Source organism: Thalassophryne amazonica, chromosome 16 (assembly GCF_902500255.1).
Source record: "Thalassophryne amazonica chromosome 16, fThaAma1.1, whole genome shotgun sequence".
NCBI classification, from domain to species: domain Eukaryota; kingdom Metazoa; phylum Chordata; class Actinopteri; order Batrachoidiformes; family Batrachoididae; genus Thalassophryne; species Thalassophryne amazonica.
Window position 1 is genome coordinate 3,266,945 of NC_047118.1, and position 288,358 is coordinate 3,555,302.

The 288,358-nt window shown below is 42.2% G+C and overlaps 7 protein-coding genes and 4 long non-coding RNA genes across 19 annotated transcripts; 7 read left to right on the plus strand and 4 right to left on the minus strand.

The window, feature by feature from the left end:
• Positions 1-396: 396 nt before the first annotated feature.
• On the minus strand, positions 397-30,828 carry limd2 (LIM domain containing 2). Of its 2 annotated transcripts, none has more exons than XM_034190587.1 (5): positions 30,676-30,828; positions 2,086-2,130; positions 1,811-1,947; positions 1,554-1,722; positions 397-1,516 (listed from the first exon to the last, which is right to left on the minus strand). In XM_034190587.1, the coding sequence occupies exons 1-4, from the start codon at positions 30,733-30,735 to the stop codon at positions 1,566-1,568; spliced, it is 399 nt and encodes a 132-aa protein (XP_034046478.1). In that variant the 5' UTR covers positions 30,736-30,828; the 3' UTR covers positions 397-1,516; positions 1,554-1,565. The 2 variants fall into 2 exon arrangements, with proteins under 2 accessions (XP_034046478.1, XP_034046477.1); XM_034190586.1 differs by having other exon boundaries at positions 397-1,510; positions 1,548-1,722.
• A 3,658-nt stretch (positions 30,829-34,486) lies between these two features.
• Positions 34,487-56,157, minus strand: ddx42 (DEAD (Asp-Glu-Ala-Asp) box helicase 42). The gene is given in 24 exon segments (XM_034190590.1): positions 34,487-35,222; positions 35,373-35,484; positions 35,487-35,963; positions 44,886-44,993; positions 45,435-45,497; positions 45,499-45,546; positions 45,633-45,754; positions 45,757-45,858; positions 47,608-47,767; positions 47,770-47,889; positions 48,419-48,516; positions 48,618-48,668; positions 48,753-48,875; positions 48,959-49,073; positions 49,168-49,344; positions 49,434-49,505; positions 49,507-49,548; positions 50,143-50,247; positions 50,347-50,499; positions 50,872-50,908; positions 51,437-51,492; positions 53,394-53,544; positions 54,824-55,039; positions 56,049-56,157. Coding segments are annotated over 23 exon segments (2,784 nt in total). The 5' UTR covers positions 55,036-55,039; positions 56,049-56,157; the 3' UTR covers positions 34,487-35,142.
• On the plus strand, positions 56,151-88,585 carry strada (STE20 related adaptor alpha). 4 transcript variants are annotated; one of them, XM_034190577.1, is made up of 13 exons: positions 56,151-56,250; positions 59,957-60,081; positions 66,278-66,347; positions 72,250-72,278; positions 77,723-77,825; positions 78,115-78,236; positions 78,356-78,464; positions 78,577-78,700; positions 84,011-84,182; positions 84,346-84,450; positions 85,220-85,464; positions 85,539-85,581; positions 87,704-88,585. In XM_034190577.1, the coding sequence occupies exons 2-13, from the start codon at positions 60,070-60,072 to the stop codon at positions 87,857-87,859; spliced, it is 1,290 nt and encodes a 429-aa protein (XP_034046468.1). In that variant the 5' UTR covers positions 56,151-56,250; positions 59,957-60,069; the 3' UTR covers positions 87,860-88,585. The 4 variants fall into 4 exon arrangements, with proteins under 4 accessions (XP_034046468.1, XP_034046470.1, XP_034046471.1 ...); XM_034190579.1 differs by lacking the exons at positions 66,278-66,347; positions 72,250-72,278 and adding an exon at positions 87,292-87,418; XM_034190580.1 differs by lacking the exons at positions 56,151-56,250; positions 72,250-72,278 and adding an exon at positions 87,292-87,418 and having other exon boundaries at positions 59,993-60,081; positions 66,278-66,335.
• On the minus strand, positions 88,446-92,745 carry rnf113a (ring finger protein 113A). 2 transcript variants are annotated; one of them, XM_034190582.1, is made up of 10 exons: positions 92,595-92,745; positions 90,991-91,070; positions 90,810-90,905; positions 90,548-90,655; positions 90,058-90,167; positions 89,363-89,469; positions 89,185-89,274; positions 89,006-89,099; positions 88,813-88,919; positions 88,446-88,722 (listed from the first exon to the last, which is right to left on the minus strand). In XM_034190582.1, the coding sequence occupies exons 1-10, from the start codon at positions 92,698-92,700 to the stop codon at positions 88,652-88,654; spliced, it is 969 nt and encodes a 322-aa protein (XP_034046473.1). In that variant the 5' UTR covers positions 92,701-92,745; the 3' UTR covers positions 88,446-88,651. The 2 variants fall into 2 exon arrangements, with proteins under 2 accessions (XP_034046473.1, XP_034046472.1); XM_034190581.1 differs by having other exon boundaries at positions 90,991-91,072; positions 92,591-92,737.
• Positions 92,746-93,046: 301 nt separating this feature from the next.
• LOC117528049 (RUN domain-containing protein 3A-like) lies at positions 93,047-175,013 on the plus strand. Of its 3 annotated transcripts, none has more exons than XM_034190571.1 (17): positions 93,047-93,345; positions 104,008-104,123; positions 107,667-107,800; positions 107,892-107,977; positions 118,287-118,376; positions 122,890-122,970; positions 123,043-123,208; positions 123,299-123,456; positions 125,045-125,158; positions 128,769-128,875; positions 140,665-140,810; positions 166,728-166,823; positions 166,945-167,058; positions 167,360-167,476; positions 170,184-170,400; positions 170,519-170,690; positions 174,488-175,013. In XM_034190571.1, the coding sequence occupies exons 1-17, from the start codon at positions 93,239-93,241 to the stop codon at positions 174,708-174,710; spliced, it is 2,244 nt and encodes a 747-aa protein (XP_034046462.1). In that variant the 5' UTR covers positions 93,047-93,238; the 3' UTR covers positions 174,711-175,013. The 3 variants fall into 3 exon arrangements, with proteins under 3 accessions (XP_034046462.1, XP_034046461.1, XP_034046464.1); XM_034190570.1 differs by having other exon boundaries at positions 93,048-93,345; positions 170,184-170,409; XM_034190573.1 differs by lacking the exons at positions 140,665-140,810; positions 166,728-166,823; positions 166,945-167,058; ... (2 more) ...; positions 170,519-170,690; positions 174,488-175,013 and adding an exon at positions 131,820-132,426 and having other exon boundaries at positions 93,062-93,345.
• On the plus strand, positions 98,865-99,129 carry LOC117528061. Its single transcript, XR_004565659.1, has 2 exons — positions 98,865-98,913; positions 98,963-99,129. It is a non-coding gene; the product is annotated as an uncharacterized LOC117528061 (long non-coding RNA).
• On the minus strand, positions 99,016-100,430 carry LOC117528062. The gene is made up of 2 exons (XR_004565660.1): positions 100,263-100,430; positions 99,016-99,430 (listed from the first exon to the last, which is right to left on the minus strand). It is a non-coding gene; the product is annotated as an uncharacterized LOC117528062 (long non-coding RNA).
• Positions 175,014-179,227: 4,214 nt separating the features above from the next.
• On the plus strand, positions 179,228-195,237 carry slc35b1 (solute carrier family 35 member B1). The gene is made up of 9 exons (XM_034190585.1): positions 179,228-179,352; positions 185,603-185,706; positions 185,924-186,054; positions 186,174-186,204; positions 187,436-187,590; positions 187,719-187,845; positions 190,905-191,011; positions 192,765-192,918; positions 194,666-195,237. Exons 1-9 carry the CDS (start codon positions 179,228-179,230, stop codon positions 194,716-194,718), a joined length of 987 nt encoding a protein of 328 aa, XP_034046476.1. The 3' UTR covers positions 194,719-195,237.
• Positions 195,238-197,812: 2,575 nt separating this feature from the next.
• Positions 197,813-203,896, plus strand: ndufa4l (NADH:ubiquinone oxidoreductase subunit A4, like). 2 transcript variants are annotated; one of them, XM_034190589.1, is made up of 5 exons: positions 197,813-197,957; positions 199,160-199,248; positions 202,165-202,225; positions 203,632-203,702; positions 203,739-203,896. In XM_034190589.1, the coding sequence occupies exons 1-4, from the start codon at positions 197,916-197,918 to the stop codon at positions 203,686-203,688; spliced, it is 249 nt and encodes an 82-aa protein (XP_034046480.1). In that variant the 5' UTR covers positions 197,813-197,915; the 3' UTR covers positions 203,689-203,702; positions 203,739-203,896. The 2 variants fall into 2 exon arrangements, with proteins under 2 accessions (XP_034046480.1, XP_034046479.1); XM_034190588.1 differs by having other exon boundaries at positions 203,632-203,896.
• Positions 203,897-207,196: 3,300 nt separating this feature from the next.
• Positions 207,197-208,717, plus strand: LOC117528063. The gene is made up of 4 exons (XR_004565661.1): positions 207,197-207,707; positions 208,109-208,293; positions 208,389-208,544; positions 208,669-208,717. It is a non-coding gene; the product is annotated as an uncharacterized LOC117528063 (long non-coding RNA).
• A 20,854-nt stretch (positions 208,718-229,571) lies between these two features.
• LOC117528201 lies at positions 229,572-244,218 on the plus strand. Its single transcript, XR_004565696.1, has 3 exons — positions 229,572-230,729; positions 231,232-231,387; positions 243,660-244,218. It is a non-coding gene; the product is annotated as an uncharacterized LOC117528201 (long non-coding RNA).
• Positions 244,219-288,358: the final 44,140 nt, after the last annotated feature.

Consider the following 288,358-nt stretch of genomic DNA (forward strand, 5'->3'; position numbering starts at 1 on the left):
ACCAGAACCAAAACATAATCACAACCTGAAATGGAGTTTTACATTTAGCTTTCAAGATACGACGACAGTCGACTCTGAGTCACCAAACCTGTGCATATCTGCTCTCATCGGTGAGGATTAACACTCATCACACAAATATACAGTAAGCTGCTTTTGTTGTTATTTTGATCTTTCTGAGCTCAACATGAGGTGCTGTTAAGTGTCTCATGCAGAGACGTCTACACCACTTAGTCACATTTTCAACTCTGTAATTGAATTTCATCACGTTTTGTACGAGGTGATGCCTTTATACCAATCAGTTTGTATATTTGTACATAATGAAATCATTTCTGTTTGTAGAAATTCAAATTTCACAATATTTTCATGAATTAATTCAGTAATTAACAATATAAAATGTCAAAAAACTAACAAAAAATACTAGAGTGATAATGTCACAGATTCCTAGAATCCAAACTCGGACAAAGATAAGCGGCAGAAAAATGAATGAGTGAAATTTATTTTGTTCTTCGAGAGTCCAACATCAAAGGTCATTTGATTCATGTTTTTCATTATATAACATAGTCATAAAAAGGTGCAAATCCTCAAACATCAAAGTTGGAACCCATCACAGTTTGTTAAACAAGTGTTTGTGCAGCGTAGTTGTCTTAAGTGATGCTTGATGATTAATCAATTTAGACTTTTGCACGTTTTGCTCTGCTAAATTAGCTACTAAACAGCACACCACATTTGCCGCATGCTTTTCCGCCGATAAAAGCACATTTTAAATTCCTTTAGCAGACTAGCTAATTAGCTGTAGCACTTCCAGCTTAATGTAAAATTGCTTCGGTTGGATATTAAACGGTCTTGTCGTTATTCCACAGCAGCAGCGTAATGTGTAACACAATAACGCTGCAAGCAGGTCTGTGTCTCCGTGCCGCCACGTGTCCACCGGCTCAGCTATTAATTAAACAGACGTTATCAACTCAGAGGCTAAACAACCAACTCTCACTCGCACGAACATCGGAGATTTTTTTTTTCTCCCTTTCAGTGATAACAGAATTACAATAAATAAGAACATTAGAAGAGTTTAACTGTAAAAAAGGAGGATTTCAGCTGAACTTTAAAAACATTTAAAGACGACGGTCTGAAAATTGACCTGAGCGTGCGCTCGACTGTAAGTTATCGATATATTGTAACCCTTTGATTGACATTTTTGCCTGAGCAATTCGTTTTCTTATTTACAAAAAAGAAAGGCTGCAACTTAAAAAATTCTTTAAAACAAACAAAAAGAGGTAATTATAACTATATTATCAATTCTAGAGAAGGCTTTTGGTCACAATCAACTACCGATCCTAAAGAGGATATTGGAGAAGAAAAAAAAACTAAGAAAATACAAGTAGACAAAATCTAATGTCTAACTCATAACCCACCCCCAAACCAAAAAAAAAAAAAGATTTTACGAAGCACAGACTATGACCAGTCGCTCATTTCCTGTATCTGTTCTGATGGCAACAGAAAGCGGGTCAGCGTGTGGGAGCTTTCAGAGTGCCCCGGTGAATGTGACGAACTGGGAGGTGCAGGCGCGATTATGCTGTCTTTGTTAGATCTGTCTCCTTGGAGGACCAAAGCTCCTTGTGCTGTTTGCGTCCGAAACCCTCGTCGTAGTTGCCTTTGCTTTTGAACAGCTGCTGGAAGTGAGGTTTGCAGTAAAATTCACCTTGGAGAGCCGCAAAGCTGCCGAGGCTGTCGGAGCGGCGGAACAGAAAACAGTCAAATACAAACAAATCCAGTCGGCATCAACAAACAAAAAGAGCGAACTGCTCATGCTCACCTGAGTTTGGCGTTACAGTGCTTGCAGCAGAAACACGTTGAGTGGAAGATGAGGTTGTTGGCGACCAGTCTCTCCATGGGGTAGACCGTCTTATCACATGAGGAACACACTTCCTTCTGAGTCTTAAAGCTGAAGGACTGGACACATAAAAACAGTACACCCATTTCACCATCACACAAACAGAAAGTGAGCGATTTCAGGCGACATATTTGAAAAGCGAACGTAAGCAGGGCAAGACAAGCACAATGAATGTGGGAGGTGAGAAACATGTTTACCTTGGAGCGTTGCACAGGTTTCTCCTCACTGGTGTTTCTGGTATCCTAATAAACCAAAGAACACATCATGTACATTTTGTTTGCACAATATTTAAATGTGTGTGAGCACTTCATGAGGGAAAAAAATATGCACTTTTTTACTGTCAGATTACAAGAAGTAGAACAACTTGACCGGAACACATTCTGCACAGTACTCTAATCACCTGCACCAGTACTGTCAGTCTGATCTCTCTCTGTCTCCACCCTGTTTCTGTTCACTCCATCTGTCTCTTTGCACCCCTGAGAGAGGATCAGGTGCCTTCTGTCTGGTCATGTGAGCAGAGCTGTGGAACCTCAAAGAGCTCAGAACCTGCTACCATCTACTTAAACTCAAACATCATTAGCAGGAGCAAGTTACTGAATATTTCTGCACAATGGAGGAATTTCTGCACTTTGGAGGAACGCCAAGTTGACAGGTGCAAATGAAAAGATTAGAAAAACAGAATGGCCCCAACGCTGCAGAATGTTAAATGACTGCAGTCGGTCCCTGGTTCCATCTTTAAGCAGAGCCAACAGGTAGTTCAAGTGGGTCACATAGGGTCCTTTGGATGCTTCCACAGTTCCTGGTCTGTGTGTAGCCTGTGGTTAGGCAGGCAAAAGTGCAAGGTAGACTTTGGTAAAATCCTGTTATGTAAGGCAGCTGGCTGGAGCTGAAGTAACAGGAGGATCTCCTGTTCTTTCCAATAAGAGCTGCATCAGATGCATCTGCTGGTCTATTACTCAACTACAGACAATACAAAAAGCCCTCTGACACCCCCCCCCCCTCTTTTTTTTTTTTTGGAAACACTGAAAGTGAAAATACATATCCAGACAGTGATGGTGTCAGCTGATGCTGAGGTGGGGTCGGGGCGAGGTATTGCCATTCCTGTGTAAATCAATGCTACATTTATCTTATTACTGGAACTCTTCGCCTGCTTTGACACTAAACAAACGAGGGACGAACACATAAAAAAAGACACGGCACTGCTCCTCAACTCAATTGTATGAACACCGTTCTTCTTTTTCATGCATCCAAACCATATCACGTACATTTAGAACAATTATTATCTTCACGGCACAGCCCTCCTCTTGAAGCTCGGCTTACGTGTTCTAGGTCAGCAAAGAATTTCTTCAAAATAAGATGTGAAATTTCACCTACAGGTACATGGGATCTGATTGAGCTCCAGTGGGTGGTGTACAGAGGCAAACGTACCAAAATGATCACTGTATGTACACACATGCACCCAACATGATGCTTACAAGCTGCTGCTGCTGCTGTACAACCAACACAGCTTTGAACACTGAAAAGTCATATCTGAATGTGCAAACGTCAAATATTATTTAATGGCGCAGGTCCACATCAGTGGGATGCAGTAAAAGCATGAAAATGGGGTTAATAAGGGCTTCTTCACTTCTTACCTCACTGCAACCAAAAAAAAGGAGAAGTTGCAGTGTAGAAATGTCGATATGACAAAGAAGCTGGAATAGGTTTTTTTTTGCAGCAGCAGCAGAATAATTAACCAAGTTAGGGGGTAGGCATACAATTGAAACACAGATATCCAGGAAGAGCCAGATGAGCGTGTGCCATCTTCTTTTACCTTATATGTACATGAGTCTCATTGGCCAGACATGGCAGGAAGTTGTTCTGACACATGTGGCTTCCTCCGTCTTGCACAGTCTCAACAGGGACTGCAACAAAGCCTGAATTTGCCAGTCCCATTAAACAACTGGTAAAGAGGCATTTGCAGGATTGTTTATGAATAAACCACAAGATCAGAGTAAAATAAATTTAAATAAAGCAAGTAGAGACACAGAACAACTCACTGTGTGGGACAGTGAGAAATGTGTAAGAAACAAAAGTGTTCAGAAGGACTGCATGGCTGTAATTAAGACTGCCATAGCAAGCACCTGACAGCATGCAAGAGGCTGCAGCCAACACTGGAGGATATTGACAAAGGAATGACAAACACCACACACCAATATGTTGAAAGAGCATTGCAAGACACTCTACTCACAGTACTCATTTCAATTTTAAATGAGCTGCGCAGCTTTATCTGTGCATCCTTTTACTGTCACAATCCTGTTGTGTTTTTCCACAAAGGTACAGACCATTTAAGTGATGGCAAAAATTTAGAAAGAGTCTATTTTATCAGATGAAACAGGGTGGCATCTGCCACTACTGAAAGGAGCTGGTCTGCAACTGTACCCAGACCATTGGGGCGACTAGACCAAAAGTAGGTGTATCCACCCACAGAGATCTGGTCAGTTAAAGGTCTTCGTACTTCAGACAGTGAAGCCACAGCAACCTGGTGTTTTACAAGATCCCTCGACAGCACTGGAAGTCGGTCATCCTTATATAGAAGAAGGATGTTCCAGGTGCCCACCCACATGAACCACCTTAAGTTCGACCCTGGGCACTGCCAGGCAGTGGATGACCCCTCAGCACTGGACTAGTTGCCATACTCCAAAGATTAGACCACTGGTGCACCCCTGTGGTTTCTTCTTATCCAGAGATAGGCTCCAAAGATCTTTTCCCAATCACAATTTCCACAACAGCTAGCTATCAGGAATAGTGGACAGAAATGTCTGGACACAACTGCAGGACTCAACAACGTAGCTTTGGTTCGCAAAGGCGTTTACTGAAGGATTCAGTGGGGTCTGGTACACGGCAAGGAAGTCCAAAACAAGCAAAAAAAATCAAAAACATCAGGCTTAAGGCGTGGTCAATACAAACAGGCAGGTGGTCGAAACACAACGTGGTAGCAGGACTAGGAGACATGAATACAAGGCTGGAAGCGAAGGCACAAGGCGCAACGATCTGGCGAAGGAGTAGTGCCACCAGTAGGACATAAATCCACCCAGGTGATGAGATGCAGATTAGAAACAGGTCTATGGAAAGATCCAGAAATGGGTGTGGCCAAAACCGAGTGCAACGCCCACCACCAAGCATCAAGAGACACAGACAAGAGAGATAGGGACAGAAAAAGAGCAGGCAGGAAAAAACCAGCACAGAGAAACCCATAAAAACCTAAAGCACAGGTACAAATCATGACAGGACCCCCCTCTAAGGGCCGACCCCTGACGGCCCAGGGGAACAGGGTGCTGAGCATGAAAGTCGCAATAAGGACCGGGTCCAGAATGAAACGGGAGGGGATCCAGGACCGTTCTTCAGGCCCATACCCCTCCCAGTCCACCAGGTACTGCACCCCCTCCCACGCCGCCAAGACCCCAGGAGGCGCCGAACAGAGAAGACCGGCCCACCACCCACAAATCGGGCGGAAGGCGGTTGAACGGCAGGAGGGCACAAAGGGCTAGTGTGGACAGGCTTCACATGGCTGACGTGGAAGGTGGGGTGCACCTTCATGGACCCGGGCAAAAGCAGACGGACCGAAACAGGGTTATAATCACTTTAGCGATGGGGAATGGACCAACAAACCTGGGAGTGAGCTTCCTGGGGAGGCCCACGGATGGACAGGTGGCGAGTGGAGAGCCAGACTTTCTGACCTGGGGTGTAGGCAGGTGCCGGAGACCCTCTTCCTATGGCTGCGGTCTTATAGGCCATAGACGAACGTTTGCAGGCCCGACGAGCCCACTCCCAGGTTCGCCGGCAGCGAAGGATGAGGGACAAAGGCAGAGGGCACCCGGGAGGTCAAGTCTGGGGAGGAAACAAAGACGGCTGAAAACCCATGTGACACATGAAATGGGGAGTAGCCTGTGGATGCAGATGGTAAGCAGTTATGCGCTAGCTCAATCCACACTAACTGTGAGGCCCAGGTGGCCGGATGCTGAGAAGCCAGGATACGCAGGCCCTTTTCCAACTCTTGATTAACTCTTTCAGTTTGGCCGTTGGCTTGTGGGTGGTGTCCCGAGGTTAGGCTGGAGGTGACCCCCAGCAGGTGACAGAACTCTTTCCAGAACTGAGAGACAAACTGAGGCCCTCGATCCGAGACTATGTCCTGTGGGATACCATGCAGCCTAAAAACAGTCAAAAAACCTCAGCAGTCCCTTTGGCGGTAGGTAGTCCTGGCAAGGGTACGAAATGGGCCATTTTAGAGAGACGATCCACAACCGGTAATATTACTGTGTACCCCTTAGAGGGCGGGAGTCCTGTGACAAAGTCAGTGGAAATATGAGACCAAGGTCTCGCTGGAATGGGCAAAGGGCAGTAATTTACCGGATTGTGAGTGTGTGGAGGATTTATGCATAGCACAGGTCTGGCAGGCCTTGACGTAATCGGTGATATCAGAACGCAGGCAGGGCACCCAAAACCTCTCCTGAACAATGTGCAAAGTATTTTTGATACCTGGGTGGCAGGCAAACCGGCTATCTTGTCCCCAGCGTATAACTTCCCCTCTTAGGGACGCAGGTACAAATAGTTTCCCTTTAGGGCACCCTAGAGGAACGGGTACGTCATGTGCAGCCGAACGAACCTAGACTCAATATCCCAGGTGATGGCAGCAACAAAACAAGACTCTGGAAGGACTGTACCAGGCTCTGACGGAGCAACTGAAGGATCCCCTTGTCGGGAGAGTGCGTCCGGTTTGCCGTTTTTGGATCCAGGGCGGTATGACAGTACAAAATTAAAACGGCTAAAAAAAATAGCCCAACGAGCCTGCCTGGAATTTAACCATTTAGCTGAGCGCAAATACTCTAAATTTTTGTGATCAGTCCATACCAAGAATGGCACTTGTGCCCCCTCAAGCCAATGGCGCCACTCCTCCAGGGCCACTTTAACCGCCAGCAGTTCTCGGTCACCTATGCTATAATTTCGTTTTGCAGGAGATAATTGTTTAGACAGAAAAGTGCTCGGGTGTAATTTCTTGTCTGATGGGTCATATTGGGACAGGATCGCTCCAACACCTATGTCAGAAGCGGCAACCTCAACCACAAACTGTCAGGCGGGGTCAGGAAGGAGTAGTACAGGGGCTGCTGTAAAGCGATTCTTTAGGACCTGAAAAGCCTCATCACACTCAGGGGTCCAATTAAAAGCCCGGAGGGATGAGGTGACATTGTGCAGTGGTGCGGCTATGGAACTGAAATTACGGATAAATTTACGGTAAAAATTAGCGAATCCAAGAAATCTCTGGACCTCCTTTCGGGTCTTACGGGTAGCCCAATCGTGAACAGCTGCCACCTTCCCTGGATCCATCCGAATCTCCCCCCTTTGAAATCACGAACCCTAAGAACGACACCGTGGATCTATGGAATTCACACTTTTCAGCTTTTACAAATAGGTGATTGCGTAATAGGGTTTCCAGAACCGAGCGAACATGCCGCACGTGAGTTTCTTCATCTGGAGGAAAAAATCAGAATATCGTCCAGATAACAAACACAAACTTATTCAGATACTCGCGCAAGACATCATTAACCAAATTCTGAAACACTGCAGGTGCGTTAGTTAACCCGAAGGGCATGACAAGGTACTCATAGTGGCCTGTGGGGGTATTGAATGCCGTTTTCCATTCATCCCCTTGCTTAATACGCACTAAATGGTACAAGAAGTAGATGTTATGACTGATTTAGTGGAACTGATTAGGCATCGACCTGTGCAGTCGGGTCCCCAGGAACTAATTTGTCCCGCGGACCAATTTAATTGAGGACAATGCCTCTTTAACCAGGGATGCCCCAAAATAGCCGAGTAAGTCATTTTATCAAACACGTGAAACGTATCATCTCAGAGTGATTTTCTGCGATAATCAACAGAACTGACTCAGTACAATGAGTGATATGACTGAGCTCACGGCCGTCCACAGCATGCATCACCAGAGGATGAGGGAGACAGTTTAACTTAAGATGTACGAACCTGGCGAAAGAAGATTGCATCAAATTAGCGTCTGAGCCAGAATCAATAAACACTGGCACCATACAGGATGAACGCTCTGAGACAAACCTGGCTGTGATTACGTTTTGAGGAGTTACTGAAGAAATGGAATACTGACTCACCCGCAGTACCGGTTGTGACCGCGCGAGGGCACCCCTGGATTGACACTCAGTGACCACATGTCCAGCCCGCCCACAGTAAAAACAAAGACCCAGATCTTTGCGTCACTGCCGTTCCTTAGCAGTTAGCCGGGTGCATTCCGATTGTGTGGGCTCTTCTGTGGAAAGACGTGGAGGGCTGCAGCCAGGGGGAAGAGCCCCGGTGTGGCGAGCAGGAGCCATCGCGGTGCGCTGAGTCGGGAGGTGTACGTTGTGTTGAGACGTGCGGATGGCGAGTGCAATGAGTTCGTCCAAATCTTCCGGAAGGTTAATGGCAACAAGTTTGTTCTGGATCTGGTCGGAGAGCCCGCAGAAAAACACATCCTGGAGCACCGCCGAGTTCCATTCACTCTTTACTGCCAGGATGCGGAAGTCGATGGCGTAGTCAGCGACTCGTCTGCTTCCCTGCCGGAGCCGCATGAGGGAACGGGCTGCCTCCCATCCCTGCGATGCGTGCTGAAAAACCTGGAGTAAAGCAGTCTTGAACGCCAGGAGGGAGTCGCACGCCGGTGACTGAGTGCTCCACTCTGCCGAGGCCCATGCTGCCGCCCAGCCGGTTAGGTGAGTAATGATGAATGCTATCTTCGTCCGATCGGATGGAAACATTGTTGACATTAACTCAAAATGTTCATATTGGGTGAGAAAAGGTGTAGCATCTCCGGATTCCCCGGAGAAACGCTAAGGTCGAGACAGCTGATTACAAAAAACTGGAGCAGCTGTAGGTATCGGTGGGGCAGCACTCGCTCCCGGAAGTGGTTGGTTTTTAATGGTGGGGAGCGAGTTAGAGGAGGCCTGATGTGTCACAGCAGCTACAAGCTGATCGATCTGTGAGCTTACAGAGGTCATGAAAGCGTCTTGCCGTTTAGTGAGGTCGCAGATGCCAGAACAAAGGTCTCTGAGGCGATCTTCCTGTTCTGCTAGCTGGCGGCTATGATCACGAACCGCTAGCTGGTATGTGTTTGAGTCCGCTGTGTCCACTGTTGGCTAGATCGTTCTATCAGGAATAGTGGACAGAAATGTCTGGACACAATTGCAGGACTCAACAACGTAGCTTTGGTTCGCAAAGGCGTTTACTGAAGGATTCAGTGGGGTCAGGTACAAGGCAAGGCAGTCCAAAACAAGCAAACAAATCAAAAACATCAGGCTTAAGGCGTGGTCAATGCAAACAGGCAGGTGGTCGAAACACAACGTGGTAGCAGGACTAGGAGACATGAATACAAGGCTGGAAGCGAAGGCACAAGGCGCAACGATCTGGCGAAGGAGTAGTGCCACCAGTGGGACATAAATCCACCCAGGTGATGAGATGCAGATTACAAACAGGTGTATGGAAAGATCCAGAAACGGGTGTGGCCAAAACCGAGTGCAACGCCCACCACCAAGCACCAAGAGACACAGACAAGAGAGATAGGGACAGAAAAAGAGCAGGCAGGAAAAAACCCAGCACCGAGAAACCCATAAAAACCTAAAGCACAGGTACAAATCATGACACTAGCAGCCACTGTCAACGCACACTATGGCCATTATGAGAAGCGGAGACGCACTGTCACTCAAAGCAACCACGCCTATTTTTGCTCTAAAGTTGGACATTTTAATATGGACTTGAATAGGAAGCTGCTCTCTTTTTGGAGCCAGCCTCAAGTGGCCAGTCAAGGAACTGCAACTTGTTCTTCTTCTGGATGGGCTTCATCTGAGACCATTGAAGCTTACTGCTTGGATAAGCTGATACGGGTGTGCAAACAAAAAAGAAAAGTAATTAAAATCACCTAGAAAATCTCCAAAGGAGATACTGTTTAGAAAGCATATGAAGATGTTATGTGTCGGACGCAGCTCGGAGAACCGACCAGCGTTTGAAGGACCCAGTATGAAATAAGCAGAGCACGGTACAAAGGCTAACTGAATTTAATACATAACAGTGATAATATAATAACAAAAAGGTGCGGCCTGGCGTGGTGCGCTCCCAGCAGCGCTAACGGTCCGGAGCCAGAAGCTGTTTCGGACCCAAGGACCCCGCCGACACCCCCCAGGTGGCCGCAACAACCGAGTCTCAGGAAGTGTGCTGACAAGCGTGAGACCTCACCCCCTCCTCTTTCACAGACTGTGCATCAAACCTGGACGTTCTCAGCATCCGCTGTTGATGAGATGGCTCCCGAGACGACGATCTCACCCGTCTGGTCACAAGGTCGAGTCTCTGGCAAATACACACTGTGCACTCCAGTCTTAAATGCCAACATGTTCCAATCCATCCAGATGCACCACAGCTGTGAGTCCTGACGAGTCGCAGGTGATCAGGGTGAGGTCCTGACAGCCTCAGCAACACAGCCACTCAGTCCCAAACGCAAGCCACCTGGGAGGAAAACCAAAAAACAGAAACAAACCGGCAGCCAGGCCCCCCCAGCCATATAACAGAAGATGTAATTTTACTGTTATTACAGTGCCGTCAAAGACAAACGGGCACTAAATCTAAAAGCCAGAGGCCTCTTTTCTATTGCTTACATGAGATGTCTGAAAGGATGAATACAGCTATGAAACGGTACTGAAATAAATCATACAAATATTATAAAGGTCAAAAGTCAATACGTTCAATAAGAATACAAATGGAAAGGCATACTGCCTTCTTCTCTTTGACGAACGCTTACAACAAAACAACCCCAGTACATCTCACTTAACTGTGACTCAACTGACACTAAACACACATTGTCACCATTCTTTGAAACAGACCATACAAGGAACGGCAGGCAGTATGTTAACAAATGTCAACCCTCAATAATTCCAAGAAGTCTCAGACTCAAAAAGTAAAGAAATGTGGACAAACATAACTACGACTGCAGGAACACAGCAACTTTAATCGGAATGCACAACATGTTCTAATCAAAGAATGTTTCATGCTGTAACATGAATCTGGAGTTAAATATTTTTGCAGAAAGCATCTTGCATTTTGTTTTTTTTGCACCCGTCCCACAGGCCATGGCAAAGATCCCACAGCAGAAACAGCTGCTGCAGGGATGGAACATAATCACCCGTCAAGCATCAGAAAGTGAGGTGGCACTGCCTTCTGGGAAGAAAGAAATCACTCAATGAAAATGTATGTAAATTTATAACCTCGACTTGTACTCCCTCTCTATTTGAGCTTTTTGATGCAGTGAAGGACTGATGGGACATTCTGCTGCACGACAAGTGCATTTCTTGTTTTTCACTTCCTGTCTGGCTGTGAGGATTTACATGAAATCTCGTAATGATAAACTCAACTCTAACAGACCTGAATGTAGACAGTCAAGTGATTAAAAACACTTTCAGTTTTTCCTCAGAGTTTTTGAATCCATTCTCAAAGTTACTAACAACTGCTGATTCTGGGAAACAGTAGCTTCCTGTTTGACATTTTCAAAGACAAGCATCTTGTGAGAAATATGCAGGTCTGTGAAAGCCACAAGGTTGACTGCATGTTCACTTTTCTGTAGTAGAATGTGACATTTTTTTCTTGCAGTTCCTTAAAGCTGTTGATCTGCTGTAAATTTCAGCCTGTTTCCTTTTTTGCACATTTCAATGAGCTGTTTGAAGGCACAGTTTAAACCACTGATCCTGATACCTGCTTTATGAAGTCATGAAATAACAAACCAAAGCAAAGTAAGTGTTGTGTGGGCCGCTGAAGAGGAGGTACTGCTGACCACCACCAGAGGGCACCCTACCTGAAGTGCGGGCTTCAGGCACGAGAGGGTGCTGCCGCCTCTTCAGGACAGTCAAACGTGGCAGCTGTCATTCATCAACCACTCCATAAAGCCAGATGACATCTCCACCTCGCTGCCGAGATATCTTCAAGCACGAGAGGGTGCTGCCGCCTCTTCAGGACAGTCAGACGTGTGCACATTCACAACAGTAAAGTGTTCTATTTTTGGCTCATTCATTGTCCATTCATTTACGCCCCCTGTTGTGGGTCCGTGTCACTACACTTTCCCAACAGGATATCTCGGCCAACGTCATGGATTCCGAGGGGCGTCAACCATCTGTTGGACAACCAATGGAAGAGCAGGGTGCACAGGCGCCTGCAGGAGGCGTGATGGGTGAGTTGCAGCAAATCCTCACCGCCTTTACTGCTTGGTTGGATCTGATGACCGAGCAGAATGTCATCCTCAACTGCAGGATGGAGGCTCTCACCGCGCAGGTGGAAGCACGCGCTCTGGGCGCTGCTGCAGCTCCTCCTCCTGCTGTCCTGGTGCCGAATATAGACGTTCCAATGGTCATTCAACGACCCCCCCACCATCCCCTGAAGCATACATAAGTCCCCCAGAGCCATAAGGAGGTTGTGTGGAGACGTTCGCTGACTTTTTAATGCAGTGTTCGCTCGTCTTTGCACAGCGTCCCGTGATGTATGCGTCAGACTCCAATAGGGTGGCTTATGTGACTAATTTGCTTCGAGGTGAGGCACGCGCTTGGGCTACGGCGCTTTGGGAGCAGAATTCACGGCTCCTAACCACTTATACTGGGTTTGTGAGGGAGTTCAGAACGGTTTTTGATCACCCTAACAGAGGCGAGACTGCTTCAACCGTGCTGCTGTCTATGAGACAGGGGCGTCGGAGCGCAGCTGAATATGCAGTCGACTTCCGCATCGCGGCTGCGAGGTCCGGCTGGAATACGACTGCACTCCACGCCGCCTTCATAAACGGACTGTCGTCGGTCCTGAAGGAGCACCTGGTGGCCAAGGATGAACTGCGGGATTTGGATGGACTTATCGATCTAGTCATACGATTAGACAATCGATTAGAAGAACGCCGTCGGGAGCGAGACGAAGGACGTGGCCGGGCATGCGCCGTCCCTCTCCCTTCTGGGTCCGAAAAGGTTCCACCCTCCCCACGCTCCACAGCCTCGGCGCTCCGTGTGGCAACAGCTCCCCCTGCTGACGATGCTATGGACACGAGCAGGGCTAAATTAGGAGTCTCTAACAGACAGAGGAGACTGGCCCGCGGGGAGTGCTTTATCTGCGGCTCAAGTGAGCATCAGCATAGAGACTGCCCCAAGCGGTTTAAACACCAACGCCTGCCCTTAGAAAAGGGGTTAAGGGTGGGCCAAGACATTCACGTGGGACATACACGTATTTCTACACGTCTCCCAGTTACGATCCTGAGTGGGGATCTAACCCTTCAAGCCCCAGCACTGGTGGACACAGGGTCAGAAGGGAATCTGCTGGACAGCAGATGGGCAAGGGGGGTAGGGGTCCCTCTGGTGGCGCTTCCTTTGCCACTGAAGGTGCGGGCACTAGATGGCACCCTTCTTCCTTTAATCACACACAAGACACAACCAGTAACTCTGGTGGTGTCTGGGAATCATCGGGAGGAGATCGAGTTTTTGTGACTCCTTCTACCTCCCGCGTGATTTTGGGCTTCCCGTGAATGGTAAAACACAATCCCCGGATTGATTGGCCGTCTGGGGTTGTGGCTCAGTGGAGCGAAACCTGCCACCGGGAGTGTTTAGGATCCTCGGTTCCCCCCGGTTTAATTGCTAATGAGGAGGTTAAAGTACCCCCCAATCTGACGGCGGTGCCTGAAGAGTACCACGATCTTGCTGACGTCTTCAGCAAAGATCTGGCACTCACTCTTCCCCCGCACCGTCCGTATGATTGCGCCATTGATTTGATCCCGGGCGTTGAGTACCCGTCCAGCCGACTGTACAACCTCTCACGTCCTGAGCGTGAATCAATGGAGACCTACATCCGGGACTCGTTAGCTGCCGGGCTGATCCGGAACTCCACCTCCCCGATGGGTGCAGGTTTCTTTTTGTGGGCAAGAAAAACGGCGGACTCTGTCCATGCATTGACTACAGAGGGCTGAACGAGATCACGGTTCGCAATTGATACTCTTTGCCCCTGTTGGATTCAGTGTTAACGCCCCTGCATGGAGCCCAAATTTTCACCAAACTAGATCTTAGGAATGCGTATCACCTGGTTCGGATCCGGAAAGGAGGCGAGTGGAAGATGGCATTTAACACCCCGTTAGGTCACTTTGAGTACCTGGTCATGCCGTTCGGCCTCCCGAATGCTCCCGCGACGTTCCAAGCTTTGGTTAATGGCGTCTTGCGGGACTTCCTGCACCGATTCGTCTTCGAATATCTGGACGATATACTCATCTTTTCCCCGGATCCTGAGACTCATGTCCAGCATGTACGCCAGGTCCTGCAGCGGTTGTTGGAGAACCGGCTGTTTGTGAAGGGCGAGAAGTGCGAGTTCCACCGCACTTCTTTGTCCTTCCTGGGGTTCATCATCTCCTCCAACTCCGTCGCCCCTGATCGGGCCAAGGTTGCGGCGGTGAGAGATTGGCCCCAACCCACAAGCGTAGAAAACTGCAACAGTTCCTCGGCTTTGCAAATTTCTACAGGAGGTTCATTAAGGGCTACAGTCAGGTTAGTAGTCCCCTGACAGCCCTGACCTCCCCAAAAGTCCCCTTCACCTGGTCGGATCGGTGCGAAGCCGCGTTTAGGGAGTTGATACGTCGGTTTTCGACTGCACCAGTTCTGGTGCAGCCCGATCCTTGCCGCCAGTTTGTGGATGAAGTGGACGCCTCTGACTCAGGGATAGGAGCCGTGCTATCCCAGAGCGGGAAGTCCGACAAGGTTCTTCACCCATGTGCCTACTTTTCTCGCAGGTTGACCCCAGCTGAACGGAACTGTGACGTGGGCAATCGGGAACTCCTTGCGGTGAAAGAGGCTCTTGAGGAGTGGAGACACCTGTTGGAGGGAGCTTCGGAGCCGTTCACGGTTTTCACAGACCATCGGAACCTGGAGTATATCAGGACCGCCAAGCGGCTGAACCCCAGGTAAGCCTGCTGGTCACTGTTTTTCGTGCGTTTTGACTTCCGGATCACCTATCGCCCCGGGACCAAGAACCAGAGATCGGATGCCTTGTCCCGGGTACACGAAGACGAAGTCAAAACAGGGCTGTTGGATCCACCGGAGCCCATCATACCTGAGTCCACTATCGTGGCCACCCTCACCTGGGACGTGGAGAAGACCGTCCGGGAGGCCCTGGCACTGAGCCCGGACCCAGGAACCAGTCCGAAGAACCGTTTGTATGTCCCACCAGAGGCCAGAGCTGCTGTCCTGGACTTCTGTCACGGTTCCAAGCTCTCCTGTCATCCGGGGGTGCGAAGGACTGTGGCAGTGGTCCGGCAGCGCTTCTGGTGGGCGTCTATGGAAGCCGACATCCGGGAATATATCCAGGCCTGTACCACCTGTACCAGGGGCAAGACGGACCATACCAAGAGTCAAGGACTTCTTCAACCGCACCCGGTGCCTCGTCGCCCCTGGTCCCACATCGGCCTGAATTTTGTCACGGGCGTCCCGCCGTCCCAGGGCATGACTACCATCCTCACGGTAGTGGACTGATTCTCCAAGGCGGCCCACTTCGTGGCCCTCCCGAAGCTCCCAACGGCCCAGGAAACCGCAGACCTCCTGGTCCACCACGTCGTCTGTCTGCATGGGATACCAACAGACATTGTCTCGGATTGTGGGCCCCAGTTCTCCTCTCAAGTCTGGAGGAGTTTCTGCAGAGAACTGGGGGCCACCGTGAGCCTCTCGTCCGGGTATCACCCACAGACGAATGGTCAGGCAGAGCGGGCTAACCAGGAACTGGAACAAGCCCTTCGTTGTGTAACATCCGCACACCCGACGGCCTGGGTTACCCACCTGGCTTGGATCGAGTACGCGCATAACAGCCAGGTGTCCTCTGCCACCGGCAACTCCCCGTTTGAGGTGTGTCTGGGGTACCAGCCCCCATTGTTTCCCGTGGTGGAGGGAGAGGTCGGTGTGCCCTTGGTCCAGGCCCATCTGCGCAGATGCCGTCGGGTGTGGCGCACCGCCCGTTCTGCCTTACTGAAAGTCCGGACGAGGGCTAAGACCCATGCAGACCGCCGGCACTCCCCGGCCCCTGCATACCAGCCAGGGCAGGAGGTGTGGCTTTCTACGAGGGACATCCCCCTCCAAGTGGACTCACCCAAACTAAAGGACAGGTACATCGGTCCGTTCAAGATTCTCAAAGTCCTCAGTCCAGCCGCAGTGAAGCTCCAGCTCCCAGCTTCACTGCGGGTCCACCCGGTTTTTCATGTTTCCAGGATCATGCCAAACCACACCTCACCCCTCTGTGCTCCAAGACCGGCGCCGCCTCCTGCCCGGATCATCGACAGGAGCTGGCTTGGACGGTCCGCCGGCTCCTGGACGTCCGTCGGAAGGGCCGGGGGTTCCAGTACTTGGTGGACTGGGAGGGGTATGGACCTGAGGAACGCTCCTGGGTGAAAAGGAACTTCATCCTGGACCCGGCCCTCCTGGCCGACTTCTACACTCGACACCCCGACAAGCCTGGTCGGGCTCCAGGAGGCGCCTGTTGAGGGGGGGGGGTCCTGTTGTGTGGGCCGCTGAAGAGGAGGTACTGCTGGCCACCACCAGAGGGCGCCCTGCCTGAAGTGCGGGCTTCAGGCACGAGAGGGTGCTGCCGCCTCTTCAGGACAGTCAGACGTGGCAGCTGTCAATCATCATCTCCAACAGCTGTCATTCATCAACCACTCCATAAAGTCGGATGACATCTCCATCTCGATGCCGAGATATCTTCAAGCCAAGAAGGTAATACCTCAGCCGTGATTGTGCCGTGCGCACATTATTTTCTCCATTCTTTGATATTGTTTCAGGAGTCTACTCGCTGTTGTTGCTCTGTCGGAGTATGGAGCGGTGACGAAGTGAAGGGCGTTCACTTGTCACACCGAACTACAGAGACAACCAGAGTTTAACTGTCAATAAAAGGTGGAGGTGTTCTTTCCCACTTTAAAAGGAGAAGTCTAACTGTTCTGACTGTGTTACTGGGTGTACAAACACACACCCTTGATTGTTTCTGCTTCCTGCCAGCAGTACCAGATCCGACAGCCGGAGACGGTGACCACCTGGGGAGTCGGGACTTGGCGGCTCCAGTATTCTCCGGGTTTGGTGGTGGTGGAAATCTTGTGGGTTCCGGCTCCTCTCTGGATGGACGTCTTCTATCCTCGAGCCTGGCAACACGTCACCTTTGTAGATTGACTACATACAAATTCTGTAATCGTCTGTATTTCGTTGTGCACATTCACAACAGTAAAGTGTTCTATTTTCGGCTCATTCATTGTACATTCATTTACGCCCCCTGTTGTGGGTCCGTGTCACTACACTTTCCCAACAGTAAGGATATGGAAATTCTATTTCTTTTTTCAGTTACATCAGTTACGTCACACAAATATCACCTTTGTAAAGCTTTGTAAAAACCCTGTAACTGTTAGAATGGCCTAAGCAGTGGGTCACCCCCCTGAGTCTGGTCTGCTTGAGGTTTCTTCCTCAATATCATCAGAGGAAGTTTTTCCCTACCACTGTTGCCCGTGTGCTTGTTCAAGGGGTTGGTGAGGTTAGACCTTGCTTGTGTGAAGTGCCTTGAGGCACTATATAAAATTAAATAAATCTAAAAATGCACACACATATATACATATATACGTATATATATATACGTATATATATATATATACATATATACGTATATATATATACATATACATATATACATATATACATATATACATATATACATATATACATATATACATATACATATATACATATACATATATACATATATACATATACATATATACATATATATATACATATATACATACATATATATATATACACACGTATACATACATACATATATATAGGCACGGTTGCTCAAACAGGCAGGAGGTCACGAACACAATGCAGCAGGCAGGACTATGAGAATGCAATGAACAGAGCTGGAGAGAAGGCACAAGGCGCATCAATCTGGCGAGGGACAAGAGCAGCAAGTGAGACTTATATTACACCTGAAACAGGTGTGCATGGAAAACACCAGAACAAGGGTTTGGCCAGAAAGAGAGAAATGCCCACCATCAAGCACAAAGAGACAGACAAGAGAGTTTGGGACGGAAAAAAAACAACAGAGCTTACACCAGACGAAAACAGTAACACAAATCAACTAAAACAGCATACCAAACAAAGACAAAAATCCAAATCCTGAGAGATATCAATCAATCAATCAATCAATCAATTTTTTTTATATAGCGCCAAATCACAACAAACAGTTGCCCCAAGGCGCTTTATATTGTAAGGCAAGGCCATACAATAATTATGTAAAACCCCAACGGTCAAAACGACCCCCTGTGAGCAAGCACTTGGCTACAGTGGGAAGGAAAAACTCCCTTTTAACAGGAAGAAACCTCCAGCAGAACCAGGCTCAGGGAGGGGCAGTCTTCTGCTGGGACTGGTTGGGGCTGAGGGAGAGAACCAGGAAAAAGACATGCTGTGGAGGGGAGCAGAGATCGATCACTAATGATTAAATGCAGAGTGGTGCATACAGAGCAAAAAGAGAAAGAAACAGTGCATCATGGGAACCCCCCAGCAGTCTACGTCTATAGCAGCATAACTAAGGGATGGTTCAGGGTCACCTGATCCAGCCCTAACTATAAGCTTTAGCAAAAAGGAAAGTTTTAAGCCTAATCTTAAAAGTAGAGAGGGTGTCTGTCTCCCTGATCTGAATTGGGAGCTGGTTCCACAGGAGAGGAGCCTGAAAGCTGAAGGCTCTGCCTCCCATTCTACTCTTACAAACCCTAGGAACTACAAGTAAGCCTGCAGTCTGAGAGCGAAGCGCTCTATTGGGGTGATATGGTACTACGAGGTCCCTAAGATAAGATGGGACCTGATTATTCAAAACCTTATAAGTAAGAAGAAGAATTTTAAATTCTATTCTAGAATTAACAGGAAGCCAATGAAGAGAGGCCAATATGGGTGAGATATGCTCTGTCCTTCTAGTCCCCGTCAGTACTCTAGCTGCAGCATTTTGAATTAACTGAAGGCTTTTTAGGGAACTTTTAGGACAACCTGATAATAATGAATTACAATAGTCCAGCCTAGAGGAAATAAATGCATGAATTAGTTTTTCAGCATCACTCTGAGACAAGACCTTTCTGATTTTAGAGATATTGCGTAAATGCAAAAAAGCAGTCCTACATATTTGTTTAATATGCGCTTTGAATGACATATCCTGATCAAAAATGACTCCAAGATTTCTCACAGTATTACTAGAGGTCAGGGTAATGCCATCCAGAGTAAGGATCTGGTTAGACACCATGTTTCTAAGATTTGTGGGGCCAAGTACAATAACTTCAGTTTTATCTGAGTTTAAAAGCAGGAAATTAGAAGTCATCCATGTCTTTATGTCTGTAAGACAATCCTGCAGTTTAGCTAATTGGTGTGTGTCCTCTGGCTTCATGGATAGATAAAGCTGGATATCATCTGCGTAACAATGAAAATTTAAGCAATACCGTCTAATAATACTGCCTAAGGGAAGCATGTATAAAGTGAATAAAATTGGTCCTAGCACAGAACCTTGTGGAACTCCATAATTAACTTTAGTCTGTGAAGAAGATTCCCCATTTACATGAACAAATTGTAATCTATTAGACAAATATGATTCAAACCACCGCAGTGCAGTGCCTTTAATACCTATGGCATGCTCTAATCTCTGTAATAAAATTTTATGGTCAACAGTATCAAAAGCAGCACTGAGGTCTAACAGAACAAGCACAGAGATGAGTCCACTGTCCGAGGCCATAAGAAGATCATTTGTAACCTTCACTAATGCTGTTTCTGTACTATGATGAATTCTAAAACCTGACTGAAACTCTTCAAATAGACCATTTCTCTGCAGATGATCAGTTAGCTGTTTTACAACTACCCTTTCAAGAATTTTTGAGAGAAAAGGAAGGTTGGAGATTGGCCTATAATTAGCTAAGATAGCTGGGTCAAGTGATGGCTTTTTAAGTAATGGTTTAATTACTGCCACCTTAAAAGCCTGTGGTACATAGCCAACTAACAAAGATAGATTGATCATATTTAAGATCGAAGCATTAAATAATGGTAGGGCTTCCTTGAGCAGCCTGGTAGGAATGGGGTCTAATAAACATGTTGATGGTTTGGATGAAGTAACTAATGAAAATAACTCAGACAGAACAATCGGAGAGAAAGAGTCTAACCAAATACCGGCATCACTGAAAGCAGCCAAAGATAACGATACGTCTTTGGGATGGTTATGAGTAATTTTTTCTCTAATAGTTAAAATTTTGTTAGCAAAGAAAGTCATGAAGTCATTACTAGTTAAAGTTAATGGAATACTCAGCTCAATAGAGCTCTGACTCTTTGTCAGCCTGGCTACAGTGCTGAAAAGAAACCTGGGGTTGTTCTTATTTTCTTCAAATAGTGATGAGTAGAAAGATGTCCTAGCTTTACGGAGGGCTTTTTTATAGAGCAACAGACTCTTTTTCCAGGCTAAGTGAAGATCTTCTAAATTAGTGAGACGCCATTTCCTCTCCAACTTACGGGTTATCTGCTTTAAGCTATGAGTTTGTGAGTTATACCACGGAGTCAGGCACTTCTGATTTAAAGCTCTCTTTTTTTAGAGGAGCTACAGCATCCAAAGTTGTCTTCAATGAGGATGTAAAACTATTGACGAGATACTCTATCTCACTTACAGAGTTTAGGTAGCTACTCTGCACTGTGTTGGTATATGGCATTAGAGAACATAAAGAAGGAATCATATCCTTAAACCTAGTTACAGCGCTTTCTGAAAGACTTCTAGTGTAATGAAACTTATTCCCCACTGCATGGGTAGTCCATCAGAGTAAATGTAAATGTTATTAAGAAATGATCAGACAGAAGGGAGTTTTCAGGGAATACTGTTAAGTCTTCTATTTCCATACCATAAGTCAGAACAAGATCTAAGATATGATTAAAGTGGTGGGTGGACTCATTTACTTTTTGAGCAAAGCCAATAGAGTCTAATAATAGATTAAATGCAGTGTTGAGGCTGTCATTCTCAGCATCTGTGTGGATGTTAAAATCGCCCACTATAATTATCTTATCTGAGCTAAGCACTAAGTCAGACAAAAGGTCTGAAAATTCACAGAGAAACTCACAGTAACGACCAGGTGGACGATAGATAATAACAAATAAAACTGGTTTTTGGGACTTCCAATTTGGATGGACAAGACTAAGAGACAAGCTTTCAAATGAATTAAAGCTCTGTCTGGGTTTTTGATTAATTAATAAGCTAGAATGGAAGATTGCTGCTAATCCTCCGCCCCGGCCCGTGCTACGAGCATTCTGACAGTTAGTGTGACTCGGGGGTGTTGACTCATTTAAACTAACATATTCATCCTGCTGTAACCAGGTTTCTGTAAGGCAGAATAAATCAATATGTTGATCAATTATTATATCATTTACCAACAGGGACTTAGAAGAGAGAGACCTAATGTTTAATAGACCACATTTAACTGTTTTAGTCTGTGGTGCAGTTGAAGGTGCTATATTATTTTTTCTTTTTGAATTTTTATGCTTAAATAGATTTTTGCTGGTTATTGGTAGTCTGGGAGCAGGCACCGTCTCTACGGGGATGGGGTAATGAGGGGATGGCAGGGGGAGAGAAGCTGCAGAGAGGTGTGTAAGACAACAACTCTGCTTCCTGGTCCCAACCCTGGATAGTCACAGTTTGGAGGATCCAAGAAAATTGGCCAGATTTCTAGAAATGAGAGCTGCTCCATCTAAAGTGGGATGGATGCCGTCTCTCCTAACAAGACCAGGTTTTCCCCAGAAGCTTTGCCAATTATCTATGAAGCCCACCTCATTTTTTGGACACCACTCAGACAGCCAGCAATTCAAGGAGAACATGCGGCTAAACATGTCACTCCCGGTCTGATTGGGGAGGGGCCCAGAGAAAATTACAGAGTCCGACATTGTTTTTGCAAAGTTACACACCGATTTAATGTTAATTTTAGTGACCTCCGATTGGCGTAACCGGGTGTCATTACTGCCGACGTGAATTACAATCTTACCAAATTTACGCTTAGCCTTAGCCAGCAGTTTCAAATTTCCTTCAATGTCGCCTGCTCTGGCCCCCGGAAGACAATTGACTATGGTTGTTGGTGTCGCTAACTTCACATTTCGCAAAACAGAGTTGCCAATAACCAGAGTTTGATCCTCGGCGGGTGTGTCGTTGAGTGGGGAAAAACGATTAGAGATGTGAACGGGTTGGCGGTGTAAACGGGGCTTCTGTTTAGGGCTACGCTTCCTCCTCACAGTGACCCAGTCAGCCTGCTTTCCCGGCTGCTCGGGATCTGCCAGGGGGTAACTAACGGCGGCTAAGCTACCTTGGTCCGCACCGACTACAGGGGCCTGGCTAGCTGTAGAATTTTCCACGGTGCCGAGCCGAGTCTCCAATTCGCCCAGCCTGGCCTCCAAAGCTACGAATAAGCTACACTTATTACAAGTACCGTTACTGCTAAAGGAGGCCGAGGAATAACTAAACATTTCACACCCAGAGCAGAAAAGTGCGGGAGAGACAGGAGAAGCCGCCATGCTAAACCGGCTAAAAGCTAGTAGCTACGCTAAGCTAGCGGATTCCTAAAAACACGCAAAGTGAATAATGTGTAAATAATTTAGAGGTGATTCAGCAGAAGGAGTGCTTTAGTTAAGGCACGTAAAGATTACACTGGGAAACAAATCGTAATCTAGATAACTAGATCAATCTAACTGCGCAGATTAAACAGCTAACAGATACAGAAAAACATCGCTGTGCTCCGGAACAGGAAGTGATACAATACCCTTGGGAAGACTCCCTCAGGGAAATTGAGGTTCTAGCAGCATTGGACAGTAGACACAGAGTATCAAAAGTAGAACTAAGAAACAATTTGCAAAAAGTAAATACAAATATAAATACCAAAACTACTGGCTACGAGTGCACCTCTCCTCCTCTTCCCCCTGAGTGAGGAGTTGTACAGTCTGATGGCCTGAAGGACAAAGGAGTTTTTCAGCCTGTTGGTCCTGCACTTGGGGAGGAGCAGTCTGTGGTTGAACACACTTCAGCAGTGATGATTTTCGTTTAGCAACGCCTGGCTAATGTGCTATATTTTGTATGTTCACATGCGTTACTTCAAAATCTGTCAACACGGAGGAGCAAAAAATTTCAGGAACAATTGCCGTGGAAAACTCAGCCTCCCAGGTGTTCCACTTGAAGGAGCAGTTCTTGAGATTGTCCTTGTAGTGTTTCTTCTGCCCTCCTCTGGACTGTCTTACTTCACTCAGCTGAGAGCAGAAGCTCTGTTTGGGAAGTCGACTGTCATCCATCCTAATGATGTGACCCACCCACCGAAGCTGGTTCTTGATGATGACACACTTGATGCTCTGGAGCTTGGCTTCAGCCAGGATGCTGATTTTGGTATGGTAGTCTTCCCACCTGATGTGGAGGACAGTCCTCAGGCACTGTTGGTGGAATTGCTTGAGGGTTTTCAGGTGGTGGTGTTAGACGGTCCAGGTCTGTACAGCAGGGCTGGCATGACAACATGTTTATATATGAAGATTTTCTCCTCGTGTTGAAGGTCTCTGTTGTAGAAAACACAGGTGTGAAGCTGGCCAAAGGCAGTTCCTGCACACTTGAGTCAGTGTTGCATCTTGTCATCGATGTTGCTGTTTGATTTGCTGTTCGACCTGTCCATGCAGTTTCACAGCAGGAAACGCAAAGAGTTGACATAAAGCAGTATGTTAAAAACAAACAAATGCTGTACTGGTCACATTTCACCAGTCGTTCTGTACTACATACTAATGTGCCAATAATGGAAAACTATGTTGCTGGTGTTATTTCATTGCTACTTTAAGTGTGAAGCAGATTTCTAACTCCCAGGATGCCTGTTCACAGTGATGTATTAATTTCCCAAACCAATTCTTCATAAAAACTATTTCTGACAAGCAAATCCATCATCAAAGGTGAGTTCAGTCTTGATGTTTTTATATTTTCTTTTTTAAAGTGAACTTGCCCATGAAGTTCACAGATGTTGCTGTGCTCTAATAGCTGATCCATTTCTTTTGATGTAAAGAGATCAAAAACTAGTGGAGACTTGCAAAAGAATGTGATGAAGATGAGCTTGTGTTGACTTGACACAGCCAGAGTCCTTTGCTTGATGGAACATCACCAAGAGCGGTGAAGAAAATAGCCTCAAGTAAGTGAAAAGCACTGAGCGCAGGATGTTCAGGAGAACATTACAAGGACAACAAAAGACTACTCCTCTAAGACAAGAATCCAGGATAACATGCCCCATCCCATCTCCAGAGTCCACAAAGATACCTCACATGCCGACCGAGACACCACCTCAACTCAGAGATTACGGCGAAGGTCAAACCTTTGAGTCCTAGCTCTGAGTTATTTAAGGTCCAGCTTAAACGAAGTGATCAGCACACGAAGCACGACTCTTGTTGCAAGATCCTGATACAGAGATCTGTGAGGAACATGTCATGCATTCTGAAGTGTACTTCAATATGACATAATCTACATGTCGAGTATTTCTAGGTGGACTGTACACCTTCTCAAAATCAAATAACCATTATTAAATCAGAGCTGACATCTACATATGTGAAAAGCCTAATGAGAGAACAAAGGCTCTCAGTTCCCACATGACTAAAGAAGCAGGGAAGTATATCAGATTTTACCACACTTCCTCTACGGTAATAAAGAGATCACACCATTCGACCTTGTCAACTGAATGAGAATGATTTGTTCACTGCATCATCTGAGCCGCAACTCTACAGTGCGGTTTTACGGCAAAAGATAGTTTTCCTGTTCTCCAGAAAGATGCAAAAAGTGGCACAAAGTCAGTAATATGTGATACAACATTTACCATATTTTCTGGCGTATAAGTCGCACCTGTTAACAAATGCCTCTTGAAGTAGAGCTGAAACAACTAATCAAGTTAATCAATTAAAATCGATTATTAAAATAGTTGTCAACTAATTTAGTCATCAATTAGTTGCTAAATACTTTATTTTACCGCAAATGTTTCGTTTCTTCCATATAATCAACCGAGCTTTGGTTTGAATCTTGAACCAATGAAGGAGTGCTTCGAGCTGCCGCTTCGTTGGTTTGTTTTATTTCGCTTTATCTTAATTTTTCCACACTAAAACCCTAAAGAGCATATGTCAGTGAGGAATACGCGTATTTACCTGTTTTATGTTAAACTGAACTGTTATGGTCTTCTGAAACAGTTGATAGATGTATTTTATGCTAATGCCGATGCTAATGCGTTAGCATGTCTATGGCATTATCAATGTTAAAGTTAGCATTAAGCTGCTGGCATTTCAGCATGTTTGTGCATTTGTTTTCTGTATAATAATTAATGGCTCAGTGTTTGTTGTCGTAAAAGAGTCAAATGTATTACAAATTATAACATTTTTTAATTTATTTTATATTAATAATAATCGCAACAATAATATTAGTAATAATAACTAATAATGCTACACTACAATTTTAGAGAAAGAGACATGAGTCACGTGTCATTGTGAAATGACCACATAGTTTACAAGTTATACAGAGAATGTTGCACATATAATGAGTCAGGCTACAGTTTTTCATTTAGGTTTTATGGTTAACTGGTTATACTAATTGCTCATTTGCAGCAACAAAAATACCTCTTTTTTCACCATATATTTTATAACATTTATATGTTTCAATGTTGTTTTATGGCAACTCAGCACTTTGATAAAGCAATGCCATTTGAAATAATTATTTTTGTTCTTTATTATAAACTGTTTTAAGTATTTTAAGTTTTCAAATAATGTTCTGTTGTTAAATAAAGTGATGGAAGGAGAGAAAAATTGTTTCCCTGGCACATTTAAAAAAAATTCCCCGCTAATCCGATTAATCATGTTGAAACCGCATCAGATTCATCAATGATCCAAATAATCATTTGTTGCAGCCCTATCTTGAAGAGGAAAAACCCATATCACCACTCTTATAAGCTTCATAGTGGAGTAGAGCAGAGAAGGATTTTCTTTCAACAAAGCAGATCAAATCCAGGCTTGCATCTCAGATGTACCTTCTGGTAAAATGTTGCTGAACCTTCAGGTCTTCTTTTTAAGAAAATCCCCCTCTATACCACTTCATCATGAAGCAGTATAACAGGTAGTGCAAAATGCAAAACTTACAGTGTGCAAAATTTCTCCAATCACAGCCACAGAAGACAGAAGGTCTTCTGTGTTGTCGGGGTGACTTGGTGGTTTTCCTCACTCATCTCCTTCTTGCACAGTCACTCAGCTTTTGAGAAGTGCCTCCTCCAGACAGATTAGCTATCCATTATTATACTGTTTGTATTTCTTCATAACTGATGCAAAATAAGGGACTTGGAAATGTACATGTATCCATCCCCTGACTTGTCTGAAAAAAGCTGGCAATAAAATTGATTATTTATGTGTGTTCTACCTAAGGGAACCATTATTTATGCAACACAGCATCTTGGTTTTTACATTTTTATTTAATTTATATCCAGTTGTAGAGATTTGCTTTGAGTTTGAGTTTAAGGTGGACAATTTTAGAAATTTTATATTGAGAAGTTTGAATTAACCTTTGTATTCGAAAAGGCATAAACAAATTAAAATGTGTAAAAAAATCCCAATGGGCTAAATCATTTTTCAAGGCACTGTATATACTCCCCCAATTTTTTGTTTGTGTAGGGTATAAGGAAGTTAGGCACATCTGCTGTACCCCTAGTACCCTCTGAGCATGGGGCCCAAGCCTGGATTAAAGTTTGTAAGGTAATGTAAGGTTGCATCCAGGAAGGGGATCCACCATAAAAATAATAATAATAAAAAAAATTAACCATAATGGCACTTTGGAGTATTACATTGGGTTTTGGTTCCATGAACAGACAGGTAGAGAAGCTTATGGACTTCACATTAAAATGTTACAACTGCCTATTGCAGGTTTCTAGATTTGGGTTTGCCTAGATTTAAATGAAGCATTTTTGGGAGGGGATAAGAGAAGTGAAAATGCTCATTGAAGATGAAATGTCACAAGCCAAAGATGTAATGACAGACTGCCTAAGATGTGGCGTCCTAAAGGGATATAATGTGGTTTTACCAAACCGCATAGAGGTCTGTGAACTGCTCAACAACACAAACACGAGTAAGAAGTGGCTATAAAGAGATGACCGCTAGTTTTATTCAGTCTGCTATACAGTCGTCATCATCAACTTAATGCAATCAGAAATCCTGTTCCTCTTTAAAAAGTCCTGGTCCCGCCAGCAGTATTAAGCAGTAGTTAACCAGACAATATTTCAATATTCTTTGATTCTGAACCTTTTGTCTCAAATGACCTGTCGTGTTGGCATCATCATATAGCTATAACAGGATATTTCATTTACTGTGAGAGAAAGGGGAAACATCTTCAACAAGAAGGATATGTAGCGACTAAAGTTAAATTTTCTTAGTTTTGCTTGAGTGGCGCAAGGTGATTTTGACAAAGATGAAAAGGTGGCATGTTTCTTATTTTTACACTTCAGACAAGTCAGCAAGAGTCCACTCCAGACGACGAACTGTTCACCACTCATGTCACAGTTTCTTATAAATGAATACCTTTTTCATATGTAACGATTAATTCTTTCTCAACAAATTTTGCTGAAGTTAATGAGTTAATAAAGAGTTATTAATGTAATGTCAGACTTGTTGTTGCTCTTTTGATCTCTGCTACTCTGAACAAGCAGAATGGTACGTTTTGTGATCAATAAAATCACTGTAACAGTCCATTTCACTGCGACTGTATTCGACACCTCATTGCTGGCATTTCAGATACCACGTGAGTATAAATACTGCATATGTGGTTATTTAGTTGCAACACTGCTGTCAATCTTGTGTTGTGGTTTTTGTTTTGCCTTGTTAGCATGGTCATAGCAGATGGTCACCTCACTGAGTCTGGTCTGTTTGAGGTTTTTTCCTATAATCAAAAAACCGCTGAGGGAGTTTTTCACTATTGCCAGTGTGCTTGCTCATGGGGTTGGTCCCTGCTCCTGTATAGCACCTTAATGAGACATATGATGTAATTTGGCGCTGTATATATAAATTGACTTGATTTTGTGGCTGTTTTAGACGAAACGTGTATATAGTTGAGTGCAATGCTTAGAGAGGTTCAGTTCACCACCCTAAGTGTGAGCTGCATTTTACTGAGTTACATGTGTTCTGTTTACTGCGTTACACAGTGTGGTGGAAGCTGTCATATGTGACACCAGTGGCGACTCCCAGAGCTAACTTCATCGTGTGTGTGTATATATATATATATATATATATATATATATATATATATATATATGGCCTGGCCTGCTCCCAGACCACCAACAACCAGTAAAAATCTATTTAAGCATAAAAATTCAAAAAGAAAAAATAATATAGCACCTTCAACTGCACCACAGACTAAAACAGTTAAATGTGGTCTATTAAACATTAGGTCTCTCTCTTCTAAGTCCCTGTTAGTAAATGATATAATAATTGATCAACATATTGATTTATTCTGCCTTACAGAAACCTGGTTACAGCAGGATGAATATGTTAGTTTAAATGAGTCAACACCCCCGAGTCACAGTAACTGCCAGAACGCTCGTAGCATGGGCCGAGACGGAGGATTAGCAGCAATCTTCCATTCCAGCTTATTAATTAATCAAAAACCCAGACAGAGCTTTAATTCATTTGAAAGCTTGACTCTTAGTCTTGTCCATCCAAATTGGAAGTCCCAAAAACCAGTTTTATTTGTTATTATCTATCGTCCACCTGGTCGTTACTGTGAGTTTCTCTGTGAATTTTCAGACCTTTTGTCTGACTTAGTGCTTAGCTCAGATAAGATAATTATAGTGGGTGATTTTAACATCCACACAGATGCTGAGAATGACAGCCTCAACACTGCATTTAATCTATTATTAGACTCAATTGGCTTTGCTCAAAATGTAAATGAGTCCACCCACCACTTTAATCATATCTTAGATCTTGTTCTGACTTATGGTATGGAAATAGAAGACTTAACAGTATTCCCTGAAAACTCCCTTCTGTCTGATCATTTCTTAATAACATTTACATTTACTCTGATGGACTACCCAGCAGTGGGGAATAAGTTTCATTACACTAGAAGTCTTTCAGAAAGCGCTGTAACTAGGTTTAAGGATATGATTCCTTCTTTATGTTCTCTAATGCCATATACCAACACAGTGCAGAGTAGCTACCTAAACTCTGTAAGTGAGACAGAGTATCTCGTCAATAGTTTTACATCCTCATTGAAGACAACTTTGGATGCTGTAGCTCCTCTGAAAAAGAGAGCTTTAAATCAGAAGTGCCTGACTCCGTGGCATAACTCACAAACTCGCAGCTTAAAGCAGATAACAAGTAAGTTGGAGAGGAAATGGTGTCTCACTAATTTAGAAGATCTTCTCTTAGCCTGGAAAAAGAGTCTGTTGCTCTATAAAAAAGCCCTCTGTAAAGCTAGGACATCTTACTACTCATCGCTAATTGAAGAAAATAAGAACCCCAGGTTTCTTTTCAGCACTGTAGCCAGGCTGACAAAGAGTCAGAGCTCTATTGAGCCGAGTATTCCTTTAACTTTAACTAGTAATGACTTCATGACTTTCTTTGCTAATAAAATTTTAACTATTAGAGAAAAAAATTACTCATAACCATCCCAAAGATGTATCGTTATCTTTGGCTGCTTTCAGTGATGCCAGTATTTGGTTAGACTCTTTCTCTCCGATTGTTCTGTCTGAGTTATTTTCATTAGTTACTTCCTCCAAACCATCAACATGTTTATTAGACCCCATTCCTACCAGGCTGCTCAAGGAAGCCCTACCATTAATTAATTCTTCGATCTTAAATATGATTAATCTATCTTTATTAGTTGGCTATGTACCACAGGCTTTTAAGGTGGCAGTAATTAAACCATTACTTAAAAAGCTATCACTTGACCCAGCTATCTTAGCTAATTATAGGCCAATCTCCAACCTTCCTTTTCTCTCAAAGATTCTTGAAAGGGTAGTTGTAAACAGCTAACTGATCATCTGCAGAGGAATGGTCTATTTGAAGAGTTTCAGTCAGGTTTTAGAATTCATCATAGTACAGAAACAGCATTAGTGAAGGTTACAAATGATCTTCTTATGGCCTCAGACAGTGGACTTATCTCTGTGCTTGTTCTGTTAGACCTCAGTGCTGCTTTTAACAACTTTTAATATATATATATATATATATATATATATATATATATATATTAAAAGTTGTTTTCAAATTAATTTTGTTATTTGGTATTTTATGTGAGGTTGTTGTTGAAATTAAATAGCTTTAAAGCTAGCTAACTCATCGGCTTTAAAAACAGGCGCGCTGTTAGCACCCAGCATCTCCCGAAAACCGAAGCTTTTTTTATTTTTATTTTAATATATATATATATATATATATATATATATATATATATATATATATAGTTCCGGCTGTAGGGATATTTTATAAATATTATAATAAATATTTTATAAATATTTTATAATATTTTAAATATCGCCCATTATTCCCATGACGGGCAGCGGGAAACCTGCTCCTGTAAACCTGCAGTTTATGAACGTTTGTGCTGGACATCATTTTACACACAAACAAAAGCAGAGAAGAGAAAAGAGACAGCGGTCGGAGGAAAGAGAGGCTGCGGGAAAATAACTCAATAAAAACACTCACCATCGTCGCTTCTTGTCGGCGGGCAGATAAGTCAGAGGATGGAGGTGAATTTCGTCTCATTCGCCTCGCTGTGAGCGTTGGTTGTGGATTCGGACGCCGCCGCTCCGCCTCGTAGCTCCGCTCGGCTCTCCTCCTCGACACAACAGCTCCTCTTCTCCTTCTCCTCGTGATGCGTTCAATAGCTGTCGGACAAATACCACTCCAAGATGCTGCTGTCGATTGCCTTATTTGGGCTAAAAATTTTAAAGACAAGCAAACAAAACTGTAACTCCGCCCCCTCAGATAAAACGCATTGATTTGGTATTGGTTTTGAAACGTCAGAGAGATAACACAGCTATAAAAATGCATAGTTAACATAAAATGCTGAGCTTTCACTATTGAATTGTTCATGTAAAATTTGCTGTTGGGAAAACAACAAAAAAAGACCCTCCAAACGGTCAAATTCAGCAGAATCCAGTTTTATTGCCTTTAAAGTAATTTAGGTTAAACATAAACAACATTTCCATGTCTGTGGATGTGTACTATAAGCAACATCCAGGCATGAAAACACTTTTTAGACTTCCATGACATCCCACATGTGCAGTCGGCAGCTCATTTCCATTTAAAGCAACAGACACAGAAATGGGTTATTTTCTATAGGCCTTAATGTGTTTATTTGTATGTGTGTGTTGGGGTGGGTGGTCCCTCTGAGGTTTTTTTTTTGTTTTTTTACTAAACACTACTACAACATTAAATACTAGCTACAGCACTTGGCAAAATTCTCTTGTAGTCGCATTAATGGTAAATGTCCACCAAGTGGAGAAATTGCTCCATTTCAAGAACCTTGAGTACAGGCTGTTGTGACAATGAACCTGTTGTTTATAGTAGTGGATGCTTTCAGACGCCTGGTGATCTACACAAAACACAATAATAAAAAATGATAAAGGCTTTTGTTTTTGCTCCCTTTTTAAAGATTCAATGTGAAAGATCAGAAAAGGATTATTTCTTTCAAATTTTGTTCACAAATTTGTAAAATCTATGTTGCAAATCCTCATGTTATTTAACAAATGTTTTAACATTTATTTGTGGTCAAGTATTTAATAAATGTTTTGCAAAATGGTTTTAATCATTATGCAATACAAACCCCAAGTTCAGACACATTTAAGTTAGATACTGTTTTAGTTTATGAATGTAATTGCCACTGAAAATAAAACAAGCCAGGGGTGGATCCAGAATTTTTTGGTGGTGCTGGGGTGGCCCAGATGGGATCCATTCCTGTAGAAAGCTGCTAAGACAAAAAATTTACATAATTTTGGAAAAGTTGGGCTAAAACAGTAAGTTTCAGTAATGATACATACAGAATAAACTGCATGGATTAATGTTTCAGATTACAGCAACTGCATTTTTGATAATGAATTTAAAAAAAATCCTGAGAATATCAAATAGTCAAATGAAACGATTTATTGAGACGATGATATCAAATGCTGAGGAGAACGTATGGTGGGGTCTTTTCTTTTAAGCATTTTTTGTTAGTAATTTTGACTAAAATTAAAACTATAGTTTGATTGATGATCTAGTCTAGTTTAGTATAGTACAGTAGAATCATTTATATTCATAGAACATATTTGCCACAATAGAATACACTGAGCTCTATTAATCTCTGTTGCATGTTTACGGCAGTGAATGTGGTTTTGGTTCGAGTGGTGGCACTGGTTCCTCCAGGCAACAGATTCCCTTTCAAAATTAAACTTAATTTCCAAAATTAAACTTGAATAAACAGATTTCACTCCTGGGCAAGTTCAGGTCGACTGATTTAAATGATACATTTTCGACTTGAAAAGCTTGTTTTAGTAAAGTTCACTGAACGTTGACAAGTCTGGCTTTAAAAAAAGCTGATAAAAATTTGTGTTTGACATCTCAGGTGTCTTTTTAAATATAATGCATCTGGAAAGTATTTACAGTGCTTCAATTTTTCGACGTTTATGTTACTGCCTTATTCCGAAATGGATGAAATTATTTTTTTCCCCAAAATTCTACACACAATACCCCATAATGAAAGTGAAAAAAAGGTTTGTTTTTGGGGTTTCTTTTTTTTAGATTTTTGATATAATAATAATAATAATAAAAACAACTATCCCATGTACATAAGTATTCCCAGTCTTTGCCATTAAGCAAAAAAAATTGAGCTCAGGTGCCTCCTGTTTCCACTGATCATCCTTGAGATGTTTCTACAGCTTAATTGGAGTCCACCTGGGGTAAATTCAGTTGAGTGGACATGATGTGGAGAGACACACACCTGTCTACATACAGTATAAGGTCCCACAGTTGACAGTCAGCGCACCAACCAAGTATGAAGTCAAAGGAATTGTCTGTAGACCTCTACTCTGAGGCAGGATTGTCTCCAGGCACAAATCTGGGGAAGGGTACAGAAACATTTCTGCTGCTTTGAAGGTCCCAATGAGCACAGTGGACTCCATCATCCATAAATGGAAGAAGTTCAGATCCACCAGGACTCTTCCTAGAGCTGTCTGCGCATCTAAACTGAACAATCGGGGGAGAAGAACCTTAGTCAGGGAGGTGACCAAGAACCTGATGGTCACTCTAGCATTCCCATGTGGAGAGAGAACCTTGCAGAAGCACAACCTCTGCAGCAATCCACCAATCAGGTCTGTATGATAGAGTGGTCAGACGGAAGCCACTCCTTAGTAAAAGCACATGGCAGCCCACCTGGAGTTTGCGAAAAGGCACCTGAAGGACTCTCAGACCATGAGAAACAAAATACTCTGGTCTGAGACATACATTGAACTCTTTGGCGTGAATGCCGGACGTCATGTTGAGGAAACCAGGCACCGTCCCTATAGTGAAGTATGGTGGTGGCATCATCATGCTGTGGGGATGTTTTTCAGCAGCAGGAACTGGGAGACTAGTCAGGATTGAGGGAAAGATGAATGCAACAATCTACAGAGAAATCCTGGATGAAAACCTGCTCCAGAGTGCTCCTGACCTCAGACTGGGGCAACGGTTCATCTTTTAGCAGGACAATGACCCTAAGCACACAGCCAAGATATCAAAGGAGTGGCTTCAGGACAACACTGTGAATGTCCTTGAGTAGCCCAGCCAGAGTCCAGACCTGAATCTGACTGAACATCTCTGGAGAGATCTGAAAATGTCTGTGCACCGACGCTCCCCATCCAACCTGATGGAGCTTGAGAGGTGCTGCAGAGGAATGGACAAAACTACCCAAAGATAGGTGCACCAAGCTTGTGGCATCATATTCAAGAAGACTCGAGGCTGTAATTGCTGCCAAAGCTGCATCAACAAAGTTTTGAGCAATGAGTGTGAATACTTATGTACGTGATTTTTTTAAATAAATCTGTAATAATTAAAAAAAAAAAAAACTTTTTCATGTTGTCATTATGGGGTGTTGTGAGTAGAATTTTGAGTGGAAAAATTAATTTACTCCATTTTGGAATAAGGCTATCGCATAAGAAAATGTGGAAAAAGTGAAGCACTGTCAATACTTTCCAGACCCACTGTAATTATATGGATGCCGCTCGCACAAGTTAGGCTCAAGTATTGTTGTCTAACCATCACAGCCTTGGTAAGGTTTGTGGACTCACTTAAACCTATACCAGTTGAGGTTCTAGTCCTTCGTAATATTCATATTGGCTCCAAGTTCACACATTGGTTACTGCCTCATAAACCGTCCATGAGAAACAGAGAAAGTCAGCATTTACTCCATATAAATGTGTAATATAACATGTATTACATATTCACTGCAAGCATTGACTCGGGCATAGAAAACTAGTACATCACACATTCCAAAGCAGTCTTTTTAATGAAAACTTCACATTTTCCACTCGTGAATGACACACAATTCAAACTCCTATTACACAAAAGCTCTTTTTAAAAGAAGGGGGTTGTTTTTCAGAGCACTGACCATCTAAATGCCAAAAAGGCACTTTACTAAAAGCTGAACACAAGACACAAAAAGATACATATTTTTAAATTACACTGTTCTTAGCATGAGTGTGAATTATGACAGAACGGATTAAAAACTAACCAGTTTTACATCAGCACTGTACTTCAACAAAGGGTGAACACAGAACACGTGGCAGAGATCAATCAAACAATATCAGGTTTCCAAGCAGAAAAAGCACGTTCGGAGCTGCGTGAAAGGCGACCGTCGTTTTCACCAGCCGTATTTTACTGACTGCAGAATCCCCGTAACAAAGTAAGAGCCTTGATGGGTTTATGTACAGCGGCCGTCTCTGAACCACTTATGTCTGACAAAGTGTCCTGACCCCTGACCCAACCAACCTTACTGTGGCATCTGCACCTTTCCATTAAGCCACAAGCGAAATAAACAAAAAACAAGAGCCTTCCTAGAAGCCAGTGCTTGTGACAGCATCTGATTTCTGGCTCCAGCATCGACCTCCACACCACAGACGCTAGTTGGTTGCAGACTCTCGCGGTTCTTTTTTTCGTTTAGTTATCCCACCTGCTCTTTCTACGTTTTGGCGGATCAGGGACGGCAAAGCCATCATCTCCCTTGTCCCCCCTCCCATCTCTCCATCCCCACTGGCCCTGTCCCCCCTCCCATCTCTTCCCATCCCCACTGGCCCTGTCCCCCCTCCCATCTCTCCCATCCCCACTGGCCCTGTCCCCCCTCCCATCTCTCCCATCCCCACTAGTCCTGTCTCCCCTCCCGTCCCCACTCGCCCTATCCCCCCTCCCGTCCCTGTCTCCCCCATCTCTCTCACTCCTTCGATCATCTCTGTCCCTCCTACTTCCCTCCCCGTTACGACTGTCACTGTGACGGCTGCTGCTGGTGTAGCGATCCGGTCCCCGTGGCGGTCACGATCTCGATCACCATGGCGGTCACGATCTCGATCACCATGACGGTCACGATCTCGATCTCCGTGGCGGTCATCACTGCTGTGTCGGTCATTTCTGTCGCTGTGGCGGTGGTGGCTGTCTCCATGGCGAGCCCTGTCCTCGCTGTGTCGCTGGTCCCGTGATGCATCTCTGGGTGATGGTGGCACAGGTGCAGGTACGGGTGCAGGTGAGGGTGGAGTGTAGTTCTGCAGTGAACTGATCTGGTTGGTTGATACTGAGCTCAGGCAGCCGGCGCTGGTAAAGCCGCCTATGGACAGCGCCACACTGTGGGCGCGTTCTGAGCCGTTGGCCGGTTCTGTTGGCACAGAGCTCAGACTGCCAGCACTTGTCCAACCTGACGAGCTGCTGGAGTTGGTGCTTAGCTTCGGGGGGCCGCTGGATGCAGCTACAAAGTGGCTCTTGTACTGGGCCTAGATGAAAGGACAACATTGAGGAAGTAAAAAAAAAAAAAAAACAAGGTCAGAGCAGATGAAAGATTTGAATGAATTTTGTCTTTAGAATGAACTTAAACTGTTGGTGACTATTACAGCTCAATGCCAACACTTCAATAATACGTGGCATGTTTTACTCAGAACAACTCAGTAGACAGGTGACTCATTGTTAAGGGTCCATTCACACGATGATGTGAAGTTTCCGACGTAGATTGTCAAAAAACCCTGTGAAACACTGGAGAAGGTTCATTCCAGGTGTCCAATTTCCTGTCTTTAACACAGGTCGAGGTCGCTCAACAGAGGGCGATATTGTACTGGCAGAGCTTGATGTTTATCAACAGTCCACTGACTAACAAGGATCAGGTTTTGCCATCAGAGGGAGGGCACATTCGTGGCACACTCTATGGAGCAGTAGCATATCTAGAAGGGACGGCCGACTCAATGTTTGTTCAATGCAACTGATTGCTTCACTTGCTACTGGTGCGTCCTTGAGACAGGTTCTACATATTCCTTCAGATTCTTCGTGCCCAAGGGATGGAGAGGAGGTGGTGTGTACATTCAAGCCTCGAAAGTTGGCCAGTGGAGGGGAACGGAGCAAGTAATGTTAGCGACGTAGTGGTAGTGGAGCTCAACTCTTGTCAGTGTTTTAGCATGGGCAAAAAGATTTTAAGGACATTGAAAATTGTCTGTGGCCACGACAAACATCAGCATTGCTCGACTGATGTTGACTGAGTTCCTGTGGAGTCTGGCAGACCTCGGCACTGATCAAAGATGATCAACTTTTCACTCGCCGTCAACAAACACAGGGCTAATCGTCAGAGTATGAATGGACCATGAGCCCTGCACAGAATGCACAAGGCCAAGTGGACCCTCCTGACAACTGGGTGCATGGGTGGTTGCTAGCTCCAACCTGAGACATTCCTTGAGGTAAGGATGCTTCATTTTGCAGCGCCCGCATATTATATAAGCTTTACTTAACCAGGAAAAGTCCGATGAGATACCAATCTCTTTTTCAAGGGAGTCCTGGCCATTCTGGCTATTCTCTTTGGTCTGACTTAACTGGCATATCCATCTTTAACCATATCTATATAAGTCAACACAATCCAACGTACATCCTGAATATTAGAAATCTCATGAATGACTACGTGTGAGCTAACGATTATCCCATGTGGCCCATAAAACCTAAGACAAAGCAGCATGGGATCTTGCACTCATATCCTTCACTGCTGAGGATGTAATGTTTCATTATTATCCTCCACTAAACCCTTTCTTTTCAGTTTTCTTTTTTTTTTGGCTCTGTGGCTCCATAATGTGTGTGGCACATGGACATTTTAAATAATTCCATGCTGCGTTGTGGTAAGGGGTGGATTAAAGTGGCCATAGGCCCCTGAGCTACACTTCTGTGTTGGCCCTGAAAACATCATAAAAGCTGGGTTCCAACTAAGTCGCAGGGCATTTTAGGGGGTCCGACATCTTCCAGGGACTGTCCTTGAGAGGTGATTTTAAAGGCTTTTTTTTCCCCTTCAAATTTAGGGGTGAGCTAAGCCCTGCTCCAGGGTAGATACTCCTGCTGAACAGCCCAGAAAAAACGTTTGGGTGGTGCTTGACACTGACTGGTCGTTAACCCACGCAGGAGAGGACGTCAACAAGCAACAATTATCCAAGACAGGATAGAAGAATCAAAACAGAATATAGATAGCAGAGCCAGCAAATGAACCAACAAGGACAAACTGGCATTGCTGTTTTTCTTCTTGACAATACGCTCCATCAAGGATGAGAGTCCTCAAGGAAGAAGAACATCTAGACCACAATGTCAGCACAAGCTGGATACCCTCAGAATTCTACACACCATGAAAGAGAACAGAGTTTAAAAGAGTATGAAGGACCACAACGATAGACGTGGCTCAGAACACGGAACCCAAGAAGTGGTATAAATGCAATAACGAGACAGGACCTGCATACTCCAGTAACCACTGGAAAAAAATATGAGCATCAACAGTCAGAATTGTTATGTCACTGAATATGCAGTTGCATGAGTTAACGTGCATGCAGCTACGTATCAGCATGAGGTTAAAACAGCACTTCGTGCCACTTTAAATCCCTCTCCCTCTACCTATACAAGCAGCAGACCGAGCCTTTGAAATGAAGGAACATTCCACACATTTACTCATTTCAGTCTATATGCAACTTCAAAACTATACACATTTTGGGAGACGCATGGGTTCATTCATCCGATGGAGTGCCACTTACTTCTGGATTAATGCAAAAGTCATCTTACAGTACGTACACATATGATGAGTTTTCAGCAGAACAATGATGCACAAAAACTTTGGAGCCGCACATGTCTGCTAAACTCGCCACTAAAAACCAGGTCCCACAGGCAAATAAACCATGTGGTGTGAGTACGACCATGGTGACAACAGAGTATTACTGGCATTCAATCAAGTTTAGAACAGGAACCCCAGATGCAGAACAAGTCGGTCACAGCTGCATGCAGGAACTGCAATGTGATTCACTGAAACCTCATTAAATATGCACAATTTTTAAAAGGGACTCACTCTCTCTCTCTCATATATATATATATATATATATATATATATACTATATATACACACACACACACACACACTTATCAGTGACGTATGGCCAGGTGAGGCAGGTGAAGCAGTGCCTCCTCACCTGTCATCGTAGAAAAAAGAAAATGTAAAATGAAAAAATAAAATAAATGGTTATATATCCAGTGATTTGTACTATAAAGTTATTTTCCTTTTAACTTCACCAGTTTTGGATTTTTTTTTTTTATTTTATTCAAAAATTGCTGAATTTTCACATTTGCTGTTCATTTGCTGCGGTGAGGCAGCAGCCAGTCGTGCCTCACCTTGGATTACGCAATCACTGGGCTAACTGCTGGCATGCTGTGCAGTCAGACTGTCTGTATGTTGCTGTTAAAATGATCAAACACTTTGGTTGTATGAACTTAAATTCCATAGTTTAGCTGTTGGACATAATGTACAGTGTTTTTTGTCAACAGCTGTATGTGTGCATGTAACGTATTTTGTGTGCTGAGCGATCAGAAAACAGCTGCAAAAAGGTACCAGGTGAGGCACACAGTTCTCCTGCCTCATGTTAGGGGGCACTGCTGCCAATCAAACGGTGAATAAGATACTCTGTGGGGTCCATATGTTTGTAAATCTGATTGTGATGAAGTCAGTGCCTCACCAGCCATCAACCTCACCGCACGTCAACCTGGATGCAGAAGAAGTTCAAGCTGAAGTTGGTGGTTCAAGCTGAAGAAGGAGTCCTACTTATCTTTGTTGGTAGGTGGGACCCCAGAGGCAGCTGACAGGTACTGGCAGGCCAAGCATGCCACAGCCCGTGCGGTCACAGAGGCAAAAACTCGGGTCTGGGAGGAGTTCATGGAGGCTATGGAGGAGGACTATCGGTCGGCCTCGAAGAGATTCTGGCAAACCGTCCGACGCCTCAGGAGGCAGAAGCAGCTCTCCACCAGCACTGTTTATGGTGCGGGTGGGGAACTGTTGACCCTGACTGGGGATGTTGTCGGGCGGTGGAAGGAGTACTTCGAGGATCTCGTCAAACCCGTCGTCACGTCTTCCGAAGAGGAAGCAGAGAGTGGGGACTCAGAGACGGACTCATCCATTACCCAGGCCGAAGTCACAGAGGTGGTTAGAAAACTCCTCGGTGGCAAGGCTCCTGGGGTGGATGAAATCCGTCCTGAGTACCTTAAGTCTCTGGATGTTGTGGGGCTGTCTTGGCTGACACGCCTCTGCAACATGGCATAGCGATCGGGGACAGTGCCTCTGGATTGGCAGACCGGGGTGTTGGTCCCTGTTTAAGAAGGGGGACCGAGGGTGTGTTCCAACTATAGGGGGATCACACTCCTCAGCCTCCCGGTAAGGTCTATTCCAGAGTACTGGAGAGGAGAATTCGACCGATGGTCGAACCTCGGATTCAGGAGGAGCAGTGTGGTTTTCGTCCTGGTCGCGGCACACTGGACCAGCTCTACATGCTCCATCGGGTGCTCGAAGGTTCATGGGAGTTCGCCCAACCAGTCCACATGTGTTTTGTGGATCTGGAGAAGGCGTTCGACCGTGTCCCCCGGGGCACCCTGTGGGGAGTGCCCCGGGAGTACGGGGTCCGGGGTCCTTTGCTAAGGGCTATCCGGTCCCTGTACGACCGCAGCAGGAGCTTGGTTCGCATTGCCGGTAGTAAGTCAAACCTGTTTCCAGTGCACGTTGGCCTCCGCCAGGGCTGCCCTTTGTCACCGGTTCTGTTCATTATTTTTATGGACAGAATTTCTAGGCGCAGCCAGGGTGTAGAGGGGGTCTGGTTTGGGAACCACAGAATCTCATCTCTGCTGTTCTGTTGGCTTTGTCAAATCAGGACCTTCAGCGTGCAGTGGGGCGGTTTGCAACCGAGTGTAAAGCGTCCGGGATGAAATCAGCACCTCCAAATCTGAGGCCATGGTTCTCGACCGGAAAAAGGTGCTTTGCCCTCTTCAGGTCGGTGGAGTGTCCTTGCCTCAAGTGGAGGAGTTTAAGTATCTCGGGGTCTTGTTCATGAGTGAGGGACGGATGGAGCATGAGATCGATAGACTGATCGGTGCAGCGTCTGCAGTGATGCGGTCGCAGTATCAGACCGTCGTGGTGAAGAGAGAGCTGAGTAGGGGGGCAAAACTCTCAATTTACCGATCAATCTACATTCCGATCCTCACCTATGGTCATGAGATTTGGCTCATGACCAAAAGAACGCGGTCGCGAGTATAAGCGGCCGATGAGTTTCCTCCGCAGGGTGGCTGGGCGAAGGGTGGCTGGGCGCTCCCTTAGAGATAGGGTGAGGAGCTTGGTCACTCGGGAGGAGCTCGGAGTCGAGCCACTGCTCCTCCACATCAAAAGGAGTCAGTTGAGGTCGCTCGGGCATTTTCCGGATGCCCCCTGGACGCCTCGCTGGAGAGGTGTTCCGGGCACATCCCACTGGGAGGAGGCCCCGGGGAAGACCCAGGACACGCTGGAGGGACTACATCTCTCGGCTGGCTTGGGAACGCCTTGGGGTTCCCCCGGAGGAGCTGGGGGAGGTGTGTGTGGATCGGAGGTCTGGGCGGCTTTGGTTGAGCTGCTGCCCCCGCAACCCGACTCCGGATAAAGCGGACGAAAATGGATGGATGGGTTTTGAGTATATTTCTTATTGTTACATGGGAAACAAGGTACCAGTAGATTCTCACAAATCCAACAAGACCAAGCATTCATGATATGCCCACTCTTAAGGCTATGGAATTGGGCTATTAGTAAAAAAAAGTAGAAAAGGGGGTGCTCACAATAATAGTAGCATCTGCTGTTGACGCTACAAACTCAAAACTATTATGTTCAAACTGCTTTTTTAACAATCCTGTGAATCACTAAACTAGTATTTAGTTGTATAACCACAGTTTTTCATGATTTCTTCAGTTCTGCGAGGCATTAATTTTGTTGGTTTTGAACAAAGATTTTGCTGGTTTACTAGTGTGCTTGGGGTCATTGTCTTGTTCAAACACCCCATTTCAAGGGCATGTCCTCTTCAGCATAAGGCAACATGACCTCTTCAAGTATTTTGACATATCCAAACTGATCCATGATACCTGGTATGCGATATATAGGCCCAACACCATAGTAGGAGAAACATGCCCATATCATGATGCTTGCACCACCATGCTTCACTGTCTTCACTGTGAACTGTGGCTTGAATTCAGAGTTTGGGGGTCGTCTCACAAACTGTCTGCGGTCCTTGGACCCAAAAAGAACAATTTTACTCTCATCAGTCCACAAAATATTCCTCCATTTCTCTTTAGGCCAGTTGATATGTTCTTTGGCAAATTGTAACCTCTTCTGCACGTCTTTTATTTAACAGAGGGACTTTGCGGGGGATTCTTGCAAATAAATTAGCTTCACACAGGCGTCTTCTAACTGTCACAGCACTTACAGGTAACTCCAGACTGTCTTTGATCATCCTGGAGCTGATCAACGGGTGTGCCTTTGCCATTCTGGTTATTCTTCTATCCATTTTGATGGTTGTTTTCTGTTTTCTTCCATGTGTCTCTGTTTTTTTTGTCCATTTTAAAGCATTGGAGATCATTGTAGATGAACAGCCTATAATTTTTTGCACCTGCGTATAAGTTTTCCCCTCTCCAATCAACTTTTTAATCAAACTATGCTGTTCTTCTGAACAATGTCTTGAACGTCCCATTTTCCTCAGGCTTTCAAAGAGAAAAGCATGTTCAACAGGTGTTGGCTTCATCCTTAAATAGGGGACACCTGATTCACACCTGTTTGTTCCACAAAGTTGACGAACTCACTGACTGAATGCCACACTACTATTATTATGAACCCCCTTTTCTACTTTTTTGTTTTTACTAACGCCCAATTTCATAGCCTTAAGAGTGTGCATATCATGAATGCTTGGTCTTGTTGGATTTGTGAGAATCTACTGAATCTACTGGTACCTGGTTTCCCATGTAAACAATAAGAAATATACCGGATTTTCCGGACTATAAGTCGCACCGGATAGGATAAGTCGCACCAGCCACTTATCCATCATAAAGAAAATAAACCATAAATAAGATCGCACCCGAGTATAAGTCGCACCAGCCACTTTATCATTATAAAGAAAAATAAACCATATAAATAAGTTGCACTGGACTATAAGTCCCTGGACATACAGGTATGTTAACTTAACATGAAAAGTTCAGATATAATATTGTGACGGCTACCGTTTGCAGATGCATATTTCACCAGTCGTAACTTACAATCTGCAGAGTATGATTTCTTTTTGGTGGCATTTTTCGGGCCTTCTCCGTGTCTTGTAAGTTATCAGTACGTTGAAATTTTATTTTTCTATGGTAGTCAGAAAGTCGCAGGAAACAGTCCACAAGCCTCGAGTGCCCTCTCGTGAGCTGCATTTTACCTACAGATATGTTTGTATTTTGCGGACCACATTGCGAGCCGAACCATGCAGCACCTACCTGCGCAGCTCATGACCACCCAGCGGGTGTCGATCCAGCTCCTTCCAAGTGCAGACGCTAATCCGCCGCCATCGCTCAGTGCTCCCATGCAGCTCTCAGCGTCAACTCTGCTCACACTGATATCCAAGGGTTGAAGCCGTTTTGTTAGCCGTCCCGGATAACACCATGTTCGTACTGCTTCAAACGCTATCGCAATCTTGACGCCAGCTCCTTCCAAGTGTACACACTAATCCTCCGCCGTCGCTCACCCCGTGCTCCCACGCAGCTCTCAGCGTCAACTTAAACACTCTGCTCACACTGATATCCAAGGGTTGAAGCTGTTTTGTTCGCCATGGCCGGAATAACAGCAAGCACCGTATTCGTCAGCTTCACACGCTGTGGGTGATGTGAGGAATACGCGTCCAAAGTTCTGTTCTCTGATTGGTTATCGCGACCAGCGTGACTTATAGGATGTGGCCGCCATACTACAGTGTCCATGATGCATTGCTTTCCTTTTCTGGGTGGCCATTTTAAAACATAGATCGACTCTGTCACGTAAAATTGTTTTGTTACAGTAAATTAATTGAGATCCTACCGGTATATTTTCATTTATAATCGCACCGAGTATAGGGTCGCACCCCCGGCCAAAACATGTAAAAAAGTGCGACTTATAGTCTGGAAAATACGGTACTCAAAACCTGGATTAATCTTTTAGTCACATAGCACTACTATTATTCTGAACACTACTGTATATTTTATTAGGGATAGAACGCAATGGAATTTGGAGTAGACAAAATTATTGTAATGGGCATTTCTTGAACTACTACCACTCTTTGATCAAATGCTACACCTTATGCAATGCACAAATACAAATTAACTGATAAACAATTTAAAAAGTGAGATGCAAGAAAACCTGGGGAAATTAAAAGGATTAAAGTGAGCTCAAAATCTATGCATTTTCTACTTTGAGAGCGATGGTTGTCCCCTGAAGTGTTGTGCCGTGGCGTATATGAGCATGCACACTTGAGATACAGATAAGGTCTACGAGAAGGCTGAATCCAGAGATCACCTTAGTATTTCTCTGTTTTTCTTGTTGTTTAATGCTGACAAATTATACTGTATTTGTTGTCTTTCTGATGCCTGATTCTGTTTTTTTCTGTTTAAGGTGCAGCTCCATCCAGAGATGGGAGTTGTATTCCGTGTTGGTGATCCTCCTGTCCTGTGCACCAATAGCATTTCTTGTAATTCGTCCGTGAATTGTTCTGTAATTTATGTCTGTATCATGGCCCAAGCAGAGGGCCGCTCCTTTGAGTCTGGTCTGCTTGAGGTTGTTCTTCCTCAGAGGGAGGTTTTTCCTTACCACTGCTACTCTGGGGGTTAGTAAGGTTAGACCTTACTTGTGTGAAGGCTCCTTGAGGCAAACTCTGTTGTTATTTGGTGCTATATAAATGAAAATAAACTGAACTGAATCTGCATCGTTTATCATGACGTAAAAGACAAACCGTTATTTAAAAGGCTCACATATCTGTCTTTTCTTGATCACCCAACCTATTCTCAAAGATGCATGAAATTAAATATTTGTTATATCCTGTTTAAAACCAATTATACAAATAGGTCAGTATAGGTAATAGGTAAGTATAGTAATTCAAAGTATACAAACGTCACTGTGTAGAAATGATTATGATCTCCTCAGTGTTAGCCAGCAGGATGCTGTTACTGATTATTTAACTATAGCTGTAGTTTTTCATGTACCAACATTTTTTAAAGCCTTAGCAAATATTAAACATATAATCAAGAATAAAAATGAAAAATGTAAAAGGCAAAACAAAGGTGAATAAAGGAAATTATATGCAGTATGATTTTAAGAAACTTCACAATGGTAAGATAGAGATAAAAACAAAGAATTCTACCTGGAAGGCCTGTTTCATTGCCGACATTCTGGTCTCCCATTGCTCCGGTAGTTGTTTGCTGTAGCCTTCATAGCTACTAGTGGAAGACAATAATCCACTGCTGCGCTCCTGCAAAAACCACAGAGTGCTTTAACTCCATACAAATAACACAATATCTCTGTAACCGTCTCAACTCAACAGAAACATCCAACAATATTAGATGATATTCAGCTAGTTCTTATTTTCCTATTTTAAATAGGAGTTTGAGACAGGTTTGAGGCCCACTGGTGCCAGTGCTTAACCCCGGATACAACACCAGGAAAAGCCAGTAGCCATTTAGAGAGGGGTTGACTGGGACAATGCAGACAAAGTGTCTTGTCCAAGGACAGAGACAGGCAACATGTCTGGAAATCATACAGTACACACTGACAGTCAAACTACCATCTACACAACTCATAGGACCCATCATGTTGGAGAACAGGTCTTAATAGAGCCAACATTTTACATATTTTTGACTCTGTTTAATCATATTACAAAAACAGATATACAGTGCAAAAATATGTAACTCACAGAGATGTCAGCCCCCAAGCCTGGTCTCTCTTTGTAGCCAAGACCACCTCCTCCAATATTCAGACTTCTTTCCTTTACCACTCTTGAATCTTGATTTCCTGAACCAGGGATTCTGGCAAAAATAAGACAGATAGAGACACACTGAAACGACTTGCCCATATTAAACAGTTTGATGTGTTAACTGATTATTTACTTCACCTGCATAGCTAAATCCATCAGCTCTTTGGAAACCGCTTGATTTGCCCCCTCCAGATTTCGCACAAGATCACCAGCAAACGAGGTATCTTTATTTGTGAGGAGGGTGTAAGCCAAGCCTTTTCTCCAGCACGACCGGTTCGACCGATGCGGTGTGTGTGTGTGTCAATGTCCCGCGCCACATCGTAGTTCACTACAGTGCGAATGGACGGGATATCCAGACCACGAGCTGAGGATCATTCAAAAAAGCAACAAAAGAAAGCATTAAACACCACTATTTTTAGTTGGGATATAATGGCTAAACACATTATGTTATGTTCTTGGGTTGTGGTTTGTAAGGTCTATGGCTGCATTTTAGGGTGGGCAGAGGGTGGGGCACTGGGGGCTAGATATGCTGCACAGTCCTGTTCTGGGGTATCTACTTATGTGGTCGGCAGATGGTATCAGACCACAGCAGCACATGCTGGCATATGAACTGCCAACTAGTCCATAGTTGGATCACAGTTAGCCCTTCTAGATCTGCACCGGCTGGTTGGGGTGGGGGGGGTGGTGTAGCCAGCCAGGCTTCCATTCCTTAAGATGTTTTAAAAGGTGAAGTTGCACAGGATTGCTGTATGGCAGAAGAAAAGAGTGGCTGGGGGGCAGGCGCTGGAGATCCAGGTTGTTAAGACTCCTGACAATAGTGAAGATGGGTGTTTGGTGTCCAGCATAACCATGTTCACACTCTCTGTATATATCGTGTTCTGGATGAATTGCTGCAGATTTGATGCATGAAAGCACTGACAGCAACTCGGCTGGACTGAGTCAAGGACAACCAGTGACAGTTTGCAAGCTATTATACAAGTGCTAACATCTAGCTTTCTTGGCCTGCACAGGGTATGCGTGTGCAAAGTAAGTGGCTAACTGTGAGTATATAATCACATTATAGTATAATAGTGGAACTTCATGCCGTTGTTGATTAACTTAATGTTTCTGTAGTTGCTGGGCAGCTCGGCACATCACCCTTGTTCTTAAAAATCTAACCAGCACACTTACTCTCCACTCCTCAGGCATCCTATTACTTTCCAAGTTTTATGAAACATCTGGTTAAAACTCCACTGCCATCTCTCCTGAACATTTCCATGCCTCCACCGGTATGCCAACTGGACTAACTACCCATTCAATTTCATCCCCTTTATAGTCGTCTCACTCATCCTTTCTAATCCTTGGACTTCCTAATTTATCATCTAATATTCTTCCACACACCCAATTTTCGTCATTCATCAGTTCCTCAAAACATTCCCTTCCACCTTCTTCAACCACCTCCCTCACTTGTAAGCAACATTTCCATCTTTCCAGCAGTTAACCTGCTGCAAATCCTTTCCAAGCTCAGTCCCTCTGTCTGCCAATCAATACAAGTTTTTTGCTTCCTACTTCATGCCACAGCTAGATGATAACATGCCATTTAAAAATGATTTGACATTTATTGAGTGGTAACCATGCATACATGCACCGCTGTAGGGGTATCCTCTCAATACTAACACCACTTTCATTAGATTTCTGCCTTTTCAAGTGGTGACAAAAAGTGGTTTGGGTGATGTTCCTTTCCCCCATTGTCACTCCCTGCATTGTCACAAAGTGACATAATGAACCCAAAAAACCATCCAGAAAGACAACCACAGGAGAAAAATCCCCTTTAAATGTTTTAACCTGGCTCATCAGTTAACAGATGTCGCTACCATCTAACTGGCTGAGAATGTCTGCATACAGCTCTTTGTCTACAAAGATGCTCTTTGCTGAGAAACTGTTAAAAAAACCAAAACAAAAAAAAACAATGTGCCACATACAAGACATCACTTTTTGTCAGAAGAATCACTAGAATATTACTGAGAAACTAGAATACAGAAAGCAGTGTCTGTGTGAATGGCTGTATATAGTTTGAGTTTTGGTTGACTGTAATGACAAAATACTAGTATTACAACTCTAAAGCTGTACTGACCAGCTACATCAGTCGCTACCAGAACAGGCAAATTCCTTTTCTTGAAGTCACTGATGATTTGTTTCCTCTCACTCTGGTCCCTGTCACCATGCAGGAGGCCCAGGCTGTAGCCTTCCTGTGTCAGGTTAGTAGCCAGTTCTTCAGAGGTTGGCCTTTTTGGTGTACGAAGATGAGGACTGAGCCCAGAGGAGGGTGAACTCAAACAAGGCGGCGGGGTAAGCCAGTTCCATTTATCTGACCGCTGGGCAGCAACTCCACGACTTGGGTTAAATCCTCATTGGCCTAGTGAAGAGAAAACACAGGTTTTTCAGGAGGTCACGTATTAGCACTTTATAGATCCTCTCTGAAAGAAACTCAAATCACAATGACCATTTAAAACTGAATATACATCTCACATCAGTGATATTGTTTTGGTTATGTCAGGATTTGTATTTGGGTGTATTTTTCAGGTACATTTATGCTCAAGCGTGTCTTACTTTCCCCCATGTGTTATGTCTCCTTAAATCTTGATCTTAAAATTAGTGCTGTGAAAATTATGCAAGGATACTTCTTGCAGTGTCTAATGTTTTTGTTCAGGGTAAATTACGATTCAAAAACATTGCTGGGACAATATTTAATCAAATAAAGCAACAATGGTTCAATTAAGAAGTTTGTGTGGATCAATTTTACTGTATTGAAGAATTCTTGAGGTTCTTATATAGTAACTCCACATATTTTCTGCCTTTGAAAACATATGCGCACACACACAAACAAAAAATGGAACTATGAGAGCGATTAGTCTGTCACTGTTGTGAAATATCTAAAAAAAATCCTCTCCAATGTATCCTTGCACCACACGAATAGGATCAATCAAAATATCCCTGGCCAATCGTTCTATCTTCTTCCGAAATGTAGCACTGAACAGGAGGGCTGTAAAAGTAGTCTTATTAGTAACATGCAAAAATACACAAACAATGATCACGACAGCACTGTTACCCAAGATGATATAATCATGATGGTCAAACAATCACTTACTCTGTCTGTTGGGCGGACGTGGCTAGCAATTGATCGAACCTGGTATTCTAAATCACAAATATTAACCATTACACCAATCCACATAGCACACTGGGAAAGAAATGAATAAAGAATTAATAATTCCAGCCCACCAAAACCCATGTCAAACATCCGATCTGCCTCATCAAACACGAGGTACGTCACTCTCTGCAAGGATGTGGCCTTCTTTTTGACATGGTCAATCAGACGACCTGTGCAAACACACATCATTTTTCCTGACATAAACTTTAAAAGCTTATTAAAAAACAAACAAAAAAAAACATATTTTCTTCTCTCCACTTACTGGAGTGCACACGACAATCTCTCGCTCCTTCCTGTAGAGCCTTAGCCTGCTCCCACATGCTGCCTCCTCCATATACCGCCACAGAACGCAAGGAGTATGCCTTTCCAAAGCGCTTACATTCCGCATGGATCTGAAAAACAATTTAAAATGACAGAATTTATCTCCTCAATGACATTGTCTTCAGTAACACTGTAGAAAATGTCTTTCAGATAAGGCAGTTCTACCTGCTGACAAAGCTCTCTTGTAGGACAAACGATGACGGCGATGGGCCCCTCTCCAGCCTCGAGCTCCTTCTGGTCCATGATGTGAACCAGCATTGGCCAGATGAAAGCTGCGGTTTTACCGCTTCCAGTTTTTGCAATGCCAATCATGTCCCGGCCAGACAGAGCGATGGGAACACCCTACATGACAGATAAGTGGAACTCATCCCAAAGTCAACATTACAGCTTAATTATACTGCGATCGTCGGGCATTGTTGCGCTGTACCGACATGAAGCGGTGTGGGCTGAGTGTATTCAGACTTGCGAATCTGATGCCTAAGCTGTTCATCAAAGCCAAAGTGGGGCAAAGATGGCACAAGGTTTAGGAGGAGCAGCACCGGATACCTTCAAATAAGAAAAGGGAAGCAATAAGACAACAACAAAACACACACAAACAGTGATACAGGCAGACATGGGTTCACACCATGCACCATGTCGCTGAAGCTACCACAGCTACAAATATTACTAAAAATATGCTGTATTCTTGGTGATAACTAAAATCAACAGTGGTACTTTTAACCATTATGATGTTACAATAATGTTACGAGCAATGCAAAAATAGTTCAATCAGTCAGAACTGATGAAGCTTTTCAGAATGAAGAGCAAAAGGTCTTCAAGAAACTAAAAAAGTCCAGTTGGCCTGACTCAACCAGCTTAGATACAAGGCCTGGACAAATGAGAATCTCTTCAGGGTCATGTTAAAGTCATTATCATCCTTTCCTGGAGCCACGGCTTCAATTAATTCACTTACACCCTTACAAAACTAAATTATACATACTTAAGATGACACATTCTGGATATAATTCAGATGAGGTGCTAAATTAACTGTAGTGAAATGGAGAAGAACAACTGGATTATGAACATAACTGATAGATAAATGTCCACAGAAGTGCTTCAAGTAAAATATGCAGAAGTGCATGACTTAAATCATCAACTTACCCGCAAGTTCAGTTTCTGTCTCAGCTCCACTACTTGACTTCCAGTTAGACTGTTGAGCTCCTCATGCTCATTGTAAAAGTTCTTCTCAAAGGGTGGGTAATCAATCTTAAAAAAAACAAATAAAATATAAGACCAATCATTCAGGCTCAACAAAAAAAATCTTATATTGAGAAAACACATTAGATCAAGTGGACCCAACTGTACCTCCGAGTGATCAATAGGAGGAAGAGGCATGATAATTTTCTTGGTGGTGGAGGGAATTGGGTTCCCATCACTGTCATAATCAATGTTCTCCTCTTCTTCTTCTGGAGTCAGACCGGCTGTAGGATTCTCTGCCATATAGCGAAAGTAGGCTTCCTGCAGAGAGCACAAGGCTGCATGTGATGAGCTGAGCTGGTCGGAACGTTTACTGCGGCATCCAGACTCAACACTTGGCTTTATTACATTTCAAGGAATAAACAATAAATAATGATCATAAAATGGTAAATTATTTGTAACATGTAAACCAACCATCCAACATCATGCTTTGTCTGTTATATTTGGAAATAACACAACAATCTACACAGGAAAAATAACTCATGATGATTCGGAATATTCAGGATGTGCTGTGAGGTAGGATGGGGGGGGGGGGGGGGGGGGGGTGTATGTTTTAGAGAAGGTAGAGGTGGTTGGTCCAGAGACCTCAAGGATAAGTGATGGGTAGATGTAAACTTTGGAGGGCTCACTTACTTGCTCATCCTCTTCTTCAATGTCATCTCGAATACCCCTGAAATGAAAAGCGGAGAAAAAAAAACTTCCCTGCGGCTCGTTCAGACACCCAAGACAACCCACAACCCACTAAAGTCAAGTCACCAATTGTTTGGTGAAATTTATCCACCCAGGAAATAAATCAACGAGAGGCATGTGTTTAATTCTAGTAATCATACATTCATAAAACATTTTTTGGAATGAGACAACACGACAATATTTTTTAAAGTTCTACCATAGAGAAGCAGGAAACTATATAATTGTCCCCAGTTAAAACTTTGAAAACTCCCAAGCAGAAAGTTTTGTACACAAACTATTACTTCAGTTGTCTAATCTCTTTTTCTTTCTGGTCAAACAATACTGGATTAAAAGCCAAAAATTTTATTTAAAAAAAAAAAAAAAATCAATGGATTAAAACGCACAACTGTAATTACATATTTTAAATCAGGAATTGATTAAAATGTATGATTTGAATTTGCGCACCAAATTTAAAGATTGTAAAGGAGACAAATAAATCCCTATGGGGGGGTGTACTTTAAAGACTTACTTGGCTGACTTTTTCTCCTTTTCCTCCAGTTTCCTCATGTCTTTGGCTGCTTGATCCTGAAAAAGAACAACAGTCATCAGGAGACGACATATCCTCCCGGTCCTCACAATCAGTAATTACAAAGTGTCGGGAATCACCTAAGTACGGCATACATATGCTAAATAAGAATGAAATTTGTCAACTGGTTCTTGAGATAGCACGCTAGCAAGGTGGTTTAAGAACTCATCTTGAATATTTCACTGTGACCCTTGAAATTGACCCCCAAGGTCACTGTAATTGACTTGTGTCGGGGGATCACCCAAGTACACTCTTATTCTAAATATGAATGAAAGTGTCAAGGGTTCTTGAGATTATCGTGCTAACAAGCAAAAACAGACAGATGGATGGACGAACATGCTGATCGTTATATCCCACCATATTTCATACTGGGGAGGATGATTTGAGATTAAAAAAAAAGAAGTCTCATATTTAGAAGCAGTCTCTAAGGGCCCCTTCACTCATAACACGAATGAAGCCGACTGGCGCCGGAGGAGGAATCCCATGCCACTCGTGAAAAAAATCGGAGCCACCTCAAACGCACCATACAGCTGTTGCCACAATCATTCGCGCACACCAGTGACAGAAAGACAGCGAGTGCCCTGCAAGTGCCCATTTGACCCCCTCTCGGCAGGTGTCAACCAAACTCCAGGTGCCACACACGAACATCCAACACAACTCGCTGGGCACTTAAAAAGGAGGGGGGTTATTCGCACTCCCGGCACGATAGTGGAGTGCAGCTGACCACATTCGATTTGTGGTTGCCACACGAGTGTGCTGTTACCAACAACACACCGAGGGTGACTGTGCCGACCACCCCCCGCCACAACACACACAGACACAAAAATCGATGTAAGAGTGCAGTGTGTGTGTCCCCAACACAAATGGACTTATGGAGTGTCCGTCATCGTCCCCCCACACACCATCATCCAATATTGTCAGGTGTGGCTGAGGGCCGGGAGTGAGATTGTTGTCCGCATAGTGCACAGCTGGAACAGCTGACTGTTGTGTACTCGCAACTAAGCTGGAAGACATATGTCTTGCCATCAACAACACGCATGCACATTGGGCTCTCATGCTCTCAATCAATTCCAGCTACAGTGCGACTCAGTACACATGACGTGTTAAATTAAAAACAGAGAACAGACAATTATATAAATACATACACATAACTACATACATAATTACATATCAAATACATAACATAAATAATCACATTACAAAGGAACAGAGAGTGAGACTTTTGTCTCTGAGCTGAGTTCGTTCTGTAAGGTGGGCATCTCTGCGCGAGCCGCTGCTGTTGAGATCTGTGGACCTGCAAGTCACAGCTGGAGAACACATACAGTGTTATGACGGACATGACCTTGCAACTCTCCACCGTGAGGCGCATGCATGTGCATGATGTTCTCACATGGAAATACATAAAAACAAACATTGCCTTTGCAATGGGCTGGAGCGACCTGATCATGTGTACACTCAGCTGGCAATCTGAATGTCATGGCACCCACATCAGCTGTGGTCTACATGACGCGGTGTCCTTTGGCGCACCGCTCGCTGGACACACAGAACTGGCTGGTTACATGGGGCCAGTAGATGTGGACATTTTAAGAGCGCACAGCTTCATTCATGTCATTTCGTGACTGTACGTCTATGACCATGGGTCACATACATACATACAGAGGAACAGAAGGATCATACTTGTATTGTCCACTCAATAAGATGGATTAAATATTAGAAATTATGGTGTTTTTTTATGGGTATCGTGCGCACCTGTCTGACCGTGTGTGCCTCCTGACAGCAGATGGAATGTTTCGTGGTTCCCCATTTCATTTTTTGTTCACAGATTTTCACCCAGTTTCTGCTTCTTTCGCCCAACTTTGTGTTATGTGTGAAGGGGCCCCAACTGATGCCATCATCTCACCTCAACCTCTGCCATGAAGGCATCCAGAGGATCGTTCTCACTGTCTGAGCCACCGCCACCAGACTTCATCTGTAAGCGTGTGGGTGAGTTCTCAGCGGGGATGTAAGGCAGATCCACATTGCTGGAGTCTTCTTCATCATCTTCAAAATACCTTGCAGAATATGACAAAGACATGAGCCAAAATTTGAGGAAAATATTACAATCCCAATAAATTATGCACACTTGAACCTTGGCAAGCAATATTTGAGAACACTTGGGCTTTTACACATTTTAATTCTTTTAATGACATCAAATAAAAAAAATAGTCTTTTGTAGATGGAAATTTCCAAAATGAATTAAAATCCATCATGTTTCAACATGTTTAAAACTTTACTGATAGCTCAAAATGATCTACAATTCTACTTTTACTACCTCTTTCACCCCATTTCAAGCCTCAATTTGGGTTGTTGCACCACAAATGTAGCTGACTGGGTGTCAAATATCGGCAATGAGAGACTAAACGGCCAACTTAACTCTTGATTTGAGTCCACAACAGCTAGCATCCACTGCTACTAGTGAGGTTGATCCCAGCATACTGCTATCACCCAAAGTGACCACGCCCTAATTGTTCATAACTTATAGGCTTAAATCACCTTAAACTGATAAGTCATAAAAAATTAAGAAAAATCACAAAATTGTGATAATATTTGCAAATGCAGAAAACAAAAAACTACATCAATTCAACAACAGGTAGTTGCGTAACAAAATAAATAAATAAAACTTGTGTAATAGAGGCCAGCAGTGGTGCTGTGCAGAAGAAATTAAATAAACCTCACTCCCCAAGGACAAAAGACAGTCTAGGGACAGAAGCCAGAGTCCATGGGCTTTACTCTCATGGTTACAGTATCTGCCTCCCATCCTGGAAACTGAGAATTTGATTCCAGAGTAAGACAAAGCAACGCAGGTTACTCTTGCAACTTGCAAGAATGCTTGCAAGATGAGAGAATACAAACAAACATAACCTGCAGTAATATAATCTGACAATGTGGCTGCTGCAAATTCAGGCCATGCATGCAACTACCTGTTGTAGCTCATATGTTCTTCTCTTGACTTGTCTAAAGAAAACTGGCTGGAAAAGTGACAGTATAGCTGTGTTTGAATAAATGGTGCCAATACTTATTTATTGCATTATTTTAGCTTTGATATAGCCTGCTACAGAAATTTGTTCTCACTGTAAGATTAAAGGGTATGATACTGTATCACAGAGAAGTCTACATTCCTGATTGTAAATCTGACATCACAAAAAGTTACACTGTGTATAAGGTCATGGGTTCCAAGCTTTTGCATGCTGCTATACATTCCGTGCTCTAAATTAAAACACTGGCCATTTATGAAATAGATATAATGAAGTTGAATTTATGCGACAGTGTTTGAGAGAAGATAATACTTACGCATTTTCTTCATCGAAATTGGCTCTTTTTGTCCCTATTTTATAGAACGATGGGAGCTGCTGCCCCTTTCCATATCCTCCACTAGATCCCGGGGCCCCAAATGATGTATGAGATTTCTGAGATGAACGAGGTTCCTCCTTTTTCCCTGCTAGAGCAAATCCCCCAAAGCCAAAACCTCGCTTCACACCTGGACCACCTTTGTTCCAATTCATGACTGAGGAGAAAAAAAAAAAAAAAAAAACAGAAAAAAAAGAACAATTTAACAACCATCACAGCATCAAAGCTTTTTTTTTTAACAACAGCTGGAATTCATTTACCTGCCTTGATTATTTATTTGAGTTCAACACTTCTATGATGCAAGAGAATTGATCTAAATTCAGCACTAAAGGGCACTTATGCCTGATGTAATTTGGTGAACGGCAGCTTTTTAACAACACTATACATCTTTCAGTGTGCTCATAAAATTGCTGAACCACTCATTTTTATTCACTTGGTAATTATAAAGACTTATTAAGCCACATAGCAGTATGGCGGTAGTTTTGATGAATGCTGAATATTAATTAAAAACCTTTTAAATTCAACACGACTATACGTATTCCATCAGACACTCGTCCCTCTATACGACAGGTAGCTCCCACCTCTCCACCCAAAGTGCAGCAGGGCCGGCTGGGATGTTTTGTCTTTGCCTTGAGGTTTCACAGCCATGTCACAAGTGAGTGCACATATTAGGAGTGAAAATGGACCGTGTGCTTGTTCTCAAATATCAGTGTATTCGTCTGCTATACGATATATTTAACTGAAATTGCTGATCTAAACAACCAATGATTTATAATAGGAACATCATGAAAATTATCAGGGGTGTTCAAACTTTTACATATCACTGGGGCTCACGGTTCGGTACGTGTATTATCATCGCATAAAATACTTCGGTTTTTCGGTTTCTCATTCCACCCTGCACTTGTCAGCATGAAGTTAACTTACTGCTCGTCAAATACAAATAAAAGCAACATTAGAATACGGTTGACCGTTAAGAATTAAGTATGTTTGCAAAACAATAAAATCTGGCGACGTTCAGCTGAAGGCCGTAAAACTGCGCCGACGACAGTATCGACAATCTGCTGTCAAAAGCAGCTCCGTTAGGGTTACAGAGTAGCCCTCATCTATCTACTACAACATATTCATCAGCTAATTGTGTAAGTAATGATGGAAAACGAGGCCCTTTTACCTCTATTTTCCAGCGACAATCTCCAAAGATTCAGCGCGGACCCCAGAGTGAAGCTACGTCATCTATCCGCGCGGTTACAGGCGTATCGTCATTTGTGTGCGACTCGACGCTTGTAGTGCTAGTAGAAGATGGTTAGCTACATAAAAGATCGGTAGTGTAATATTGTTCAAACACAGTTTTTTCTGTTGTCGAAGTTGAAGCGGTAAGCTCCTGACGCTTTAGTTTTATTATGCTGATCATAATGGTTAAAATAATTGAGTATCCGCTTGAGCTAACGTCAGTGCGCTAGCCTGCGTCTTCAGCTTTTAGTGATTTGTTTTAATCTGCTCCTCTTTAAAGCTGATTTATTTTATTTATGACATTATTTGTTTGGGATATCAGCATCTCTGTTTTAACAGGTTAAAAATATTGTGTAACAAATGAGGTAAAATCATTTGTCTGATGGAGTTTAACAGGTCAGAACGTCCACAAGCCCAAAACGTTGTAGTATATAAAATATGTTCTCTAAGCATTTTATGTTTATTATATTAAATTTATGATACTAAATTATACATCATTAATGTTATTTAAATTTAACAATATTATTATACACTAAATATACCAACCCAAAATTGTTATTGTTAATTTATGTTATGTTAATGATGTTGTTAATTGTGTTTGCAAATTTTGCTGTAGTCAAGGTTTGAATAACTATTCATAGCCCTGTAGGCCTATGCAATTTAAGTTGTGCATATCTGGGCGATTTCAAGTTTTTAATTATTACTATAGAGCTATCTCATATTTAAAATATACATGTTATTCTACAGATTCAAACTATGTGGACATGTGGACGTTTTGGTATAAATCTATGGACGTTTTGTCATTTGGATGTTTTAGGTGTGGACCTTTTGGCTGTGGACTTTTTGGTTTGTGGGCATTTTGACTAGAAAGCATTAATTCCATCATTAAAACAAGACAAGTTAAACTTAAATTTAACTTTTTTATTTAAGCAGGTTAATCACATTGATTGAGATCCAGCTCTCTTACAAGGGAGACCTGGACATTTTTTGAAGTTTCCAATTCACCTAACCCACATGTCTTTAGTTGCTAGTATGTTTGTGGTTCTATCCAAACCTTTGTCATTGGAATCAAATTCACCTAAACCATGTCTTCAGTGGCTCCACTCAGTGTTTAAAAATGTCTCTGCTTTCTCTGTTTAGTATCATGTAAATTGAATATATTCAGGTTTTAAACAGTTGGTCAGATGACATGTAATTTCTCACATTGCAGATGTTCTTGACAATAACATTGTTGTGCTGCAGGAAGTAGCGATTCATAATTTTCATGATTATCCAGAATTTTGTGTAGTATTGGTTAAAAAAATCAACAACCAACAGTTAATATGTTACAACTATGATTAGGCCTATTGGAAGAAAAAAAAAGTATTGTTTCCAGTAACCTGACCCAGCCTATTTTTCCAAAAGAAAAAAAAATTCAGAAGAAAATAAAAGGTATTTGTGGTAACGTGACTGTCCCTGTCATAAACTTTTTACAATAGCCTTTCTATTTGAAAATAGGTAGCCTGCTTTAAAAAAAAATCAATTAAAATTTTTATCCAAGAGGTGAGGCCAGTTTGTTTGGAAAAGTTATTTGTTTATAGTGTGGGGTGAACCAATGATCTGGTATGACCTCAAGTGACTCAGGTTTGATAGGATATCACAAAATCTGAAAGATGGCTGTGACCTGGAAGGACAATACACACTAGAAATATCAAGTCCAGTTTGGGAGCATGTTCTGGTGCTGTGCTTTGCAACAGAACCACCTTGGGTCCTGAATCAATCAATCAATCAATCAACTTTTTTCTTGTATAGCGCCAAATCACAACAAACAGTTGCCCCAAGGCGCTCCACATTGCAAGGCAAGGCCATACAATAATTATGAAACACAGTCTACGTCTAAAGCAACATAACCAAGGGATGGTCCAGGGTCACCCGATCCAGCCCTAACTATAAGCTTTAGCAAAAAGGAAAGTTTTAAGCCTAATCTTAAAAGTAGAGAGGGTATCTGTCTCCCTGATCTGAATTGGGAGCTGGTTCCACAGGAGAGGAGCCTGAAAGCTGAAGGCTCTGCCTCCCATTCTACTCTTACAAACCCTAGGAACTACAAGTAAGCCTGCAGTCTGAGAGCGAAGCGCTCTAATGGGGTAATATGGTACTACAAGGTCCCTAAGATAAGATGGGACCTGATTATTCAAAACCTTATAAGTAAGAAGAAGAATTTTAAATTCTATTCTAGCATTAACAGGAAGCCAATGAAGGGAGGCCAACACGGGTGAGATATGCTCTCTCCTGCTAGTCCCCGTCAGTACTCTAGCTGCAGCATTCTGAACCAACTGAAGGCTTTTTAGGGAACTTTTAGGACAACCTGATAATAATGAATTACAATAGTCCAGCCTAGAGGAAATAAATGCATGAATTAGTTTTTCAGCATCACTCTGAGACAAGACCTTTCTGATTTTAGAGATATTGCGTAAATGCAAAAAGGCAGTCCTACATATTTGTTTAATATGCGCTTTGAATGACATATCCTGATCAAAAATAACTCCAAGATTTCTCACAGTATTACTAGAGATCAGGGAAATGCCATCCAGAGTAACGATCTGGTTAGACACCATGCTTCTAAGATTTGTGGGGCCAAGTACAATAACTTCAGTTTTATCTGAGTTTAAAAGCAGGAAATTAGAGGTCATCCATGTCTTTATGTCTGTAAGACAATCCTGCAGTTTAGCTAATTGGTGCGTATCCTCTGGCTTCATGGATAGATAAAGCTGGGTATCATCTGCGTAACAATGAAAATTTAAGCAATGAATGGCAGCCGCCCAGGCAGACAGCTGATCCACTCCCACGTCTCCAAAATAACTATCTACTCTGCTGTAGTTAGGTTAAATGTGGGCGTCTCTTTGGCCTTCTCCAGCTACTGGGGTCCTCGGATGGGCCACATGGCCAAAGTGTCATTGCTGATGCTCCCCTACAACGCAAGTGATACTGGCCATATCCCAAAATATTTAAACAGAAATCAAACAAAATATAGTCTGAGATTCGGCTCTGGTGGCACTTGCACCAACACACAGGACAAAAACAATTATACACACACACACACAAAATTCTACATGCATACCCTCTTTTTATTCTTTTGGAAACAAACCATTTTTTCTAATAGGCTTTATTTAAAGTTGTAGGCCCGTTTGGTTTAATTTTATTATTATTATTTTTTACATTTAAGTCATGAGGAGGATTTTGTACTGTACAGCTATAATTTGCTCCTCAGTATGCTTTTTCTAACTCTATGTATGCTAGCGTTGGCGCACAGATCTTGAGAAACACAGTAGACCTTCAAGTGAGACAAAGTGCCAGAAAAAAAAAATCCATAAAATTGAAAAAAAAAACAAAAAAACAGTGATCGACACAAATAGTAAACATTCCCCCAACAGATCCTGTTGGGAGAAAAAACTGCCTATAAAATCTGGACATATTTCACATGAACAATTTGTTGGTCTGATAAATCAACACAAAATACTAACATTGTCTACAGTTACAACATTTTTACTTAGTTTTCCAAAATGAGTCTGTGCAGGATCGATGTTTTGTCACAGCTTTTTGAGTTGTGAGTCAGGAATTCAGAGTTCCTAGTTCCACTGAATACCATGTAAATGTTGAATCTTGTGTTTTTCTCTTCATCTGTAAAATTTCAGAGTGCACTCACTGTATTTGCCATGGAATCCCCCTCAAACTAAATATTTTGCCAGAAATAAAATTAGCTGTAATTGTATGATATACCACCAAAAATAAAGGTATTTCATTATTAGAATTCAGCATTAAATAATTTTTAGAACAAGAACATGTACTAACTGGAACTGTTTCTGTTCCCAGCAGGACAAGGACAAAGGGAGACTTTTCATCTCCTTCACAGCAGTTTCACTTTTCTTTACAGATCATTCCTGGAAGTGATTTTGAAATTATATGTAAATCATTCATCAGGATCCATGTCTTTTCTTGTAAGTAACTTTGAAAGCCAATTTCCAACTGTCTTTTTTTTTCTAAACTGTCTAAATTTCTTCAGTAAAAAGAAACATATGCCTGTTTTTCCTGGAATAATTTATGCAAATTTGTGTTTGATGGAAGACAAAGAGTGATGTGATGAAGAGAAGCCTGCTCATAATCGCAGATAAACTTTGCCTGCTAAAACTGGAAGGAGGCAGGACCATCGTGACCATGAGAGTCAGTGCAAAGTTCTTCATGTGCTCAGCTGGAACTGATTTGCCTTTTTCATTAAGACATATTTGGAAAGCTGAGTTATACTGTCACTCTAATGTAACTTGGAAAATGAGTCAAGTTTAATGCCAGTCGCAAGTTTCTGAATAAATTCTTCATTCAGGACTAATGGGAAGCCTGGAGTGAAATTAAGAATTGATTCACTCATCACTGTACTCACTGTTTTACTAGAAACAGATTGGGCTGAGTTTTGCAAACCATGAAGATGGTATTACGAGCTTCATAAATGCAGTATTTGTTGTTACAGTCACTGCCCTCTTCATTAGATACACTTTTCATGTACGTTTTGAGCCGCCATTGCGTTTGGTACTGCCTTCATTCTTCGTAGAATTGCTTCAGCAGCAAGAGGGAGATTGACATCATACCATTATACACCACCAGTAGCATTGTTGATATAAGGCTGGATGGGTCCACGCTTTCATGTTGCTGATACCAAATTTTGAACCTATCATCTGAATTTCACAGTAGAAATCAATATTCATCCCATCAGGAATCATGTTTCCAATCTTCCATCATCGATTTTTAGTGAGTTGGTGTTTGCTGTAGCCTCAGTTTCCTGTTATTAGCTAACAAGTGTGACCCAGTGTGGTCTTCTGCTGCTATAGCCCATTTGCCTCAAGGTTCAATGTGTTGCAGTTTCAGAAATGGTCTTTGCCATACTTTGGTCTTTTCTGACCTCTGCCATCAACAAGGCAGCGTTTGCTCACTGGTTGTTTCTTCATTCTTCAGGCTGTTCTCTGTAGACCCTAGATGGTTATATGTGAAAATGGCAGTTGATCAGCAGTTTCTGAAATACTCAGACCAGCTTGTCTGATATAGCCACCAAAAAGTCCCTTAAATGGAATTTCTTCTCCGTTCTGATGTTTGATTTGAGCTTCAGCAGCTCCTCTTGACCATGTTTGCATGGCTAAGGTACATCTGCTATAGTGAGCAGATGTACCTCATGAAGTGGCCAGGAAGTGTGTGTTTTTTTTTTTTTTTTCCACAAAAAGTTAGCATGTTTGACTGGAGATAAGTTCATAGACTAAGGCACACAGAGCTGTTTTAGAATCTAACAGTTAAGTCTAATTTTTCAGCACAATCCCCTTGTTCTTTGTCCACTGGTCATGGAGCATGAGTCCTTCTTTGTAGTATCTTAGGTCTCCACCTGTTGCACAGTGGTGAGCTCCTTCATATTGGGGGGCAGGTAGTAGCCCAAGGGTGTAATTTCATGAAACTCAATCTGTATTTTTTTTTTTTTTGTTCTTGTTGCTGTTTCAGTAACAAGTTATGGTCAATACTTGAGACTTATGGTGAATGCTGGAATCCAACACCAGTTTTTAAACCCACAGTTGTCTGGTTCTTTTCTTGGCTGTCGTGGTCATTGTGGAGTCAATGACTCCAACCTTTCTCTTGGTGGAAGATCACTCCTCACCTTTAATTCTGACTATTCTTAATTTTCTCAGTATAGTAGGCCCTGGTTGCAGCATGACATCCTTGTTCTGTTGTGGAAACCACATACCTGACTTTATTAAAACATCATATTTGTAAATGTTTCCACTTTTTTGATTGTCATTGACATAGCTGCCCCTCCGTCCAGCTGTTTTAGCTTGTTAGCGCGATATCTCAAGAACTAGTTGACGAATTTCATTCATATTTAGCAGTAGGGTGTACTTAGGGGATCCCCTGTCACAGTGAGATATTCAAGATATTGTCATTGCCACCCTTGTTTGAACAATATTTCAAGAATCAGTTGACCAGTTTCATTCATATTTAGTATTAGGGTGTACATGGGTGAGCCCCTGACACTTTGCATTACTGATTTATGGGGACCGGTGGGATAAGTCATCTCCTGATGATGACTGTTTTTTAGGGGGCTATGGTCTCAGTTGTGGCATTCATGTGCAATACGTGCTAATTTTGGGGAAGAAAATTGTCCACATAGAGACTACTCAGCCTGATTACCCAGAACACTGATGTTGTTTTTTGTAATTACCACAGGAATCAAATGACAAGGTTGACGTTCATATAAGTGTGAAATTTAAAATTCCCCAAATCTTAAATAAATTGGGGTCATATTGTGGGTCAAACTCTAAAAGTTGCTCAGATCGTAAAACTGGATTCAGATGGTCTCAGTAGTCTTGCAAAATCAATCAGATTGAGAGTGACATGTGAAAAATTGCTAAAATAAAGTTCACTTCCAGTTGTTTCGTAAGAACAATTTGACGCAAAATTTATGAAAATCGAAGCAATATTGGTGTCCAGTTTTAAGAAAATTTAGGTTTTTGATTTTGAGCATTTTGCTAACAAGAGCTCAGCAATTTCAATTTTGACTCCTATAGAAGCTTAACTTTCCAGGATGCATAGCCAGGAAAGTTAGAGTTGGACTTAAAGGTCACCGGAAACAATGTCAGCATCAATTTTTTACTTATTACAATAGAACAGAATACAATTTGGAGGACTCAAATCTCACGCATGGTCATAAATCTGTGGTGAAAATGCTTCAGAACCCACATCAAAGTGGCGAGATTGTAACTTTATGCTAGATCCACTCCTGATCAGGTCCAAAAACATTTCAGATGGTTTGGATGTTTTCCTAGAATATGCCCATTTCTGCGGAAATGTGACTGTGGTATTGGTCAGTCTTCAAAGATGATGTGGATCTTACTTGTGGTTTTTCCTGTGTGATGATGGTCACTGGTCTTGTACACGTTAGCCATCCGAGCTGTCCAACCTACCTTGTCTTTACTGTGCTGCATAGAGGGGACTCCATCCTTCATGTCACATTTTTGCCCTTATAGATGTCTTTGGGTTGTAATAATCCTTCACTATGCAATGACAGAGCTTGCTAATTTCTTTGGAAGCTGTTGATTTTCAAATTTTAGTTATCCAGAAATGCAAAACTAGAGAAGTTATTAGTGATTAGAGCCCCAATACCACTGGCATTGGGGCTGTAATCTACAACCCCTGGCAAAAATGATGGAATCACCGGCCTCGGAGGATGTTCATTCAGTTGTTTAATTTTGTAGAAAAAAAGCAGATCACAGACATGACACAAAACTAAAGTCATTTCAAATGGCATCTTTCTGCTTTTAAGAAAAACTATAAGAAATCAGGAAAAAAAATTGTGGCAGTCAGTAACGGTTACTTTTTTAGACCAAGCAGAGGGAAAAAAAATATGGACTCACTCAATTCTGAGGAATAAATTATGGAATCACCCTGTAAATTTTCATCCCCAAAACTAACACCTGCATCAAATCAGATCTGCTTGTTAGTCTGCATCTAAAAAGGAGTGATCACACCTTGGAGAGCTGTTGCACCAAGTGGACTGACATGAATCATGGCTCCAACACGAGAGATGTCAATTGAAACAAAGGAGAGGATTATCAAACTCTTAAAAGAGGGTAAATCATCATGCAATGTTGCAAAAGATGTTGGTTGTTCACAGTCAGCTGTGTCTAAACTCTGGACCAAATACAAACAACATGGGAAGGTTGTTAAAGGCAAACATACTGGTAGACCAAGGAAGACATCAAATGAAAACTTAAAGCAGTATGTCTCAAAAATCGAAAATGCACAACAAAACAAAAGAGGAACGAATGGGAGGAAACTGGAGTCAACGTCTGTGACCGAACTGTAAGAAACCGCCTAAAGGAAATGGGATTTACATACAGAAAAGCTAAACGAAAGCCATCATTAACACCTAAACAGAAAAAACAAGGTTACAATGGGCTAAGGAAAAGCAATCATGGACTGTGGATGACTGGATGAAAGTCATATTCAGTGATGAATCTCGAATCTGCATTGGGCAAGGTGATGATGCTGGAACTTTTGTTTGGTGCCATTCCAATGAGATTTATAAAGATGATTGCCTGAAGAGAACATGTAAATTTCCACAGTCATTGATGATATGGGGCTGCATGTCAGGTAAAGGCACTGGGGAGATTACATCATCAATAAATGCACAAGTTTACATTGATATTTTGGACACTTTTCTTATCCCATCAATTGAAAGGATGTTTGGGGATGATGAAATCATTTTTCAAGATGATAATGCATCTTGCCAAAGAGCAAAACCTGTGAAAACATTCCTTGCAAAAAGACACATAGGGTCAATGTCATGGCCTGCAAATAGTCCGGACCTTAATCCAATTGAAAATCTTTGGTGGAAGTTGAAGAAAATGGTCCATGACAAGGCTCCAACCTGCAAAGCTGATCTGGCAACAGCAATCAGAGAACGTTGGAGCCAGATTGATGAAGAGTACTGTTTGTCACTCATTAAGTCCATGCCTCAGAGACTGCAAGCTGTTGTAAAAGCCAGAGGTGGTGCAACAAAATACTAGTGATGTGTTGGAGCGTTCTTTTGTTTTTCATGATTCCATAATTTTTTCCTCAGAATTGAGTGATTCCATATTTTTTTCCCTCTGCTTGGTCTAAAAAAGTAACCGTTACTGACTGCCACAATTTTTTTTCCTGATTTCTTATAGTGTTTCTTAAAGCCAGAAAGTTGCCATTTGAAATGACTTTAGTTTTGTGTCATGTCTGTGATCTGCTTTTTTTCTACAAAATTAAACGACTGAATGAACATCCTCCGAGGCCGGTGATTCCATAATTTTTGCCAGGGGTTGTAATCATTGGGGCTCACCTGGTCTTTTCATCATGTATCTATTAATAAATCATATCTTTACACAGTGGTCTAGAGAAATATGTGTTTCATATTCAGAACGCTAAAATTGTTCAGAACATTTTGATATGTAACACATGGACATTATACAAAAATATCTAAAGGTAAAATTGAGAAAATACCCATAGGAGTCTAAAGGTTAACTAGAGCTAAACTGCTCAAACCTTTGTAACTGAGTCCACAGACCTACCACACACCACTTAACTCTATTTTGGTTGCTTAAGCCCGATTTGGATGGGATTCGTTTTGTAGGGGGAGCTGGTGTGGAGTAATTAATACCAGAGCTCATCAGTGACTTTTATCCAGTCTGAATGCACTATTTCATTTTTTCCTGAATGCAGCTTCATGTGTTGGTAAAGAGTCAAGATCCTTTCACCTTTTGTAAAACAATTCATAGAAATTACCTCAGATTATATTGATAATCCCATGTGAACAGTTTTCCGACATTTATTTCAAGTATAGAGGTATTAAAGACTCATTTGTAATAAAATCACCATGCCAGCAACAGAGAGTTTACACTTGCTTGAGTTATATTTACATAGAATTTCTATATCAATTCGTTCACACATGAAAGCACGCTGCCAGGTTCGTGTCTGCGCCTCGCCTCTGTGTGTTCCCTCACTGTGGTGTCTTTCAAACCCCTGCTCTGCTTATGGCACAAGGAGAGAGTGCTCTGCAAACAGGCTGTGTACCTCTGCATGCAGATTAAAAAATAAAGCCACAAAGTCCACTGGATGGGACATGTTTGTCTTACGCTAACAGCTGTTTGGACCACCGGCTCTGCTGTGGGACACTGCCCATGCACACCTCTGTGCCCACTCCACGCAACAGGAAAAAAGCGAACCCAACAGATAACAAGACAGAAGCTAAATCATAGCGTGACCGTAGAGATGAATCCATTCTATGCTGTCTTGCAATTTTCTTGATTGAGTAGCCACTCCAGTCTCTGTCATTTATTTATAGTTTATAGTTTTCTTATTTTATGTGAATCGGCTATAAATATTATTAACGTCCTGTGATTAATATTCCATTATTCCACCTCCTTGAATAAATTAATCCTGAACAGTAAGGCTGTAGGCACACATAATAGAAAGGATTTTTTTTTTTTTTTTTAACAGTAGAAAGTCTGTAATATTACCTAGCCATTAATAATCAGAAGCTGCTAATGTGTTGAGATTTCTGTTGAATCTTTCCTCATTCTTGCTTGCGTTTTCTCTTTTTTCCCATGTCTGTTATTAACCCACTGTGTCTGTCAGCGTTGGGTATCTGAAAAATTGAGTGTGGAGAGCCTGCGGGATTTGGAGTTATTTGGAGGTGAGGTCCAAGGCAAGTTAAAAAAAAAAAAATTGAATGTTGAAGTGTTTGTTTACAGATGATAATTCAGTCGCCAAAAAAAGTTGAACCTTTGTTGTCACTGTGTGGGTGCTTAGTTCTGCTTTTCACGCTTCATGCTTTAATTGAAGTTTTTCCATTCTACAAATCAAAATCATCTCTCACTTGTCCTGAATGTTAAACCTACTGATTCCATTTGTTTTCAGAAGTCAAATCTCTTTTTTAATAAATGGCTTACGTGTTTGTTACAGAGAAACTCTGAAGAATACAATCTAATACTTGTTCTGTGCTGTCTGTTTGTGACTGTCAAATGCTTAAGGGCTCCTTCGCACATAGTGCGAATTTGGTCGAATTGTGCATTAAGTGGGCATCAAGCAGGAATCGTAAGCAAACCGTGTAATTTCGTCGCTGCTTCTAATGCCTCGTACACCTGTTGATAAGATTTGTGCACACCAGTGGCTGACAGACAGAATGTGCGCTTTGCGAGCCCATCGGACCCTCTCGTGGCAGGTGTCGGCCAAATTCCAGGCGACACGCACAAACATCTGACACCCTAACCCTCACCCACATACACTCAACAAAAATATAAACGCAACACTTTTGGTTTTGCTCCCATTTTGTATGAGATGAACTCAAAGATCTAAAACTTTTTCCACATACACAATATCACCATTTCCCTCAAATATTGTTCACAAACCAGTCTAAATCTGTGATAGTGAGCACTTCTCCTTTGCTGAGATAATCCATCCCACCTCACAGGTGTGCCATATCAAGATGCTGATTAGACACCATGATTAGTGCACAGGTGTGCCTTAGACTGCCCACAATAAAAGGCCACTCTGAAAGGTGCAGTTTTATCACACAGCACAATGCCACAGATGTCACAAGATTTGAGGGAGCGTGCAATTGGCATGCTGACAGCAGGAATGTCAACCAGAGCTGTTGCTCGTGTATTGAATGTTCATTTCTCTACCATAAGCCGTCTCCAAAGGCGTTTCAGAGAATTTGGCAGTACATCCAACCAGCCTCACAACCGCAGACCACGTGTAACCACACCAGCCCAGGACCTCCACATCCAGCATGTTCACCTCCAAGATCATCTGAGACCAGCCACTCGGACAGCTGCTGGAACAATCGGTTTGCATAACCAAAGAATTTCTGCACACACTGTCAGAAACCGTCTCAGGGAAGCTCATCTGCATGCTCGTCATCCTCATCGGGGTCTCGACCTGACTCCAGTTTGTCGTCGTAACCGACTTGAGTGGGCAAATGCTCACATTCGTTGGCGTTTGGCACGTTGGAGAGGTGTTCTCTTCACGGTTCACACTGTTCAGGGCAGATGGCAGACAGCGTGTGTGGCGTCATGTGGGTGAGCGGTTTTCTGATGTCAATGTTGTGGATCGAGTGGCCCATGGTGGCGGTGGGGTTATGGTATGGGCAGGCGTCTGTTATGGATGAAGAACACAGGTGCATTTTATTGATGGCATTTTGAATGCACAGAGATACCGTGACGAGATCCTGAGGCCCATTGTTGTGCCATACATCCAAGAACATCACCTCATGTTGCAGCAGGATAATGCACGGCCCCAGTTCCTGCCAATATCCAGCAACTTCGCACAGCCATTGAAGAGGAGTGGACCAACATTCCACAGGCCACAATTGACAACCTGATCAACTCTAAGCGAAGGAGATGTGTTGCACTGCATGAGGCAAATGGTGGTCACACCAGATACTGACTGGTATCCCCACCAATAAAACAAAACTGCACCGTTCAGTGGCCTTTTATTGTGGACAGTCTAAGGTACACCTGTGCACTAATCATGGTGTCTAATCAGCATCTTGATATGGCACACCTGTGAGGTGGGATGGATTATCTCAGCAAAGGAGAAGTGCTCACTATCACAGATTTAGACTGGTTTGTGAACAATATTTGAGGGAAATGGTGATATTGTGGATGTGGAAAAAGTTTTAGATCTTTGAGTTCATCTCATACAAAATGGGAGCAAAACCAAAAGTGTTGCATTTATATTTTTGTTGAGTGTAAATAAAAACACATATCACTGTGGCGACGGGCTGCAGCGAGCGTGCGCATGGTGCGCAGATGGACAGGCTGCCCCCAGGTTGAAACTGACCATCAGATCATAACACGCAGCAGGCGATCTGACTGTCACGTCACCAACGTGAGCTCTGCTCCACATGACGTGGTGTCCTGCAGCGCGCCGTCCACAAGACATGCGTGTCGGCAGGACGTGATACAGCAGATGTGGACATGAATGAGATGAGCGAACTACTTCTCATTCATGTCATTTCATGACTGCATCAGTGACAATGGGTCATCTACAGAGGAACAGAAGGATCATATTTGTATTGCCCGCTTGATTAGAGGGATTTAATACATTGCATTGTTTTTATATGGTTCGTCTTTTTTTTTTTTTTTTTAATACATCCATGTGCTTGCTGATATGAGGCAGTTTCCAGCACCTGTCACAGGACAGCGATTGTAGCTCACTGGTAAAGTTTCCGACTGGCAGTCAGAGCTTCTGGAAGGCATGGGTTTGAATCCTGTGGGTGACATGTATTTTTTATTTATTTTTTTTATATTTTTTTTTTTTCCCTTTATTTGCTGCTGGGAAAAGCTGCTTTGTTCCTGTGTGCACTGAACCGTCGCAGCATGTATTTTTCTTATTTTTTATTTGTTTTCAATGTGTAACCACATCGTGCAACTGGTGGCACTGTGTTCCCGCGTGCATGAACCATCGCACCAACATCGTGCACACCTGCCCGTCAGCGCGATGTTTTGTGATGCGCATAATACAAACTATGTCGCGCTGTTTCACCGTATTCAACCAAACTTCCCACTATGTGTGAAGGGGCCCTAATGCGCGTTGTCACCTGAATATAATTTTAGTCATCTGGAGTGACTCGTATCAGCAACTTCTTACTATTTATTTTTTTATTTAATCACTGGTAATTACAAGTAGCATGCTTTTGCTTATGGCTTTGGCATTATTTTATTAATTTTTTTTATTCTATGTTTTTGTGTAAAAATAAGTTAGTATTAAAGCATTACATTTTGTCAAATACAGTGGTGTGCAAAGTATTCCAGAAAGAGCTGAGAGGGTGCAGGTTTTCTTTGCAGCCACTGACTCCAGCAGGTGATTTCACTGATGAACTCATCCCACCTGCTCAAAGTGATATTAATCAGGCACGAGATTGATGGATACAATAGTTTTGGTTTTTTTTTAACAAGTTTTGATAATAAAGTTGTTTGGTATTTTTAAATTTTAAGCAGTTGCTAGTATAACACAACTAAATCATCACTTTTATAGCTGGTTTTCTTTAGACAAGTCAGGGACTGATACTTGTCCATTACCAAGCCATTGAACATGCCTTTGATGTCATTTGCATCAATTATTAAGAAGGACAGTCTGGTTGTGGCAGCTGTTGTTTGTTTTTTGGCAGCAGATGGAGTACAGATCTGCACTGGGATTTGACACATGTTTTTACTCTGGATGCTCTTCCTGATGCAACTCCAATTCTATATGGAGAAACAGATCCAACCCCTGGTTTACCCAAGCGGTCTCCCAGTCAAGTACAAATCAAGAGCTACTCTGCTCCGCTTCTGAGATCAGACAGGATCAGGTCCACACAAAGCAGGATGTCTGTGCTCAGTACAAACAGATTAGTACTCTGTGTTAAATCTGTCTGGAGTAGGCAGTTATCAAAATCTGAGTCACCGGGCAAGAAGGAGACTAGTAAGGGAAGTACAGTCGGTTAGATTTTGAGAATCACCTACTCAATTTCAATTTCAATTAATTAATTTATATAGCACCATCTCACGACAGAGTCGCCCCAAGGTGCTTCACCCAATTCATAACAACACAAAGTAATTTAAAATCAAGAAGGGCACAATAAAAAGATAAAACACTGTAGAATAAAAAGAAATTACACGGCAAACATAAAAACAAATTAGATTAATGATAAGACAGTCTTAAAAAGTGGGTCTTCATTCTTGATTTAAAAGTCTCCACCATGTCACACTGCCTAATAACTGCAAGTAGTTCGTTCCAAAGAGTCGGAACATGGTAGGAGAAGGTTCTATACCCCCCAGACTTCTTGTTCACCCTCGGAACACACAGAAGCCCCACGCCCTGCTAACGCAACGGCTGCGCAGGTACGTAGGGCTTAACCAAGTCCGCCAGGTAGGAAGGTACCAGTCCGTGAACAATTTTATAAACCAACAAGACTTTAAAATCTGATCTGGCAGAAACTGGGAAGCCAATGAAGGGATGCCAGAATGGGTGTAATGTGGTCAAAACTTCGACTTTGTGTCAAACGTCTGGCAGCAGCATTCTGCACTAATTGAAGACCCCAAATGGTAGACTGCGGCCGACCAGAAAATAAAGCATTACAATAATCCAGTCTGGAAGAAATAAACGCATGTGTCAAAGTCTCAGCATCAGCCATAGACAGGATGCAGACAGATTAACCATACGGAACCGTACTGTTGGTATTTTGTAATAATCAATGCAAATTAAGTTCAGGACATATTCATTGACTTGGAAATGTTCATGTATCCATCCCCTGACTTGTCTAAGAAATCTGGCTATAAAAGTGATTTTAATTGGTACACTAAAGGGGGCACATAATTAGGCACACATTGTTTTTGCTTTTGATATTTTCATCTAATTTGTCATGTTGCAATGTTTTATTTTCAATGTGAGTTTAAAGGGCCTAATTTTACAAAATTTTATAAAAACACTTTTTTTTTTTTATTATTTGGTGCCATTAAACTAAAATGCGTAAAAGTTCACAAATATTTCAGTAGAATTCTGTTTATTTCTGTACATAATATTCAGGAAACAATTGCTCAGAGTTGTTTGTATTTACTAAGAAAGTATATTTGATAAACCAGTTACCAATCCATAATGTCAGCACCTTATCGAGATCTGAGTTTCAGTTTAATCGCGTTCACACATTATCATCAAAACATATTCATAATGGCACGTCATTTTTATTAATTTTTTAAATTTTTTTGGCTGGTTGGCTATAAGACAAAGCCGCTAGTTTGCACAACTGCAGTTTAGTATGACTGAATCCTGCAAGCGCCAGTCACCAGAATCAGCAGTGATCAGCAACTTCCCACTTTTCCCTCCCTATTCGGGAAGTTGCTGTTAACTAGAACCCGACCAATATGCATTTGGGGGTGTGTGTGCATGAAGTACTGATAATGGGGAGTAAAAATTTTATGATGCCAATATATTCGCTGATATATACGTAAAAATAGGAATGATTTGTAACATTCCATTATCAAACACGACAAGGAAATGTAATTGAGGTGCAATGTTTTATAGTTTAAACATGAACTTCATTATAAGTAACTATAAATATAAGGACCAACAATGTACTACACTCAGATTGGTGGTCACCGTGTCACTTTGCTCAGCATTTGCATAAAATAGACTTTTGTCCCCACCTAGCTCATGGCATAGCAAACTCTGTCACTGTTAAAACACCCACTCTGATTGAAAATGAAGGGCAGCTGGTACTTTGCATCTGTGTCTTGTAGCTAATGTGACCAAGGGGTGATGGGGTACCAGCCATGCTTGACAGCATTGTAAACAATGCCATGGCAATGTGTACTGCTGGAGAAACTATGTTATGACATCATTTCCAACAGCTCAAGTGTTTTTCTGCATTGTTTATTTGGTAAAATAAAAGTTTTTATATGGGGCAAAATAACACCGATACCAATATGTTAGCTAAAGGCTCATATCTGCCGAGAATTTCGTCCAGCCTTATATCGGTCGGGCTCTACTCTGTACACAGATCCTTCTCCAGTTTTTCTTTTGTGTGAATGTGTCTTGATGTCATTGATGTGGTTTTTCTACCCCAGAACAAGCTCAGGGACTTTCGCACAGGAAAGTAAGTGTGGTACTCCTGCCTCTGCATTAGCATCCTCCATTTGCCTTTTGCGTCCCTGCGTGCATGTGTGCGTGTTTGTGTACTCACAGGTTTACACATAGAATTGTCAAATCTGGAGGCTTTGCACATTTTCATATGCATGAGTTTCCAGTTCGTGACACCGTGTGTTGGCCACCGCACCTCGCTCACCGGCTCTTCTGTTGAGGATGATACAGTGTTGCAGAACACACACTTGTGCAGCCTACACACGACCCTGTCTGACATGGCCCGCTGTGCATCAGGTCACTGCTTCCTTTGGATTTTGGTGTGTTTTTAGTCCCCTCACTGAAAGTTTTGTCTAATTTTTTTTCTTTCTTGAGGCTGTTTTGCGTTGTGAGTGCTGCGTCTTTGGCTGCCTGTGCTGACGGTGTTGTTGCAGAGTTGATGGTGAAGTCATAGTGCACTCGCACTGTGATGTCAGCTCCTGTGTGCGTTGTTGCAGGCTTTAGGTCGCTGGTGTTCCATGTGTTTAGCTTTAATACTGTCTGGCTCACGTCCTGTATCTAATTATCATGGCAGTTTCTACGCTGCTCATGTGATTAGATCAGCATTTTCCGATTGGTGACATGGCTGCCACAACATCTTTAATTTTTAACATCATGCTACCTTTTGATGTAAAGTGTACAAAACTGAAACTTCATGTTTGGTAATAGAGTAGATGGCATTTAGCACACTGTCCAAAGCTTCATGAATTGTCCAAATTTTCTTCTGATATGCAAGTACAGTAAATGGATTTGGGTGGCCCAACAAATTTTGTCTGTTGTAATCAAAATCTGCTATATGTATAAAACAGACAAAATCCATTATAGGTATGTAACAGATTAGTTAAAGTCAGGAAGTGCCGAACAATTTACGGGGAATCCCCAGTACTAATTAGGACGTATTTCCTTGATGAAAAGCCTGACCTTGAATAGGGACCTGCCTCATTTAATGACTGGGTCAAAACTTTGTCTGAAAAAATAAACGCCTGCCTTAAATAAGCGCCAGTATTACATGCATTAAAAAGATGACGTTTGGTCGAATCACTCTTTTTCTTAGTCCGCTGCGGAGTGGTACCTTAAAATCTTAAAGCCCGATTTATGGTTCTCCAACTCTGTAACTCTGTGGCCATGTAATAATGTAGACATGCGCATGACCCTTTTAAAGTTTTGCGTCATGTCTTTATGCAATTTACAGCAGGAACAGCAGCTTTTTCTGGATTAATTTACCCCTCAAGAAGCTCCACTTCTTTATACAATCATCAACCTCCAAATAAACTGTATGATACGTACAATTTCTCCATGAATTGCAGGTCATTTGAGAGTCTTTTTCGGACTTTGTGTTGTAAGTTTGTCATATTTGTGGACTTTTCTGCCACACGTATTTGATCCGTGATCTAAATGTAAGCAGTGTGAGCACTGCAAAAACTATTAAAATGTGACTGGAGAGGAAGGAGTGAAAACAGTGACCAATCATAGCCCTTGTGGTCTCTGTCGTTTAACAGGTGCGCGCCAGGCTACAGGGAGAGTGTGCAGCCCCTCAGAGGGCTCTGATCTAAAGCGGTTGTCATTGGTTGATCACACCCAGGAATGTGTGTGAAACTTAACACCATATTACAGTGCAGGCAACAAGCAGCTTTTTTTTTTTATAATTGCCAGCCTTGTTTAGGTCTCGTGTCTGAACATGTTTTTTAATCAAGGAAGTACAGGCTCGGGCTTTTAATCAAGGAAATACAGTACCCACTTTTCCTGAATCGGCGGGTGTCATGACTGAACTTCATTTCGTATCTCTGTCACTGGGCACGTCCAAACTGCTCTGCCCGGTATATGGGGGGGGGGTTAATGGGAATGCATTGCGATGGGGCGGGATGCTTTGTGTGATGTGAGCAAAAATCATTTTTCCAAAATCCAGTATATGGGTGATTCTTTAACTACGGGCACTATTGGCCTTGTAAATGTAATTTCCACCACAACATTGCCTTACAATATAAAGCGCCTTGGGGCAACTGTTTGTTGTGATTTGGCGCTATATACATGTGCTCTGATGTCACTGTTTATCTCCATAGAAACTACCCAAACAATCTTTCATACAAACTGTTTAGGGACATTACAGTGTTGTGGTGGAAATTACGGCAATAGTGTGGGACAACTACATTTTGTTTAAAAAAAAATCACAACAGTTGTATGACACTGAATACCCCAATTATGTTTTGATTATTTTACTGATATTTTATTCAGAGATATTTTAAAACATTAGAAAAAACGTTTCTTTACCATTCATTTTTATCATTGAAGATCAAAAGTCTGGGTGTGGGACAAGCACAAAACTGCAATATTTGCATATAATGATGCTGAAAAAAGGTGAAAAAGTCATCATAGACTACTAGAACAAATTTGTCAACACACGTTCATTGTAAAGATAACTATAAAAGTGTGAAATTTCCCCTTTTTTCTGTTTTTCATACAATACGATCAAAGAACATAATAAGTGCCCGTAGTCTTAAGAATCACCCATATACATACAGTGTTTATGACATGGAAAACCAGACAAAAGCATTGGCACTTTTGCTTTTGTCTGGTGAATGCGAGTGTCCGGTTTATACGATGATGGTTTAAGTGAGTTTTAATGTATATCTTTAGTGATTATAGGCTAGATTCTGATTTTGAAGACAATTTGGGTATTGTTAAATTCAAGGAAGTGTACGGTTCCAATTTCGAAAGCGTGTGTGTTCATTCTAGTAACCGCGGAAACTGTTGTAACACTCATACAGCTTGCCTGCACAGTTTGCTACAGCAGTCTGTCTGTTTCTGTCATTTGAATGAAGAAAAATTCTTGTTTTAATATATTTTCCTGAGTGGGTCGGTGAGAGGGATGGTCCACACCAGACATGTTGGGCTACAATTAATATATACAGTGTTTTACGGCGTATAAGTTGCACCTGTTAAAAATAAAATGCCTCTTGAAGAGGAAGACCCATATATAAGGCCTTGTCCACAAACATACAGAACTTTCCCTATACAATCTTTTTCTTTTTATCTTTGTCCTTTTCAAAAAGTCTTCTGTAAACACAGCACATTTTCAAGAAATCTCTCTGTCCACATGAAGCCGCTAAAACATGGAGCATGCGCATAACCGGTGTAAGGAGATAATATTCTTTAGGGTCCTGTCCCACTGGCGTTTAGGAGGATTTGCGTATGGATTACACACAAAATTGGCCCATATTCACCAAACATCCGCAGTATCCGTGTAACATGCCTGTATGAGTCGGCCATCATCCGAACACGCCCGTGATCATCCACAGAGGCACGCATGTCTGCAGCCAGGATTTTTGACTAGCTCAAAAATCTGGATGCGGATGACATCCACCTTACATACTCCATACATACTCAGTTCATACATAATACATACTCACTCTGTGCGCTGTATATCTGCCGTTAACTGCTTATATCTGCAACTGACGGGAATTTGCGGCCTGGCAGCGGACCGGGACAGTGTGTAAAACAGATATATTGCGTGCCCATCATGTCCACATCACAAACTAAAATATGTTGTAGCGAATGCATACAAATTGGCCACGAATAAAGCGTTTTTATTACATCTGCTTTGCAGCTGATTTGCAGACAATCTGTGAATGCATAACAAACACGTCACGTAAACCCAAAGTACTATATGTGGCAGAAAGCGACATACCTGCCAGTCAGTGCTGGTCCAGCTGTGTAAATCCACAAAGAAGTAGCTGCTGCAATCCAGGACTTTTATTTAACACCAACAAAAGAAAGAGTTGCTGTTTAGCCACAACTCACGCTGAAGTCTGTTTTCTGTGACACACTCAAAAAAAAAAAAAAACACCATCTCACACCCCGAGCATCTTCCCCCCTCCCGCTCCCCAAACTCACGAACAGTTAACCCTCGCATGACAACAAGAACATTAACTCTGTAATCTACTTGTCCAAGTCCAGCACTTGCTCCAGAGGCTGTATTGTTGGTGTGAATAGTGATGCTGAAAGGAGCGAGTGCGCTTCTTTTATGACCTCAATGCAGATGCCGTGCATGTGCAACACGTGCACGATGCATTCATAATACACCCATAATACTGCCGTGATAATCTCAATGTGTCGGATCAGTTTCCTCACTACATGCGTTATAGAACCGTGATTGTTCATCATATATTCACTATATATTATTAATATATCCGTAATTCATACTGGGACATTTGTCATTTTTGGCCATTTTTGTTGCGGACGACAACAAACGCCCGCAATTTGTATACTCAATTCATGCGCAATTGATCCTCTCCCCAGTGGGACAGGGCCCTTACAAAGGTAGATACAAAGCTGTAATTTTGATTTGGCCTCGGCCCCCATCTTGGCGGTGGGATGAAATGAAATGATCTTGAATCCTGTCGATATGAAAGGTAGGGACGGAGCCCATCCTCCTCTGACAGACAGGGACCAGCTGGTGGGGTGGCGGAGGGAGCAACGAACGAGGAACTGAAAAACAGCGATGGGTAAGGCAGACAAGGAAGCTTTTAAAGGACGTACCTGCATGTTATTGGTTTCTGGTGGGGATTAGTGGTGGCATCTGTCTGTCATTATTTGCGTGACTGTCGACGATGAGCTGATTGTGAGAAATGCTGAATCGTGAGTCCTGGTAGAACTGATGCAACGCTTCATTTCCGTGTGGACGAAAAGCCAGTATGATTTTTAAAAAATAATAATTTTGTGGGAATTCCCTGTGGGAAACGGGCCTAAGTTGCACTGGAATAGAAATTACACCAGTTAAAAAATGCCTCTTGAAGAGGAAAAACCCTTATTTTAAGTTGTATCTTTTTGTCCCTGTATTATCAGATGTCAGATTTGGGATTTTGTGGATCATGGTAGTGTACTTTTTATTACTGGCATTTATTCTTTTACTATTGGAGTATATCTTGTTTAGTGCTTTTGATTCATGGGAAAGTGCTGTATAAATTGTCATTAATAATAACAAATGTGTGATAACTTTTTTTTCAAAGTTGCAGGAGCCCTCAGACTAGCAAAAAGAAAAAAAAAATGACTACTGCAGAAAATACAATAAACAATATTTCTAACTGCAAGCACAAATTTTGATTTCTGAATTAGCATTTGGTATTTTTCCTTGGTCATATTTTTTTCAACAATATTAGTGTTACACTTCAATCACATCTTAATTGCTTAATTTCTCCAGCGGGATGATGTACAGATGCAAAATGACAACAGTTGTCACTGTCCAAACATGTACGCATGTACCTCACTGCACATTTTGTCTTTATCAGCACTGATCACTTATCACTCACAGCACCAAGTGTCCAGTAGTTGATTGTGGACTTTTCGTTGCAGTCCTGCACTGCTGCGTGTGATGTCAGTGTCACAGTCCACCTTCACTGGCTGTTTCCTTTCCGTCACCTCCAGGCCCATGATGACAGTCAGGAGAGTCTGACTTCACTCCCCAACCGGGACACAATGGGCACCTTCTTCCCTGACAGCAGTGCCTACGAGCTCCTCGCCGTTATAGGTCAGTAACTGCGGACACACCCAGGTTTTTGATGTTTTACACACTTGTTACATAGCAGTTTGTAAAACTGTAAAGTGATCAGTGAATTCAGTTTTTTATCACAGATGATACTTGAATTGTTGAAGATGTTATTGCTTTAAGATAGTCCTTGGTCAGTGGCCAGGCCGTACTTTTTGTAGGCACCGTGGACGTCACAGTATGAAATCAGTACTTAAGTCATCAAGAAGCATGTCCTCAAATTCTACTTCCATGTTATTTTAAAAGTAAGGTCCATGTGTTTGTGTGTCAGGCCGGGGTTTGGATAATTTGATGACTGTGAACCTGGCTCAGTACAGACCCACCGGGGAGCACGTAGCCGTCCGGCGGATTGACCTGGAGTCGTGCACGAATGATATGGTTACCTACCTGCAGGTCTGTATCACTCGTCTTGTGCTGTTACTCAGTACAGTTCTTGTACCAGCACTTAGTTGACTTTGTGTTCTCAGCAACGTTGCCATTTCCTACCTAGTGATACAGTGTCTGCCTCGCAGGGTGAACTACATGTTTCCAAGTTGTTCCACCACCCCAGTATTCTGCCCTACAAGAGCATCTTCATAGCTGAAAATGAGCTGTGGGTCATTACCCCCTTCATGGCTTATGGTAAGAAGGAAGTCTCAGTGGCTTTGTATAGTCAACAAATCATCATTAATGCGAAGATGTTACTTGGTAACATCTTCCTCATGGCCTCTGTCTGTCTTCCACCAACCATCAGGTTCAGCCAGAGATCTGATCTGCAGCCATTTCACTGATGGTATGAGCGAGATGACCATCGCCTACATTTTGCTCGGCATGCTCAAAGCTCTTCAGTACATCCACCACATGGGATACGTGCACCGGTAAGACTCGCCTGTAATTTAACATCCAAGATAATCGTTTCTACAAGTTATTAATGTTAACAATAAATTGTATCATTTTACTGAAGAATGGAAACAGCATTTGACATTTTACAGCATCACTAGACGGCCGCTAATGTTCACGTCAGTACACGGCACACCAGCTAGCGCAAACATGTTGATACATGTAACACCATGAGAGGTTGACAGCACAGGCTAGGATGAGGAGTGTGGCAGCCAATCCTGTACAAGGATGCAGTGTCTCTCTACTACCTGTCCCCTTGCAATATTACAGTGTTCAAAGGTGGAGTAACCAGTGATGCGAGATTAATGGTTTTTGGCCGAACCAATGTAATTTTCCAGAAAACAAGCCAGTCCTCGTTGTAAAAATGTTCCAAATAAGGGAAAACACATTTCTGATTTATTTTCTTTTGGCTTTGGATGTGGCTGCAACCATCTCTGTAGGTTTGTTTGTCTTGTTTGACCAATTACAGAAGGTCTTACAAATTTCATGCTGTCTGCATATGCTCTTGATTGTTTTTTTTAGCACTGAAGTCAAGCCTGACTCTCCCGAGGCCAAGGCTGAATCTTGAATCGCCAAGACCAAGTCACAAAAACTCTAGGCCGAGTATTATACAATTGTTGTAGCTGCCGTGGCCCGTTCCCGTTCATTAGACTCATGTCTAATTTCAAGCCACAGCCAAGTGAGTCAGACGTGGCCGTATTAATCTTGAACGGATTTTGATGAAATTTTGTGGAGTGGTTGGAAATGACAAGAGGAACAAGTGATTCAATTTTAGTGGTGATCCGGATCATGATCCAGATCCCAATGCTAACGCGTTAGCATTGGGATTATTAGTTATAGGGTATTATTAGACTCTATTGGCTTTGCTCAAAATGTAAATGAGTCCACCCACCACTTTAATCATATCTTAGATCTTGTTCTGACTTATGGTATGGAAATAGAAGACTTAACAGTATTCCCTGAAAACTCCCTTCTGTCTGATCATTTCTTAATAACATTTACATTTACTCTGATGGACTACCCAGCAGTGGGGAATAAGTTTCATTACACTAGAAGTCTTTCAGAAAGCGCTGTAACTAGGTTTAAGGATATGATTCCTTCTTTATGTTCTCTAATGCCATATACCAACACAGTGCAGAGTAGCTACCTAAACTCTGTAAGTGAGATAGAGTATCTCGTCAATAGTTTTACATCCTCATTGAAGACAACTTTGGATGCTGTAGCTCCTCTGAAAAAGAGAGCTTTAAATCAGAAGTGCCTGACTCCGTGGTATAACTCACAAACTCGTAGCTTAAAGCAGATAACCCGTAAGTTGGAGAGGAAATGGCGTCTCACTAATTTAGAAGATCTTCACTTAGCCTGGAAAAAGAGTCTGTTGCTCTATAAAAAAGCCCTCCGTAAAGCTAGGACATCTTTCTACTGATCACTAATTGAAGAAAATAAGAACAACCCCAGGTTTCTTTTCAGCACTGTAGCCAGCCTGACAAAGAGTCAGAGCTCTATTGAGCTGAGTATTCCATTAACTTTAACTAGTAATGACTTCATGACTTTCTTTGCTAACAAAATTTTAACTATTAGAGAAAAAATTACTCATAACCATCCCAAAGACGTATCGTTATCTTTGGCTGCTTTCAGTGATGCCGGTATTTGGTTAGACTCTTTCTCTCCGATTGTTCTGTCTGAGTAATTTTCATTAGTTACTTCATCCAAACCATCAACATGTTTATTAGACCCCATTCCTACCAGGCTGCTCAAGGAAGCCCTACCATTATTTAATGCTTCGATCTTAAATATGATCAATCTATCTTTGTTAGTTGGCTATGTACCACAGGCTTTTAAGGTGGCAGTAATTAAATCATTACTTAAAAAGCCATCACTTGACCCAGCTATCTTAGCTAATTATAGGCCAATCTCCAACCTTCCTTTTTTCTCAAAAATTCTTGAAAGGGTAGTTGTAAAACAGCTAACTGATCATCTGCAGAGGAATGGTCTATTTGAAGAGTTTCAGTCAGGTTTTAGAATTCATCATAGTACAGAAACAGCATTAGTGAAGGTTACAAATGATCTTCTTATGGCGTCGGACAGTGGACTCATCTCTGTGCTTGTTCTGTTAGACCTCAGTGCTGCTTTTGATACTGTTGACCATAACATTTTATTACACAGATTAGAGCATGCCATAGGTATTAAAGGCACTGCGCTGCGGTGGTTTGAATCATATTTGTCTAATAGATTACAATTTGTTCATGTAAATGGGGAATCTTCTTCACAGACTAAAGTTAATTATGGAGTTCCACAAGGTTCTGTGCTAGGACCAATTTTATTCACTTTATACATGCTTCCCTTAGGCAGTATTATTAGACGGTATTGCTTAAATTTTCATTGTTACGCAGATGATACCCAGCTTTACCTATCCATGAAGCCAGAGGACACACACCAATTAGCTAAACTGCAGGATTGTCTTACAGACATAAAGACATGGATGACCTCTAATTTCCTGCTTTTAAACTCAGATAAAACTGAAGTTATTGTACTTGGCCCCACAAATCTTAGAAACATGGTGTCTAACCAGATCCTTACTCTGGATGGCATTACCCTGACCTCTAGTAATACTGTGAGAAATCTTGGAGTCATTTTTGATCAGGATATGTCATTCAATGCGCATATTAAACAAATATGTAGGAATGCTTTTTTGCATTTATGCAATATCTCTAAAATTAGAAAGGTCTTGTCTCAGAGTGATGCTGAAAAATTAATTCATGCATTTATTTCCTCTAGGCTGGACTATTGTAATTCATTATTATCAGGTTGTCCTAAAAGTTCCCTAAAAAGCCTTCAGTTAATTCAAAATGCTGCAGCTAGAGTACTGGTGGGGACTTGTTTTGAAACACAAGGTTCGGTCAGATCGGCACACAGAAATGATCACACAGACTGCATTTTGCTAGAATAAAAAGGCGTATATTTATTCCCCACAAAAGCAGTTACATCAAACACAAGTGGTTGCAGCGCATTTTTCTCTTACCGTGACGCCTTTAAGGTGGAGAGCCAACACCTTCAGCAGAGTGCGCCTGTCAACCGGCTGGGCGTTCGTACGTTAACCCGCAGCAGACTCTGTTGAAGCATGGTTCTACTCCCTTTTTTCTAGTGTGTCCGCGAAGGGAGGGTGAGTGGCCAACTCAACCTCCCTGGCGCACATAATTTCTTTAATCAACAGGCATCTGAAAGTTATTTTCCCTCTCTTACAAAGACAATAAAAGCAGCTCTTCGCTCCCAGTTCCGAATGATCCCAGCATGCTTCACTCCCAGTCGTTAGTGGCTACAAAAAACAAAGTCGTGCTATCAGTGTAATAATAACAAGTACATCCAGCTCTTCGCTCCCAGTTCAGACTGACCCCAGAGTGCTAAAACAAAATTAAATAACAAATACATTCTCAGGGTTACTTTAAGACAGGTGCAAAACAGCACAATAACATTTTTATTATACAGGACTAGAAGGAGAGAGCATATCTCACCCATATTGGCCTCTCTTCATTGGCTTCCTGTTAATTCTAGAATAGAATTTAAAATTCTTCTTCTTACTTATAAGGTTTTGAATAATCAGGTCCCATCTTATCTTAGGGACCTCGTAGTACCATATCACCCCAATAGAGCGCTTCGCTCTCAGACTGCAGACTTACTTGTAGTTCCTAGGGTTTGTAAGAGTAGAATGGGAGGCAGAGCCTTCAGCTTTCAGGCTCCTCTCCTGTGGAACCAGCTCCCAATTAAGATCAGGGAGACAGACACCCTCTCTACTTTTAAGATTAGGCTTAAAACTTTCCTTTTCGCTAAAGCTTATAGTTAGGGCTGGATCAGGTGACCCTGAACCATCCCTTAGTTATGCTGCTATAGACTTAGACTGCTGGGGGGTTCCCATGATGCACTGTTTCTTTCTCTTTTTGCTCTGTATGCACCACTCTGCATTTAATCATTAGTGATTGATCTCTGCTCCCCTCCACAGCATGTCTTTTTCCTGGTTCTCTCCCTCAGCCCCAACCAGTCCCAGCAGAAGACTGCCCCTCCCTGAGCCTGGTTCTGCTGGAGGTTTCTTCCTGTTAAAAGGGAGTTTTTCCTTCCCACTGTAGCCAAGTGCTTGCTCACAGGGGGTCGTTTTGACCGTTGGGGTTTTACATAATTATTGTATGGCCTTGCCTTACAATATAAAGCGCCTTGGGGCAACTGTATGTTGTGATTTGGCGCTATATAAAAAAATTGATTGATTGATTGATGTCTATGGCATCCGGATCCATGAATTTCTTTAAAGGATTCTTCACCATTGCGGGATAGGGGGAATTTTGACATTCTAGTTTCTAACTCCACAAAAACAAATTAGGGTTTAACATGGTCAAATGTTCTATCAAACAACAAAGTTTGGTGATGATTGGATCCAGATTCCGGATCTGGTGATCCAGAATATGCAAAAATATAGGGAAAATAGAAAATGTGTCAGTGTGAGGTGACAAATGAAGCTAGAGATGCACAACTAACACCAAATTGTAGCTGAATCTGTACTGATTCAGTAAGGTGTCATCAGATTTGATGTAGATTCAAATGTTATGGAGCTAGATCCAGAAGAAAACCGCCATTACCGAAAAATTGTTTTTATACAATAACCTTTGAACTAATAAAGACATGAAAGTGATTCCAAGTTCTAGTGGTATGTTTTCATGGTCAATGATGTCAAATATACAGGAAAGAAAAGTGTATGCATCATAGTTTTGGTTGTAACACTGAATTGTTGAATAGATCACTGTGCCAAGGAGGGAATCTCTTTAGGGTCAGTGACCCTATGGCCTTGGCGGAGGTTTGCACTCTCTGAGTGCTTCTAGTTACCCATTACTACTTGTAGATGCAGCATGCATCTGTGTGTGCATGTAGTACTGTGGTGACTAGAAAACCATAAAAATGAGTGACCTCAAACAAACCACAGATATTCTGAGGCCAAGACAGAGTCAGTACATTAAATGAAGACATTGTGACAATGTAGCACTGGAATTTGTGTGAAATTACTGAAATATAATGGCGAACATTACTATTCTCCAGTGATGAGATGACCAATAATAAAAGCTTAAAGAACAAGCAGGTTGGAGAAAAAACTTGAGATTTTCTGTTGTACTCAAAATGTAATGCCACCAATTTCTGCAAAAACCTTGGCTGAGGACAGAGACACGATGCTACAGGAGGATGAGTGTTTATTTTTTGAAAACTATCTCCCATTGAGAGTGCCATGTTAAACCATTTCTGTGGTCGTGTAGGAGTGTGAAGGCGAGCCATGTATTGATCTCAGCAGATGGTCAGGTCTGCATGTCAGGTCTGAGAAGCATCTTCAGCCTGATCCGTCACGGCCAGAGAGCCAAAGTTGTCCACGACTTTCCTCAGTACAGCGTCAAAGTGCTGCCTTGGCTCAGCCCAGAGGTGCTCCAGCAGGTATGGGTTTGACCACTCAGCAGTATTACAATTCTTTAATATTAGCACTGTCGCTGCACTCAGTAAAAATGTTTTAAAATGTTGGCCTGCACCCGAGTGTCAAGGTTCTAATGGCTCCATATTTAAACAGGAGGGTATTTTCATATGGAAATCATTTTGTTAGAATTTGCAGGGCTATGATTCTCGGTCTGACATCTACAGCGTCGGCATCACAGCCTGCGAACTGGCCAATGGACACGTGCCCTTCAAAGACATGCCAGCTACACAGGTGAGCAGAACGCTATGAAATAAGTTCCGTCCTCCTCTGCTGTGTTGTAATTTCTGGCTGTTCTTTTTGTCGGCAGCATTTTAATGAGAAATAATTTAGTAAATAAACTGTCGATGTGGTTACTTTTGGGACAGTGGCTCTGGAAGTTGTTGCCTCAGCAGTGAAGCAAGTTGCACCAGAATATTTGTTGAATCTGTCCAGAAATGCATCCTGAAGAGGAAAAACCAAACTTATAAATCACACCAGTCTATAAGTCATATTTATTTTTTATATGTATTGCTACAAGAAGTAAAACAAACTCGTACAAGGCACAAAGAACTCACCTGCTTTTTGTTACCACTGAACAGACTAAAACATCTGGCGTGCAGAGTAATATGAAGGTTATGTTCCCTCTCTTTATTGAAGTGTGGTCTTTCAGCTTGAGAACATGATTTTTTTAAATTTCACTCCACTTAGACCCAGCATGTCTCCTCATTCAGACCATTTTATTTTATGAGGGTAGGCTTTGATCTTTATGATCTTTATGGAGTGTGGACTTGGTAGTAACTCATTCTGGGCGGTGCCAACTTGTGGCCAATATAGGATTATGCATTTTTTTCCCCCCCATATACATGTCATTATGAAATATGAGTAAGTTTCAGGTACAGCAAAACAAGTTTACAAAAAAAGGGAGATTATAGTTTGTAAAACACACTATGTGAACTTACAGATGAAAATGATTTAAGTTAGTTTGGAAACTCTCTTCCTCCTCTTTGCTTCATGTCCACAGATGCTGCTGGAGAAGCTGAATGGGACAGTGCCATGTTTGCTGGACACCACCACCATACCTCCCGAGGAGTTGTCCTTGAAGCCGTCCCGATCTGGGGCCGACTCCGGGATCTGTGAGGGTCCCGGAGCCGGTGTGCGTCACACTAACGGAGAACACTCCTCCTCAGGTCATCCCTACAATCGCACCTTCTCCCATTCCTTTCATGAGTTTGTTGAGCTATGTCTACAGCGAGACCCTGAAAAGAGGTTAGCCAACATCCAGCTTAACTTGTAACATTTTTAACAGCGAGAAAACTAAATTACGCTTCTCTTTCCTTCAGACCTTCGGCCACCACACTCATCAGCCATCCATTCTTTAAACAGGTGTGTAAAATACCAGAATAATCCAGGCATTAGCACTTTTGACAACAATACTTGAGTATCTTTTTTTTTTTTATTCCTACAGGTTTTTTTTTTTTTTTTTACTTATTGTGGTAGAACAGGTACTACCACCTCTGCACCCAACTTATGCTTGCATTTTAAAAATCTTTTATAGTCATAAACATTGCAAAATGCAGACAGAATGCGATTATCCCAGTTTTTATTGTGGAATTCTGAGTATCAGTAAGAATATGTATGAAAGATTTGTCAGCTGGACATTTACCTTTTTAAAATTTAAACAAATTTTCACTGACCAAAGTACTACAGCCCTAAATCAGAAAAGTGAGGATGGTTTGGAATAATAGTAATAATATCTAAATGTACTTATGGGGAGGTGATGGTCTAGTGGTTAAGCATTGGGCTTCAAACCAGAGGATCCTCGGTTTAAATCCCAGCCAAGGTCCTTAATCCCCAAGTTGCTCCCGGTGTGTAGTGGGCACCTTGCATGGCAGCAGCCTGACATCGATGTATGAGTGTGTTTGGGTGAATGGGAGGCATAATTGTAAAGCACTTTGAGCATCTGATGCAGATGGAAAAGTGCTATATAAATGCAGTCCATTTACTTTGACTTGTATTTCATTGGAGACCTCATGAACAAGGTTTTATTTATTTATGTTTTTGCTTGTAAACATTACATTTGTAAATACGTATATTTCAGACCTGCAGCATTATACCAAAAAAAAAAAAAAAAGTGGGATGGGGGAAATTTGGATTAGTAATGAGATTAAATAATATGACTTTAAACAGGTGATCTGGTACCAAATCAGGGTTAGAGAGGATCAGATGGGCTGAGGATCAACAAATGCAAGAGAAAATAAGTCTTGTTTTAAAACAATGTTCCTCAGTTAAATACAGGAAGGAATTTGGACAGTTAACCTTCTACAGTAAAAAATAAAATTAAGTTTACAGGAACCTGAAGGCAGTTTCAGTGCTGGATGCATGCAGGGAAAGGGTCCAAGCCTAAACTGAGTCCCTGTGATCAGTCGTCCCTCAGATGTCATTCATCCACCTGTAGTCAACAGAACCACGGGGACTCGGGATACTTTGGCAAACCTTCATCAAGCACTAAAATATGAAGTTATACCTACAAGTCCTCGTCAAGGTTTTACTGTGCCAAAAGGACGACTTGTGTTACAGGGCTATTCCACAGGGCGCCGTTCTACTACGATCACCCATGATCCAAAAAAGTGCAAAAACTGGATGAAATGGTTTAATCCAGTTTGACTCCTACAGGCTGACTTTTAAAGTGCAGACCTGGCAACCTGCCCAAAAATGACAAAAAAAAAAGTTTGAGCTGTTCAACTTTAAACAAAAACTGCAGCAAACACTACTTCACCTTCAATTTTTTGCCCTGATGGAGCTCGATCAAATAAGTTTCAAGCTGTGGACACTACAAATACCCCGTTTAGAGATTTGAACATGATTAAAGCCATTAAGACTTAATACCCAGAACTTACCACATACCATCTGTGATTTTGAGAATCAGATCTGGTGCTGATGATGGCTGTAACTATTGCGTATACCAAGTTTGTTGAAGATTGACAAAATTCAATGACAAAGTTACTGTGATACTTCAAAATGCTCCCTGATTTGCTATTCGGGATTAAATGGGAAGGAGCAGCGCTTTATGGAATAACCGTTAATGGTTTCCAGGCACACTGTGGACTTCTCGGGGCTCTGATGTGTAAGATGGACCGGCACCCCATGAGGGACAGCTGTCAAATGAGTCAGTATTTAAAGGACCAAAGACTGATGACCAGCAACAAGTCCAAAAACCAGGGTCAGTGATGCTATGGGTTGTTTTAGTGCCCTTGACAAAATTAATGCTTTTTAGCCTTCAAAACCTTTTTTTTTTTTTTTTGTGGCAGCCGTGTATTTTTCAAGAAGACATTTTTCAGTATATGTGTTCATGAAGACACCATTCAGTCGCACACTTTAAGACTTGTTTGAAGGAAGAAGCACTTCATCACTTGGTGTCTTCTGTCCATAAACATCTTTTAAGTGTTATAAAAAACTAATTCTTCTGTTTTCAATGTAATGTAGCTCAAATTGTTGCCACCAACAGATCAAACGGCGGCCATCAGAGGCGCTGCCTGACCTGCTGCAGCCTGTCTCGCCCATCACCAGCTTTGAGAGCTCCCAGCTGCAGGACTCACCTTCTGGACTCGCCAGTCTGGAGTCGGGTCTCAGCCATCTGGAGGTAGACGACTGGGACTTCTGACGGCGGAGGGCACAGGGGGAAGACTGATTCTGACGACGGGAAAAATTTCAAGAGCAGACAGAAGGATTTTTTTGCTTCTGTGATGGCGTCCTTGTAAATACTTCAGATATTCTTGGAGGTTAAAAGCCAGCAGCCATTTTGCCTCTTTTGGATGCGTGTCGCACTCATATTCCCACCCTGTCAATTTCTGCACTGATGGCCTTGTTCGTGCACACACACATGCACCAGTTTACAAATGTTTGCTTTTTAAGCTCTATTCTTCCTAAAGTTTGAGAGGAAGGTCGATACACTTGCCAGTGTCATTGCCCAACGCTCACCCTGGATGGGATTGGCGCCAAGCTACTACTAGACTTTTGGGGGGGTTCTTGTTTACCTGTCTGCTCACCAAGTCCACTTCAGGATGGTCACCAGTCATCTCTGGTCCACATGGAAGATGTTAATCTGTATGAAGGGATAAACAAATAAGCCCCGTGGTTCTTTGCTCCGCCCCCATCACTGCCTAATGTACTCACGGCTTTTTGTTGAACTGAAGGTAAATGTAGCACGTTTAGTATTTTAACCCTCAGTGGCAAGGTTTTGTTTTTTGTTTTGACGCGATGTCGCACATCCGTAGTGAATGTTGCATCAGCACGTAGAGTTACAAATGTTAAAATGTTACGTAACACTGTTTGCTTTGATGTTTAAAACAGAACTGTACCAAAAATAAGGCAGCAGCTTAAAAACAAAAATTGTATTTTATTAGAAATTTCTACAGATAACGCAAACACAAAGTGGTGGTGGGGGGGGGACATGCTAATCCTCCTCCTCATCTGATGGTGGTTGATCCGTTGCTGCTTGACGTTTGGCTATCTTGGCCATCAGCTCTGTAATAAACGATAACGTCAGATAAACACGACTTGAGGGAATCGCAATTTGTTTCCTGTTTTGACTGTCGTGTCTGACAGTCAGCTCACCTTTAGCAGGGTTGAAGACACCGTTGGTCTGTGTGTTGCACACGTAGCAGCGCTTGGACTTGCGGTAATGCTGAAGCGCACAAGCTTCACAGAAATAGTGCCTGCACCTGAGAGGCAAAGAACTGGTCAATACGCGAAACCTGAACCTCAGCAAACCTGAGCAGGGAGTTGGAGCGACGCTGCGCAGACTTACTTGGTAACGATGGGATTCTTGTAGCAATCTCTGCAGATGAAGCACTTGAAGGGAAAGTCTTCTTCATCACTGCTCACTTCATAATTCTCCTCATCTAGATGGGAGCAGAATGTTCTGAACTTTATTTATTTATGGAAACACTCCCCCACCTCCACCATCACCACCACCACTGTACTCACCATTGGCGCCGTATCTGCCCTCTTCCATTTCCCGCCCAATCTGCCAGCCATGTTTGTAGTCTGATCTGTCGTGGAGAAACTTGCAGCTGTCTAACCGTGAGACAGAAATCCACAATGTGAAATATTGAGATGAATACGTTTTCACAGGAGGTGACTGTAGAACAAATCTGGTACCGACCTCCAAATCCACAGAAACCGGTCTCCTTGTAGTCTTTGCAGATGTCTGGCTGGTAGTCCCACCTGACTGTGGCTCTCAGGTGTTCAGGGGCCCGGATTGGTCCTTTTCTGTTGAAAGTTAAAGTTAATATTTATGTTATTTTTACAACCCGGGTGATCTTAACCATCACCCAAATGACTGACCTCTGGCTGACCTTGTGAGGGCAGTTCTGGAATCCCCTCAGCATGTGCCGCATTTGGTAGAAGAACTGGGTTGAAAGTCAAATTGCTTGACCATGGCTATTTTGGGGTCAATCATCACTGATATACCAACTTTGGTAAACGTATGAAGTTTGATGCAAATCAGAAAAGAAAGACTTAAAATTTTGAACCAAATAAAACTGAGCATGGGCAAATTTGGCCTCAATGGGGCAATTTCAGAACTTGCCTGTGTATATGTGCCAGGTTTAACTCTTTAAGAGCAGGTCTGGAGTGGACCATCATCTACATGTGAAGTTGGATGAAAATCAACTAAAAAAATCTGGGTGGAGTCCAGAAACAAGCATGAAGCATCATTGTGACCTTTGCCAAAACAAATCCCAGAAGGTCAGTTTTGTGGACACACAGCAGGATTGGTGGAAATTAACCTAAACACCTCAGACGAAGTGGTTGAGTCTTATTAATGTGAGTGATGACCGTCCCCCCGTCAGCACTCACCTGACCATACCCGAGGATGCGTTGCCCATGGTCGTGTCCTTTGGTTTGATAAACTTTTGATAGTTGTTGATGCCGCGGTAGATTTTATCGTCTTCTTTACCTGACAGCTCCTGCGGTGTAATTCAGTGTTAGTTCAAAAAATATATTTTTCTAACTATTACTCACAGATGAATGGCTGCTTTCAAACGATTACGATAACAGTTCACATTTTTAGTCTTCTTTTTTTTTTGGGGGGGGGGGGGGCTTGTTTATTGCAGATTAGCTTAATGCAATTAAACGTCTTTTATTAATGGCGTGAGAAATAACTGCACACAGGGGAAGACACAAGAAGCTTTTTACAACTTGCACAAACTTTCAACATGTGACTTAAATGAATAAAGGTTTGCCGTTGTGGATGTGTCCAACAGGACGATGTGTGTCTCGTGTCTTTGTCTGTACAGATTGTCAGTAACCCTACAGGACGAACGGTGCGTAACGCCTCATTTCTGACCTCCTGGATTTTCTGGCTCCTCTCAAAGATGGCCTGGGCGTCCTTGTCCCTCTCTGTGTCCATCTGATACACAGCGGTGGCACCCATGTCCTCTGGCCCCTCTGGTTTCTTATTTGAAGAAAAAAAAAAAAAAAAAGATGGGCGTATTAGGGGAGAATTTCATTTAAACATAAGACATTCTACTTCAACAAAGTGAATTACAGCAACACCATTTATTCCCCATTTCTTGAAAACTTAACGTGCGACAAAAGCGCCAACTCACTGCTGACCGGGTGGACTTATAAGCAACCGTGATCTTGTCCTCTTTGTCCTGCTCATCATCACTGGATGATGCGATGTCTCTCTCCACTTTCCTCGACTGGACAGATACAAAATAATAATAATCATCATAAGTGACCACCTTCAGCTATTACCACAATTATTGCTCCAATAATTAACGTTACCTTCTGAATCATCGGGTTTGCTTGAGTGCATTTCTTTTCTTTTCTGACCACAGAGCTCTGATCCTCATTGCTGCTGCCGTCTGAAAAAAGAATCTTCAGAGATTACCAAGAAATAACCGATCACTTCCTGCCCTGCTGTGGAATACTGGCACTAAATCAATGAACAGTCCAAGCACAGACGAAAAATGGTGCTGCATCACGACTATGGTCAAGTGTGGGCGCATGCGCTGGTGTTGCTCTTCACAGCATCCACGATTCTACAGAACCACCTTAGGTCCAGGATGGCAACCACCCCTGCAGACAATCAGTCCATCTCTAAAGTAAACACCTGTATGGGCATCCACAAAGTTCAGGCACAGGGAAATGCGCCACATGGCCAAAATATCAAAGCAGACACTGTTATCCTTTCACTGAGTCAGGATGATCAAGACAACTGTAATTTTGCAAAACCCTAGTTGGGAACTCCCATGTTCTGAAAAGCATGCGTTCACTTGACAGACTATGGAAAACAATATGGCCGCTCTCTTGTCTTTAGAATCAATCAATCAATCAATCAACTTTTTTCTTATATAGCGCCAAATCACAACAAACAGTTGCCCCAAGGCGCTCCACACTGCAAGGCAAGGCCATACAATAATTATGAAAAACCCCAACGGTCAAAACGACCCCCTATGAGCAAGCACTTGGCCACAGTGGGAAGGAAAAACTCCCTTTTAACAGGAAGAAACCTCCAGCAGAACCAGGCTCAGGGAGGGGCAGTCTTCTGCTGAGACTGGTTGGGGCTGAGGGAAAGAACCAGGAAAAAGACATGCTGTGGAGGAGGGCAGAGATCGATCACTAATGATTAAATGCAGAGTGATGCATACGGAGCAAAAAGAGAAAGAAACAGTGCATCATGGGAACCCCCCCACAATCTAGAATGAACACGTGCACTCGACCAGATCATGTTGACATAAGAAACTAGAACTTCAGTTGATGAAAAATGGACACATGTTGGACAATCACTAATATCACAACCTCTGCTAATGAATTAGCAGATCTTAAAAATAAAAGGGGGGGGGGGGGGGGTCCGGCAATGACTGCAAACAAGTACCAAAACAAAATCTGAGAAAATATGAGGAGTCACCATTAGGTTCTGTCCCAAAGTCTGTATATTTATTTATTTATTTATTTTAATGTTAAGTCAACATTATGACATGAGACGTTCTTTTACTGGGTGTATTCTATAGGCATTACTGTTGTCTGCAAATGACTTTTAAGAATCACTGGCAATTTGATTGCCATATTGACAATTAGAAATTTTGCAAAATGATTAACTACATGCAACACTATATAATAACGTTAGTGGCTGTTCACCCACAGAAAGACTCCCGATGATAGAGAACCAAAAATTCTGAGGGTACATGAACGCAGCACTAACGAGAAAATAGATTGACATTACGCCTGTATTTAGACATCTGTGTATATCGTCTTTAATACTCATAACTCAATCGTTATTAGCACTGTTAAAGACACAAAACACTACATGTTGCTTTGTATTTGAGAATAACTGACGAACACGTCTGACTCAACAATTCTAAACCCATTAACAGTGAAAACATTACCTTTATCGCTGTCGCTTGTTTTTCTCTTTCGTCCGGAGAATTTTTTAGAAGATTTTTTGAACAAAAAAGTACAAGAACCCGATTTTGACTCTTGTAACTCCGCCATCTTGTCACCTAAAGATAAACAGTCGCTGCTGCAACCACAGCGCCCTCTCGTGCCGGAGAGTCGAGATAACATGCATTTATTGTGATGAGCCCCCTGATGGTCGGCGGGAGAATAACCTCAAGAGTGTGTAGATATATATATATATGTATATAATGCCAGAAATAAAATATATTGCTTTCAGTTTGAGTTTAAGGAGGTTGATTTTAGAAATTTTTATTGTTTGTATTTGAAATGGCATAAAAAATTAAAATGTATATATATATATATATATATATATATATATATATATATATATATATAATGTCAGAAATAAAATAATTTTCTGCCAACGGAAACAGTGTAGGGTTGACGTGTTTCTTACTTTGAAAAACCTCACCGGAAGCACCCTCTTGGCGCTTGTCTGTCTTGACGCTAGTCGCTGCTGCAGCATTCCCGTCTCCCCGCGGAGGACAGCGTCTGTTTGTAGGACACAGGGCCCGCGGAGGGAGGGGTCCCGGCCCGGGTAAGGATCCAGAAAAGGCCCCGGGGTCGCCGCCGGATGGAGTCTGGTTGCATCCCCACAGCGATGGCTATGGGTCTGACATCGAAAAGGGCGTCTGCTCGGAGCGTCGGCGTGGAGCGAAAAAACCTGATCACGGTCTGCAGGTACATCACGACCCAGCCGACGGGCTGCGATCCCTGCATGTGCCGTCAAAGAAAAAAAAAATCACATCCCTGCGCACAAAATCGAGATTGTTTCCCGTTTCTGCGAAATATAAAGAGCTGACGTGCGTTTTTTGTTTGTTTTTTTGTTGTTGTTGTTGTTGTTTTAAGCTCCATCTCTGCTCGAGTCTGATCTGTGCTAGAAACGGGTTCAAATGAGGAAAAAAACGGAGCAGGGGTTTGAAATCTGTTTATGCATTAAACCTCTCAACATCACCTTTAAATGCCGGAGCTGGGGGGGTTTAACATATCAGTGATGTTTGTGCACAAAGAGCTGCTTCCACAGTGATGTCATGTATTTGTATTTATTTTTTGCATGATTGCTTGTAGTCTGACAGTGAATTATTATTTATTTATGTCATCAGAATAAAAATCATTTTGTCTGTCTGCAGCTGTTACATTTTGACATCGATTCCTCAAATCATTAAATATTCAGTCTGCAGGAAAAATAACCAACTACTCCTTTTTTAGGTGACATATGGGGGGGGGGGGGGGGATGCCTAATGTTTTCAAATTTTCTACCTCTAAAAACTGATTATTTGCTATACTATGTCATTTTATTTATTTATTTATTTTTTTTTGCATGTACCCTATAAAACGCAGTGAGTGATGCCAGAACTAAAAACACTACAGTGTAAAAAAAATCTGTGGTTTTAATTAATTTTCTGTTAATAATTATGTAAAAAACAAAACATAAACAAAAAGCAAAACAAAAACCAGTAATAATTTGTAAATACCTTTACTAAAAAATTTACAACATGAAACCACTGAAATTTGCAAGAAAAAACAAACAAAAATGGTATGGCGGATATGCAGTCTGTGAATGACACACACTAATTGCTTGGACCATCATGTTGCCACACCGTGTCATCGAGTCTGAAATGGCAATGACCTGCAGAATCCATATTTATCCTACTCAATTCTAAACATACATGACTTTTTCAGAAACCCTCATATTAACACAATTTGTGCAAATACAGTAAAACTGTTAACATGGCAATATGACATACAATTCACTATATTTTCAGAGTAGTTCTTATTGTGTGTCAACACTGTTGCACCAGGGATGCTGGAAGTTGGTCAGAGCTGGGGGCGCTGATCATATTGATTGCTGTGCAGTAATGCAACATTCCTGATTTTTATAGTTTTAATGCATTTTACCCAACGTTAGGCAGCAAACTTGAAGCCCAAATTCATATTTGTCAAAACAGCATTGCTAACAAATATGATTAATTAAAAACAGAAAACACAAAACTATAGGTGCGCTCTAAGAAAAAAAACGTTTTTGATAAGGTTAAGGTAACTTTTTCCCCATAACATTATCAATTAAGTGCACAACAATATTGAAGTTGAAATTAATTAAATCAAATGAAACATTATTACTTAAATCCCTAAAATTAACAATTGCAAGTATATTGTAAATAATAATATTAATTACATTTAAAACCCCTGTCTCATTTCGTAGAGTGTGTCAACCTGAGTCCAGAAAGGGCAAAAAGGGTGCAGGTTTCTTTATAACCACCAACTCCACCAGGTGATTTCACTGATTAATAGCGGAAGGGATGAAACAAGAAATAACATGACTTATAAAATGATATAATCACTTCACATGCCCATAAAATAAAGTTTTTCAAAATTAATTTGTTCAGTAAACTTTTTTCTCTTAAGGTGCTTGGTTTCAGTGCAGAAGGTTCCCGGTTCAAACCCCACCCCTGCCACATTTCTCTATGTAATGTGGAGTTGCGTCATGAAGGGCATCCGGCGTAAAACTTGTGCCAATTCAACACGCCGATCCATCTTGGATCTGCTGTGGCGACCCCGAGTGCAATAACAAGGGAGCAGCCAAAGGGTCTTACTTTTTTAGTAGACTTGTTTCCCTTGCAACTACAGCTCCTCACCAGCAGGGGGTGCTGCAGCCTCCTCTGTACCCAGCCCGACAACCAGCCCTGAATTGGACCAAATACTGGCCTCTCTTCTTCTAGCCTGCGATTGGTTGGCAGCCGAGACACTGACAGCAGCCTCACGTGAGCGCTGCTCTCCTATTGGTCATTTAGGAGAGGAAATTCCAGCGCTGCTCTCCTATTGGTCATTTAGGAGTGGGAAATCTCACTCCAAAATGGAGGCCAGTATCCGGCCCAATTCATACCCGGGCGGGTTGTCGGGCTACTCAGCACCCCTACTTCCAGCCAACAAATGTTTGTTTCTCCACACAAAACACCTGCCTAAGTTAGAGGTGTATTAGAAAAACCAGATCAGTGTGTCCGTCCGTCACGTGCCAGATCTGCTGTGGTGGTTCTGAGCAACATGGGAGCACCATAACAACATCTCAGTAACTGAGGAAACATTTAAAAACAGCAGGATCATAAAGGAGCATCTTTCAACAGTATGCTGGGGCACATCATCAGTGATGTTACCTGGGGTCACCAGGTGTTTTGGGTCTTTTGGACATCATACACCCTCACCCAGGTGAGTATATATATATATATATATATATATATACTCACATATTCTATTCTTTATATAATCTGTTCACATCAGTATTTATGCACCATTGCAATATATTTTAGTCACCTTTCTTTAATGTAAATATTTTTCTTTTCATCAGTGCTGTACAACTCTTGCTGCTGCAACAAGTGATTTTCCCTGCTGTAGGATCAATAAAATTGATCTTGTCTTATCTTGTGTTGGTGTCCAGAGGCAAAACGGCAGTCTGTTGTTGGCCAAATACTTATGGGCCTGAATGTGTGCATTCTACAGAGTCTCTTTATAGTTTTATTTTCTTCACACTGCCTCACTGTGCAAATCACAAGGATCTGTATTTAACCTTGAAGTGAAACCAAACAAACATCAAAAAATGAGACAATGAAATTGAGACACAATCAAGCTCTTGTTTTTATTCCAGTTCTTTTGTGTTCAAGGTTCATATCAACTTTTAGTGACACACACAGAGTGCAGAAAAACACACAGACGACAAAATGCATGGCAAAAAAAAAAAAAAATCTCATACAGGACTAATGACAGAGAAATATTAATGAGGAAACACACACACAGATTTAACCACTGAAGCACTTTAATAACCAACAAACTTGACAAGACATAAATAAATCTTAAAAAGCTTTCAGTAATTCTCTTTTTCTCATGAAGAAGGTGACTCTGATTGGGGTCGGGCAGTCTGGTCCGTGTCGCCGTCGGGTCCAGGCGTCGTTGACCTTTTGTCGTCCCCTTTGTACTCGTTAGACAGATCCTGCCCTTACCAAAAAATAGTACTTATAAGTATATAAAAAGTAAACTAGAAGTATACTTGAAACATACTTGCATATACTACTTTTTGGTAAGGGTGGATCAGCAGCGGCCCGCTGGTTAGCTTCTCGTTACCGTAGCCAGGCTCTGTCACGCTGACCGACACGCAGCTTCTTCCCTAGATCAAAGCCGCCCTTGTTGCTAAGCTAACGTTAATGTTCCGTTAGTACGTCAGGCAGAGAAAGTCTGACCTTCTTTTTACCCCCCCATGGCCACATCTCTCATGTTTTAACATACAATCAGCACACACAAAGATTATTAACATGTTCAGTCCCACAACGTCAGTTCACTGACGTTGTGTCATTTTTCTGGACTTAAGAAAAAGGCGGGTTGCTAGCTTGTGCAGGAGTCATCCGACGTGGCGCCAAAGCCTTGATTAAAGGTCTGACGTCATTGTTCCGGTAAACGTGGGGAAGAGTAGCTTGATTGGTTTGTGTTGTTTCGGGGACAGACATTTTGAGAATAAAACTGTTTTTGGTAACAGAAGCACATTAACATTAACATATTCATCACCACAAAGAACAGTGTTTGTGTCGTTAAATTTAAATGGAAACTCCTAGTGTAAAACAGTGCCCCCTAGATTTTGTTTTCAGCCCTATGCTAATTGTAATAGGCAATGGTTTTAAAGGTCTGCAACAGTGAGCAAAAATGGATCTCCGTTTCTGCCATAGCGGTGATGGGGAGGGTCCACTAGTCCTAGGGTCCACTAGTCTGACTAGGGTCCACTAACCCTAACCTCATTATATTATTTGATGGTGTATATTACAACCCTAAACTGATTTTAAAGTTCACCCTAAGCCCTAACCCTAACCAGGACTAGTGGACCCTAGGACTAGTGGGAAGTTCTTGCGGTGTTGCCGCAGACAGGATTAAACCATGCTAACAACTAACGCTGCTAACTTTATATACAATAAAAGAAATTCCATATATATTTCTTGCTAATAAAACAACTTGTGCCTGGGTCACTGTTAGCTGATATGGCTGAATTAGCAATTAAAAAAATAATTTAAAATAACCAAATGACTGGAAATTCATAGACAGACACCCCCCTATAAAAACCCAACAAAAAATAGTTTAAATTGTAAAATCCTCTTACCTTTACCGCATGTAGTAACTACAGGAACAAAGATCAGAGAGCTATGTCCGGTCACCATGGGTACCGAAAAGGGGAGAATAAGGAAAACGATTCTAGGGGCCCATGAAAATTCAGTAAGGTATATCTTATATATTATATTCCAATTCTAAGGTGGAACTATGGTAGTATATAAAGGTATATCTAAATATCTAAAAGGGAAGAGTAAAATAGGAGAGTAGAAAAGAGTAGAGTAGAGCCACTTAGGTGCCTGGTCTTGAGAACCAGGGATGGTAGGTTTGACACGGGCCCACAGAGGCACCTAATACAATTATAATACTGACAAAATAATATAAGGGGGCCCAAAATCCCTGACGGCGACCCTGCCAGACACTAATTTGAAAGTCACTGCAAAATTCCCATTTATTGAGACCACATGAGTACATATCCAGAAACATAATGCTGGGGGGCGATGTTTTGCACTTGAAGAAATATAAACTAACCCCCACCCATTTTTTTTTCTTTGTCATCAATTTACAGAAGATTCTGAGATTAAAAAGCAAATAACTGGAGTTGCATTCTTTTTGTACATGGTGTCAAGAAATTTGATGGAATTTTATTGGAATGCAATGAAGTGATTTGGTCATGGTGGCTGCTTCATCGTAATCTGCTGCACGGTTGCCGTTGGTAACGGTTCTTTTCTTGACCTTAGTCAAGCTTATACTTATAGTAGTCAGTGGGAATTTATCTCTAACTTGACTTCACTGAGTTGAATTTGAGAGATCTCCTATCTGTTATCGTCAGGGACGGAAGCATTTCAAATCTACTCTCTCGCTGAGTTTTTTTCGTGCCAGCTGTGACTGGAGAAACAGTGTCGGCGTGGACGTGGTGAACCTACAAAAACAGATAAAATAAGTGAGACTCGACAGGTCCGACACAAGCTTATATCCTATCTAACGGACAGAGAGAGAGAAGAGGTGGTGGCGTGTTACATTTGGCCGAGTTTTTGGCTCTACAGGAGATCGATGCTCCAACCCAGAGCTGGAAATTCACAGGAAAAATCCACTTTTAAAATGTAAGGAAATAACAAGTATGACTGAATAATTTGCATTGTTTTTGTCTCGATGTTTTGTCTTTAAGTTTCAACTGGAATGCAGGAGTGTGAACTTTGGAATTTTCCAAACACAGTGGATTGCAGCACATTCCACTCAGAGTGGGTGGCACCTTGTCAGTCGGTCCCGCCTTCGACCGTTTGGGCGCTGCGTTTTTCAAATCTGAGCAATAACTTCATTTTAAAACCACAGTAGATCTAAAGGTTTGACCTCGCCAGTTCTTTCACCAAGCAGAGGGACACAGTTCTTCATTCTGTCTCTACGTCTGATTCATGCTCTCAGTCCATCTCGTGTTCGAATCCATCTACACCTCCTCTGACCATCAACCACTTGGCTTGGATGTGCACTTGCAGAACGCTGTTGGTCTACTTCAGTCCATTTGGATTTGACCCAAAAATCAATTTTATTAATCTCATCTAATGTCACTTGAGTACAACGTATAAATTTTCTTGGGCGTTTGTGCTGATCCAGTACGGGACAGAAGGTCTTCCCCGACCGCAGCCTCTTCTGCCTGTGTCATCTGATCCTGACGGTTATGCCAAGACTAGAAAAGACGTGGAGACAGAGACATGAGTTAGGGGACTGCTTACGGGAGATGTGTGTATATGTGTGTGTGTGGGGGGGGGATGTTGTGTAATGACGCTTTGGATGTCCTAGGTGGTGCTGTGGCTAACACAGCAGTGTAGGTACAGTAGAGCTCCGAGAGAACAAGAGAGCATTTAAAGAGCTTAGAGTGGGCTTGGCCGAGGTCCAGGCCCAGTGAGAGTGGGCAACAATAGAAAATTGTATGAAGGCCCCGCGGTTGTTTTTCAGTGTCAAATCGTACCAAGAACATGCTGCTATTCCACTCCAGAAATTTGCATTTGAGGCATGCCGGCGATTCCCCCTTCAGATCAAAGGTCAAGTGCACTTGCACTATAGGTCAGAGAAGCCTCCTGCAGCATTAGAAATTGTTTCTAGTCACCAATGCCTGGTCCCAAATCTTAGTCCTGAAAACCAGCAGGTACACTCATGAGGTTTCCGAGCACGTGGTCCTCTGTGCAATGACAAATTTGTTTAATTTATTTTTTGTTTTTGTCAGTTCAACTCAACCCAAAGCAACGTGATTGCTTTGGGTTCCACTACCCCGTGTTACACCTTATTCCAAACAACAATGGAACAATGCAATTTCAAGCTGTTACTCAGATAAGCCGTATCAACAAATTGTCTTCCATGACATTGGGAATGATGGGAATAACTTTGAAGAGTTTGCATATGAAAGTACTTTAATTTTAAGCAAAGATTTGGGGCATCCCACCAAACAACACAGACCTCTGTTCTGCTGTCAAACACTGGTCCTGACAGTAATTGTTCTCAGACATGTTTTAGCTACTGACCTGTTTGCTCGATAATTCCGGCATGGCCCCAAAAAATAGTCAACGTTCCAAAATTAAATTTAATCCTTGTTTCCCTGTCAGTGAGACCAGACCCTGTGCAGATGCTGTAGTGGCGTCCTGTCTGTGATGGCGCTGGTTTCTCTTGGCATTCCGTCCTCTGTCACCTAGAGGGTCTTTCGTTTGGGAAGTATGGCTTTCCTGAAAGAGGTGGTGGTGGTGCCTCTGCTGAAGGAGGCGCTGCCCAGCGAGATCTTGGTCTTTCCGCTGGTTATGGTGGAGGAGCCCAGAGATGTTGTGCTCCTGCCTCGGGTGATGGAGGAGTTGCCCATGGCCAGCTTGCTTTTGCCCCTCTTTATGGTGGTGTTGCCCAGAGTTAAGGCCGTCTTCCCCTCGGTGAAGCTGGTGTTGCCCATTGAGGAGACGCTCGTCTTCCTGACCCAGATTTGACAGCAGGGTTCGGGTCTCACTCAATGTGAAGCATCGCAGACTCATGCAGCACGCCCTGCTCTGAAAACCCTTGGGGGTGATAGTAACATCAGCTCCAATCCAGAGCAGACCAGAATGCTAAGCATGGATTGCGCGACCCCCGTGTGGCATAATGCCTTTGTTGAGCTGGTTAGACGTGGGCTCTGGAAGGCCACATACCACCCATGTGTCCCTGTGAATGGACAGAGGCAGCCGTAGGTGGCCACAGCCTATCTGGGGGGACTGGGACAGTGGCGTGATTGTCCCCTTGCCACGTCAACACCAGACGGTTGAAGGACACATTGTTGCAAAGGGGACAATCTGTGGTGACATCACTTTCTTCTGAGCTATTGTTCCCTTTAGCCTGTGATTGTAAGACATCTCCTCTGCGTGTGACTACACTGTAAAAAGAAAAGGTTGTTTTTAATGGTAAACAACTGGCAGCTGCAGTTGCCAGAATAATTCTGTAAAAAATATGTAAATACCTTTACAGAACAAGATGTATATTTTATGGTATGAGGCTTGTTTGATTTACCAAACAAATTTTTATTTGTAAACCAGTAAATCAAACAGGATTTAAATGTTTTTTTTTACTAAATTAACATTATCATGCTGTGTTTCAAATAATTTCTGTAGAATTTAAATGCAGTTATTATTTTTTGTACATTAAATCCATTCAATGAGATTTTATTGTGCTACTTCTATTTTGCTCAGAGCTACCACAAGAGATTTGGGATGGGACCCACACATTGATCTAGTTTTTTTTTTTTTCTTTCTTTTTTTTTTCCCCGAGCACAAATCCAGCTGTATAAGGTGTATTGGCTCCAACAGCCTTAAATTTAGGATATTTCGCTTGGGAGATCAGCACACTTACCATTTCTGGCAATGTGCTGTCACACAATAGAAACTACTCTGAATAAATAATGAATTGTATATCATATTGCCATATTAACTTATTTTTACTGTATTTGTACTGGGTATGTTAATGTGAAGAATCCTGAAAACAATCATGTCTGTTTAGAATTGAGTAAGCCAGTATAACAAAAAGATAAAAGTTATTCTGCAGTTCCTTATATTTTCAGACTGACTTGGGCAATATCATAGAAAGGTAGTGCTTATTTATTTATTTATTTTCAGATGCCAGTACTTTTATACTGTAAAATCTACAGTATTTTCTGTAAAGGTATGTCCATATTTTCAAAGGTTTTTTTTTTTCTTTTCTTTTTTGTTAGTTTTTTACATTATTATTATTTTGTCACCCACAGCTACCAGGCTTTTTTTTCTTTCTTTTTTTTTTTGTAAAAACAAAACAAAACCAGATTTTTTTACAGTGTATAAAATAGGTGAAATGAGAGTTTGTTGTTATCCACATATCGAGATGAGGCTTTAATGACACCTCACATGTATGTTTTTCTGTCTGCTTGAAATATGGTTGTGGATCCTGAAACTGGTTTTTATAATCATCCATGTCTGTGCTCATGGTTTGTCAAAAGCCAGTGTTCCTTTTGAGTGCTGTCACCTTGTGGCATTTGCAGCTTGAAATATTCAACGTGCAAAAACAATCAGGCCACGCAAGTTTCATGCATGTTACTTTTATAAGCACGGTTAAACTTTACAGTCATCAGAACTGGGTGTGTTGGTGAACATATTAATGAGGACAGACCTTAAAATGGGAATGCGGAACATTCTGCATCCAAAAAAACTAAAAAACGTAGGCATGTTGATGACCGTAGCAGAGCGCTGCTGGTGAAATGTGTCCGCTTTCTCATGCACAGCTGTTTCACGCCCCCCCTGCCAAAGCGACATGCTGAACACTGTCGTCTCAGCTCGTCACATTTGCATAACGCACCCAGTGCCGCACTGGAAGCTCTCGACTGAAAATGCGTTTCATCTGCACCTCACTTACTTATCTGGGAATCCTGAGTTGCAGAAACAGTTGATTAAAAACATCACATCTCATTCAGCGGTAAATCCAGACATACAGAAACTCATTTGGTGTTAACTTCTGACGCTACTGACCTGCTAACCCTGACCAGATAAGACATGTGCTCGGGCTTTGTGAGTGTGTGTGTGTGTGCAGTGTTCAAGTGTGAAAGTCCCAGTAGACGTTGCTGTGCGTCTCTTTGCCCCTAACAAGCGTGGTTTTAACCACAGACACAGACTTGGTCCCGTGGGTGAAGGTCAACGTGGTGAGTGAGCTCGTGGTCTCCCCCCGTGTAACAGAGGTTGTGCCTGCCGCTATGGCCGTGCCGCCCAGAGTTATGGTGGTTCTACTCCAGGAGATTGAGGATTTACCCCAGGAGATGGCGTATTTATTCCTCAGGATCAAAACCCTGCCTTTTTTGAAGGAGGTCTTGCTTGACAAGAATGCGGTTTTCCACTCATTGCTAGAGTCTTTTTTCATCTGCTTGGCTGCTCTGGGTGTCTTCGGAGTTCTTTCCATCTAGGTTGTCCTGCGCTTTGGCATCAACGCTTTGCGGAAGGAGGTGGTCGTGGTTCCCCGGCTGAAGCTGGCACGCCCTAGAGCCACAGTTGTCTTTTGACGTTGGATGGTGGAGTCTCCCATGGAGGTGGTGGTCACTCCCCTGAAGATAGAGGAGTTGCCCAAGGAGACGGTTGTCTTTCCCCTGGCGATAGAGGTGCTGCCCACAGCGAGGGCAGTCTTGCCCTCTGTGATGCTAGTGTTGCCCATGGAAGCAGAGGTGGCCAGCCCGTTCCCGCTCCTGGATGCTGGTTCCTAGCATGCACACTGCATACCTGCTTCCCTGTTGGTGCAGTGGGGTGAAGCATGCAAGGTCAAAAAGCCAAAGCAGCGTTGTGGCAGCAGCTGCCCTAAATAGGTCAGACCACCATGTATAGCCAAGGGGGAGGGAATGATTTGATCATTCTTCTTCTGATGCTGGTCGGTCCTTCAGAGAGACCAGAGCTAAAAGGACCTGGGAGCCCAGCGTGCACAGAAACCGAGAGGACAGGGCTTTAATTGTGTTGCTGTCATGATAACACTGCCACAGCGCTGAAGAGGTACATTGTGGACTACACAAGACAATCGAGGTGACCTCAGTATGATAAGATGGCGTGATTCCCAACAAGAAAAAAAAGCCCTCCCCACTATCCCACTATTGTGGCCGAGTTCAAATACAGTGGTACATTTGTCCGCTTTGTTACAGTACAGAGCCGCGTTTCACCGCCATGAGCAGCTCCCAGAAGAAAATGAAAGCCTGTCACATAGAAACATTACATTTTTAATCATTCTTTTGTGTCTTTCCTTCTTCCATTTCAGATTTTCTGTAAAGACCCTTCTGGAAAAATACACTGCAGAGCCCATAGATGACTCATGTGACGAATTTGTCAACTTTGCCGCCATTTTGGAGCACATCCTCAGCCACCGCTTCAAAGGTAAAAAAAAAAATACAACAATGCTAATTATGGCTACGTTACAACGAAGTCATTAATGCAAGAAGCGGCGGAGCGTGGGTGGGCTGAACACACCCCTCTCTTTGAGTCCAAACCAGCTAAGCTAACAGGCTAACCTCAGTTTGGGTGTTTGTGAAATCATATTTTGTAATTGTCGTCGTAAGGATTGTCTTTGGTGTGGGCATAAAAAATTATGAGCCATTTACTGTCTCAGTAATCTGGATCTAACAGACGAAGCTAAAAACAGAGGGAAGGGCTTACTAGTCCGAAGGTTCACTAGTCTGAAGGTTCAGTAGTTTATGTGTGTATTTACTCCAGATTAAGCCAAACATCGCAGTCCACAGAGTCGCCCGTGAGGGTTCGATAATTGCCATTTGAATTGAAACTTGGCATCAAAATATACTCATTTATTGACCTGAACCTTCAGACTAGTTTGGACCTGTTCTCACCAAGAGCTGCTAAAAGTGCTAACGCTGTTAGTCTACAACATTAAATAAGATGCAAGTTTCACTCGGTGTGAATATTACAGCAAGGGATGTCTGAGGAGAATACAAAATATATATTTATTTAAAATACAGCAGTATTTAAAATACTCCTGCTAAAATAACCTTTAGGCCACCATTTCCCTTAAGTTGCCAAAAACATTGAAAGGGAATCGCATTGCTTGAGCACCTAAATATTTATATATTCTTAAAGATAGAAAGTGGCGACACATTAACATATTTATACAGTAGTGTTCAGAATAATAGTAGTGCTATGTGACTAAAAAGATTAATCCAGGTTTTGAGTATATTTCTTATTGTTACATGGGAAACAAGGTACCAGTAGATTCAGTAGATTCTCACAAATCCAACAAGACCAAGCATTCATGATATGCACACTCTTAAGGCTATGAAATTGGGGTATTAGTAAAAAAAAAAAAGTAGAAAAGGGGGTGTTCACAATAATAGTAGCATCTGCTGTTGACGCTACAAACTCAAAACTATTATGTTCAAACTGCTTTTTTAGCAATCCTGTGAATCACTAAACTAGTATTTAGTTGTATAACCACAGTTTTTCATGATTTCTTCACATCTGCAAGACATTAATTTTGTTGGTTTGGAACCAAGATTTTGCTGGTTTACTAGTGTGCGTGGGGTCATTGTCTTGTTGAAACACCCATTTCAAGGGCATGTCCTCTTCAGCATAAGGCAACATGACCTCTTCAAGTATTTTGACATATCCAAACTGATCCATGATACCTGGTATGTGATATATAGGCCCAACACCATAGTAGGAGAAACATGCCCATATCATGATGCTTGTGGCTTGAATTCAGAGTTTGGGGGTCGTCTCACAAACTGTCTGCGGCCCTTGGACCCAAAAAGAACAATTTTACTCTCATCAGTCCACAAAATATTCCTCCATTTCTCTTTAGGCCAGTTGATGTGTTCTTTGGCAAATTGTAACCTCTTCTGCACATGTCTTTTATTTAACAGAGGGACTTTGCGGGGGATTCTTGCAAATAAATTAGCTTCACACAGGCGTCTTCTAACTGTCACAGCACTTACAGGTAACTCCAGACTGTCTTTGATCATCCTGGAGCTGATCAATGGGTGAGCCTTTGCCGTTCTGGTTATTCTTCTATCCATTTTCATGGTTGTTTTCCATTTTCTTCCATGCGTCTGTGGTGTTTTTGTCCATTTTAAGTTCAAGTTTCAAGTTTATTTGCCATTTGCAGTATTAAAACCACATTTGAAAAATGGTGCAAGGAGCTCAAAAGTGCACTAGCAAGACATACACAAACAATAAAAAGACATAAAAGAACATAAAAATGCCATAAAAACAACAAAGCCACAAAAGTATTGGAGATCATTGGAGATGAACAGCCTATAATTTTTTGCACCTGCATATAAGTTTTCCCCTCTCCAATCAACTTTTTAATCAAACTATGCCGTTCTTCTGAACAATGTCTTGAACGTCCCATTTTCCTCAGGCTTTCAAAGAGAAAAGCATGTTCAACAGGTGCTGGCTTCATCCTTAAATAGGGGACACCTGATTCACACCTGTTTGTTCCACAAAATTGACAAACTCACTGACTGAATGCCACACTACTATTATTGTGAACACCCCCTTTTCTACTTTTTTTTTTACTAATAGCCCAATTTCATAGCCTTAAGAGTGTGCATATCATGAATGCTTGGTCTTGTTGGATTTGTGAGAATCTACTGAATCTACTGGTACCTTGTTTCCCGTGTAACAATAAGAAATATACTCAAAACCTGGATTAATCTTTTTAGTCACATAGCTCTACTATTATTCTGAACACTACTGTATGTATACTATGCCTAACTCTAACCCTGACAGTAAGACACCCTGCCCCATTCAACACACACTTTTAGAAAAAGCCTTTCTCAAGATCAAATATATACTTTTTTAAATTAATGCCAATTGAAGCACATTTTATGGGCAGCCCCCCCCAATTTCTTTTATCAGTCTATTGGTAGTGAACACTTTTCAGAGCATGGTTAGCTTTCTGTGAGCATTTTTAATCCAGTCTTATTTTTTTTTTCTTGCCTTCTTCCAGCATTACACTCTATCACACCACTATTGCTTGGCTGCTTGAGACTTTTTTGATGACTCTGCTGCATTTATCACCATGAGCTTAAAGTTAGCATCATAACTTATCAGCAGTCCCACAGGCACTGTGTTTATATAGCATTTATTTCTCAGCAGAAAATGGCTCTCATGCTGTAGAGTGCTTTATTCCAGCATTTTCTCAAAAAAGAACTGTGAGTGAGTTTTGTTTCTATGATGACAGTGAGCATCTACCAACTAGCTTACAGTGTGATAAAAAAAAACCCCACAACACTTATGGTCAACATTTAGACTGTCCAGCTGTTTCCATAGAAAGTTGGACGGTTGGTCATGTTTGTTTCATGGGTATTTGGCGCCACCTACTGCTGCAGATGACTGACATTTGAAAAGTCTTGACCCTGAATGTAAGACGGCCCTATTTTTTTCAGCTGTATTTCCAAGAAAGAAAGAAAAAAAAAAAGCCAAAACACTACCTTATATTCAGAATGGTATTGTACTTGACTAGTGCAGGGGCAGTGACCAAGTGCACTTGGTTTCAGTACAGAAGGTTCCCAGTTCAAACCCCACCCCCCTGCCACATTTCTCCATGTAACGTGGACTTGTGTCAAGAAGGGCACCTGGTGTAAATCAACATATAGCTCACCTTGGATCTGCTGTAGCGACCCCAAGTGAAAACACGGGAACAGCCAAAGGGACTTACTATTGTGCTTTGCTGTTTTTCATATGAAAACTTTAGGTCACAATATGTATTCATAAGCATATTTTATTTTTCTTTTTGTCCTTATAAATGTGAGACAGACATGTCTCAGACTGTTTCCTCTTGGAGGAGGAATACACTCTTGCACAGCCTTCCAGTTTCAGTTGAACTGATGCTGCGGTTGCACGCTGATATTGTAAGTTGCTAGCGGAGCATGAAAGATTTATTGTAATATTATCATTTTGGACCAGGTTCAGGAAGCTGGTTCAGCTCAGATGGACACCGCAGTTTCTGGGAATACATCCGGCTCTCGTGCAACAAAGTGCAGAACAATTGCATCAGCAGCATCGAAAACATAGAGAACATCAGCACATCTAGAGCCAAGGCAAGAATATTTACTGCATGAAGAAAAACAGAGTTTTTGTCAAAGTTCTCTATCCATTCATCACTTATTTCATTCTGCTGTACATGTGCAGGGACGGGCATGGATTCGAGTGGCCCTGATGGAAAAACGTCTGTCTGAATATTTGTCCACAGCCCTGAGGGACACCAGAATAACCAGGTGAGCATTTATTTAACTCAGTAAATCTGACACATTTCTCACTTAAACCTGGAACGAGCTAGATGTTAGGAAAATCTAAAATTAGGCTTTTAGGTGGAGGTAGCACCATGGGCCCTACATTGCACAGTGCAATGTAAACAGTGTTCCGAGTTTCCAGCCAGCATATGTAGTTGTTGTTTTCACGCTCAGTGCCCAGGTTCTTTATGACATTAAATAGCTGACACCTTTTACTGTAGTTTAACTTTCCAGAGTTTAGCCCAAAGGCTATTTCCTAAAACCATTAAAACCCAAAGTAGGCTGTAATGGGGGATTTTCAAGTTGCAATAGAGCAGCGCCTACAGGCATTCGTGATGACATCACAACTCTGTCTGGTTCGGGAGACGTGGTTTCATTCAAGAGCAAGAACTGTCAAGAAACTTTCTCATCGCTGTTTGGAGTTGAGTGGAGGAATCGTCTTTTGAATGCTTGAATAACGATGGCAGTTGCACAAAGAAATCAAATGATAGTGAAAACATGTTCATTGCGCCCAGAATGTTGGTATTTTGGTCGTTGAGCTTTCCTAGCAACGAATGTAAATCCCCAGTCACACGGCGCTAACGAAGGACACTGAAGCCAAAAAGAAGAAATCTAAACTTAAGTTGACTTCTGGAGACATCGTTTAACCGGTGTCCAACTTCGATCAGTCAACCGCTCTGTGAGGCATCATAACATCCGATCAGTTAGCCGCTCAGTGAGGCATCATAACATGAAATCTGTTAGCCGCTCCGTTAGGCATCATAACATCGGATCAGTTAGCCGCTCCGTGAGGCATCATAACATCCGATCTGTTAGCCGCTCCATTAGGCGTCATAACATCGAATCAGTTAGCTGCTCAGTGAGGCATCATAACATCCGATCAGTTAGCCGCTCAGTGAGGCGTCATAACATCCGATCAGTTAGCCGCTCAGTGAGGCATCATAACATGAAATCTGATAGCCGTCCGTTAGGCATCATAACATCCGATCAGTTAGCCGCTCCGTTAGGCATCATAACATCGGATCAGTTAGCCGCTCCGTGAGGCATCATAACATCCGATCTGTTAGCTGCTCCGTTAGGCATCATAACATCGAATCAGTTAGCTGCTCAGTGAGGCATCATAACATCCGATCAGTTAGCCGCTCAGTGAGGCATCATAACATCCGATCAGTTAGCCGCTCAGTGAGGCATCATAACATCCGATCAGTTAGCCGCTCAGTGAGGCATCATAACATGAAATCTGTTAGCCGCTCCGTTAGGCATCATAACATCGGATCAGTTAGCCGCTCCGTGAGGCATCATAACATCCGATCTGTTAGCCGCTCCGTTAGGCGTCATAACATCGAATCAGTTAGCTGCTCAGTGAGGCATCATAACATCCGATCAGTTAGCCGCTCAGTGAGGCGTCATAACATCCGATCAGTTAGCCGCTCAGTGAGGCATCATAACATGAAATCTGATAGCCGTCCGTTAGGCATCATAACATCCGATCAGTTAGCCGCTCCGTTAGGCATCATAACATCGGATCAGTTAGCCGCTCCGTGAGGCATCATAACATCCGATCTGTTAGCTGCTCCGTTAGGCGTCATAACATCGAATCAGTTAGCTGCTCAGTGAGGCATCATAACATCCGATCAGTTAGCCGCTCAGTGAGGCATCATAACATCCGATCAGTTAGCCGCTCAGTGAGGCATCATAACATCCGATCAGTTAGCCGCTCAGTGAGGCATCATAACATGAAATCTGTTAGCCGCTCCGTTAGGCATCATAACATCGGATCAGTTAGCCGCTCCGTGAGGCATCATAACATCCGATCTGTTAGCCGCTCCGTTAGGCGTCATAACATCGAATCAGTTAGCTGCTCAGTGAGGCATCATAACATCCGATCAGTTAGCCGCTCAGTGAGGCGTCATAACATCCGATCAGTTAGCCGCTCAGTGAGGCATCATAACATGAAATCTGATAGCCGTCCGTTAGGCATCATAACATCCGATCAGTTAGCTGCTCCGTTAGGCATCATAACATCGGATCAGTTAGCCGCTCCGTGAGGCATCATAACATCCGATCTGTTAGCTGCTCCGTTAGGCGTCATAACATCGAATCAGTTAGCTGCTCAGTGAGGCATCATAACATCCGATCAGTTAGCCGCTCAGTGAGGCGTCATAACATCCGATCAGTTAGCTGCTCAGTGAGGCATCATAACATGAAATCTGATAGCCGTCCGTTAGGCATCATAACATCCGATCAGTTAGCCGCTCCGTTAGGCGTCATAACATCGAATCAGTTAGCTGCTCAGTGAGGCATCATATAACAACCGATCGATTAGCACCTCCGTGAGGCGTCATAACATCCGATCAGTTAGCCGCTCAGTGAGGCATCATAACATGAAATCTGTTAGCCGTCCGTTAGGCATCATAACATCCGATCAGTTAGCCGCTCAGTGAGGCATCATAACATGAAATCTGTTAGCCGTCCGTTAGGCATCATAACATCCGATCAGTTAGCCGCTCAGTGAGGCATCATAACATGAAATATGTTAGCCGCTCCATTAGGCATCATAACATCGGATCAGTTAGCCGCTCCGTTAGGCGTCATAACATCAGATCAGTTAGCCGCTCCATGAGGCATCATAACATCCGATCGGTTAGCCGCTCCGTTAGGCGTCATAACATCAGATCAGTTAGCCGCTCAGTGAGGCATCATAACATCACATCAGTTAGCCGCTCCGTTAGGCGTCATAACATCGAATCAGTTAGCTGCTCAGTGATGCATCATATAACAACCGATTGATTAGTCGCTCCGTGAGGCGTCATAACATCAGATCAGTTAGCCGCTCCATGAGGCATCATAACATCCGATCGGGTAGCCACTCAGTGAGGCATCATAACATCAGATCAGTTAGCCGCTCCATGAGGCATCATAACATCTGATCTGTTAGCCGCTCCGTTAGGCGTCATAACATCGAATCAGTTAGCTGCTCAGTGAGGCATCATATAACAACCGATCGATTAGCCGCTCCGTGAGGCGTCATAACATCAGATCAGTTAGCTGCTCCATGAGGCATCATAACATCTGATCGGTTAGCCGCTCCGTTAGGCGTCATAACATCAGATCAGTTAGCTGTTCAGTGAGGCATCATAACATCAGATCAGTTAGCCGCTCCGTTAGGCGTCATAACATCGAATCAGTTAGCTGCTCAGTGAGGCATCATATAACAACCGATTGATTAGTCGCTCAGTGAGGCATCATAACATCAGATCAGTTAGCCTCTCCATGAGGCATCATAACATCCGATCGGTTAGCCACTCAGTGAGGCATCATAACATCAGATCAGTTAGCCGCTCCATGAGGCATCATAACATCCGATCGGTTGGCCACTCAGTGAGGCATCATAACATCAGATCAGTTAGCCTCTCCGTTAGGCGTCATAACATCGAATCAGTTAGCCGCTCAGTGAGGCATCATAACATCCGATCGGTTAGCCGCTCCATGAGGCGTCATAACATCAGATCAGTTAGCCACTCAGTGAGGCATCATAACATCAGATCAGTTAGCCGCTCAGTGAGGCATCATAACATCCGATCAGTTAGCCTCTCCATTAGCCGTCATAACATCGAATCAGTTAGCCGCTCAGTGAGGCATCATAACATCCGATCGGTTAGCCACTCAGTGAGGGATCATAACATCAGATCAGTTAGCCACTCAGTGAGGCATCATAACATCAGATCAGTTAGCCTCTCCGTTAGGCGTCATAACATCGAATCAGTTAGCCGCTCAGTGAGGCATCATAACATCCGATCGGTTAGCCACTCAGTGAGGTATCATAACATCAGATCAGTTAGCCGCTCCGTTAGGCGTCATAACATCGAATCAGTTAGCCGCTCAGTGAGGCGTCATAACATTGAATCAGTTAGCCGCTCAGTGAGGCATCATATAACAACCGATCGATTAGCCGCTCCGTGAGGCGTCATAACATCAGATCAGTTAGCCGCTCCGTTTGGCGTCATAACATCAGATCGGTTAGCCACTCAGTGAGGCATCATAACATCAGATCAGTTAGCCGCTCCGTGAGGCGTCATAACATCCGATCGGTTAGCCACTCAGTGAGGCATCATAACATCAGATCAGTTAGCCGCTCCATGAGGTGTCATAACATCCGATTGGTTAGCCGCTCCGTTAGGCGTCATAACATTGAATCAGTTAGCCGCTCAGTGAGGCATCATATAACAACCGATCGATTAGCCGCTCAGTGAGGCGTCATAACATCAGATCAGTTAGCCGCTCCGTGAGGCGTCATAACATCAGATCAGTTAGCCACTCAGTGAGGCATCATAACATCAGATCAGTTAGCCTCTCCGTTAGGCGTCATAACATCGAATCAGTTAGCCGCTCAGTGAGGCATCATAACATCCGATCGGTTAGCCGCTCCATGAGGCGTCATAACATCAGATCAGTTAGCCACTCAGTGAGGCATCATAACATCAGATCAGTTAGCCGCTCAGTGAGGCATCATAACATCCGATCAGTTAGCCTCTCCATTAGCCGTCATAACATCGAATCAGTTAGCCGCTCAGTGAGGCATCATAACATCCGATCGGTTAGCCACTCAGTGAGGGATCATAACATCAGATCAGTTAGCCACTCAGTGAGGCATCATAACATCAGATCAGTTAGCCTCTCCGTTAGGCGTCATAACATCGAATCAGTTAGCCGCTCAGTGAGGCATCATAACATCCGATCGGTTAGCCACTCAGTGAGGTATCATAACATCAGATCAGTTAGCCGCTCCGTTAGGCGTCATAACATCGAATCAGTTAGCCGCTCAGTGAGGCGTCATAACATTGAATCAGTTAGCCGCTCAGTGAGGCATCATATAACAACCGATCGATTAGCCGCTCCGTGAGGCGTCATAACATCAGATCAGTTAGCCGCTCCGTTTGGCGTCATAACATCAGATCGGTTAGCCACTCAGTGAGGCATCATAACATCAGATCAGTTAGCCGCTCCGTGAGGCGTCATAACATCCGATCGGTTAGCCACTCAGTGAGGCATCATAACATCAGATCAGTTAGCCGCTCCATGAGGTGTCATAACATCCGATTGGTTAGCCGCTCCGTTAGGCGTCATAACATTGAATCAGTTAGCCGCTCAGTGAGGCATCATATAACAACCGATCGATTAGCCGCTCCGTGAGGCGTCATAACATCAGAACAGTTAGCTGCTCCATGAGGCATCATAACATCAGATGAGTTAGCCGCTCCATGAGGCGTCATAGCATCAGATCGGTTAGCCGCTCCATGAGGCATCATAACATCAGATCAGTTAGCCGCTCCATGAGGCGTCATAACATCAGATCGGTTAGCCGCTCCATGAGACGTCATAACATCAGATCAGTTAGCTGCTCCGTGAGGCGTCATAACAACCGATCGGTTAGCTGCTCCGTGAGGCGTCATAACAACAGATCAGTTAGCCGCTCCGTGAGGCGTCATAACATCAGATCAGTTAGCTGCTCCGTGAGGCGTCATAACATCAGATCAGTTAGCTGCTTCGTGAGGCGTCATAACATCAGATCAGTTAGCCGCTCCGTGAGGCGTCATAACATCAGATCAGTTAGCCACTCAGTGAGGCATCATAACATCAGATCAGTTAGCCTCTCCGTTAGGCGTCATAACATCGAATCAGTTAGCCGCTCAGTGAGGCATCATAACATCCGATCGGTTAGCCACTCAGTGAGGTATCATAACATCAGATCAGTTAGCCGCTCCGTTAGGCGTCATAACATCGAATCAGTTAGCCGCTCAGTGAGGCGTCATAACATTGAATCAGTTAGCCGCTCAGTGAGGCATCATATAACAACCGATCGATTAGCCGCTCCGTGAGGCGTCATAACATCAGATCAGTTAGCCGCTCCGTTTGGCGTCATAACATCAGATCGGTTAGCCACTCAGTGAGGCATCATAACATCAGATCAGTTAGCCGCTCCATGAGGTGTCATAACATCCGATCGGTTAGCCACTCAGTGAGGCATCATAACATCAGATCAGTTAGCCGCTCCATGAGGTGTCATAACATCCGATTGGTTAGCCGCTCCGTTAGGCGTCATAACATTGAATCAGTTAGCCGCTCAGTGAGGCATCATATAACAACCGATCGATTAGCCGCTCCGTGAGGCGTCATAACATCAGAACAGTTAGCTGCTCCATGAGGCATCATAACATCAGATGAGTTAGCCGCTCCATGAGGCGTCATAGCATCAGATCGGTTAGCCGCTCCATGAGGCATCATAACATCAGATCAGTTAGCCGCTCCATGAGGCGTCATAACATCAGGTCGGTTAGCCGCTCCATGAGACGTCATAACATCAGATCAGTTAGCTGCTCCGTGAAGCGTCATAACAACCGATCGGTTAGCTGCTCCATGAGGCATCATAACATCAGATCAGTTAGCCGCTCCGTGAGGCGTCATAACATCAGATCAGTTAGCTGCTCCGTGAGGCGTCATAACATCAGATCAGTTAGCTGCTTCGTGAGGCGTCATAACATCAGATCAGTTAGCCGCTCCGTGAGGCGTCATAACATCAGATCAGTTAGCCGCTCCGTGAGGCGTCATAACATCAGATCAGTTAGACGCTCCGTGAGGCGTCATAACAACCTATCGGTTAGCCGCTCCGTGAGGCATCATAACATCAGATCGGTTAGCCGCTCCGTGAGGCATCATAACATCAGATCAGTTAGCCGCTCCGTGAGGCGTCATAACAACCGATCGGTTAGCTGCTCCGTGAGGCGACATAACATCAGATCAGTTAGCCGCTCCGTGAGGCGTCATAACATCAGATCAGTTAGCCGCTCCGTGAGGCGTCATAACAACCGATCGGTTAGCCGCTCCGTGAGGCGTCATAACATCAGATCAGTTAGCCGCTCCGTGAGGCGTCATAACATCAGATCAGTTAGCCGCTCCGTGAGGCGTCATAACAACCGATCGGTTAGCCGCTCCGTGAGGCGTCATAACAACCGATCGGTTAGCCGCTCCGTGAGGCGTCATAACATCAGATCAGTTAGCCTCTCAGTGAGGCGTCATATAACAACCAATCGGTTAGCCGCTCTGTGAGGTGTCATAACAAGCTGTTGTTTCCAGTGACGCCAAACACGCGAGCGAGAGGCACACTAACCGGAAGTCTCGGTTTCAAAATGGCAGCGCAACTTGAAAATTGTCTATTAGATTATATGTCAGTAGCAACTTGCAAAAACTTGGCACATGCTGACTTAAAGACAAGGACAGGTGCTGTCTGATGGTTTTTAACTTCTGCCCATAACACACCTAAAACTAATTAAGAGTCCAGTCTCATTCCACACAACTCCCTAGTTTGCACTCCAGCTTGTACCCACCCCCCCACACACACACACTTTCTGACATGAGAAATACAGAAGACAGAGGGAGAGAGGTGGTATGCCTGGTAGGCCAAGAGGTAAGATTGGGTCAACCAATTGTCAATTTAGAAAATGAACCAATAGGCCAGTGTTTCTACTTTATGGACCAGTCATTGGTTAAGTGCAAGACACTTAACCCACCTTGCCTGTGTATGAATGTGGTGGTGTGGTGATGGTTGGATGGGCCATAGGTGCAGAATGGCAGCCACACTTCCATCAGTTTGCCCCAGGACAGCTGTGGCAACACTAGTAGCTCACCACCACCAATGTGTGTGAATGTGCGAGTGAATGAATAATTAAACTTGTAAAGCACTTTGGGTGTCTTGAAAATCGCTCTATAAATCCAAGTCATTACATTATATTGGGTACGTTGGCCTACTGAAAGAATGTCTGTTATGACAGACCAGTCCAGCTGAGGTGGGCACCACAACTGAGGTATTACCTAGATTTACAGAATTTGATAGTATCTCACTAGGCCTGCTGACGAAACTCATAACATCAACAAAAAGCACAACCTGTTTATTTGATCCTATACCAACAAAACTGTTTAAGGACCTGTGGCCCACTCTTGGCCCGATTGTGCTGGAAATTATTCATCGTTCTTTAACTTCTGGATCTGTTCCTAAATGTTTCAAATCTGCAGTGATTAAACCATTACTTAAGAAACCTAATCTTGACCCAAGTGTATTGACAAACTATCGGCCGATATCAAATCTATCATTTTTCTCTAAAATTCTGGAAAAAGTGGTGTCAGGGCAGCTCGTAAACTATCTTACTGAGAATAATCTCTTTGAGCCACTGCAGTCTGCTTTTAGAAAATATCATTCCACAGAGACGGCTCTCACTAAAGTGGTGAATGATCTTCTGCTTACAATGGATTCGGACACCACTACGGTTCTGTTGCTGTTAGATCTCAGTGCTGCATTTGATACAGTAGATCATCACATTCTACTTGATAGGCTGGAAAATCATTTTGGGATTACTGGGAGTGGCCTTGCATGGCTGACGTCATACTTGACCAGTCGTTCTCACTGTGTTTTGTACAGTAACACTACCTCTAACCTTAGTGACATGAAATTTGGGGTTCCACAGGGGTCTGTCTTAGGCCCCATGCTTTTCTCCCTTTATATAGCACCCCTTGGGCACATATTGCGGCGTTTTGGGATTACCTTTCACTGCTATGCAGATGATACTCAGTTATATATGCCGATAACTGCTGGTAATCTTGTTCACATAAAATCCTTAGAAGATTGCCTTGCAGCAGTGAGAAGCTGGATGTCTAGAAACTTCCTACTTTTAAACCTGAAAAGACTGAAATGATGGTTCTTGGTCCAGTGATACATCGGCATCAATTTGACCATTTAATGCTCAGCCTCGGCTCGTGTGTCATGCATCACACTGACAAAGTGAGGAACCTTGGGGTAATTTTTGATCCTTCGTTGTCCTTTGGCCTCCACATTAGAAATATTACTAGGACTGCTTTCTTCCACCTGCAAAATATAGCGAAGATTCGTCCCATCCTGTCTATGGCTGATGCTGAGACCCTGATCCATGCGTTCAACTCTTCTAGATTGGACTACTGCAATGTTCTATTTTCTGGTTTACCGCAGTCTAGCATTAGGGGTCTCCAATTGGTTCAAAATGCTGCAGCCAGACTTCTGACACGAAGCAGAAAGTTTGACCATATTACACCCATTTTGGCGTCTCTTCACTGGCTTCCTGTCCCAGTGAGATCAGATTTTAAGGTTCTGCTACTAACCTATAAAATTATTCATGGACTGGCACCTCCCTACCTAGCTGACCTAATTAAACCTTACGTACTGGCCCGGGCTTTACGTTCTCAGGGTGCAGGACTACTTTGTGTCCCTAAGGTGAATAAGAAGTCTGCGGGTCACAGAGCTTTCTCTTATCGTGCCCCTGTTCTGTGGAATGATCTCCCTGCGTCAATAAAACAATCAGATTCTGTGGAGACTTTCAAGTCCATGTTTTCCCTTTCATACGGCTAGCATACTGGTACAGTTTTGTTTTACGCTTTTTACTCTTTTAATTCATGTTATTAGTAATTGGAGCGTGCCGCAGCCTCAACTTCACCTAAATTCTGGGTCTTTTAGTGAAGTTTAGGGCTAGTGGCCGGCGATCACCTTAGTATTTCTCTGTTTTTCTTGTTGATTAATGCTGGCAAATTATACAGTATTTTTTGTCTTTCTGATGCCTGATTCTGTTTTCTCTCTGTTTAAGTGCAGCTCCTTCCAGAGATGGGAGTTGTATTTGTGCTGGAGACCCTCCTGTCCTGTGCACCAACAGCAATTCTTGTATATTAATCCGTGAATTGTTCTGTGAATTATTTCTGTAATTTGTGTCTGTATCATGGCCCAAGCAGAGGATCACCCCTTTGAGTCTGGTCTGCTTGAGGTTTCTTCCTCAGAAGGAGTTTTTCCTTACCACTGCTACTCTGGGGGTTAGTAAGGTTAGACCTTACTTGTGTGAAGTGCCTTGAGGGAACTCTGTTGTTATTTGGTGGTATATAAATGAAAATAAATTGAATTGAATCTGCATCGTTTATCATGATGTTAAAGACAACCATTATTTAAAAGGCTCACATATCTGTCTTTTCTTGATGACCCAACCTATTCTCAAAGATGCATGAAATTAAATATTTGTTATAATCCTGTTTAAACCAATTATACAAAATAGGTAAGTATAGTTGTGTAGTTTGTGATTTGGCGCTATATAAAGGAAAATAAATTGAAATTAAAACTATAGCAGACACACTTCAAAAGTATTTCTGCTAAACATTATGCATGCACCACCAAGATTGGACCCCATATCTCAGATTTCAGAGATGATGTCACCTCTTTACTTGACAGGAGGTTCTATGATGATGGAGCCATCATGTTGAGAGAGGAGGCCATGGTGCTAACCGGCATGCTGATTGGCCTGAGTGCCATTGACTTCAGGTAAAAACATGCACAATGTTCACATTTTAAAAAAACAGATACTGGAGCTCTTGGTGTGAAATTCTATTGTACCTGTATTAAGTGTCTACCAGGTGGTGATATTGCTCCATTTCAACATCTGTGAGAAATGATGAACCTGTTGCTTATAGTAGCAGATATCTGTACTTGATGACCTTTATTTAAAGTATTCATGAATATGTAAATGGACACAATCTGTTGTCTATTCTGCATGTACTTAAAACACCTCAAACATATGCAGTGTTTGTCTAAGGAGCAACGTCTGGCACTGCCAGTCCCTAGAAACAAGGCCATAGACTTTTCTCCCTTGTGGTTCCTGACAATGAAACAATCTACCAAATGTTAATAGGGCAGGGACGTCACTGTCTACATTCTTCAAAACCCAGCTTTTCCCAGAGTACCCCTGTGCCTAATAACTCAAACAACCCAAAGATGCCTAACTCGCACTTACCATGCACTTCTTTTCTCTCTTGACCTTCCATATTTCACTCTCTGGTATCAACTTACATTTTTGCATGTTGTAATTTGCATGTGTCTGTAAAGATGGTATTTGTCATTATCCTGAAGTTCCTTTTTGCACTGTAGCTTGACTGCGATTCCTCACTTGTAAGTCACTTCAGATAAAACCATCAGTTAAATTCAGGTAAAGTAAGTGTGCAGCCAGTACATTCTGAGTGCCGGTCCCAAGCCCGGATAAATGAGGAGGGTTGCGTCAGGAAGGGCATCCGGCGTAAAACAAGCCAACCCAACTATGCAGACTCAGAATCGAATTCCCATACCGGATCGGTCGCAGCCCGGGTTAACAATGTCCGCCACCGGTGCTGTTGCCCAACAGGGTGCCGGTGGAAATTGGGCTACTGCTGGGCGAAGACGACGAAGAAGAGGAGGAAAACGTTACCACGAACAGCGGGAGAAGAGGTAAAGGGACTGGTAAAGGGAGAGAGCTGGCTGATATGATGGAGAGGAGAAAGGTAGACATATTGTGTGTGCAAGAGACCAAGTGGAAGGGAAGTAAGAGCAGGAGCATCAGCGGTGGGTACAAGTTGTTGTACCATGGTGAGGACAGGAAGAGAAATGGTGTTGGGGTCATTTTAAAGGAAGAGTATGTTAAAAATGTGTTGGAGGTTAAACGAGTGTCTGACAGGGTGATGAGTGTGAAGTTGGAAATTGAAGGGGTGATGATGAATATCATCAGTGCATATGCCCCACAGGTAGGTTGTGAGATGAAGGAGAAAGAAGATTTCTGGAGTGTATTAGATGAGGTGGTGGAGAGTGTGCCCAAGCATGAAAGAGTGGTGATAGGAGCAGACTTCAATGGGCATGTTGGTGAAGGGAACAGAGGTGATGAGGAAGTAATGGGTAGATATGGTATCAAGGATAGGAATGGGGAAGGACAGATGGTAGTTGATTTTGCAAAAAGGATGGAAATGGCTGTGGTGAATACCTACTTTAAGAAAAGGGAGGAGCACAGGGTAACATATAAGAGTGGAGGAAGGTGCACACAGGTGGACTACATTCTTTATAGGAGATGCAAGCTAAAAGAAATCACAGACTGTAAGGTGGTAGCAGGAGAGAGTGTCACTAGACAGCATAGGATGGTTGTTTGTAGGATGACTTTAGAGGTAAAGAAGAAGAAGAGAGTGAGAGCTCAACAAAGGATCAGATGGTGGAAGCTGAAGGAGGAAGACTGTTGTGTGAAATTTAGCGAGCAGGTGAGAGAAGCACTAGTTGGAGGGGAAGCAATTTTGGACAACTGGAAAAGTACTGCAGATGTGGTGAGGGAGACAGCTAGGGCAGTACTGGGTATGACATGTGGACAGTGGAAGGAAGACAAGGAGACTTGGTGGTGGGATGAAAAGGTCCAGGAAAGCATAAGGAGAAAGAGGTTGGCGAAAAAGTTTTGGGATAGTCGGAGAGATGAAGAAAGTAGACAGGAGTACAAGGAGATGTGGCGTAAGGCGAGAAGAATAGTGGCAAAAGCAAAGGAAAAGGCATATTGCGAGCTGTACAAGAAGTTGAATAGTAAGGAAGGAGAAAAGGACTTGTACCGATTGGCCAAAGGGACAGAGCTGGAAAGGATGTACAGCAGGTTAGGGTGGTAAAAGATGCACATGGTAATGTGCTGACAAGTGAGGAGTGTGTGCTGAGAAGGTGGAGGGAATATTTTGAAGAGTTGATGAATAAAGAAAATGAGCGAGAGAAAAGGCTGGATGATTTGGCGAGAGTAAATCAGGAAGTACAAGAGATTAGTAAGGAAGAAGTGAGGGCTGCTATGAAGAGGATGAAGAGTGGAAAGGCAGTTGGTCCAGATGACATTCCAGTGGAGGCATGGAAATGTCTAGGAGAGATGGCAGTAGAGTTTCTAACCAGATTGTTTAATAAAATCTTGGAAAGTGAGAGGATGCCTGAGGAGTGGAGACGAAGTGTGCTGGTTCCTATTTTCAAGAACAAGGGTGATGTGCAGAGCTGCAGTAACTACAGAGGCATAAAGCTGATCAGCCACAGCATGAAGTTATGGGAAAGAGTAGTAGAAGCTAGGCTTAGAAAACAGGTGAAGATCTGTGAGCAGCAATATGGTTTCATGCCGAGAAAGAGCACTACAGATGCAATGTTTGCTCTGAGAATACTGTTGGAAAAGTACAGAGAAGGACAGAAAGAGTTACATTGTGTTTTTGTGGACTTAGAAAAAGCTTATGATAGGGTGCCAAGGGAAGAGTTGTGGCATTGTATGAGGAAGTCTGGAGTGGCAGAGAAGTATGTTAGGGTAGTGCAGGACATGTACAAGAATAGTGTGACAGCAGTGAGATGCGCAGTCGGAATGACAGACTCGTTCAAGGTGGAGGTGGGATTACACCAAGGATCAGCTCTGAGTCCTTTCTTGTTTGCAGTGGTGATGGACAGGTTGACGGATGAGATCAGACAGGAGTCCCCATGGACTATGATGTTTGCAGATGACATTGTGATCTGTAGTGAGAGTAGAGAGCAAGTTGAGATTAGTCTGGAGAAGTGGCGATATGCTTTGGAGAGAAGGGGAATGAAAGTCAGTAGAAGCAAGACTGAGTACATGTGTGTGAATGAGAGGGAGCCCAGTGGAATAGTGCAGTTACAAGGAGTAGAAGTGGTGAAAGTAGATGAGTTTAAATATTTGGGGTCAACTGTTCAAAGTAATGGAGAGTGTGGTAGAGAGGTGAAGAAGAGAGTGCAGGCAGGGTGGAGTGGGTGGAGAAAGGTGGCAGGAGTGATTTGTGACCAAAGAATATCAGCAAGAGTGAAGGGGAAAATTTACAAAACAGTAGTGAGACCAGCTATGTTGTATGGTTTAGAGACAGTGGCACTAACAAAAAGACAGGAGGCAGAGCTGAAGATGTTGAGATTCTCTTTGGGAGTGACAAGAATGGACAAGATTAGGAATGAACATATCAGAGGGACAGCTCAGGTGGGACGGTTTGGAGACAAAGTCAGAGAGGCGAGATTGAGATGGTTTGGACATGTGCAGAGGAGGGACCCAGGGTATATAGGGAGAAGGATGCTGAGGATGGAGCCACCAGGCAGGAGGAGAAGAGGGAGACCAAAGAGGAGGTTCATGGATGTGCTGAGAGACGACATGCAGGTGGTTGGTGTGACAGAGGAAGATACAGAGGACAGGGTGAGATGGAAACAATTGATCTGCTGTGGCGACCCCTAACGGGAACAGCCGGAAGACCAAGAAGAAGAAAGTAATGTAATGCATTTTATTTTTCAATTACCTCACTTTGTGCATTTTGCAGATCCATAGCAAACTGTACTGGTTTCTTGTATGGGTAACAGAAAAAAGATTTTGCCAATTTTATGAAAACTGGTTAATATATAAAAAAAAATCCCATCTCACAGTGTTTAAAACAAATTGCCTTTGTATGCCTATTTAGTTTTACTTAACTCAAGGTATAAATTGTAACAACTGTAGACCATTGTCGACATGTTCAGCAAGTTTAAAAAAGAAATACAACTCTTGTCTTGCCTGGCAGTACATATAAACTGCAAGGACACTCAAATGAATACCTTTCCTTAATTGGCAATTATTGTTACGCCTCCCAACCAACACAGGGGTACAGTTGTATTTCTGACGTTTCCCTGTCACATCTTTGTGATGTCGTAAGGAATGGAAAATACAGCGAAAAGTAGAGGGATACCTCCACACAACCAAAATTGAGTCAGCTTTTCTTTGACTTAGTGACCATCCTCATCAAGCATTTTGTCCAAATCTGTCCATCACCCTTTTAGGTGGATGTAATTATATAAACACTTAATAATTTAGACAGTATAGTTGACTTTTGGAGCAGTTAAAAACTGTCACCCATTTTAAATAAATGTCACTCTATATGCAGATGATACTGTGCTATACAAAGCACTTTGTTAACAGTTTTGTGACATACATTGGGCACCACTCAGTATTTTTAAATTGCAGCTACAGTATCTCAGCTTTTTTCCAGCAACATTCTTCTCCATTTCTGTCCAGTTTCTGCTTGAAGGGGGAGACTCTGGATGGGAAATTCCCATCTGTGATTGACTACACTCCCTACCTGAAGTTTACTCAGAGGTGAGGCTGATCCATCTGATGCTGCCACTCCACTGTACATTACAGCACCGTCACACTCGTGCTTGTCTCTAGCTATGACTACCTGAGTGATGATGAGGACCGCCACAGCGTGGACAGCAGTAACAGTGAGGAGAGCGACCCAGAACATCCATACATCCCCCTGGTGACTGACGAGGAAAGCTGGAGCAACAAATGTCGCAAGATGGAGCAGAGGTTTAAGATAGTCTATGCCCAAAAGGTGAAAGCTCAAGTATATTTTAAAGCGAGATCCTCAGTTTGAGCTCCAAATCGACAAATCCCCGTCTCCTTGTGTGTGTGTTGTGTTCAGGGTTACCTAGAGGAGCTGGTACGACTGCGAGAGTCACAGTTGAAGAATGTTGAGACAGAGAACAAACATCTGAGAGCCACAGTGGAAGAGCTGGCAGCCCAGAACCAGCAGGAGAAGAAGGAGCTGGAGGCCATTGTGCTGGAGCTGCAGGCACAACTGTGAGAAAACACAAAGACAGAAATAAAAATAAACTATTGATCCATTACCCAGATTTGACATTTGTAAATATTAGATGGTGCACAGGTTGGCGATCCCTGGCAAGGGGCTCACTGGCTTAGACACCTTGTATAGAAGATAATATCTTCTGTTAACTCAGGATGACGATGAACCTGTTGCTTGTGGTCGACTATATACCCTTTATATTGACATAAATTCCAACTTTGACAGTGAAGCAGTATTTTTTAACCTTGTTATCCTTGTTATAGCCTGCATTAAAAACATAAGATTGCACATGGTGAAGACACACCACCTTCAGAAACTGAGGTTTCACTCCCGCAGATGCATGTCAGTGACGTCTGTTATTGTGTCCTGATGGACAGTCGTGGGATTCTTTTAGCACCATGATGGTTTTCACTTAAATTCTCAAGAAATCTCCTTCAGATCCTTCCTTCACATCATGACATATATACGAGGTCTGTCCATAAAGTAACAGTCCTTTTTATTTTTTTCAAAAACTATATGGATTTGATTCATATGTTTTTACATCAGACAAGCTTGAACCCTTGTGCGCATGCGTGAGTTTTTCCACGCCTGTCGGTGACATCATTCGCCTGTGAGCACGCCTTGTGGAAGGAGTGGTCCCGCCCCCTCATCGGATTTTCATTGTCTGGAAATGGTGGAATGATTTGGTTTTTTTTTTTCCATCAGAATTTTTTCAGAAGCTGTTAGAGACTGGCACCTGGAAACTATTCGAAAAATTTATCTGGCTTTTGGTGAAAATTTTACAGGCTTCACAGAGAATAAGGTCTGTTAGTACAGCTTTAAGGACCCCTTTAAGGACGCTCGGCGCGCCGCGCTCCAAGCTGCGACGACACGGCACAAGCCACCGGACCATTTCTAAATGGATGGCTCTGTGGATACGAGACCGTCGTGTGCTCTTTCTCTGGTTATCACAAGAGCTGGACATCAACCATTTTCTGGCAGATTTCACTTTTAACAAGAGATTTTGTCATGGAAAGCCGCGCAGAGGCTTCGCGCGTAAAGACCGATTCACTTTGGAAGCGAGACAAAGGAACACCTCCGTTTCCGCATGTCAGAGGACAAGTTTGGACATGTCCAGCTCTCCACAATTTCATTGATACTTACTGGACTGGTAAGCATTGAAAGCCAAGATAGACATGTCCAAACTTGTCCTCTGACACGCGGAAACGGAGGTGTTCCTTTGTCTCGCTTCCAAAGTGAATCGGTCGTGATGCGCGAGGCCTCCACGCGACTTTCCATGACAAAATCTCTTGTTAAAAGTGAAATCTGCCAGAAAATTGTTGATGTCCAGCTCTTGTGATAACCAGAGAAAGAACACACGACGGTCTCGTATCCACAGAGCCATCAGCTTAGAAATGGTCTGGCGGTTTGTGCCGCGTTGTTGCAGCTCGGAGCGCGGCGTGCCGAGCGTCCTTACAGGGGTCCTTAAAGCTGTAGTTACAGTCCTTATTCTCTGTGAATAATAATATATATATAATAATAACTTGCCAAAGTGAAAAGTGTAATTTTTTTTATTTATTTTTTACTGATTTATGTTTAATCCAGATCTGCACTCGTATCCTGTGATTCCTCCCACCTGGCTAAAGATCTTTCCATCCCACTGATCAACCAGTGGTCCACCATTGCAAACAACCAGGTGGACATCAAACTGTGCAGCAGGTACACCTGAACACTCTTTTATTGATTCCTGCTCCGTGTTTCTTTCACACTTTGACAGCTGAAATAATCAATCAATCAATCAATCAATTTTTTTATATAGCGCCAAATCACAACAAACAGTTGCCCCAAGGCGCTTTATATTGTAAGGCAAGGCCATACAATAATTATGTAAAACCCCAACGGTCAAAACGACCCCCTGTGAGCAAGCACTTGGCTACAGTGGGAAGGAAAAACTCCCTTTTAACAGGAAGAAACCTCCAGCAGAACCAGGCTCAGGGAGGGGCAGTCTTCTGCTGGGACTGGTTGGGGCTGAGGGAGAGAACCAGGAAAAAGACATGCTGTGGAGGGGAGCAGAGATCGATCACTAATGATTAAATGCAGAGTGGTGCATACAGAGCAAAAAGAGAAAGAAACAGTGCATCATGGGAACCCCCCAGCAGTCTACGTCTATAGCAGCATAACTAAGGGATGGTTCAGGGTCACCTGATCCAGCCCTAACTATAAGCTTTAGCAAAAAGGAAAGTTTTAAGCCTAATCTTAAAAGTAGAGAGGGTGTCTGTCTCCCTGATCTGAATTGGGAGCTGGTTCCACAGGAGAGGAGCCTGAAAGCTGAAGGCTCTGCCTCCCATTCTACTCTTACAAACCCTAGGAACTACAAGTAAGCCTGCAGTCTGAGAGCGAAGCGCTCTATTGGGGTGATATGGTACTACGAGGTCCCTAAGATAAGATGGGACCTGATTATTCAAAACCTTATAAGTAAGAAGAAGAATTTTAAATTCTATTCTAGAATTAACAGGAAGCCAATGAAGAGAGGCCAATATGAGTGAGATATGCTCTCTCCTTCTAGTCCCCGTCAGTACTCTAGCTGCAGCATTTTGAATTAACTGAAGGCTTTTTAGGGAACTTTTAGGACAACCTGATAATAATGAATTACAATAGTCCAGCCTAGAGGAAATAAATGCATGAATTAGTTTTTCAGCATCACTCTGAGACAAGACCTTTCTGATTTTAGAGATATTGCGTAAATGCAAAAAAGCAGTCCTACATATTTGTTTAATATGCGCTTTGAATGACATATCCTGATCAAAAATGACTCCAAGATTTCTCACAGTATTACTAGAGGTCAGGGTAATGCCATCCAGAGTAAGGATCTGGTTAGACACCATGTTTCTAAGATTTGTGGGGCCAAGTAGAATAACTTCAGTTTTATCTGAGTTTAAAAGCAGGAAATTAGAGGTCATCCATGTCTTTATGTCTGTAAGACAATCCTGCAGTTTAGCTAATTGGTGTGTGTCCTCTGGCTTCATGGATAGATAAAGCTGGGTATCATCTGCGTAACAATGAAAATTTAAGCAATACCGTCTAATAATACTGCCTAAGGGAAGCATGTATAAAGTGAATAAAATTGGTCCTAGCACAGAACCTTGTGGAACTCCATAATTAACTTTAGTCTGTGAAGAAGATTCCCCATTTACATGAACAAATTGTAATCTATTAGATAAATATGATTCAAACCACCGCAGCGCAGTGCCTTTAATACCTATGGCATGCTCTAATCTCTGTAATAAAATGTTATGGTCAACAGTATCAAAAGCAGCACTGAGGTCCAACAGAACAAGGACAGAGACGAGTCCACTGTCCGAGGCCATAAGAAGATCATTTGTAACCTTCACTAATGCTGTTTCTGTACTATGATGAATTCTAAAACCTGACTGAAACTCTTCAAATAGACCATTCCTCTGCAGATGATCAGTTAGCTGTTTTACAACTACCCTTTCAAGAATTTTTGAGAGAATAATAGAAGAATTATGCGTGGACATGATGAGTTCTGCTGCATTTTTCTTTCTTTAATTTGTGCAAATGCTCTCGTTTGACATCTGCTGTGGACCACAACCACCAGTGGACATCCCGAATATGACAACTTCATGAATTCAAATGCTAAATCACACAATCGTCAATGCGGTTTGTGAAAACAGTGGAAGGAGCAATATCACTGAGTGAGATTGCGGTAACCATGGTAACGTGCTATCATGTTAATATGAGATATCAGGGATTTTCTAACCATCTCACCCACGGCATGCTGCAGAACTTGTGAATGTTAATCTGCTGTAGTAGCAGTAGAGTAACAGCAATAAAAGCAATCAGGAACATCAATAATAATATAGTACAAAATACTTTATTAGCTCCTTCTGCAATGCATCCAGACCAAATGAACTGAACTACAGACCTTAAAATACCCTATATATAATATAATATCATATAATATGTATGTAAATAATCATTATTTTTGTAATTATTTAACCTATTGTTTTTTTTTATTAATAGATTAACAATTTTTATAAAAATTTGACCTTTTTTTTCCGATCAGTCGATTATCTCACACACACACACACACTCATCTTCAGCCACTTAGTCCAATTAAGGGTCGCGGTGGAGCCTGTCCCAGCAGTCATAGAGCGTGAGGCGGGTACACCCGGGACAGAATCCATACAGAATCATGTGAATCACTGGTTCTGTGCACTGTGACGAGATCATGATGTCACTTCCTGTCTTCCAGACCTATAGACATCTCATTATCTAACCTCTCTATCTATCTATCTGTAGCAAGATGAAATCCAGATTGAAAAGACGTTCCCGCTAGCTTGGCTAACAGGGGAATTCCCCTTTGGCTGACCTGGTAGAGTTCGGGTCTTTAGTGTGAGTAGTCCAGGGTTGGATCCCACCGCTGTCCCGGCCACAACAGTCCCACGGTCACATATATATATATATATATATATATATATATATATATATATATATCTATATATATATATATATCTATCTATCTTATGCCATGCATTAGCCATATTAATAAAGACATTTAAATCTTCTTTTAATTATTTCCTCGAGTGCCCTGTTTTGTTTTTTGGAACGAATTAATGAAAGCTTTTTGTTGACACCTTTAATTTCATGTCACAAAAAAGTAAAACACAAGGAGCCGTTTTTGTCTTATGGCCACTTGTACCAGTGTCACAGACTGAATGGTCCGCCTTAATAAAAATTGCTCCGCCCTGCCTCCACTGCCCATGTGTTATTTTGGAGCTCAGCAGCTCATCTGACACAGAGTCTCTTCACCCAAAACAATCAAATGGATTAATAGGATAATTAACCATCAGATGATAAAGGTAAAACCTCTTAAATCATTCTAAAGTCAGTTTTAAGCAGAAATGAGGCGATACTCTGTGACTCTTTGAAATTACCGACACACAATGAACGCATCAACTAGCAGCTCCTGTAGCTGCGGCGCTCCAATCGCTTCCTCTGTCTTTTATGACAAAATAATGCTGAATTTATGTGGAAGTGATTGTTGTACAAAAGCTTCAGATATCTGTGACTGAGATAGATGATGACTGGAGTGCAGCTTGAAGCAGAAACAAGGTGATAATCGGTGAACCGCGGCTAATGATGCATGCACAGTGAAGGCAGGGCGGACTGATTTTTAGAGGGGACCGTTCGGTCTGCGACAACGGGTCTTAACGGTGAAAAAAATGAACGAAAAAATAGATTTCACACACATGTCCTGAACATTTCTGCCTGATCTTTATTCAGTGCACGTTGTTTGTTTCCTCAGGAGCAGCTTCAGTAGTTTGGAGCAGCTTTCTGCTGAGGTCAGCCTGAACTCTGAGTCTCAGAAGACTGACGGGAAACAGAACGGAGACGCCGCCTGGACCTCAGCAGGTACAGAGACTTTCATACCGCTGCCGCTGCTGCATGCGCCACAACGTATTCATTACAGTGTGTAACGTGCACTGACAACCAACGCATTGGTGTGTGCACCCTGCTTGTACATAGAAGGATGCACAGTACTGCACCAGAGTACGACAGAATTAAACTGAAAACAAACTTTAAATGAAATGACATAAAATGACGGCTTCCCAGCTTCACCTGGGTTTTGGGGGCTGCGCCTGTAAAAGATAAAGTCACGTACTTGGAGCACATTGTGCTCAGATCTGATTCCTCGCCACAAAAACTCTGACTTATGTTAGTTAGCCATCTAAATAGCAAAATACCATTTTCCAGCACACCTGCCTCTTCAAAGTCATGACAGATCACACCCCCAAACACACCCTTGGCCTTAATTTGCACTTGTATTAGGTGCTGTGTAAAGAGCACAGTGCAGTTTGACCCGCCCCAAAAATACAGCTACAATATAGTGAAGATAGGGCCCAGGAAATATATTTGAACACAAAAGGGATTGGGTTAAAAAATGGGGCATGTGCTTTCTGTGCCTCTGGTGCCCAGCCTGTGTTGCCTGGGGGGTTGGGTTGGGACCTTTTCAACCTGTGACCTCGGGGTGGGTGTTTGGTTGGTGGGATCTTGTAGTGCTGTTTGGCCCTGTCTTTCTTTTGCAGGCGTTATGTCACTTTTCTGTCAACGAACACTAATTATGTAACCATGTTCAGTAAACAGCTTTTGTCTTTATTTTCTCTTTACCCCTTTTTAATGGTTTCATTTTATTGTTTATTTCAATGCACTCACACTCATGCATGTGCGCGCACACACACACACACTCACGCATTGTCGTTTTGCAGGAAAAAAACATATTTAATCATAAAAGTGTGTCTGTTGCTGCTGCATTCATGACGCACCATAAAGTCAGAAACTATGAGCTTCAGCACTGAGAAATGTCGTGACCATGTAGCCGGTTGGATATTTTGCTGAGAAATTGGAGTGTAAATATCCTGCTTGACATCATAAAAACTTGAATCATGGCTTCTTCCATCATGACTGTTGGGACAGTAATATTATAGATATTTTATTATTTTTAAGAAGCCACTTAATATATATATATATATATATATATATATATATATATATATATATATATATATATATATGTGTGTGTGTGTGTTTCTATGAAAAAAATAAAACTTAAAATGTCACATTGTTTAAAATTAAAATTGGAAATCAATGTTACTTCAAATAAAGCAAGAGAATAAAAATGTTTTTTTATAAATGTTAAAATAATGAGCAGATCAAATTGCAAGTTCCTGTTTAATTGAGCAATGTTTTACTTTAAAAACAACAAAGAAATAAAAAAATAAATTCAACTGCTAAATGTTTCAGTGATATTTCTTAAAAATAAATCAATAAATAAAAAAAAAAAACACCAAAGTAACAGTACTTCTGTCCTAAAAATGGATTGCAGAAGCTGTGGGAGGAGACCAGCGTAGAGGAGGAGCATTTTGGTTTTATGCCGAGTGGAGGAACAAACAAAGCAGTGTTTGCAGTGGGACATCTCGTGAATCAGTCTGGAGGAAAACGGGCTCATGCTTGACGCCTCTTGATCTGGAGAAGGATTATGATTGGGTGTCACATCATGAGGTTTAGAGAAAGGAGCATTAAAGTACAGATTTGGATGAACCGGCTTTTAAATCGGTATCAGATCAACAGACAGGAGTCCAATTAGATTAGGTGTGCACCAGGGATCTTCTTAAGATCTTATCTTTTTGATCTGATTTTGGGATTTAAGAAAAAAAAAAATCAGCATCGTGCATGTTATATTTGCAGATGAGTTTGTGGTATGCAGCAAATGTATGGTTTTGGCCTTGTGGGGGGGGGGGGGGGGTGTATTGAGCAAAGTGAATAATTAGATGCACAGGATCATCAGTGGCAGTTGAAGATGGAGAACTGGGTGCTGAGAGTGCAGTCTGGTACAAGTAGAATCAGGCATCAGGACCGAGGGTTCAAGGTCATTTTTTGAGACATAGGGAGTGACGGGAGAGTAGGGGAAGATGGTGAAGGATGTGTGGAGTAACAGAGTTGGCTAGAATAAGAAACTGAAGAACTGGAGGTACTAAGAAAATACAGTAAGGTGCACAAGTATTTGGACAAGTGGCATTTTTTGTAATTTTGCTTCTGTTCTCCACCACAGTGCAGTTGAACTGAAACAATCAAAATGTGCTCATAGCCTAGACTTTGTGCTTCACAAAAATATCACCGTAACCATTTAGGAATTGCAGCCAGTTTTACACACAGTCACTCCATTTTTGGAGGCCGTAAGTATTTGGACAAACTAACTATAGGGATTCTAGTGAGTACAAATCATCACATTTGCCATCGGTTGTCTTGAGACAGGTCATGGGATGGAAACATGAGCGTTTCCAAGTCACCAGATATGTCCTGGACTTCATTTACGCCAGTCATTAAGGCATAGAAAAAGTATGTTAAATCTGTCTGGAGTTGGTGGGGATTCTCTGTGCCACTCCACCGTGACGCCATATTACCGGTGATGCAACAACAGTTTCTCCAATCGCAGCCACAGAAGCCAATAATGCCATGAGAGTTTCTCTTGTTGTCTTGGTGGCTTCCCTCTCTAGCTTCTTTTTTTGCACGACTCAGTTTTGACTCAGTTGTTGAGAGGTGCCGACTTCAGACAGATTGACATGATTGCGGTGGAAGTAAAGGATTAGAGCAAACACTTTGGACCCTTATAGACATGGGGGGAAGATGAAGAGAAAGAAACTCTTCTCCACCACTGCACAGGCTGTCGAGAGGCAGCCGCCCATGTGCACGTACACGCTCATACAAAGGCATGTTTGATGCCTGTTTGTGCAGTTTCATGTGGGCTGCTTGAACTATGCATGGCCAGAAGTTGAGTGCTGTCTTTTTGCCCTTGCAGGAAAAGACAACACCCCTTCCATGCTGGGTCTGTGTGGCTCTCTGGCTTCTTTACCGAGCTCTCGGTCTCTTGCCAGCCTCAAGTCCAGCGAGTACTTGGTCAACATCAGCACTGAGCCCAGCCCAGCGCTGTCTCCCAGCTAGGAGCTCTGCAACAAGAAACGACAAACAAAACCAGAGACAACTTTAAACCCCCCCCCAAAGCACCTGGCTGCAATCCTCCTCCAGTCCAGTAGCTCCCCATTAATTCAACAGGAACGTCCTGTCCAGCTGGTTCCAAAGCTGGAAAGATCTCTCTCATTTGGATCCACTCCGTCCCACTTGAACCTTCACCCACTGCCACTTTATACCATCTTGCAATGCATCCGGAAACTCCTTGTTCCAGCCCTTATCCCAAATTATCCTCAGACTTTATATTTTTTGCCATAACGCTCCTTAAAAGAATGTTAATAATCCATCAGTGGCGTTGATTTGTGTGTCGCTGATTTCCGTTCCGCTGACCAGCTTTCGGCAATTTTCTTCTTGAAATGGAACCAAACTGGCGCTTCCTTTTACATTCACGTGCAAAGACAGATTTAGGAATCATTGTAAGACATTACGTACATACATATGTGACAGTAACACGGTCAAAAATGTAATAATTCCAGCTTCTGTAGGCAAACCTCACTGTTCCGGGTCAAATGTCAAACTAGGCCCTCTCCTCTGCATTCTTATTTGATCATATCCAACAGTGTTTTCATCATCTTTGCACTATTTTTTTTTTTGTATGTGTTGCAATAAAGTGTCCTTTTTTCCATTATGGGTGTGTATCTCTGCAGCTGACCTTTGTAATACAAAAGAGGATTTGGTGCACTAAAACAAAATTCTAGTGCAATGAAACCTCACAAAATCCTTTTACATGCAGTATGATCAGAACATTTTTTTATTTTATTTTGGTTACAGGAATACACAAAACTGACAGTCAGATGTATTTTAAACAAATTTGTACCTTGAAATTGAATGCATTTCTACATACTGAATGTAAATTTTGCAGATAATCTGCAGAAATCGAGTTAGTCAGTATGTGATCTGGCGCCATCTTGTGGTTGAAGATGGTAAACAAAGGAAAATATGAATGCATGAATGTCTCTAGGCAGCACGGGTTCCCTTTAGCACTGTTGCCTCACAGCGAGAGGGTCACGGGTTCAGTTCACGCCTGTGGCCTTTCTGTGTGGAGTTTGCATGTTCTCCCCGTGTTTGCGTGGGTTTCCTCTGGGTGCTCCAGCTTCGTCCCATATCCAAAGATGTGCAGATTAGGTGGATTGGAATCTTCCGTGCGGGTGTGCATTTGTTTGTTTGTCTATATGTGACCCTGCGACAGACTGGCGTCCTGTCCAGGATGAACCCCGCTTCACATTCTGTGACTGCTGGGATCAACTCCTGCCCCCAGCGACCCTTGATTGGAGTAAGTGGTTGAAGATAAGTGAGTAAGTGAATGTCTTTTCATCAGAAGTGCTGCTAAATTCTCAGAACTAAATCAATCTTAAGAGTTTCTCTCTCTAACAGCACCCATAATATTCCAAGCAACACACCAACAAGCATTAAGAGTATCAGTGCTTTGATGTACCTTGACCTTGCTTTAAAATTTCCAGGGGAAAGATTACTACGCATATATGACAATTATCGTAAGTTATATTATACATTGTTTACTTCCTTCAGTTTAACACCTTGAATATGTGAAACTACCATTTGCTTGGAATTACACTTAAAAATGAATTGGATGGGTGGATAGCTTTATTATCATTGTCATTACAACAACCAGATTGCCAAACTCACATTCCACAGACAAACAGCAATTAATCCACAATTATTACTTGTTTACCGTAATAATGGCACACATCAGAATTAAGACAACACATATACATTTGACATTGTTTATGTGCACTAAACTTGAAACAGTCCATTTTCCAAATTGAGGTGATGTGAGTGTGTGGTAGCCACTGCAACTGGAGTCGCACCACCTGCCAGCTTGGGAAGAACGGGGGCCTGCCGCAGGGGGAGCAGGAAGGGAGGTGAAAGGGAAAAGCTGGAGCATGCTTCAGTCCATGTGTAAGTCAGTTTATTGTCTTTGTGGGTTGAGATAAGAATGGAGCCGAATAATCTCACCAAGGCCTGAATAAATTCCTCTGAAGGTAAACAGTGGCCAATTTGTCCTTGAGGCTAGATAAGCCTGGAGTGTTGTAGCTGAGCAGTGAAAAACACTTAACAGTTCCACTTGAACAGCCAAATCCAAATTATGAATTTAGAATATTCCCAATTATGAATTAAGAATATTCACCGGCCTCCGAAACCTTCAGCTTCAACTGCAAGGCACGCATCAGCTCCAAGGTATCATCCAATTTGCATCTGAGTTCAAGAGTCAACGCAGTCTGAGAATGCACTGCCTTGCCAACCTCGTTAATCATGACGGACAAGCGAGGGCCCGTGGTTCTTGATGCTGCCGTCTTGCCAATTTTCCAGTAGAATTGAAATTGACGCCAAAATATTGCTGCCAAAATTTGAGCATGGTCACCCAATTAAATAGAAAAAAACTGAAAATGCCCCATTTCAAATGGTTTAATAGGACAGGAGTTGGAAAATACATGCACACACGTGTGCACACTTGTATGCACACATGTGCAAAGTTGCACCCTTTTCCACAGAGGTGGGATGAGGTCACTGTCAAGTCACTCTCAAGTCATGAATCTGCAAGTCCCATGTCAAGTCTCAAGTCAGCTTGCAAACAGTTGGTGGTCATTATGATTTAAGACTTTATTTGATGCGTATTATATGCACAGAAATGTAAGCCTGTAGCTGTGATTAAACAAGAGTTAAAACGCTCATCGAGTGAGCAAGTAAATCCTATTAAAGTGTGCTGTTGAATTACAGAGAAGAACTTTAACATTTAAGTGACATTACTGAGAAGTGACAAAGCTGTGCTTCAGTCCAGAAGGTATCTTGTGCTTTTGTTTGCTTTAACTTTGTGGTCGTACATCATTGTGCTCTGGCTCAGTTTATCTTGAAGAAGGTTTGAAAAAACCTGCTGTTGTGTTGTCATGTTGTGATTATTAGGGATTTTCTGATGAGAGCACACAGTCCCAATCTGAGTAATTTAATATCAAGTATCTGCCAATACAGAGTCCTGGTCAATACTTGTAATTTACTCTATATTAAGCTTGTAAAGAGTATAAAGCAAGAACATTAAAGTCAATCCAGTGTATATGTATGACATCTGAACAGCTCTGCCATGCATTAAGCAGGTAGAGCAGGAGGCCTGAGAGCAGCCACAGAGGACCAACAAGAGGGGCCACGTGCATGCATGTGTGTGTGCGCGCGTGTGTGTGCAGAGTGCAATGGCACCAAATGTATGGAACCAAATTTGCACTCAAAATGGAACCAAATTGCACTCTAAATGCAATGCAACACTAATGGGATGAATTAATCCTTGTCATTTGACATACAAAGCACCAATCAAATGACAAGGATCCACTCAGCTGTTATATAAAAATGAATGTCACTGTTTTCATCATAAAATCTACTACTTATTCTTAAATAATAGCTCGCTCTTATGGTGGACGAAGGCACAAACCGGAAATGGCACAAAAAAATCTGCCCAGTGGAGAAAAAGCCACAAACTGGACAACACTGTCGTAAAAACTTTGCTCGTTCATGTCCATGACATATACATATTAATATGTTAATAATAAAGATATCAATAATGATCAAATAATAATATTCATAATAATAACAACAATATATTAAGTATATATTAATAATATTAAATATGTTTATTTCCTAAATGTTTTGGGTTATAGTGCAGCAGCTAAGAGCATATTTAGAGCAAAATTGTGCAAATGGTGACACAAGCACCAAAATTGGCACAAATACTCCTTAGACATTACTCTTTTGAACAACCCGACTGGCCACTTGAATTTTCAATAGGCGGCCAGGTAGGGGTCAATTGAAGAATTACACAGGGGTCAAAATTAAAAATGCTCAAATCAGTTTGAAAACTACACCACATTATTTGTCTGATCTTAAAGATTCCTAAAAGGGCTATCTATGACTGAATGATAAGGAGTTATGGGGTAAAAACAGCAAGAATGGTGACAAAGGTCAGTGTCGGTTTGTACAGGGGTCAAAAGTTAAAGTTGCTTCAATTTTGGTAAAAAGTGATGCAGATTATTAGTTAACAGGGTTTTAAAAAGGGATAGTTTGGACCATGTATCATGCTTAGTTATCACGTTACAGGGTAACATATGTCACATATCATACAATCCAATGAACGTTGACCTTGTTTGACCTTTACGTTGGAGACCAAACATTCAACACAATCAAAACTATTCCATTTATTAATCCTATTAGCTCAACCAATAATTTGCATCACTTTTTACCAAAATTGGGGCAACTTTAACTTTTGACCCCTGTACAAAGTGAAACTGACCTTTGTCACCATTTTTGCTGTTTTTACCCCATAACTCCAGAACATTCAGTCATAGATAGTCCAAACTATACCCAAGGTTGGGTAGGATTACTTTGAAATGTAATCCAAAAGTAATCAGATTACAAGTAATCCAAATGTATGTACATACACACATGTAATCCACATGTATTCTTTCAAAGTAATCCTACCCAACCTTGACTATACCTTTTTGGAATCTTTAAGATCAGACAAATAATGTGGTGTAGTTTTCAAAATGATTTGAGCATTTTTAATTTTGACCCCTGTGTGATTCTTCAGTTGACCCCTACCTGGCCGCCTACTGAAAATTCAAGTGGTCAGTCGTTTTTTTCAAAAGAGTTGAGTATTTGTGCTGAATTTTATGCTTTTATCACCATGTGCACGATTGTTTCAGTTATCTGCTGCACTATTAAGGGCAGATAGTAGATCGACTTACACTTGTGTTCTTTGCCTTTAGGTGCAATTTAACTGTCTTTACAGCTCTTTGGTTGATATAAAACTAATCACATGCAGAAAGAACAACTAAACCAAAGTGGGCGGAAGGGGCGTTCCCTGCAGCAGACAGACAGCTATAATGGCCAATAGGTGCACAGTAGTATTCTGCACGAACCAACCAAATGAGAACTTCGCTCCTTCGCTCCGCCCCCTTTGAATTATATACAACACGAGAAAGTCCGAGTGGCAGGTTGAGCTGTTGTCAGAACGAGCGTTAAAAAGTGCGCAAACGCGCCGTCAGTGATGACGCGTAGAGGCGCAAAGAAGCTGTTTGTGCTGTTTTGGTGAGAGACGCAGAAAGCGATGATCCAGTGAGGGAGAAAAGAGACACGAGCTGCGGAGCAGGAGGTCCGAGAGCAGCCGCGGAGGACCAGCGAGAGCGGCCACGCGCCGTGTTTTTCTCTGCGTGGGAGACGAGCAGGAGGAGGAGGAGTGTGGGGGATGTCGGGGAGGAGCGGAGGAACCCCTCGGGGGTGCAGCACCCCCAGTCTGCAGCCCCTCAGAGCCACAGTGCCGTTAAAGCTCCAGGGGAGCTCCGCTCTCCTCTGCAGGGAGGTCAAGACGGGTAAATAGACTCCAAGGAGGAGGAGGTGGTGGTTCTCTTCATGTGCTGCAAAGTCTGTTTGGGCTCCACATTTTCTTCCTGCTGCTTCCTTTGCACGTAACCTTATTGTGATTGGCCTTTTCCTTTACATTAAAGGGGTCATATGGTGCAGCACTGGATTTGATTTCTTTTATGGTTACACATGGTCCGGGGTGTCATGTTCAACTTCCACCAAATGCCACAATTCTGAGTCTGCATGCAGAAAACCTCATGCTAAAAGCAAAGTTTAGGCCTGAAAGGGCTTGTTTTAGACAGCTGTGACATATGTAACAGAAGCCCATATGTGGATATGAGACACGCCCACATTGGGAGAGGAGGACCTTTCAAGCCTCGTCCACACGGAAACAGAACTTTCCCTATATGATCTTTTTCTTTGTCATTTTCAAAAAGTGTTCTGTAAACACCGTTTACGGCACTGTTTTGAGAAATACCTGCGTAAACACGTGAATCCACTGAAAACACTGTAGCAAATATGACAGGCCGGTGTGGCGCTGTAACATTTCTACAAGAGAACATGTGCATAAAGTTTGTGCGCTGTATACAAACACAGAAGAAGAAAAAGAAGATCACAACATCGTTTTATGCCTGGTTCACACGACAGGATTTTAAAATTATCTGTAGGTTTCCAAAACCTGAGAGACCACACATGATCATAAAAAAATCATAGATCTGACAGGTTCAGTCGTACAGTGTGTGGTGTTCTGCCACACGGTAATAACAACGACACCACACACGAACAGATTTCACTCCCGAACATTCACAGCTCAGACTGGAAATCTCGAGATTAAACGTGACTTCAGAGTAAACAAACGGAGGTACTTTGTGGACTATTTAAAACAGAGGGAAAAAAAAAAAGAAAAGGCGTTCTTTAAAGGGGTGGAGACAGCGCGACCACCGGACTTTCTGCTAAGTCAGAACAGCTGTTTTGATTTTATTTTCTGCTCTGCGTCCGTCACCTCGCTTTCTGATTGGCTGAACATCACATTCAGCAGGCTGCGTGCTCGTTTGTGGTTGGAGGACACAACACACGCTGCGACATCGGGCCAAAAAAAAGTCCAACATGTTGAATATCCCCAATTTGCGATCGGAGCACCCTGACATCCTTCTGAGCAGATCAGAGCGCTCTGAACACACCACACACGGGAGGAATATCTGATAAGATCATCTTTAGCGTCATCACGATTGTCGGAAGGAGAAGATCGGCCTAATTATCCTGCCGTGTGAACCAGGTCTTAGAGAAGTTGCGTATTGGTTGTACAGATGAGAACGCGAAGGCGCCATTTTGACATTTATCCACTCTGGGACCCATTTTTGGGCTGCAGAATTGCCAATTCTGCATGGACGAAATGCTGATATGATACAAAACTGTTGCGGCTCAGACGTGAGGCGGTTTATGCTCCGGAACCCTCCGTTCCTTCTTCTCAGCTCCACGGTTGCAGGGTTGCACCTGCACTTGTGCACATTGCGATGAATACTTTGCTTCCAACAGGATCTGGGCACATTTGGAAGCTTGTGCACTCCTGAAACTGAAATTTTGGGAGCGGAGTGAATGTCTACTATGATGTTTTAGTCACGCTTCACATTTCTCAGAGCCTGATCTAGCAACTGGATGCCCACGTTTCACACACCACTGGCAGATAGATGGGTAATTTTGAGAGGTGGGCATAGACCGGTTGTCTACCTGGGTGGTTGCCAACCAGGACCCAAGGTAGTTCCATAGTTTGGATGCAGTAATGTAAGTCCCACATGATTTCAGAACTGATCTGACCTGGCTGCACACTTCAGGTTTTGGAACAAGGCTCTAAACCTAATGTTTCAGCTGCCTAGCAATGAATATCAGAGCTAAATGTGCAGTAGTTTTTATGGAGTTAGTGATGGCGTATCTGTGGACCTGCTCGCTCACTTCACTCGCTCCATTATGCATTCACTTGCCTCGCTAATTGCAGAAGTAACTATGTAGGACCTGAGGCCTATTGGTGCTGGAGCTCATCTCAAGATTCCATAGTGTGAAGTCTCTTGGCGGGTTTCTGTTACCCTCCAAACTGTGCAATCGAAAATAAACTTAATGGAAATGTGCGTATTTCAGAAAACATGCAAATATCATATTTTTTTATTTTTTGCTGTTACAGGTCACACAAACGGTCACATGACATTCTGAAGTTCCCCTTCGTGTTACTTGTTTGGAGGAAGACCGAGCTTGTTGAATGTTATAAGAGATAATGTTACAGCAATATTGAATTTGAAAAACCAACAAAGGCCATATTTAGCGGGACTTACCTTCTGTTGCCATGACTACTGGCATGACAGTTCTCACGAGAAGACAAAACCCAGCAGTCACTGTCCTCCACTCAATGGAAACGCCATCATTTCGCCATATTTTTTTTTTTTTTTTTACATAATGAAAATATTTAAATTTTGTGCAAATCTGTAATGAAAACCCAGTTTAGGTTTCCCCCTGGAGGGGAAGGTAGTCCATCGCAGGCTATTACCCATTAACAGCCGGGTGGACTAAGACTATGCAGATGAAGCAGGACTGGGGATAGAACCCAGGTCTGCATATTAGTAGCCCAAATCCAACCCCACAGATCTATCTGCTCTACACTGTTCTAATCACAGGAGACCAAAAAAGAAAAAAATTTGCAACGTGCATAATTGGGTTTCATTGGGCTTCGGGGTATAAACACATCTGAAGACTAAACAACAAACTACCGAGTGATGACATAAAAACAGGGTTAATGGAGATTTAGGATATTTACAATTAAACGTCATGCTCCTTAGGAAGGAAAAAAATTGTGGAATTGCTTGAATGTTGATGACTTGTGCTCTAAAACTCACAAAAATGCTGTGCGACTATGGTGCACGAGCCCGGAGTGGGACTCGGCAGCCTGGTGGGAGTTCTGTTGTGCAGCTTGTTGTGATTTGTGCTGGGAGCGTTATTTTAATGTGTCCATGAAACGCCATCCAGTGGTGTTTCTATGTGTGCTGTCCTCCGGTGAACCGGGCCGACCACAACATACCGTGTTTGTCTTGTGTGTCTCGGGGTTGGTGGGAACCTGCAGGAGCCAACTGATGTGAACGGCTGTAACTGGTGTTGAAGCTCTCTGGAGGTTTTTGGACACAATGCACGGCCTTTTTGTACAAGCTAATTGTGAACACGCGTGTATTTCTTTTAGTTACTAGTGTTATTGTTTTGACTCCCTCTAAAAGCTAAGCTTTCCACACCCCAACATACAAATCAGTTCTGTGTTGTGTATCTACTCCCAACAGGTGACAGGACTGCGGCTCGCCCACCCAAACCCACCATCCGTAGAACGGTGTCCTTGGACGCCATTGTTGGACCCTACCTACAGGGACACTGGCCCAAAGAGGCAGAGAGCTCAACCATCGCCTGCGTCAACGACAAAGCCACACAGGTGAGTTCAACTTAAGGGGCACCAATGTTGCGTCTTTGAATGTCAAGACATAACGTATTTGTGGTGCCTTAAAGTGATGGTTCCAACCCTGTGGTCACGTTAGCTACATATGAGGGTGACAAGCACTCTGTGTTTCACTTGATGGGTGTTCTTGGGGTGTGGTCATTTCGCGGTTAATTGGCATTAATGTGCACTATGATGGATTAGAAAAGACAAGAAAACTCAACACTGTCACTGAGTTTTTATTTCATGCTTAACTATTTAACGGAACCAAAGTTTGCTTGTTTTTTTTTTTTTTTTTTAACACCATCTTTCACAGTCATATTCTTATATTGCTAATTAGCATGCTAACATCTCTGTAAGATGTCCTGTAAATCACTTCAGAGGTGTTATCTGGTTACAAAAACAACATTTTTAGATTTAGAAGTGTTCATTTTCTCACCTTGCGCCTCTTTATCTGGCCGACCTGGTGAAACCCTATGTGCCGGCCCAGGTTTTGCGGTCACAGGATGCAGGACTATTGTGTGTTCCCAGGGTGAAGAAAAAGTCGGCAGGTCAAAGAGCCTTCTCTCATAGTGTACCTGCCCTGTGGAACAGTCTTCCTGCATCCGTGAGACAATCTGAGTGTGGACATTTTTAGATCAAGACTTAAAACATATTTTTATTCTCTTTATTATGAATAGTTTTTTATTTTTCCTTATCTGTTTTATTATTTTACTTGTGTTTTTTAAATTATATATTTATTTATTATTATTTCTGTTTATTCACTTATTTTAAATTTTATTTCAAACTATTCTGTGTGTGGCACCTTGAGGCGACTTTTGTTGTGATTTGGTTGGTTAGACTCTTTCTCTCCGATTGTTCTGTCTGAGTTATTTTCATTAGTTACTTCATCCAAACCATCAACATGTTTATTAGACCCCATTCCTACCAGGCTGCTCAAGGAAGCCCTACCATTATTTAATGCTTCGATCTTAAATATGATCAATCTATCTTTGTTAGTTGGCTATGTACCACAGGCTTTTAAGGTGGCAGTAATTAAACCATTACTTAAAAAGCCATCACTTGACCCAGCTATCTTAGCTAATTATAGGCCAATCTCCAACCTTCCTTTTCTCTCAAAGATTCTTGAGAGGGTAGTTGTAAAACAGCTAACTGATCACCTGCAGAGGAATGGTCTATTTGAAGAGTTTCAGTCAGGTTTCAGAATTCATCATAGTACAGAAACAGCATTAGTGAAGGTTACAAATGATCTTCTTATGGCCTCGGACAGTGGACTCATCTCTGTGCTTGTTCTGTTAGACCTCAGTGCTGCTTTTGATACTGTTGACCATAAAATTTTATTACAGAGATTAGAGCATGCCATAGGTATTAAAGGCACTGCGCTGCGGTGGTTTGAATCATATTTGTCTAATAGATTACAATTTGTTCATGTAAATGGGGAATCTTCTTCACAGACTAAAATTAATTATGGAATTCCACAAGGTTCTGTGCTAGGACCAATTTTATTCACTTTATATATGCTTCCCTTAGGCAGTATTATTAGACGGTATTGCTTAAATTTTCATTGTTACGCAGATGATACCCAGCTTTATCTATCCATGAAGCCAGACGACACACACCAATTAGCTAAACTGCAGGATTGTCTTACAGACATAAAGACATGGATGACCTCTAATTTCCTGCTTTTAAACTCAGATAAAACTGAAGTTATTGTACTTGGCCCCACAAATCTTAGAAACATGGTGTCTAACCAGATCCTTACTGTGGATGGCATTACCCTGACCTCTAGTAATACTGTGAGAAATCTTGGAGTCATTTTTGATCAGGATATGTCATTCAAAGCGCATATTAAACAAATATGTAGGACTGCTTTTTTGCACTTACGCAATATCTCTAAAATCAGAAAGGTCTTGTCTCAGAGTGATGCTGAAAAACTAATTCATGCATTTATTTCCTCTAGGCTGGACTATTGTAATTCATTATTATCAGGTTGTCCTAAAAGTTCCCTGAAAAGCCTTCAGTTAATTCAAAATGCTGCAGCTAGAGTACTGACGGGGACTAGAAGGAGAGAGCATATCTCACCCATATTGGCCTCTCTTCATTGGCTTCCTGTTAATTCTAGAATAGAATTTAAAATTCTTCTTCTTACTTGTAAGGTTTTGAATAATCAGGTCCCATCTTATCTTAGGGACCTCATAGTACCATATCACCCCAATAGAGCGCTTCGCTCTCAGACTGCAGGCTTACTTGTAGTTCCTAGGGTTTGTAAGAGTAGAATGGGAGGCAGAGCCTTCAGCTTTCAGGCTCCTCTCCTGTGGAACCAGCTCCCAATTCAGATCAGGGAGACAGACACCCTCTCTACTTTTAAGATTAGGCTTAAAACTTTCCTTTTTGCTAAAGCTTATAGTTAGGGCTGGATCAGGTGACCCTGAACCATCCCTTAGTTATGCTGCTATAGACGTAGACTGCTGGGGGGTTCCCATGATGCACTGAGTGTTTCTTTCTCTTTTTGCTCTGTATGCACCACTCTGCATTTAATCATTAGTGATTGATCTCTGCTCCCCTCCACAGCATGTCTTTTTCCTGGTTCTCTCCCTCAGCCCCAACCAGTCCCAGCAGAAGACTGCCCCTCCCTGAGCCTGGTTCTGCTGGAGGTTTCTTCCTGTTAAAAGGGAGTTTTTCCTTCCCACTGTAGCCAAGTGCTTGCTCACAGGGGGTCGTTTTGACCGTTGGGGTTTTACATCATTATTGTATGGCCTTGCCTTACAATATAAAGCGCCTTGGGGCAACTGTTTGTTGTGATTTGGCGCTATATAAAAAAAAAATTGAATTGAATTGAATTTGGCGCTTTTATAAGCTGATTGAATTGAAATTGGCAATTTGTGTGTTGCGCCGTGCAGTATTTGCACCAAATAGACTTCTGGTCTATTTTGGCCCCGCCTAGCTGGCGGCATAGTGACCAATATCTCTTGTTGTTGCAAAACGGCTACTATGATTGAAAATGAATGACAAGTCATCACTTGTAGCTAATGTGACCGTAAGGTAAAGTGTGAGCAGTGGCCTCCTGGTGGGCCACAAAGGTACTGCAGGTGGGCCTTGAGAGGTCATTAAAAATACATGAAAATAAGATCTGACTTTCAGTTGTGCAGTGGAGTTTGAAAAACTGTGTGTGTGTGTGTTGTTTATTGTTCAATTATCTGAGCTCATTTTGACATTGGGTGTGTATATGGAAATATTTCATCTTGGTCTCATGCATTGACCAAAAGTAACGACCGGTTTGGGCGGGCCCCATAGAGATATCAGATTGCCCGCATTCTTAAGTTTGAAAATGGTTGTCTTAAAGCTACAGTGTGTAGGATTTGGCGTCATCTAGTGGTGAGGTTGCAGAATGAATTACGCAGTCGCCGTCATGATTTTGTTTCTCTTCTTTGGCAAAGGGGATTCGCACTCCCATGCCTTGTTCCTAACCTCTTGCCCAAGTGTTCTTAAACTTGTTAGCCTGCACTAGCAACAAGTAAACATACCGGTGCAACATGGCGGCCTCTGCGAGGGGGCCTGTACATATGATGGTGTCATACTAAGCTCATGGAAACACGTTGATCTGTGTTTGCAGACTTTGAACAGATGGTTATGAGTGCGGCTACGATCGCATTTCTGCTCGCACGCGTGACTGCAGACTGCAGCTTTAACGGCTGGGGACGAGCTGTCAGGTCGATGCCGCAGCTGGTGTAAGAACCAGTTTCCCATAAAACCTGTCGCTTCATGTTGCAAATATGGAAGTGATAGCGCTGCTCCTCTTCTCAGTTATGGATTTGTGCAGAGGACCCGATATCTGATGTTTACTCTGCAGGTGTTTTGTGGTTCCAGTTTGACACTGAGTCAAAGGCAGCCAACTGGAAATAGTTGTTTTTTTTTTTTTTTTGTTCTTCTCAAACTCTGCTGCTCCCCCCTTCCCACCCCCCACCGACTGTATCTGCTCCTCACGGGTGCACAAAGCCTCGACGAAGAACGCCACCCAGCTCCACCGCTACGTGGTGGCTCCTGACAGTTTAAACCAGATCGAACCCCCTTTGCCTGCATTGTGAGGAATAGACCCCTCCTGACCTCATTATACACACACCCCATCCCCCAGCACTCAACCACACACACACACACACACACACACACACACACACACACACACACACACACACACACACATATGCTCGGCACCAGAACCTTCCTCTGGCACAATTCTGCCACTTTACGTCAAACGGCACAATTGATTGTTTGCTGTTAATTACTTTTCATATTTAGAAATACAGAATTGTTGCACATTTTCGGTTTATTATGATGCACCGATTTTATTGTTTGACAGCCGGCTGCATCTATAACTTGGTGTAATTTACTTTTAACAGTCTTTTGGAAAAAAAAAAAACAATAAACAAATAAATGAAAATACACTTTCACAGCAGACTCCTGTTCACGTACAGTCGGGGGGAAACGAAGCTCAGAGTTCAGTTTGGATCCCGGTTGTTTGTCAGAGAACAATCATTTTATTAGATCAGCAAATAAACCAAACAAATATCATGCTGTTTTCTATTTGTTAGAGAACTTATGTAATGGAAACAAGGAACGTTTTGCCCACATTCTCAAATAAAAACAAGGTGTCCAATGTTGAAATATTTTTAAATGAAATGTGACGACACCTCTCTCAGGACTAAAGTGCCAGGCGCAGGTTGCTGCACGTCATCTGATTGCTGCAGGCACACTGCTCTGCACAAGTTGGGCGTGTTTCCCAGCCACCATGATCCTGTGTGCGCTTGGCTCAGGATGGCACAGGGAAGGTGTGGCACGCACGCTCCTTGCTCAGCTCCTTTCCATGTCTGGACCCCCTTCAGTCGAGTGTAAGGCAGCAGAGGCCGTGTGCTTTTACCGTGCTCTGTCCACGGAAACACACAACTGCTTTTCCCCCCCTCATGAATGCGCAACTGCTTTGAGTTTACTGCGACTTTACATCAAGATTTACCCAGTTAATCCTTATGAAAAATCAGCGTGATGATAAAGCTGAATGCACAATATTGTTTTGAACTTTGCAATTAATCTGTAGTTCAGTGTGTCAAACTGTAGGGGGCGGTCCTTCCGTTCAACTATGGTTCATTACACAAATGGGATTTCTGTCATTGTTTATCTTAGCTTCTGTCCATCTTAAATTAAGGTTTCTAAAATTTTCATCTTAGGTGCATGTCCACTGTGAGAGACATAATCTAAAAAAAAAAAAAAAAAATGGAAATCACAATGTATGATTTTTTTTTTTTTTAATTTATTTGTATGTTACTGTTGCAAATAAGTATTTGAACACCTGTGAAAATCAATGTTAATATTTGGTACAGTAGTCTTTATTTGCAATTACAGAGGTCAAACGTTTCCTGTAGTTCTCGACCAAGTTTTCACACACTGCAGCAGGGATTTTGGTCCACTCCTCCATACAGATCTTCTCCAAATCTTTCAGGTTTGGAGTTTCAGCTCCCTCCAAAGATTTTCTATTGAGTTTAGGTCTGGAGACTGGCCAGGCCACTCCAGGACCTTGAAATGCTTCTTACGGAGCCCCTCCTTAGTTGCCCTGGCTGTGTGTTTGGGGTCATTGTCATGCTGAAGACCCAGCCATGACCCATCTTCAATGCTGTTACTGAGGGAAGGAGGTTGTTTGCGAAAATCTCACAATACATGACCCCATCCATCCTCCCTTCAATACGGTGCAGTCGTCCTGTCCCCTTTGCAGAAGAGCACCCCCAGCGTATGATGTTTCCACCCCCATGCTTCACAGTTGGGATGGTTTTCTTGGGGTTGTTCTCATCCTCTAAACATGGTAAGTGGAGTCGATTCCAAAAAGCTCTATTCTGGTCTCGTGTGACCACATGACCTTCTCCCATGCCTCCTCTGGATCATCCAGATGGTCACTGGTGAACTTCAAACGGGCCTGGACATGTGCTGGCTTGAGCAGGGGGACCTTGCTGCCCTGCAGGATTTTAAACCATGACAGCATCATGTGTTACTAATGTAATCTTTGTGACTGTGGTCCCAGCTCTCTTCAGGTCATTGACCAGGTCCTCCTGTGTAGTTCTGAGCTTTCTCAGAATCATCCTTACCCCACAAAGTGAGATCCTGCATGGAATCCCAGACCAAAGGAGATTGACAGTCATCTTGTGTTTCTTCCACTTTCTAATAAATAATCATAACAGTTGTTGTCTTCTACCAAGCTGCTTGCCTGTTGTCCTGTAGTCCATCCCAGCCTTGTGCAGGTCTACAGTTTTGTCCCTGGTGTCCTTAGACAGCTCTTTGGTCTTGGCTATGGTGGACAGGTTGGAGTGTGATTGATTGAGTGTGTGAACAGGTGTCTTTTATACAGGTAACAAGTTCAAACAGGTGCAATTAATACAGGTAAAGAGTGCAGAATAAGAGGGCTTCTTAAAGAAAAATTAACAGGTCTGTGTGAGACAGAATTCTTGCTGGTTGGTAGGTGTTCAAATACTTATTTCATGCAATAAAATGCAAATTATTTAAAAATCATACAATGTGATTTTCTGGATTTTTTTTTTCCTTTTTTTTAGATTCTGTCTCTCACAGTTGAAGTGAACCTACAATAAAAAAAATTACAGACCTCGACATTCTTTGTAGGTGGGAAAACCTGCAAAACTGACAGGGGGTCAAATACTTATTTTCCCCACTGTATGTACAATACCGGTCACAGGTCTCTCTCTCTCATTTTCATATATATATATATATATATATACACACACTCAACAAAAATATAAACGCAACACTTTTGGTTTTGCTCCCATTTTGTATGAGATGAACTCAAAGATCTAAAACTTTTTCCACATACACAATATCACCATTTCCCTCAAATATTGTTCACAAACCAGTCTAAATGTGTGATAGTGAGCACTTCTCCTTTGCTGAGATAATCCATCCCACCTCACAGGTGTGCCATACCAAGATGCTGATTAGACACCATGATTAGTGCACAGGTGTGCCTTAGACCAGTGATTCTCAACCGGGGTGCCGTGATCGATCGTCAGGGGTGCCGTGGGTATTTTTCATATTCGCGATTACCGTGAATTATTTATTTTATCCACAAAGCATAAAACGACTCAGAATCTGACGTCATTGTGCTGCAGCCTCGCTCTCGTCTTAAGGCGGGACAATAACAAGGAGGCTGACGGCCGATTAAAACAGTACCGTCTCCTTCAAAAGCCGCGTCTAAAATGCGGAGCTGTCGGTGTGTGTGTCTGTGCCTGTGTGTGCACGCGCGCGGAGTTAACAGGCTGCAGACTGCGAGGGAGGGGCTGGGTGAGGGAGGGGAGGGGCTGGGTGAGGGAGGGGAGGGGCTGGGTGAGGGAGATTCCTGAATGCAGGCGCGACACGTTCAGTGCGCAGCGAGCGCGGAGCAGAGAGGATTTTAAATGGAGTGAACATGTTAACAAAACGAAAACGTGAAGCTTTTACTTCTCTCTGAACTTTCTCTAAAGGTGTGATTCTGCCGTTACCGTCCTGTTCACACCATGTGCGCGTCGTATGCTGAATTTCTGAGATCATGAGATGAAATAAACGGTCAAATATCTTTAAAAACATATTTAAAAAATGAGAATATATGAATGAACTGAGCCACAAAAAAAAAATGTTCAGACGCACAGATCACAAAAAGCAGGTGAGAACTCTGAACTTTAACAGCTGTTATGTTCCAAAGGTATTTATTTGTTCAGTCTTGAGCTTAATGTAGTGTTCAAGCACAAAACGTGACTGATGAGGAGAAACAATTTCAGAAATGCAACAGAAACAACCACAAATCAGAAAAAGTTGGGACTGTATGTAAAATGAAGATAAAAATAAAAATGTTGCACCATTCCCAGTTTCTCCACTCACAGAAGCCAAACGTTCTTCCAGAGTTGTGTAATTAATTATACTACAATAGTAGAATATAAAGAAGGGAAAAAAAGAAAAAAAATAGACAATATATTCGTCAATCGCAATTATTTGTCTGACAATTAATCGTCTCCAGAAATTCGTAATCGTGACAGCCCTACTTGAGATCAGAACGCAAAATGCTTGAGGATTTTCGGAATGCGCTGTTTTCTGTATTGATTTTCTATTACGATAATTGGGTTTTGAGCAAAACCAGAGGTAACAGCATTATAATATTATTTTAGTTGGTGGTGTGCCGCAGCATTTTGTAAATATAAAAAGGCTCAAAAAAGGTTGAAAAACACTGCCTTAGACTGTCCACAATAAAAGGCCACTCTGAAAGGTGCAGTTTTGTTTATTGGGGGGGATACCAGTCAGTATCTGGTGTGACCACCATTTGTCATCATGCAGTGCAACACATCTCCTTCGCATAGAGTTGATCAGGTTGTCAATTGTGGCCTGTGGAATGTTGGTCCACTCCTCTTCAATGGCTGTGCGAAGTTGCTGGATATTGGCAGGAACTGGTACACGCTGTCGTATACGCCGGTCCAGAGCATCCCAAACATGCTCAATGGGTGACATGTCCGGTGAGTATGCCGGCCATGCAAGAACTGGGACATTTTCAGCTTCCAAGAATTGTGTACAGATCCTTGCAACATGGGGCCGTGCATTATCCTGCTGCAACATGAGGTGATGTTCTTGGATGTATGGCACAACAATGGGCCTCAGGATCTCGTCACGGTATCTCTGTGCATTCAAAATGCCATCAATAAAATGCACCTGTGTTCTTCATCCATAACAGACGCCTGCCCATACCATAACCCCACCGCCACCATGGGCCACTCGATCCACAACACTGACATCAGAAAACCGCTCACCCACACGATGCCACACACGCTGTCTGCCATCTGCCCTGGACAGTGTGAACCGGGATTCATCCGTGAAGAGAACACCTCTCCAACGTGCCAAATGCCAGCGAATGTGAGCATTTGCCCACTCAAGTCGGTTACGACGACGAACTGGAGTCAGGTCGAGACCCCGATGAGGACGACGAGCATGCAGATGAGCTTCCCTGAGACGGTTTCTGACAGTTTGTGCAGAAATTCTTTGGTTATGCAAACCGATTGTTTCAGCAGCTGTCCGAGTGGCTGGTCTCAGAGGATCTTGGAGGTGAACATGCTGGATGTGGAGGTCCTGGGCTGGTGTGGTTACACGTGGTCTGCGGTTGTGAGGCTGGTTGGATGAACTGCCAAATTCTCTGAAACGCCTTTGGAGACGGCTTATGGTAGAGAAATGAACATTCAATACACGAGCAACAGCTCTGGTTGACATTCCTGCTGTCAGCATGCCAATTGCACGCTCCCTCAAATCTTGCAACATCTGTGGCATTGTGCTGTGTGATAAAACTGCACCTTTCAGAGTGGCCTTTTATTGTGGGCAGTCTAAGGCACACCTGTGCACTAATCATGGTGTCTAATCAGCATCTTGATATGGCACACCTGTGAGGTGGGATGGATTATCTCAGCAAAGGAGAAGTGCTCACTATCACAGATTTAGACTGGTTTGTGGACAATATTTGAGGGAAATGGTGATATTGTGTATGTGGAAAAAGTTTTAGATCTTTGAGTTCATCTCATACAAAATGGGAGCAAAACCAAAAGTGTTGCGTTTATATTTTTGTTGAGTGTGTGTGTATATATATAGTAAAGTTATATTGGACGAGGCGTAGCCGAGTCCAATATAACTTTTCTGAATCCAATATTTCTCTATGTTGGACTCCTTACCATCCATTATTTGTATAATATATATATATTCTTCTTCTTCTTTGTCTTTTGGCTGTTCCCGTTAGGGGGTCGCCACAGCAGATCAGTTGTTTCCATCTCACCCTGTTCTCTGTATCTTCCTCTGTCACACCAACCACCTGCATGTCCTCTCTCAGCACATCCATGAACCTCCTCTTTGGTCTCCCTCTTCTCCTCCTGCCTGGTGGCTCCATCCTCAGCATCCTTCTCCCTATATACCCTGGGTCCCTCCTCTGCACATGTCCAAACCATCTCATTCTCGCCTCTCTGACTTTGTCTCCAAACCGTCCCACCTGAGCTGTCCCTCTGATATGTTCATTCCTAATCTTGTCCATTCTTGTCACTCCCAAAGAGAATCTCAACATCTTCAGCTCTGCCTCCTGTCTTTTTGTTAGTGCCAATGTCTCTAAACCATACAACATAGCTGGTCTCACTACTGTTTTGTAAATTTTCCCCTTCACTCTTGCTGATATTCTTTGGTCACAAATCACTCCTGCCACCTTTCTCCACCCACTCCACCCTGCTTGCACTCTCTTCTTCACCTCTCTACCACACTCTCCATTACTTTGAACAGTTGACCCCAAATATTTAAACTCATCTACTTTCACCACTTCTACTCCTTGTAACTGCACTATTCCACTGGGCTCCCTCTCATTCACACACATGTACTCAGTCTTGCTTCTACTGACTTTCATTCCCCTTCTCTCCAAAGCATATCTCCACCTCTCCAGACAAGATTCTTGAGATCCAACTTGCTCTCTACTCTCACTACAGCTCACAATGTCATCTGCAAACATCATAGTCCATGGGGACTCCTGTCTGATCTCATCTGTCAACCTGTCCATCACCACTGCAAACAAGAAAGGACTCAGAGCTGATCCTTGGTGTAATCCCACCTCCACCTTGAATGAGTCTATCATTCCGACTGCACATCTCACGGCTGTCACACTATTCTTGTACATGTCCTGCACTACCCTAACAGACTTCTCTGCCACTCCAGACTTCCTCATACAATACCACAACTCTTCTCTAGGCACCCTATCATAAGCTTTTTCTAAGTCCACAAACACACAATGTAACTCTTTCTGGCCTTCTCTGTACTTCTCCAACAGTATTCTCAGAGCAAACATTGCATCTGTAGTGCTCTTTCTCGGCATGAAACCATATTGCTGCTCACAGATCTTCACCTGTTTTCGAAGCCTAGCTTCTACTACTCTTTCCCATAACTTCATGCTGTGGCTGATCAACTTTATGCCTCTGTAGTTACTGCAGCTCTGCACATCACCCTTGTTCTTGAAAATAGGAACCAGCACACTTTGTCTCCACTCCTCAGGCATCCCCTCACTTTCCAAGATTTTATTAAACAATCTGGTTAGAAACTCTACTGCCATCTCTCCGAGACATTTCCATGCCTCCATTGGAATGTCATCTGGACCAGCTGCCTTTCCACTCTTCATCCTCTTCATAGCAGCCCTCACTTCTTCCTTGCTAATCTCTTTTACTTCCTGATTTACTCTCACCACATCATCCAGCCTTTTCTCTCGCTTATTTTCTTTATTCATCAGCTCTTCAAAATATTCCCTTCACCTTCTCAGCACACACTCCTCACTTGTCAGCACATTACCATGTGCATCTTTTACCACCCTAACCTGCTGCACATCCTTTCCAGCTCTGTCCCTTTGTCTGACCAATCGTTACAAGTCCTTTTCTCCTTCTTTACTATTCAACTTCTTGTACAGCTCGCAATATGCCTTTTCCTTTGCTTTTGCCACTTCTCTTCTCGCCTTACGCCGCATCTCCTTGTACTCCTGTCTACTTTCTTCATCTCTCCGACTATCCCAAAACTTTTTCGCCAACCTCTTTCTCCTTATGCTTTCCTGGACCTCTTCATTCCACCACCAAGTCTCCTTGTCTTCCTTCCACTGTCCAGATGTCATACCCAGTACTGCCCTAGCTGTCTCCCTCACCACATCTGCAGTACTTTTCCAGTTGTCCAAAATTGCTTCCCCTCCAACTAGTGCTTCTCTCACCTGCTCGCTAAATTTCACACAACAGTCTTCCTCCTTCAGCTTCCACCATCTGATCCTTTGTTGAGCTCTCACTCTCTTCTTCTTCTTTACCTCTAAAGTCATCCTACAAACAACCATCCTATGCTGTCTAGTGACACTCTCTCCTGCTACCACCTTACAGTCTGTGATTTCTTTTAGCTTGCATCTCTTATAAAGAATGTAGTCCACCTGTGTGCACCTTCCTCCACTCTTATATGTTCCCCTGTGCTCCTCCCTTTTCTTAAAGTAGGTATTCACCACAGCCATTTCCATCCTTTTTGCAAAATCAACTACCATCTGTCCTTCCCCATTCTTATCCTTGATACCATATCTACCCATTACTTCCTCATCACCTCTGTTCCCTTCACCAACATGCCCATTGAAGTCTGTTCCTATCACCACTCTTTCATGCTTGGGCACACTCTCCACCACCTCATCTAACACACTCCAGAAATCTTCTTTCTCCTTCATCTCACAACCTACCTGTGGGGCATATGCACTGATGATATTCATCATCACCCCTTAAATTTCCAACTTCACACTCATCATCCTGTCAGACACTCACTTAACCTCCAACACACTTTTAACATACTCTTCCTTTAAAATGACCCCAACACCATTTCTCTTTCTGTCCTCACCATGGTACAACCACTTGTACCCACCACCGATGCTCCTGCTCTTACTTCCCTTCCACCTGGTCTCGTGTACACACAATATGTCTACCTTTCTCCTCTCCATCATATCAGCCAGCTCTCTCCCTTTACCAGTCATACTACCAACATTCAAAGTTCCTACTCTCATTTCCACCCTTCTAGTTTTCTTCTTCTCCCGCTGTTTGTGGAAACGTTCTCCTCCTCTTCTTTGTCGTCTTCGCCCAGCAGTAGCCCAATTTCCACCGGCACCCTGTTGGGCAACAGCACCGGTGGCGGACGTTGTTAACCCGGGCTGCGACCGATCCGGTATGGAAATTCGATTCTTAGTCTGCATAGTTGGGTTGGCTTGTTTTACGCCGGATGCCCTTCCTGACGCAACCCTCATTTATCCAGGCTTGGGACTGGCACTAGAGCCCGACGGATATATCAGCCAGCCGATATTATCGGCTGATGTAAGCCCTTTTCAAAGTACTCACTATCGGCTGAAATTTTGCCGATAGAACGCTGATGATTTCTCATAAACAGAACAGTTACTGAAATAATGTTTGTGTCGGCAATGTAAAATGTCCTTGCACCGTTTGTCCAGTAGATGGCGCTCAGACTCCATTCAACTGAGAGCTGCTTACATCCCTGCTTAAATGTGTTCATCACCGGCCCCTGTAGTTTGCCGTCACACTGCACTGATCGGCTGACAAAAGCATACAAGTAAGTTTATAAGGATGCTGTTTGTAATAACTTTGCAATTACATTCACCCCACATTTCTCCCATTTTAGTTCAACTCAGTTTGATTTACTCAGTTTATGTAGTAATGTGTCAAATGTGCTTCATTGCGTTGGTCACGCTTTTATTAAGCCCACGTTGTGTAGACCTTATTTCTAGCATGAACAACTTTCGTTTACTGCTAAGAGGTTGAAACATTCAGATTCACTGGTTGTTCGGAAGGGTTCTGGAAATTACTGCGGTTCGCTATTAACCCTCTGGGGCCGACACCGTCATATACGACGGCTGGGACCAAGCTTTACTAAATTGTAAATAACTTTTTAATGATATGAGATAGAAAGTTTTTTTTTTTTTTTTTTTTTGCTGAAAAGTTAACTCCGCCGACTTTCGAGCCACAATCGGCCATCTTGGTACTACTCATAGAAGATGAGTGATGACGTGCACAGTGTGAGTGTCCAATCGGAATTGGTTCTCCCTCACATGGTTTTCCAAAATCCAATCGTAGGGCAGATTTACCTCACGTGATACGGCAAAGATCGTTCTCAGGAGTGATATCTTACTAGTTGGCCTGTTTGAAAAGCCTCCTAACTGCTCCAATTGCATTTTTTGAAATGAAAATTCTTCTGTTATAAAGTTAATCAATATGAGGACAAAGCTTTAGCTTTTAGCTCATACCTTTTTTGTTAAAGGTCCAAAAAAGAACATTTTATTCATTTAAAAAAATATCGGCTGATTTATTAGCTATCGGCAAATCAGCCAATCGGTCGATTATCGGCATTTTTTTTCACCCAAATATTGTTATCCGCCTCAAAAAAATCCATATCGGTCGGGCTCTAACCTGCACTCAGAATGTACTGGCTGCACACCCCATGTGGCTGAGTTAGATATATATATATATATATATATCTTGACAATAAATTAAGTAAGATCTAAGTAGTTAAACTCCAAATTGACTTTGATTGTGGAAAAAACAAAACACTAGAAAGCTACAAGTTGAAAACGGCTTTTAAACGGTGACTGCATGGAAGAGTGTTTGTGGTATGAGAAGCAAGATATTTGTTCCGACTCTTTAGGTGGGGGTGCTGGCTGCAGGTGGATGTTGTACTATGTACTAGCTAGTCATAGTCTACTATAACGACTCATCATCTAAACCCTAGTAATCTTGTTTTGTGATCTAATTTTCTTTAGCTTTACTTCACACTACCGGTTCATTTCACAGTCTGAGTGAATACCTGGAAACTGTTCATTCCTTCTTTTTTTTTCCCACCAACTGACCAATCCCAGTTTTAGCAAAAGTCCTTCAACGTGTCCACTTTGCCTCACTAAAAAAATCTTGAGTATTTAGGTCTTGTGCCGTCATTATCAGTTGTTTTGGGTGGCAGTGCCCTTTGCTTGCATCAGTAGGACATCACGTGCAGCGGAATGCCAAGAAATAGGCAAAACCTTCGATGTTCACTTGGACACAGTATCAATGTGTCTGATTAGGAATTAAAATGATTATTTTTTAGATTAGTTTACGTTTGAGCAGAGTTTTGACTAAAATGACACAACAAGCAGCAGATTGCATAATAACATACCACTGTCATTCATAGCTGAGAAAGTTTTCTTTTTTACTGTATCTCCTGACAGACTTCACTTAGGTGTTGTGATATAACCTTTTAAAATACAGGCTTTGCTGCTTGTAAAGGTCACTGTTAAGGCCAAAGGTCACATATTTTCTTCCCAGGATCCCAGGCTGCTATGTGCGTTTGGTTCCGTGTTGATCATTTGTGGCATTTGTAATGAACGGCTAAAAAAAAAGTCTTGGCCTGTGTCCAGTGGGATGGTGAGAATTCTCAATGCTAATATTTATTTCCGGTTTTCATGTTATCAGAATTACAGTAAGATTTCTCGTTTCCTCAGACGCGCCTGAGCTGGAAACATTAGCCCCGGCAGTCCAAATGACCTGCTGTGGATCCATCTTTTTATAGGTCTGGGTCCTGTGGTGTCCCCGTTCATGTTTGGTGGAGGGTGTTGGTGTTGCTGACTGTTGTAACTCTACACCAAAGACGCGGTGTAACTGACCCACGCTGCCTCAGACGTATTTAGCCAGGCATTTGATTATAAGTCCGCTGGACATATCAGTACATGGCGTCTTCCTGCGGGGTGTTATGGCGCCATGTGAGTTAACACTGAGAGTCATATGCACACAACTGGCTTTATTTTGCCCACTGAGGACTGCCGTGCCGAGTTATCCCGCTGGTTTGTCAATGGCGTGGACGGTGTGAGCGGATCAGGCTGTGTGGGAGACACAAAGAGTTGAGGGAGAGAAAGCGAGTGGATCTGACATTGCGGGTCAGCTGATATGATGATGAACTGCCAGCCGCCTGCTTCCAGCCAACAGCCTGCAACCACCAATCCAGCTGGGCGAAAGTCAAGAGTCCATGTCAAGAAATCGGTATGGACGTCCTGCGGCGTGCTCTGAGTAAAATTAGGACATGAAGGACAGTGTCGTTGGTTGTTTTTGTCCTTACAGTCGGAGTGCGTGCAGTGTGTGCACCGGTGCGTTTGGCGTCACGCCGTATTTATAGTTTTCACACACTGTGGTTTGGATGTTTTCTGCAGACGGGCCTGTTTTGCAGTTCCGAGTGGTTTTTCTCGTAGTCTTGCTTTGTGCAGCTGTTCCAGGGCAGGTGTGCGAGACAGCTGTGGGGTTTCATGCCGCGATGCGTCGTACATGTTGGTTATACTTCATGTGGTTGAGGATAAGCTACATGCTCCCAAAAGTTACTGCCAAAATGTCTTTTTTTTTTTCTTTCTTTCTTTTTTTTTTTTATATATATACATATATAAAACAACTGCCAATATCTTGTTGCTAGGCAGATAAAATGGTGTTTTGTTTCATGTTCTTTTTACATTTTGTCTGTCACATACTGGAATATAATGCTGATTGGTATACTTGACAAGAAATCCACTTATGGGTTATATTTTTGACACACATTTAATTAAAACTCGTCTGCATAAGGGAATAGTGTCAAACTCAAAATACCCAGAAGGTACTGGATCGGTTCTGTCCTGCCAAATGGACCAATAGAATGAAATTTTTATTTTTTTGTGACACCAAAATGATTAATAATAATACAATTGAATACCATATTTTCCAGTGTAGAAGTCATGTGTTTTTCTTTATTGTTTTTATTTTTACTAGTTTTGGAGGTCCTGAAATTTGTGCTCCAGTGCAACTTATATATACTGAAAAACTAATTGTTAATAGTAATAATTCTAATTATTATAACACTTTTCCAAGGGGCCAAAGCACCAAACAAAATAAACTCTAATAATAAAACAATAAATGCCAATAATAAAGTATCCAACAATGCACAAAAATCTTGATTTAAAGCGCTGATAATCCTGTGATTTATATTCTGGTGCGATTTATACTCCGGAAAATACGGCAAATTAACTGGGAAAGTCCCAAGCTGACAAAGTATTGGTATCTGGACCAGTTTTGATATTTTATGATGTGTTTTATTTAGAACGTTTGATACATTTTATTTTTTACTTTAAAAGGTTGTAGCTTCCACCTGACATAAAGTGGGGAGCAGCGCAGCACAAGTGTTACTGTGAGTGCACAACCGATGCAGTCAGTATTTTTATGCCCACGTCTTGTCCAGAAAGTTTCAAACTGCACTGAATCTGCTCGTCGGCACACTGGTCTAAAAATGAGGTGTGGATCGGATCGGTCCCATCCCTAGTTTATTTGGCAGCTATTTTGAGTTCTCCTCCAGAGTCCAGATGGAAATGATTCATGTTCATGTCTTCTTAGCTCATCGAAACAGAGAGAAACAAACCCAATTTTACAGACATTTTTTGTTTGAAGAATTGATTTAGAAATATGTGCAAATCCCCGCAACAGTTTTTAAATTACTATTTAACAGTAATAATGAATTTTTTTCTGGATAATCCCAAATCAGGAAGAGTTTGGATTGTACGGAAAATGAAAGGAACAAACAGGAACCCTGGTGTTGTTTTGACTTCCATGTGATTTCAGACACTATTAACGAAAGATATTTCAGGTTTTTCCTGGTCAACTTCATTATCCTGCACGTCGGTCAAGTGGGCTGCAGGATAATGTTTTCACTGGTGTGTGTCTGTCAGAATATTACTTGGATCGTTATCTGGAGCTGAACAGATTTTGAAAGAGTTTGATTGAAGGTCAAAGATCAAGGAAACAATTTTGCAGAAAGAAGCTTTTTATGTCTCAATAGCCAAGAAGCCTCGATTGATCAACCTTGGCAGTACTGATACTTGGATCGATAATTTGGAGCAGTTTCATACAAGTTTAAAGGTCAAGGTCAAACAAAACATGGTCTGTAAAAGACCTGATTTATGACTCAACAGAGAATTGATGGAGAAACATTGTTGGGAATATTACTTGGACATATATCGACGAGTGATTGATCATTCAGACAAACCTCAAGTCAAAGAGAATGTAATGCAAACAGTAAAATAAAATACAAGACATTTTTTGTGTATTTCAACAACCAAGAAGCTCAGATGGATCATTCAATTAGACTGAGAACTATCAGCACACAAACAAACAAGTTGGGAAACAGATTTTTCCCAAAAGCTGTCAAATGACAGCATCAGAACCCAGTGCAGTAATGGACTTAGTGTAATCATAGACTCACTTAGTCACTCATCTTCAGCTGCTTATCCGGGATCAGGTTGTGGGGGCAACAGCTCCAGCAGGGGACCCCAGACTTCCATTTCAATGGCCACATTAACTGCCTCTAACAGGAGGATCCTGAGGCGTTCCCAGGGCAGTGTGGAGATATAATCTCTCCACCTAGTCCTGGGTCTTCCCTGGGGTCGCCTCCCAGATGGACATGCCTGGAAAACCTCCCCAGGGAGGCACCCAGGAGGCATCCTTACCAGATGCCCGAATCACCTTAGCTCGCTCCTTTCAATGCAAAGGAGCAGCGGCTCTACTCCGAGCTCCCCACAGATCGAACTTCTCCCCTTATCTCTAAAGGAGACACCAGCCACCCTCCCAAGGAAGCCCATTTTGGCTGCTAGTACCCGCGAACTAGTTCTTTTGGTCATGATCCAACCCTCATGGCCATAGGTGAGAGTAGGAACCAAGATTGACCAGTAGATCAAGAGCTTCATCTTTTGGCTCAGCATCCTTTTCAACACAACAGTATGGTAGAGCGAATGCAATACTGCCCCTGCAGCGCTGAGTCTCCGCAATCATAGACTTAGTGCAATAATGGACTTAGTACAAGAGCAGATTTAATACAGTAGTGGACTTAGTGCAATAATGGACTTAGTACAAGAGCAGATTTAATACAGTAATGGACTTAGTGCAAGAGCAGATTTAATACAGTAATGGACTTAGTGCAATAATGGACTTAGTGCAAGAGCAGATTTAATACAGTAATGGACTTAGTGCAATAATGGACTTAGTGCAAGAGCAGATTTAATACAGTAATGGACTTAGTGCAAGAGCAGATTTAATACAGTAATGGACTTGGTGCAATAATGGACTTAGTGCAAGAGCAGATTTAATACAATAATGGACTTGGTGCAATAATGGACTTAGTGCAAGAGCAGATTTAATACAGTAATGGACTTGGTGCAATAATGGACTTAGTGCAAGAGCAGATTTAATACAATAATGGACTTGGTGCAATAATGGACTTAGTGCAAGAGCAGATTTAATACAGTAATGGACTTGGTGCAATAATGGACTTAGTGCAAGAGCAGATTTAATACAATAATGGACTTAGTGCAAGAGCAGATTTAATACAATAATGGACTTGGTGCAATAATGGACTTAGTGCAAGAGCAGATTTAATACAGTAATGGACTTGGTGCAATAATGGACTTAGTGCAAGAGCAGATTTAATACAATAATGGACTTAGTGCAAGAGCAGATTTAATACAGTAATGGACTTGGTGCAATAATGGACTTAGTGCAAGAGCAGATTTAATACAATAATGGACTTGGTGCAATAACGGCCCTCACCTCACCTGGACGCACACACATCTAGAAATTGGATTGATGGGGAAAAAAATCTAATCTATGACTATTTTTCCACCAGATAACGTCAACATTTTTCCAGGAAGTTGAGAGTGAACACCAGAAGCATCCACAAGCCTTGACTGCACCCATCCTTTACCAGCCCCAGGGACCAGTGTAGTTCTTTAAAACAAGACGGGGTGCTCGGGCGCCTCCCCACCAGACCTGAGAACAAATACAGACGTGTTTATGCAACATTTCTTATCTGCAAGTGAGCAGACTGATGGAAGGCTGCCTCAACTCACACTGACATAAAGAAGAGTGCATTGAAATATTTACATCACTTCAACATGATCACAATTTTTCTCCATCACATAATATTTTGAAATTTCTCAAATAGAAACATCAGAAAATTGTCTTGTACTAACAATTAAATGATGTAAATCCATCAAACTTTTCAGTATATCCAATGTCGAGATGAGAAGAAGAAAGTGTTTTTGAGCATCGACCAACACCATGAAAAATAAATTATTATAAACACATGCATCTAAAAATCATGAGAATGTAATACAGAAATGTGAAATGTCTGAAACGTTTGGTCATTGATGCACTCAATACTTGGTTGGAGCTCCTTTTGAATAAATTCTTGCATTAATCTCTCGTGGAGACAATCAGCCTGCAGCGCTGCTGAGGTCTTCTGGAAGCCCAGGTTGCTTTGATAGTGGCCTTCATTTTGTCTGTGTTGCTGGGTCTGGTGTTCCACATCTCCTTCTTGTATTGGTCCATTCCAGTGCAGTGATACCATAGTCAGGAAACCAGTGACTCATATTTTTGGCACTGTGAGCAGGTGCCAAGAAGAAAGAAGCTGTTTTGGGGCTAATTTTTCATTGACCTTGAACTTTGAACTTTGATGAAACTGCTCAAAACATCAATGAGCCATCTTGGTTTTTTGGGTGATGAGATGTCCAACAGGTATTTTTCAGAAGATGTTTTCTTTGACAAATTTACTGTAAAATACATAGATCTATATTGTCATTGCAGGTTATACAGCAAAAACAATTTTGGTCCAATCCAGTTTTCAGCCGTAAAATATAAAAATAAATAAAATGAATGTAAAATATGTACAATGGGGGAAATAAGTATTTCATCCACTCCCAAATTTGCAGGTTTTCCCCACCTACAAATATTGTAGAGGTCTGTAATTTTTATCGTAGGTACATTTCAACTGTGAGAGACAGAATTAAAAAAAAAAATCCAGAAAATCACATTGTATGATGTTTAAATAATTAATTTTCATTTTATTGCATGAAATAAGTATTTGATCACCTACCAACCAGCAAGAATTCTGGCTCTCACAGACCTGTTAATTTTTCTTTAAGAAGCCCTCTTATTCTGCACTCTTTACCTGTATTAATTGCACCTGTTTGAACTTGTATAAAAGACACCTGTTCACACACACAATCAATCACACTCCAACCTGTTCACCATAGCCAAGACCAAAGAGCTGTCTAAGGATACCAGGGACAACACTGTAGACCTGCACAAGGCTGGGATGGACTACAGGACAACAGGCAAGCAGTTTGGTAGAAGACAACAACTGTTATGATTATTTATTAGAAAGTGGAAGAAACACAAGATGACTGTCAAGCTCCCTCGGTCTGGGATTCCATGCAAGATCTCACTTTGTGGGGTAAGGATGATTCTGAGAAAGCTCAGAACTACACAGGAGGACCTGGTCAATGACCTGAAGAGAGCTGGGACCACAGTCAGAAAGATTACATTAGTAACACATGATGCTGTCATGGTTTAAAATCCTGCAGGGCAGTAAGGTCCCCCTGCTCAAGCCAGCACATGTCCAGGCCCGTTTGAAGTTCACCAGTGATCATCTGGATGATCCAGAGGAGGCATGGGAGAAGGTCATGTGATCAGATGAGACCAGAATAGAGCTTTTTGGAATCAACTCCACTTACCATGTTTAGAGGATGAGAACAACCCCAAGAAAACCATCCTAACCATGAAGCATGGGGGGTGGAAACATCATACTCTGGGGGTGCTCTTCTGCAAAGGGGACAGAACGACTGCACCGTATTGAAGGGAGGATGGATGGGGTCATGTATTGCAAGATTTTCCAAATCCAATCCACTTTATTTATATAGCACATTTAAACAACAGAACAGTTTCCAAAGTGCTGCACAGAAAAATAATTATACAAACTATACAAGACAATAAACCAACTTTATTCTTGAACAGAAATTCCAGAAATATTATTGTTGTTCAGAAAATTTATATCTCCACATCAAAAAGTTGCTCCCAAAAGACCTGCACCTTTTTCCAAAGAAGTTTCACAATAATCCTCTCCCTCTTACGAAAAGTGACACGCCCTCATGAAGTATCTCTTAACTGTGTCAGTTCCAACAAAGAGCCGCTCCTTTTTTATAGGAATTTGGCACTGAATTTGTCCATCTGCATACAGGAGAACTTGGTCTGAGTTGACACCTGGTGCCATCAGATCAAAGGTCAGTCATGAGTTGCACTGTGAATTTGAACATGACAAACTTTCCATTTGAATCTGGTGAACATTGTAGTCATCCAGCTGGAAAGAGGGATTTCTGACCATCACCCTGGGAAATTTGATGCTTCCAAAGTTTTTGTGATCCTGAAGTCCTCAAATTGAAAATTAGGGATGTTCCCATTGTAGCAAATTGTTCGGTGTTGTTTAGTTTAGGGATGCACGATCCACAATTTTTCACTTTCGATCTGATCCCAGTCAGAAATTTCAGTTAAATATATCATGTAGTAGTGATGGGACCGATCCGATCCTGGATCAGTATCGGGTTCAAATACAGAGAATTATCACTTTACCAAGGCTTTGCTAGGCCGGTAGCATAGATTTACGTCGACGCTACCTGGCTATACCCACCTGCTGTGCGTAAACAAATGACGTCATAGCGCACACAGCCCAAGAACTGTTCGCAGAGGGGGAAAAACAACTAAAAAGGCGAGAAGTGTGTGTTGGTCCCAATATGGATATTCCGGATGACTTTCTCATTGATAGTATGACAATGAACAGCAGCCAGCGTGCCAGCCGACATGACAAAAGTTAAGTGAGCCAACTTTTTATGTACGCGTTACGTGTTGTGTATCTCAGTAAAAAGTGATAATAATGCAAATAACATGCTTTTGGAGGGCAGTATGCATTTTCTGAGTCCCTCCGTCCATGCCGTCGCCCGCAATATCTGTCATTTTGGGTACCCGGGCATAGACGCCGGACCTCTGAAAATGCATACCGTCCTCCAAAAGCATGTTATTATATTAATACCAATCCGCGACATTTTCCGATACCGGAGAAGAGCCACTGTAAAGCCTCTCAACTGCTGCTGTTTGCTCTCTGCTTGTTTACTGCCAAGCAGGAGGAGGGGAGGGGAAAGTTTTTGAAGCCGGGCTGTTTGTAGCTCGACAACCGGCCCGGCTACGAATTGGGCCTTATACCTGCCTCCATGTTGGAGTGGGAAGTCCCACTCCTAAACGACCAATAGGAGAGCAGCGCTCGCACCACATCATAAGTGAGGCTGATGTCAGCGTCTCTGCAGCCAACCAATCACATGCGAGGAGAGAGAGGCCAGTATTTGGACCAATTCAGGGCCGGTTGTTGGGCTTGACTGTTTGAGAGAGCTCTCTTCCACAGTGTTCTAGCTGCGGGGAGTGGCAAATTTCTGCTCGACTCGCGGGTTCAAATTGTCTGTTTGTCGAGCAAGGATTTTCCGAAAAATTAACTGAATTGTTGCTGAAAATGTGTGCTTAAAAAGTTAGCCTCTTCACTGTCCCGAGGCTGTAAAACACCGGCTCAGCATGCAGCCACGTAGTAGCTGAACAGAGATTCTGCTCACTGAGAGAGAGAGAGAGAGAGAATCAGCAGATAAACAAGTTCATGTATCTACAAGTTCATGTATCTGGATCGGAAGTGAAAAATTGTGGATCGGTAATGTGCAATAATTATTTAAACAAAATTAGGCAGGTGCATAAATTTGGGCACCCATGTCATTTTATTGATTTGAATACATTTAGCACTAATTATTTGAACACAGAATTGGTTTGGTAAGCTCATTGACCCTTGACCTTCTTACACAGGTCAATCCAATCATGAGAAAGGTTAGTTAAGGTGGCCATTTACAAATGTTTCTCCTCTTTACATCTCTTCTAATGAGTGGCAACATGGGAGCCTCTAAACAACTCTCAAATGACCTGAAAACAAAGATTGTTCAACATCATGGTTTAGGGGAAGGATACAAAAAGCTATCTCAGAGATTTCAGCTGTCAGTTTCCACTGTGAGGAACATAGTGAGGAAATGGAAGACCACAGGCACAGGACTAGTTAAGGCCCAAAGTCGCAGGCCACGAAAAATCTCAGATAAGCTGAAGTGAAGGATGGTGAGAACAGTCATAGTCAACCCACAGACCTGCTCCAAAGACCTACAACATGATCTTGCTGCAGATAGTGTCTCTGTGCATCGTTCAACTATACAGCGCAATTTGCACAAAGAGATGCTGTAATGCAGAGGAAGCCTTTTCTGCGTACACACCACAAACAGTCACTTGAGGTATGCTAAAGCACATTTGGACAAGCGAGCTTAATTTTGGAACTAGAGACATTCGTCACGAAATGCCCTGCGCACAGTACTATTATCCATGTAAAGTGCAGTAATATGTACATGTGTGGGGTAGGGATTTGGTTGAACCCTCATGTGTTTGATGTAAACTGCCGGGATACACAGTGGAAAAATTGGAGATCGGCATTATATTTATTTAGAGGATGTGGCCAACAGTGACCATAAAAAGTCAGTAGCCTTTGAACAAATTCAACGATTGGTAATTTTTTAAAAGTAGGTCAAGGTCACTGGCCTTCGCACCCATGCAAAGTACTCCTCCAAGGCATGTACCCACCAAATATGAAGATGTTGCAAGCAATAGGTGCCGAGGTACATTGCGGCGAACAAATTTCAGGTGAAGGATTTGACAGTTGTGACCATTAGTGACCTTGAAAAGTAGGTCAAGGCCACTGACCTTCGAACCGATGCGAAGTACTCCTCCAAGGCATGTACCCATCAAATATGAAGTTTCTGTGAGCAGTGGGTGCTGAGCTACATTGTGGCATAAGATTTGGCAGTTGTGACCTTGGAAAGTAGGTCAAGGTCACCGGCCTTAAAACCCATGCGAAGTACTCCTCCAAAGCATGTACCCACCAAAATATGAAGTTTCTGTGAGCAATAGGTGTGAAGCTACGAAGGATTTGACAGTTGTGATCACTGGTGACCTTGAAAAGTAGGTCAAGGTCACCGGCCTTCGAATCCATGCGAAGTACTCCTCCAAGGCATGTACCCACCAAATATGAAGTTTTTGCGAGCAGTAGGTGTCGAGCTACATTGCGGCGATTGAATTGCGGCCGGACGGACAACCCGGATGCTATATGCCCCGCCTCAGGGCGCATAATATGGTGCTGTGGACTGATTAAACTAAAATTGAGTTATTTGGACATAGCAAGGGGCGGTATGCATGGCTGAAAAAGAACACAGCATTCCAAGAAAAACACTTGCTACCTACAGTAAAATTTGGAGGTGGTTCCATCATGCTGTGAGGCTGTGTGGCCAGTGCAGGTACTGGGAATCTTGTTAAAGTTGAAGGTCACATGGATTCCAGTCAACATCAGCAGATTCTTGAGAACAATGTTCATGAATCAGTGACAAAGCTGAAGTTGCGCCGGGGCTGGATCTTTCAACAAGACATCGACCTGAAACATTGCTCAAAATCTACTAAGGCATTCATGCAGAGGAACAAGTACAATGTTCTGGAATGGCCATCTCAGTCCCCAGACCTGAATATTATTGAAAATCTGTGGTGTGATTTTAAGTGGGCTGTCCATGCTCGGAAACCAACAAACCTGAGATGTTTTGTAAAGAAGAATGGTCCAAAATACCTTCAACCAGAATCCAGACTCTCATTGGAAGCTATAGGAAGCATTTAGAGGCTGTTATTTCTGCAAAAGGAGGATCTACTAAATATTGATGTATTTTTTTTTTTTTTTCTGTTGGGGTGCCCAAATTTATGCGCCTGCCTAATTTTGTTTAAAGAATTATTGCACACTTTCTGTAAATCCTTTAACTTCATTTCACTTCTCAGATATCAGCGTGTTTGTCTGCTATATGATATATTTAACTGAAATTTCTGATCCAAACAACCAATGATTTATAAAGGAAAATCATGGAAATCATCAGGGGGGCCCAAACGTTTGCATACAACTGTAAATGTCAAATGCAACACTTTTCACCCAATCACATAGCTCCATTGATCCACCCAGCAGGACTGGACCTGCCCACCTGTGGGCGAGTCCAGGTCACGTATGTTTTCATGCACAAGAACAGAGTTACCATGTAGATTATTTAATGACGCATGCTTTTGGCAGGAACTTCTACTTCAGGGCTTTATCCTGCCCATGGGCCACATGTTTGAGACCCCTCATACTGCTACACCTAGACTTTGTTACCATGTCATATATTCCTAACAAATACAATTTGCTTGTGTAAAATATGTGTATTTATTAGAAAATGCTCTTAAAATTTAGATTGTGGTCTAAAATATTTGTTTTTTTGTTCTGAATAATTTACATGTTTGTGTAAAATTTTAAAAGGAAAAAGAAGAGATGTTAACTTTTCTCCTAACATTCATATGGCTTTAATTTTTCTTAAAGACGCCAAGTTCCTGGGCAGAGGAGACACGAGGACGGAGGAGTACGAGTGGACATAAACGCTCGGCATCGTGGGGCAGTGCTGAGCACCTAAGGGAGGCAAGTTGATTCAATTTGGCTTTCATCAAACATTAATGCTCTCTGTGGGAGAAGTGAGCGACCAGGTTTTTATTTATTTATTTATTTTAACTTCTTATTTTTCTCTCCACTCTGCCCTCAGGTGGCCAAACTGAGGCACCAGTTGCAGAAGCGCTCCCGTCACGTCCCTCCCTCAGCAGGATACGACCTCCCCCATAACCCCCCGCCTGCGGGTCACGCAGCCGGCATCACTCAGGTAGCTCCGGGCTTCTTTGAACTTACCAGAATTCCTGTTTTACTGGCACAATGTCTCATAAGGACAACATGATGCCAACATATAATGTCCACATGTAACTGATGTGGAAAGTGGCTGCAAGTGCATAAAAAAGGAAGGAAAGAAGCGTGTGCCACCTTCTAAAACAACAGTTGAGGGGTGTGTTTTTTTTGTTTTGTTTTTTTTTTGTCTTCAGTCTTTAATTTTTGTGCAGTTTGTGGGAAAACTTTCAACTCTGTTACAAAAACTGAAACAAAAAACTTTTTTTTTTGCCCACCTGCAGACAATACCCTTGATCCCGCTGAACAGACTCGCCCCGCGTCTACGACGCAGCGTTGAAGGCCTAAACCTGGAGTTGGAAGAGGTGTTTGTGTCAGAGAAACCTGACGACCTGCATGAGGTGAGGTCCTGATAGTTTCACCCAGTGATGCCAACGTAAATGCCAGCTTCAAGAATGGTGTGGATTGGTGGTATTTTCTTGTGTTTTTACAGCTACTTTGTTATACCTTGGACTAGCATCAAAAAGCTGTTAATACTCATTCAAAAATTAAATCATTATCATACTGAGATCAAATGGATTCATTCTTGTGTATTTGTATTTAAGGAATATATTAGTTCTGCTCATCTGTTCCATGTGTGGCAGACATAGACTACCACACTTTTTTTCTGACGAGAGGGTTTGAAATTCTAGTGGGACGATTCTAACCATAAGATCATATTAGCTTCAAGAGACAGAGGCAAAGCGATGAGCTGCTATTCGTTTTCAGTCAGTCCGGACACTTTTCAGGTTCATTTTACAGAAATGCTAAGCGATGTGACTCGCCAGTCAGAGCAAATAGGCAGCGTTATGTCAAACAAAATAATCCAAAATGGCAGTTATGCTCCCAAACAACTGTATTTTTGTATAAACCTAAAACATTTGGCATTATTTTCTTATTTTGTAAAAGTTAGTTAGAAATATATGCTTCTAAATCTAAAAACGCTGTTTCTGTAACAACATAATACCTCTGACAGCATTTATAAAGCATCTTAGGAAGATGTTGACATCTATTAGTGATAGAGGAACATCACTGTGAAAGACGTTGGACTGACACAAAACAAGCAAACTTTGGTTCAGAGCGGTCAAGCACAGAGGAAACTCACAGTGACTGTGTCGGGTTTTTCCATCGTTTATAATCTATCATTAAACACTGTGAACATTAACACTAGTAACCACGAGTTGGCCACACCCTGGGAACGGTTGTCAAGCAACAAACGGTAACTGCTTTTTGCGCTCATAGGGTAAATGTTGCCATCCTGGCAGTGTGTGACATTCCCCAAATTCTGGCCAACATGTATATGGGTAAAAAAAAAAAAATGGAACGTGGGCAAGACAGATATGACCTGGGCTGGATGACTAAAGCCTGAACACACCACCAGTTCCGGAATTCCTAACAAGCTAAAGGCAACAGGCTAATTTTGGTTTGAGTATTTTTTTATTAATGCATATTTTTGCAAACTTGGCAGTTGTTTTCATAACCACTGGCTTGAATGTGGATGTTAAAATTGGAACTGCCATATTGAGTGCCTGAGTAACCGTGGAGATGACCTCGTCGACCTCTCTATACCTGTGATCACTGCTAACTGGGCTAATATTCATACTGAAATTTCACTCTACTAAAATAATGGCACACTGACTTCCAGATGGTCCTTTTCTACAAGTAACCATACAGCAAGCATTATCTTTATTTGTAATGAGATGGTCAAAAAGGACAAACACATTTGAGTCCACAGGAGCTAGCATGCAATGCTAGCAGGGCATTGATCCGGCACATGGTTGTAACTCAGTGACCACACCCTTAATTATTCATAACTTTATGCCTTAAATATCTTAAAATATTGACTTGTCAAAAAATTCACCCCATGTACATTTGTCTTGAACAGGGAAACTAGTTGTAGAGACACCCCCCCCCCCCCCCCTTTTGTGCTAGCTGTAAACATGTGTGCCTCCTGTAAAGTTGGGTATTTCAATACGGGCTCCTAAGGGGATTGACTCTCTTTTAGAGCCAGCTTCATGTGGCCATTTAAGGAACTGCACAATTTCGCACTTACATTGGCTTCATTTTTCAGCACCAGAAGTTGCTGCCTACTAATGTACCTCATGTGGTGTCCCATTTTTCTCTTGGAGGAGAGAGAAAATAGCCGACTTCTTAGCGGAACTTGGAGAAGATGCACCTCTGGTTTGGAAATGTTCTAAATCCCTACATGAAAGGTTTATTTTCCATCTGGTATTCTTGAATCTGTATTGCAACCAGGCACAGAGCAATAATATTGCTCTTGGCAAATTTCTATTGTACGTGCATTAATGGTAAATGTCCACCAGGTGGAGATATTGCTGCATTTCAAGAACCTTGAGTACAGACTGCTGTGGGGTGTGTCACAGACCGGCTTATAGCCCACGACAAAAAAGAGGGGAGGCAAGGTTTAGGCCAATCAAAAGGATTTTATTGTCAATAATAATTAACTTTAAACAAAAAATAAAGACAATGAAGTGTGATGTTTCAATATGTAAGATGCAAAGCATGGGTTAGCGAGCATGTATGTATAAATATGACTGAGTGTAAAACCAAACCAACAGGAACTAAACAAAAAGGTGGTACCTGTAGGAGCCAGCAGAGAGAGAGAGAATAATGCTGGAGTCCTGCTTTAATAATGAGCCCCAGGTGACTTCAGTTAGACATAACCCGCCCCTGCAGGGCAGAGGAGAGGCCATGACAGGTAGGACATAACAACCAACCTGTTGCTTATAGCTGTAGATGCTCCATAATACTGTCATCATACACAGTTGTTTTTTGGGGGGTGGGGCAATCTTTCATATGTGCAGGGGATAGAACTACTTGAATGTCCTCCTGTGACCATTCTCTGGGCTGTAGTGACGTTAAGCAGGGCAGAAGTGCAGCTGAAGGACAGGTTGACCCACGTGGACAATAACACCCTAACTTGGATTTGAACCCAATGGAACAGAACAGTTCCAACTCTTCAGCTACTGGGACCTTCTTCAACACTCCACTTCATCTCTATTCCATCTTCCTTTGATCCCTTCACTGGTTCTGTCCTGACTCTTTCAGATTCTGGACATCCCAGACGGCCACAGAGCTCCAGTCCCCGCACAGAGATGCAGCAGCGGCTCTCTGAGTGAGCCCTCGCCGGGACCGCTGGACCCTTCCCTCCTGTCTCCTTCTCCGTCCCCTTGTCCTCTCGATCCATTACTCATGTCACCTTCACATTCCCCTTGTCCCTTGAACCCATCGGTTTTGTCTCCAGGACAGTCTCCCTGTCCCATGGGTGAGCCAGGTTAGACGACGATAGATTTATTATTATTATTTTTTTAATGCAGTTGATTCTCAGTTGTTGTGCCTTTTGTTTAAACTTGTTAAACTGTTCTTTGTGTCTGTCTGTGCAGAGGTGGACTGTGATACTGTGTGCTCATCGCCATCAATGTCTCTTCCATTGTTTGCACTGGACGCTCCTCCGCTGCAGCCCTGCGCCTCCTCCCCTCGTCCCAACAAAACGTACTCCTTCCAACGGGAGCCGCCGGAAGGTTGTGAGCGTGTTCGTGTGTGCGAGGAGGCAACGTAAGTTATGGGTTTTGGTCCACAACATTACTTTTACAAACAAGGGTCAAAATTACCTGCTGGAGGGCATCAGGGCAAAACCCAACGTAAACCACCGTCATGCACCTGCCCTTAAATTCTGAGTTTGGTTTCTTATTCAAAATTGTTGAGATTAAATGCAAAGTAAAAACTGCACAAAACTTTAAAAACAAGAGGAGGGTACGTGTTGTTTATGTACGTGTTATTTATAAAGCAAGAAGTGTCTGTGTGAGTGTGACTTTGTGGCTCGCATATCTCAGTTTGTGAGATCAGCCTCAGCTTTTTCATATGGCTTGCACATGGCACAGTGATGTGCATCCTTTGTTATGAAAATTTTGGGAATTAATTTTCAGAACCTTTTATTTTGATTAACATTGTAACATTTGTCCTTCTAAGATGGCGTGGCTCCCTGACGTTACTGGTAGAAAAGTTAAACAACATCAGATAGTTCATGCTGCTTGTAAGTTGGTTCCACTCCTCCAGCCAATGCAAAGGAGTCGGTATCGGGTTATTTGGTCACGTGGCTTTTAGTCAGGATTCTGACATTTTGCTGATTGGCTGAGACACGCCGCTCTCTGATTGGCTGCAGCCTTTGTTTACAACGTAGCACTTGTACCACCATGGAGGAGTGGAACCAACTTACATTTTCAGCGGTTACGCCACAGCCAATCACAGAGCGTGGCGTGATGATGGCCAATAGCGGCCAACGTATCAGATGGACCAATCACAGCCATGCTTTCAAAAACACGCTACCAGTCTCTTTGTATAAGAGATTGTGGTACCAGTGCTATGTTGCTTGCATCATTTAACAATAAAACATTTAATCCCAGCAAATACTTTTATTGTGAAATGCATGCTTTCAGTGTTCCTTGCAACTCAGTTTCACTTGACAACACTGAGGAGGCGTTAGCTAAAATCTGTTTTTTGCTAACATCAACAAATTTCCCACTATTTGTAAAAAGTTTCACTAAGTACACAAGCTAAATAAAACCTTATATTTCCCCACGATTTGTACAACATTTCATTAAGTACATCAGCTGAATAAAATCTTATATTTGCTGTGAGTTCAAGTTTAAATAAACTGTGATCAGGAGGTGGGATACTTATTTGCTGTTTCAAATATTCTAAATGTTCTGTTTAATTTTGAGTCTCTTCCAGTAACCTGTTTAATAAGAATCATTTCATTTTCAAGTAATTGATAATAAAACTGATTTAAAAAAAAAATATTAAATACTATATTCAAATAATAATATCATATAAGTACACTTCTTTGTACATCCCACCTTCAAACAGCCTCATACGACCATCCGTGAGAAATCTACTTAAGCTCCCAATTTTCTACAGGAATACAAACTTCCTATAGGCACTGCACTAGTTAATGTAACAGTGATACAGTTTACTAGATTTGTTATTTATGCTTCACTTGTGTCAGTATCTGTCCGTGCGATTCAAACTGCTAAACTGTTGCTGTCCACATTATCCCACACATCCGTTACACTGGCATGGACGTTAAGAAAAATGTCCATTAGAGGGCGCTGCAAACTGTCTTGAGAGTTTGACCATATATAAATCAACATTTATTTATTAAGTGCTTTAAAGCACCAGATGGTGTCCAAAGTGCTGAACAGTTAAAAACACAGATTCACAAAAATAAATTCATATTTAAAACGGCACATAAAACAGAACATATCACCTCCCCACGAGGTATTAAAAGCCAATTTAAATAAATAAGTCTTTAATTTCGATTTAAAAAGTGCTAGGTCAGGAATACTGCATAAGTCGAGAGGTATCATGTTCCACACTCTGGGGCCAGCGACCGCAAAAGCACGATCACCCCAGAATTTATATTTTGACCTCGGAACATCTAAGTAAAGTTGGCCAGACGCCCGTAATGACCTACTGTAAGTGCGCAGAGTTAAAATTTCAGACAAGTAGGGAGGTGCAAGGCCATAAATAGCCTTAAAAACAAACATTAAAATCTTAAAATCAATTCTAAAACAAGCTGGAAGCCAGTGGAGTGAGTACAGGACTGGCGTAATATGCTCACGTCTAAAAGTGTTTGTTGAAAGATGAGCTGCAACATTCTGCAGGCGAGCAAGTAAAGACTGGTTGTCAGAATAAAGTGCATTACAATAATCAAGTCTAGAGCTAACAAAGCACAAATAGCCATCTGAAGATCACGTCAACTGAGGAAGTGCTTTACTTTAGCCAGAAGACACAGCTGGAAAAAAGTTCTGTTGATCAAACCTCAAACAGCTGTCAAATATCACTCCCAAATTCTTGACAGCTGGTTTTACATAATTAGCCAGAGCGCCAAAGTTTGGTGTTACTGCATTTTGTATGCCAGAACACTCAAACACAATGATCTCAGTTTTACCATCATTCGGGTAAAGGAGGCTTTTGGACAGCTACTGCTTTGCAATTAAATAATGATACAATTAAATAATGATAACAAAGCATTACTCCCATTAGTCCTCATAGGCAGATAGATTTGCAGATCATTTGCATAGCAATGAAAGAACAGGCTGTGTGGAACTATAATTGATCCCAATGGCAAAATGTACAAAGAAAATAGAATAGGCCCAAGAATAGAACCCTGAGGCACTCCACAACACAGGGGAGCAGTTGATGAGGAGAGGTCACCAGTCATAACGGAAAAACTCCTTTCAGCCAAATTCGAGCTAAACCACTTAAGTGCAGTACACTGAATGCCAGTAAGATGTTCTAACCGGGAAACAAGTACTGTGTGATCCACGGTATCAAAAGCTGCTGTGAGGTCCAACAGAACCAGCACAGCAGGATTCCCTGCATCCACTGATTAAAGTGATGTCATTATGAACTTTTAAAAGTGTCGATTCGGTGATGTGTCATGATCTAAATCCAGATTGGAATTTTTAAAAGGTGTGATTGTCTTCTAAAAATGACGGTAACTGTATAAAGGCAACCTTTTCTAAAACCTTAGACAGAAATGGCAGATGTGACACAGGTCTAAAACTGACAAGTCAAGGTTATTTTTTTTTTTAGGACACTCCAGAAAGTCATAATAATGTTTTAATGTGGAATTTAAAAACTCATCAAAATATTACTATGCTGTTGTTAAGTCTTCTTTGTGTCCTTTTGCCACCTCAGTGATTAGCTGTACAGTTTTATCCATATCTGCAGGTTTTCAAGAAAACTGACACCAATACAGACTAAATGTCTGTAGAGTGTGAACAGAAGGCTCTGGCTGTAGCCACATTTATTGTTTAGCATAAATAAGCCTTTAACTAATGCGCTTGATGAGATTCTATTGTGCCTACATTAATGATAAATGTCCACCAGGTGGAGATATTGCTCCATTTCAGGAACCTTGAGTACACGCTGTTGTGGGACATGTTGAAGAACCTGTTGCTTATAGTCATAGAAGACTGGTTGTCTTGAACAAAAATGCTGACCGCAGTTAGCATATGTGTTTGTGCTAACCATGATAATGGCCGTCAATGTGATGTTTGCATGTGAAGTCATGCTAACGGCGCAGTAGGATTTTCCGTACAGCCAGTTTTTAGTTGAATGTGCCCTGTCTGGGGCATAAATGTTGGTTTGACTCTTCACAATCCATGAGTTCATATTCAAAAGACGATCCCACAGTGTTCAGGTGATGGTTCCCAGACATACGATACGATACACTTTATTGTCCCTTCCGGGAAATTTGTCTTGGACTCCAAGAGATATATACATAATCCAGATACATAATCCATAAGAAATCCAGCAAATCCTAATATGTCTTTTTGCACCTGCAGGTCCACTTCCCAGGATGAAGCCCTTCTCCAGCCTTCATGTCCTGACCCCAATAAAATTAACTTTACACCCCACGGTGGCTCTGCCTTCTGCCCCGTCAGTCTTCTGAAGCCCCTGCTGCCCACCATGGACCTGCTGTTTCGCGGCCTGTCCGTCTCTCCCGTCACTGCCTGCCCGGGCCAAGTGTCCCCAACCAGGCACGCTATCAGTGGATGTCAGGACTAGTCCACTGAAACCGGAATGAGATTTTTATGAAAGGTGACAACGGACACGTGCTGGCCTCGCCTCATCAGCGCTCCAACAACACGCCGTGAACAACGTACCAATCACCACAAGCATTTCCTGTCATCATACTTAGATTATCGCTGGCGTCAACATCTATCCTTAAATGCTTTGATTATTTCCACCTACGCAGAGTTTGGACTGAAGGTTTTTATTGTTTATTTAATCTGCACTTAGATTGTCCGAGTATTGTCCAACATGGATCACAAAGAGAAAATCACAAGATCATTTCCACGGTAGAAAAATCCTAAATAATGAAATTCAGCTCCACGTAACTGTTTAGTATTTGGAATTATTTGTCATTCTTGTGAATTATTGTATACTTCCACCTCTGCCGGTGTCAAAAATGAATCATGTGTAAAAGAATTCACATGGGGGGATGATTTTGGGAACCACTGATGTTAGATTGTAGTCGTACGCTTTTGGAAATCTGTTGTTGTTGACATGAAGGTAAGTATGTAGTTTTGGAGCTGTTTAAAACTGCAGTCTGTGAGGGGAATTTTTTTCTCTTTTTTTTTTTTTTTTTTTTAATGTCAAAGTAGGTGAGACACGAGCACTTAGAGCGCACATTGACGTGAGTGTAACTTTTGTATGATGGTGACTGTTTTCCAGCTTCATCGTCTTGATTCTATTGCAGCTTAACTTCAGAGACTGTTGGTGAAAGAATGTATTTCATCGGTTTTGCTCCCCACGTTTTATAAAATCTTAGTTGATGAGAGGTCTTCTCATTGTGCCTACAGTTAATGACGGCCTACTTTTTTACAGATACTGTATTTCTATGGAGATAATATATTTTTGTAACTTTAGGAGGAGTTTGAGGGCTGCCTTTAGTTTTTTTTTAATGCACAGCTTGTCCGTTCATGAAGACGTTTTGTTTTCCTTTGGCGGTTCAGCAGAAACTGACATTTTATGAATTTGTTTGCTTATTTTCAAATATTGCATTTTTTTATTCTTTTTTTTTTGCCTTTGACCTTGTTTTCAAACTGATCCATGCTGAAGTGTCGATCTGATGATGAAAAATGCTCATGTTGAAATATTGGCTGATGTGGCAGAAGTTGTTCTAGTTTTTTTTTTCCGTTGCTTGATGGTTCATTTGGGCAAAACATTCAATGAGGTTTTACGCAAGCCGGATTAAAAAGAAAAATACAGATACAGCATAACAGATGCTATTGAACAGTCATTATCTCAGGGTTCTCTCTCTCTCTCTCTGTGTGTGTGTGTGTGTGTGTTTTTGTTTTTATTATTGTGTGTGGGAATAGTATTATTTATTTTTTATATTTTGGCTTGGTCTCCAACGCAAATTAAAAGGGAGCCAATGTGCAGCTTGTTCCCACTGCGAGTTGATTTTTTTTTTTTTTTTTTTTTTTATATATGAGTATATGTCTGTGTTTTTAATTTTCATCATGATTTTCAAGTTTTTACTGTCACTAAGAACAGGGATGAAATTACTGGACTTCCAGACTTTAAGCACACTGTTACCATGGTTACAACTGATGAATGCAGTCATGCTAATCATGGTTAATGTTTCGCAGCTAGCATCAGTTGTGGTTTGCAGTGACGAGATATGCCATCGTTAAAGGTTACCATTTGCTTTGAGACGCTGCGTTGATCTGGCTATCTGGTATAAGGAGCGATGTGGCCCAGTGAGGTGATTTCTGGGAAAGCTCGCTGGACATACAGCTTGTGCACAAGGCAGATTACTGTCACATTAAAGTTGATGCCAAAAGAAGAAATTGCCCAACTCCAGAGCCACTTGACAATTGCACTTTAAAGCTACAGTGTGCAAGACAGCAGTGTTTATATTCATTGCTAGAAGCTTGGGATGCGCCCCTCATAGCACCAGGGGAGCAGGTGCCCTCATGGATGCCGCCATGTTGACACAGCAGCCCAAAAGGGACATTTTGCGGTGTGGCTGGAAGATGAAAGCAAAAAAAAAAAAAGGACTTGCTCCCCCCTATATGCTAACACACGCTAACAAATTTAAGAACCCTCATTTTTATGTTCAGTGGAGCATCAGACATATTGATTAACACAAGCGCGAATCCCTGTTACCCAAGAAGGGAAACGAAATATAACATAATCTGGAACCTCACCACTAGATGACACTAAATCCTATACACTGTAGCTTTGATGAAGAAAATGTAAATCTCTACTTCTAATAGTTTAAAATAATCAGACAATAATCTATTAAACTGTTGGTTTATCATATTTCAGTGCAAACCCTTTGATGCTCGGGTGCTTTAAGTCCAGAACGTGTGAATGTCAACAGAAGTCTTATGTTGTGGTAAAGCTTCTGTATTTCTTGAATGTTGACTGTTTCTCACAGTGTGCCCGTCACCTGCAGGGTGTTCTTGATCTGGTTAAGTCTAGTGAATGTTTTTCTTCATCAGTGGAGTGAATTCAACCATCTGCTACATGTCTCTCTTCAGGTCTCTGAGCTAACATATGTGTTATTCATTTTTTGGGAATATACATAGTTGTTCATTTGAAAAAACCTAGCGATTTTGGTATCACTTTTAGCTTTTCAGTCTTATGATGAATTGCATAATAGGTAGTGACTACTCTTAATATATTCCAAATGCAAAGCACCTAAAATCATCTTGGACACTTATTTGCTTAACCGTAAAAGAATTTAGGTAAAACACACACACACACACTTAGCCAATAGACCAGCTATCTATTGTATTAAAAAAAAATTACTGCAATGCCTACACCACCACCTGCTTTTGACATAAACTCACAACTGAGTCTATACCTTAAATTCATAGTCAACATTTACATTCAATACCAATATCCTCCATTATCTAGCTTAAATAAACAAGCAACAAACACGCTAATGCCAGTACCCATGCTGTGCTAACTGTAACTTTTCAATAGGATGCACATTTACGAGCCTTCCAGCGGGTATCACTATTCTGCATTTCTCTTTTGAAACCGACTGCATAGGTGTTTCAAGAGGTTTCGGACTTTGCCATCATTAATTTACAGTACCAATTAATAAAAAAAAAAAAATTCTCGTCCCCAGTCACACCTATCAAATCTTGACTTCCCCTTTTTGTTCCCATTCTGTTGTATGTTCTGTAGCATATTTAGCCATGTAGAGGGCCATCATGTTTCTCCCTGTGGCTGGTAGATTAACTTGCTAGCTTATACACCTGTGGGATATAGAATAGACAAAACAAAGTTGCTTATTCGATTAACGTGGTGCATCGAAGCTAACCACTGTCTAACGACTTCATCTACGTTATGTGCTCTTTTCATTTGGAGAGTTACAACATGATGGCTTTTATTGTTTTTGAGTTATTCCTGATATAAGGTGGCTGGGATGGACACCCCACCCCCGAGCCCTACGCTGTTGCTAGCACTGGAGGAAAAAACTTTTGCCTTTATCCAAAAAACGCAGGAGCAGACATTGTCCTCAGTTGCTGCCTTGCTTCATAAAAAAAATACAGCACAATACGTCTTAAAACTGTGGACAATCTTCTGTCTTGCAGGCAGATCTGTCCTCCAGACCTGTAGTTTGAAACCCTTGGTTTTGATGTGACAGTGAATTTTTTTTTTTTTTTGAAGGAAAAATAAAAATCCTAAACACACTTTTTATCTGCGTTTTTCTGCTCTGTGATAAATGCTGCTGTGTTTATTATTCTGTTATTTTCCTTATTGTCATACTTGTCTAAGCCACGTGGATTTGTGCATTTAAAGTTTAGCCATGCCTTAACTACAAAATTCGCGTTTGCGATTGGCTGTGAGTGGCGTTCCTTTGTTTGATACGGACCAATTAAATTCGTCCACATCCAGGGACTACACAAAGAGCCTCGACGTTTTAGAGAACGGCCCAAGCATTTTTGAAATAGTTGTTCTTGCAGGTGCCACATTTAAAGTCATTTTTTTAAAGTTTATAAATTACGGAATTTTATATGTTAAGATTTTAAACAAAATTTGTTTCAATAATTTAGCACCCTGTCACCCTTTTATTACAAAAAATAGAATTTAAAACTCGAATTCAATCATTCAGGCGGATGTTTTAATACCATTGAGGTCTTTTTTTTTACTGAGCGCGTTTCCTGGCAGCATCTTTTTCTAACATCAGATGCAGCAGCTGGAATCCAGCTGTGTTGGTTGTTTGTGTGAAAGGGAGACTGTGGAAATTAAAGCCATCCTGGAGGATTTAGGTAGATTTTTTAGGAGGTTCGGGCAGGAGATAAATGATTAGAAATGAGAATAAAGGTGATAAAAGCCGGCTTAGCTCAAGATGCTACACGCTAACCTTTTAAACAAAAGGACAACGTGATCAGGTCTAAAAAACTAAAACAAACAAACAAACAAACAAACACGTGCTGTTCCTTTAAAAAAGAGGGTGTGGGTGGGTGATAGTGGAGCGGGACGCGGGTGTGCGCGGAGCCGGAGCGGGCAGCGGAGCCGCGGTGTTGGTTTCTCTCCCCGGCCTGGTGGAGGACAGCATGGCTGCGGGAAAAACAGCCGCCAAGCCGGCCTCCCTCTGGGACAACACGCGGACCCGCTTCATCGTCTGTTTCCTGGGAGTCTTCGTCTGCTACTTTTACTACGGAATATTACAGGAGACCATGTAAGTACTGTGTCGTTACCAGAACGCTTCAATTCACCGAACTCCCTTTAAAAACCGGTAGCTTTAGTGTTAGCTTACGTGTTAACGTTTTACCAGCTATTTTTTTTCTTTCGTAATTAAGTACGGGGACGGACGCGGAATGTGTTTTAGGCGCTTGTTATTCTTAACCTTTCTCCACTGTGAGATCAATAAAGTCTTATCTTAAAAATGTAGATATGACATAAGAATATATATATTTTTTCTAATAGAGTTGTAAGATTGTGGAATAGTCTCCCCCATCATGTGATAAACACTCCAAGTGTCATTACTTAAAAAAAAAAAAAAGATAAATAAGATAATTTTTACGGTGATTGATGGTGGTTTTTACTGTGATATTTACGAGTTTTGCAATTATACTTTTTATGACTAATGATGTGTGCTTTTATTGTATTTTATGCATGTTTTTTTTTTTTTTTACTTTACACAATAAATGAATTATGAATTGAATTATAATCATATGTAGGGCCAAAAGAAAGTGGCCTTTTGTATGTAGCCATATTAATTAGGGCTGCTGCTGCTACTATTAATTAGGCAAACACTATTTAATTAGGCAATTACTATTAATTAGGCAAACACTGTAACTTAAATAAAATAATAATAAAAAGCTGACTGAGGCTTGCATGTTCAGCCTCCAGCTGAATTGCAGTGAAAGAAGGATTTAAAGTAGAGCTGCATTGAAATAAATGTGGTCAGATTTCAGAAAGAAATAGCTGATATGTATTTATAAGACCCTTGTGAATGCAGTAAAGTAAATCTGTAAGCCCAAATTTGTAATTCAGCGGAGAAATCTTCGTTTAAAAATGACAAATTTGCAGCTAAAATTTAGCCCTCTGTGAAAACAGTTTGTACAGCCGTATCATTTCCATGACGTCAGGGACAAGACGACGCGCTCCCGCCTTCAGTCCGATCCCGCATTGAAATTGATTTTATCTGTTAGTAATGTTACTTATACACGTCCTGGTTTCAACATCCAAAAGTAAGCTGCAATGAATGTGAGATACAGATCTGTGTGCTCAGATCAGCAACGACATCGACAGCGGGCGCCGTTCTTCCTCTCCCGCTCTCTGCCTCCGCTACGCTCGCTGTTTTAATGCGAAGCGGCCGGTACACCTGTTGCTGCAAGGACAGACTTCTTGCGGCAAAATCCACAGCACCGCACGTCTCGGCAATCGGAGCCCCATTGCTCCATGGACCCTGAGAGAGGTTTATGTATTTTTAATGACTGGGATTCTTTGCGGGTCTCACCTCCATATCCCGCGATGGTACCGGAGGCAAAAGACAGTAGATTTTCATTGCGACACCACTCAATCAACGGGCGTATGAAAAAGTCCCCCAAAATAATTTTCAAGCACAAATAAAAGAAATGTGTACTCACCAAACGTGCCGCAAGACAATATGAAGTTTTAAAAAAGTAGATCCTTCTGTATAAGACAAGAAAAAGGTGCAGATGCAAACTGACGTAAATCCACAAATTACAATTGGCGCAATGCATGCTGGGAGAGGGTCTTGTCCATGACGTCTCGGCAGCGTCCATGATGAGAGGGACAATTTGTTGAGGGCTAAATGTTAGCTGTAAATTTGTCATTTTCAAATGAAGATTTCTCCGTTGAATGACAGATCTGGGCTTGTAGATTTACTTTACTACATTCAGAAGGATCTCATGTGTAAATGTAAGTCATTTTTTGTTCAAAAAAATCTGACTGCATTTTTTTCAATGCAGGTCTCCTTTAAAAAAAATTAACATAAGGACCCAGTCCACCAACCTTAAAAAAAAAAAAAAAAAAAAAAAAAAAAAAAAAAAAAAAAATGGTTACATTTTTACAAGTTGGGGAAAAAACAAAACAAATCAGAAACCACAGCCCATCGCCATTTCAGCAAAATGTCAACACTGGTGCAGTGACATTGTGCCTTTGCTTAGTGAGAGCCCTGGACTATTGATGTTTAAAAACGCAAAAGTACTTTTTATCCGATTACTCAATTCATTGCTAGAATAATCAATAGAATAATCGATTACATGGCTGCAGCCCTACACCCTAATGTAAATCTGCCTGAACTTTAAAAATATTGGCTCTTAAGGGACTTTTTGGTTGCTTTATCAGAGAAGCTGTTCTGGATATTTCAGAAACTGCCTGTAGACTGGGATTTTCATATATAACCATCTATAGGGTCTACAGAGAATAGCCTGAAAAATGAAGAAACAACCAGTGAGCAAAGGTTGCCTTTTTGATGGCAGAGGTCAGTATGGCAAAGACCAAAGCGCAAAAGTACTTTTTATCCGATTACTCGATTAATCGCCAGCATAATTGATAGAATACTCGATTATTAAAATAATCGATAGCTGCAGCCCCAGTATTAATAATTTCAAATTCTATTTGTACATGTAGCAATGCTATGATTAGACTTGGGGGTCACCTCACTGAGAACTCACCCCAGCTGAAGTCACCCCAGTCCAGGTGAAGCCACCCCACTCTAGTAATGCAATATTTAAATTCTGATATGTTCATGTAATAAATTATTTATACACACCAGTGATATAATACACTGTTCTTACTCACTTTTTGTGAGTGAGATGATGTTTTAAGGTAGAGGAATGTAGTTGTCAGGTAAAAAGCCCATTGATGGGAGAAGCAGGGAGCACTGCCCAGTTCTATACATCACACTGGCAGGTCCCTAACTGTAAGCTAGTCATTCTGAATTATTACTATTTTTTTAAATAAACATGGATAGCTGGAGTGGGGTGACTTCACCTGGGGCGAGTTCACAGTGGGGTGACTTCCCTTGCTACCATGGTTAAGGATTAGGTTTTGTGTGGTTAATGCTACATAAGAATTTCACGCACTGCCGGGCCAAAATTACCTTTTTGAAGCGACGATTTTTAACACTTTCTGTGGTTCCAAAAATGGACCAAAATCTGGTTCTGTGTGCTTTACTGCTAAATTATGTATATATAATGATGATAATAATAATAATAATTTACAAAGTCATGTGATTCCCTCACCAGATGTTGTTTCATTTAAAATTAAATTTGGCCATTTTTTATATTTTATATTTCTTGACAATTGTTATATTCCTGGACAGTTTTTATAATTCTTGTTATGCATGAAGTGTACTTTTTATCAGTGGTGGGCACAGTTCCGCTAACCGCTAATTATCAAAGATAATGTTTTCATTATCAGATTAATAGATGCGCAGTTCTATCCTGTACAAACAGAGAAGAGCTGGTTCCAGAAGAAACTGCTCTATCCTCTGCAGGCAAAGGAGAATTGGTCATAGAAAAGAAAAGAAAAAACTCCTTTCTTTTAATAACCCCATACTAATACGCTGACAATAGCACCCACGTCATCCAGAGGCATAGAGTTTTAACTTATGGTTAGAATTTTAACCAAACTAATTTTGGACAAGTTGTTTAAATTAATGTCACGTCTGAAGTTTTGTAAAGTGAAAATATCAGATATATGTTTTAATTTTAAAGTAATGCGCTCATTTTGAAGGTTTTAGTGTGGACATGGTGTGTGCGCAGTGCATTATGGTTAAAAGTTTACAACAGGAGACATGCATTTGAGACACTCTGATCAGGCTCCACACAGACACCAGCATTAAACTCTTTGTATATTGTGCTAAAACTCTCATGAATATATTCTCTGGGTTTATAGACATTGGCAGAAGATGGCAGAAGAAGCCCAGGTTGCTTTTCCAAAAGCCAAAATTGTGATTCAGGCCGTGTGATATAACCGGCGTCAAAATGCATAGAACACTGTCATCTACTGGCGACTGGTTATATCACAGTGTTGTCGACCACAGGATTTTAAAATGATCTGTAGGTTTCCAAAACTTGAGACACCACACACATGGAGATAAATAAATCATAGCTCTGACAGGTTTAGTTGTGCAGTGTGTGGTGTCAGCCACACGGTAAAAACAACACACACAGATTTCACACACGAACATTCCGAGGTCAGACACCTCACTTTCTGATTGGCTGCATGTCACATTTAACTCCTCACGTCCTTCTGAGCAGATCAGCTCGCTCTTACAAACCACACACGGCAGGAATATCTGATAAGATTATATTTAGCATCATCACGATTGTTGGGGCGTCTTTAAGATTGTCGGAAATGGAAGATCGGGTCCGATATCAGCCTAATTATCTTGCCGTGTGAACCAGGATTGATGTTATGACACCTCACGGAGCGACTGATCTGTTATAACACCAAACATGTTTTCACTATTATTTGATTTCTTTGTGCGACTGATATCGTTATTCAAACATTCAAACGGCGATTCCTGTCACCACACAACTCCAACCACACACGAGAAAGTTTTTTGATAGTTGTTGTTATTGAAAGAAACCTTGCCTCCCTAACCGGATAGAGTTGTGATGTCATCATGCGTGTGCTTAGGCGCTGTCTAGTGGGATCTTGAAAATTTCTCTTTTTTTTTTTTTTATACAAATGAAAAAAATGACATATTTTACAAAAGCACGTTTATTTGTAAACACCAACACGTTACATTGATTCACTTGTGTTGGTTTTTACATAAAATGAATGAAACAACCAATCAGTATGAGCGGAGGCTTAGTTACCCATAATCCCTCTGTGCATCTGTGTGTTAATGTTCAAATCTTAAGAATTAGTGCATTATTTTAAAATTAACAGATATGTGTTATATATCACTTTGTACATTTTAAGAGGTTACATTAATGTAGTTATTATATCCGGAATAATTATATTTTCAAAGCAAAACCATAATTCAAAACTGCTTTCCATTTCAAGACCTCTGCCTCATCGGGACCACTGTATCTTGTCAGGGTAAGTGACGTTTTCCTACAGCAGGGGGCAGAGTGCACAAAGAAAGAAGCACTGGCTCATTGGCTGTTTGGGTTTGTGATCGCTGTCGGTTCTATCAGAAGCTTTGGTGGTGTTTAAACTCAAAATCAGCTTCTTAGTAGCTGAGAGCGTATGGGAGACAAAATTTAAAGCTATCGGTTATCTGTAGCTTCCGATAAGTTTTTAGGTAGTTTAGCGTTAAAAAAGATAACTGTTCAGGTAGCTGATTACCAGTTATCAAAGCTAACTTTTTGGTTAGCTGTACCCACCACTGCTTTTTATGTACTATCATACACTTTTTTGTCTTTCTAACTTCACTGCTAGCTTAACAAACCCTCTGCAACTGGCTCAGATGTTTGACACGCTATCATTAACTAATAGCGCAAAGTTGTCATACAGTACATGTCAGCAGAGAAACTCTAAATTTAATGTAAGTCTAACTTAACCATAACCCATAATCCGGTCCTAACCAGAACCCCAACACAGCAACAAAAGGGACTGACGGATATAATTTTGTATTTTTCTGTTTGATTAATATATCCAGTGAATATAGTATCACGGACTAGTTCCACCCTGCAGTGAAAGTAGCCCCTCTGAAAGCAAAGTTTTGTTCAGTATGTCTGTGAAGGCAGTTTTGAGGCCCTTCTGTAGTTAAATTATCTCCAAAAGCTGTTTCATTGTTGGTTTCATCAACAGTATTGCTAAAATGGAAGAGTGCTCATTTCACTTGATCCTGAATAAGTCAACAGAAGCAGAAAAGGGAAATGCCTCCAAGCAGTTAGGAGAGGTGTTATTGTGCGTTGTTCCATTTGGACTCTGAGGTCGGAATGTCCCAGTTACATTCAGAATTAGCCTACAACTTCTCAACTCATTTGAACCCCACATACCCCGAGTTCACAACTCAAGATGACTACTCCAAGCAGCAGTGGTCATACACTGAAGACTGTAAAGACTACAGCCTGCGTGAACTACTGCATAATGTGCCAATAATATTTACTAATCCTGTAGTTGTTACTAACAACGACTAAGCAGTAAACTAATATACGCAACGTGAACCCAGTATTTTTGTAGCACTCTAATCTTCAAAATCTTGGAAATGTCCAGCTTGTTTTCTGGGTTGCGGCATCGTATGGAAGCTGGAACGCGTTTAGCTTGTGTGTAACAACATTCCCAGTCACAATTTACAATTTGCGAGGTAAATAAAAGTCAACTTTTCTCCAACAAGAGTTCTTGTTTGCGGTGATGTGTTGTCACCTGCTGATAATTACAGTCACCCTAACAAAAGGTCAACGCCCAGAGACTCATCTTTAACTCTTGCGCGCCGGCTAAGGAGGCCGCTGTCCTGCTTCAGTTTCATTGTTTGGTGTTTATCTGACTTTTTCCAGCACTCGGGGTGATTATGTTCAAGGAGACAAGAAGGAGAAGTTCCGATTTGCCTGGACGTTGGTTTTCATCCAGTGCATCATCAACGCTGTGTTTGCTAAGATATGTGAGTAGAAGTAATGAAAGGAACTGTGACTTGGTAATAAATTGTTATGTATAAAAGTTGCACCCAAACTGGTTCTTAATACGGGTTTTCTAACAAATCAAGACAGTCATGGATCTCCTTTGAGATTTGATTGATTGTATAATTTGACTGCAAATTAAATATTCAGAGTTTTTATCCTGAAGTCTTCTGTAAATGGTGTCTTGCTGTTTATTGTCAGTGATCCACTTTTTTGAGGGTTCCAAGCCGGATCACACCAAGAACTGGCTCTATGGGATGTGCGCACTCTCTTATCTTGGAGCCATGGTGTCCAGTAACTCTGCCCTTCAGTATGTCAACTACCCCACACAGGTTAGCCTGCTCTTTGTCATGTGTGAAGCTGGTTAGTTAACGTGGTTCTGGTTCTGTTGGATGGTATGCTAATATTACTTTTAGCTGTGGTGCTACATTTTTATTTTAATTTTTCTCAGGTATTGGGGAAATCCTGCAAACCCATACCAGGTAAAGCTGATATATTTTTATTTTTTTCGCAACTTAAAATGCACAAACATTCAACCTAAAATTGTCCCCGCTGCAGATGCTTCATTTAATAAAACATGTATGTCAACAAGTCACTTAGAAGGTCTGCTTTATTTCTATATTATGTTAAAAGTATTAACTAGAAGGTGCATTTATTTAGGTTTTTCTGCAATATGTCAGATTTTCTGTTCATCAACAGTTCTTGTACCTCAAGATGACGGCCTTTTTAAATAGAAGCGTTGGGAAATTGATGAAATTACTTTTAAAAGTCAGAGTATACTAAGTAAGTCCCTTCGGCTGCTCCCTTGTTTTGCACTTGGGGTCGTCACAGCAAATCCGAGGTGGATCTGCATGTTGAATTGGCACAAGTTTTATGCCAGATGTCCTTCCTGACGCAATTCCACATCAAATGGAGACGTGGGGCTTGAACCGGGAACCACTTGCTCACCATCCCAGCATTCAAAAATCATAGTATGAGTCACGTTTTTGTTTTTAAACCAGTTTGAGAGGTCCTGTGACGCATAGTCTGGTGCGACTTCGATGCTTGGGGGGAGAGAAATCGCAATTCTATACATTTGTGGAAATGAAAAACCCTAAGGTTAGGGTTTCTCATAGTGGAAATGAGAAAACCTAACATTAAACTTCCTTTTTTGTTTTAAATTAATGGGGGGCAGACTTTGTAATAATTACTTTCAGCACGCATTTGGTGATCATCAGGCTCGATAGATAAAATACGATTAGCAGTCGTGCTAATTTCAGGCAAATAAATATGAATAAACGTCTTTCCCAAACAGCAAAATGTACCGAGTAAACACTGAGTAAATGGATGTTTCTTCCCCGCGCAGTGCTGCAGCACACAGCAGAAAAACGGAATGTAAACAATAACGGATAAATGTTGCGGTGAGCTGGCTTTACCTGGACTCACCTTTTTCTTGGACTTTTGTCAGTCACTTCATGAAATGTTCCACATAGAAAAGAAATCCTCACCCGAAACCGGAGTTTTCCTAAACATCAAAGTCTGCGCGGTGTTGATGCAACCAAATAGTCCGATCCACGTGTGATAATCCATTGACAGTTATTAAATGACAAACTGGAATATTCCCAAACAGCAGTTTTTTGTCCGATCATGAAAAGATGTTTCAAGCTCTGAGGCTGCCGACCCCGCAGACGTTCCCGTCGTTGCCAGATTTAATCACACGTCGTGTCATTTCAGTGATGATTCTTGGAGTCACCATACTGAGGAAGAAGTACCCGTTTGCTAAGTACCTGTGTGTGCTGCTGATTGTGAGCGGTGTGGCTCTGTTCCTCTACAAACCAAACCAGGCTGTCACAGAGGACCACGTTTTTGGCTTTGGAGAGATTCTGTTGGTGAGTGGGACAGTTTGGCTGGCTTGTTTCCTTCTTTATTGGCAGACATTTCTGTTTCTCCCGACTGTAGTCATGGTTATGATTTTAATTCGTCTGATTGGTTGGCGGTGCATTTGGTTGTCTCGCAGCTGCTCTCGCTGACGTTGGACGGTTTGACCGGTGTAGCACAGGACCACATGAGAGCTCGCTTCCAGACGGGTGCCAACCACATGATGCTGAATTTCAACCTATGGTCCATTCTGATACTTGGACTCGGTAAGACGACTGCTGACCGCCAGGCACTGCTTGAACCAGATAAGAAGTTATCACATAAGCAGCTAAAACCACTGTATCAGTGTTTTTCATACACCACATCGCGGAACTGCTCCACGTTCCGGATAGTAACCACTCAGGCAGTCAACTGGTTCATCCCCTCTTCTCAAAAGTAGATCTGCTAATCAAAATCTGCTGCACTTGGGCGAAAAATGGGCATCCCAAATTCTTTTTCTGTTTGCCGGGTGGTGAAGGCCTCGTGCGTGTGGGATCGTGCACAGAGAAACGCGCCACATAGCCTCACAACGCAAGTGATGAGCCTCATCAGAGAACTTCTGAGGTAACTCTCTGTTTAACACAAACCCATTCCAGTGGTTCCCAAGAATTCTCCAGGTCCATACCATATTCCAGAAATTATTAGAGGGATATATATATATATATATATATATATATACACACACTCAACAAAAATATAAATGCAACACTTTTGGTTTTGCTCTCATTTTGTATGAGATGAACTCAAAGATCTAAAACTTTTTCCACATACACAATATCACCATTTCCCTCAAATATAGTTCACAAACCAGTCTAAATCTGTGATAGTGAGCACTTCTCCTTTGCTGAGATAATCCATCCCACCTCACAGGTGTGCCATATCAAGATGCTGATTAGACACCATGATTAGTGCACAGGTGTGCCTTAGACTGCCCACAATAAAAGGCCACTCTGAAAGGTGCAGTTTTATCACACAGCACAATGCCACAGATGTCGCAAGATTTGGGGGAGCGTGCAATTGGCATGCTGACAGCAGGAATGTCAACCAGAGCTGTTGCTCGTGTATTGAATGTTCATTTCTCTACCATAAGCCGTCTCCAAAGGCGTTTCAGAGAATTTGGCAGTACATCCAACCAGCCTCACAACCGCAGACCACGTGTAACCACACCAGCCCAGGACCTCCACATCCAGCATGTTCACCTCCAAGATAGTCTGAGACCAGCCACTCGGACAGCTGCTGAAACAATCGGTTTGCATAACCAAAGAATTTCTGCACAAACTGTCAGAAACCGTCTCAGGGAAGCTCATCTGCATGCTCGTCGTCCTCATCAGGGTCTCGACCTGACTCCAGTTCGTCGTCGTAACCGACTTGAGTGGGCAAATGCTCACATTCGCTGGCGTTTGGCATGTTGGAGAGGTGTTCTCTTCACGGATGAATCCCGGTTCACACTGTCCAGGGCAGATGGCAGACAGCGTGTGTGGCGTCGTGTGGGTGAGCGGTTTTCTGATGTCAGTGTTGTGGATCGAGTGGCCCATGGTGGCGGTGGGGTTATGGTATGGGCAGGCGTCTGTTATGGATGAAGAACACAGGTGCATTTTATTGATGGCATTTTGAATGCACAGAGATACCGTGACGAGATCCTGAGGCCCATTGTTGTGCCATACATCCAAGAACATCACCTCATGTTGCAGCAGGATAATGCACGGCCCCATGTTGCAAGGATCTGTACACAATTCTTGGAAGCTGAAAATGTCCCAGTTCTTGCATGGCCGGCATACTCACCGGACATGTCACCCATTGAGCATGTTTGGGATGCTCTGGACCGGCGTATACGACAGCGTGTACCAGTTCCTGCCAATATCCAGCAACTTCACACAGCCATTGAAGAGGAGTGGACCAACATTCCACAGGCCACAATTGACAACCTGATCGACTCTATGTGAAGGAGATGTGTTGCACTGCATGAGGCAGATGGTGGTCACACCAGATACTGACTGGTATCCCCCCCAATAAAACAAAACTGCACCTTTCAGAGTGGCCTTTTATTGTGGGCAGTCTAAGGCACACCTGTGCACTAATCATGGTGTCTAATCAGCATCTTGATATGGCACACCTGTGAGGTGGGATGGATTATCTCAGCAAAGAAGAAGTGCTCACTATCACAGATTTAGACTGGTTTGTGAACAATATTTGAGGGAAATGGTGATATTGTGTATGTGGAAAAAGTTTTAGATCTTTGAGTTCATCTCATACAAAATGGGAGCAAAACCAAAAGTGTTGCGTTGATATTTTTGTTGAGTGTGTGTGTATATATATATATATATATATATATATATATATTCTACAACACTCAGACAGTTGCAGTGTGGAGTTTCATGTAATTTTTATTTTTTTTTCTTGCATTTTTCAACTTATCAAAAACTTATCAAGTGATTTTTTTTTTCTTTTTTCAAATTAGGCTCATACTACAAGATGCAGTGTGAATTTGCATTTCATTTTTATTTTTTTTCTTGCATTTTTCAAAATTTTAAACTTCAGGGTTTTTTTTAACTGTTACATTTTACCTTTTTTTTTTCTTCAAATGATTCTGTTAAAATGAAGGTCATGTAGCGATATTTTATTTTACTGGGAGAGTTGCAGTGTAAAATTTCTTTTATGCTTATTGTTCTTTTTAGCAGTAACACCATATCGTGTTACTGCCTAATGGTACTGTCCTAATGGCAAATTAGGACGGTACCGCAAAGTGTTGAACGGTACCTTTCGAGATGAGGAATTCTACACTTCAAAGCCCAGATGACTGAGAGACAGTTTGTATAACGTGCTCAGAACTCTACGGGACTGAAAACAACCGTCGTGTAATGATGGCGCTTTTTAAAGTTTTGGTTCTAATGGGCTCTAAGATCAGATCAAAAGCTCAGCGGCAGTGTGAGATCTGACACTGTAATGAGTCCTTTAACAAACTAATTGGCCGTGGCTGCTGTCCGTGTGTCTGTATCTGCCCGTCACACCGCTGTTACCGTTCACTGCATTTATTAAATTCAGATCTGTTTATTAAAATCGCCTCACAAACGCATGTTAAAGGTTTTCCCAGAGATGAAATTGACCTTTTGAAGTAATGGCGTTTGCTCTGATCTGTTCATGCCTCTGCACTCTTATGAATGGTTGATGCTGCCATCAAATGCTTTTACTGTGTTGCACCACTGGGTGGAGCTGTACATCCACACGTTTGAGCGATGGACTCTGAGATGCCACTCATTTTGAGAGAATCTCTCTCTCTCTCTCTCAGCTGTGCTGTGGACGGGGGAAGTGTGGGACTTCCTGAGTTTTACTGAACGTCACCCCAGCATCTTCTACAACATACTCTTATTTGGATTGGCCAGCGCTTTAGGACAGGTGGGTGGACGAGCGGAATGACGTTTGCTGTCGTTTTAGGACATCATCATAGTACAGAAACAGCATTAGGGAAGGTTACAAATGATATTCTTATGGCCTCAGACAGTGGACTCATCTCTGTGCTTGTTCTGTTAGACCTCAGTGCTGCTTTTGACACTGTTGACCATAAAATTTTATTACAGAGATTACAGAGGTATTAAAGGCACTGCGCTGCGGTGGTTTGAATCATATTTATCTAATAGATTACAATTTGTTCATGTAAATGGGGAATCTTCTTCACAGACTAAGGTTAATTATGGAGTTCCACAAGGTTTTGTGCTAGGACCAATTTTATTCACTTTATACGTTTCCCTTAGGCAGTATTATTAGACGGCATTGCTTAAATTTTCATTGTTACGCAGATGATACCCAGCTTTATCTATCCATGAAGCCAGAGGACACACACCAATTAGCTAAACTGCAGGATTGTCTTACAGACATAAAGACATGGATGACCTCTAATTTCCTGCTTTTAAACTCAGATAAAACTGAAGTTATTGTACTTGGCCCCACAAATCTTAGAAACATGGTGTCTAACCAGATCCTTACTCTGGATGGCATTACCCTGACCTCTAGTAATACTGTGAGAAATCTTGGAGTCATTTTTGATCAGGATATGTCATTCAAAGCGCATATTAAACAAATATGTAGGACTGCTTTTTTGCATTTTCGCAATATCTCTAAAATTAGAAAGGTCTTGTCTCAGAGTGATGCTGAAAAACTAATTAATGCATTTATTTCCTCTAGGCTGGACTATTGTAATTCATTATTATCAGGTTGTCCTAAAAGTTCCCTGAAAAGCCTTCAGTTAATTCAAAATGCTGCAGCTAGAGTACTGACAGGGACTAGAAGGAGAGAGCATATCTCACCCATATTGGCCTCTCTTCATTGGCTTCCTGTTAATTCTAGAATAGAATTTAAAATTCTTCTTCTTACTTATAAGGTTTTGAATAATCAAGTCCCATCTTATCTTAGGGACCTCATAGTACCATATCACCCCAATAGAGCGCTTCGCTCTCAGACTGCAGGCTTACTTGTAGTTCCTAGGGTTTGTAAGAGTAGAATGGGAGGCAGAGCCTTCAGCTTTCAGGCTCCTCTCCTGTGGAACCAGCTCCCAATTCAGATCAGGGAGACAGACACCCTCTCTACTTTTAAGATTAGGCTTAAAACTTTCCTTTTTGCTAAAGCTTATAGTTAGGGCTGGATCAGGTGACCCTGAACCATCCCTTAGTTATGCTGCTATAGACTTAGACTGCTGGGGGGTTCCCATGATGCACTGAGTGTTTCTTTCTCTTTTTGCTCTGTATGCACCACTCTGCATTTAATCATTAGTGATTGATCTCTGCTCCCCTCCACAGCATGTCTTTTTCCTGGTTCTCTCCCTCAGCCCCAACCAGTCCCAGCAGATGACTGCCCTCCCTGAGCCTGGTTCTGCTGGAGGTTTCTTCCTGTTAAAGGGGAGTTTTTCCTTCCCACTGTCGCCAAGTGCTTGCTCACAGGGGGTCGTTTTGACCGTTGGGGTTTTTCCGTAATTATTGTATGGCCTTGCCTTACAATATAAGGTCCCTTGGGGCAACTGTTTTTTGTGATTTGGTGCTATATAAATAAAATTGATTGATTGATTGATCATAACAAAACAGTGTCGTACTTGGATTCAAGTGTTGGCTTGAAAGTTGTACCATTCCTCATAATTGTATTTGTTTTCTTCTACCAGACCTTCATCTTCATGACCGTGGTGTACTTTGGGCCGCTGACCTGCTCCATCATCACCACCACAAGAAAGTTCTTTACCATCCTCGGCTCTGTTATACTGTTCGGGAACGTCATGACTACGATGCAGTGGGTCGGCACCATCATGGTGTTCCTCGGTGAGATTGGCATCTGGTTTATGTCGTGTTGCTCTTTCTGGATTTTTGTCTGTAATTGTGTAAATGTAGTTACTTCAGTCTTCTCATGGTCATTCTGTATTCTCAGACTTGATACATGTAGGTTGTTCTCAGTAGCACATCACTGTACAGCTGCACAATATATTGTTTCAGCATCGTCATCACGATATGCGCAGTAGCAGTAAATCAAACACGTCACCCAACAACTTCTTTGTCGCTTGAGTTAAAGAAAACAAATCTTGCACAGTTCTTATAATCCATAATTAGTCTACAGAAAAATGTCAAACATATGATTTATTTCTGTTTCAGGGTTCTTACACAAACAGAGGAGTTTTTTTTTTTTTTTGCTGCTAGTAAGCAATGCAGATGTCTATATGTGGGCCGTCAGTATTACGTTGTAGGGAAAGAGGTTTATGGAAACATGACCCAACCATTCCACAAAGCTTCTTAAAAAATATGACATTGTTAACTACGACACTGAATGCAGAAAAAGTTGGGACCATATGGAAAATAGAAAAACTTAAAAAAACAAACAAACAAAATGCAGTGATTTTTAACATTTACTTTTGACCTCTGTTTAATTGCAGTATTAATCCCAAGATTTTTTTTTCTGGTCAACTTCAATTCCTGTTGGGCCGTTGAAGCATTTAAACTTTGTAATGCTGCCATTCCTTCTCACAACACTTAAAAGATGTTTTGGTGTTAATGATACCAAGTGATGAAGTGTTTCAGCTGTTGATTTTTTGTCCCATTCTTCCTGTAAACACATCTTAAGGTGTGCAACAGTCCGGGGTTGTCATTGTTGCTTTTTTTTTTCCAAAATTCTCTACACGTTCTTCTGCTGGGGACAGGTCAGGACTACAGGCAGGCCTGTCCAGTACCCTTTTCCTCTTCTGCAGCCATGTTTTTGTACTGAATGTGGTTTTGCGTTGTCTTGAAAGCAGCATTTGTTGCTCTTAAAACCTTCAGTGTACTTTTCTGTGATAGCAGCATTAATGCAGAAGTGTAAATGACTTTTGCCAAGGGCACTGAAACAACCCCGAACTGTGACAGACCTCAGCTTTTGGACTTAACCTATGATTTCTTTTTGTTGTATTTGTGAAAGAAGCTCTTTGTGGTGCAGGAGCAGAACTGAGGAAAAACAGAAATGGTTGCAAAAACCAAATCACCTTCAGTTGTATGGAATTAAAGTACAGAAAGACTGATTGTTGACCAAAAACAGGTCGTTTTTTTTTTTTTTTTTTTTTTAAAGAGTTCCTTGGAGAGACTTTCATTGTACTGTTGGACACAGAGGTACTCTGCCCCGTGCTGTCTGCTTCTGGTTCCTGCAAGAAACACCATTCTAATTTTATATCCAATGTCAAATGATGTAAATCTATTTAGGTGTCATATAAAACAAATAATGAATGTTTTCCATTTGTACAATGGAACACATTTTCATCCGCTGAAAGATTGAATGTTTCATTCAACTCGACTGGTGTCTTCTTGAATGAAAAGTTGTGTTCAATGCCCGTCCACTTGGTTGAATAGAACATTCCATCTTTCAACTTATGTAAATTTTCTCACCGTTTCACTCATGAACATTTGTTATTTATACAGTAAACAGTTGGAGTCCATGAAGATGACATATTTATTTAATTGTTTGAAAGGTTCAAATTTAAAAATAGTTTCCTTAGATGCTGAGTGTTTCCTTTTCTCTTCATTCACATGCCGATTTTTCTCATTTCAGGTCTTGGTTTAGATGTTAAATTTGGAAAGAACTCCAAGAAGACTACACACTAATACGTCTGGACAACACACAAACCACCTGGCATCATTCTTTTGGCAATTATCTTACATTTGTAAGAGATTCCATGCAGGCGCACAGCGTGTGCCTATAAATGATCAAAGTACTGTTTCATCTGTATTTAAGAGTTTTTAAAATCCAGCCTCTGTAGTGTACTGTTCTTTAAAAGACCTCCTTTACTTGGGATCTTTCCCCGAATGAACTGTGAGCAGTCACTGAGTGTGAACTGAATAACAAAGGTTATTATGATAAAATCTTTATCATTAAGGAAGCCCATTTCGTTAAAATGTATTTTGAACTGAACAAGACTTGAGATGTACACCTTCAGTCAGGAACCACTCAAATACTATTTCAAACTGTCTGTACTTTATTTCTTGGCAAAGGATTACTTCATTTATGAAATAGAAATGTATGTTGCTTGTTGTGATGTGTCCAAGCTCTGGGATTTGTTTGCTCGTATTATTTTATTACTTGTAATTGACTTACCATAAATGGAAATTGTGATATATATTTCATTTTGATTACTTTTTTTTATGTATTACACGTACCTCATTAGGTTTTATTTGTGCTCAGTTAGCAGACTTGCTACCCTGTTTGAGGCGACAAATGCGCTGTTTCTCCTTTTTGCTTCTGGAGTTGCATCAAAAAGGGAATCCAGAGCAGCTGTGCCAAATCAACACACAAAGCCAGTGGTGACCCCCGAGCAAAAAAACAAACAAAGACAAGACAAACCGAAAGAAACTAGGTGTTGCAGAATTTGGGAGCGTGTTATATTGGAAGGTACTGGAGATGTGATAAGTGGCTGCTGCCCTATTTGCTTTCTGTGCTAATGAGTTTTTGAACTCTGTACGGGGCATTGGCGCTATTATTGCTCATCACAAGAAAGAAAGTGAGCATGAATCTCCTTTGCCCATGTTCACCTCCAGATGGCATTAAGTCTTGCATACTGTAGTATTAAGGTCATTTCTATTACTGCTCAGTACTTAAGTATGTTGTCAGACTTCATTTTCAGTTAAAGGGGCATAAGAAGTTGTTTTTCTAAAAATAATCATTCTGCCTCTCGACCGGTTGTTGGTGGTATGTTCATCTTTACTTTGGGCACAGTAGCAAGACTGCGCAGTTGTGGTCGTAGCATCCCCAGCCTTAGCTCAGGGTCAGCTTGATTGCTTTTGTAGAAAACTTCAAACACATTTGCTGAAGCATATCTTTTTTTATTCTGATGCTATATTTGGAAATAAAAACAAGTGGCTACAGTATGTTGCAAGTTGAACTGTGCCACCACATTGGGGATTTGGGTAGAGTATTGGCAGTTCAGATTTTAAAATGTCAGTTTCCATCAATTCATACAACTTATTTGTGTGTATACACAAAATATTTTATTTTTGCGTGGGGCTGATTGGTTGGCCCTGCGATAGACCCTGTCTCACACCCTGTGACTGCTGGATAGGCTTCAGCCCCATCGTGACCCTTGATTGGTGTAAGCAGGTAAAGAAAATGACTGAATGGTTAGGTAGGTTGGGGATAAGAAAGAACTAGTTGATGCTGACAAAAGAATAAATAAAATGCAGTTGTCCTGGCCAAGAGGGTCTTGGTGAAACCCATTTGAAAGACATTCGTTTAGGATGTGTGGTTCATGTCTGGAGAAAATCCGGTTCATTTTATTGGAGTTATATTTGAAAGAAAGTATGATGCACTTAGTTTTGTGACCTGGCCAGACAGTTATTGATTGATTGAATGATTTTATTTGGACAATAAAATTACAGAAGTACAAGTAAAATCTGCCGAGAATAATACGTGAAGGCTTCTGAAATACAATATTTTTGTGGTTTTTGTATGATTATAATAATCCGATTATGTAAGATGATTAACACTTATGAGAACACTTTTGTTTTATCCCAATTGTAAGTTGTGCTTGTGAGGAGAAATTTCACCTTTCTGTACATCTTTCTGTCAAACTTTCATATCTTCAAAGTAAAGAACCATAAAACTCTCAAAATCTAAATTCCTTGTATTTTAATACTGGGAGCTCAAAGCTGCACACCAAAATAAATCATGTGTTTATGACATTTATAATTGGCTTTTTTTTTTTTTTTAAACTAAATTTTAGGATTGAAGTACGAAGTTTAACAGAAGCCCTGAAATGTTCACATTGCCCACTAGATGGGGACAAAAGATGCTCAGCTGTGCAGCAAGGTCTTGACTATAAAAACAAGATGTGCTGACAGTTTAAAATAAAAACAACTTTTCTTTTTTGTAGTTGAGTTTGATAATTATGTCATATACACATATGGGTTGTTTTTGTTACTACTTACCATAGTTTTTTTTTTAAATTTATTAAATTTGTGAAAGGGCATCACTGATTTTCAACTTGCACAGAAAAAAAACCTAATTAATAATGAGTATAAGTAAATGGAAATAATTGCACACTTGTTAGAATCCATTATTATGGGCACAATTTCTAAAACCCAAACTAGGACTCAACAGTTTAATCAAAAACCTGATTTAATTTAGCTGTTATTAGGTTATTGCCCCACTCTAAGAAACAGCGCCACCTGCTGCCATTAATTCATCTCACCCAAACGAGCGAGTTCTGAGATTTCTTGACATATTAATAAAAACAACCTGTTATTAATGAAACAAAACGACTTGAGAATTTTACGATTTAACACAAAGACTGGATAAAATGAATAACAATTTATTATTGAGACTTAATGGAACACGAAGCAGCGCCATCCGTCGACACCGACGACAATAATACAAGTAAGAATTATGCATTTTATTTTTGTTTGCCTCGATTAACAGTAAGAAAAAATAAATAAAAGCTCTCTCCTTGCAGGTGTTACAAACTAATGCGTCTTTGTGTAAAGTAGTGGCTATTTATGTTATTCTTGCCGTCCAAGGTGAGTGCCAGACTAAAATGTTAAATAATACATATTTAAGCGGTACAGCAGAATCCCGACAACTTGTAAATTTAGCCTAGTTTATACACACATTGTGATATAAAAGCTCTGCACCATTCACTTTATAATTAATATTTCTTGGGAAGGATTGATAAAGTCGCTCAGGCATTCTGTCTAGCCACCTATTCTTGATCTCTGCCTGAGCAGTTTAAACGACGCCCCATTTTTGGAAACTCAATCTTTTGTTTTTTTTTTAGTACAACTTGGAATAAACAGCTGATCTACGCGTCGACATGTTCGCCGGGATCCACAAACAGATGCGACGGTTCCCAGCGGTACATGCAGTCCGTTACATTTGTAGAAGAATTTGACGGGTCTTGCTCGAAGTTAGTTTAGCTGAGCCTGTTAGCGTAAACATGCCAGCACATAGACTGCGCCCGTGGGAGGTTTTACAAACTTGTTTGCAGAAACAGATTTTTTCATTTGTTGCAAATATGTGAATACGTGTATTTTTTCCTACAGCATTCAGGAGTGTCACCGTGTTAACAGGTGCTTTGGTGTAAATCTCACGTTTACTGTCCAACGAAGTTTGGGCTGTAGAAAGTGAAGCTGCTAAGTGTTAGCATGTATTATTCGACGTTTAAGTACAAATGCGTAGCGTCTGTGTAGTTTTATTTAAGATAATCTTCATCTAGTTAGTGAAAAAAATGAAAGTTATATTGCTTGTGCTTGTTGACTTGTAACAAGATTAACTTCCAGCAAAGTGAATGAGTTATAGAGGGTTTTCATGTGACGTATCGGTCACGTCATTTTGTGTCCCGCGGCCAATCTGGATTACGACGCGGTGGCCGCTGTGATACACTACGTGCATTTGGCGAACATTTGCAGAAGCTTCAACGTCGGTGTGAAGAAGCCTCACGGCACCGTGGCGCTGAGAGAGATCCGCCGCTTCCAGAAATCCACTGCTCCCAGAATTTTATTTTATTTTATTGCTGAGGATAACACAAGAACGCTTCCAGTACGGATGCTTACATTGTGGTCCTTGAGCACCGAGCTGCTGATCCACAAGCTGCCCTTCCAGCGCCTGGTGAGAGAAATCGCTCAGAACTTCAAGACGATCTCCGCTTTCAGAGCTCCGCTGTGATGCTCTGCAGGAGGCCGGCGATGCTGACCTGGTCGGCAGCTTCCTAGTTCACAATATCGCAGTGTGACACTGTCGGCCAGTTGGTTACATCACCACAAAATTCACTAGCTGGTATAAGATATGGATCCACTTACCAACTGCTACACATCTATCACAATAATTAGCTTTATCTTGAGGATTTAAAGCGTCGTAATAACCGGACATTCTCTCCATTTTTCTATCACGCGCCAGCCTCCTTGTAATCCAGAATGGAGACGGCACCTCTCCTGCAGTAAATCGGTCACGTGATTGAAAACCCTCTATAGAACCAAAATATTTATATTAATAATTATTGTTGTGGTCATTTCCGTGACTGGTTGATTTTTCACGTCTTTGTTCCTGCATCTTTTACAGCTGGTCCCCCTCTTTGCATTCGTCTCCGGAGGTGGCGTGATGGCTGTGATTTATCTGGCTCGCCTTGCTTTGAAAAACCCAGACGTCTGGTGAGGACACACGGTCTGACACAGACTGATATTCTGTGCGTTTGGCAAATCTAAAACATTCTCGAATGGGGCCTGGACCATACCGTTATTTTTGCTACCATGCAGGACTCATGGAAACTAGAGCCACCTCTGCTACTATGCGTATCATGTGCTGTGTATAGGTTACCGAAATAGCCTCATGAATGGCATCACAATCAAGACTGTCACAAAATAATATCAAAGCTGTGGTTTAAATAATCTTAACATGTGGTCTGCATGCAGCGTGCCCAGAGATTAAAATGCCATTTACTCCGCATCCCATGCTGTAAACCTGTATACGCAGTATGAAAAAACATGAAGAATGTATGGGTGTAGGTCTACTTAGTTGGGCTGCACATGCGTGTGAAAATTACTTCACATCTCGTGATCATGGATTTAACACATAAATCCACTCCTTTGAACACAGCAGAGTTCTTAACTGAGTAAAACAGTGTCAGAGCTGTGGATCAATAACCAGAACCAGGGCTGGATTAATGCAGGGGCATGCACTGACTGACGACTAGGGATCCAAAGTCACAGGTGGCCCCACACTGTGACTTTACACAATACAACAAATATAATACCAACTACTGCCATGCTAACGTTTGAAAACGGCAACTGCAAACAGCAAGATGATTTTATGCAAAATATTCCAAAGTGTTCTTCATAGTGTAACATTCAAAACACAATATATTAATCAAATAATATCAAAGTTGTGGTTTAAATAATTTTAACCAGAGATGCCCAGAGATTAAAATGCCATTTACTCCCCATCCGAAGCATGGATAAAAACAAACTAAACACCAAACACAAACTAACAAATGCAGCTACAACAAAAGCAGTCTGAGATTTCTGATGTGTGCCAATCCGGATCTGGAACACCTCCAAAATTCAGCAAAGTCTTCCATGCCCTTATATATAAAAACTTTATAAAGTTGATCCATATCCAGAAGTCTTGATTCAGATCACCTCCAGAAGTTAATAGAGTCTTCCATGGCCTTATATCAATTTGTGATGGAAATTTAATCAAAATCTGTGCTGTAGGTTTGATGTAATCCTGCTAACAGACAGACAGATAAATAAATAAATAAATGCCAGTGATTTTTTTATTACATCCTTGGCGGTTGTAATGAGGAACTAATTATAAGTAATAACAATTTGAATACATTTTTTTTAAATCTTGCAGTAAGTGATGTTTGCAATATTTTAATCTTGTGCTGTTGTGTGGTTCTAACAGGGATTTAAGTGTCCACACACAGATGTGTAGCCAAGGGATCCCTGATCACAGCTCATCATCAATACATTTAAATTGTCACTGAATGAGCAACAAAATTTGTGTTAACCAGCATTTCACATAACATTATAATTATGCTTGGATCACCTATATGGCCCTGGCCGGAAGTGCTGTGGCCTGGAAGCAGAAGTATTGTTCAAATTTGTGAGTATTTTATGTTTCTTACAAAAATTATACCAGAACCCAAGCCTTTATTTTAATCCTACCCCTAAACTGTTTAAGACCAAATAATTTGCAGAGTTGCTAGGCTGCTGAGACATGTTTGAGAGTTGTTTGGACATCAGAAGCCCTTTCAGAAATGGAGGCCATATTTGGGAATTTAAAACCCCCCACATTGCCCCACAAATATTCAGAGCAGTTTGTGACCAGGAAACACGGGTTACATCGTGTGTTGACATTACAGTTTGCACACCTCCTGCATGAGGAAAGTATCCCAGAAACGTGTCTCGCATCACGTCACGGCTGGTGCGCACCTCTAAAGAATAGACCCGGCACCTTTTTTCACACGTCGCGAGCGACATGCAGTGAAAATAGGTAGAAAAGCGGACTGTAGACAGTCATTTTGACATTATACTGACAACATTAATTAACACATTAAACTGGAGCTTCTGTGAGTGGCAAAGAAGTCACAGATGTGGAAAAAATGTTTTAATTTTATTTTTTTGGACAATTGCCACGATTGCGGAAAAAAGTCACGGTTGCTGTCTGGTGTCAAGATGTCACTTTCTGCTCTTCACTTTTCCGAACACGTAATTAACCTCGTACGGCGCTCTGTGACCCTTGCCTCCCCACTAGGATCTGGATAATAAAAATAGTCTATCAAAGGAAAAGATGATGGCGAGTCTGTTATATGTATTTTAAAGTTAATGTTGTAAAATGTTGGACACAACACATGCTCTAAAAATCACCTCCAAAAACAGATACAACAGTGTGGAATAAAAGCCGTTATCAAAGACGACGGAACATTTGAGCAACAACGCAGCATATATAGCCAGTGTAAATACACACACGAGTAACACAAACCAGCTGAGTGTGTCGGGGGGCGACACACTGTGTGTTTTAAACTGAAGACTCCTGAAAGTGTGCAGTGCAGGGGTGCACGTGTCCATAATGCATTTCATTCAGTAATATCATTTAGGAACGCCTTGTGGAGTTTATTCTAAAATTGATATGACTATAATTATATGATGTTTTCTCAAGCTCTGAAACTTTTGGGCATCTGTCCGTTAGGATTGTTACGGCAGAGCCACATCAAACACTGTGGGCGCTGTACACTAGATCATGTTGATAATCTGGATTAGGAAATGCTTGGCCACGGGTTGCTTTGTTTTAAAGGCAATGTTCACCTGTGGGCACAAAATGAATGCACTAATGGTCAACTTTGGTACCCCTTAGTGGCCCGTGCCATTATCCACTACCCTCTCATGGTTTTTCAGATATAGTGGATAGATTTGCTTCTGGGAGCAGTCTGCTTCAACAGCTGAATGATTGTAGTTTTGGGAAACTCTTGCATTTGCACAATCACTTGCAGTGTGACTAGTTCAACCTGTTGATGATACTCACCTGCTGTATGATTCCCCCACCACCTTTTTTTTTTTTTGTAGCTGGGATCGCAAGAACAACCCAGAGCCCTGGAACAAGCTCAGTCCGAATCATCAGTACAAGGTGCGCCTCAGCTACATGTCAAATATAATAATCTTCAGTCAACCACCATCCACAGTTGTCTTTACATATTGTTTGTCCACCTCGGCAGTTCAACACCCAATGATACTTAATTTGAAGTTATGAATTGTTTATTTTGTGCGAGTTGTCACAGTTGTGTGGATTAAACATGTGGCTGCAACATGCAGATCCATGTTGGATCTCTGTGGTGACCCAACGTGAAAAATGAGAAGCCTAAAGAAGTAGATAGTGTATTGATTGTTTTTGGGATTAGTTGATTATCCTTTGGTTAATTTTCCAGTAAAACATAACCTCAAATAAGTTGCCCACAGAATTGATGTTTGGCAGTTAGTCCATCTTATTTTCGACAAATGTTAACTCGTCAGATGAATAAACAGTCGAGACCTTGCAGCAAATTTGAGCAGCTTTTGTTTCCATCTAGTGGACAATGTGAGCATTTCAGGGCTTCTGGTACCTTTCCTAGTTGAATTCTAAAATTAAGAATAAAAAAGGCATTTATAAATATCAGCAATGCATATTTTTTTTCTTTTTTTTTGGCTGGGGGGGGGGGGGGGGGGATGTAGATCTTTGACCTCCCAGTATTAATGTATAAAAATTGTGGTTTTGACAGTTTTACAGTTCTTGAGTTTTAAGATACGAACGTTTGCCAGAAGGACTGATTTTCTCCTGACTAGCACAACTTACAGTTGTGAATAAATTCCACTACTTAATTTCAACTTTACATTCAAATAATTTGTCATAAAGCATTTTTCAAATTTTCGAAAATCTCAACGTGAACGCTGTATAGTGTGAAATTAAATAAGCAGTTGTGAAGTAAAAATATGAAAGAAAAATATACCGTTTAACAGGCATACAACTAATAATTATTTTCATGATCAATTAATCTGATTTATTTTCTGGATTGATATTTGTAGTGATACAAGCATCAAAGTTGGCACAGTCACTCAGGAGGAGTCAAATTGACTCAATGAGCCACATGAAAATCCAAGATGGCGGCCATTGGTTTCCATTTTGGATTTTCATGTGGCTCATTGAGTTCATTTAATACAAATACAAAGGTCCATCATTGTACCAAATTTGATGTTTGTATGGCTGTTTGCATGATTTTGGTATAAAGTTGATGTCTGCTCCACCATAATGTTTATTGCCTCATGCTTCAGCTGTGTGAGTGCATCCACAGTGACATCATAAAGCATTTCCTGAATGTGAGGACCCACACCGACTTTTCTCCTGGTGTAATCATTCCTAATTTTCCTAGAAGATGCAGAGGAGTTTGAGGAACTATGCTACAAATCTGTCTTATTCTCTCATATTTAGCTCACTAAAGAGTCGTGTGGTGTGAATTGTCTGTTCCCTCCGTCTCTAAACTAAAATTATTTTGTTTGTAGTTTTACTCAGTCACCACCGACTACAGCCAGCTGAAGAAGGAACGTCCTGATTTCTAAAATCATGTCTGCTGGCCCAAAGGCACAGTCAGCTGACCCGCACAGCTCCATTTGATCTTCTTTCTGTGGGAGAGGATGCAGAAGCGAAACCCGCACAAACGTTCACATTTGAGTTTTGTTGTGGCATCCCATTTACTTTTTTCTTTTTTGGTATGTTTGTCATTCTCCATGGCTGTCAATAAACTAAAGTAGTTTCTCCTTCGTACAATGAAAAGACTGCATTTCATTTCTTTTCTGTTTGAGAGCTTGGATGTTTTTTGCTGCTTTATTATTACACTCTCCACCTTTCACACTCATAATCACATTATGCTCTGCTGTGTCACCTGTTTTCACCTTTGTCATGCTATAACCCAACTACTTGTGAATCATCTGAAGCATTCCTGTCTGCTTTGCAGGGTTGTAATCTCAATGATAGACTGGACTTTAAAGGACAAGTGCACATTTTTACAATCGTCATTAATACTCTGTTGGCAGTCAAGTCTTGAACTTTTCTAGTCACCTCAGATGAGTGTTTCATTTAGTGCATTGGGGAACTGAAATTCCGGAGTCGGTCAGTAACAGTGCAGAATTCCAAAAGTACTGTATATTCGGCAGTGAAAATCTGAGTTCTGATGGATACAGGTTTGGACTTGTGAAACTTTTTTTTTTTCTCTCTCTCTTTTCAGTGATGACATAAAGGCAGACTAAGCCACCTTTTTAGAAATAACTTTTATGAACGAAATTCTTAGCTCTCATTTAACACTCTACAAACATGTTGTAGACTGTAGAAATTTATCCAAGGGGACATTATTTTTAATTTTCTTAAATGGTGCATTCTGCCTTTTGATTTGAGTGTTTAATCACTTGTAGATATTATCAACTGCATCACCATTTACTCCTTTATACTAGGAAGGACACAAAATCCAATAAAAATTGTGTGTGTGTATACACACACATATATATATATATATATACTGGAGCTTTTGGTGAAATTCCATTGTGACTACATTAATGGCAAAAGTCCACCAGGTGGAGATATTGCTCCATGTCCAGAACCATGTCCAGCCTGCTGTGTGACAAGAAGAATCTGACACTTATAGTCTGTGTGTTTATTTATATATATATATATATATATATATATATATATATATATATGAACATTCCACTATGGCAAAGCAGTGGGATGGATGCCCCTCCGCCAACCTGTATAACATTGAGGGCTTTTTTTTTGTTGTTCTCCTTGTGCAATTATTTTATTGAGACTTAATAGAGAGTGGACACAGGTGATTTCTGCAATATTTTCATAATTTTTGGTATTTGCCCCTTCTGGGTGAAAATCGATTGTTGTAAATGAAATTTGGTGTTCTCTTTAACTCCAGGGTGTGATTTCAAGAGCTGTTTGAACATTTATATCACTATAATGATGTTTCACACTGAGTCACCTGTGTCACCAACAAATGGTTGTGACATTATGATTCTGAAGCTTTGCTAGTTATCCAGTAGAATTAATCAGCTGTCATGTCCCGTCCCCCCCCCCCCAAAAAAAATGCTCACCATACCCCCTTGCACCCATCTCCAATTATGAGCTGTTGTGGAACCAAAAAGGTGGAGTTTACCAGCTCACATGACTTCCAGTTTCCGTTCAGTTTGTTGAACCGACTTTCAGAAATCGGCTCCTGGGGGCTACTAAGGTCACCACTGCTTATTTTTAATCTATGACTATAAGAAACAGGTTGGTGGGCATCATGTCCCACAAGGCTCTTGAAGTGAAGCTGTGTCCTTTAAGCGAAGCCATCAGAACGTTGGTCTCCCTTTTTCTTGACTGCTGTGGGCACAGCTTTTAGACGTCTGAGCTGCAGCGTGAAACCACTTCCTGAAAGATCTGACAAATGTGTTATTTAAGCAATAACTTGCTCGTGTGTTTGACACTGAATCGTGGCAAAGTGACTTTGGTTGGATATTTTTTCTCTCTTCTAGAATGTCATCGCGCTCAGGCGGGCGACTTTGTAAATGTCAAAAGGTCACACGTCCGTCTGCAGCTTGGAGAAATGCGACAAGGATGAGCAGCTAGCGCAGTGTAGAAAATGTCAAGGTGACCATGTTTGAAGAGAAGCTTCCCCCACCCCCTTTATGATGGTGCCGTTCCACATGTCTGTGTTTTGCCCTTCAGAACAGAAAAATTCTAAAAAACGTGGACCCGTGCCTCATTTAACGGACTTTTGCGAACACTCACTTTTTGAGAACACTCACCTTTTTAGCATTTACTTCAAACTTCAGACAACTATTGATCCCTAAAAGGTCAATTACCTTTACACTCCAGTTACCTCAGACAAGATACAGCAATTAATCCATAGTTAATACTTGTTTACCATAATAATGGCACACATCAAAATTAAAGACAACACATACATTTGACATTGTTTATGTGCTCTAAACTTGAAGCAGTCGGTCATCCAAATTGAGGCAAACATTTAGACATTTTAACATTTAGATGACACTAAACCACCCAGGGTGTCAGGACATGCAGAAAATAGATGGCGTAAGTAAGCCATGTTGTCTTTTTCTAAAATGTCTCCACACTACTGAGAATCTGCACGGGGGAAGTAACGCGCATATTTGCCTGCAAATTTATCATGAATGTCTTGGTGGCTTCCCTCACTGGTCTATCCATCAGTTTTCTGGATATTCCTGTATTTTCTTTTTATTTGCCAAACTGATCCAATTAAGGGCAAACTAGAATCCAGTCCTCCTTGTAGGAAGCCCCCCCCCCCCCCCCCCCTCAAAGTATGACAAAAATTTCACATCACTGGCGATCAACTATTTTTGCTCCAGATATAGCTGCAGCTGTCTTTGTAGATTTGCATTTGACCTGATGTGAAATTCAGATGAGTCTTTTGCCAACACTGACATCACATACCCACAACTCCATGCTCAACCCGTGAGCTCTGTGGCAACAGCTAGATTCCTCAGGGAAACAGTTGGCATGCTGGAAGGGAATTTACAAGTTGCTACTGCAGCGCAGAGAGTGTTAACCGTATTATTTAAGTCATTGCGATACAGTAAGTACTGCACACAAGTTGCATCCCAGCTAACACAGAACGTCCTTGTAACGTTGCTGGGACGTTACATTTTCGTTGCACAATTAGGAACGTTCTGTCCACCTCCTGGCAACTTCCATCAGGAACGTTTACTTGTTACAGTTTTTGGACGTTTCTTTGGAACGTTATACTTACGTTGAGGGGACGTTCTATTAACTACATAATTCACCAGCCTTATCAATCTATATATTGATTGATAAGGCTGGTGAATTGGTATTGTAAATTTAAATAAAGTCATTCCTGTATTTTCTTTCTTAACACTTATATTTTATAACTTACTTAATTTTCCGAAAGTTTTCATTCTCAGGGATACTTTAGTAGACCTACCGTCCCGATGATTGTCTAGTCCGGATTGACCGGTCGATCGCATGGGGGGAACTCCCGCGGTTCATTCTATCTGCGCATGCGCAGGGTCAAGAGGTCGTGAGGAGCTACAGTGGAGAGTGACGCGAGCGTATAATGGCGGAGGAAAAAGATCCCAAACTTATCATTTTCATCCGGAGTGGGAGGAAGATTATTTTTTCGTTTATTCAAATGGCAAATCCATCTGCCTTATCTGCAATGCAAACGTGGCATTACCGAAGAAAGGGAATTTGAAGCGGCATCTTAAGACGATCCACAAGAGCTACGATGCTAGCTTCCCGGCTAAAAGCCGGCTTGGAGCACAACAGGCCGTTTTCCCCCGGACAAATACCACCAGTAAGGCTGCAACCACAGCTTCTTATCGTGCCAGCCGTGTTCTGGCAAAAAGAAAAAAATCATTCAAGGATGGTGAAATTGTGAAAGAAGCTTTCATGGAAGCTGCAGATGTGCTCTTTGCCGATTTTAAAAATCAGAATGAGATCGTGTCTGCAGGATGTGCAGCTCTCAAGAAAGTCTGTTGCACGACGATGCGAGTTCATGGCGGAGGATATTGATCGGCAACTGAAGAATGATATTGAGGTATGTGAGTGTTTTTCTCTGCAATTTGATGAATCCACTGATACTGTGGACGTGGCTCAGCTATGTGTTTTTATTAGAATGTTTTTTGACAACATGAATGTAAAAGAACTGAGCATTTTACCTTTGAAAGGCCACACAAGAGGCACAGATATGTTTCAGGTTTTTATGGAATTTGTTAATAAGAGCCAGCTGCCCCTCTACAAACTCATTTCTATAACCGAGCTACCAGCTTGATGCCATCTTAATAATGTATTTATACAAACAACCATGTCATCAGATTTCATTGCATGAGAGGCCTATTAACTGATCGAGTAGTTCTGCTGTGTTTATATACGTGTTCCTGCTTTCAGCAGCACTGGAGCTGTTTCATGTAAACTAAACTTGAAGCAACTTTGTAACAGATGGTACACAGCAACGACTCGACAGACTGGAGTCAAAGGTAGACGGCATACTACAACTACTGTGAGGAATCAGGCTGCTGAAGAAGCTGACTGCATTGCAGATAATGCAGGCCAGACTTAAAACAACAGAGGAGCTGGACCAATTCAGCAAAACGCTGGAGGACCAGGAGTTTAGGAGGACAGTGGTAAATTATTGTTCCTAACACTTTTGCAGATGTGGTTATTTTCATGAAAGTTGCATATTGCCATTGCACACATACTTCTTTTTACTCTGTCATAGGTGAATCTGCTGAAACAGCTATCTGGATCAATGCTGAACTCCTTTGCCAGGACGATGCTCGGTGAAATTGGGATGTGGCGGTTGTGGGCTGGCGTCAGCCTCAAAGGATGGAAAGGGAAGAAAGCCCTGTAGCCTCTCACTCTAGAGTTTTGAAGAGTAAGTTATCAAGGTGTCTCACTGCATCATTTAATTTTAGTTAGCAATTAAAAAGAATTTTATCGTTTCTCCAGTTAAAAAAGAGGAAAATACAAGACCGCTTTTTATTTTGTTTTTGTGACAGAAGCCTTCAGCAACAAGATGGAAATTTTACCAGATGCTATCGATGATGCGTTAACTGAAACACTGCGCCATGCAGCAAAGAGGGTAAGTAGTTAAACTTTTATGGCATCAGCAACTCACAGGTGACTTGTACTAGCACCATGGCCACACCTAGTCATTCCCTTCAATCAAATCCCGGTCCAGTGTTGACTGTTTCAAGAGTAAAGACTGTGACCGGCTCACATGCACCCCAGCTCTTTGGAGCAATCTCTCTCTCTCTCAATCCGTTCCTCACATTCTGTATTCTCTTTCCGCAAACATCTTAAAACCTATCTGTGTGGGCTCACCTTCCCTCCATAGTGTAACTGTCACTCGGCTGTGTTGACAATTGGAATTCATTCATTCATTATTGGTTTATTTGACAGGGACAGTGCATATTAATGAACGTACAATTGTTTATAGACAGTATATATACGAGGTCTGTCAATAAAGTATAGGTCCTTTTTATTTTTTTCAAAAACTAAATGGATTTCATTCATATGTTTTTACGTCAGACATGCTTGAACCCTCGTGCGCATGCGTGAGTTTTTCCACGCCTGTCGGTGACGTCATTCGCCTTGTGGGAGGAGTCGTCCAGCCCCTCGTCGGAATTCCTTTGTCTGAGAAGTTGCTGTGAGACTGGCGCTTTGTTTGATCAAAATTTTTCTAAACCTGTGAGGCACATCGAAGTGGACACGGTTCGAAAAATTAAGCTGGTTTTTGGTGAAAATTTTAGCGGCTGATGAGAGATTTTGAGGTGATACTGTCGCTTTAAGGACTTCCCACGGAGCGGGACGTCGTGCAGCGCTCCCAGGTGCCGTCGTCAGCCTGTTTCAAGCTGAAAACCTCCACATTTCAGGCTCTATTGATCCAGGACGTTGTGAGCGAACAGAGAAGTTTCAGAAGAAGTCGGTTTCAGCATTTTATCCGGATATTCTACTGTTAAAGGAGATTTTTTTTAATGAAAGACGTGCGGACGGATTGCAGTGTCGGCTCGCAGCCGCCGCGACGCTCCACCACAGGAAAAACACCTCTGTTGGAAGCCTTAAGGACAAGTTGGAACATGTCCAACTGTTAAACAATTTCTCAGATACTCACTCCACTGAAAGCCATCAAAAGCCGCCTGGATTTTACAAATGGTTATCAACACGGAGGTGTTTTTCCTGTGCCGCCGCACCGCGCCGGCTGCATCCCGACGCGCGGACCCGTCCGCACGTCTTTCATTAAAAAAATCTCCTTTAACAGTGGAATATCCGGATAAAATGCTGAAACCGACTTCTTCTGAAACTTCTCTGTTCTCTCACAACGTCCTGGATCAATAGAGCCTGAAATGTGGAGGTTTTCAGCTTGAAACAGGCTGATGACGCCGCCTGCGAGCGCTGCGCGACGTCCCACTCCGTGGGAAGTCCTTAAAGGGACAGTATCACCTCAAAATCTCTCATCAGCCGTTAAAATTTTCACCGAAAACCAGCTTAATTTTTCGAACCGTGTCCACTTCGATGTGCCTCACAGGTTTAGAAAAAATTTTGATCAAACAAAGCGCCAGTCTCTCAGCAACTTCTCAGACAAAGGAATTCCGACGAGGGGCTGGACGACTCCTCCCACAAGGAGTGCTCACAGGCGAATGACGTCACCGACAGGTGTGGAAAAACTCACGCATGCGCACGAGGGTTCAAGCATGTCTGATGTAAAACATATGAATGAATCCATATAGTTTTTGAAAAAAAATAAAAAGGACCTATACTTTATTGACAGCCCTCGTACACACACACACACATATATATATGTGTATATATATATATATATATATATGTGTATATATATAGGGCACACACTTTAACGTAAATATGCCAGTTTTAGCATAATACTAATTTCCATCCGTAGTCTCCAGACATAAAATATAAAACACAGAGCATTTAACAAGCATAAAAACATTGATAATTTACAATATAATACACTGTCATATTTTAATATAACCCAGAGCCATATAAAGGAGGAGTTAATCTGTTCCTGTCAAGATGGAGGTTAAAATGCTGTTGTCTCAATATAAAGTGCAGGAAAGTACTGAGGTAGAATTCAGTTGTAGGTGTGTACAGGTACAGTCAGTTTTATTATAAGATGCTGAATTAAAGTGCTTTGTCGTGATAGTAAAGTGCTCGATACAGCTGCAGTATCTCTTTGAAGTGCTGGTGTGCATAAGCTTACCTATGTGGTGTTGTGTGCGTGTATATGAAAGTATATTGCTTTCGTAGCTTAAAGCAGATAACCCGTAAGTTGGAGAGGAAATGGCGTCTCACTAATTTAGAAGATCTTCACTTAGCCTGGAAAAAGAGTCTGTTGCTCTATAAAAAAGCCCTCCGTAAAGCTAGGACATCTTTCTACTCATCACTAATTGAAGAAAATAAGAACAACCCCAGGTTTCTTTTCAGCACTGTAGCCAGGCTGACAAAGAGTCAGAGCTCTATTGAGCTGAGTATTCCATTAACTTTAACTAGTAATGACTTCATGACTTTCTTTGCTAACAAAATTTTAACTGTTAGAGAAAAAATTACTCATAACCATCCCAAAGACGTATCGTTATCTTTGGCTGCTTTCAGTGATGCCTGTATTTGGTTAGACTCTTTCTCTCCGATTGTTCTGTCTGAATTATTTTCATTAGTTACTTCATCCAAACCATCAACATGTTTATTAGACCCCATTCCTACCAGGCTGCTCAAGGAAGCCCTACCATTATTTAATGCTTCGATCTTAAATATGATCAATCTATCTTTGTTAGTTGGCTATGTACCACAGGCTTTTAAGGTGGCAGTAATTAAACCATTACTTAAAAAGCCATCACTTGACCCAGCTATCTTAGCTAATTATAGGCCAATCTCCAACCTTCCTTTTCTCTCAGAAATTCTTGAAAGGGTAGTTGTAAAACAGCTAACTGATCATCTGCAGAGGAATGGTCTATTTGAAGAGTTTCAGTCAGGTTTTAGAATTCATCATAGTACAGAAACAGCATTAGTGAAGGTTACAAATGATCTTCTTATGGCCTCGGACAGTGGACTCATCTCTGTGCTTGTTCTGTTAGACCTCAGTGCTGCTTTTGATACTGTTGACCATAAAATTTTATTACAGAGATTAGAGCATGCCATAGGTATTAAAGGCACTGCGCTGCGGTGGTTTGAATCATATTTGTCTAATAGATTACAATTTGTTCATGTAAATGGGGAATCTTCTTCACAGACTAAAGTTAATTATGGAGTTCCACAAGGTTCTGTGCTAGGACCAATTTTATTCACTTTATACATGCTTCCCTTAGGCAGTATTATTAGACGGTATTGCTTAAATTTTCATTGTTACGCAGATGATACCCAGCTTTATCTATCCATGAAGCCAGAGGACACGCACCAATTAGCTAAATAGCTAAACTGCAGGATTGTCTTACAGACATAAAGACATGGATGACCTCTAATTTCCTGCTTTTAAACTCAGATAAAACTGAAGTTATTGTACTTGGCCCCACAAATCTTAGAAACATGGTGTCTAACCAGATCCTTACTGTGGATGGCATTACCCTGACCTCTAGTAATACTGTGAGAAATCTTGGAGTCATTTTTGATCAGGATATGTCATTCAAAGCGCATATTAAACAAATATGTAGGACTGCTTTTTTGCATTTATGCAATATCTCTAAAATCAGAAAGGTCTTGTCTCAGAGTGATGCTGAAAAACTAATTCATGCATTTATTTCCTCTAGGCTGGACTATTGTAATTCATTATTATCAGGTTGTCCTAAAAGTTCCCTAAAAAGCCTTCAGTTAATTCAAAATGCTGCAGCTAGAGTACTGACGGGGACTAGAAGGAGAGAGCATATCTCACCCATATTGGCCTCTCTTCATTGGCTTCCTGTTAATTCTAGAATAGAATTTAAAATTCTTCTTCTTACTTATAAGGTTTTGAATAATCAGGTCCCATCTTATCTTAGGGACCTCGTAGTACCATATTACCCCATTAGAGCGCTTCGCTCTCAGACTGCAGGCTTACTTGTAGTTCCTAGGGTTTGTAAGAGTAGAATGGGAGGCAGAGCCTTCAGCTTTCAGGCTCCTCTCCTGTGGAACCAGCTCCCAATTCAGATCAGGGAGACAGACACCCTCTCTACTTTTAAGATTAGGCTTAAAACTTTCCTTTTTGCTAAAGCTTATAGTTAGGGCTGGATCAGGTGACCCTGAACCATCCCTTAGTTATGCTGCTATAGACGTAGACTGCTGGGGGTTCCCATGATGCACTGTTTCTTTCTCTTTTTGCTCTGTATGCACCACTCTGCATTTAATCATTAGTGATCGATCTCTGCTCCCCTCCACAGCATGTCTTTTTCCCGGTTCTCTCCCTCAGCCCCAAGCAGTCCCAGCAGAAGACTGCCCCTCCCTGAGCCTGGTTCTGCTGGAGGTTTCTTCCTGTTAAAAGGGAGTTTTTCCTTCCCACTGTAGCCAAGTGCTTGCTCACAGGGGGTCATTTTGACCGTTGGGGTTTTACATAATTATTGTATGGCCTTGCCTTACAATATAAAGCGCCTTGGGGCAACTGTTTGTTGTGATTTGGCGCTATATAAAAAAATTGATTGATTGATTGATGTGGTGTTGTGTGCGTGTATATGAAAGTATATTGCTTTCGCATGTCTTTAACTCGTAATGATTACAGGTTTGGTTATCCTTCAGTCATGTTTTAAGCTGTGTCTTGAATAAAGCAAATGTGGGGCTGAACCTGATTGTCGTTGGCAGAGTATTCCATGTGCTGTTGCCCCTAATAGAGAGTACATTTTGAGCAAAGACAGTTTTTCAAAATTTGATCTCGCAATCACACCTAGCAGAGGATCTTGTGTTAATTTCATTGTTACTTTTCCTGTTAATATTGTTCCTCAGAGGGGGTGGGGCCAAATTGTGTAGGGACCTGTACACAGCACAACACATTTTAAATAGCATGAAATTCTCAAAACTTAAAAGCTTATATTTTTCTAAGATTGGACGGTGATGAGAAATCGTTTTTTTTTTTTTTTTTTTTTTTTTTTTTTTTTGGTCCAATATTTTTATGGCTTTTTTTGTACAATTGTTCTACTGGTTTCAGTACAGTTGTTCCTGCAAAGGACCATGTTGTAATGCAATACTCTATATGTGACATGAAGTGTAAGTAAGATTTGGCCGCATCTATTGTAATAAACGGTCTTATCTGTTTAAAATTAGATCGATTGAACTTTACAGTGTGATTTACCTTTTTGATATGTTTTTTGAATGTAAGATTTGGATCTAATATCACTCAGAGATATTTGAATTGGTTCACAAGCACAGTTCTTCCCCTTCCAAGAAAACATGGGATCTGGTTAACTTAATTGGTCTTTTGGTGAACATCATACATACAGTTTTTTGGTCTTCAGCAGAAGACAGTTTTTATGTAGTCATTTGTGTATTTTACATAGTGCATTTGTGAGGTCTACAGATATTTTGTCACTCTTTCCCTGGGTCAAGATTACTGCGTCATCTGCATACATTTGCATATTTAGTTCAGAGCACACATCGGGGAGATCATTTCTATACAGAAAGAATAATAGAGGGGCTAATATTGAGCCTTGTGGAAGACCAACATAACTAGGGAGATACGAGGATGTGGCACCATCCACAACAACACGCTGCTTTCTGTTCGAAAGATAGGATTGAAACCATTGAATAGTATCCTCTGAAAAATTAAAATATGAATTGTAAAAATTGAGATATTTAATTAAGGATTCTGCATATTAATACATGGACTGGTTGAGCGCCCTTGAACTTCACTGTGCTGAGGGGACTGGCACTATAGAAGTTATTGTATAGTATTTTTATGAATGGTTTTCTTTGTTTTTTAGGCAAAGAAGGAGGATGAAAGAATTGGTACTGGTGTTAATGCTGACTCAGATGCTGGGGTGGATGAAGCCCTGGGCGACGATGTGGATGCCGATGCCATGGACCATTGTGTAGTGAATGATGACGCCATGGACGGCAGTGCCATGAGTGATGATGCCACAATTAGTCATGGGTCAGATGAGAAGTGATTCATTTTATACTGAGAACTTATGCCTCCCCCTCTGTAAGGTGCGGGGGAGACATGAAATAAGTGCCCAATTTTCCTTGCACAACTTTTTTCCTGGATGCCATGATCATCAACTCGACTGGACTGACGCTCTGTTTATTTTGATCCACCTTTGTGATCCACCCACCATTGTGGGAACAAATCAAAAGCTGTGTTCACCACGGGGACACGCTCGGCACTATTCAGGATTATTTGAGTTTTTTTTTTTTTTAACCGATGACAAACAATGCATAAAAAAATCTGACCGATGCAACTACATCGGTCCAAACCGGTCTGGATCCGGGACTGATGTTGCTGCTTTAAAGGGTGGACGGTGGCGACATCTTCAGTTTTTGTTTAACGTTGACCCTTCTAGTTCATTTTATACTGAGAACTTATCCATGGCTTAATGCTATTGTAACTGTAATAATACTGGATGATGTCACCTGGCTTAGTACCTGAGAGATTGGAGTGTATTTTACCCGTTTCTATGACTGTATTATTTTATGTGTTTATTTATTTATGTAAGGTAAATTATTCTATTGAAGTTTTATTGCACTGAAGTCACTGATTGAGAAAAGAAATTTCATTTTCTAGTGTATACAATTGCACAGTGAAAATAACAACAATCTTTAAACCTTAGTCATGGGTCACATCACGGATGAGAACTGATCCCTGGCTTAATGCTATTGTAATTGTAATAATACTGGAGGGCGGCTGAGAACTAATCAAGTTACTGAGAACTTGTCCATGGCTTAATGCATTGCTATTGTAATAAACTTGCAATTTACAGACTCATGCAATGTTCACAGTGTTCCTTCGTGTTGGGGGACATTGCAACAACGTTGCAGCAATGTTGTCACAACCTCCTGAGAACGTTCTAGGTTGGTTGGTTGGCAACGTTCTTGGCAACATTCGTGGAACGTTCTGGAGAGTCTACAAATGAACGTTCCTACAACGTTGATGTAACGTTCAGGCAACGTTTCATTTTTAGCTGGGATGGCACTTTTATATACTACTACTACAAGCAACAGATGAGTAACACTCCAAGGTTTTTGAAATGGAGCAATATCTCCACCTGGTGGGCGATTAATGCAGGTACAATAGAATTTGGCCAAGAGGCCAAGTTTAAACAACCCGTCACAATTCATGCACAGGCCTGAGGGTCAAATTTGTCACTTGCCTCCTGTACAGTTTTACTGTCTTGATGCTCTTTATTTCACGATAATCACTGCAATTTGTGACTGGATCCCGTATGATAAAGGTGGTTTCTTATTGGATGCTGCAAGAAGTGGGGGAACACAATTATACAGTATAGCAAAAACAATTTTGTATTATTCATGTGGTTACTGTTAATGTCATGGATGTAGTAATACTAGAACTTTGTTGCATAATGCAGAAGTTAACATTGATAAGTTAGCACGACATTAGCTTCTTCTTGGCAAATCTGTTGGTGCATTACTACCACCTACTGGACAGCAGGATGTAGCAACGACAAAGCAACAAAACGTCTTGCAGTGAATGCACCAAAAACAGTAATTAGGGAATAACCCTGTTGTGTCTGATTGATTTTGATGTTCATGCTGGTTATACGGTCGCAAAGTGACCTTTAATGGCGACGTGTTAAAACATATTTGCGATCATATAACAGCATGAACATCCGCAAATCATCAGACACAAGGGAGTTATTCCCATTCTGATCCAATTCCATCCTTTGCACGGTTTATTTTTCTGTAGGTAATTCAGTCAGCGAGGCTTACCGTGAGGCAGCATCGCTCCAACAGCGGTCAGGGCGCAATGTGAAAATCCATCAAATGTGAAAATCCATCAAATGTGAAACGGTAATTCTGTATCAGAATTTTTATTTATTTATTTTTGAAGTTTACATTTAGTCGGCCTGGACAGATAATGTGATTTCTTAATGTGCTGTTCTGGCGTGAGCGGCTTCTCTAATTACATGCACGACAGGAGGACAGTTTTGACAGACAGCTGTGAGGTTCAGAGTTCAAATGAATTTGTGGTCACTGAATTCTCCCTGGATGGCGAGCGAACACAACGGTGGAACTAAGCTGACCTGAGTCTTTGCCCTCCACTCGCTGACCTCTGACCTCTGCATTGAATCTAAACTATTCTGCCTTGCTGCAAAGGTAATGCTGGAGGGGGGGGACTTGAGAGACAGCAGTGCTGCTGCTTCTGTAAATTCTCAGCTAAAGGTCACACAGCCTGTGGCAGAGCAGAGAAACACTCAACATTTATAGAGACAAAGTCATTGCTTTAAATAGATTTGCAGTCTGCAACACATGTTTTACAGGCACAGATCATGTGACCTGGAACAGCAATCTGAATGTTTTTGTTTGAATTATGTTTGAACAGAATGTTGTCATTTTTGCCACATGGTGGTAGAAAAAAAGCAGTTTTTAAATTATATAATGAACATAAACTTCACATGGAGTTTTGACACCCCCCCCCCCCCACCACCACCAAAAAAAAAAAAAAAATCTCACCAGATAAATTTCACGCACAGTATGTCGAAAAAGAATGATAGAAAATCCCTGGGCTTTATGGTCTCTCAGAAGATACAATGTCATATAGGACTGACCCTCACTTCATGAGGTCGATGCCCATGCACGGACAGATGTGCTGCAGGTGCACAGAAATATCAATCAATCAATCAATTTTTTTATATAGCGCCAAATCACAACAAACAGTTGCCCCAAGGCGCTTTATATTGTAAGGCAAGGCCATACAATAATTATGTAAAACCCCAACGGTCAAAACGACCCCCTGTTAGCAAGCACTTGGCTACAGTGGGAAGGAAAAACTCCCTTTTAACAGGAAGAAACCTCCAGCAGAACCAGGCTCAGGGAGGGGCAGTCTTCTGCTGGGACTGGTTGGGGCTGAGGGAGAGACCCAGGAAAAAGACATGCTGTGGAGGGGAGCAGAGATCGATCACTAATGATTAAATGCAGAGTGGTGCATACAGAGCAAAAAGAGAAAGAAACAGTGCATCATGGGAACCCCCCAGCAGTCTACGTCTATAGTAGCATAACTAAGGGATGGTTCAGGGTCACCTGATCCAGCCCTAACTATAAGCTTTAGCAAAAAGGAAAGTTTTAAGCCTAATCTTAAAAGTAGAGAGGGTGTCTGTCTCCCTGATCTGAATTGGGAGCTGGTTCCACAGGAGAGGAGCCTGAAAGCTGAAGGCTCTGCCTCCCATTCTACTCTTACAAACCCTAGGAACTACAAGTAAGCCTGCAGTCTGAGAGCGAAGCGCTCTATTGGGGTGATATGGTACTACGAGGTCCCTAAGATAAGATGGGACCTGATTATTCAAAACCTTATAAGTAAGAAGAAGAATTTTAAATTCTATTCTAGAATTAACAGGAAGCCAATGAAGAGAGACCAATATGGGTGAGATATGCTCTCTCCTTCTAGTCCCCGTCAGTACTCTAGCTGCAGCATTTTGAATTAACTGAAGGCTTTTTAGGGAACTTTTAGGACAACCTGATAATAATGAATTACAATAGTCCAGCCTAGAGGAAATAAATGCATGAATTAGTTTTTCAGCATCACTCTGAGACAAGACCTTTCTGATTTTAGAGATATTGCGTAAATGCAAAAAAGCAGTCCTACATATTTGTTTAATATGCGCTTTGAATGACATATCCTGATCAAAAATGACTCCAAGATTTCTCACAGTATTACTAGAGGTCAGGGTAATGCCATCCAGAGTAAGGATCTGGTTAGACACCATGTTTCTAAGATTTGTGGGGCCAAGTACAATAACTTCAGTTTTATCTGAGTTTAAAAGCAGGAAATTAGAGGTCATCCATGTCTTTATGTCTGTAAGACAATCCTGCAGTTTAGCTAATTGGTGTGTGTCCTCTGGCTTCATGGATAGATAAAGCTGGGTATCATCTGCGTAACAATGAAAATTTAAGCAATACCGTCTAATAATACTGCCTAAGGGAAGCATGTATAAAGTGAATAAAATTGGTCCTAGCACAGAACCTTGTGGAACTCCATAATTAACTTTAGTCTGTGAAGAAGATTCCCCATTTACATGAACAAATTGTAATCTATTAGACAAATATGATTCAAACCACCGCAGCGCAGTGCCTTTAATACCTATGGCATGCTCTAATCTCTGTAATAAATTTTATGGTCAACAGTATCAAAAGCAGCACTGAGGTCTAACAGAACAAGCACAGAGATGAGTCCACTGTCCGAGGCCATAAGAAGATCATTTGTAACCTTCACTAATGCTGTTTCTGTACTATGATGAATTCTAAAACCTGACTGAAACTCTTCAAATAGACCATTCCTCTGCAGATGATCAGTTAGCTGTTTTACAACTACCCTTTCAAGAATTTTTGAGAGAAAAGGAAGGTTGGAGATTGGCCTATAATTAGCTAAGATAGCTGGGTCAAGTGATGGCTTTTTAAGTAATGGTTTAATTACTGCCACCTTAAAAGCCTGTGGTACATAGCCAACTAACAAAGATAGATTGATCATATTTAAGATCGAAGCATTAAATAATGGTAGGGCTTCCTTGAGCAGCCTGGTAGGAATGGGGTCTAATAAACATGTTGATGGTTTGGATGAAGTAACTAATGAAAATAACTCAGACAGAACAATTGGAGAGAAAGAGTCTAACCAAATACCGGCATCACTGAAAGCAGCCAAAGATAACGATACGTCTTTGGGATGGTTATGAGTAATTTTTTCTCTAATAGTTAAAATTTTGTTAGCAAAGAAAGTCATGAAGTCATTACTAGTTAAAGTTAATGGAATACTCAGCTCAATAGAGCTCTGACTCTTTGTCAGCCTGGCTACAGTGCTGAAAAGAAACCTGGGGTTGTTCTTATTTTCTTCAATTAGTGATGAGTAGAAAGATGTCCTAGCTTTACGGAGGGCTTTTTTATAGAGCAACAGACTCTTTTTCCAGGCTAAGTGAAGATCTTCTAAATTAGTGAGACGCCATTTCGTCTCCAACTTACGGGTTATCTGCTTTAAGCTACGAGTTTGTGGGTTATACCACGGAGTCAGACACTTCTGATTTAAAGCTCTCTTTTTCAGAGGAGCTACAGCATCCAAAGTTGTCTTCAATGAGGATGTAAAACTATTGACGAGATACTCTATCTCCCTTACAGAGTTTAGGTAGCTACTCTGCACTGTGTTGGTATATGGCATTAGAGAACATAAAGAAGGAATCATATCCTTAAACCTAGTTACAGCGCTTTCTGAAAGACCTCTAGTGTAATGAAACTTATTCCCCACTGCTGGGTAGTCCATCAGAGTAAATGTAAATGTTATTAAGAAATGATCAGACAGAAGGGAGTTTTCAGGGAATACTGTTAAGTCTTCAATTTCCATACCATAAGTCAGAACAAGATCTAAGATATGATTAAAGTGGTGGGTAGACTCATTTACTTTTTGAGCAAAGCCAATAGAGTCGAATAATAGATTAAATGCAGTGTTGAGGCTGTCATTCTCAGCATCTGTGTGGATGTTAAAATCGCCCACTATAATTATCTTATCTGAGCTAAGCACTAAGTCAGACAAAAGGTCTGAAAATTCACAGAGAAACTCACAGTAACGACCAGGTGGACGATAGATAATAACAAATAAAACTGGTTTTTGGGACTTCCAATTTGGATGGACAAGACTAAGAGACAAGCTTTCAAATGAATTAAAGCTCTGTCTGGGTTTTTGATTAATTAATAAGCTGGAATGGAAGATTGCTGCTAATCCTCCGCCCCGGCCCGTGCTACGAGCATTCTGACAGTTAGTGTGACTCGGGGGTGTTGACTCATTTAAACTAACATATTCATCCTGCTGTAACCAGGTTTCTGTTAGGCAGAATAAATCAATATGTTGATCAATTATTATATAATTTACCAACAGGGACTTAGAAGAGAGAGACCTAATGTTTAATAGACCACATTTAACTGTTTTAGTCTGTGGTGCAGTTGAAGGTGCTATATTATTTTTTCTTTTTGAATTTTTATGCTTAAATAGATTTTTACTGGTTATTGGTAGTCTGGGAGCAGGCACCGTCTCTACGGGGATGGGGTAATGAGGGGATGGCAGGGGGAGAGAAGCTGCAGAGAGGTGTGTAAGACTACAACTCTGCTTCCTGGTCCCAACCCTGGATAGTCACGGTTTGGAGGATTTAAGAAAATTGGCCAGATTTCTAGAAATGAGAGCTGCTCCATCCAAAGTGGGATGGATGCCGTCTCTCCTAACAACACCAGGTGATATGACAGCAGATATATAACAAGATGAACCAATTAAAGGGACCATACTATTTTTGCAACAGGCTGTAAACATGTTAATTTCTGCTCTAAAGTTGGACATTTTAACATGGAGTTCAACAAGAACCTGCTCGCCTTTTCTAGTGTCCATTCAAAGAACTACAACTTTTTCTTCTTTCGGTAGGTCTTCACCTGACGCCATCAGAGCGTCCTGCTTGGAATAAATGTATAATTTCAGAGTTGACAAATGTTTTTGATGATACAACTTTATGAAATAAATGTGTGCTGACTACATTTAGTCAAAGCTAATTGATACCAATGTTTTTAAAAGTTAGCTGACAAGCTAATCCGCTAACAAAAAAGATAGCTTTGCTGATTAGCTGTTAGCTGTGCCCATCACTGGTAAAAAGCAAAAACACCCAATCAAGCAGCGATATGAGTCAGGTTTGGCTGCATATTCCACCTTATTGACAGCTTCCATCTGCTTTTCTCTCTGTGTCGATATTTCCTCTCTAATGTCTTAGTTGCCTCTCAATTACCTCTGTTTTTTTTTTCCTGCTGTCAGATGCGCACACTCTCCCAGAGGAGTTACTGGAGGAATAAACTGCTTTTCCACCCCTGCTGTGAGCCGCGTTCAGTAATCAGTGAAAGACTTTCTCCTGTTTGATATTTATTTATTTTCTTTGCTCCTTGACAATGATCTCAAACCTTCTCTCCGTGTTCCATTCCCGTTTTATCCTTTTGTTACGTCTTTCTCCTCTCATCCCCGCGTCTCCTCAGTGTCGAGTATATGATTTGATCACAAACATGAACCTTGAGTCCATTGTTCCCCCCCTTTCCTTTCTTCTTCTTCTTCTTCTGCCAACAAAATCACATTGATCCCGGAGCATGCTCGCTCAGGATGACAAAGTGCCATTTGTAGCAGATGCACAAAAAAGGTCACGGTTGTCGATGTATTTTTGCATGAGGGATTGAGTAAGGACGCTACGATTTAACAGCCATTTCAAGAGGAATACCGCGAGAATTAATCATGGCCGATGTCTCAGGGACGGAAAGAGGCTCTGCTTTATGTGCTGTTCCAGAACATGCATCACTCACTTTGGAGCCACTTCAGCGCCGGGGTGCTGGAACGCTTCCATAAATACAAGGTCTCTGGATTCAACGCTGAAACAACCAGCGCCTTGTTAAAGTGTCCTTGAGCAACACACCTAATGTCTGGATGGATTTTGATCCAAATACTTGAAGTGAAGTTGGGAAAGTGCAACTCCCCTTGGGTTCAAAACACAAAAAGATGCAGCCCAGTCTCACGCTGTTTTTTTTTTAAATCGTTCTCCAGTCATGAAATGATTCAAATTTTTGTGATGTCTTTTGTTTTTAAAATTCACTATTACTAACCCTACTCCTACGGAATGAATTAGAATGAATTTGTGCTGCTGTGAAGAAAATTTTGCACTTTTCGTGATAATATGAAAAGCCATTAGATTAATGTACAGTAGTGTTCAGAATTATAGTAGTGCTATGTGACTAAAAAGATTAATCCAGGTTTTGAGTATATTTCTTATTGTTACATGGGAAACAAGGTACCAGTAGATTCAGTAGATTCTCACAAATCCAACAAGACCAAGCATTCATGATATGCACACTCTTAAGGCTATGAAATTGGGCTATTAGTTAAAAAAAAAAAGTAGAAAAGGGGGTGTTCACAATAATAGTAGCATCTGCTGTTGACGCTATAAACTCAAAACTATTATGTTCAAACTACTTTTTTAACAATCCTGTGAATCACTAAACTAGTATTTAGTTGTATAACCACAGTTTTTCATGATTTCTTCACATCTGCGAGGCATTAATTTTGTTGGTTTGGAACCAAGATTTTGCTGGTTTACTAGTGTGCTTGGGGTCATTGTCTTGTTGAAACACCCATTTCAAGGGCATGTCCTCTTCAGCATAAGGCAACATGACCTCTTCAAGTATTTTGACTGATCCAAACTGATCCATGATACCTGGTATGCGATATATAGGCCCAACACCATAGTAGGAGAAACATGCCCATATCATGATGCTTGCACCACCATGCTTCACTGTCTTCACTGTGAACTGTGGCTTGAATTCAGAGTTTGGGGGTCGTCTCACAAACTGCGGCCCTTGGACCCAAAAAGAACAATTTTACTCTCATCAGTCCACAAAATATTCCTCCATTTCTCTTTAGGCCAGTTGATGTGTTCTTTGGCAAATTGTAACCTCTTCTGCACATGTCTTTTATTTAACAGAGGGACTTTGCGGGGGATTCTTGCAAATAAATTAACTTCACACAGGCGTCTTCTAACTGTCACAGCACTTACAGGTAACTCCAGACTGTCTTTGATCATCCTGAAGCTGATCAATGGGTGAGCCTTTGCCATTCTGGTTATTCTTCTATCCATTTTCATGGTTGTTTTCCGTTTTCTTCCACGCGTCTCTGTTTTTTTTTTTTTTGTCCATTTTAAAGTATTGGAGATCATTGTAGATGAGCAGCCTATAATTTTTTGCACCTGCATATAAGTTTTCCCCTCTCCAATCAACTTTTTAATCAAACTACGCTGTTCTTCTGAACAATGTCTTGAACGTCCCATTTTCCTCAGGCTTTCAAAGAGAAAAGCATGTTCAACAGGTGCTGGCTTCATCCTTAAATAGGGGACACCTGATTCACACCTGTTTGTTCCACAAAACTGACAAACTCACTGACTGAATGCCACACTACTATTATTGTGAACACCCCCTTTTCTACTTTTTTTTACTAACAGCCCAATTTCATAGCCTTAAGAGTGTGCATATCATGAATGCTTGGTCTTGTTGGATTTGTGAGAATCTACTGAATCTACTGGTACCTTGTTTCCCATGTAACAATAAGAAATATACTCAAAACCTGGATTAATCTTTTTAGTCACAGAGCACTACTATTATTCTGAACACTACTGTATATTTCGTGCTGCAGAATCACGACAATCCGTGAGATGCAAAGAACGGTGCCCAAAACATAGCAGAGACATCAGATAGAATTCCCATCATCCTTGGCATCTGTGTTTTGAGAAATTTTTTTTTTTTTTTGGATCCATGTCGGAAAGCAGGTCAGAATTTAAATAGCTGAAAATAGAACATCTGGCTGGTCCTTGTCAGTCAGCAGTGTGTAATGAAATATGGAAATTGGGGTGCTCTTCAAAGAGATGTGGGGCCTCTCGGTGCCGTCCCGGGTCTCCAGCAGGCCTCTTGACAGCCCCGGCGGAGCCCCGCCCCTCGGAAACATGTGCTACATTTCCAGGTGCCGCCAGCGCAGCCCAGTCCGTCGCTTGTGCCAGCTCATTAGTGCTCACAGCCTGGCGGAGCTGGCAGCTGGCATCATTAAACTTCAAACCGGTTTTCGACCCGGAGTGCCGCCGTGGGGAGAGACCGCCCGCTCATCCGCTTGCCAACAGCTGATTAGAGCCACACTGACACCAGCAACCAGGCTCCATCCACCAGCTCCCCAAACGGCTCATCCACACTCCATCAACCGTACCGCACACAACACGTCCACACGCTGCACCACAAGCGATCCAAGAAAGCCGAGCCGCACGCCGCACAAGCTATCCAAACAATACAACAACCTATTAGGAGAAGCCTGCCAGACTGTCCAACGGGAATCCTTGTCTAAATGAGAACAGTTTCATTTCTGATCTGTGTGAAGGAGAGCAAAAATTTATTTGGAAGCCATAACATAGCATCACATTCATGCTCATATGTTAGAGTGTGTGTGTGTGTGTGTGTGTTTGTGTGTGGCAAATTGTCGTGATCTAAGAGTGTCTATCAATGAAGTGATATGAACAGAAAATCAGTGTAACAGATACAGTTACATCAATGCCATCTAATACATCAAATTGATCGAAATGTACTTTGAACAGGTTGATTGGTCAAATTTTAATTCTTCCACATCTTCAAACTCTTGTTACAGTGCAAAGGTCAGGGCTAGCCTGTCGCGAGACCGGCCAACGGAATATTCAGTTTTGCAAAAACTCAACATGCCAGATAGTGGTCATGCACCATTATTACAGTTTTTCCTCAGTTGCTAAAACAGTAATGCTCAGTTGCTTGAACCCACTGATCGAATCAGTCACTCTTACCAGTTTAGACACAACTTGCCAACACATTTTCATTGTGATGCACCTGTGTTGCATAATGGTGAGTGAGCACAGGTGGAAAAGTCAAACACAGTTAAAGTGCTGGTGTCACCAGTTGAACACAACAACTCAAAACAGATCACACGTGTGTCAAATGATGTGAAGGAACATCTATAAGCCAGTTCAGAGAGCACTGGTTTGTGAGGCATGACAGTGGGTAGAAATCACATCACAGCCGTCTCCTCTCTCCTCTGGTGTTCCCCAAGGCTCTGTCCTTGGTCTCATCCTTTTCATTATCTTTCTTCTTTCCCTCTGTAATATATTTCGGAAACATAATATTCAATTTCATTGCTACGTGGACGACACCCAGCTCTACCTTTCCACAACCTCACCCCTCCGTACCTCATCGAACTTCTTCACACACACACCCGGCCGCACCATCAGATCATCATCTTCGCTCAGCCTCACCATTCCCCCTGCCCGCTTGACCATCATGGGATTTAGAGCTTTCAGTCGCTCTGCCCCCCACCTTTGAAGCTCCCTTCCACCGGATATCCGTAACATTGACTCTCTGGCTATTTTCAAATCATGTTTTAAAACCCACCTGTTCAAAAAGCCTATTCACCATGAGCTCCATTCATTCACTGCATAACTTTTGTCTTGTTTTAAATTGTTATATAATTTATTTTAACTGGTAAATGTCCTTTTAAGTTTTTAATTCTATTTATTTATTTTTTTTATGGTTATGCTTTTATATCTGCTTATTTCTGATGTCCTTGGGTTTTTTGAAAGGTGCCTATAAATGGAATGTATTATTATTATTAAATCTGAGAGGAGGAGTTGGTGTGAGAGGTGGCCGCGGTGCTCGAGGTGGTCAGCAAAGACAAAGAACAGTAATATCTGATTAAATCAGAGCTACTGTGATTGACCATGTTCTTGTCCACAGTATGAGCCTGAGGGAGGACGGACAAAGGGTCCAACCAAACATCAGTAGATTCACTGTTTCCACCAGAATCCCAAGATTTAGAGAAGAGAACAAGTCATGACCTTTTCTGACATTATAGTATGTAAATGACAGGAATTACTGTATGACTATACTATATACTGTACCACAGTATACTGTAAGTAAATACATGTTTCAGTACATCACTGTGCCAATGTACTGTAGTATTGTAATGGAGGGTCAGTCTAGCTGTTTGTAGTATTCCATGTATATTTTTGTACTTTATTTTTACGTAGGCTTACTGTATACACGGACTAAATGCACAGGATTTCTGTTATTTGTACTTTCTTTGCTAAACGCATGTTTTTTTTGTTTTGTAACATGCATTTAGCCCACAGTGAACAATAACCATTTATTTCTCCAGTTTCATGTCCTGAGTGTTGTATTTTCTATTTTTCTATGCTGCTCAGTCGGGTTTTTAATTTTGATCGACTCGGGGGACGATTTGACAACATAGTTCAGTTTTGAGCACAGATTGAGCTGTTTTAAGGTGAAACTTTGGTTTTGCAAGAAGAGTCTGTGGTTTTGTGATTGTAGCTTGAAAATTTGGTTTTGTGTTCACAGTTTAGAGAAAAAAGAGCAGCTTTAGAGAAATGTGTCTTAGCAATTTAGAAAAACTGTAATGCTACACTAACAGATGGCGTCTTCTGTGCTGCAGTTTCTCTGAGAATTTTTTTTGACTCACTGTCAAAGACTAATCAGAGATTATGTTCTGTCTGAGCATTTATTGATCACATCACCTGATCATACAGACACAGAGAAGGAGGATTAGAACAACAAGACAAAGAGGAGGAGGAAGAAGAAAAACAGGTGAAGAAGAAGAGGAGCAGGGAGAAGAAAAAGAAAGGAGGAAGAAGTGGAAGGAGAAGAGGAAGAAGAGGAGGAGGAAGAAGAAGAAGAAGAAGAGGAGGAGGAAGAAGAAGAAGAAGAGGAGGAAGAAGAAGAAGGAGAGGAGGAAGAAGAAGAAGGAGAGGAGGAGGAGGAGGAGGAGGAAGAAGAAGGAGAGGAGGAAGAAGAAGAGGAGGAGGAAGAAGAAGAAGAAGTAGAGGAGGAAAAAGAAGAGGAGGAGGAAGAAGAAGAGGAGGAGGAAGAAGAAGAAGGAGAGGAGGAGGAGCAGGAGGAGGAGGAAGAAGAAGTAGAGGAGGAAGAAGAAGAGGAGGAGGAAGAAGAAGTAGAGGAGGAAGAAGAAGAGGAGGAGGAAGAAGAAGGAGAGGAGGAGGAGGAGGAAGAAGAAGGAGAGGAGGAAGAAGAAGAAGAAGGAGAAGTAGAGGAGGAAAAAGAAGAGGAGGAGGAAGAAGAAGAAGAAGGAGAGGAGGAGGAGGAAGAAGAAGTAGAGGAGGAAGAAGAAGAGGAGGAGGAAGAAGAAGAAGAAGGAGAGGAGGAGGAGGAAGAAGAAGTAGAGGAGGAAGAAGAAGAGGAGGAGGAAGAAGAAGAGGAGGAGGAAGAAGAAGAGGAGGAGGAAGAAGAAGGAGAGGAGGAGGAAGAAGAAGAAGAGGAGGAAGAAGAAGGAGAGGAGGAAGAAGAAGAAGAAGGAGAGGAGGAGGAAGAAGTAGAGGAGGAAAAAGAAGAGGAGGAGGAAGAAGAAGGAGAGGAGGAGGAGCAGGAGGAGGAGGAAGAAGTAGAGGAGGAAGAAGAAGTAGAGGAGGAGGAGCAGGAGGAGGAGGAAGAAGAAGTAGAGGAGGAAGAAGAAGTAGAGGAGGAAGAAGAAGAGGAGGAGGAAGACAAGAAGAAGGAGAGGAGGAGGAAGAAGAAGAAGAGGAGGAGGAAGAAGAAGAAGAGGAGGAGGAAGAAGAAGAAGAAGAGGAGGAGGAAGAAGAAGAAGAAGTAGAGGAGGAAGAAGAAGAGGAGGAGGAAGACAAAGAAGAAGGAGAGGAGGAGGAGGAGGAAGAAGAAGAAGAGGAGGAGGAAGAAGAAGAAGAAGTAGAGGAGGAAGAAGAAGAAGAAGAGGAGGAGGAAGAAGAAGAAGAAGAGGAGGAGGAAGAAGAAGAAGAAGTAGAGGAGGAAGAAGAAGAGGAGGAGGAGGAGGAGGAAGAAGGAGGAGGAAGAAGAAGAGGAGGAGGAAGAAGAAGAAGGAGAGGAGGAAGAAGAAGAAGGAGAGGAGGAAGAAGAAGAAGAAGAAGGAGGAGGAGGAGGAGGAGGAAGAAGAAGGAGAGGAGGAAGAAGAAGAGGAGGAGGAAGAAGAAGAAGAAGTAGAGGAGGAAAAAGAAGAGGAGGAGGAAGAAGAAGAAGGAGAGGAGGAGGAGCAGGAGGAGGAGGAAGAAGAAGTAGAGGAGGAAGAAGAAGAGGAGGAGGAAGAAGAAGTAGAGGAGGAAGAAGAAGAGGAGGAGGAAGAAGAAGGAGAGGAGGAGGAGGAGGAAGAAGAAGGAGAGGAGGAAGAAGAAGAAGAAGGAGAAGTAGAGGAGGAAAAAGAAGAGGAGGAGGAAGAAGAAGAAGAAGAAGAAGGAGAGGAGGAGGAGGAAGAAGAAGATGTGGAAGAAGGAGAGGAGGAAGAAGTAAGAAAAAAGAAGGAAGTTGAAGAAGACAGAAGTAGAAGAGGAGGAGGAGGAGGAGGAAGAAGAAAAAAGGCAAAGAAGAAGAGGAGCAGGGAGAAGAAAAAGAAAGGAGGATGAAGAAGAAGTAGAAGTGGAAGAAGGAGAGGAGGAAGAAGTAAGAAAAAAGAAGGAAGTAGAAGAAGAAAGAGGAAGAAAAGGAGGAAGAAGCAGAAAAAGGCAAAGAAGAAGAGCAGGGAGAAAAAAGAAAGGAGGACGAAGAAGAAGTGGAAGAAGAGAAGGAGCAGTTAGAAGAAGAAGAGGAAAAAGAATATGTAGAAAAATAAGAGGAGGAAAAAGAAGAAGCAGAAGAAGAATAAGAGGAGGAAGAAGAAGAAGTGGAGGAAGAGGAGGAGGAGGAAGAAGAAGAAGTGGAAGAGGAGGAAGAAAAAAGATGATGAAGAAGAGGAGGAGGAGCAGGGAGAAGAAAAAGAAAGGAAGAAGTGGAAGAGGAAGAGGAGGAAGAAGAATAATAATAGGAGGAATAAGAAGAGGAGGAAGAAGTGGAAGAAGAAGAGGAAGAGGAGGAATAAGAAAAAAGGCAAAGAGGGGGAGCAGGGAGAAGTAAAAGAAAGAAGGAAGAAGTGGAAGAGGAGGAGGAAGAGGAGGAGAAAGAAGAGGAAAAAGAAGAAGAGGAAAAAGAAGTAGAAGAAGAACAGGAGGAAGAAGAAGTGGAGGAAGAAGTGTAAGAAGAGGAGGAGGAAGAAGAAGTAAGAAAAAAGAACAAAGAGGAAGAAGAAAGGGGAAGAAGAAGAGGAGGAGGAGGAAGATGATGAAGAGGAGGAATAAGAAGAGGAGGAGGAGGAAGAAGTGGAAGAGGAGGAGGAGGAAGAGGAGGAAGAAGAAGAGGAGGAAAAAGAAGTAGAAGAGAAAAAAGAAGAAGGAGCAGAAGAAGAGGAGGAGGAAGAAGAGGAGGATGGTGGTGGTAGTAGTAGTAGTAGTAGTAGTAGTAGTAGTATTGCCCTGTAAATAGTAACTATGTCTGCATCAGCTTTGCCAAAAGATTATTCTGGCTTTCAAAGCTGGTTAGAACCATATTTTTCCATTTTTCCAAACATGGCCGAATATGTGCCACGTGATTTTACTTTGATGACTCGAAGTTTACCTTTGATTAAATAACGTTGTTCAACAGCAGCCAATTTGTGAGGTTTAATCTCAGCATCGAGTGAGCGAAGCAAGTCAACACCAAATGCACATGTATCCTGTCAAAGTGCCCTCAGGCAAGATGCTGCAGCGCCCGGACTGTGATTGAATATCAGCATGGAACAGGACTGAAGAGAGTTTAATCACCTCTGGCAACTGTGCTCATTTCATGGTCTCATCTGTCAGAACTCTTTGACATGAATGTGCCGTCAGGTCTTTTGGCTTCAGGTGAAAAAGAAGGCAGCGGGCTGCAGAGCTTACTTATCGTGCTCCAAATTTACAAAATAATCCATTTCTGTTGAATCACAACATCTAAGAGTAGGTAGATCAGTGGATAAGGAGCCAGTCTGCCAAGCTGTAGACCTGGGTTTGAATCCCGCTAATGCTACCTGTCTGTGTCCTTGGACAAGCCACTTTATTTACATTGTCTCAGTGCACCCAGCTGTAAATGGGTACTGGTCACACCTGCCTAGTAACCTCCATTGGAGTGGTGTCCCGTCCAGGGGAAGTCAGACTCTCATCCACTTGATGCTACAGAATCAGGACATATGTACCAGCACCAACAGACTTCAGATGTCGGGGGCTGCCTTTGTCTGCCATTGTCCTCTCCCTGTCTGTCCTTTTGTGTGTTGTTTGTCTGTTTTCCCTCCAGGTGGTGTGCTGCAGAACCGAGGAACACCTGAGATTCATCAACTCCTCGCACCTGTGATTCATGAGCTCCTGATCATGAGCGGGCTACTTAAATCCCAGCATTGAGCTCAGTCCTTGTCAGATTTGACTGATGCTTCCATGCTTCGATGAGCTACCGCGACCTCGTCATTGAGCTCTGTCTTCTGAGAGATTTCCCTGAGACGCCTTCAGCGTGAATTCTGAGCTTCTCGCAGCTTCTCTCAAAGGTATTTCCCGTAATAGCGTACTCTGATCTTTGGTGTTCCCAGACGCCTTCCTGTGCAGCTTCCATGCTGCAGCATCTCCTGGGTTCCACGCCACTACATGCAACTATTACGTCATGTTAGGAAGTCGCAGCTGTGCCGCTGTTCATCTGCAGTCAGCCTCAGTGTGTGCTGCTCTGCTCCAGTCAGCTAAGTTCCTGTCATCTCTGAGTTTGTGAGATTCCACCTCTCATTCAGCTCCTGTCAGTGACTTTGTCTGTTTATTCCCAATAACTGCATACAGAACTACTAAGATTTTCCAAGTCATTTCTGAAGCCAAGTTCCAGCTAAATTAAACTGCGTCATAAGACGTGCTGCAGCTTAATTGCACTGCTAACCTCTGAACGATTCCTGAACTGTGAGCATTCCTGCATTAAACCTTCGCGCAAACTCTGAACATTCTCTTGTTAAATGCTTCCAGTGTTACGAGTGCATTCACTCACCTTTGTACTACTCATCTCCTCAGAACATTCCTCCGTCCTCGGCTATGTGCGGCCACTTGGCTCTGGTTCCTGTCCTGTCCTGGATTTCAACCCACTCTCTAACTCTCAAACCTGGTTCTGTTTGCACTGCAGCTCCCGGCTTTCCACCACTTCAAGTGGGCCCTGTCTTGGCTCTGCAGGTACCATCACCAGCTTCAGCATCTTTATTCCTTTGTTACTCATTATTGTAAATAAATTGTTCACACCTGTTCTCATCATTGCTCCCAGCATTTGAGTCCATCGCCTGACCGGTCCGGTCCCATCTGGACCTCTAACCATAACATCAGAGCCTATACAGGGCTAGTAAATTATTATTTTAAGTGAGTGGTTTAGTAATTGGTCTTGAGAATCCACAACAAGTTACTGGACATCATCGTCAGCCAATACATCGATCCTCCGAGTGCTTTAAGGAGTGTTGGCAGAATCTCTGACTTTCTACCAGTAATTTCTGGTGTTCATCAGGGGTGTGTTCTGGAACCTGCACTGTTCACTACTTGCATGGACTAATAAAGTACCTCTCTAAAACAATAAAAGCTGTCATCTTGTATCTCTACAAATTAAAAGGGGATATCACGATGACAAACAGATTTCATGAACACTGAAGCAGATAGTAGAGAAGCTTGAATCTTCAACTGGACTGGGTTGCTTGACGCGAGGACGTTTCGCTTCAAATCGCAGAAGCTTCCTCAGCTAAAATTCTTGCTCTGGTAGTTTGACTTCTGGGCGTCCGTCCCATCATTAGGAGGGACAGCTGCCCTGTCATTAGGAGGGTGCTAACTAGAGCACAATAGGTGCTAATTAGAGCTATTGTTTAGTCACTAGCCTATAGCAGTCAGCCTCTCGGTAGGAGGGGTCTGGTTAGGTTTAAAACTCCAGCTTTTGTGGCTTCTGTTTATTCTTCTCTACAAGAGTCAAGACAGAAGTCAGACAGAAAGTTATGATGTTATATTCTCGTCAAAAACATACCCGGAGTAGTGTTTTGTTTTATTTTGCACATACATACTCGTACATCACCGACACACCACAAAGAGATTTCCATCAGGTTTAGATGCCTACAGCAACGATCTCAACCACTGACAACATATTACAGCAAGAGTCCACAAAAGTATTTTAAAGGCCTGACGAAAGTGTAATATGTTATATTTAATAAGATATTTTCATGAAAAAGACACAAATGTGGAGTTTAGTGCATTTTATTTTTTTCTTGTGTAAAAACACAGATGTGGTTTGACCAAAACAAATTATCATTAAACTTAAATAAAACAGGGATGAAGTGGAGGTTTAAGAGTCACTAGGTGTTCACAGGAAACATCCATCCATCTTCTACCGCTTAGTCCAATTAAGGGTCGCGGGGGGCTGGAGCCTATCCCAGCAGGAAACACTTATTTCTATATTTATTTATGTTCATTGTTAGTTGGTTTAATCTTTTCTGTTTTGGTTTATCAGATTCTTTTTGTCCGTTTCTCTAAAACTGTATTGTGGCATTATTAGTTATAATTACTATTATTGTTGTTGTTGCTATTATTATCATTATTGATATATAAATAAAAATAAATGAATAAAATATTACAATTTGTAATACATTTGACTCTTTTACGACAACAAACGCTGAGCCATGAATTATTATACAGAAAACAAAATGTGCTGACAGCTACAACAGCTTAATGCTAACTTTAACATTGAAATCGCCATAGACATGCTAACGCGTTAGCATCTGTCCCGTTTTTAAGTTATAAAATACATCTATCAACTGTTTCAGAAGACCATAACAGGTCAGATTAACATAAAAAGGTAAATATTACTCAGACATATGCTATTTGGGGTTTTATTGGGGAAAAATTAAGACTAAGTGAAATAAAACACTGAATCAACAAAGCACCAAGTGCTTCGATCTGCGAATCACTACTTCGATTGGTTCAAGGTTCAAAGCAAAGCCGCGCTGCAGAAACAGTTGATTTATATGGAAGAAACAAACATTTGCAGTAAAACAAAGTTATTTAACAACTAATTCATGACTAAATTAGTTGACAACTATTTTAATAATTGATTAAATTGATTAGTTGTTTCAGCACGACTAAACACCTCTTTTTTCTGTGAGATCCCGTTTGGGGTGTGTGTGTGTGTGTGTGTGTGTGTGGCAGCGTGCCACCTTTGCGCCTGGACTAAACCATTGTACAACTGTGCAGGGGTGGAAGGGCCCTCAGAGATCTTTCAATATTATTGTTAGAGCAGAATTATGTTTTGCAACATTTATACATTCATTCTAATTATATTCTTTTACAACATTGTATGGACATTAATAACATGCGACACAAAAATGTATTTAATGCCAGTTTTTTGTGGGGCCCCCCCATGCTCTGGGCCCTGGGTACATAGTACCCTTTACCCCCCCCCCCCCCCTGGCCGACGCCCCTGGCCATGACACAACTCAACATGACACATGAAAGAAGAATGCAACACACAAATCCATGAATAGTTATCTTTGGATTATAATACATTATAGACAGTCCTGCTTATCCAAGATGGCTTCCAAGATGGCCACCAAAATAGGGGTTTTTCCACTTAAACACAAATGATTTCTGTCATCATTAAGTCTATTGTTTGTTCCTACTATGTCTTTTAATGATAAGGGTCTATTGGTGGCCATTTTGGACGCCATTTTGAATCTTAAATGTTGTGTAAAGGTGTTTTAATGAAAAAACCCTATTTTGACGGCCATCTTGGATAACTGGCTTGAGGCCAGTTTTTATTTTTGGGAACATCCTGATTGTGTTTTGGGGCCATCTAAAACAGTTGGTTTGGTTTGGTTTAGTCTGGGGGGGGGGGGGGGGGGTGCAAAGGTAGTGGTCGTAGCTCCCCTAGTGCAACAAGGACCAGGTAACAGGTACTATGTACCAGGTTTGGCCAATCATAGTCTGAAAAAAGCAGGTAGAGTCACGTTGAGCAGGTACTATGCAGTGGAAAGCGACATAAGGTGACAATTAGATGTCTTTGGTACTAGGTCTGTTTGGAGTGTCATTGGTACACTCAAAAACTGACTCATTGGACTGGACTTCCTTTTAATAAATATATGTAGTCCCAACTAAATGTATTTAAATTTTCTTGCATAGATGTGCTTTATTTGAGTTGGGGCAACATATATTTATTAGATGGAAATACTGCACATAACTGAATCCAATGAGTCATTTTTTTGACAGTACCGCTGCAATTACTTTGTTTGAAATGATACTCCTTATCAAAGGAGTATCATGTGCATTATAAACAGATGTCAGCTACAACATTTTGGCCATTTGCATCATTTGTGGGGTCATGGCTTACTTGTAGTTCCTAGGGTTTGTAAGAGTAGAATGGGAGGCAGAGCCTTCAGCTTTCAGGCTCCTCTCCTGTGGAACCAGCTCCCAATTCAGATCAGGGAGACAGACACCCTCTCTACTTTTAAGATTAGGCTTAAAACTTTCCTTTTTGCTAAAGCTTATAGTTAGGGCTGGATCGGGTGACCCTGAACCATCCCTTAGTTATGCTGCTATAGACGTAGACTGCTGGGGGGTTCCCATGATGCACTGAGTGTTTCTTTCTCTTTTTGCTCTGTATGCACCACTCTGCATTTAATCATTAGTGATTGATCTCTGCTCCCCTCCACAGCATGTCTTTTTCCTGGTTCTCTCCCTCAGCCCCAACCAGTCCCAGCAGAAGACTGCCCCTCCCTGAGCCTGGTTCTGCTGGAGGTTTCTTCCTGTTAAAAGGGAGTTTTTCCTTCCCACTGTTGCCAAGTGCTTGCTCACAGGGGGTCGTTTTGACCGTTGGGGTTTTTCTGTAATTATTGTATGGCTTTTGCCTTACAATATAAAGCGCCTTGGGGCAACTGTTTGTTGTGATTTGGCGCTATATAAATAAAATTGATTTGATTTGATGATCAATCACGTAGGTGCCTCGGTGTTAAGGATCCCTACAGCCAGAATAAGACCAAGGGGACGCCCACAATTCACCAGACTGTGAAAGTTAGATGGTAGGTTTTGAGAGGTTGGGATAGACTGGTTGTCTTTCTGGGTGATGGTCATCTAGGATTAAAAGTAGTTCCATAGTGTTGTGGATGTGGAAATGTGTAGACCTGACCTGACCTTAATGCACTTACTCGTGCTTATATTTCCCATTTCATATCTGTATGAATCAGTTTGCTTATTATGATTGGTCCATTCCTAATTTAATATACAATGTCACCAGAACTTAAAAATCTACTTTTATTAACTTCATACAAGAGGACAAAATAGTCTAATAATCACGTTTTCTCATAAGAGTAAACTTAACAAAATGTATGTCTCTCTGAGGTACAGTCACCCCGTAACGTTCTCCTGATGTGTTTTTATCTCCACACACATTACCTCCAAATAGACTGTTGGCCATTTTTGCCTTCAATTCAACAGATCAAACAAGTTTTATTTGCACTCAATCAGGCTTGTGCTTGGCACAGCACCCACATCTTGCCAAATCCCAGCGATGCACATGAACACCGGTCCCAGCGGAACCACAATCCGGTTTGAGCACCATGATCATCCTTCTGTTTCCTCACATCTGTCTTTTTTTTTCTTCTTCTCCATGGCTGGGCATGAGCAGAAACATGGTAATTTAGGCTGTAATTGAGTCATGAATGATAATGGCTTGATTATTTGGTGAAAATTGCTCTCTTTAGATTTGTTTCATGTTCGGTGATAATTGAGAAGCTTTGTCTCTCTGGATCATATCACACAGTTGGACTGAGTAACTTTGCACTTCCTCCTTTTTTATCCACTGCTGAAGTCTTTGGGTCGGTAACCGGCTCCTTTTGTGTGTCGTTTCCAGCTCATTTTCATTAAATCTCACACCGTGAACACACACCAGCCTCCCATGATGCTAAAGAGGTGTGGACAAATGTTTGCATTTGGGCTCCAGGTCCTTAAATCATCCTCATTGTCTTCCCAAAGGAGCCTCCGTCTGGCCTGGATGCTAAAACAAGTGTGTTGTTTAAATTTCAGTATCTAACGTGGAAGAGAGGCCGATTCTTGCAGCACTGAAGCTTTCGGTACAGCCATAACTTTAGTTCTGATGAACAGAGAATCCATTAATGTGCACTAAAGTCACCTCCGAGAGCAGCACGGACTACTGGGAGGACAAACAGCCCAGTTATTTTTGTGCTGGAGAGAAAACTTCAAACATAATTCGATCCACTGCTCATCAGTGCAGTTCTGCTAAAAAACAGCACAGTGATGACTTACTGAGAGCGGATTTATTACAGTGGACAGCATATATAACATTTACCGTGAGAATGGAAGCATATATGAGGTCTGTTAGAAAAGTATCCGACCTTTTTATTTTTTTCAAAAACCATATGGATTTGAATCACATGTGATTGCATCAGCCAAGCTTGAACCTTTGTGCACACGCATGAGTTTTTTCACGCCTGTCGGTTGCATCATTCACCTGTGAGCAGGCTTTGAGTGAGGTGTGGTCCACCCCTCTCGGTGGATTTTTATTGCAAATAAAATGTCTGAATGATTTGGAGCTTTGCTGCATCAATTTTTTTCCAGAAACTGTGAGAGACCTCCAGGTGGACACCATTCGGAAAATTCAGATGGCTTTCAGGGACGATTTTATGGGGATTACACAGATTAAGGAGTGATCCAGATGGTTTAAAGACTGCCCACAACTGCTGAGAGCGCGGCGCGCTCCCAGCCCCCATCGACAGGCTGACATCCCGCTGGAACAACCAGATCATTTCCAACGTGAAGGCTTTGTTGATCTGGGACCTCGTCTGACTTTCACAAAAAGGCTGAAGATGTGGACATCAGCACTTTTTCGGTACATTCCACCATTACAGGAGTTTTTTTCATGGAAAGAAAAGCGGAGGGACGCGCCACGGAGCCGTTCATTACGCGGGACAAAACCACCTCAGTGTTGGTCTCACAGGACGGCTTAAAGGTGGATTTCAGACGGCTGTCGGTTGCTTATCAGTCGTGTGATTATCCGATTGTGATTGTGCATGAGCTGGACCTGCCCCAACATGTCCTGGAAGGCTTCATCACGGCGCAGCTCCACCGCGATGCGCGGAATTCCTCCGCACGTCTGTCTCAGTGTGCCGTTCATTTCTAAAGTGGACGCTGTCTTGATCCGGTATGTCGTCTGACTAGCACAGGAATTGTGAAAAGAGTGGACATCAGCATTTTTTCGGCACATTGAGACAGACGTGCGGAGGAATTCCGCGCGTCACGGTGGAGCTGCATGGCGGATGCAGCCAGATCTGCATTGGCAGTTGGCACAAGTTTCATGCCGGATGCCTTTCCTGAAGCAACTCCAGTTTTACCTGGAGAAATAGACACAGCCGCTGGTGTTCCGAAGAGGTCTCCTATCCAAGTACTAACGAGATCCTACACTGCTTAGCTTCTGAGATCTGACGGGATCAGGCTGACACAGAGCAGACCGGCTGCACCACCAGATGACCTGTTGTACACAATACACATCTGAGGCCATGGTTCTTAGCAGGAAACCAATGGATTGCCTACTCCAGGTAGGGAATGAGGTTTTGTCCCAAGTGAAGGAGTTCAAGTACCTCGGGGTCTTGCTTACGAGTGTGGGGACAATGGAGAATGTGATTGGCTGGAGAATCGGTGCAGCAGGGGCGGTATTGCATTCGCTCTACTGTACTGTTGCCAAAAGGCGAATCTCTCGATCTACTGGTCAATCTTCATTCCTACTCTCACCTATGGTCATGAGAGTTGGATCATGACCAAACAGACTAGAATGTGGGTACAAGTGGTTGAAATGGGCTTCCTCAGGAGAGTGGCTGGTGTCTCCTTTAGAGATAAGGTGATAAGCTCAGTCATCTGCGGGGAGCTCAGAGTAGATTCGCTGCTCCTTTGGATTGAAAAGAGCCAGCTGAGGTGGTTTGGGCATCTGGTAAGGATGCCCGCTGAGTGTCTCCCTAGGGAGGTGGTTCAGGCACGTCCAGCAGGGAGGACACCCTGGTTCTTCCATTTAAGTTTCTTACCAGAAGGTAGAGGAGACCTGTGCGTGGGGATTCTGTTAACAGCCACTATAATCATCACCATCATCAACATTATCAGCATCATCGTCATCATTATCATATCACCATTTATGTGCCTTCATTGTGTGGCAATGTGAAAAAAAGATGAGTAAATTTAGTTTGGATGCAGGTAATCTACTGTACCTACTGGGTTATAGTCGCCCATTTCAAGAGTGTTATTGGTACCACTAAATGTTAAGTGTAGAATTTAAAGTATATTCATAAACAAATGCAAGCAAATGGTCAAATTGCTCAAGAAATTGTCCAAAATTTTTGCATAACAACTAAACGCTTTCATGTTGTGACAAAACCAAACACACAGACATACATGTACACTCAATACAATTATGGCCATACTTGATGAAATTCCAGTAAATTATCACTTTTACAGCCAGCATTCTTTAGATAAACCAAGGGATGGGCATGTGAACATTGACAAGTCACTGTGTAGTCTTGGAGTCCATTTACATCAATCATTTAGAAATATGGTACAGTATGTGCTGTCTGGAGGAGGAACTTCTCAAAAATGCAGTGCCTTGCAGATTTCAGACTGTATAATATCGGGTGTGAAGTTGCAATTACCATTTCACATTTGATGGAATTGATGAATTTTCACATTTGATTGATTACCCCGCTGTTGGAGCGACACTGCCTCGACGGTAAGCCTCGCCGACTGAATTATCCACAGAAAAATAAAACTCCTTTTTAACAGCTCCGCTAACATGTCGCTGGTAAAGCTCAATTCGCGACCGTATAACCAGCATGAACATCCACAAAACATCAGACACAACAGGGTTATTACCTAATAGTAGGGATGCACCACCTCAGTATCTATAGGTTTATTTTTTGTTACACAGCTTAATATCTGTTTTAAAGACTTGGAGATCCAATGTTAGCTTGCTGAAAAGGTCTATGACATGACACCTTTAAATACATACTTTACACAGATTTTCAGAGGATTTTCTTGTGTACGAATGCATCGTGTCTTCAGAACTTCTAAAACGGTAAAAAACAACAACAAAAAAACTCCCACGCAAATTATTTAAACAAAATCAAGGCAGCGTCTCTACTTCTGGAGTTGGTCTAAGGACACCAGACTGTGGCTGTCCACTGCCCCTAGTGTCTGACTGTAATTAGGTTGGTTGCAGAGGACAAATGCTGTTGTGTGTATTCATCTATGTTCAGCTGTGGTTTACATTCAGTCATCATGTCATATATGATCATGGTAATTTTAGGCTTTTAGTGATGTCTTTGAGCTGTTCTTTAGCCAGGGTTTAATCATTGCACAGCATACATCATTAATGAGAAATTGCTCCAGGAGACCTTATCAACTTGTGTAAATGTAAAATACTCCTTCTTTGCTCTTTCTTAGACTTTCCCATTGTTCTGGGCATTGATCAGTCCAGCAAGTGCAATCACACCCATCCTTTTTCATGCTGGCAAAGAGAAACTAGTTGTAGTCGATAGGACTTGGCCATGACATGTTAAAAGACACTGTAGAACCTTCAGCACCACTTCTTAAAATATTTAAGTGAATGCATGTATATACTATATGCGAGCCTGTATGTACCATTTTGACACTGTGCGGATTAGAAAAGATCCAAGACTAGAGCGCCACGCTGGTAAAGCGCAAACCTCTGCAAACACTAGTTTCCAATTCCACAAATTTTTACCTTGGAAAAAATTTTCAAGGTAAAAGGTATCAGGAGGATATATTTTTCAATTCAATTTCAATTTATTTTCATTTATATTGCACCAAATCACAACAGAGTTGCCTCAAAGCTCTTCACACAGGTAAGGTCTAACCTTACCAACCCCCAGAGCAACAGTGGTAAGGAAAAACTCCCTCTGAGGAAGAAACCTCAAGCAGACCAGACTCAGAGGGGTGACCCTCTGCTTGGGCCATGATACAAACATAAATTACAGAACAATTCACAGAACAATTCACGGACGAATATACAAGAAATGCTATTGCCGCACAGGACAGGAGGACCGCCAACACGAATACAACTCCCATCTCTGGATGGAGCTGCACCTTAAACAGAGAGAAAAAACAGAATCAAGCATCAGAAAGACAAAAAAAAAAAAAAAAAAATACTGTATAATTTGTCAGCATTAAACAAGAAAAACAGAGAAATACTAAGGTGATTGCCGGCCACTAGCCCTAAACTTCCCTAGAAGACCCAGAATTTAGGTAAAGTTGAGGTCGCAGCACGCTCCAATTACTAATAAATGAATTAAAAGAGTAAAAAGCATAAAACAAAACTGTACCAGTATGCTAGCCATATGAAAGGGAAAATAAGTGCGTCTTAAGTCTGGACTTGAAAGTCTCCACAGAATCTGACTGGTTTATTGACGCAGGGAGATCATTCCACAGAACAGGGACACGATAAGAGAAAGCTCTGTGACCCGCAGACTTCTTATTCACCTTAGGGACACAAAGTAGTCCTGCACCCTGAGAACGTAAAGCCCGGGCTGGTACATAAGGTTTAATTAGGTCAGCTAGGTAGGGAGGTGCAAGTCCATGAATAATTTTATAGGTTAGTAGCAGAACCTTAAAATCTGATCTCACTGGGACAGGAAGCCAGTGAAGAGACGCCAAAATGGGTGTAATGTGGTCGAACTTTCTGCTTTGTGTCAAAAGTCTGCCTGCAGCATTTTGAACCAATTGGAGACCCCTAATGCTAGACTGTGGTAAACCAGAAAATAGAACATTGCAATAGTAGAATCTAGAAGAGATAAATGCATGGATCAGGGTCTCAGCATCAGCCATAGACAGGATGGGACGAATCTTTGCTATATTTCGCAGGTGGAAGAAAGCAATCCTAGTAATATTTCTAATGTGGAGGCCAAAGGACAACAAAGGATCAAAAATTACCCCAAGGTTCCTCACTTTGTCTCTACTTTTAAGATTAGGCTTAAAACTTTCCTTTTTGCTAAAGCTTATAGTTAGGGCTGGATCAGGTGACCCTGAACCATCCCTTAGTTATGCTACTATAGACTTAGACTGCTGGGGGGTTCCCATGATGCACTGAGTGTTTCTTTCTCTTTTTGCTCTGTATGCACCACTCTGCTTTTAATCATTAGTGATTGATCTCTGCTGTCTTCCACAGCATGTCTTTTTCTTGGTTCTCTCCCTCAGCCCCAACCAGTCCCAGCAGAAGACTGCCCCTCCCTGAGCCTGGTTCTGCTGGAGGTTTCTTCCTGTTAAAAGGGAGTTTTTCCTTCCCACTGTCGCCAAGTGCTTGCTCACAGGGGGTCGTTTTGACCGTTGGGGTTTTTCCGTAATTATTGTATGGCTTTCCCTTACAATATGAAGCGCCTTGGGGCAACTGTTTGTTGTGATTTGGCGCTATATAAATGAAATTGATTTGATTTGATTTGTCAGTGTGATGTATGACACACGAGCCGAGGCTGAGCGTTAACTGGTCAAATTGATGCCAATGTCTCACTGGACCAAGAACCATCATTTCAGTCTTATCAGAGTTTAAAAGTAGGAAGTTTCTAGACATCCAACTTCTCACTGCTGCAAGGCAATCTTCTAAGGATTTTATGTGAACGAGATTACCAGCAGTTATCAGCATGTCTAACTGAGTATCATCAGCATAGCAGTGAAAGGTAATCCCAAAACGCCGCAATATGTGCCCAAGGGGTGCTACATAAAGGGAGAAAAACAGGGGGCCTAAGACAGACCCCTGTGGAACCCCAAATTTCATGTCACTAAGTTTAGAGGTAGTGTTATTGTACAAAACACAGTGAGAACGACTGGTCAGGTATGACGTCAGCCATGCAAGGGCACTCCCAGTAATCCCAAAATGATTTTCCAGCCTATCAAGTAGAATATGATGATCCACTGTATCAAATGCAGCACTGAGATCTAACAGCAACAGAACCATAGTGGTGTCTGAATCCATTGTAAGCAGAAGATCATTCATCACTTTAGTGAGAGCCGTTTCTGTGGAATGGTATTTTCAAAAAGCAGACTGCAGTGGCTCAAAGAGATCAGTAAGATAGTCTATGAGCTGCTGTGACACCACTTTTTCCCATAATTTTAGAGAAAAATGATAGATTTGATATCGGCCGATAGTTTTTCAATACACTAGGGTCAAGATTAGGTTTCTTAAGTAATGGTTTAATCACTGCAGATTTGAAACATTTAGGAACAGATCCAGAAGTTAAAGAAAGATTAATGATTTCCAGCACAGTTGGCCCAAGTGTGGACCACAGGTCCTTAAACAGTTTTGTTGGTATAGGATCAAATAAACAGGTTGTGCTTTTTGTTGACATTACAAGTTTTGTCAGCATGCCTAGTGAGATACTGTCAAATTCTGTAAATCTAGGTAATACGTCAGTAGTGGCGCCCACATCAATAGCAGGGTGTAGTGGCTGGATTAAGGCATGCCGGGATAAGTTTAACCTGATGTCTTCTATTTTCTTCCCAAAGTAATCCAGGAAATCTTGTGCTGTAAAAGGAGAGCGAACTACAGGTGGTTGTCCATCCAAAAGTGTTGCCACTGTGTCGAACAAGAACTTTGAGTTATGCTTGTTTTTGTTGATCAAATCAGAGTAGTAAGTCTGCTTTGTAGCCAATAATGCATACTTATAGTCTAAGATAGCATCACGCCACGCAAGGTGAAATACTTCTAATTTTGAATGATGCCATTTCCGTTCTAGACCTCTTGCTTTATGCTTGCGGTCATGCAGATAATCATTGAACCAAGGCGACTGTGATTTGGGGGGCGTGATTTTAACACAGGTGGTGCAATCATGTCGAGTGTAGTTTTGAGCACTGAGTTTAAACTATCCACAAGTTTGTCTACTGACTGGGTATTTGACAAATGTGAAGCTAAGACATCAGGACTAAATTACATGGCTGCAAGCAAATGAAAAGTTTTTGACTGAACATTTTCCGTGAGTGGACAGACTGTGCGGCAAAGCCGCAAAGTCATCTATGGGGGTCCGGGGGCATGCCGAAATTTTGAAAAAATGGTGCAATTTGGTGCATTCTGAGTGCAATTTGGACAGTTTTCCTTTGCCTAAAACAGTGCTTTTTGACTCTTATCATACTGCAAAAAAATGACTAAAGTGTATTAATTTCATCACAATTTATTTACTATTTTGTATGAATGTATGTGTTCGTAATAAGTTACCATCCACAAATGGAATGACTGACTGCAATTCTACACAATTAATCAAATCCTAAGTGTGTCTTACAAAATAAATAAATTATTAGAACTGTTATTCTATTACCTGGTAAAATAAATAATACACTTAAAGACACTAAAAGACATGGTAAGTATTGCCAATGAAAAGTCTTTTTCCCCGTTGTTGAAGCTTATCTCTTCTTCTGCCATGTAGGGCAAATGAAGTTCCTTCAAGTGGTATCCCACTTCCTTGGTCATAAACTCCCACGCTTCTGGCAAGTACTGGTCATCAACCCTGTACATCTTCACCTCTCTCCAAAGACTTGGTGTGCGGATGGATGGCATGTGGCCGTAGACCTTCTCCACATTGAGTAGGTCCACGATACCTACATACTTCAGCACCTCAACCTGCAGTTCTACTGGCAGCAAGTCCATGGCTGTTATTAGATACAAAAAATGGAAGTCTATGGTGGCATTCTGCATTCCTGTTATCTGTGTGGCACTGCTGAGTTTTCTTTTTTAATGTTTTATTTAATTTGGAGATCACTTTTGGGGGGAAGTTGTAAATATATTTAGGTATTGTAAATTAACTGCAGTTGTATTTACTGTCAATTAAGCAACCACTGAAGATATGTGCACTGGGGTGGGATTTTTACTTCTTCCCACTCCCTTTTGAACTTTGTCATTTTTTGATTTGCTTCTTTTTTGATCTTGTTTATTTTTTCATATGAGTGTAGAGGTACAGAGAGTACAAAGAAGCTTTGTTCATTTGATTTGCTTATATTGTGAACTGCCATGATACTGGAATTGACAACTAAGTTCAAAATAAAAAAAAATAAAAAATTGATTGATTGAACCACCAGACAAACTGAATTTTAAATAAAGTCTTGTGAAATACTGTCACCACAATCCAGCACTTTCAAATGCCACAAGTTTTAATATAAATGATAAAAAAAAATCATAACCAATGAACACCTTTACAGTATTAGCATTTTATTTTACTTCAAAATATTTTATTTTACAAATTATATCTTGTCATTTTTGAATCGATTAAAGAGTAAAAACTTAATAAATCAATTGTAATTTTGCAGCCATGAAATTATATGCTGGTGGGCAGGCCTCATTTAGGTTTAAGCCAGGTTTCACATAACCCAATCATATCTAAGTGATGATCAATAATTAGATCATTGATCAACAATGATTTGGAGGACAGTGATCTTATGTTAATGAGACCCAGTCTAGGACCTCAGTGGGGTTGACAATTGAACTGTTTGGGTTTAGGGGTGGTTCCAGAGTAGCATATATAAGATGCCTAGAAGTAGGTTTAGGTTTGAGACATTCCCCACGCGTTGTAGGTAGCAGACACGAAATCTTTGCCATTGCTGGAACAACTACTGGGCCATCCTCAATTTCAACATCATCCAATATAGTAATGGGTATTAAGTTTGGAAAGCATATTCCTCTATGATTTTTATGGACACGACTACGGAAGCAGGCCACAGTCTCAACTTGTTGAAATTCCCTCCCTGGCAAATAAACTGCACTATCGCCATAGTGGATTTTCTGCACTAAATTCCCCACTAAGCTAATGGATTCCACACCCACATTTCTTGCCTATCAGGATATGAATTTTTCAGTAAAAATTTCAAAACTATATATGAAATATTATGGACTCCAGGCAGGTTTGTTTGTCACAAACAGACAAACAAACAGGAGCTACACATAAGCTCCTCCAACTTTGGTGGTGGTGGTAATAAATTCAAACAAGTGCACCCAATTCTTGTTTTTGAAGTCATTAATGATGTTTGCTGTACAATCACTCCATTCTGACAAAAGAACAGTTCAAAGACATCATTAAAAGCCCTAAATTCCCATGCCCATGATGAGTGTATGCAAACCTCTGACCACAACGGTACTGTGACAGTAATTCATCTTATTCATCTTCCTTTTCTTTCTTCTTGTTCTTCTTTTACTACTACTAGTACTACTACTAACTGGTAACAGTGAGGATGCTAATATTCATGTTGTCTGGTCTTAAATTGTTTTTAGACAAGGTGAATTTTGAGCATATTGGCAAAAAAGACTGTGATTCTCTTATTTAAATACTGAGGAATAAAGTTATCGTGGTGCAGAAGAAAATCCTTTTTATGATTTGAATCATAAAAATACAAAGAGACTCCAGCTTTAATGCAGCCACTATTTCATATTTCTATTTTTTCCCCCTACAAGAGCAGGAATGGGAAAGAATCCCACGTGAGGTGGATAAGGGTTGTTCCTCCATACTTACATTTTACTGAATGATTTACTGCCGTGCACAGAGAACAGATACATTTCTTCAGACAGGATTTTGTATATTGGGTTTTGTAATTTGCTCATTTCATTGAAATAAATAAGCAGGAGGTTAATAAGTGACCTGGTGGAACAAGTGGAGGGGGTTGAGTCGCCATAACAGGTCCTTAATGAGCGCTAAGAATCAGCCTGCATTGATTTGTTGCAGAACCAGTGACAAAAAGCTGGTCAAAACCACCCTGTGATGGACTTCAGGACTTTGGGGTTTTGACACGACCCAGTGACCATGTGACCCCGTGACCCCATGACTCACAAACCTATTATCACTCTATCACACATTCCAAATGATATGCATGTTGAAAGATGCTCCTCAGGGATAATGTTGTTTGACATTAATGTGTAGAAGAGAGACAGCTTGGCGTGGCTCCTGCTGGATGTTTTCCAACTCTCGGCTCTTACACAGAATGGACTGAAGAACGAGCCAGTTTACTTACACCAGCCGTACCTGTGTTCATAAATTCAATGCCGCATCGCTGACGGAGTCCTTGAGATGTCAGATTTTGTCTGAGAAGAAATGCCACCGTTGAGCCGGAACGCCACAGTGAAGGTGTAGTGATTACTGAAGTCCACATGGAGGCAGCAGAGCATCTGTAGGAGGGGAGGCGGCGGGGTGACCCCTTTCTGTAAGCAGTTGACCCTGGCACCCGTGGAGGTTTGGACACCGGGCACGGTCCCCATGTTCCCCTGGCGTGTCGCCTTCATGCCAGGGCAGCACAGACACAGACAGACTGAAGAAGCAGCGCTGGGATGGGAGCAGAACCTCCGGACTCCATCTGTCACTTTTCCCACAGCAGAGACGAGGGAGATGGGGACAGCCGGAAGCAGGTGGGCCCACCCCCAACCAGCTGGCACTGGAACCAGCATCTGCACACAGCCAAGACGACTTCTCTTTTCTCCTCATCATGACCGCTCAGACAGCTTGCTGCCTCCTCGTCCTTCCCTTGCTACCTTTTTTTCATTCTTCAGCTGTCCTTCCACCATTTACCGCTAACTACCTGGTGTTTGATCATCAGATTCTCCCCTAAGCCACGCCCACTCCACAGTGTTTTAGACATTAAGGATCACAAAATATGTGGCTATAACTATTGTATTTGGACAAAAAATGCTATCTTTGGAGTAAAAAAACAAACAAACAAACAAACAAAAAACCAGTAAGATACATTATATAGAGGAGATGGGGTCAAAGAACTACACCTCAACCAGCCACCGGGGGCAATAGAGCCATTTTTGAGTCTAATTTACAATTTAACAGTGTATGATTTATGTATGTATGATGAATATAAGATTTAAGTCATAAAAAGAATTTTCTTTGGCACCACTATAATTTTATTTAGCTGGGTGCCTTTAAATAGGGATTGATACTATGATGTTGCCAATATGATCAGAATTTGCATTGTGTAGAAAATATTAATAAATAGTCCCCTGAAGGGGAAAATTTCAAATGAACAGACGGCCTTGAACTGCTTTCAGTTGCGACCCAGACAGTCTATGATAGTGATAGATCATAGATCACATGAGGACTAACCCCCAACTTGCACATTGAATGCTGGGAAGCACACGGTGACAGCCAATCAGAGCAAAGATGCATGGTGACATCAGCTGGCTGCTCTTTCAAACAGAATAATCCAAGATGGTGGAAAGAACTTCAAAACATCTTATTTCTGTATGAGTCTAATATGTTTCTCATATATTCTGCATACATTACTGAGAAATAGACACTTCTAAATCTAAAAACACTGATTTTGAAACCAGATACCACGTCCAAAGTGGTTTACAAGACATCTTACAGATGTTAGCATGCACACCCTGTATACGTGCATCACGCGAGGTCAAAGGAAATGTCCAGTAATTTCAAAACCTCCTGAAGACAGAGTTTAATGGAAAATAAAATATTCTTGATGGAATCCCCCCCCCGGTAAATATGTTCTCTTCACTAAAATGAATTATAATTTTATTGTTGTTAACTGACATTATAATGCTTGGATTTCAGTAGAAACTAATTTTTTAGTGCAGCAGTTAACTGAAACGATCCTTCACCTGGTGGTACAAGCATCAGGTTTAGCATGACTGTTCTTCATAAATCAGTGTTTGAGAAAAACGTGTGGGCCACTTGAAAATCTAATATGGTGGCCAGGTAGGGGTCAATGTAGAATTACACAGTGGTCGAAATTTAAAAATGCTCCAATCATATTCAAAGCTACACCACATTATGTGTCTGATCACAAAGATTACAAAAAGGTATAGTTTGGACTATCTATGACTGAATGTTATGAAGTTATGGGGTAAAAAAACAGCAAGAATGGTGACAAAGATCAATTTCAGTTTGTACAGGGGTCAAAAGTTAAAGTTGCTCCAATTTTTGTAAAAGGTGGTGCAGATTATTGGTTGAACTAATAGGATTAATAAATGGAATAGTTTTGTCTGTGTTGAATGCTTGGTTTGCAAAGTAAATGTCAAACAATGTTGATGTACATTGGATTCTATGACGTGTGACATATGTTACCCTGTAACGTGATAACTAAGCATGACACATGGTGCAAACTATTCCTTATACTATTTGTCAGTTTTGTGAAATTTGAATGGCCGTACAGCTTTAATTACAGATGAGCCGAGCTGTCTTTGACATTAGAAGGTATTAATAACAACAGCAATACTACTACTACTACTACTAATAATAATAATAAATGGTTGTGTTTCATGGTCTGCTTTTTACAATAAACTAAAGTATTTTTCATTTGACCATTAACAGTATTGGTGATGTGAGGAATAAATAAACCATTGCTGACATTTGAAGTATCTCTATTATGTTCACATTTGCTGGGTATAGAACTTGGAATACAGTCTTACTCAGCATAAGTGACACCCATGTATTGTGAGAACAGAAATTAAAATATATTTTGTGTATAATTGTGTATCATCAAAATATTTAATAGCATGTCCAAAGTTATAGGTGTAATGTCTTTAATTGTTTACTTCATGTTGAAAATGAGTTATTATGTGGAAAATTGTAGCTGAAATTTCAGGACTTCTTTTTCAGTGATATTAAGAAATTTAAACCCTAATGATGTTCCACTGCATCCTGGTGAACTTCTCATTATATTTCTATTAATAAATCATATATTTGTACAATAAACCTTTATATGCCTTACTAGCTGAGATTGTTCTGAACATTTTGATGTGCAACACATGAGTATTAAATGAAAAGAAAGCACCTTAAAAGGGGAATTTGTGCTTTCTCTTAATCAGTGGGGGTCTAATGGAAATAGATTCTTAGATTTCTTTGGCAGGTTCAAATGGAGGTAAAGAAAAACTTAGTTGGTAGTGTTTTGTGTGTCTTCCGTCCTGGTCTACATCATTCTTGGCTCATTCAAGTAGCTCTACTCTCCACAAATATGATATAGATGAGCCCAAAAGAGTATTTCTGATATGGCATTCACATGTTATGCAGCAGTAAATCAGATGTTCCATTATTTTCATCTGTAAATTCCATCACCGCTGGCTGCGTGAGCTGCAGCTGCACACTGTGACAGTGCATTCTGTTGAAAGTTAAAAACTTTCAACTGTTTCTGCATGCTGCAGCAACAAGTGCCAACTATACAAGAGAATATTCCAGTAAATTATTGCTGCATGCCGAATTTAGGAATGCTGGTTGGAGAACAATCTTTCCCTTCAGGGGGTTAGTTCCCTTCCTTTCTTGCACTTGTGACGGTGAAGTGGCTCATTTCTACAAGGAGAAGTGTTTTTCCCAGTTTCTGTTCAGATGTTATTCATGTTCTACAGCCTTCATTAGAGAAATGGTGATCTCAGAACAGCCTAATTGTAGTGTGAACCACATGGGTTCACAGCGTGGTTTGAGACATTGCCAACAAAACAAGAAGCACAGCACCCCAGAAATAAAGCACTGATTTCACTTTTCGTCATTTGCTTTTTTATGTTTCTTATTTAGTTAAAAATAAAAACTAAGGCATGAAATCTGACAAAGCAGAAGGTCCCTGGGTGCATTCATTAAATGGCACAGAATGTGACCATAGTGTGCTACACTGCCGCGTTTAATCCTGTGAGTCTTTGTCCTTTGCATTTTTATTTAGTTTGCCCGTATTTCACTGGTATCATATGTAATTTTACAGACACACACACACACACACACACACACACACACACACACACACACACACACACACACACACACACACACACACACACACACACACACACACACACACACACACACACACATAATATATATATAAAATGCCACATGAACGTGTTGCTGTAGATTGGGTAGTGTTTATAAAATAGGTAGCTGACATTTTTCAAGAGTGGTATTCAATTGTGCAACGTTTCTATAACACTGGTCAACAATGGTTTTGTTACCTGGTGAATATTAGCTGATATAATAGCTGCTTGCCTCTACTGGTGGTTGGCTCTCACTGCGGTATTGTATCACTTCCTGTTCCGGAGCACAGCGGTGTTTTTCTGTATCTGTTAGCTGTTTAATCTGTGCAGTTAGATTGATCTAGTTAACTAGATAACGATTTGTTTCACAGTGTAATCTTCACGTGCCTTAACTAAAGCACTCCCTCTGCTGAATCACCTCTAAATTATTTACACATTATTCACTTTGTGTGTTTTTAGGAATTCGCTAGCTTAGCACAGCTACTAGCTCTTAGCCGATTTAGCATGGCGGCTTCTCCTGTCTCTCCCGCACTTCTCTGCTCTGGGTGTGAAATGTTTAGTTATTCCTCGGCCTCTTTTAGCAGTAACGGTACTTGTAATAAGTGTAGATTATTCGTAGCTTTGGAGGCCAGGCTGGGCGAATTGGAGACTCGGCTCCGCACCGTGGAAAATTCTACAGCTAGCCAGGCCCCTGTAGTCGGTGCGGACCAAGGTAGCTTAGCCGGCGTTAGTTCCCTTCCAGCAGATCCCGAGCAGCCGGGAAAGCAGGCTGACTGGGTGACTGTGAGGAGGAAGCGTAGTCCTAAACAGAAGCCCCATGTACACCGCCAACCCGTTCACATCTCTAACCGTTTTTCCCCACTCAGCGACACACCCACCGAGGATCAAACTCTGGTTATTGGCGACTCTGTTTTGAGAAATGTGAAGTTAGCGACACCAGCAACCATAGTCAAATGTCTTCCGGGGGCCAGAGAAGGAAATTTGAAACTGCTGGCTAAAGCTAAGCGTAAATTTGGTAAGATTGTAATTCACGTTGGCAGTAATGACACCCGGTTACGCCAATCAGAGGTCACTAAAATTAACATTGAATCGGTGTGTAACTTTGCAAAAACGTCGGACTCTGTAGTTTTCTCTGGGCCCCTCCCCAATCGGACCGGGAGTGACACGTTTAGCTGCATGTTCTCCTTGAATTGCTGGCTGTCTGAGTGGTGTCCAAAAAATGAGGTGGGCTTCATAGATAATTGGCAAAGCTTCTGGGGAAAACCTGGTCTTGTTAGGAGAGACGGCATCCATCCCACTTTGGATGGAGCAGCTCTCATTTCTAGAAATCTGGCTAATTTTCTTAAATCCTCCAAACCGTGACTATCCAGGGTTGGGACCAGGAAGCAGAGTTGTAGTGTTACACACCTCTCTGCAGCTTCTCTCCCCCTGCCATCCCCTCATTACCCCATCCCCGTAGAGACGGTGCCTGCTCCCAGACCACCAACAACCAGTAAAAATCTATTTAAGCATAAAAATTCAAAAAGGAAAAATAATATAGCACCTTCAACTGCACCACAGACTAAAACAGTTAAATGTGGTCTATTAAACATTAGGTCTCTCTCTTCTAAGTCCCTGTTAGTAAATGATATAATAATTGATCAACATATTGATTTATTCTGCCTTACAGAAACCTGGTTACAGCAGGATGAATATGTTAGTTTAAATGAGTCAACACCCCCGAGTCACACTAACTGTCAGAACGCTCGAAGCACGGGCCGAGGCGGAGGATTAGCAGCAATCTTCCACTCCATCTTATTAATTAATTCATTTGAAAGCTTGACTCTTAGTCTTGTCCATCCAAATTGGAAGTTCCAAAAACCAGTTTTATTTGTTGTTATCTATCGTCCACCTGGTCGTTACTGTGAGTTTCTCTGTGAATTTTCGGATCTTTTGTCTGACTTAGTGCTTAGCTCAGATAAGATAATTATAGTGGGCGATTTTAACATCCACACAGATGATGAGAATGACAGCCTCAACACTGCATTTAATCTATTATTAGACTCAATTGGCTTTGCTCAAAATGTAAATGAGTCCACCCACCACTTTAATCATATGTTAGATCTTGTTCTGACTTATGGTATGAAATTGAAGACTTAACAGTATTCCCTGAAAACCCCCTTCTGTCTGATCATTTCTTAATAACATTTACATTTACTCTGATGGACTACCCAGCAGTGGGGAATAAGTTTCATTACACTAGAGGTCTTTCTGAAAGCACTGTAACTAAGTTTAAGGATATGATTCCTTCTTTATGTTCTCCTCATTGAAGACAACTTTGGATGCTGTAGCTCCTCTGAAAAAGAGAGCTTTAAATCAGAAGTGCATGACTCCGTGGTATAACTCACAAACTCGCAGCTTAAAGCAGATAACCCGTAAGTTGGAGAGGAAATGGCGTCTCACTAATTTAGAAGATCTTCACTTAACCTGGAAAAAGAGTCTGTTGCTCTATAAAAAAGCCTTCCGTAAAGCTAGGACATCTTACTACTCATCACTAATTGAAGAAAATAAGAACAACCCCAGGTTTCTTTTCAGCACTGTAGCCAGGCTGACAAAGAGTCAGAGCTCTATTGAGCCGAGTATTCCTTTAACTTTAACTAGTAATGACTTCATGACTTTCTTTGCTAATAAAATTTTAACTATTAGAGAAAAAATTACTCATAACCATCCCAAAGACATATCGTTCTCTTTGGCTGCTTTCAGTGATGCCGGTATTTGGTTAGACTCTTTCTCTCCGATTGTTCTGTCTGAGTTATTTTCATTAGTTACTTCCTCCAAACCATCAACATGTCTATTAGACCCCATTCCTACCAGGCTGCTCAAGGAAGCCCTACCATTAATTAATGCTTCGATCTTAAATATGATCAATCTATCTTTATTAGTTGGCTATGTACCACAGGCTTTTAAGGTGGCAGTAATTAAACCATTACTTAAAAAGCCATCACTTGACCCAGCTATCTTAGCTAATTATAGGCCAATCTCCAACCTTCCTTTTCTCTCAAAAATTCTTGAAAGGGTAGTTGTAAAACAGCTAACTGATCATCTGCAGAGGAATGGTCTATTTGAAGAGTTTCAGTCAGGTTTTAGAATTCATCATAGTACAGAAACAGCATTAGTGAAGGTTACAAATGATCTTCTTATGGCCTCAGACAGTGGACTCATCTCTGTGCTTGTTCTATTAGACCTCAGTGCTGCTTTTGATACTGTTGACCATAACATTTTATTACAGAGATTAGAGCATGCCATAGGTATTAAAGGCACTGCGCTGCGGTGGTTTGAATCATATTTATATAATAGATTACAATTTGTTCATGTAAATGGGGAATCTTCTTCACAGACTAAGGTTAATTATGGAGTTCCACAAGGTTCTGTGCTAGGACCAATTTTATTCACTTTATACATGTTTCCCTTAGGCAGTATTATTAGACGGCATTGCTTAAATTTTCATTGTTACGCAGATGATACCCAGCTTTATCTATCCATGAAGCCAGAGGACACACACCAATTAGCTAAACTGCAGGATTGTCTTACAGACATAAAGTCATGGATGACCTCTAATTTCCTGCTTTTAAATTCAGATAAAACTGAAGTTATTGTACTTGGCCCCACAAATCTTAGAAACATGGTGTCTAACCAGATCCTTACTCTGGATGGCATTTCCCTGACTTCTAGTAATACTGTGAGAAATCTTGGAGTCATTTTTTTATCAGGATATGTCATTCAATGTGCATATTAAACAAATATGTAGGACTGCTTTTTTGCATTTGCGCAATATCTCTAAAATTAGAAAGGTCTTGTCTCAGAGTGATGCTGAAAAACTAATTCATGCATTTATTTTCTCTAGGCTGGACTATTGTAATTCATTATTATCAGGTTGTCCTAAAAGTTCCCTGAAAAGCCTTCAGTTAATTCAAAATGCTGCAGCTAGAGTACTGACGGGGACTAGAAGGAGAGAGCATATCTCACCCATATTGGCCTCTCTTCATTGGCTTCCTGTTAATTCTAGAATAGAATTTAAAATTCTTCTTCTTACTTATAAGGTTTTGAATAATCAGGTCCCATCTTATCTTAGGGACCTCATAGTACCATATCACCCCAATAGAGCGCTTCGCTCTCAGACTGCAGGCTTACTTGTAGTTCCTAGGGTTTGTAAGAGTAGAATGGGAGGCAGTGTGTTGTGAAAGTGTAGTGACACGGACCCACAACAGGGGGCGCAAATGAACGGACAAAAGAAGGAGTCAAATTTGAACACTTTACTGTTGTGAATGCCATAACCATACACAGCAGATTATAGAATGATACAAAGTCAATGGATAAAGGTGTCGTGTGGGCAGGCTCGACGATAGGAGACGTCCGTCTAAAGAAGAACCGGAACCACACGATTTCCTCCGCCACCGAACCCAAAGGATACTGGAGCCGCCAGGTCCCGAGTCCCCCAGGTGGCCACCGTCTCCGCGTGTCGGATCTGGTACTGCTGGCGAAGAGCAAAGACAGTCAAGTGTGGGTGTGTGTACACCCAGTAACAACAACGGTGGGAATTCCACCTCCACCTCAAATCACACACTCGTGCAGCTCCTGTTTCAGCACTTATCTGGAAAGAGTGAGAGGCGAAGACGTCGGCACTCTCACAAACCACCAATCAGCGGACAAGGCTCCACAGGAAAGCGGCTGCAAAAAGAGTTCAGACTAAGATACAGTTTAGTTTATGGCTGAGAATATTACCTCCTTAGAAGAACGATATCTCGGCGACGTGGTGGAGGTGTCATCCTGCTTTTATCTGGGGTGAAGTGCAGATGATCGGTGACAGCTGTCATAGTTGATGAGTGACAGCTGTCACCTCGGCTGTTCCTGTGAGGCGGCAGTGCCCTCTCGTGCCCGAAGCCCACACTTCAGGCAGGGCGCCCTCTGGTGGTGGGCCAGCAGTACCTCCTCTTCTGGCGGCCCACACAACACAGAGCCTTCAGCTTTCAGGCTCCTCTCCTGTGGAACCAGCTCCCAATTCAGATCAGGGAGACAGACACCCTCTCTACTTTTAAGATTAGGCTTAAAACTTTCCTTTTTGCTAAAGCTTATAGTTAGGGCTGGATCAGGTGACCCTGAACCATCCCTTAGTTATGCTGCTATAGACTTAGACTGCTGGGGGGTTCCCATGATGCACTGAGTGTTTCTTTCTCTTTTTGCTCTGTATGCACCACTCTGCATTTAATCATTAGTGATTGATCTCTGCTCCCCTCCACAGCATGTCTTTTTCCTGGTTCTCTCCCTCAGCCCCAACCAGTCCCAGCAGAAGACTGCCCCTCCCTGAGCCTGGTTCTGCTGGAGGTTTCTTCCTGTTAAAAGGGAGTTTTTCCTTCCCACTGTTGCCAAGTGCTTGCTCACAGGGGGTCGTTTTGACCGTTGGGGTTTTTCCGTAATTATTGTATGGCCTTGCCTTACAATATAAAGCGCCTTGGGGCAACTGTTTGTTGTGATTTGACGTGATTTTGTGATTTTGCAAATCAATGTATTCTCTTTTTATTTACATTTTACACAACGTCCCAACTTCATTGGAATTGGGGTTGTATACACACACACACACGCACATATATGACATTCTCCTCTTTGAGCCCAAATTTTACAGAAGCTTTTTTTAGAATGCTTATCAGCAACATTTTCTTTTTCATCCTGAGTTTTATTTTGTTTGGCAGAGTAACATTTTCAAATTGCATTTTTATTTTGCTGTTTGACTTTACAACTCCCCATGTGTTTGAGATACACAGCTTCCATCTTAAGTGCCTGAATGGCACTTAAGGTCACAAAAAAGGATGTGAATGACAAAATACTTGGCCTGTAGGGGGCGGTGTAAGCTCTCTGAAGATGTGCAGCAGAGTCCTGGAAAGATGCAGGACCACACAGTCCTCCAGCCAAAAGTCACCAGGATTCAGTATTTTGCTCTTTCCTCTCTGCATCACACGAGAATCACTGTGGTGTGTTTGGAGTCTGCTGAAGCGCTGTCTATTTATGCTACATCTCTGGTGGGCTGGGCTAATTTAGTTGAAAATTGATACAAGAAAGGGGATAAAATGTTAAACAAGACAATCCAGCAAGTCTGATTAGGCGGTATGTGGCCAATTAAGCCTACTGGCTCCCATCTGAAGTCGAGTGAACATCAGCCACAAACACATTATCTGATCCGAGAGCTTTTCTTCTCTTACATAACATAATTATGCACACGCTGTTACATTTAATCAAATTTATGTCAGATTTAACCTTCATTTAAAGTGCATTCAGACAATAAAACCAAAAGGGCACAACACAGCTTTGAGGGCTGTAATTTCTCCGAGCAAATATAACACAGAAGTTTGAGCATGTAGTGTGAGACGTCTCACTCTGGATAAGATACGAGCATACAGATCAGATGTTACATAAGAACATAAATATGCGAGTGTAGGTTTAAACATGTAGGATGCATTAAATGAATTCTCTTTTTGCGTCATATAATGATGCAACAGTGTGTGTGGATCATCACTAATTGAAATACAGTGTAATGTTTGATATTGTAACCAATCCAGCATTTCTGTTGAAGAAACGTTTAATCTGGGATCAACAATTTAACTAATCATTTAATGAATATTATGTTGTAAAATAGTTATTTTTGCTCTCAGGAAAAACTAATGATTAACCAATTATTGCCTATTTTATTGGGTGGGATCATAAGAAAGTATATCAAATTTATCAACTCATAAATACTATGATTAAAGAACCCTACTAAAATAGTTATTGTTTTTTTGGTAGATGTTATATACTTTGGGGGTATGTCTGCTAGATTAGCATAGATTTATTCATGGGGATTGCACTAGTTATTATTATAATACCAAAAAATGCCATTTGGAGGAAAAAAGCCAATGCCAGCAGTCTGAGTCATCTTGAGTGCATCACTTTGGCAAATAGGTCCTAATTCAGGGTGGTACAAAACCAAATATATGAATTATTCCCCTCCAACTGAAGTGGTGCCTCTTGAAACAGAATGACTCAGACTTCGCTAAAGGACTGTGACAGTATTTTCAATATTTTCTCCTCTTTGATTGCTTTTCTTATTGTCAATGCAACTGTCACAAAAAGGTACTTCCCACAAGAATTACACAGCTGTGGTTTGGCAGATTTCTTGAAATGATGCCATTTATGTTGAGTTATTTGATCTTCTTTGCACCGAATAGACCTGCTTCAGGGTAGACTTGCTGTTATGGTTATGTTGCTGTGATAACCAATCCAGCAACTATTTTGAAGAACCGAGTAATGCAGGACAACACCAAGATGTTAACAATTTAATGTGGCTAACAAAAATGGACATGTTTTGTTGTGAAAGTGTCGTGACACGGACCCACAACAGGGGGCGTTAATGAACGGACAATGGATAAGCCAAAAAGTAACAATTTAATGTTGTGAATCGCACAACAACGTACAGACAATAACAATATGGTGATTGTCAATCATACACCAGGTGACGTGTGGGCAGGCTCGACGATAGAAGACGCCTGGAGAGAGAAGAGCTGGATCCCCACACAGCTTCCAACACCAACGGAGCTGAAGAACACCGGAGCCGCCAAGCCCTGCGCCCCAGGTGGCCGCTGTCTTCAGCAGTCAGACCCGGTACTGCTGGCAGAGAACAGAGACAGTCCAGATGAGTGTGAGTTCGCACACTCAGTAATCCCACAGTCTGTATTAAGTAAAGGAGGGAAAACCTCCACCTCCAATCACACACACTCGTGCAGCTCCTGGTCAACCACTTATCTGGGTTGGGGTGTGAGGCGAAGCCGTCGCTGTCACACCAAACGCCAATCCCTCAGATAAGGACACACTCCAGGAAAACGGCTGCAACAGAAGTTCAGGTTATTACACACAGTGTCAGTCAGCAGAGAAATTACCTGAATGGTAGTTGATTTCTCGGGGAGGAGGTGGAGTTGCAGTCCGGTCTTTGTAGTGGTGGTGATGGGTGACAGCTTGTGTTGATTAATGACAGCTGTCACCTCCAGCAAAGCCGACGCCCTCTCGTGCTTGAAGCCCGCACTTCAAGCAGGGCGCCATCTTGTGGTGGTGGGCCAGCAGTACCTCCTCTTCAGCGGCCCACACAACAGGACCCCCCCCCTCAACGGGCACCTCCTGGCGCCCGACCAGGCTTGTCCGGGTGCCGCCGGTAGAAGTCGGCCAGGAGGGCTGGGTCCAGGATGAAGCTCCTCTTCACCCAGGAGCGTTCTTCGGGTCCATACCCCTCCCAGTCCACCAAATACTGGAACCCCCGGCCCTTCCGACGGACGTCCAGGAGCCGGCGCACGGTCCAAGCCAGCTCCCCGTCGATGATCGGGGCAGGAGGCGGCGCCGGTCCGGGGGCACAGAGGGGTGACACGTGGTGAGGTTTGATGTGGGACACATGGAAAACCGGGTGGTCCGCTCTGCCTGCCCGTTCGTCTGGGGGTGGTACCCAGACGAGAGACTGACGGTGGCCCCCAGTTCCCTACAGAAACTCCGCCAGACCTGGGAGGAGAACTGAGGACCACGATCCGAGACAATGTCTGATGGAATCCCATGCAGACGCACGACGTGGTGGACCAGGAGGTCTGCAGTCTCCTGGGCCGTCGGGAGCTTCGGGAGGGCCACGAAGTGGGCCGCCTTGGAAAACTGGTCCACTATCGTTAGGATGGTGGTGTTTCCCTGGGACGGCGGGAGGCCCGTGACAAAGTCCAGGCCGATATGAGACCAGGGGCGACGAGGCACTGGCAGAGGCTGGAGGAGGCCTTGGGCCTTGTGATGGTCAGCTTTGCCCCTGGCGCAGGTGGTGCAGGCCTGGACATACTCCCGGACGTCGGCTTCCATAGACGCCCACCAGAAGTGCTGCCGGACCACTGCCACGGTTCTTCGCACCCCTGGGTGACAGGAGAGCTTGGAACCGTGACAGCAGTCAAGGACCGCAGCCCTGGCCTCTGGTGTGACGTACAGTTTGTTCTTCGGACCGGTCCCCGGGTCCGGGCTCCGTGTCAGGGCCTCCCGGACGGTCTTCTCCACGTCCCAGGTAAGGGCGGCCACGACAGTGGACTCAGGGATGATGGTATCAGGGGGGTCTGACAGCTCGGTCTTGACCTCCTCTTCGTGCACCCGGGACAGGGCATCAGATCGTTGGTTCTTTGTCCCGGGGCGGTAGGTGATCCGGAAGTCAAAACGCCCGAAGAACAGCGACCAGCGGGCTTGCCTGGGGTTCAGACGCTCCGCGGTCCGGATGTACTCCAGGTTCCGATGGTCCGTGAAAACTGTAAATGGTACCGACGCTCCCTCCAACAGGTGTCTCCACTCTTCAAGAGCCTCCTTCACCGCAAGAAGTTCCCGATTGCCGACGTCATAGTTCCGTTCAGCTGGGGTCAACCTGCGGGAAAAGTAGGCACATGGATGGAGAACCTTGTTGGACTCCCCGCTCTGGGATAGCACGGCTCCTATCCCTGAGTCAGAGGCATCCACTTCAACAATAAACTGGCGCTTGGGATCGGGCTGCACCAGAACTGGTGCAGTTGAGAACCGGCGTTTCAACTCCCTAAACGCGGCTTCGCACCGATCCGACCAGGTGAAGGGGACTTTTGTGGAGGTCAGGGCTGTCAGGGGGCTAACTACCTGACTGTAACCCTTGATGAACCTCCGGTAGAAATTTGCAAAACCGAGGAACTGTTGTAGTTTCCTACGGTTCGTTGGTTGGGGCCAATCTCTCACCGCCGCAACCTTGGCCGGATCAGGGGCGATGGAGTTGGAGGAGATGATGAACCCCAAGAAGGACAAAGAAGAGCGGTGGAACTCACACTTCTCACCCTTCACAAACAGCCGGTTCTCCAACAACCGCTGTAGGACCTGACGTACATGCTTAACATGGGTCTCAGGATCCGGAGAAAAAATGAGTATATCGTCTAGATATACAAAGACAAACCGATGCAGGAAGTCCCGCAAGACGTCATTAACCAATGCTTGGAACGTCGCGGGCGCATTGGTGAGGCCGAACGGCATGACCAGGTACTCAAAGTGACCTAACGGGGTGTTAAATGCCGTCTTCCACTCGTCTCCCTCCCGGATCCGAACCAGGTGATAAGCATTCCTAAGATCCAATTTCGTGAAAATTTGGGCTCCATGCAGGGGCGTGAACACTGAATCCAACAGAGGTAACGGGTATCGGTTACGAACCGTGATCTCGTTCAGCCCTCTGTAATCAATGCATGGACGGAGTCCGCCGTCCTTCTTGCCCACAAAAAAGAAACCAGCACCCATCGGGGAGGTGGAGTTCCGGATCAACCCGGCAGCTAACGAGTCCCGGATGTAGGTCTCCATTGATTCGCGTTCCGGACGTGAGAGGTTGTACAGCCTGCTGGACGGGTACTCAGCGCCCGGTATCAAATCAATGGCACAATCGTACGGACGGTGCGGGGGCAGCGTGAGTGCCAGATCCTTGCTGAAGACGTCAGCAAGGTCGTGGTACTCGGCTGGCACCGCCGTCAGATTGGGGGGGGACTAAAACCTCCTCCTTAGCTGTCACACCGAGTGGAACCGAGGATCCTAAACACTCCCGGTGGCAGGTTTCGCTCCACTGAACCACAACCCCAGACGGCCACTCAATCCGGGGATTGTGTTTTAACACCCATGGAAAACCCAATATCACTCGGGAGGTAGAAGGTGTTACATAAAACACAATCTCCTCCCGTGTGATTCCCAGACACCACCAATGTCACTGGCTGAGTCTGGTGTGTGATTAGTGGAAGAAGGGTGCCATCTAGTGCCCGCACCGACAATGGTGACGGTAAGGCCACTAGAGGGAGCCCAACCTCCTTTGCCCATCAGCAGATTTCCCTCCGACCCCGTGTCCACCAGTGCTGGGGCGTGAAGGGTTAAATCCTCACTCAGGATCGTGACTGGGATTCGTGCAGATTTACGGGGTCTCCCCGCGTGGGTATTGTGACCCACCCTTAGCCCAGTCTCTAAGGACGAGTGCTGCTGTTTTGATCGTTTGGGGCATTCTCTCTGTGTGTGCTCAGTTGAGCTACAGAGAAAACACTCTCCACGGATCAGCCTCCTTTGTCTCTGATCTGATCGTTTTTTGGCCCTGCTCGTTTCCATAGCAACGTCAGCAGGGGGAGTTGTTGTCACTTGGAGAGCCCTGGCAGTGGAGCGTGGGGAAGTCGGCTCCCTTTCAGACCCGGGAGGAAGAGGGACGGCTTGTGCCTGACCACGCCCTTCGTCTCGCTCCCGTCGGTGTTCTGTTAATCGGTTGTCTAACCGTATAACCAGGTCGATAAGCCCATCAAAATCCCGCGGCTCGTCCTTCGCCACCAGGTGCTCCTTGAGGACCAGAGACAGTCCGTTTACAAAGGCGGCGCGGAGCGCAACAGCATTCCAGCCGGCTCGCGCTGCCGCGATGCGGAAGTCGACTGCATACTTTGCTGCGCTCCGACACCCCTGTCTTATCGACAGCAGCACACTTGAAGCGGTCTCGCCTCTATGAGGGTGGTCGAACACCTGTCGGAACTCCCTCACAAACTCAGTACAAACCGTTAGGAGCCGTGAATTCTGCTCCCAAAGCGCCGTAGCCCAGGCACGTGCATCTCCTCGAAGCAAGTTTATAACGTAAGCCACCCGGCTGGCGTCTGACGCGTACATGACGGGACGCTGTGAAAAGACGAGCGAGCACTGCATCAAGAAGTCCGCGCACGTCTCCACACAGCCTCCGTACGGCTCCGGAGGACTTATGTATGCTTCAGGGGAAGGTGGGGGGGGGGGGGGGGGTCGTTGAACGACCAGCGGAATGTCTGTTTCTGGCACACGGTCAGCAGGAGGAGGTGCTGCAGCAGCGCCCTGATCATGCGCTTCCACCTGGGCGGTGAGAGCCTCTATCCTGCGATTGAGAACACTGCTCTGCTCGGTAACTAAGTCCAACCGAGCGGCAAAGGCGGTTAAGATGTGTTGCAGCTCACCCACCACGCCTCCTGCCTGTGCACCTCGCTCTCCCATTGGCTGTTCAAGCGATGGTTGACGCCCCTCGGGATCCATGACGCTGGCCGAGAAATCCTGTTGTGAAAGTGTCGTGACACGGACCCACAACAGGGGGCGTTAATGAACGGACAATGGATAAGCCAAAAAGTAACAATTTAATGTTGTGAATCGCACAACAACGTACAGACAATAACAATATGGTGGACTGTCAATCATACACCAGGTGACGTGTGGGCAGGCTCGACGATAGAAGACGCCTGGAGAGAGAAGAGCTGGATCACCACACAGCTTCCAACACCAACGGAGCTGAAGAACACCGGAGCCGCCAAGCCCTGCGCCCCAGGTGGCCGCTGTCTTCAGCAGTCAGACCCGGTACTGCTGGCAGAGAACAGAGACAGTCCAGATGAGTGTGAGTTCCTAAATAGATCAGCATCATTTTATTTATTTTATTGATATTTTACTTAAAATGAGAGAAATGAATATCTTGACATGCAATACCTGCCTGACAGATGGATTACCTTGGCAACGGTAATCCATCTATCATTATCATTTTTAAACATACCATCCATCCATCCATTTTCTTCCGCTTTATCCGGGTCGGGTCGCAGGGGCAGCAGCTCAAGCAAAGCCGCCCAGACCTCCCGATCCACACACACCTCCCCCAGCTCCTCCGGGGGAACCCCAAGGCGTTCCCAAGCCAGCCGAGAGATGTAGTCCCTCCAGCATGTCCTGGGTCTTCCCCGGGGCCTCCTCCCAGTGGGACGTGCCTGGAACACCTCTCCAGCGAGGCGTCCAGGGGGCATCCGGAAAAGATGCCCGAGCCACCTCAACTGACTCCTTTCAACGTGGAGGAGCAGCGGCTCGACTCCGAGCTCCTCCCAAGTGACCGAGCTCCTCACCCTATCTCTAAGGGAGCACCCAGCCACCCTACGGAGGAAACTCATCTCGGCCGCTTGTACTCGCGATCTCGTTCTTTCAGTCATGAGCCAAATCTCATGACCATAGGTGAGGATCGGAACGTAGATCGATCGGTAAATCGAGAGCTTTGCCCCCCTACTCAGCTCTCTCTTCACCATGACGGTCCGATACAGCGACCACATCACTACAGATGCTGCACTGATCCGTCTATCGATCTCACGCTCCATCCGTCCCTCACTCGTGAACAAGACCCCGAGATACTTAAACTCCTCCACTTGAGGCAAGGACACTCCACCAACCTGAAGAGGGCAAAGCACCTTTTTCTGGTCGAGAACCATGGCCTCGGATTTGGAGGTGCTGATTTTCATCCCGGATGCTTCACACTCAGCTGCAAACCGCCCCAGTGCACACTGAAGGTCCTGATTTGACGAAGCCAACAGAACCACATCGTCCGCAAACAGCAGAGATGAGATTCTGTGGTTCCCAAACCAGACCCCCTCTACACCCTGGCTGCGCCTAGAAATTCTGTCCATAAAAATAATGAACAGAACCGGTGACAAAGGGCAGCCCTGGCGGAGGCCAACGTGCACTGGAAACAGGTTTGACTTATTACCGGCAATGCGAAGCAAGCTCCTGCTGCAGTCGTACAGGGACTGGATAGCCCTTAACAAAGAACCCCGGACCCTGTACTACCGGAGCACTCCCCACAGGGTGCCCAGAGGGACACGGTCGAATGCCTTCTCCAGATCCACAAAACACATGTGGACTGGTTGGGCAAACTCCCATGAACCCTCGAGCACCCGATGGAGCGTGTAGAGCTGGTCCAGTGTGCCACAACCAGGACGAAAACCACACTGCTCCTCCTGAATCCGAGGTTCAACCATCGGTCGAATTCTCCTCTCCAGTACTCTGGAATAGACCTTACCGGGGAGGCTGAGGAGTGTGATCCCCCTATAGTTGGAACACACCCTCCGGTCCCTCTTCTTAAACAGAGGGACCACCACCCCGGTCTGCCAATCCAGAGGCACTGTCCCCGATCGCCATGCGATGTTGCAGACGCGTGTCAGCCAAGACAGTCCCACAACATCCAGAGACTTAAGGTACTCAGGACGGATTTCATCCACCCCAGGAGCCTTGCCACCGAGGAGCTTTCTAACCACCTCGGTGACTTCGGCCCGGGTAATGGATGAGTCCGCCTCTGAGTCCCCAGTCTCTGCTTCCTCTTCGGAAGACGTGACGATGGGATTGAGGAGATCCTCGAAGTACTCCTTCCATGAAACATAAAAACATACATCATCATTTTAAACATACATCATCATATTTGTGAACAAAAATAGAAGGAAACAACCTTTTGTGTGCATAGAAGAAATCTTAGATCTTTTACTTCAATATGTTAAACACTGGAATGAAAACAAAAGTTCAGCAGGTAGCTTGGTGGGAAAGTTTCTGGGTTTGATTCCTGGTCGCACTACTCATCTGCATTCTTAGCCACGACACTTTAATTGCATCATCCCAGTTGGCGTCCCATCTAGGGGAAGTCCTAGACTCTCCTCGGGGGCTAACCACTGTCACCAACAGGCCTGAATAACAACTTCAATCTTTCTTCTGCGTTTTCAGCCTAGTTTTGAGGTGATAAATACATGCAATAGATGTACACTGTCAGATAAATCTGGCCCATAAAAACAGTCTCACACTGCCTGTCACTATGCGGCCATATTTGCACTATAACAGAGGAGAGAAATATCCCAAATCTCTCTCTTTCAGACTTTTATAAGAGCTCTAATCCCATTGCTAGTTATTGCCTTCATTTGTCTCCAGTATTATCATTACCAAAGGTGATTGGCAGTCCCTAGAGACACGTCTTGGCAGGCCTCCTTTTTACTTGAAATGTGTGAGCCAGGCATGATGGAGGCGCCTCTTGGCACCTCGTACTACCTATCTGCTGATCATCTGTTTTATGTGGCTGAACATATTGGATTATTGATTCACAGCGGGAATGTGTTTTTGGAGGTGTTCAAAGACCAACATTTGCCTGTAGAAGCCCAACATGCTCATTGGATCCTATCTGTGACCTGATATATTACATGATGAAAGATCCTTTTTGTTTTTTTTCTGGAGCGCTCTGTCATTAATCCCACTGCTTTTATGTGCTGCTTTAAATACAGCGCACCAGAGTGGAGCTGTCCATTGTGCTGAATTTGATCATTATTTTCAGTTGCAGACTGAAGGCAGCAAGATCAAAAGTCAGAACGTGCTTGGATATTAACCCTAACAAACATGCAGAGACGGCGCTTCATTCTGAGCGTTAAAAAATAGCGTTTGTTCCCCACACAGAGGGCAGAGTGGAAAGAGGCATCCATGAAAACCTTCATCACATGGGAGCAGGATTACTTCCTGGATATTCTTCTTTTTTGGGGGGTGGGGTCCACCCTTCAGTGTTTTTGGCAGTCTGTGCACCAAATATGCATGTGATCGGGAAAAAGAAGAATTCTGTAGGTATCACTTTGATGGTTCCTCTGGAGATCCCACAAATTAGGACAGCATGAGAGACCAGCAGGAGAGGAGGAGCCTGTCAGCAACAATGCATAGTCACACAACAATGAATTTTATTGACAATTCTTTGTGTGTGTGTGTGTTAATGAGGCAAGAGGCAGACCGAAGACTCCAGGCAGCTGAGCTGCCGAGTGGCATTAATTGTATATCAGTTAACTGGCTTTCACCACCACTCTGCAGTAGAGAGAGAGAGAGAGAGAGAGAGAGAGAGAGAGAGAGAGAGAGAGAGAGAGATCCAGTTGATTCTGTCTTTGGCCTGAATATACAACCCCAATTCCAAAGTTGGGATTGTGCAAAATGTAAATAAAAACAGAATACAATGATTTGCAAATCCTCTTCAACCTATATTCAATTGAATACAATCACCAAAACAAAATATTTAATGTACAATAAACTTTGTTGTTTTTTGTGCAAATATTTGCTCATTTTGAAATGGATGCCTGTAACACATTTCAAAAAAGTTGGGACGGGGCAACAAAAGACTAGGAAAGTTGATAAATGCTCAAAGAACACCTAATTGGAAACAGGTGAGTGTCATGATTGGGTATAAAAGGAGCATCCCCAAAAGTCTCAGTCATTCACAAGCAAAGATGGGGCAAGGATCACCACTTTGTGAACAACTGCATGAAAAAATAGTCCAACAGTTTAAGAACAACGTTTCTCAATGTTCAGTTGCAAGGAATTTAGGGATTCCATCATCTACAGTCCATAATATAATCAGAAGATTCAGAGAATCATCTGTAGTGACGAATGAGGGCTACCTAATGTTGGGTATTTTCTCCTCCAAACATTTTTAAAACCTTTAACAAGACAAACAGAGTCAAGAAACACCAGTGAGACAGAAAGTCAAATTTTACGCGCGGAGTGCGGCCAGGCTGTACACCAAGGCTACACTAAAGTCTGGCCTGCTTTTCCGCTCTTTTTATTAAGAGACGCCCTCATCACATAAACAAGAAACTTGTCCTAAGGGTGGGGGTGATGACGCAAGACAAGTTTCTTCCCATAACATAAACGCATACGTCAATAAGTGCAGCTGTAAGGAAGAACACTTTCAGGTCAGCACATCTCGTTCGTCTGTTGCAGGTATCAGCTGTTCTGCATCTGCCTGAAGTGTCCTGTCTTCCACACTCCTTCACACTAAACACCACATCACAATAGTCAAAACGTTCTCTTACTCCCAGTCGTTAGAGGCTGCGAAAACAAAGTTATATTATAATAATAAGTACATCCAGCCCTTCATTCCCAGCTCAGATTGACCCCAGAGTGCTAAAACAAAATTGAATTCTCAGGATTGCATTAAGACAGGTGCAAAACAGCACATCTCCGTTCTCATGAGAAAGAAGACAAAGCTAAAACAAGGTTGAATAACACGTACATTCTCAGGGTGAAGTGCAAAACAGCACAACACCGTTCTCATGAGAAAGAAGACAAAGCTAAAACAAGGTTGAATAACACGTACATTCTCAGGGTGAAGTGCAAAACAGCACAACACCGTTCTCATGAGAAAGAAGACAAATGTACAAATGTTTAACAGTGATAACATATATACAAAATCCTTAACATTCCCCTCCTGTTTATCGCCTGTTAAACATACAGTAGGCATCACTCAGCTTAGCACTTCTTTTTGAGATTTTCACTAAGAGGTTCATCATGGTATGTTCTCTCTCTAGGCTTACACCCCAGAGGTGATGTCGTCATTGTCACCATCATCGGTGTCTGGGTCATCATACTTCCATTGGTCTGGGTACAGGTCAGGAGAGCCATCGTCCTCCTCGTTGTCGTCTGTCCCCAGAAGTGGATATGATGCCGGACCCCCTCCTGGTCCTGGACTTATTGCTGTGGTTATCATTCTATTTACAAGGCCTCGGAGACATGGAATACAACAACATCCACACAATGTTAGAATTGCAGCAAATACTGCTATAGACACTAATAGTGAAGAAATCAAAGACCTCCATTTTCCCATCCCTTCCAGCCACCAATCCCAGCCTTCGGTGTTTACTCCACTGTGCTCTTTCATCTTCCTGTTCAACGTCCTCAGCCCGTCAATGGCTTGAGTGAGACTGCCGTCTGCAGCCGTGTTGTTGGGAATGAATGTGCAGCATTGTTCTCCGAACATGGCACAAACACCTCCTTTCTCTGCCAACAACATATCCAGAGCAATACGATTCTGGAAGGCCATAAGGGACGTGGCTTCTAACTGTGAATGGACAGCCTTAAATCCTTCCTCAGTCCAATTTCCTAATTTCTGTACATTGTAGTGGATGTAGTTTATTCTGTCCACGTTTTTATTAATTGAGCACCACCAACAGATGGAAGATTCGAATCCAGCTGCTATTTGATTAACCAGTTTATACTCGTCAGGCACTCCCCTGGGGACTCCTATTGCGTCAATATATGTTGGATTTCCCACTCCTTTCCAGTCTCTTTTCACTCTATGTCTGGCTATGCCTTTCTGCCAATCTTCAGGAATAAGAGAGGCTGCATATGTCGTAACGTCTTCAGGGGTCATGGGTATGGCTTCAACTGGTAACAATAATGATATTAATGCACAATAACCTGACACATTCCGTGGCAGTCTGTCAAAGATTCTGTTATCCCCACACCACCACCATACGTCACTCCTCCCGACAGGTTTGAATGTGGGAGTACTATGGACCACATTCTTACACCAGGCGGTGTGATTTAAGCTACCCAAAGTCTTACTTGTCCCTGTCAAGTGTACACATGTATGGTTAGCATGCCCAACTTTGCTTGAGAATAAAGGTTTAATCTTAGTCAATTTGGTCACTGGATAGATCTTGTCCCACTTAGAACAATTGTTGTTTGCCGCAATGTATGTCTGTGTCATAGCAGTCAGTAGACAGTCTTTGGGTAATGCTGCCGGTATTACCTGTAATATAGGTCTGGGTCCCATACATACAACACAGTCCTTCTTTGCTGCTAGTCCTGCTTGTTCTGCCATTAAAAGCCAATTGTTATTTTGTCCACTAATTCCTGTAGTTACTAGGAACCAGTCATCTGCCTTCATGTCTTTTGTGCCTTGTACAGACACCCCCTTTGCTTGTATGGGCACCCCCTTTGCTTGTATGGACACCCCCTTTGACGTACTTAATTCGGTCAATATTGGTTGCTGTACTCTATCTGTTTCACAGAGGAAGAAATGGAAATACGGATCTTTTCCTTGTTTGTATACCCAAAGGAGGAACAACCAACAGTCTCCCTCTATATCAGGTGGGAATATGGTTCCTTTTTCTGTGGTATTCACCACTATAGACAGCTTATCATCTGTTTGATACATTTTGAGAATTTGACTCTGGTACTTAGCCCACTCGGTTTGTGCCCATCTTGGTGTCCATCTACTCCATTCATCGGCTACCAACGTTTCCCATCTCCTATCTTGTTGATCGTTGGTCATATACCATGAGAAACTATTTCCGTAATTAGTCCCTCTGTCACCATCCGGCATTCCATGGGTAAGACCACTATATGGTACAGAGATGATCACAGATGTATTTCTAGGAATGCAGGCTTGTACACCAAATCGGTACGCATTATTCCCATTACAGCTATGTACTGTGGCATTTATTATCGGACTGGGGTCTTCGTTACTTCTTTTTGGTCTCTGCAATCTGTGGATGTGATCCTTATTATCATGTCCCGTGCTCATGGCTTTTAATAATAATCCCAATTCAAAAAAGAAAAGTAGCATAACAAGGACTGTCCGTGGGGTCCAGAAACCCTCGTTCTTTTTATTTTTTTCTTTCGCCATTTCTGCACACTACAGCACACCTATGTTCAGAACAGTGGCTTCTTAATGTCTTCTGCTAGCTTTCGTGTCTAACCTGGATCTTAACACCAAGCTCACACACTATTACTAGTCTTGTCCTACTGTTCTTACTGTTTGTCTGTGTCTGCAGAAATGACTTTCTTACAGTGAGTTAAATGAATCCATGTACTTCTTTCCCCAATTTTCAAAGCTGTGGGTGTTGTGAGTAGTACTTGATAGGGCCCTTCCCATTTAGGTGAATGCCAGTGTTTTCTCTTGATGCTTCTTATCAACACCCAGTCTCCAGGTACCACTTTAGGGTCCTCCTGTGGAGAAATGGGATCATCAGTGTTTGGAACTCTCCCTCGTTGTCCTTCTAACATTTTTCTCATGTAATCCGCCAAATTGGCTTCCTCAGGTACATCCCAAATTTGTCCATAATATGGCAATCGATATTTTCTGCCAAACAATGTTTCATACGGTGTCAACCCCATGGTACTAGTTATGTTTATATACATTTTTACCAAATCTACACAATGCGTCCATGGTCTGCCTGTTTCCTCCATTGTCTTTCTAAGTCTGTTTTTTACTGTTCCATTCATCCTTTCCACTAATCCGGCGCTTTGTGGATGATAAGAACAATGATTTTTTAGATTAACCTGTAGTGCTTCTCCTACGTATTGCACTATTGTATTAACAAAATGCGCTCCATTATCTGAATAGACTGTTTCTGGTATTCCAAATCGTGGGATGATGTCTTTGCATAATGCTTTAGCCACTGTAAGTGAATCCGCATGTTTTGTAGGGAACAATTCTACCCATTTTGAGAAGGCATCAATTATGACTAAACAAAATTCCTTCCCTTCATGTTTACTCAGCTGTATATAATCCATATGAATCACTTGAAAGGGATATTGTGGTGTTGGAAATTTACCTCTTTGGGGTCTCAAATTGCCTTGTGAGTTGTGTTTTGCACATATCATGCATGCTCTACAATGCTGTTTTGCATATGCATCGAACCCATAAAGACAAAAAATAGATTGCAATTGCGATATCATACCCCCTGATGAGACATGCGTCACGCCATGGCTCATAATAGCTGCCCATTTAAACATATTTTTTGGCAATATGGGTTTCTTTTGTGGTCATACGTACAAGTCATTTGCATACGTAGCTCCTTTAGCTATCCACATTTGTTTTTCTCTGTCTGTTGCCTGCTGTTGCATGTCAGCAAGCAGTGTATGACCTAAATGCAAATCTGGAGTAGTTTCCTGTACAACAAAAATAGAAGAAGCTGCTGCTGCCTCTTTTGCTGCTCTGTCAGCAAAATCATTTCCTTTTGAAACACTGTCAGAGCCATTGGTGTGAGCCGCACATTTGCATATAGCAATTTGTTGAGGCAACTTCACAGCTTGCAGTAGGGCAGTTAGGAGAGTGGCATGAGTCACTGGCTTTCCAGACGATGTCACCATTCCACGCTCCTCCCATAGTTTTGCAAACACATGCACTGTGCTGAAAGCGTACTGGCTGTCCGTATAAATTGATACGGCCGTACCTTGAAACAGATAGCAAGCTGCAGTTAAAGCAACTAATTCAGCTGCTTGTGCTGAAAATGACGATGGCAATGAAGCAGAATCTAATACTTCTGAATTTGTGACGACAGCATATCCAGATTGCGTTTGTCCATAAGCATCTTTGGTGGAAGAACCATCCACATACACGATTGTACTGTTTGGGATGGGTGTGTCCCGGAGGTCTGGGCGTGCTTTTGTACAAACTGTTGCTACATCAAGACAATTGTGCGGCTCACCATCCTCAGGTAAAGGTATCAATGTGGATGGATTCAATGTTGTACATCGCTCTATCGTAAGGTGTGGCTGTGATAATAGCAAGGACATGCACGAAAGATGTCTTGCTGGGGACAAAAGGCTCATGTTTGTCTGCAACAGAAGTGCAGAAACTGCATGTGGAACTTTCAGTGTCAACTGATGGAATAGAACAACATTACTGCTACTTTGAACAGCCATAGAGGCTGCAACAACAGCCTGTACGCATGGTGGTAAAGCACTTGCTACTGCATCCAATTTAGATGAGTAGTAGGCAACTGGCCTCAATTTTGAGCCATACACTTGAACCAAAACACTAGTCATGAACTTATTCTTACAATCAACTGTTTGAATGAATGGTTTACTATAATCTGGTAGTGCCAAAACTGTGGATGACACTAATGTTTGTTTTACTTTTACAAAGGCTTCCTCAGCATCTTTGTTCCATTCCAACACGGTTGACATTGAAATATCATCTTTGTACATCAAATCAGAAAGTGGACTAGTCAACTCTGCATAGCAGGGAATCCATGCCCTGCAGTAATTTGTCAATCCAAGAAATGACATCATCTGCTTTTTGGTTTGTGGTTTTGGAGCGTGCAAAATTGCTTCCTTCCTGTCAGACAGGATCGTGCGCCCTGTGGCTGATAATTCATGTCCTAAATATTTTACTTTATCCCTACACAACTGAACTTTGTTTTTACTCACTCTGTGGCCATTATCAAATAAGAAACATAATAATGCTACTGTGTCAGTTATGCAGTTTTCTCGTGTGTCAGAGGCAATCAAAATGTCATCAACATACACTAACAGTTGGCTATCTGCCGGTGGAACGAAATTGGCTAAACATGCTGACATGACTTGAGAATAAATAGTTGGGCTCTCTGCGTAACCCTGCGGTAATCTGGTGAATGTATATCGTTGTCCTTTAAAGGTAAAAGCAAACCAGAATTGACTATCTGGATGTACTGGCACAGAGAAAAATGCATTACTTATGTCAATTACTGAGAAACTATTAGAATTTGGTCTCAGCGAATTTAACAAGGTGTGTGGATCTGGAACACATGGTGCTCTTTTAATCACAGCAGCATTTACTGCCTGCAGATCTTGAATCATTCTCCACCCCACTGAGGGCGGAGCCTTTTTTACCGGAAATATGGGTGTGTTACATGGTGAATCTGGACATGGCACTATTACTCCTGCTGTTAACAAATCCTCTATTACTGGCCTGATTCCGTCAATTGCATCAGGTTTCAATGGATACTGTCTTACACATGGTCTGTATTCTGTTTTTGGCCTTATAACTACAGGTTGTGCATTTTTAATCAGTCCTACGTCTGAAGGACCTGTTGTCCACAATCCTGATGGTACCGAAGAGAGAAGATCATCCTCTTCAGGACTCAACTGAAACACTCAGGATTGTGAAGTGGACGCATCAATGTGTGTTCCAGCTGTCAGCACCAATGAGACATTAACTGGCACTTTATACAACTTGGTTGATGGACTGAACTCCGTTTGTGGTCCAACTCTGCTCCAATCAGAGGCTGACAAAGCTGTTATGACTGTCAGTCCCAATTCTTGCCATTCTGTCAAATATGGCTTACAAAGTGACATATGTAATGGCATACCTGTGAATCTCAATTTTGATACATCTTCAGTGGCGCCTGTTACTGTTATGACAGCTGTTGAGTTGCCATCATGAATCAAATCGGTCATTGTCAGTTTCACAGGTGAAACATTTTTCAATTTAGTTTCATAGTCACCATCCGGACCTGGAGGATCTTTATGCCACATTGTGACATGCAGGTCAGGTGGTGACATCTGTTGTTCAGGATTTTTTAGTAGGGCTGTCGCTTGCAAGACGACATCTTTACCCCATCCTGCAGCATCTTCTTCTGAAATGTCAAATGTATAGTAATAGTGGAATGTGGGGTCAGCACTTTCTTCTCTTACCATGTTAACGCCTCCTGTGCGTTCAACAACTAATTTCCCTTGTTCCACAATTATGGACAAGCCCAATGCAGTCAATCCGTCTCGTCCTAGGAGGTTAACTGGACATTGTGGCATGCTCAACACTGACATAGTACACGTCAGGCCAAATGGATCTGTCAACATTATGGGTTTAGTGATAGGGACGTCTGATGTTTGTCCATTTGCAGAGCGAACCCTAAAGAGTTCGTTGCTTAATTGATGGACAGGTATGTTGTCATTACATGTGGTTCTACATGCTCCTGTATCACAAAGGAATGTCACTGGTCGTCCATTTACCAACAAAGTCACTTCTGGTTTTGGTACTGGATTTCCCAGTAAGGCACACAGATCCATATCACAATCAGACTGCCTATCTGATGTGGAATCATGGATTATGGATTCTAGTCATTGTGGATACTGTGGCTGCGGAGGATTATTCCGTTGTGGAATTCTCCCTGCTGCTCCCTCAGTAGGTGGATTTGGACAATTTCTATACATATGTCCCTCTCTCCCACAGTTCCAACAAATCAGGGGACCACGTGGTGGCCCTCCCTGTCTGTGCTGCTGTTGTGGTTGCCATGGTCCTTGACGTTGTGGCTGTCCACCTTGTCTATTTTGCCATGGCTTTTTGGGGCGTTTGCACTGCTTCTGCTGTCTTAAGTTACCCTGCTGGTAATATATTTCATCATCTCCGTGTGCTACATACACTCCTTTGTCGCTGTTTCTTGTCTTTTTCTGCTTTAAGACTTCTTCTGCATGACAGCAGTGTGTATGTGTTTCTTCCAATGTGCCTGTAGGCAATCCAATCCAATGTTTCTGTATCCAAGCTTTTATATCCTTATTGGAATGTTGGATCAGAGCGTTTTTCAACTGTTGTTCATACACAGGTGTTTCTGGCAATATGCCACTATGGACCCTAAATACATTCTCAAACCTGCACCTAAACTCTGTCCATGGCTCTCCTTCTTTCTGAGTTGTCCTGGTAATTTCAGTATAATTTATCTTTGGTCCTAACACTCCTTTCGCACGTGTAATCATAGCTTCCACTCTTGTTTTCAAGACTAGATCATCATGTGTCAGTGGTACGCCTTGTTGATCTGCAGGATTCCAGTCTCCGCGTACCTGACTCCATTTAGGGCCACATGCTTTCATCCACACCTGTTGGACTTCAGGTCCATTAAGGTGGTAAGATGTTCTAATGTTTTCTATATCCTGCATAAAGCCCTCGATATCGACATGTGGCGATGGTATCATGTCGACTGCTGCTTTGATATCATCAGCATTCCATGTCCGATAAACGAGCATGGTTGGTAGCTGTCCTGCTGTTCCTGCACGAGGATTTGGTACTTCTATCATAGGATAGGCACCTCCCTGATCACTATGTTCCACCATGGGAGGGGCTGTAGGCACTTTCGCTTGACTGCGTGTTTGTGGTTTTTCTGTTTTTTCTCTTTTTACCTTAGGTTTTACTGCCAAATCATACTGTGGTGGCGGTACATCGTCATCCTCTGGTAGAGGAGATAAAGGTCTCTTTGTCACCGACGATCCAGCCGGCGGTGGTTGTTGAGGCTGTTCTGGCTCTCTGTGCTGAATTATCACATCTTCTTCTGCATTACCTACAGCTGTCTTTTTCCTCGCTTTCTCTAATCGTCGCTTCTCTGCTCCTTTCTGTCTGTTCTCTGCTTCCTCCTCCCAAAATGCCACTAAATCTGCCCCTACTTTCTGCATCTTTTTCTCATCACCTTTATGTTCCCGTTCTAACTCCTTCTTTAGCTTCTGTATACTGATCAGGTTCAGTCGTCCGTCAAAGTCATGTTTATTTATCCAGGTCTCCAATTTCTTTGTTGCTTTTGGATTTTTTGCCTCCATAAATTTCCAGTCGTCAGTTGATAAATTTTCCTTATTTTTAGACGTCTTACCCCCCATTTTTATTATATTTTTTATCCCTTGTTATAATTTGGACTTCAGACAGGGGCACACCTAGGGTGTTCTAAATCTGAAGTTTTCACACTTTCTTTGGATGTGACAATCAATTTGCCGTCGTGTGGTTGATTCCTTTCACCTCCCCGTAGGAAGCGGAATCACTTGCCTGCTGCTTCCACACGCACGGTTGTCACTAACGTTGTCCAAAGTATTACACTTTCACACAGTTATTTACACTTGCGCAAAACACTATTTACACATAGAAACACTCCTAATAATCGTACGCGTATTCTTATGTCAGGGGAGCTCGCCCTCCCGTGAAATTTAACTAATGTCCTGCATTAGGGGACTCCGCCGTCCCTGCCAGATTTAACTGCTTTTTTACAGTGCACATATTCCTACCCGGGATTTCCTTTACGTATTAAAACAGAGGAGTCCGTATCCTCCTTCCGGAATTTAACTACGTGCGTCCCTCGCAACCGTAGAGGAGTCCGCCCTCCTTACAGAGTTTAACTGTGTTTCATTAACAGACGATTCTGTATCATCGCTTACGGAGTTTAACTGTTTTATGTGATCACTTTTATCCCCTACCGGTACGCGTATTAAAACAGAGGAGTCCGCACCCTCCTTACAGAGTTTAACTGCTTTGCATTAACAGACGATTCTGTATCATCGCTTGCGGAATTTAACTGTTTTATGTGATCTGATCACCACTCACTCAGTACTGTTTACAAAGAAATTTTACTCACTGACTCGACTTCCTGTCTGTCTTCTTCGGGAAAATCTCGTCAACCAGACGATGCCAACGGTGGTCGACAATTGCAGACACGATCAATCGATCGATCGGACCTTGGCCAAGGATTTACGTCTGGACTTGACGACCTCCGCCGGACACCTCCGGTGTTGTTGAGATCCCGGACGAGCCCCCAGTCAATGTTGGGTATTTTCTCCTCCAAACATTTTTAAAACCTTTAACAAGACAAACAGAGTCAAGAAACACCAGTGAGACAGAAAGTCAAATTTTACGCGCGGAGTGCGGCCAGGCTGTACACCAAGGCTACACTAAAGTCTGGCCTGCTTTTCCGCTCTTTTTATTAAGAGACGCCCTCATCACATAAACAAGAAACTTGTCCTAAGGGTGGGGGTGATGACGCAAGACAAGTTTCTTCCCATAACATAAACGCATACGTCAATAAGTGCAGCTGTAAGGAAGAACACTTTCAGGTCAGCACATCTCGTTCGTCTGTTGCAGGTATCAGCTGTTCTGCATCTGCCTGAAGTGTCCTGTCTTCCACACTCCTTCACACTAAACACCACATCACAATAGTCAAAACGTTCTCCTACTCCCAGTCGTTAGAGGCTGCGAAAACAAAGTTATATTATAATAATAAGTACATCCAGCCCTTCATTCCCAGCTCAGATTGACCCCAGAGTGCTAAAACAAAATTGAATTCTCAGGATTGCATTAAGACAGGTGCAAAACAGCACATCTCCGTTCTCATGAGAAAGAAGACAAAGCTAAAACAAGGTTGAATAACACGTACATTCTCAGGGTGAAGTGCAAAACAGCACAACACCGTTCTCATGAGAAAGAAGACAAAGCTAAAACAAGGTTGAATAACACGTACATTCTCAGGGTGAAGTGCAAAACAGCACAACACCGTTCTCATGAGAAAGAAGACAAATGTACAAATGTTTAACAGTGATAACATATATACAAAATCCTTAACACCTAACTCATCACATAGTGACGAAGGGGGGCTACCTAACTCATTACATAGTGACAAATGGGGGCTGCATAACTCATCATGTAGTGAGGAACGGGGGCTACCTAACTCATCACATAGTGACGAAGGGGGGCTGCATAACTCATCATGTAGTGAGGAACGGGGGCTACCTAACTCATCACATAGTGATGAACGCTACACACACAACTGTTGTAGTCCAGGTGACAGTTCCTGTGAATAGAGTAGACTGAAAGTCACAGTGGGGTATAAGTCACACCTGATCCTGGATAAACAGTTGAAAATGAGTGAGTGAGTGTATATATGTATAACAGGCAGCAGGTTGGTGCTGTGCAGAAGAGGTTAAGTAAACCTCACTTCCCAAGGCAGACGCTAGAGCCCATAGGTTTTGGCCTCATAGTTAGACAGCCTGCCTCCCATTCCAGGATCTGTGAGTTTGATCCCAATGTGATAAAGCAACACAGGTTATATATGCCCAAAGCGGTTTACACTGGTTTTAGGGCAGACTTATGACACGGCTTGTTGCTACACAGGAGCTCACTCCAGTGCTTTATTATTTGTATGGACAGGACACTCCCCTTCATGCACACTCCTGCATGAATACACTGTGCCAAGGACTGACCTTCAACAGGTTGGATTGGAACTCGGTCTTGGCAGCTTCTCAATATTAAATGACTTGAATTGAGATCAGCGCAGCAAAACCTGATCGGGACATCCCAATTTTAAACCAAGATAGATCTTTTTCTTTTTTCCCCAGAGAGGTGAGTTTGCAACTGAACTCATGTTCTCATGTTGACTTGCTCTCACTGTCTGCACATCTCACAGGAGCGATGAGGATCAGAGTTCATCTGGTGGCAAAGCTCTCTGCTCCCTCATTTACGGACTATGAAAGAAGCGATTCCTTCCTCAGTTGTGTTGTTACCTGGGTCTACTTTCTCCTCTGTAATACACTTTCCTCCCCTCTATTACCGACGACATGCTGTCTGTAGCGGGTAATGCACGAGGGAGCCGCTCCTACTGTCCCCAGCTGTCTCCATGAATTAGTCACACACAGTGCCACTAATGCCAGCCGATCACAGTTGCAGGCTCGCCAACATCTGTGCACATAAACGCATCATTGTGAGTCTTAGACTCCTTCAACATCGCGGTGAATTCTCCCTATGAGGACGTTTTAAGCTATCACACAGCCTGTAAAGGCGCTCTCTAGTGTAGCCTCCAGGAAACGAGAGCGCTCCTTTATTTTATTGCTCCTTTCTGCTGCAATATTTAGCTTAAATTGGAGACAGTTACTGTGCATTCCGGTGAAATCTTGCTTTTGTTGTGTCAACAAATCCCTCACCGTCATCCAACCGCCACCTCGGTTATGCCGTTGCCTCACGCCGGAGCTCTGCCTTGGCTTCTGCTCATCTTTTCTTAAACAATCTCTTCCATCTCAGTTTTCTATTTTTTTGTTTCCATCTGTTTGTTTATGCCCCTCTCTTTCTCTCAACACACAGCCCCCTTTTTCCTCCTGCAGGCAAATACAAGCTTTTCCAAGAACAGCTCTGTTGGCCTGCTTAGAATTTACATATGTAAATTGGAGCCAATGTTGCTCGTAGATCTGCAATTAAGCAAACAGCTGAAGCTTACAAACAATGTCGGCCCCCAATATTTAACAAGTAATAAGAGTTTCTGGTGCACTGGTTTATATTTCTACCACTATCACCGTATGTTTTCCAATCCTATTAAACTTTTGTTGTCAGTAAAATTGTGCCCCTGACAGTTTTTGATCTGTGAAGCAGTGAAATATGTTGAGAAAATAAATGTTTCTTATATTTTCCCCACATACATCATATGAAACAACAGGCATGGCTTTCTGTTGTCCTTTTAAAGTAAAAAAAAGTAAAGGGGAAAAAGTGTGTCTGTGTGTGTGCACACTCCATTTTGATATTGTTTCATAAAGGCAAACATCACTTTTAATGAGTTAGAAAGGTCAAACATTATGACAAATTGCTAGGATTGCCACGCTCCAGCAGCAGCGCTCATTTCTCCCAGCTCTGTTGAACTCCTCACGTACACACCCACTCTCAGCTGCACTGCCGCAACACTCATGGATGGGTTTCACAGTAAATACTCAGTAAATGTTCCTCTTTTCATTAGTTTCTTTCTGGTTCTTTGTAGCTTCTTATTGATGGGTTTTCTGTTTGTTTGTTTTCCTGCATACTCTTTGGTAACTTTATTGCTTTTCCTGGATTCTGAGTATTTGTTTAATATTTATTGTTAAAATTGATTTGAATCTGTTGCTTGGTGTGTTCCCGTCACATGGCATTTTTAATACTGGTTGCATATATTTGGTTAGTTGTTCTCTTGTTTTTGGATGATACAATTGTTTGTTGTTCATGTGTGTTTCCAGATTTTGACAATAAATTACTTTGTTTCGGGCCCTTCACACATAGTACGAATAAATACAAATCAGGGCAAATCAGGGCGGAACAGCTTGTATGAGTGAACCATGAAAACATCAAGCTGATGGGCAGGCGTGAACGATGCTGCTGCGACGGTTTCATACACATGGGAATACAGTGCGAGCAGCTGCGGCATGTGTAACCACATCGCACAGCTGCTGTGAAAAAAAATAAAAAAAATGCATGCCACTCACAGGATTCAAACCTGCAATTTCCCAAAGCTCTGATTGCCAGTCAGAAACTTTACCACTGAGCTACCATTGCTGTCCTGTAAAAGGTGCGGGAAAATGGCTGATATCAAGAAGGACATGGACGCATAAAAAAAGAAACCACACACACACCATATAAAAACACCGCATTTTATTGAATCCCTCTTATCAAGTGGGCAATACAAGTATGATCCATCTGTTCCTCTGTAGATGACCCATGGTCACATACGTACAGTCATGAAATGACATGAATGAGAAGCAGTGCACTTTTATCATGTCCACAACTACTGGTGGCGAGTCCAGCCAGCCCCGCGCGAGTGTCCTGCCCCACACGCGTCTTGTGGACACCGTGCCGCAGGACAGACAGTGACGAAAGGGTCATGTGAAACAAAGCTCACGTGGGTGAGGTGACATTCAGATCACCCACTGCATGTTATGATCTGATGGTCCATTTCACCTGGGGTAGCCTGTCAATGTGCTTGCCGTGCGTGTGCTCACTGCAGCCCATTGCAACAGCGATATATGCTTTTATGTATGTACTAGCTGGGGTACCTGGTGCTGCCCGGGTTAACCTGTTTTAGACATAAGCCAAATGCCAATCATTTTAATCAAAACAACTGCCCAACATTTGTTTTTGTAATGCTGATGTCTTATAAATATAATAGTTAATGGGCTAAAGTTTGTCCAGCAGAACTATAAGAGGTGGACTCCCCAAACTAAGTGGAAATACTTGGTTAAAAGACAAACACATTTGAAGTCCTTCATGCAGACTTTGTTTTGCAATCAAATTTATAACAAAATTAAAACAATAGGTAGGTAACAGTAAATGTAAATATCAATGAATTAAAACTGAGGTAGTGGTGTCAAAAAATAAAAAGGTCTGATACTTTTTGGACAGACCTCGTATTTCACTGTTTTTACACTGCAATTTTACAAACATAAAATGAATGTATTCAGACAGGAAGGCAAACTGGGTTGTACAGGACAGTCAGGTGCTTAACAGCTGAGAACATAAAGTAGCTGAAGGAAGGGATTAAATAAACAGAGATGGCCAACAGGGCTGGAAATTTAAATCTGCCTGGTCATACCCACAACCTCAGCCTATGCATGTTGTTTTGCTAAGTGTGCTGTGGCTGTGCTGTGCTGAGTGTGCTGTAGAAAGGGATCAAATAAACAGAGATGGCCAACACATATACAGGGCTGGAACTTTGAATCTGCCTAGTCATACCCACAGCTGGCTACTTTGGGGGTAATTTTCAGTTCAACTTTAAAAAAAACAGTACCAGTTTGTTCCCCATGTTATGAGGATTCAGAATATATATAGTTTTTAGGGCTACATATTATAGTTTGGGAGTTTATCTCGGACAGACAGACAGACAGACGTAGCCCTTTATGTATATAGATGTCCACGTGAGGACAGCCAGCAGACACACGTGCATCACAGCTGACAGTTGTTAGTTCATGTCCGTCCAAACATAGTACGTATTCTCCAGCTGGGACATCCAGAACCACAGATCTCCACAGCTGCTCCTGTCGGTGGATACACCCCCTGTCAGTTCAGCACACACACCAACGTGTGACTGTGTCTGTTTGCAAAGCCACACTCATGGGGCAATTAAACAGATTTCACATCCAGCTCGAAAGCGATCATCTGCTGACTGTTGTCGTGCTAACAGTGTGAATTTTAACTATTTTTAACTATTAGAGAAAAAATTACTCATAACCATCCCAAAGATATATCGTTCTCTTTGGCTGCTTTCAGTAATGCTGGTATTTGGTTAGACTCTTTCTCTCCGATTGTTCTGTCTGAGTTATTTTCATTAGTTACTTCCTCCAAACCATCAACATGTCTAGTAGACCCCATTCCTACCAGGCCGCTCAAGGAAGCCCTTCCATTAATTAATGCTTTGATCTTAAATATGATCAATCTATCTTTATTAGTTGGCTATGTACCACAGGCTTTTAAGGTGGCAGTAATTAAACCACTACTTAAAAAGCCATCACTTGACCCAGCTATCTTAGCTAATTATAGGCCAATCTCCAACCTTCCTTTTCTCTCAAAAATTCTTGAAAGGGTAGTTGTAAAACAGCTAACTGATCATCTGCAGAGTAATGGTCTATTTGAAGAGTTTCAGTCAGGTTTTAGAATTCATCATAGTACAGAAACAGCATTAGTGAAGGTTACAAATGATCTTCTTATGGCCTCAGACAGTGGACTCATCTCTGTTCTCATCCTGTTAGACCTCAGTGCAGCTTTTGATACTGTTGACCATAAAATTTTATTACAGAGATTAGAGCATGCCATAGGTATTAAAGGCACTGCACTGTGGTGGTTTGAATCATATTTATCTAATAGATTACAATTTGTTCATGTAAATGGGGAATCTTCTTCACAGACTAAGGTTAATTATGGAGTTCCACAAGGTTCTGTGCTAGGACCAATTTTATTCACTTTATACATGTTTCCCTTAGGCAGTATTATTAGACAGCATTGCTTAAATTTTCATTGTTACGCAGATGATACCCAGCTTTATCTATCCATGAAGCCAGAGGACACACACCAATTAGCTAAACTGCAGGATTGTCTTACAGACATAAAGACATGGATGACCTCTAATTTCCTGCTTTTAAACTCAGATAAAACTGAAGTTATTGTACTTGGCCCCACAAATCTTAGAAACATGGTGTCTAACCAGATCCCTACTCTGGATGGCATTACCCTGACCTCTAGTAATACTGTGAGAAATCTTTGATCAGGATATGTAATTCAATGCGCATATTAAGCAAATATGTAGGACTGCTTTTTTGCATTTGCGCAATATCTCTAAAATTAGAAAGGTCTTGTCTCACAGTGATGCAGAAAAAATAATTCATGCATTTATTTCCTCTAGGCTGGACTATTGCAATTCATTATTATCAGGTTGTCCTAAAAGTTCCCTGAAAAGCCTTCAGTTAATTCAAAATGCTGCAGCTAGAGTACTGACAGGGACTAGAAGGAGAGAGCATATTTCACCCATATTGGCCTCTCTTCATTGGCTCCCTGTTAATTCCAGAATATAATTTAAAATTCTTCTTCTTACTTATAAGGTTTTGAATAATCAGGTCCCATCTTATCTTAGGGACCTCATAGTACCATATGCTCTCTCCTTCTAGTCCCTGTCAGCACTCTAGCTGCAGCATTTTGAATTAACTGAAGGCTTTTCAGGGAACTTTTAGGACAACCTGATAATAATGAATTACAGTCCAGCCTAGCAGAAATAAATGCATGAATTAGTTTTTCAGCATCACTCTGAGACAAGACCTTTCTAATTTTAGAGATATTGCGTAAATGCAAAAAAGCAGTCCTACATATTTGCTTAATATGCGCATTGAATGACATATCCTGAAAAAAATGACTCCAAGATTTCTCACAGTATTACTGGAGGTCAGGGTAATGCCATCCAGAGTAAGGATCTGGTTAGACACCATGTTTCTAAGATTTGTGGAGCCAAGTACAATAACTTCAGTTTTATCTGAGTTTAAAAGCAGGAAATTAGAGGTCATCCATGTCTTTATGTCTGAAAGACATTCATGCAGTTTAACTAATTGGTGTGTGTCCTCTGGCTTCATGGATAGATAAAGCTGGGTATCATCTGCGTAACAATGAAAATTTAAGCAATGCTGTCTAATAATATTGCCTAAGGGAAACATGTATAAAGTGAATAAAATTGTTCCTATCACAGAACCTTGTGGAACTTCATAATTAACCTTAATCTGTGAAGAAGACTCCCATTTACATGAACAAATTGTAATCTATTAGATTAGGGGTGGCCAAGTTCGGTCCTCGAGAGCCACATTCCTGACACTCTTAGTTGTCTCTCTGCTCCAACACACCTGAATCCAATGAAAGGCTCATTAAAATTCTGCAAACGAGTCTTTCATTGGATTCAGGTGTGTTGGAGCAGGGAGACAACTAAGAGTGTCAGGAATGTGGCTCTCGAGGACCGAACTTGGCCACCCCTGTATTAGATAAATATGATTCAAACCACTGCAGCGCAGTGCCTTTAATACCTATGGCATGCTCTAATCTCTGTAATAAAATGTTATGGTCAACAGTATCAAAAGCTGCACTGAGGTCTAACAGAACAAGCACAGAGATGAGTTCACTGTCTGAGGCCATAAGAAGATCATTTGTAACCTTCACTAGTGCTGTTTCTGTACTATGATGAATTCTGAAACCTGACTGAAACTCTTCAAATAGACCATTCCTCTGCAGATGAACAGTTAGCTGTTTTACAACTACCCTTTCAAGAATTTTTGAGGGAAAAGGAAGGTTGGAGATTGGCCTATAATTAGCTAAGATAGCTGGGTCAAGTGATGGCTTTTTAAGTAGTGGTTTAATTACTGCCACCTTAAAAGCCTGTGGTACATAGCCAACTAATAAAGATAGATTGATCATATTTAAAATCGAAGCATTAACGAATGGTAGGGCTTCCTTGAGCAGCCTGGTAGGAATGGGGTCTAATAGACATGTTGATGGTTTGGAGGAAGTAATTAATTCAATCAATTCAATCAATTTTTTTATATAGCGCCAAATCACAACAAACAGTTGCCCCAAGGCGCTTTATATTGTAAGGCAAGGCCATACAATAATTATGTAAAACCCCAACGGTCAAAACGACCCCCTGTGAGCAAGCACTTGGCAACAGTGGGAAGGAAAAACTCCCTTTTAACAGGAAGAAACCTCCAGCAGAACCAGGCTCAGGGAGGGGCAGTCTTCTGCTGGGACTGGTTGGGGCTGAGGGAGAGAACCAGGAAAAAGACATGCTGTGGAGGGGAGCAGAGATCGATCACTAATGATTAAATGCAGAGTGGTGCATACAGAGCAAAAAGAGAAAGAAACAGTGCATCATGGGAACCCCCCAGCAGTCTACGTCTATAGCAGCACAACTAAGGGATGGTTCAGGGTCACCTGATCCAGCCCTAACTATAAGCTTTAGCAAAAAGGAAAGTTTTAAGCCTAATCTTAAAAGTAGAGAGGGTGTCTGTCTCCCTGATCTGAATTGGGAGCTGGTTCCACAGGAGAGGAGCCTGAAAGCTGAAGGCTCTGCCTCCCATTCTACTCTTACAAACCCTAGGAACTACAAGTAAGCCTGCAGTCTGAGAGCGAAGCGCTCTATTGGGGTGATATGGTACTACGAGGTCCCTAAGATAAGATGGGACCTGATTATTCAAAACCTTATAAGTAAGAAGAAGAATTTTAAATTCTATTCTAGAATTAACAGGAAGCCAATGAAGAGAGGCCAATATGGGTGAGATATGCTCTCTCCTTCCAGTCCCCGTCAGTACTCTAGCTGCAGCATTTTGAATTAACTGAAGGCTTTTTAGGGAACTTTTAGGATAACCTGATAATAATGAATTACAATAGTCCAGCCTAGAGGAAATAAATGCATGAATTAGTTTTTCAGCATCACTCTGAGACAAGACCATTCTAATTTTAGAGATATTGCGTAAATGCAAAAAAGCAGTCCTACATATTTGTTTAATATGCGCTTTGAATGACATATCCTGATCAAAAATGACTCCAAGATTTCTCACAGTATTACTAGAGGTCAGGGTAATGCCATCCAGAGTAAGGATCTGGTTAGACACCATGTTTCTAAGATTTGTGGGGCCAAGTACAATAACTTCAGTTTTATCTGAGTTTAAAAGCAGGAAATTAGAGGTCATCCATGTCTTTATGTCTGTAAGACAATCCTGCAGTTTAGCTAATTGGTGTGTGTCCTCTGGCTTCATGGATAGATAAAGCTGGGTATCATCTGCGTAACAATGAAAATTTAAGCAATACCGTCTAATAATACTGCCTAAGGGAAGCATATATAAAGTGAATAAAATTGGTCCTAGCACAGAACCTTGTGGAACTCCATAATTAACTTTAGTCTGTGAAGAAGATTCCCCATTTACATGAACAAATTGTAATCTATTAGACAAATATGATTCAAACCACCGCAGCGCAGTGCCTTTAATACCTATGGCATGCTCTAATCTCTGTAATAAAATTTTATGGTCAACAGTATCAAAAGCAGCACTGAGGTCTAACAGAACAAGCACAGAGATGAGTCCACTGTCCGAGGCCATAAGAAGATCATTTGTAACCTTCACTAATGCTGTTTCTGTACTATGATGAATTCTAAAACCTGACTGAAACTCTTCAAATAGACCATTCCTCTGCAGATGATCAGTTAGCTGTTTTACAACTACCCTTTCAAGAATTTTTGAGAGAAAAGGAAGGTTGGAGATTGGCCTATAATTAGCTAAGATAGCTGGGTCAAGTGATGGCTTTTTAAGTAATGGTTTAATTACTGCCACCTTAAAAGCCTGTGGTACATAGCCAACTAACAAAGATAGATTGATCATATTTAAGATCGAAGCATTAAATAATGGTAGGGCTTCCTTGAGCAGCCTGGTAGGAATGGGGTCTAATAAACATGTTGATGGTTTGGATGAAGTAACTAATGAAAATAACTCAGACAGAACAATCGGAGAGAAAGAGTCTAACCAAATACCGGCATCACTGAAAGCAGCCAAAGATAACGATACGTCTTTGGGATGGTTATGAGTAATTTTTTCTCTAATAGTTAAAATTTTGTTAGCAAAGAAAGTCATGAAGTCATTACTAGTTAAAGTTAATGGAATACTCAGCTCAATAGAGCTCTGACTCTTTGTCAGCCTGGCTACAGTGCTGAAAAGAAACCTGGGGTTGTTCTTATTTTCTTCAATTAGTGATGAGTAGAAAGATGTCCTAGCTTTACGGAGGGCTTTTTTTATAGAGCAACAGACTCTTTTTCCAGGCTAAGTGAAGATCTTCTAAATTAGTGAGACGCCATTTCCTCTCCAACTTACGGGTTATCTGCTTTAAGCTACGAGTTTGTGAGTTATACCACGGAGTCAGACACTTCTGATTTAAAGCTCTCTTTTTCAGAGGAGCTACAGCATCCAAAGTTGTCTTCAATGAGGATGTAAAACTATTGACGAGATACTCTATCTCCCTTACAGAGTTTAGGTAGCTACTCTGCACTGTGTTGTTATATGGCATTAGAGAACATAAAGAAGGAATCATATCCTTAAACCTAGTTACAGCGCTTTCTGAAAGACTTCTAGTGTAATGAAACTTATTCCCTACTGCTGGGTAGTCCATCAGAGTAAATGTAAATGTTATTAAGAAATGATCAGACAGAAGGGAGTTTTCAGGGAATACTGTTAAGTCTTCTATTTCCATACCATAAGTCAGAACAAGATCTAAGATATGATTAAAGTGGTGGGTGGACTCATTTACTTTTTGAGCAAAGCCAATAGAGTCTAATAATAGATTAAATGCAGTGTTGAGGCTGTCATTCTCAGCATCTGTGTGGATGTTAAAATTAATTAATGAAAATAACTCAGACAGAACAATAGGAGAGAAAGAGTCTAGCCAAATACCAGCATTACTGAAGGCAGCTGAACATAAAGATATGTCTTTGGGATGGTTATGAATAATTTTTTCTCTAATAGTTAAAATTTTATTTGCGAAGAAAGTCATGAAGTCATTACTAGTTAAAGTTAAAGGAATACTTGGCTCAATAGAGCTCTGACTCTTTGTCAGCCTGGCTACAGTGCTGAAAAGAAACCTGGGGTTGTTCTTATTTTCTACAATTAGTGATGAATAGTAAGATGTCCTAGCTTTACAGAGGGCTTTTTTTTTTTATAGAGCAACAGACTCTTTTTCCAAGCTAAATGAAGATCTTCTAAATTAGTGAGATGCCATTTCCTCTCCAGCTTACGGGTTATCTGCTTTAAGCTGCAAGTTTGTGGGTTATAGCACGGAGTCAAGCATTTCTGATTTAAGGCTCTCTTTTTCAGAGGAGCTACAGCATCCAAAGTTGTGCTCAATGAGGATGTAAAGCTATTGACGAGATACTCTATCTCACTCACAGAGTTAAGGTAGCTACTCTGCACTGTGTTGGTATATGGCATTGAAGAACATAACAAAGAAGGAATCATATCCTTAAACCTTGCTACAGCGGTTTCAGAAAGACTTCTACTGTAATGAAACTTATTCCCCACTGCTGGGTAGTCCATTAAAGTAAATGTAAATGTTATTAAGAAATGATCAGACAACAGGGGGTTTTCAGGGAGTACTGTTAAGTCTTCAATTTCTATGCCATATGTCAGACCAAGATCTAAAGTGCAGTTAAAATAGTGGGTGGACTCATTTACATTTTGAGCGAAGCCAACTGAAACTAATAATAGATTAAATGCAGTGTTGAGGCTGTCATTCTCAGCATCTATGTGGATGTTAAAATCGCCCACTATAATTATCTTATTTGAGTTAAGCACTAAGTCAGACAAATGGTCTGAAAATTCACAGAGAAACTCATAGTAACGACCAGGTGGACGATAGATAACAACAAATAAAACTGTTTTTTGAGACTTCCAATTTGGATGGACAAGACTAAGAGTCAAACTTTCAAATGAATTAAAGCTCTGTCTGGGTTTTTGATTAATTAATAAGCTGGAGTGGAAGATTGCTGCTAATCCTCCGCCTCGGCCCGTGCTACGAGCATTCTGGCAGTTAGTGTGACTCGGGGGTGTTGACTCATTTAAACTAACATATTCATCCTGCTGTAACCAGGTTTCTGTAAGGCAGAATAAATCAATATGTTGATCAATTATTATATCATTTACTAACAGGGACTTAGAAGAGAGAGACCTAATGTTTAATAGACCACATTTAACTGTTTTAGTCTGTGGTGCAGTTGAAGGTGCTATATTATTTTTTCTTTTTGAATTTTTATGCTTAAATAGATTTTTACTGGTTGTTGGTGGTCTGGGAGCAGAGACTGTCTCTACGGGGATGGGGTAATGAGGGGATGGCAGGGGGAGAGAAGCTGCAGAGAGGTGTGTAAGACTACAACTCTGCTTCCTGGTCCCAACCCTGGATAGTCACGATTTGGAGGGTTTAATAAAATTGGCCAGATT

Bases quoted from the DNA above. Each gene is read 5' to 3' on its own strand.
- limd2 (XM_034190587.1), bottom strand. From the start codon at position 30,735: ATGAGACGAAATTCACCTCCATCCTCTGACTTATCTGCCCGCCGACAA. The intron at 2,131-30,675 runs GTGAGTGTTTTT...TTGGTTTATTAG, and splicing joins GCCGACAAGAAGCGACGATG to GATACCAGAAACACCAGTGA. The intron at 1,948-2,085 runs GTAAACATGTTT...TTATGTGTCCAG, and splicing joins AACCTGTGCAACGCTCCAAG to TCCTTCAGCTTTAAGACTCA.
- strada (XM_034190577.1), top strand. The intron at 78,237-78,355 runs GTCTGTATCACT...TCTGCCTCGCAG, and splicing joins ATATGGTTACCTACCTGCAG to GGTGAACTACATGTTTCCAA. The intron at 78,465-78,576 runs GTAAGAAGGAAG...ACCAACCATCAG, and splicing joins TACCCCCTTCATGGCTTATG to GTTCAGCCAGAGATCTGATC.
- rnf113a (XM_034190581.1), bottom strand. From the start codon at position 92,700: ATGGCGGAGTTACAAGAGTCAAAATCGGGTTCTTGTACTTTTTTGTTC. The intron at 90,168-90,547 runs GTCAGAAATGAG...ATTACACCGCAG, and splicing joins GGAGCCAGAAAATCCAGGAG to GAGCTGTCAGGTAAAGAAGA. The intron at 89,275-89,362 runs GTCGGTACCAGA...TCTCACGGTTAG, and splicing joins CGGTTTCTGTGGATTTGGAG to ACAGCTGCAAGTTTCTCCAC.
- LOC117528049 (XM_034190570.1), top strand. From the start codon at position 93,239: ATGGAGTCTGGTTGCATCCCCACAGCGATGGCTATGGGTCTGACATCG. The intron at 107,978-118,286 runs GTGAGCATTTAT...TTTACTTGACAG, and splicing joins AGGGACACCAGAATAACCAG to GAGGTTCTATGATGATGGAG. The intron at 122,971-123,042 runs GTGAGGCTGATC...GCTTGTCTCTAG, and splicing joins TACCTGAAGTTTACTCAGAG to CTATGACTACCTGAGTGATG.
- slc35b1 (XM_034190585.1), top strand. From the start codon at position 179,228: ATGGCTGCGGGAAAAACAGCCGCCAAGCCGGCCTCCCTCTGGGACAAC. The intron at 191,012-192,764 runs GTGGGTGGACGA...TTCTTCTACCAG, and splicing joins TGGCCAGCGCTTTAGGACAG to ACCTTCATCTTCATGACCGT. The intron at 192,919-194,665 runs GTGAGATTGGCA...TTCTCATTTCAG, and splicing joins CACCATCATGGTGTTCCTCG to GTCTTGGTTTAGATGTTAAA.
- ndufa4l (XM_034190588.1), top strand. From the start codon at position 197,916: ATGTTCGCCGGGATCCACAAACAGATGCGACGGTTCCCAGCG. The intron at 199,249-202,164 runs GTGAGGACACAC...TTTTTTTTGTAG, and splicing joins TTGAAAAACCCAGACGTCTG to CTGGGATCGCAAGAACAACC. The intron at 202,226-203,631 runs GTGCGCCTCAGC...TTTTGTTTGTAG, and splicing joins GTCCGAATCATCAGTACAAG to TTTTACTCAGTCACCACCGA.